This window comes from Lepus europaeus, chromosome 17 (assembly GCF_033115175.1).
Source record: "Lepus europaeus isolate LE1 chromosome 17, mLepTim1.pri, whole genome shotgun sequence".
In the NCBI taxonomy this organism is placed as follows: domain Eukaryota; kingdom Metazoa; phylum Chordata; class Mammalia; order Lagomorpha; family Leporidae; genus Lepus; species Lepus europaeus.
Genome location: NC_084843.1, coordinates 62,333,082 through 62,612,365, shown reverse-complemented (window position 1 = coordinate 62,612,365; position 279,284 = coordinate 62,333,082). Strand labels below are relative to the sequence as shown.

Here is a 279,284-nt window from a genome sequence, read left to right as displayed (position 1 = left end):
AGCCCAAGAATTTGTATTTCTTTTCTTTTTTTTTTTTTTTTTTTTTTTTTAAGATTTATTCTTTCATTTGACAGAGTTACAGATAGAGAGAGAGAAAGGTCTTCCCTCTGCTGGTTACTCCCCAAGTGGCCTCCACGGCTGGCTCTGTGCCAATCGGAAGCCAGGAGCCAGGTGCCCTCTCCTGGTCTCCCATGCGGGTGCAGGGCCCAAGCCATCCTCTGCTGCCCTCCGGGGCCACAGCAGAGAGCTGGCCTGGAAGAGGGGCAACCGGGACCAGAACCGGGCGCCCACATGGGATGCCGGCGCCGCAGGCGGAGGATCAATCAAGCGAGCCTCGGCGCCGGCCCCCCAAGAATTTGTGTTTCCAGCAGGTTTCCAGATGATGACACTGCTCTAGGGACCACATTCTGAGAACCACTGTAAATGGCTGAGTAGTTTTCGTCCTGCAATACAAGTTCCTTAGCCGGTTTTGAGATACTGGTGTGAGCCCTCGTGATTGCCTCCAACGTTCACTTCTGGTGTGTGTCACGAAGGGAGCCTAGAATCACCTAACGACGCCCTCGCGGAGTCGTTTTTGATTAGTGCGTCCTCACTTCCCGGCTGTGCAGCAGAACCAATACCCACTATTTCACAGGAGGCTAACACAGAACGCCGGCTTGTGGCCAGGAGATGCCTGAAGGACGGCCTTTGCGAGGCAGAGGGCCCCACCACTGGAGGGGCCCCGGGGTCCCCCCCCCCGAGAACCGCTGCGACTCCCGCATTCCCCAGAGCGCAGGGGCTGCGGTGGGAGCCTCGGGACCCAGACAGGTGGTCACACCGGCTGGGTGGCCAGAAGGGAGCGGCTTTTCCCGCAGGTGGGGCCGCGGGGCGGGGCGAGGGGGAAGGCCCGCCCGCGCCGGGCTCGCTAACGGGCTCGCGCCGCCGCCCTCGGCCCGCCCCGGCTCCATCTTGCGGACGAGCAGGTTGCGCCGTGACGCCACCGCTCCCTCAGGTGAGCCGCGGCGGCCCCTCTCCCCCCCTCGCCCCTCACCCTGACCTCGCGCGGCTCGGTCACCTTGCCCCCCGGCCCGCTCTGGGGCCCGCGGTCCCGGAGATGTTGGCGCTTTCCGTGTGTCCCGCGGCAGGGCGTGGCGGAGGGTCTGGGAGTGGGGTTGGGGGCGGGCAGCGGCTCGGGGCCGGGAGGCGAGGGGGTCTCGGCCGGCGCTTGGCGGGCGCGCGGATCCGAGCGGCCAGGGGCGGCCGGCCCTCAGGTGGACCCCAGGTGGAGGGGCCGAGACCAGCGGAGGCCGAGTAGGACCACGCCTGGCTGGGGACCGCGCGCTCCGGTGACACTGCAGATTTGGGGGAACTCGGGACGTTGCTGTGCGCAGTTAGCCCTAGGGCGTGCGCAAGCCCGAGGTTGTGCGTGGCTTCGGGTTCACAACCCTTAACTGCTCTAGGAAAGAGCGTTCCGGGTGGGATTCCCCGCTCCGTGACCTGCGGCGAACCCTTCCCAGGGAAACCAAGGCACCGAGGGGAGAGCCGGCGGTGTCCACCCTGAGGTGACTCGGTCTGCCTCTCGCCTCCAGACGCCCCGGTCGCTGCCTGCCGGTGGGAGCTGATCGATAGTCGTCTGCCCTGATTAGGCACCGAGTGTAACGACTGGCCTCTCAGGTGCGGAAGGCTTTGCGAGCGCTGGGCGGGCGGCTGGAAGAGTCGGCCCTCAGCGCCTCTCCGAGCGCAGGGCCAGTCGTGCCTCTTCGTTTTTTTTTTTTTCCGTTCCGGACTTAGAGGCCAGTTTTGGAAAATTGTATCTGCTGTTGCCTAACTTTAGTCACTTTTCCTGTTGTTTTCCTTCCTCCTCCTCTCTCTTTTTTTTTTTAACCCCCTCCCTCCCCGCGTAAATTTGCAACAGCTGCCTCTTGTCCCCGGGCTGCATGCCATCCGTGAGACGCCCATGGTGGGCCCCTCCCCTTTTACTAGGTGACTCACTGGGTGGAGATTGGTTTGGAGAAGCAACAATAATTTTCTGGTTTTAAAAAAGTGATTGCTGACAGAGAATGTTTAAAAGAAACCTCTGGTTCACCAGAAGAGTCTTATTCACTGGGCAAGGCTAAGTCATTTGTTGAGTCATTTTTGTGATTTTTTTTTTTAATCTGTTTGAATAGATGATACATACATAAGTCTGAAAGTGCTCAAGGTACACTGAAAAATAAGCCTCCCTCCAGGAGCCACTGTTTTTACTTCCTTGAATATCCTTTCAGGGATATTCTGTACATATATTACACTAGACAGTAAGTGTATTTTTTTTACTCATAAGTTTGCAGACCTCTTGTGCACTTTGTCACTTTTTTCCCCCCTTCATATTAAGTATCGGAGATGGTTTAATGTTTGAATTAAAAAAGACTTTTTTTTAAGATTTATTTTATTATTTACATGAAAGAGTTACACAGAGAAGGAGAGGCAGAGACAGAGAGAGGTCTTCCATCCGCTGGTTCACTCCCCAGTTGACCGCAACAGGCTGGAGCTGTGCTGATCCGAAGCCAGGAGCCGAGAGTTTCTTCCTGGTCTCCCATGCAGGTGCAGGGGTCCAAGGATTTGGGCCATCTTCTACTGCTTTCATAGGCCATGGCAGAGAACTGGATCAGAAGTGGAGCAGTTGGGACTTGAACCGGCGCCCATATGGGTAGGATGTGGGCACTGCAAGTGGCAGCTTTACCCGCTACGCTACAGTGCCGGAAAAGGCTTATTTTAAAAAAAATATTTATTTGAAAGACGGCTTCCAGAGAGAGGGGGAGAGAGCTTCTATTCACTGTTTCACTCCCCAAATGGCTGCAAAAGCTGGGACTGAACAGGCTAAAGTCAGGAGCGTGGAACTCCATCTGGGTCTTCCAAGTGGTTGGCAGGGGACTCATGCACTCCTACTGTCTTGTGCTGCCTTCCTAGGTTCATTAGCAGGGACTTGAGCCAGTGTTCACTGGGTTGTTGGTGTTGCAGGCATGTATGCCACAATACCAGCCCAAAGTGCTTCATTTTTAATAGCTGCATCTTTGTCACATAGATAGCCATAATTTTTTTTGATATCCATAAATTGTTACATGTGTCTCTTATTGGTGGACATCTAGATTATTTTTAACCTTTTCCTGTTATAAATAATGCTGTAATGAATAGCATGGTACATAAATTTGCACTGGTGCAATTATTTCTCTAATATTGATTTCTGGAAATGAAATTGTGTTCTAGTCCTTTATATAATTCTTCAAATATAACAAAATCAATTTCCTTTTTTTTTTTTAAAGATTTATTTATTTATTTGAAAGTCAGAGTTACACAGAGAGAGAGAAGGAGAGGCAGAGAGAGGTCTTCCATCTGCTGGCTCACTCCCCAGAATGGCCGCAACGGCCAGAGCTGCGCTGATCCGAAGCCAGGAGCCAGGAACTTCCTCTGGGTCTCCCATGTGGGTGCAGGGACCCAAGGACTTGAGCCATCTTCTCCTGCTTTCCCAGGCCACAGCAGAGAGCTGGATTGGAAGTAGAGCAGCCGGGACCCAAATTGGCGCCCATATGGGATGCCGGCACTGCAGGCAGCGGCTTTACCTGCTACACCACAGCGCCAGCCCCCAAAATCCATTTTCTTAAAAATGCTTTAATTTGTCTTATGTACAGATAGTCTTTACTTTGTTTTTCTTCTGTCTTAAAAATCTTGTTGACTTTATTCTTAGGCCTGGAGGACAAGATTTAATATAGCAGTTAAAGGATATAAATGTAGGACTTTGTTACTGAACAGTTTCTTGAAACTTAAACTGTTTATGTATTCTTTCATACAGAACTACTCTTTGTCTTAAAAATTATTGATCTGGGGGCCAGTGCCATGGCTCACATGGCTGATCCTCCGCCTGTGGCGCCGGCATCCCGTATGAGCGCCAGATTCTAGTTCTGGCTGCTCCTCTTCCAGTCCAGCTCTCTGCTGTCGCCCGGGAGGGCAGTGGAGGATGGCCCAAGTGTTTGGGCTCCTGCACCCGCATGGGAGACCAGGAGGAAGCACCTGGCTCCTGGCTTCAGATTGGCACAGCGCCGGCCGTAGTGGCCATTTGGGGGGTAAACCAACGGAAGGAAGACCTTTCTCTCTGTCTCTCTCACTGTCTGTAACTCCACCTGTCTATAAAAAAAATTATTGATTTGTCTTACAAATTATTTTCAGGTTTTTGCCTTTTTTGATCCTGACCTTTTTTGCCCTTGTTGGTCTATGTTGCTGTCTTTCTCCTCCATACCCCAAGTAGGCTTAGATAAGAAAGCAAATGAAGAGCCTCTTTTTTATTTTTATTTTTTTGCATCTGTTTCTTTGGCTCCCAGGTGACACAAAACTGAGTCACTTTTCTTGTTTTCTTTCTATCTTTTTACTACATAACTTTGATTGTATGCATGTCCAATTATTTCAATTTAGCAGTTTTTTAACTTCTGTGTTTGTCATAACTTAAATTTTTCTCATTTTTCTGAGCTGTCTACTGAACAGACTGGAACCCCACCCCCCACCCCCACCCCCACGCTCCCAACACGCATACTTTTCTACAGCACCTAGGACAATTCATAAATGTTGGATTGAGTCATATTTGTTTGGCAACCTGATGTAAAAGAAAGGAGTCACGGCAAATTGAGTAGAAGTCCCAAAATATATGTTTAAAATTTAGCCAATTAGATGGTAGATCCAGAAATGCCAAAATAGTCTGGTAACCAGGTGTGATTCATAGAGTGGGAGGATCTGCATCACCTGGAAGCTTTGTTGGACTTGCAGAATCTCGGGCCTCGTGCTGGAGCTACTCTGGTTTAACAAGATCCTCATGTGACATATATACATATTAAAGTTGGAGAAGGCCTAATTTTGTCTCCTACATTCTTCAAAGAAGAGAGATTTCAGTTAAGTCAGGATAGATGAGTGAGCCCAGGCTTGAGGGCCAATTCAGTTCATTATAACAGTGGTTTCAGCAAAGGCTTAGTCGGAATGGTTCAAGTGGTAGAGATTTCTCATTGAGGGATAGGTGCTGGTAAGAGATTAATTAAGGAGATAAATCAAAGCCAGTTGTAAGGAGATCTGAGTATCAGTTCAGTGAATTTTCATATGATAGTCCACCCATAGTCATTGAAGATTTTTGAGCTAAAAAAAAAAAAAAAAAAAAATTTTAGGAAGCTCACCTAGTGCCAGTACCCAGAAAGATTGGAAGGTAGTGAGTTTAAGCAAGAATATAAATGGAGATCTAATTCTAGTAAAATAGACATTGAGTGATGAAACCTGGTCTAAGGGTATGGCCATTAGAACAGAAATGACAGGGAGAATAGGAGAGGAATTCTGAAGAAGAATAGAAAAATATTGGGTTAACTACTACACCAGAGTAGTAAGGCCTCCTGACTTCTATCTAAATCTGTTCCTTATTCGGTTTTGGTGATCATCTATTTCACAGTTACATTTCACTTTTGCTTGTACATAATACTGTTGTTCTGTTTTCTTGCCAATCTGTGTCCAGCACCTTTTCAACCTAGTTCACCATTTATTCTCCATTTATAGTAATGTTTTATGGTAGATGATAAGTACGTGATTTTATGAGTATAGATATGAGTATTTGCCAGGTGTATTACATTTGATCATTAATATTTTAGATTTTATCAGGCTAAGAAGTGATATTTTTAAAAATAAAAATTTACCTATTCACTTGAAAAGCGGAGTGACAGAGAGGGAAAGAGATACCTTCTATCCTCTATTGGTTCATTATCCGCATGGCTGCAACAGCTGGGGCTGGGGCCAGGCCAAAGCCAGGATCCAGGAACTCCATTCAGGTTTCTCACTTGGGTGCCAGGGAGCAGAGTAGCCAGGGCTTCTCACTGGCACTAAGGTATGGGATATAGGTATTGCAAACAGTGGCTTAACCCACTGGGCCTCAAGCCCCTGCCAAAATGATACTTTCTTTTGTCTTTATTTATGATTGTGTTAGATTAATAATGGTTTTTCAAATGTAAAAAAAATCTAAGTTTGTTTTTGTCCACACTAACTCTATTATGTTTTACATGAGCCGCCTTAAAAAGTTTTTTTTTTAAAGATTTATTTATTTATTTGAAAGAGTTACAGAGAGGCAGAGGCACAGAGAGAGTGAGTCAGAGAGGTCTTTTATCTGCTGGTTCACTCCCCAGATGGCCGCAATGACCGGAGCTGCACCGATCCGAAGCCAGGAGCCTGGAGCTGCTTCCAGGTCTCCCATGTTTTTGCAGGGACCCAAGGATTTGGGCCATCTTCCACTGCTTTCCCAGGCCATAGTAGAGAGCTGGATCAGAAGTGGGACAGCCGGGATTCGAAACGGCACCCACATGGGATGCCGCACTGCAGGCAGCAGCTCCCCCTGCTATGCCACAGTGCTGGCCCCTAAAAAGTTGTATGAAGAATTTAAACATGCAGAAGTAGAAGAATATAAGGAATCTTCACATATTCATCACCTCTCAGGAAGTTCTCAGCTCATGATTGATCTTGTTTTATCTGTATGCCTGCACAGCCCTTCCATATTATTTTGAACCAAATCTCAGATATCACATTTTATATGTAAATGTTCAGTGTGTATCTGTAAAAGATTAAGGTACTTTATGAAAATCGTAATACGATTTTCACACCTGAAGACCTAATAATTTCTTGTCAATTTGTAAGGTATTTTTTTCCAAATGTAAATGAGCTCCTTTGAAGATAATAACTTTCAAACTATATATTACAGACTGTAGTTCCAAAAATAAATACTTAAACTTTTGAGTTCATATTGGTAACTTAATTCATTGATCATCTTTCATGCTAGGGAACTAGAGCATTACTTTGAAAACTGGTTGAAGGGAAAAAATCAAATATTATACCTTTCATATATAACTGTACATCAAGGAAACCATGGCTGATAGGGTAAGTTTTTCAAGTATCTCAGATAGTAAATGAAGAAAGAATAATAGAATTAGATGTAGGAACTGATCCTCAGTCACAAAAACGAGAGACATTCTCAAGTCAATTGTTATTTGTTTCTTGATGAAAGTATATGAAATACCTAGTGGTAGTCTCGACAGAAAAACTGAATCAGCTCTTTGGCTCTTAGGACATTAAAGGACCACAGAGTTTCATGTGGCAGAATCCAGACAGTGGGAGGTTTCAGGACAAGCCATCTGGTTTCTTCCACAAATAAATTGCAGAAAATAACAAGGGAGGTGAGGCTTATTGTTTAAAAGATGAGGGGTCTTCAGAAAGTTCATGAAAAGTGTGTATGATGAAAAAATTAGGTATGGATTTCAGAATTTTATTTGCACCAAAATAAACTTAGCCTTTAATTCCATTTTCCATGAACTTTTTAGAGTCCTTTGTACATTGAAGTCTTTATGAATAAGAAGGTCTGATGTCTTCAGAATGGCTTTCAGATAATCTAGCATAGTGATTGAGAGACAAATGAAATCAAATTGACCATGACTTGGTAATTGTCTAAAATGAACATGAAGGTAAAAATGTTCCTTATACTAGGTTGAACCACAAGGAATTTTTTTGTAGATTAAAACCACTGAATTTCAGTAATGTCATATAGTTCAACCTAACACTACTCTACTTTTATGTATGTTTGAAATTTTCTGTAGTAAGAAGTTAAATAGGGGCCGATGCTGTGGCATAGCGGGTAAAGCTGCCACTTGCATCCCATGTGGGCACCAGTTCAAGTCCTGGTTGTTCCACTTCCAATCCAGCTCTCTGCTATTGCCTGTGGAAGCAATAGAAGATGGCCCAAGTGCTTGAGCCTCTGCACCTGTGTGGAAAACCTAGAAGAAGCTCCTGGCTTCAGATTGGCCCAGCTGCAGCTGTTGCAGCCATTTGGGGAGTAAACCAGTGGATGAAAGATCTCTCTCCCTGTCCTCCTCTCCCCCTCCCCTCCTCTCTCTCCCCCTCTTCCCCTCCCCCCCTCCGCCTCTCTCCCTTCCCCTCTCTCACTCCCCCCCCACCTCTGCCTCTCTGTAACTCTGCCTTTCAAATAAATAAATCTTTTTAGAAAAAGTTAAATAAAACAAGAACAAAATAAAGCATTCAAAAGTAATTGGAAATTTTAACACTGACTCATTGATAATAAGGAACTGTTAATTATTTTAAATGTAATTACATAACACATTTACTTAATGTACATATGTATTTAATAGCTTATTTACTTATTTGAAAGGCAGAGTTAGATCTTCTATTCATGGTTCATTCCCCAAATGGCCACAATGGCTGGAGCTGAGCTATACTGAAGTCAGGAGCCAGGAACTCCATCAGGGTCTTCCACATGGATATCAGGGGTCCAGATACTTGGACTATATTCAAGTGCTTTCTCTGGGCATGTTAGTAGGGAGCCGAATTGGAAGTGGAGCAGCTGGGACTTGTACCAGTGCTCTTAGGGGATGCCAGTATTGCAGGCAGTGGCTTAACCTGCTACACCACAATGCCAGCCCCTTTGTTAGTGTATGTTTTTTTTTTTAAATGGCTTAAATCATTTTAATAGTTTAATGGTTTTTTCCCCTTCTGGTATCATATTTTTTTTAACCCAGAAGCTTTTTATTTAAGGTATATAAACTTCATGCATTTCATAAATACAGATTTAGAAACGTAGTGATTCTTCCCACCCTTCTTCCTCCTCCCTCTCCTACTGCCATTCTTATTTTTTACTAAGAGCTATTTTCAGTTGGCTTTATACACATAAGATTAACCCTATACTAAGAAAATAGTATTAAAAAAACTATTTCTTGACAGTCAAGATGAGGGCTGTTCAAAGTCATCGCATCTCAAAGTGTCAATGTCGCTTCTCTAGGTTACCTTTTAGATGTTCTGGTGGTTACCACAGATGAGGGAGAACATATGCCATTTGTCCTTTTGTGATTGGCTTATTTCACTAAATGTAATGTTTTCCAGTTGCATCCATTTTGTTGCAAATGATAAGCTTTTTTTTTTTTTTTTTTACTGCTGTGTAGTATTCCATAGCATACATATCCCATAATTTCTTTAACCAGTCTTCAGTTGATGGACATTTGGGTTGATTCTATATCTTAGCTATTGTTAATTGAGCTGCTTTTTTTTTTTTTTAACAAGACCTTGTTTTTAGAGGTACCTATTAAAGTACATAAAGCTAAAATGATATGTCAGGAATTTGCTTCAAACATTCAGAAGAAAGGTTCAGAGCAAGGCAGAGTATGGAAGAAACAGGATTTGCAACAGATTGGTGATTGTTGCAGCTTAGTGATGGATCTGGGGATTTAGCTTTACTTTTGAGTAAGTGTAAAGTTTTCCATAATTCTAAGTTTAAAAAAATCCAGAGCTTAACCCTGTTTAACTCTAGAATATTAACTCTTAATGATTGTGCCATTGTTTCTCATATTGTGATTTTATCTGCATTCGTGGAGATTTCTGTGACACCTGGAAAGCAATGTTTTTAAAGATTTGTTTATGTATTTATTTGAAAGGCAGAGTGATGGAGAGGGAGGGACACAGAGTTATCTTCCATCGACTGGCTCACTCCCCCAGATGTATACAACAGCCAGGTCTGGGCCAGGCTGAAGCCAGGAGCCAGGAGCTCCATCTTGGTAGCAGAAGCCATTTTCTGCTGCCTTCCCAGGCACATTAGCAAGGACTTGGATTGCTCAAACTCAGGCTCTGATAAAAGTTGCCAGTGTTGCAAGTGGTGGCTTAACCTGCACCACAAAAGAGGCCTTGCATTTTTAAAAAAACATTCATTTATTTACTTATTTATTTGAAAGCCAGAGTTACACAGAGAAGGAGAGAGAGAGAGAGAGAGGTCTTCTATCCACTGGTTCACTCCCCAACTGGCAGCAACGGCTGGAGCTGCGCTGATCCGAAGCCAGGAGCCAGGAGCTTCCTCCAGGTCTCCCACATGGGGCAGAGGCCCAAGGACTTGGGCCATCTTCTACTGCTTCCCCAGGCCACAGCAGAGAGCTAGATTGGAAGTGGAGCAGCCAGTACTTGAACTGGCGCCCGTGTGGGATGCCAGCACCACAGGTGGTGACTTTACCCATTACGCCACAGCGCTGGCCCCAGCATTTTTAGTTTGTTGTTGTTGTTGTTTTACAGGCAGAGTGGACGGTGAGAGAGAGACAGAGAGAAATGTCTTCCTTTGCTGTTGGTTCACCCTCCAATGGCCGCTGCAGCCGGCGCACCGCGCTGATCCGAAGCCAGGAGCCAGGTGCTTATCCTGGTCTCCCATAGGGTGCAAGGCCCAAGCATTTGGGCCATCCTCCACTGCACTCCCAGGCCACAGCAGAGAACTGGCCTGGAGGAGGGGCAACCGGGACAGAATCCGGCGCCCCGATTGGGACTAGAACCCGGTGTGCCGGCGCCGCAGGTGGAGGATTAGCCTAGTGAGCCGCGGCACCAGCCGATTTTTAGTTTTAATAGTTATGAATTCATTTTAGTGTTACCTTATACTTGTGGCAAGAATACTGCAAGTTTTCCATTTATGAAGTGATATAAACCATACTTTTGAAACTCTTAAGTGAGAAATTATTTGGTTTTAAAATATTCCATAAATAATAGTACTGGTAGAATTCAGATACAGAAATTCAGGTATGATAAGAATCCTTGCATGTATGAGATCAAAGTTGGCCCCTTCAGTATGCTGTACTGAATCCACTGGTGCAAATGGTGAACGAAAGAGTGTTTTAGGAGCTTTCTTTATACCCCTATTATCTGCATTTTAGTGCCTCCCATACTCTTTGGAAAGAATAGTATTTTGTATTAGAACCATGTGTGTACATCTGTGTATCTTCAGAAGCCTTAACCCTTATAAGAAATTACAGGAAGCATTTTTTTGTTACAGAATGTCATACCCAGGCTATCCGCCCAGTGGCTACCCACCTTTCCCTGGATATCCTGTAAGTATTTCCACTTAGCATTATTAAAAGTAATTCACGTCCTCAGAAAATTGTGGTCATATGACTAGTCTGTGATAGATCTTTTTTTTTTTTTTTAAGATTTATTTTATTTATTTGAAAGAGTTACAGAGAGATGTAGAGACAGAGATGTCTTCGATCTGCTGGCTCACTCCCCAGATGGTCGCAACAGCTGGAGCTGCATTGATCCGAAGTCAGGAGCCAGGAGCTTCTTCTGGGTCTCCCATGTGGGTGCAGGAGCCCAAGCACTTGGGCCATCTTCCACTACTATCCCAGGCCATAGCAGAGAGCTGGATTGGAAGAGGAGCAGCCGGGAATAGAACTGGCACCCACATGGGATGCTGGCATTTCAGGCCAGGGCTTTTACCTGTTGTGCCACAGCGCCGGCCCCGTGTGATAGATCTTATAGATATGCCACAACAGGGATCATAAACTCAAATGCTCTGAGGGGCCAAGTGAAGACACATATAGTGTGAGAACTTAGAGCACCTGCTTCCTCAGGAAAGCTGACGGCTGCTCAGCTCTAGCTTGATGTGGGCGCGGCTTGTAGGAAGGCAGACCCAGTGTTGCAGGTTACTCTAATTCTTCAAGTAAGGCAAGAAACCTGGATTTTTTAATGAAATTGCTGAAGTTTTAAATATGTGGATTTTTTTTAAAAAAAAAAAGCTAACTGCTGTATGATCTAATAAAACTTATATATGAGTTGAATATCTCCCATGAATTCATGATTCTTAAACCTTGTGTTAAGAGTATTGTGGCCCGAGAGTGCAGTGGAGGATGGCCCAAGTGCTTGGGCCCTGCACCCACATGGGAAACCAGGAGAAGCACCTGCCTCCTGGCTTCGGATCAGCGCGGTGCGCCGGCCACAGCACACTGGCCGCAGTAGCCATTGGGGGGTGGACCAATGGAAAAGGAAGACCTTTCTCTCTCTCTCTCTCTCACTCTCACTGTCCACTCTGCCTGTCAAAAAAAAAAAAAAGTATTAAAATAATTAAGAAGGGCTTGATTCAGAGGTAACAAATTACAGTGAATCAGAGGGCCTTGGGCTTGTGTTGTGAAACTTTTAGTATTTGGAGTACATTTTACAAATGTACTAAGTTTCACCTTTCTTTTTTTTTTTAAGATTTATTTATTTATTTGAAAGTCAGTTACACAGAGGAGAGGCAGAGAGAGAGAGGTCCTCTATCCGATGGTTCACTCCCCAATTGACCGCAACGGCCGGAACTGCGCTGATCCGGAGCCAGGAGCTTCCTCCGGGTCTCCCACGTGGCTGCAGGGGCCCAAGGACTTGGGCCATCTTCCACTGCTTTGCTAGGCCATAGCAAAGAGCTGGATTGGAAATGGAGCAGCCGGGTTTTGAACTGGCGCCCATATGGGATGCTGGCGCTTCACGCCAGGGTGTTAATCCACTGAGCCACAGCACCGGCCCCCACCTTTGTTGATAATTGAAGACTGAACTCATTGCTGAGGCATGCATAAGAGCGATCCATTTATTTTATGCTTGTAAGTATGGAGGGCTGCTATCTAACCCTAGGAAAATAGAGGAGCCTTTACAGTTTAATGATAATGTGTGTAGGATAATTTTTGAAACAAAGAACCCCCAAATCTTAGGTCTTGCTCACTTAAGTCTCCTGGAAGTCAGTGGCAGGGTAGGGGGAGGTTGGGAGGAAGCCTTATTTCATGTAATGTTTTAGGTTCTGAGTCTCCATCCTTAAACTATTTGTACCCGCCTAAAATCCTTACTGGACCCTTTGCTTTTGGCTGGGAGATGAAGGAAGAACATGGAGGATTGGACAGAGGTTTTTAGGAGCCAGGTTGGAAGTGGTGTACATCACTTTTAAGTTCATTTACTGATAGTCATATGGTTCTACCTAGCTGCAAGGAAGTCTGGGAAATATGGTCCAGCTCTGTGGCTGGGGAGGGAAGAGTTTCTTGAACATGTAACCATCTCTGTCACTCTTTGACATTCCTGAGGTCTAAAAAAACCACACTCTGTGTGATTTGGGTCACCTTTTCAAAGTCACCTTAGGCAGCAGGTCCAAGTATATTCCAAGAAAGCTATGAATTCTTCTGTTTAGGGTACAGAAGAGATCGTTCTTCATATTTTCAGATGCTAGGGAAATGAAGGAACTTAGAGCCTAAGGTTTGAGAAATAATCTACTTCTGACGTCCAAGTCGAAAAATAGACCCCTCTTGTCTGAACTAAGTAAAATTAAATTTGAGTGCGGACAAACAAATGTTCTGAAAAACTAGTAGATGGATAATTGATGAATAGTATAAAGTACTAGGACTTCTGAACTTTTAAAGTGTAAAAGAACAAGCTAGAACTTAATAGTCTTTTTTAAAAAATATTTTTTAAAAAATTATTTATTTATTTAAAAGAGTTACACAGAGAAGAGAGGCAGAGAGTGAGAGACAGGTCTTACATCCGATGGTTCACTCCTCAATTGGCCGCAACGGCTGAAGTTGCACTAATCCGAAGCCAGGAGCCGGAAGAAGCTTCTTCCAGGCCTCCCACGCAGGTGCAGGGGCCCAAGGACTTGGGACATCTTCTGCTGCTTTTCCTGGCCATAGTAGTGAGCTGGATTGGAAGAGGAGGTCTTGAACAGGCGCCCATATGGGATGCCAGCACTTCAGGCCAGGGTGCCACAGCACCGACCCCCCCCCCCCCAAAAAAAAAAAAAAAAAAAAGATTTGAAAGGTAGAGTTAGAGAGGGCTACAACCTTGGCTACTTGCTTTTTTTTTGGGGGGGGGGGTCATATTTTTCAGTAATCACATTCATTTGAAAATTTTTCTGATTTTTCAGCCTGCAGGTCAGGAGTCATCCTTCCCCCCTCCAGGTCAGTATCCTTATCCTAGTGGTTTTCCTCCGATGGGAGGAGGTGCCTACCCACCAGCACCAAGTGGTGGCTATCCTGGATCCGGAGGCTACCCCACGCCTGGAGGCTACCCCGCGCCTGGAGGCTATCCTGGTGCCCCACAGCCAGGTGGAGCCCCATCCTACCCTGGAGGTAAGTTATGAGTCAGGGAATTAGTAATGATGTGGGATCGCTGTCATTCTTCTACCTTTTCTCTTCTTTCTTCCTTGCTTTATTTGAAGTCAGATTTAATGTTTGCTAACTTTGGACAATAACTGTAGACAGTAAGGATCTAGCTGGCAAAGTAGAAGGATGAAGGTTCCTCGGGGCCATGAAAGCTGGGAGCAGTCTCAAAAACTGTACTCTGCAGAGAACTGGAATAAATGTGATGATAATGAAAGAAGAGCATATAACATTGTGCTCGACTATTTGTAATCTTCAGAACCAATTAAGACTCTACAGTTAACATGTCTGTGACCTTTAGGACAGCCTTAACCTTCCAACCCCCACCCCTGCCAAAAAAAACACCAGAACAACAAAACAGCACTCTTGTGTGGTAAGTTAGTAAGGAACATGAGTGAGGTAAAATTTTGAAGTTTATTTAAAGATTTGTTTATTTGTTTGAAAGGCAGAGTTACATAGAGAGGGATCCTCCATCCACTGGTTCCTCACATGACTACACTGGCCAATGCTGGGCCAAGCTGAAACCAGGTGTTTCCTCCAAGACTCCCATGTGGGTGGCAGGGATCCAAACACTTGGCCCATCTTTAGCTGTTTATCCTAGGCCATCAGCAGGGAGCTGGATTGGGACATCCAGGACAGGACACAAACTGGTTCCCATATGGGATGCCAGTGTCATAGGCAGCAGTTTGATCTGCTATGCCACATTGCTGGCCCTAAAGTTTGTTTTTATTTTGTTATTTTTTAAAATTTTTATTTATTTGAGAGGCATGGCGAGATTTGGAGCATACTCTCAGCTGCTGGTTCACACCCAACTGCCTGCAACAGCCCAGTATGCTCTGGCCAAACTGGAAGCCAAGAACCCAGTCTAGGTCTACCTCTTGGGTGACAGGAACTTGATTATTTAAGTTTTTAGCTCTGCCTTACGTGTGTACATAAGCAGAAAGCTGGAATCAGGAGCCAGAGACAGGCATCGACCTTTGGCACTTACTTGCTAGGCCAAATGCCTAAGGAGAAAGTTTCTTTTATTTACTTGAAAAACTTTTTAAAATTTTATTTATTTATTTGAAAAGCAGAGTGACAGGAGAAGGAAAGAGGTATTCTGTCTGCTGGTTTACTCTACAAATGGCCACAACAGCCAGGTCTGAGCCAGTCAAAGCCAGGAGCCAGGAATTCCATAATGGTCTTTTTTTTTTTTTTTTTCTTTCCTGTTTATTTATTTGAAAGACAGAGGGCAAGAGAGAAAGAGATCTTCAGTCCACTGATTTACTCTACAAATGACCATGGTGGCCAGGGCTGGACTAGGCTGAAACCAGGAGCTTCTTCTGGGTCTCCCACATGAGTGCAGGGGCCCAAGTACTTAGGCCATCTTCTGCTACTTTCCCAGGCATGTTAGAGGAGAGCTGGATTGGCAGTGAGCATCTGTGACTTGAGCTGGTGCCCGTATGGGATGCCAGCATTGCAGGCAGAGGCTTAATGTACTATGCCATGATGTTGGCCCCCTCCATCCTGGTCTTCCACATGGTCAGGAGAGGCCCAGGTACTTGGACTATCTGATACTCTGCTTCCCCAGGCACATTAGCAGGAGGCTGGATTGGAAGCAGAGCAGCTGAGTCTCAAACTGGCACTCTGATATGGGATGCTGGCTTGATAATATAGCTTAACCATGCCACAGTGCCAGCCCTGAATTAATTTTGTTAACAAGGAAGGAGTTAGAAGTTGAACTTGGACAAAAAGGGACTGTCAACAGTAGAGCATTTTCTAAAGTTTTTCTGCCATCTGAGAGCTGTCACTGTACTTGACTGGATTGTTCTTTTCTCTAGTTCCTCCAGGCCAGGGATTTGGAGCCCCACCAGGTGGAGCAGGCTATCCTGGCTATCCACAGCCACCTTCGCAGTCTTACGGTGGTGGCCCAGCACAGGTCCCACTACCTGGTAGGTACCAGCTACCCAGAGAAAAACAGTACATGATATGTTGAGTTTTTTCAGTTGCCACTGAGAGAATTTAATTTATATTTGGGATAGTCTTCAATAAACATTTACGTATTTCTATAAGTAATCTTAAATACACGGTTTTATGAAATATATTACTGGAAATACTTAATTTGTAATATGGAGATAAGGACCACTATTTTAATTTTTAAAATTTGTCCTAAAGCCAAAAAGCAAAACGTACGGGAACTTCTCTGCCCACTAATGTACCACAAATGAAATCACCCCCCGGAATCATATCTTTATGACCATTCCAGATGGAGTCAGAATTTAATCTGGTTCAAATACAAGAGTATCATTTGTGAAGATCTTATTGTAGAACACGGGATATTAAAAAGGTTCTTATGACCAATGTTGGTTTTAGATTCAGTAAATTATGGGTTAATTATCATTGCCAACAACACAGAGTGAAAATTCTCTTATGTTTCCTTATTCGCAATAGTCAGCACTGTCGTGAGAAATTAAAGAAGATCTGTTTACTGTGTACTTTTTTTTTTAACATATAGGTGGTTTTCCTGGAGGACAGCCTTCTCAGTATCCTGGAGGACAAGCTCCTTACCCTACTCAGGTAATTTTGCTCCTATCTTTTGAATTTAATCTGCATAATGACAAAGAAGGCCTCCACTCCTTTGCTGACATCAGAACTTTACCTGAAGCCGAGGAAATGTTTGATCACAGTAACTTAAAACTCCATGCTGTCTGTGGTTCCTCTGCTTGAAGTAAGAGCCTGATGGCATTCACAAGGCTATGATAGGTCCTTCTCACAGATGGTTAATGCTCATAACTTCCTGGGAGAGATTCACTTGGGCTCTTGGCATTGCTTTTACTTCTTTCTCACTTCTTACCCTTAAAAGCAATTATAACTGAATTTGAGTGAGTAGGTGATGGTGTTTCTGTCAGTGATTTATGAAGACGGATTTTGTTTTCCATGTTTACCTTTATAACTTTCCACTGTTCTTTCAGATCAGTACAGAATCCTTTTCTTCTTATCCTGTTTTCTCTCCTGTTTCTTTGGATTATAGCAGTGACGTGAGTAAGGTTTTGTAATGTTCACTGATCGCTAGGTCACCTATATGTGCATTCATTTGTTTCTGATTTCTCATGTATTTGTGTCTCATCACTTCCTTGAGGGCTTAACTCATTTTTTTTTAAAGATTTATTTATTTTACTTGAAAGTCACAGTTACATAGGGAGAGAAGGAGAGGCAGAGAGAGAGAGAGAGAGAGAGAGGTCTTCCATCCACTGGTTCACTCCCCAATTGACCACAGCAGCCGGAGTTGTGCCGATCCAAAGCCAGGAGACAGGAGCTTCTTCTGGGTCTCCCACACAGGTGCAGGAGCCCAAAGACATGGGCCATCTTCTGCTCTCCCAGGCCATAGCTGAGAGCTAGATTGGAAGTGGAGCAGCCAGGTCTCGAACTGGCGCCCTTATGGAATGCCAGCACTGCAGGCGGCAGCTTTACCTGCTATGCCACAGTGCCAGCCCCAGGGCTTAACTCTTTATTTATGTCCCTGCAAGATCAATATATTGGAAACAATTTTATACTTGAATTTTTACTACAAGTAGAAAATTGTATGTTTACCATAAAAGCAGGGATGTTTCTTATTAATTCTCTTCATACATTTCTGGCTTAGAAACTAGTAGAAGATGGATACTAAGGCTTATTAGTAGAACAAAGTGTTGGTGTGAAAATACAAGTGAGTGGGAGGAATTAAAATTAAAGATTTATTTATTTATTTATTTATTTGAAAGGCAGAGGTAGACAGAGATAGAGGTCTTCCATCCACTGGTTCACTCTCCAAATGGCCTCAACAATGAGTGCTGGGCCAAGCCAAAGCCAGGAGTCACAAGCTTCATCTGTGTATCCCGCGTTGGTATAGGAGTCCAAGTACTTGGATCTTCTCCTGATGCTTTCCCAGGCACATCAGTAGAGACCTGGATTGGAAGTGGAGTAGCTGGGACACAAGCCAGCACCTGTATGGGATGCCAGTGTCACAGGCGGCAGCTTAACCTGCTATGCTATAATGCTGGCCCCATAAGAGGAATTAGTGATCATAAAAATGTTTTTTTGGAGAGGCTAGTGCTGTAGCATAGTGGGTAAAGCCGTGCCTGCAGTGCCGGCAATGCCGGCATCCCCTGTGGGCACTAGTTTGAGTCCTGGCTGCTCCACTTCTGATCCAGCTCTCTGCTATGTCCTGGGAAAGCAGTAGAAGATGGCCCAAGTCCTTGGGCCCCTGCAGCCATGTGGGAGACCTGGAAGAAGCTCTGGCTTTGGATCAGCGCAGCTCCAGCCATTGTGGCCATCTCGGGAGTGAACCAGCAGATGGAAGACCTCTCTTTCTCTCTCTTACTCCCTCCCTCCCTCTCTCTCTCTGTCTCTAACTCTGCCTTTCAAATAAATAAATAAACTTCTTCCTCTTTTCTTTTTTTTTTTTTTTTTTTTTTGGACAGGCAGAGTGGATAGTGAGAGAGCCAGAGAGAAAGGTCTTCCTTTTTGTCGTTGGTTCACCCTCCAATGGCCGCCATGGCTGGCGCATCGCGCTGATCCGAAGCCAGGAGCCAGGTGCTTCTCCTGGTCTCCCATGGGGTGCAGGGCCCAAGAACTTGGGCCATCCTCCACTGCCTTCCCGGGCCATAGCAGAGAGCTGGCCTGGAAGAGGGGCAACCGGGACAGAATCCAGCGCCCCAACCGGGACTAGAACCCGGTGTGCCGGCGCCGCAAGGCGGAGGATTAGCCTGTTAAGCCACAGTGCCGGCCTCCTCTTTTTTTTTTTTTTAAGAGCTCTCTGTTAAAAAAAAAAAATGTTTTCTGGAATGCCTGCTGAAAGATGATCTTTTCTTCTTCCTATTTACTTTGCCTCTAAAAGTATGGGTATATTTCCATAGTAAATGGGTATAATTCTAAATATTTTCAGTGGCCTAAAAAGTAATCAAATCATTTTATATTTTGAAATGATATTGATTGCATATTTAAATAACATTTTGCAGACATTGGATTATATTAGATGCCATTAGAATTAAATTTTTTAAGAAATTTATTCATGTATTGAAAGGCAGAGTGACAGAGAGCTCTTGAAACTGCTGGTTCATTCCCCAAAGGGCCAAACAACAAAGGGCCAGGCCAAAGTTAGGAGCTGGGAACTCCATCCAGATATCCCATGTGGGTGGCAGGGATTTAAGTCATCTGCTGCTTTGCAGGTGCATTAGCAGGGATCTGTTTTGAAAGTGGAGCAGCCAAGACTCAAACCAGTACTCCATGATAAGGTATGTCAGTGTCCCAAGTAGGGGCCTGACCTGCTGTGCCAACAATTAAAAAAGTTTAAAAACTTGTGTGGAATCATCTTGCCTCATCCCATCCTTCTTGAGTCCAGATTTGGACTTGAATGTTTTAAGAAAACTAATGAGTTGTATCGTAAAATTTTCCTTTTTTAATTTTGAACTAACATCAGATTTAACAACAAAGCTGCAAAAATAGTATCAAGAATTGCTTTATACCCTTTATTCAGATTCTTCAAATGTTAATCTCTACCTAGATAGAATACAACTACCAAAATCAGGACGTAACATTAGTAAATATTATTACCCTGTCAGGGCCAGCATTGTGGCTCAGCGGGATAAAGCCCTGGCCTGAAGCGCTGGCATCCCGTATGGACGCTGGTTCTAGTCCCGGCTGTTCCTCTTCCCATCCAGCTCTCTGCTATGGCCTGGAATAGCAGTAAAAGATGGCTCAAGTAGATGGGCCCCTGCACCCACTTGGGAAACCCAGGAGAAGCTTCTGGCTCCTGGCTTTGGCGGCCATTGGGGCCATCTGGGGAGTGAACCATCGGATGGAAGACCCCTCTCTGTCTCTACCTCTCTCTGTAACTCTGTCTTTCAAATAAATAAAGTAAACCTTTAAAAATATATATAATTACCCTGTCTGCAGACGTTATTCACAGTTTACTGGTTGTTTTTTCCCTTTGTCCTTTTTTTCTAATGTCCTTTTTCTTCCTCTGAAGCAAATCCAGATTGAAACATTATATTTGTCATGTCTCTTCAGTCTCCTTTATTCTGAAACTGTTCTTCACTCTGTTCATGACCTTCACACATCTGAAGTACACTACTAATAATTTTGTAGAATGTTCCTTAATTTGGGTTGGATGCTTCCTAAAGACTCAATTCAGGTGATGGCTTTTTGGCAGAAATACTATAGGAGTGATGTTTACCCAGGATTCACTTGTTTATAAAATTATTTCATGTATTCTATTCCTGAAGATAATTTTGATCACTTGTTTAAGATGGTGCCTGCAAATTTCCTCTGCATTGATGTTAGAAACTATTCAGAAGCCTTAATTTTCATCATACTTTTACTCTCCAGTTTCAGCATCCATTAATAATTCTTGCCTGAAACACTTATTGCTGTTGTGTTTGCCAAATGGTGATTTTTAAATTTCCATGCAGATCTTATTTTTAAAATACTGCCCTGATTTGTTTCTTTTTAAAATAAATAAATTTAAATTTAAATTAAATTAGATAATGTCTGGAAAAGTTTTTATGATGCATCATTATCAATAGAAATTCTTCATTTTGATCATACACATTTTGTTCTCAGCCTGCTGCAATGACTCAAGGCACTCAGGGAACAATTCATCCAGCTGCCAACTTTGATGCTATGAAAGATGCAGAAATTCTCCGTAAAGCAATGAAGGGATTTGGTAAGGGAAATATATTTTTGTGTCTTTTAATACATGAAAGTGACAGATTTTAAAGTAAACCTGATACATAAACCAAGCTCGAATGTCAGTCTGTGTACGCACCTCAGTTTGGTGCCAAGTGCTTTGCAAGTATTTTAACAGATGGCTTGGAGGAACACTAAGTACAGGATTCATCCTTAAACACGTGTGGTTCTTCCAGGGACAGACGAACAGGCAATTGTGGATGTTGTAGCCAACCGTTCCAATGATCAGAGGCAAAAAATTAAAGCAGCTTTTAAAACCATGTATGGAAAGGTATGTTTTGTTTTGTTATCTGGAGTGAATACCAGCAGTGGGTGTGTAGATGTTGCACTTAGAGCAGACTGGAGACTGCCTTTTTGTTAGTATTGGTGCTATAAGGAAAAGACAACTGGGTAGACCTTAGGAGTAATAAATTCACTATTTCTGTTAACTTTTTCATCCTAGAATATTTCTTGATCTTGTAGTCGTATCTTCTACATCTTAGATAGTTGTTCAGTAAAAAGTAGATTATGACTATAGTCATGATCAAGGGCTTGATAATCAACTTTCTGTTGATAGTGGGATTGAAGGCTTATTACACACCCTTGGTTAGGCTTGGCTTTGACATCGCCTACTACTCCTCTCCCTCCCTCTAGGCATGTTGTTGTATTACAGCTATAGGAACTACTTGCATTCTCCATACACAGCTTGATCCTTTCTACTTCTGTGTTTTGTACATGTTGTTCTCCTGGTTTAGAACACATTTTCTTCTTTCTTTGCATAGGAAACAACTTCAATATGTGGCTTAGCATCAGCTACTCACTGCCCTGGGCAGAATTTAACTCTACTTCCTCTGTGGTCCAAAGCACTTTTGTGAAACCTCTGCCATGACTCATCTTATTGCCCACCCCTGGTAACCATGAGCCCCCTAGGACAAACCATGTCATATTTGTCTTTGTATTTACAGCACCAAGTATTCAATAACAAGTAGCCGCTTAGTAAGCATCTATGAAATGGTCATCAGTGACATGTAGGAAAGTCCTACAGCTAGAAAGAAATAAAGGGAACAACATTACTTTGCCATTACAATAGGAATCCTAAGATGTTCCTAATGTTCTCTTAATCTGGTTTACTTTTCCCAGAATGGGGATAGTGACCCATTAGCTTGGTTCTACCTTGTCTATTCTACTCTGCCTTAAGATTGAGCATAACTGGGGCTGGTGCTGTGGCGTAGCTGGTGAAGCTGTTGCCTGCAGTGCCAGCATCCCATATGGGTGACGGTTTGAGTCCCAGCTGCTCCATCTCTCTCTCTCTCTCTCTCTCTCTCTCTCTCTCTCTCTCTCTTTTTTTTTTTTTTTTAAGCTTTATTTTTTATTTGAAAGGCAGAGTTACAGAAAGACAGAGGCAGAGAGAGAGAGGAGTTTTCCATCTACTGGTTCACTCACCAAATGGCTGCAACAGTTGGAGCTGAGTCAGGAGCCAGGAGCTTCTTCTGGATCTCCCACGCAAGTGCAGGGGCCCAAGGACTTGGGCCATCTTCTGCTGCTTTCCCAGGACATAGCAGAGAGCTGGATTGGAAGTGGAGCAGCCAGGACTCAAACGGGCACCCACATGGGATGCTGGCACTGCAAGCGGCGGCTTTACCACAGTGCCGCCCCCTCCACGATGTTTTTAGTTAGTATTTAGTACCTGCCAGATGCCAAGACTGCCTTGTCCTGGCAAGTGGCTACTTACTAACTTTTATTGATCTAACCCCTAAAGTGACTCTTCAGAGTGTGTTTTTGTCTGCTTTGTGTTTTTTCATTTCCATTGCTATCACTCAAGTCCAAGCTCTTACTACCTTCCAAAAACTTAAATGTTCTCATCTACAACCTCTTTCTGTTATAGTCATTCTACATACTGTTGCTTTATCAATGCCATTTTCTTGTGTTAAAGTTTCCAAAGGCTCCTCCTAAGTAGAATCAAATTTACATTCTATAATTTGACATTGACGATAATAACCTAAGATTTTGTTATAACTTGTTTTACATATTTATTTTGAAAACCTTCCCAACAAAACCACTTATCTTGTTCCATTGAACAAACTTTGCTCATTCTTGCCCCTATACCAGAGATTCTCAGCCCTAGCTGAAAATCAGTCTCTTTTAGAATTTAAAATCAAATGCAGAAACTCTTAAGTTTAGTCATAATAGAATAAAGAGAATAACAAACTTTAGATGTATACATTTACTTTTTTCTTAGTATATAATGTTTAGATTTGTAGATGAGGTTTTCATAATACAATTATATTTCATTTCCATATATGCCTTCAAGGATATAAGTGACAAAATTTGGAGAGTATATATACTTAGCTTCCTTTTGTAATTAAACAGGATTTAATCAAAGATCTCAAATCAGAGTTAAGTGGAAATATGGAAGAACTGATCCTTGCCTTGTTCATGCCGCCTACGTATTATGATGCCTGGAGTTTACGGAATGCAATGCAGGTACTGTTGGTCATTTACTGTATTTCATCCTATTTCATATGTAAAAAATCATAATTATGGCTATTCTGAATTTACAAAAGTAATTAAATGAATAATGATTTCGTATCATCAGAATACAGAGCTTTTCCATTCTAGAGGACCAAGGAATATTTGATGGAGCAGTAAAATTTTATTACTTTCATAGATATTATCTTGAGTAATTTCATCTTTATTTCACTTAGGGAGCAGGCACTCAGGAACGTGTATTGATTGAGATTTTGTGTACAAGAACAAATCAGGAAATCCGAGAAATTGTCAGATGTTATCAATCAGAATTTGGACGAGACCTTGAAAAAGACATTAGGTCCGATACATCAGGGCATTTTGAGCGTTTGCTTGTATCCATGTGCCAGGTGCGTATAGCATGAATGTTTGTTGGTGGAGGGAACATATTTTATTGCCTATTGCCAGTGAGCATTCTTTAATCCTTTTTAATATTTACCTGCCTTCAGATATTTCTGTCTTTAAGAGAGGCCACACAGAATCCAGTGCTGAATATTGAACCCAGGCACTCCAATATGGGATGTGGGCATCTTAACCTCTAGACTAAATGCCCAGTCCCTGGGAAAAAAACCTAATAGACCTTTATTTCTTCCAATTCCTGCCTTTCTCTTTTTCAGGGAAATCGGGATGAGAACCAGACTGTAAACCACCAGATGGCTCAGGAAGATGCACAGCGTCTCTATCAAGCTGGTGAAGGGAAACTAGGGACAGACGAATCCTGCTTCAACATGATCCTTGCCACGAGAAGCTTTCCTCAGCTGAGAGCCACCATGGAGGCTTATTCCAGGGTATGAGCTCTTCTTTTCAAGATTTGTCTTCTGTTTTAAGATGTGAAAATATTGAACCCTGTAATTTTTGTTTACAGATGGCTAATCGAGATTTGCTAGCAAGTGTGAGCCGTGAATTTTCCGGATATATTGAAAGTGGTTTGAAGACCATCTGTAAGATATATGTGCTCTTTGCTTATTTTGTTTTTAAATGAATGGGGGCTTTGAAAGCTTCACTGGCAGAAGCTGAGCTGTTTTTTATATACAATTTCCTATGAATGCTTGGTGGTGTCATCAGATAGGACTGTTTGGGATTATTTGGCCTTTATTATGCCCTTCTTGAGGATTAAGAGAGAATATCCTATAGATTATAGCATTTCCTTTAAGGTAAATGGGAAAGTCCTGAGGAACTGTTAGTGACACCACAAAACATCATTTTGAGTTCCCCAAACATACCTTTCAAGTATTCAGTGCAGTGAGACCCATTACTCTTTTGAAATTAAATAACCAATTTTTGGTGGTCTGTTACCCACAAATATAGCAAAATGGAAATTTCATTCCTATGAATAATAAAGGACAAAAGAGAGTACCTCACTGGTACTAGTAATGGCATGTCTTGTAAATATTAGGGTACTTCAGAATGTTCATGAGCAAATGTAGTTAAAAGATAAGTTTATTTTGGTGCAAAAGATTTTGAAATCCATGTACTTGAGGAATCTTCAGTTAATGGAAAAAACTATCCATGGGTTTCAAAACTTCTTGCAACAAAATAAATTTACCTTTTTATTCCTTTTTTTTTTTTTTTTTTTTTTTTTTTGCCATGCTTTTTCTTTTTTGAGAGAGAAGTAGAGCTTCCATGTACCGGTTCACTGCCTAGATGTCCACAAGAGCCGGGAGCCAGGAACACAATCCAGGTCTCCCACATGAATGGCAGAGACCCAGCTACTTGAGCCATGACCTGCTGTGCCACAGAGTGCACACTAGCAGGAACAAGGAATTGGGAGTAGAGCCAGGACTTGAGCCCAGGCACTCCAGTCTGCGATGCCTAGGCCAGGTACCCAGCCCATAAACTTGTCTTGTAATTCAGTTTTTCATGAGTTTTTTTTTTTTTTTTTTTTTTTTGACAGGCAGGGTGGACAGTGAGAGAGAGAGACAGAGAGAAAGGTCTTCCTTTCTGTTGGTTCACCCCCCAAATGGCCGCTGTGACCGGCGCTGTGGCCGGCGCACTGTGCTGATCCGAAGCCAGGAGCCAGGTGCTTCTCTGGTCTCCCATGTGGGTGCAGGGCCCAAGCACTTGGGCCATCCTCCACTGCCCTCCCGGGCCACAGCAGAGAGCTGGACTGGAAGAGGAGCAACCCGGACAGAATCCGGCACCCCAACTGGGACTAGAACCAGTGTGCCGGTGCCACAGGCGGAAGATTAGCCTAATGAGCCGCAGCGCCGGCCCCATGAGCTTTTTGAAGTGCCTTCATATTACTTATGTAATTACAATCAAAGTACTTTTTTACCATCTACAGGAGATTGTACTAAGTAAATTTTTCAAAGAGAAAACCTCTCAAAGCTCTGAGCATCATTTTAAAATCTGTGCTCAGTTCTGTTTTAGAGTGTCTGTCATCTTCTCAGCCATAAGATAATCTTGACTTCCAGAATTCAGATTTTTGCATTAGTCTGACTAGTAAGATAATGCTAGTGCACAGTTGGTATAGATTTTCACACTCTAAGGGGAAAAAACAAAAAGTTTGGTCACTGCACCTATGGAGAGAATAGGATTTGTTAGCCTAAGAATCTAGAGTTGAAGGTAGCCTGTCTGATGCCGTTGGAAAGTGAGAAAAATCAAGTGGGGATGGGGAGCACAGCTCCAACTCGCCTCAGGTTTCTGAGAAGATTACAGAATACAGTGAGCCAGTCTAGGAGCCGTACAATCAGCCGGAGGGGTCACCTGGGTCGCGTCCTGGTTTCTGAAGCGTCTCTTGCCTGCAGTGCAGTGTGCCCTCAGCCGCCCCGCCTTCTTTGCTGAGAGGCTCTACTACTCCATGAAGGGGGCCGGCACGGATGACTCCACCCTGGTCAGGATCGTGGTCACTCGAAGTGAGGTGAGGCGAGCCTTTCTCTTTTTGTCTGCTCCTACTGGTTCTACACTTCAGTTTCTTAAAATCCCCTCAACTAGCTGTCCGTCCCCCTGGAATGATGTTAAGAAGAGCTCCGTCACTGCTGAGAGTGGTGATAAGAAGCACAGAATTCAGTTCCCTCATTCTGTAAGAGGGGTTTGCTTTACTGAGACTTGTACCTCACTAAAGACCATACCAAGAGATTTTCCCACCTCAGGAGTTCTGTGGAGAATACTAGTTAATGGAAAGTAGGAAAATATTTTAATTTTCACTTGTGTAAAGAATTGAATGAAAGATCCATGTAGATGAATCCTATTGGATATCAAAGGTCTTGAAATTACACATGCATAATTAAAAAAAATTGTTAACTGAATATAGCCTCAATTTTGTTCTTTGACTTCATATTTTTTTTTAAAGATTTTATTTATTTGAGAAGTGGAGTTACAGTGAGAAGGAGAGAGACAGAGAAAGGTCTTCCTTCCGTTGGTTCACTCCCCAGATGGCTACAATGGCTGTAGCTGCACCAGTCTGAAGCCAGGAGCCAGGTGCCAAAGCACTTGAGCCATCTTCTACTGCTTTTCCAGGCCATAGCAGAGAGCTGGATTGGAAGAGGGGCAGCCGGGACTAGAACCAGCACCAATATGGGATGCCAGTGCCACAGGCAGAGGATTAACCTACTGCTCCATGGTGCTGGCCCTAAGACTTTTTTATATGTGTGTGTGTGTGTGTGTATATATACATATATATATATATGTATATATATATATGTATATACACAAAATCACACACACACACACACACACACATATATATATATATACATATATATATATATATTTCTTTTTTTGACAGGCAGAGTTAGTGAGAGAGAGAGAGACAGAGAGAAAGGTCTTCCTTCCGTTGGTTCACCCCCCAAATGGCTGCTACGGCCGGTGCACTGCACTACCCAAAGCCAGGAACCAGGTGCCTCCTCCTGGTCTCCCATGCGGGTACAGGGCCCAAGCAGTTGGGCCATCCTCCACTGCACTCCCGGGCCACAGCAGAGAGCTGGACTGGAAGAGGAGCAACTGGGACAGAATCCGGCGCCCCGACCAGGACTAGAACCTGCTGTGCCAGCGCCGCTAGGTGGAGGATAGCCTAGTGAGCCGCGGCGCCGGCCAACCGGCCTATATTTTTAAAACCATTTTAGTTGCTGGCACCACGGCTCACTAGGCTAATCCTCCGCCTGTGGTGCCAGTACTCTGGGTTCTAGTCCCGGTTGGGGCGCCGGTTCTGTCCCGGTTTCTTCTCTTTCAGTCCAGCTCTCTGCTGTGGCTCGGGAAGGCAGTGGAGGATGGCACAAGTCTTTGGGCCCTGCACCATGGGAGACCAGGAGGAAGCACCTGGCTCCTGGCTTCGAATTGGCGCAGCGCACTGGCCATAGCGGCCATTTGGGGGGTGAACCAACGGAAGGAAGACCTTTCTCTCTCTCTCACTGTCTAACTCTGCCTGTCCAACAAAAAAAAAAAAAAAAAATTTAGTTGAAGGAAAACATACACCACAAAAGCATACTAAGGAAGACTGAATCATTTTTTAAAAAACAATCAGAATACAGAATTGTAAAAAAAGCTTTTGTATGTTTATGATTAGACTTGAATTTTCTAATCAGGGTCTTTTTTTGAACATAGTAACATATATAACATAAAATTTATACTTTTAATCCTTTTTAAGTGTACATTTCATTGGTATGAAGTACATTCATATTGTGCAGCTGTTACCGACATCTATCCTCAGAAGTTTTTTCATCTTGCGTAACTGAAAATCTATGCTTATTAAACAGTTGCTTCCTTATATTCCTCTTTCTCAGCTACCAGCAATGCAAATTTCTGTCCCTATATTAGTTTACTCTAGGTTCCTCAGATAAATAGAATCAGACTGTATTTGTCCTTTGGTGACTGGTTTCTTTCTTTTTCTTTTCTTTTTTTTTTTTAATTATTTATTTGAAGGATTTATAGAGAGGGTGAGGCAGGGAGAGGTCTTCAATCCATTGGTTCACTCCCCAAACGGGCACAATAGCCAGGGCTGAGCCAGGCCAGGCCAAAGCCAAGAGCTTCATCTAGGTCTCTATGGGCCTAACGACTTGGGCCATCTTCTGTTACTTTCCCAGGCACATTAGCAGGAAGCTGGATCAGAAATGAAGCAGCCGGGACTTGAACTGGCACCCATATGGTATGCTGACATTACAGGCAGCAGCTTTACCCGTTATTCCACAGTGCTGGTCCCTGGTTTCTTTTACTTAGCTTAGTGCTCTCAAGGTCATATTGTAGCATGTGGAAGTTGCTTCCTTTTTAAAGTTGCATAATATTCTATTGTATGTGTACACATACCACTTTTTGTTCATTTATCTGTGCACACATGGGTTGCTTGCACCTTTTGACTGTTGTGAATAATATTATGAACATGAGTGCACATATATCAGTGTCCTTGCTTTTATATTTTTTGGTATGATTCCATACTCAGAAATGGATTCACTGGATCATACTGTAATTTTGTGGAATGTTTTGTGAGGAATCACTATACTATTTTACATCAATACTAGCAGTATACCAATGTTCCCATCTCTTGACATCCTCACCAATACTTGTTATTTTCTGTGTTTTTGATATAGATCATATCAGTGTTTTAAATGACTAGTATGGGGCCAGCACTGTGGCATAGAAGGTTAAACCTCTGCCTGCAATGCCAGCATCCCATGTGGATGCTGGTTCGAGTCCCAGCTGCTGTATTTCTGATCCAGCTCCCTGCTAATGTGCCTGGGAAAACAGTAGAAGATGGTCCAAGTGCTTGGGGATCTGCCACCCACATGGGAGATCCAGAAGAACCTCCTGGCTTCTGGCTTTGGTCTAGCTTGGCTCTGGCCCTTGCAGCCACTTGGGGAGTGAACCAGCAGATGGAAGATATCTTTTTCTCTCACTTTCTGTCTCTCTCTCTCTCTCCCTTCTCTCTCTACATATTTCTGCCTTTCAAATAAATAAATGTTTAAAAAATAACTAATATTTGGGGATAATAGATGAAACTGCTATCACCTTTTTTGTTTTTTGACAGGCAGAGTGTACAGTGAGAGAGAGACAGGGAGAAAGGTCTTCCTTTTGCCGTTGGTTCACCCTCCAATGGCCATCGCGGCCGGCGCACCGCGCTGATCTGAAGCCAGGAGCCAGGTGCTTCTCCTGGTCTCCCATGGAGTGCAGGGCCCAAGCACTTGGGCCATTCTCCACTGCATTCTCTGACCACAGCAGAGAGCTGGCCTGGAAGAGGGGCAACCGGGACTGAATCCGGAGCCCCAACCGGGACTAGAACCCGGTGTGCCGGCGCCGCACGTGGAGGATTAGCCTATTGAGCCACGGCACCGGCCAATCACCATTTTCCAATATTTCCCAGAGCAGTGGATCACATCTTCACTGAGTAGTGCTGGCAATGGTGTGAACGCTGGCTGTCAGATGTCAGTCACTGATTGCTTTTGTCCCCCGCTTACTTTGGTTGTTAAGATCCTATCATTTTTTTAAACCGTTTATTTATTTACTTGAAAGGCAATCCGAGAGAGAGGGCAAGACAGAAGCAGAGAGAGAAACAGATAGGGGGAGAGAGGGAAAGATCTTCCATTCACTGGTTCACTCCCCAAATGAGCGCAAGGGCTGGAGGTGGGCCAGGTCAAAGCCAGGAGCCTGGAGCTCCATCCAGGTCTCCCACCTGGGTGGCAGGGCCCCAGGTACTTGGGTCATCTGCCTCTCCTTTCCCAAGTGCATTAGCAAGGAGTTGGATTGACAGTAAAGCAGCTAGGACTTAAACTGCCCCTCATATGGCATGCTGGCATCACAGGTGGTAGCCTGACACACTGCATCACAACGCCAGTCCCTCCCTATCATTATTAAAAAAATTATGATAAAGACCAGTTTTCTTTTAACATTGTTTCTAACATTAGAAATATCATTTCTCACACAGGTTGATCTTGTACAAATAAAACAGATGTTCACCCAGATGTATCAGAAGACCCTGGGCACAATGATTGCAAGTGACACGAGTGGAGATTACCGAAAGCTGCTGTTGGCCATTGTAGGCCAGTAGAAGAGCTATTTGAAAACAAAGAAAACTTTTCATAGCTTTATCCTTCAAGTCAACAGCAGACCTGCATGCAGCAATATCAACTGTCACCTAACCAAGAGATTTTTACCAAGGACTGTGTCAGGGTAATGTGCTTGATTTGCACATGTATTGCCTTAATTCTAATGTTATTTTTTTTTCTATGTACAATCAGTGTAAAGCCATAACACAATGATGTAGAAATTTTGTAATGTTTCTAAGTCCTCACTCACTGCTTTACTCTAATTAAGAATAAAAGCAATCTAATTCTGTGTAATAATAATTGAATAATTTCCAAAGAGGATGCTCATCACCTTTACCTAGTTAATACATGAGAAAAGAGTATTGTTAAAGAGCAACACTGGTTTGGACTCATGCTGGCTGGATTTCAAAACGTGATTACCAGTTCAGGAATGGGTCAGTAATGAATCGCCCACAGCAGCTTCCAGCCAGTAGTGACTGGTTATCCCTTTATCATGTTTTAACATCTGGACCTGTTCAGCATAAATTTTGAAAAGAGGGACTTGACTTTAGCTAGGTTTGTGTTGTATTTCTATTTAAAAGTTAAAAGCAAAGTGATGTTTACCCAAATAAGAACAATTCACTTAAAAATCTCAGCAGACCGTTAACTATTTGGAGATGGTGGAAATTTGCTGGTGTTCTTGTATCTCAGTTTCAACCCCAAAGCTGACTTCATTATAAATGATTTCCTTGCTGTGTGGTGATAGTCCCCCAGTGAACACTATTCAGTACTGACATTGGCGAGTTATCCAAGCAGTAGCATTCTAAACTAATGGGATTCTAGTATAAAATGTTAAATATATTATTTTGGTTGCCAAAGTGTTCCTGATGCTTTCAGGAGCTCCAGTATCACCAGCCCTAACCTTTAAAATCTGGCTGGGCATCTAATTATTTCCATATCCCTTACATACTCCACAGGGCATGGAAGAAGCAAGGACCACTGTGTATGTTTAACATCAAAAGGGAAAAAAAAATCACTTAAAATTTGTTTTATGTATTCTAATTTTATTTGAAACGCATATAGACAGAAAAAGGTCTGTCCACTGGGTCACTCTCCAATCTCCCCAGCTACCAGGATTGGGCCAGGCCAAAACCAGGATCCTGGGACTAAGTCTGAGTCTCATGTGGGTGTCAAATCCAACTATTTGAGCTGCCTGCCAGAATGCACATTAGAAGGAAGCTGCATTTGGATACAGAGACTTGAACCAGGCACTCCAGTATGGGATGCAGGCGTCCCAAGTGGTGTCTTAATTGTTGTGCCACGTGTCCACCCCCAAAAAAACCACTTTTACATTTTATATAAACAACTGTCTTTTGCCTCCTTTTCAAAGTTCTGTTTCTTAGCACTTTGAGATAGTCAATCTATAATTATGGAGGGACTGAACATGTTTGTTGCCTTGTTATATAATAAAGACTTTTCATGCTGCTGCCTTATAGACTTTAGTCTCATGATGATTTTTCTGTTACCCTCCTTTTTCCATTTTAGGTGTCAGCTACCATTTTGATTAAACAAACCATGATATCTTATTTAAATTGGCATTCATATAAACCTTTGAAATTTTAATTTTGCTAATTTATAAATTTTCCTCAATGAGTGTACCAATTTACATGCCCACCAACAATACAGGGGTTCTCTTTACATCCTTTCCAACACTTGTTTTGTTTCATCTTTTTGGCAACAGCCAATCTAACAGATGTGAGAGTTATCTTGTGGTTCTGATTTGCATTTCTCTGGTGATCAGTGATTTTGAGCTCCTTTTCATATATCTGTAACAATTTGTATGTTTTTTTTGGGGGGGGGAATGTGTTGTCCTTTGCCATTTTTTTAAACTGAGTTATTTTTGTTTTGCAATTTAGTTGTATGAGTTCCTAATATATTTTGGGTATTAATATATTTCTAATGTATTTGGATATTATCAGATATATGATTTGCAAGTATTTTCTTCCATTATGCAAGGTGCCTTTTCATTTTGTTGTTAGCTGTACAGAAGCTTTTTTTTTTTTTTTTTGACAGGCAGATTGGACAGTGAGAGAGACAGAGAGAAAGGTCTTCCTTTTGCCGTTGGTTCACCCTCCAATGGCTGCCGCGGCTGGCGCGCTGCTGCCGGCACACCGCGCTGATCCGATGGCAGGAGCCAGGTGCTTCTCCTGGTCTCCCATGGGGTGCAGGGCCCAAGCACTTGGGCCATCCTCCACTGCACTCCCTGGCCACAGCAGGGAGCTGGCCTGGAAGAGGGGCAACCGGGACTAGAACCCGGTGTGCCGGCGCCGTAGGCGGAGGATTAGCCTATTGAGCCGCGGTGCCGGCCCTGTACAGAAGCTTTTTCATTTGTTTTACTTTTGTCACCTATAATTTTGATGTAATTTAAGAAATCATCAAGACCAATATCAAGGACTATATTCCTCCATTATTCTAGGAGTTTATTTTGGTCTTACACTTAAATCTTTCATCCATTTTGAGTTGATTTTTGTATATGATGTGAGTGTAATTTGCTTTTGCATAATGCTGCCTACTTTTATGTCTACTAAAACCGTGAAGATCTTCATTGGCCCTCGATTTACAAAAAAAAAACAACACTTGAGACTTTAAAAGTAGTTGCAATTTAATTATGATTCAAGAAAGTGAGGTTTAACACAAATTAGATAAATTTTAAGTGAGTTTTACTATTCCTAGGAAAGATGTTCTTTGGAGAAGCAGTTCAGCATCTCAGCAGGACAGTAGGATGACTTCAGAATCCCAGTCCTGAGCAATTGCTTACTATGCCAAGTATTGCACTAAGTATTGGAGAAAATGCAAAAGATTGTAATGTAGTGGGAATTCTAAACAGAAATAAGAACACAAAAATTTTAACATTAGATTATAAGTCCTGCTGAGGATGAGGATCCTATCTGTTTTGTTCTAACACCAAACTCCCTAGCACAAAGTCAATAATACATATTTTGTGAATGATTGCACTAGAGGGGAAGAGTAGTAAATTTCAACTATCAAACTCTGTGTGTGTGTGTAAGTACTAAGAGAGATATAAGATGATTTAAAATACTACCATGCTCTTAGGGAGACAGGCTTTTATACAATTATGGTACAAGGCAAACACAATATATGTAGAAGACGACAATGGGTCTATTCTCCCCCAAATTTAGTCTTACATGTAGGTGACTTAATTATGATCTCAGTACTGTTGTATTTTGTTTTCCATACACAAGTGAATGTTTTAAATCAGTCAAAAAGTTATTTGAACATCTTTCCTGATAAGGACTACAGGAATTTCGATCAGTGGCCACTGCAGAGCACTCCAGGGGAATAAAAGAACTGCACTACATGGTTCCTGCTTCCAGTCACCTGCAAGTCTAATAGGAATTAATTATGTTTAAGGAAGTACCTCACACCTATTAATCCTTACTTGCCTTAAGATCTCAAAACAAGGCTGGCGCCGCGGCTCACTAGGCTAATCCTCCGCCTTGCGGCGCCGGCACACCGAGTTCTAGTCCCGGTCGGGGCACCGATCCTGTCCCGGTTGCCCCTCTTCCAGGCCAGCTCCCTGCTGTGGCCAGGGAGTGCAGTGGAGGATGGCCCAAGTGCTTGGGCCCTGCACCCCATGGGAGACCAGGAGAAGCACCTGGCTCCTGCCATCAGATCAGCGCGGTGCACCGGCTGCAGCACGCTACTGCGGCGGCCATTGGAGGGTGAACCAACGGCAAAAGGAAGACCTTTCTCTCTGTCTCTCTCTGTCACTGTCCACTCTGCCTGTCAAAAAAAAAAAAAAAAATCTCAAAACAAAATACCACGTGGACCAACAGCATGAGTGATGTCTAGAACAGCTCCCTGTCAATAACTTCACCCTAACCTATCTTGTAATGTAAAGCAAGTATGTCATGAATAAGTGGGGTGGCTTTCTGACTGCAAATTCATTCATAACTTTTACTTGGGAAAAAAAATCGATTCCTTACTCAACAGTGCCATCATTTTATGCAAGTAGATAAGGGGATCAAGAGAGCAAACTGCAAATATGATGTCTTATCACACCTAACCACTGCAGTAATGTTTACCTCTAAAACGGACAATAACCAATATAACATCAAACAGCCTTCCATGTTAGCAAATATTACCACCCTAGTCCACGGAACCTACTAACATTCGATCCACTATTCCAGCAACATCTTTATTCTTTCTGGACCTCAAAGCGACAAAGGAATACTGCATTTGGTTGTCATGTATCTTCAAACTCCTTTAATCTGGAACAGTTTACTGATTTCCATGTCTTTGACAATTAAAGAGTACAGGCCTTAATATTCTCTAAGAGTCTGCAGCCTGGGTCCTCTGATAGTAGGAATACCATAAAAATGATGTTTTCTCATTGCCTCTCACTAGGATATACACACACAGATTCTCCCAACAAGGCTAATGGTGTTAACCATACTCACCAGATCACATTGTTTACTATTTTCCCTTTTATTACTGATTCGCATTCGATGGGGAAATATTCTAAAATCACACCAACATCTTATTCCTCACCAGACCTCCACCCACCAGCCTTATTACCCACTGAAGACTTGCCTGAATCATCTGCTTCCCCAGTGGTCGCCAAAAGGTCATTCTCTCTTACTCTCAGTTCCTTTACACTCCTGCACTGGCATTCTGGTATAAATATAAACAAATGGTCTTTCTGACCATTTATTTATATCAATGTGGACTTGCATATTCTTGGGCCTTGACTCACTGTTGTCATTATTTCCATGTTCAAATTGTTCTAATTTGGTCAATGGCAACACTTCACACTGCAGCACTTTAAAGTTGTCCATGTTGTGTGTAGGTCATTTCTTTTGGCTGCTTGTGCTAGCCCTGCTGTGAACATACCAATTTATTCACCCGCTCTTATACTGATGAGCCCTAGGGTGGTTTCAGGTTACTGCTACTGCAACGCCTAATGCTCAGCTTCAAATGTATTAAAACTCTGAGCTAACATTTTTTAAAAATAAGATTCATTTTATTTGAAAGGCGGAGTTAGAGAGAGGAGAGACATAGATCTTCCATCCGCTGGTTCACAACAGCCTGAGCTGCGCCGACCCGAAGCCAGGAGCCAGGAGCTTCTTCCGGGTCTCCCACACAGGTGCAGGGGCCCAAGGACTGGGGCCATCTTCTGCTGCTTTCCCAGGTCACAGCAGAGAGCTGGATCGGAAGTGCAGCAGCCAGGACTTGAACCAGTGCCCACATGGGATGTCGACGCTTCAGGCCGGGGATTTATTTAACCCGCTGTGCCACAGCGCCGACCCCGACATCATATGTTTCAAATCCATGTATCAGAACTATTTTGTACTGTCACTAACAGGGTGTGAGTCAAGCTCACTTTTAAAATAGTCTCATCTTCATTTTTCGCTCAAGATTTAATGTCTCCAGATCCGTTTAATACTTTTTTCTTTAAATAAATTTCCTGTTGGTTTTCCTCTCCTGATCATGGAGGAATATTGAAATATGAGAGAAGGTAAAATTGAATGGTGGAAAACTGCACCTCACGGAAAGCAGCGCCAGCGCCCACGCGAGAACGAGTCAGGAAGGCCGTGGCCGGCGCGCCGGCTCCAGGGCGCAGGCGCAGAGACCCACCTAGCGCCCCAACCCCGCTTCCCTTCCCGGGAATGTTATCGCGAGTCTTGGCTGCGGGAAGTAAGTTCTCGCGGGAGTTCGTTGGTTACTATAGATACGAAAAACATTACTGCGGCAGCCGCAGGTAAGACAGTTAACTTCCTCCTCAGAAACCGTGTCTTCTGGCCTCCCACTCCGGACCCTCGTCACCCCCACACGGTGCTCCCTCCGCGAAGATCAGGCTGGCAACTGGTTCAGACCGGAACGCCCCTCGCCCCGCCTGGCGCCCGCTCTCCGTGTCCAGCCCGGGCTCCTCAGGCGCACACCCGCCTGAACCTGCCTTCTGGTTTGGCCTGGCAGCCCGCTCAGTCCTGGCAGCAGACCCAGAGCCTCGCCCCCTGCCTCCAGCCTGGTTCGGACTGGACTGGCTGCTGCCGCAAGCCTCAGAGAGGGGCGACAGGAGCGCCCGCCTCGCCGGCCTGGACCTTAACTTGGAGCAGGTCCGCTGTGTTGCGTTCATTGCCTCTGGCCGACGAGGCCTGGTGCTGGGGCTGCCTTCGCCCTAGTGATGTTACCGGGGGATAGTCGCAACGCGTGCGAAATAGGTCGAACGACGTGTGCTCCATTGTACAGAAGGCAAACCTGAGGCTGGGACAGGTTGGGCATTTGCTCAGGGTCGTGCAGTCATTGCGCAGGCACGCTCTTGCGCACTCCCGGCCCTCATAAACAAGGCAGCTTCTGGTAAAACGCTGCGAGTGAGGTGTGACGTGCACCGGGAGGCACTCCTGGCAGGGCAACATTCGAACTGGATGGGCAGCTTCTCTCACGTAGAGCCGGGCAGGGAGGGGTGGAGGAGGCATACCGCAGCAGCGTCAACGTGGCCCCGTGCTGGGGTCTTCGAAACCCGCTAAGTCAGAACGCGGCCTGGGTGACGGGAGAGGCTGACTGCGCTGCTGGAGCCTAAGGTCTTGAGTGTCTCATTGGTTCGGGGAACGAGACAGTGAGAGCCGATCTGCACTTTGTTACGATGGTTATCGGCCTGCTCAGGCCCCTCCACCCTTTTACAATCTTCGCTCTGCAGCCGCGTCCTTCATTTTAGTCTGTTTTGCTAGTCCTAGGTCACCTCCCCCAGGATTTCCCAGGCATGTACACCCACACATAGCTCAAATCCAGCTAGGGCCCCACTTCAGCACTCCCTTGCTGTATGTATGACTACTCCCAAGGTGACAGACTTCTCAAGCTCTGTTTGCTTTTTCACTAAAATGGAGGTATAAAAGCGTATGAAAGAGCTATCTGTATCCCCGTGTTCATTGCAGCTCGCTTCACAATAGCTAAGATAGGGAATCAACCCAGATGTGCATCAACTGATGACTGGGTAAAGAAATTATTGTGGCCGGTGCCCTGGCTCACTTGACTAATCCTCCGCCTGTGGCGCCGGCACCCCGGGTTCTAGTCGCGGTTGGGTTGCTGGGTACTAGTCCCGGTTGCTCCTCTTCCAGGCCAGCTCTCTGTTGTGGCCCGGGAAGGCAGTGGAGAATGGCCCAAGTGCTTGGGCCCTGCACCCCATGGGAGACCAGGAGAAGCACCTGGCTCCTGCCTTCGGATCAGCGCAGCGTGCCACTTGGGGGGTGAACCAACGGAAAAAGGAAGACCTTTCTCTCTGTCTCTCTCTTACTGTCCAACTCTGCCTGTAAAAAAAAAAAAAAAAAAAAAAAAAAAAAGCTATCATAAGTTTTCCCTGATCTCGGATAACAGAGTACCTAAAATGTAGTATATTGGAGTGAAACGGACATTTTGAGATTCGATGACTGTTTACAGCTTCTGTAAACTGTTTTCTGTTCTGTTGAAGAAGAGTGTTTTTTGCTTTGTACTATTTTTTTTTTAAAGAATTTATTTGAGAGGCAGAGTTACAGACAGAGAGGTAGAGACAGAGAGAAAGGTCTTCCATCTGCTGGTTTACTCCCCAAATGGCTGCAATGGCTGGAGCTGGGCTGATCCGAAGCCAGGAACCAGGAGTTTCTTCTGGGTCTCCCACGTGGGTGCAAGGGTCCAAGCACTTGGGTCATCTGACACTGCTTTCCCAGGCCATAGCAGAAGCTGGATGGGAAGTGGAGCAACCAGGAATCGAACTGGCGCCCATATAGGATGTCCGCACTGCAGATGACAGTTTAACCTGCTGTGCTACAGTGCCCATCCCCGTACTATTTAATGTAGGGTTAACCTTAGGATCATTAAGTTAACTGAAAGTAGATCTTTGTAAAAATTAAGAGTAGGAATAGGATAGAGAAGAGGAGAAGGGTTGGAGCATGGGTGAGGGAGATAGTAGGGTGGGAAATATCACTGTGCTCCTAAATCTGTATTTATGAAATACCTGAAACTCGTATAACTGAAAAAAAAACATATAAAAGTGCATGCACATTCTACAAATACTTAAAAAATATTTTTCAGTGAGAAAATGTGATCCCTTTTAAGTCATTTAAGTGTGTGTGTGTGTGTGTGTGTTTTAAAGGTTTACTTATTTTATTTGAAATTCAGAGTTACACAGAGAGAGGAGAGGCAGTGAGAGAAAGAGAGGTCTTCCATCTGCTGGTTCACTAACTAATTGGCTGCAATGGCCAGAGCTGGGCTGATCCAAAGCCAGGAGCCAGGAGCTTCCTCTGGGTCTTCCCATGTGGATGCAGGGGCCCAAGGACTTGGGCCATCTTCCACTGCTTTCCCAGGCCATAGCTGAGAGCTGGATCGGAAGCGGGGCAGTCAGGTCTCTAACTGGAGCCTATATGGGATGCTGACACTGCAGGTGGCGGCTTTACCCACTATGCCACAGCGCCAGCACCATCACTTAAGTGTTTAGAACATGTAAAACATAAATGATTTAAAACCATCACTGTGGATAACTTTTAAAATGTCTTAACATGAATTGATTATAGTGCACGATGTGTCTATACATACATGTATACAATACATACATATATACAATAAAATTTTTCCTAATCAAAGAAAATTACCTGTGATTACAGTCTATAAAGATTATAAACATTACCTTATAAACATTAAAAGTTTATAAATTCATTTTCATTGACATTTCATAAAAAATAAGTATTCCTAAAAAATAAAATGGATGGGGCCTGTACTGTGGCGTCATGGGTAAAGCTGCTGCCTGCAGTACCGGCATGCCATATGGGCACCGGTTCAGGTCCCGGCTGCTCCGCTTCCGATCCATCTCTCTGCTATGTCCTGGTCTATGTATCTGTCTCTCTTCTCTGCTAGATCTTAAATTGTTTGAGGTTACAGAGATTACATATATGTCTTACATCCTCAGTACCTACCACAGTGCCTAGCGTAATAAACGCTTGTGTAGTGAACAATTCTGACACAAGCAGGATGGATTAGAATAAGAAGAAATTGGAGTTGGACAGACAGGTCACAGTGTAGCAGAAGGCTAGCGAAGGCCTAATTTGTGCAGTGCTGTTGTTAAAAAGATAGAGGACTGGCCGGCGCCGTGGCTCAACAGGCTAATCCTCCACCTAGCGGCGCCGGCACACTGGGTTCTAGTCCCGGTCGGGGTGCCGGATTCTGTCCCGGTTGCCCCTCTTCCAGGCCAGCTCTCTGCTATGGCCCGGGAGTGCAGTGGAGGATGGCCCAAGTCCTTGGGCCCTGCACCCGCATGGGAGACCAGGAGAAGCACCTGGCTCCTGGCTTCGGATCAGCGCCGTGCACCGGCTGCAGCGCACCGGCCGTGGCGGCCATTGGAGGGTGAACCAACGGCAAAAAGGAAGACCTTTCTCTCTCTCACTGTCCACTCTGCCTGTCCAAAAAAAAAAAAATCATTTTAGCACTATCTTGTGGAATTATCCTTACAAGTAGCTCCTTATAACACTGCCTATCCAGCAGCAAAGGTTAGAATGGAGTTAACAAAAAATGCTGAACTCTGGCATTTCTTTGGGTTCTCCCTGGTATTGGTTATGGTGTAATGTGGGTACTTACAAAGCTTTGGTACATGAGGAGTCAGGTTCATTCTCTTTACAGGAATTATAGCAGTCCAGAGGAGCTTTGCCCAGTTGCTGATATGGAGCAGGTGCCAGCAACAGGCAGACTCGTGCAGATCACTGTGACAGATGGATATGATGTGGTAAAGTTGCTTTTGGAAATCTATAAAATCCCTGGTTTGTGAGCATCAGTAGGAGGAATTGTCTACCTCTAGGATTATTGGTTTTCCTCAGTATCTCTTGTTGTTGATCCATAATCAGTCACACTTCTATGTGTCCAAAGTACCTGGAAATTCAAGTGCTAAATATAACAGGGTGAAACAAGGAGAGGATTTAGTTTTCTTGGACAACAGTTCATATGTGATTTCTTTTTTCCCCTTTCTCCTCAGAAGGATCTGTGTTCTATCAATTTCTCTTACGATTAATTTCATTTGATGAATTTAAATAATAAAACAGTAGTATGGCATAACTTAAAAATTAGGAGAATAATGAAACGACAAAATATTCATTATTGTGGAGTTTATAAAGCTCATTCTAGAAGATGAAGTTAATGAGCTCCACTTTGCTTCAAAATGTATATATGTAGTCACATAAAACACTTGAAAATATATACTAAAATGTTAATAGCATTTATTTGTCAGTTATTACATATCATTTATTTTCCTATGTAATTTTCTCAGTTCTTCAAATATGCCACCATCTACTTTAATAATCAGATAAAACACAGTTGTTTTTTTTTTTTAAACTCCAACTTAACGGCATTTGCTTGCCCCTTTTGTGTTCGTGATATGGGTAAATGGATAATGCTATTTAGCCCAAGTCAAGATGAATCATCAGATGTACAGGAAAATTCTAATTTTAAAGTGATATGTTTTTACCAACAGAAAGGCTTTAAAGGGGAAACTCCAGTTACCTTTATTCGTGCAGAATTCAATCAAGTGGTTCTGGGAGATTCTGCAAAAATCACTGTTTCTCCAGAAGGAACTGCAAAATACAACTTCACCAGCAGTTTTGAGTTCAATCCTGAAGGAGGAATCACTTTAGATGACATTGCCCACAAACCCGTGTTCTGTAAGTAACTGTGTTCCTAAAAATGTTAGTTATAAGGAGATTCTAGGGTATATAGTAAACATTGTTAGAATAGTTCAACATAGCTTGCCTCCTTACTCTAGGAGTAGTGCAGTATACTTTGATTCCTACCTGCTTCTATCAGCAGTCACCATTACTTACTAATTTTTTTTTTTAAGATTTACTTATTTATTTGAAAGAGTTACAGAGATAGAGAAGGAGAGGCAGAAAGAGAGAGGTCTTCCATCTGCTGGTTCACTCCCCAGATGGCTACACTGGCTGGAGCTGTGCTGATCTGGAGCCAGGAGCCTCCTCCAGGTCTCCCACACGGGTGCAGGGGCCCAAGCACTTGGGCCATCTTCTACTGCTTTCCCAGGCCATAGCAGAGAGCTGGATCGGAATGGAGCACCCCGGACTCAAACTGGCACCTATATGGGATGCCTGTACTGCAGGCCAAGACTCTAACCCACTGCACCACAGCACCAGCCCCCATACATATTTTTAAAACTTATTTATTTTTTATTTGAAATTCAAATTTAACTGAGCATCATGTATTTTATCTGGCAACTGTACCTGTTCTTTTGTATACTCAGCATAATGTGTAGTCATTATCTATTTTCCTCTCTTGATAGAAGGGGTGCTTTTTTTGTTATGAGAATGAGTTTCCATCCACTGGTTCATTCCCCAATGGCTGCAACAGCTAGGTTTGGGCCAGGCCGAAGTAAAGAGCCAGGAGCTCTCTCTGGATCTCCCATATGGATGGCAGGGAGCCAAGCACTTGGCTCATCTTCTGCTGCTTTCTCAAGTGCATTAGTAGGGAGCTGGATCAGAAGTAGAGCAGCTGGGACTCAAACTGGCACTCATGTGGGATACCAGCGTCACGTGTAGCAGTTTAACTGGCTGCACCACAACACCGACCTCAAAAAGGTGCTTCTTGAAATAAGGGCTGAATTTTATTTATTCCATAGTTTTTAGTGCCTAGAAATATCTGGGACATAACAGGGGCTCAAAAATTTTGTTGAATGCATGAACAGATGGATGGTTTTTGTATCCACATCTTTACAGTTTCCACATGCACAGTATTATCCCTAATGTCATTTGTTCCTGTACTTACATGCTAGTCTGAGACTTTTTTATTTTGTTTTAATTCATATGCTTTATTTATTTATTTATTTTTGTAATTTTCAGTGGCATATCTTCTGTGATAACTGCCCACAGTCAGAGAGATGGGACCTGGGAATCTATATAGTATTTTGGATTCTGTAGTATTCTAATCCCATAACTTTCATTCCACAAGAGTCACTTGCTCTGGGACCAAGTCTTCAGGGCCCTACCCTATATCACCAAATTCACAACTGCCAAGGGAGTTGGCTAGGAAGCAGCTCCTTGGATTAAGAGTCTCAGCTGACTGCTAGGCAATACTGCTCCAGAACAGTGATTCTTAGCTCCATCCTGTCTAGGAATCAGTCACCCATGGAAGGAGGCATCCGGCTCACCCTCTTTCTCTCTCTCCTACTCCTTCTTTCTCTCTGCTCTCTTTTTTGTCTCTGTTCTGTCCTGTCACCCAAAATAAGAGGAAAGGCCTGATTGATTCCATAGCTCACTGGATGGCAAAAGCAGAACTGAAATAGTCTTTTAAACATGCTACTGAAGCCATGAGAAAGAAAGGACAATCTCTTTGTTCCCAGAAGCAAATCAGGAACTGAAACTGGAAATCTTGAACACCTGCCATTGGTATGTATATGGTGTTGATGGTGTAGTGGGAAAGAGAAATATTTGACAACCTGGGTGCTTGGGCTTTAATTCTCCTACAAGGACAGAAGACATTGAGCTACCGTAGATTAGGGGGGTTGAGACTGAGACTACCTCCCCATCACAAGCCAAGACTCTCAAAAAGAATGGACTAGGGGGAAAAATCTACTCAGTAGCATCTGTCTAGATACTGCGTATAGAAAAAAATCTCTAGGAATTAGTAGACATACTTGCACCAGCCATTAAACAATATATGTAAATATATGTTATGTATACACAATATATATAAACAATATATATATAAACTACATATATAACTATATAACAATATTATACATAATATATGTTTTATATATTTATTTATATATGTTATATATATATAACAATATTATATATTTATATGTTTTTTTTCTTAAAACACTCAAGAAACATTTATATAATAAAAATGAAGCACATTCTAGGGCATAAAGCAAGATCTGCCATTTACAAAAGAATAGCACATAGACCAAGTTTTCTGAATGAAGTACAAATAAATCAACAAAATTAGAAATCAGTAACAAAGAGATAGCAAAAACTCTATTGAAAAATTTAAAACATTTATCACTTATTTATTGGGCAAAGAAGAAATCATAATAAAAATTTGCAAAGCATTTAGAATCAATCAATAGTAAAACACCAAATATCAAAACTTGTGGGATGTAAGTAAAGAAATACTTAGAGTTTCATTTTTGATCTTTAGAGCATTCATTAGTAATCAGAAAGAATTAAAAATAGAACTTCTCCTTCAGAGAAGATGGAGTAAATGTACTTTTGTCTATTCCTACCATTAAATACAACCATAAACCCTGAATAAAACAAATGAGACTTTGAAAAGTAGAAAAAAGAAAACTTGGAAACTGAAGAATGACATGTTGATGAGTTCTTGGGGTTTCTTTTTGTGTTTTGTATCCTAGACTGGAAGCTGAAGAAGCTGGTATCCTAGAAACTCCAATGAGTATAGACCAAAAAAGAAAAAAAGTTTGATGAAACTCTGTTCCCTTTGGCCAAAGACCAGGAAAGGGGCAGTCTATTAAGACAGAAAACTTTTAGATAGCAGTTTCTGTACTCGAGACAAACAGAAAACATGGAAACCATACTCACCCAAGCTAAGTGGGAAGCCTAGACTTCCGCCCTCAGAAAACTTTTATGAGGTACCCCAACTACCTAATATTATCAGAGAAGACCAATCAAGGATTCAAGGCTTTTTTCCCCTTTGATTACAACCGCCCCTCCTACTCGATATAATGTTAATGGAGACTACATATCAAACCTGGAGTTCTACTCTGAAATGTCAGTAACAAGGTGTCTTTGTACTCACCACCGAGGTGGTGTCTCAAGAGGCCAAGTTATGGTCAGAAATTTCACCATCATCCAGGGGTAAAGAGTCCATACCCATCACAGTGTCACTGAAGAAGTAACAAGAACTCCAGTCTTAAGACGCTTCCCCACTCAGGTGTCACTGGAAGCTGAATGGTCCCAGCTGCTTGACTTCCAATTCAGCTCCCTGCTAATGTGCCTGGTAGAAATGATGTTTCAGTACCTTCTTCCCCTTGTTGCAGTGTTACCAGAAAAAGCCAACTAAAACTGAAGACTTAAGTTAGATAAAAAATTTCATAATAGGAAAAGCCCAAGTTTCAACTGAAAAATCACATCATTCCAAGAACTCACAGTGAACTAGAAAAGGCAATCAATCAGTAGATGCTAACCAAGATTACGTATGTTAGAATTAAGAGAGAGGCCGGTGCCACGGCTCAATAGGCTAATCCTCCGCCTTGTGGCGCCGGCACACCAGGTTCTAGTCCTGGTCGGGGCGCCGGATTCTGTCCCGGTTGCTCCTCTTCCAGGCCAGCTCTCTGCTGGGGCCCGGGAAGGCAGTGGAGGATGGCCCAAGTGCTTGGGCCCTGCACTCACATGGGAGACCAGGAGAAGCACCTGGCTCCTGGCTTCGGATCAGTGCCGTGCGCCGGCCACAGCGGCCATTGGGGGGGTGAACCAACTGCAAAGGAAGACCTTTCTCTCTGTCTCTCTCTCTCACTGTCCACTCTGCCTGTCAAAAAATAAAGAAATAAATAAAAAATTAAAAAAAGAATTAAGAGAAAAAGATTTTGGGGCTGGCGCTGTGGTGCAGCGGGTTAACACCCTGGCCTGAAGCGCCGGCATCCCATATGGGCGCTGGTTGGAGACCCGGTTGCTCTGCTTCCGATCCAGCTCTCTGCTATGCCCTGGGAACACAGTAGAAGATGGCCCAACTCCTTGGGCCCCTGCACCCACGTGGGAGACCCGGAAGAAGCTTCTGGCTCCTGGCACCAGGTTGGCACAGCTCCAGTCATTGTGACCATCTGGGGAGTGAACCAACGAATGGAAGACCTCTCTCTCTCTCTCTCTCTCTCTCTCTGCCTCTCCTCTCTCTGTGTAACTCTTTCAAATAAATAAATAAATCTTTAAAAAAAAGAAAAAAAAATAAAAGCAAGAAGAAAAAAAATAAAGAGGAAAAATCAATAAAATAGATAATAGAAGGTCTGGTGCTGTGGAGCAGTGGGTTAATGCCCTGGCCTGAAGTGTTGGCGTCCCTCATGGGCGCCGGTTCGAGACCTGGCTGCTCCACTTCCGACCCAGCCCTCTGCTATGTCCTGGGAAAGCAGTAGAAGATGGCCCAAGTCCTTGGGCCCCTGCACCCGTGTGGTAGTCGTGGAAGATGCTCCTGGCTCCTGGCTTTGGATTGGCGCAGCTCTGGCCATTGTGGCCAATTGGGGAGTGTACCATCTGATGGAAGACCTCTCTCTTTCTGCCTCTCCTCTCTCTGTGTGTAGCTCTGACTTTCAAATAAATAAATAAATAAATAAATCTTTTTTTTTAAAAAAGATAATAGAAAAATAACAGAGAAAATTGATTAAAAACTTGCTATTTGAAGACTTTGGCTGAATTGGCAGATCTCTAAGAAGACTGACCCAAAAAAAGGAAAAGTAAAAGATATAAAGTACCAATGTTATGAATGAAATGGGATATCCTCACAGACTGTAGCCACTAAAAGATAATAAGGAAATATCATAAGCATCTATACATATAAATTTGACAACTGATTGGACTAATTTTGGTGTGGGGGAAGCTTCTCCAACATGAAACAAGTAGTCTTATAACTCTTAAAGAATTTGAATGCATTTTCTGAAAGTTCCATGTCCAGAGCTAACTAACTACTGTTTGTTACCATCAACTTTATTTTCTTCATTTTCTATTTAGCCCAGTGTTATCAATATTGGCAAATAAAATGAAGTATGCCAACTTTTGTCAAAGCATTTTAGGGCATTGTCGCAGCATTAGGAAACTGTCTAGATTTGTATTCCTCAGCCAAGGGAGAGCCAGAATACTAGATACTGGATACTAGAGAAAATCATATGCCTGTACTGTTGCCAATTTAGAAAGCTCTGTTGTGAATTCAAATCACACCTCTGTTACTTAAAGCCACCAATTTTAAGGCAGTAGTTTTAGAGGCCATTTGAACTCTGTACAGTGACATTTTGAAAAAAGCAGAAAAAAAGATAAAAAAAAATCTCAAATAAAATACAAGATAACTTTTTTTTTTTTTGACAGGCAGAGTGGATAGTGAGAGAGACAGAGAGAAAGGTCTTCCTTTGCCGTTGGTTCACCCACCAATGGCTGCTGTGGCCGGCTCATCGCGCTGATCCGAAGGCAGGAGCCAGGTGCTTCTCCTGGTCTCCCATGCGGGTGCAGGGCCCAAGCACTTGGGCCATCCTCCACTGCCTTCCTGGGCCACAGCAAAGAGCTGGCCTGGAAGAGGAGCAACCGGGATAGAATCCGGCGCCCTGACCGGGACTAGAACCCGGTGTGCCGGGACCACAAGGCGGAAGATTAGCCTGTTGAGCCACGGCGCTGGCCAAGATAACATTTTAAGACTTCTAAGTCATAGATATGTTTCAGATTATTTTGTTTGGACTAATTTTTTAAATGTAAAGCATATACTTGTTGCTAGATATTTTGTTAATTATTGTTTCCATGCTTAAGTTCTGTGCAATATTTTCCATTATGTCCTTTGACAGGATAGTGACAAAACTTGTAAGTGAATATTTAACTTAGATGTGTTAACACTTCTAAATAAGTGCTCAATAAATAAATTCCCTGTGGTGGGGGGGGAAGAATTTGAATGCATAGTTTAAAAAGCTTCCTCAACTTTAAAACACAAGCCATAAACTGGGATACAATTAAGAGCCACCTGTATCTCAGCAAGAATAACACCAAGAATCTGACAGAAAATGCACAGAACATATGACGGGGATATAAAAAGTCCGCAGAAAAGGGAACATAACTGGTTCTTAAACATACAAAAAACTCAGTTTAATAAGGGAAATAAAATTACATTTTGATGCCATTTTCATGCAGATTACACAAAACATACCACGTGGGAATTGGTAACATACCACATGGGCAAATGTGGTTTTTTTTTTCTTTTTAAAGATTTATTTATTTATTTCAAAGGCTGAGTTACAAAGAGGCAGAGAGAGAGAGAGGTCCTCCATCCACTGGTTCACTTCCCAGATGACAGCAATGATCTGAAGCCAGGAGCCAGGAGCTGCTTCCGAGTCTCCCACATGGATGCAGGGCCCCAAGGACCTGGACCATCTTCCACTGCTTTCCCAGGCCATAGCCGAGAGCTGGATCGGAAGTGGAGCATCTAGGTCTCGAACTGGTGCCCATATGGAATGCTGGCACACAGGCAGCAGCCTTACCTGCTGCGCCACAGTGCCAGCCCCACAAATGTATTATTAAATTTGCTTTATCTTTTCTGAAAATGTTAAAAGCTGTACCTAAGAAAGACAGGGTTTGTAAAACAAGCACCATGAGGGGGAAAAATGACAGATCCAGAATTTGTGACATTCTGTGTAACCACCAACCTGGTGTCTTCAGCAAATCAGTGTCAGAAAGTATGTGGAAAGCAGAGGATGTTACAAAACCTAAGATGCCAGCCAGCCACATGCAACATGTCTTTGGATCCTGGTTTGAACAAACCAGCTACCAAATGAATTGGGGATAATTGGGAAATGTTAAATATTGACTGGATATTAGATGAATTAAGGAATTAATTAATGCTGTTTTTACACATTTAAATTATGACATTATCATAACAACTGTGGAATCTAGGTGATGGTTTTGTATGTATTCATTATACTATTTTTGTATATTTAAATTTTTCATAATTGGTATTAAACACAAACAGTAATTCTGCAGTGGAAAACCTGTGGTCTGGGGAGCACTCCTAGGTCTGCTAGGCAGTATGTAAAAATCTAGAACAGTGTCCTTCAAACTTAAGATTGTGACTGTTTAGTCATGGGGCCATCATTGTGGGATAGTGGATTAAACCACTGCCTGCAATGCCAGCATCCCATATGGGTGTTGGTTCAAGTCCCAGCTCCTTTCTAATGCACCTGGGAAAGCAGCAGAGGTTGACCCAAGTGCTTGGGTCTCTACACCTATGGAAAGACCCAGAAGAAGTCCCAGCTTCCTGGCTTTGGCATAGCACAGCCCCAGCCATTGCTGCGAATTGCGGAGTGAGCCAGCAGATAGACGATCTCTTCCTTTCTCTGTCTCTCTGTCTCTTCCTCTCTATTTATAACTCTGCCTTTCAAATAAATGATAAATAAATCTTTATTTTAAAAAAAAAGATTGTAACTCTTTAGTCATTGATTGAGGAGAATCATGACCGGTATATAATTTTTTGTATATCAAATAAAATAGAAAATACCTAAGGGCTTTAAGCTAGTGAAGATTAACATTTTATGAGGAGCCGGTGCTGTGCCATAGCAGTTAAAGCCGCCACCTGCAGTGCCGGCATCCCATATGGGTGCCCGTTTGAGTCCCGGCTGCTCCACTTCATCTAGCTCTCTGCTATGGCTTGGGAAAGCAGTGGAAGATGGCCCAAATCCTTGGGCCCCTGTACCTGTGTGGGAGACTCAGAGGAAGCTCCTGACTCCTGGCTTCAGATCAGCACAGTTCCAGCCATTGCGGCCATCTGGGGAGTGAACCATTGGATGGAAGACCTCTCTCTCTCTCTCTCTCTCTCTACCTCTGCCTCTCTGTAACTCTGCCTTTCAAATAAAATAAATCTTTTAAAGAACATATGACAATTAAAAAAAGAAAAGAAAAACAAAAAAGAACATATGACCTATGTCATATAATCACATATATCAGTTGCTTTTATATATGTGCATGTACATGATTATAATATTACAGTCCATTTCTTCTTGTAACTTACAGGCAAAAAGTTTGAAAGTCTCTGAATGGTTTAGTACTTTCCACCAGGAGTCACTTATATTAGTGCCTCATCAGGTTTAAAGTTCATTTTTCTTAAATTTCTTTGACAGTGCTTTGCTTGCTGCACATTTGCTTTTCTAATGGATGAGTTAAAAATGTTTATTTTCTTTGTTTTTTTCTAGTAACCATGAGTGAAGTTTTACCAAAGGAAAAGAAACAGAAAGATGAGAAGACCTTGGTTCTTGGTCAGGCTGTGGTGGACCTTCTTCCTTTACTGGAAGGTCAGATGTGATTTGCTCAAAAGCAGAAACAGCAAAAATCATAAAATTTCGCTCCAGAGAAATGCAAAATCAGCCTCAATGAATTTGAAGGATTTGGGAAGAAAATGAGCACATTTGTGTTTGCCTTCTTTTGTTCAAGTTGTTCTTCTATTTGTAGGAGAAAGTTCATTTGAAATGAAGGTCCCATTGCACCCTGTACCGGGCTCACCTTTAGAAAATCTTCGACCAGGTGTTAAGGTAATCAAAGATTCAACTCTGACCATTTCAGGCTGCCATTTTTAAAAAAAAATATGTATTTGATGGGCCAGTGCTGTGGTGCAGTAGATTAACACCCTGGCCTGAAGCACAGGCATCCCATATGGGCGCCGGTTCTAGTTCCGGCTGCTCCACTTCCTATCCAGCTCTCTGCTATGGCCTGGGAAAGCAGTAGAAGATGGCCCAAGTCCTTGGGCCCCTGCACCCATATGGGAGACCCGGAAGAAGCTCCTGGCTCCTGCCTTCGGATTGGCGCAGTTCCAGCCATTGCGGCCATCTGGGGGAGTGAACCATCAAATGGAAGACCTCTTTATCTCTCTCTCTCTCTGTGTAACTCTGACTTTCAAATAAATAAATAAATCTTTTAAAAAAATATTTATTTGAAAGGCAGAAATGCAGAGAGAGAGAGAGAGAGAATGTTTTATCTGCTTCCCAAATGTCCACAAAGGCTGAGGTTGGCCAGGCCAGGAGGTTCATCAGGGTCTCCCATGTGGGTTCAGGGACCCACGTTCTTGGACCGATATCCACATGGGATGCCAGCTCTGCAGGCAGAGGCTTTACCTCCCATACTACAGCACCGTCTCCTCGACCTACTATTTAATCTAACAAGTCTGTCTGCTATTAAGGTTCAGTTGCGTTAAATCTTGTTCTTTGGGGCCGGCGCCGTGGCTCACTAGGCTAATCCTCCGCCTTGCGGCGCCGGCACACCGGGTTCTAGTCCCAGTCAGGGCGCCAGATTCTGTCCCAGTTGCCCCTCTTCCAGGCCAGCTCTCTGCTGTGGCCAGGGAGTGCAGTGGAGGATGGCCCAAGTCCTTGGGCCCTGCACCCGCATGGGAGACCAGGAGAAGCACCTGGCTCCTGCCATCAGATCAGCGCGGTGCGCCGGCTGCAGCGTGCCAACCGTGGTGGCCATTGGAGGGTGAACCAACGGCAAAGGAAGACCTTTCTCTCTGTCTCTCTCTCACTGTCCACTCTGCCTGTCAAAAAAATAAATAAATAAAAAGAAAAAAAAATCTTGTTCTTTGGGCATCTTTGCACAGAACATATAGTGCTGGGTTCTGGGAAAAAAAGTAATGCAGAGTCCCACGTTCAAAGAGCCCACAATATCTGTATCATAGATTATAACCTGATGTGATAAAATGGTGGTATTGTGTGGGCCATGTGGGCATACAGTAGGCATAGGTTACTTTGGCCAAGGGTATGTGTATTGAAGTCTGAGCCGTGGGTCTGTGTTCTGAGCTATGCCCTGTATTAAATAGTATATGAAAGTATCTAACACACTTAGGGGCATGATAGCCTGCTCCTGAATTCTAGAGTTTACAGCCACCTACTGGATTTCTCTATGATGATATCCCATAAGCACCTAAAACTCACCATTCCTAAACTGAACTCAGAATCTTGCCTCAAACTTACTTTGACTTTTTTATCTTAGCTTTTTAAAAAAGATTTATTTTATTTATTTGAAAGGTAGAATTATAGAGGGAAAGGGAGAGAGAGATCTTCCATCTTGTGGTTCACTCCTCAAATAGCTGCAAACAGTTGGGCCAAGCTGAAATCAGGAGCTGGGAAGTTCATCCAGGTCTCCCACCTAGGTGCAGGAGCCCAAGCACTTGGGACTTCTGCTGCTTTCCCAGGTGCATCAGCAGGGAGCTGGACTGGAAGTGGAGCAGCCAGGACTCAAACCAGCACCCAATGGGATGGCAGTGTTGCAGGCGACGGCTTACCCCGCTATGCCACAGCGCTTGCCCTCTCATCTGGATCATTATGAGTAGTCTTATACCTGTTATTGTTTTCCTCCAGTTGAGTCTTCACATTGCTTGTATAGTGATTTAAAAGTGAATCATCCTGGGGCTGGCGCTGTGGCGAAGTGGTGCAGTGGGTTAACGCCCTGGCCTGAGGCGCTGGCATCCCATATGGACGCCGGTTCAAGTCTGCTGCTCCACTTCCGATACAGTTCTCTGCTATGGCCTGGGAAAGCAGTAGAAGATGGCCTTGGGCTCCTGTACTCACGTGGAAGACCGGGAAGAAGCTCCTGGCTTTGGATTGGCGCAGTTCCGGCTGTTGCGGCCAATTGGGGAGTGAACCATCGGATGGCGGACCTCTTTCTCTCTCTCTCTGCCTCTCCTCTCTCTCTGTGTAACTTTGACTTTCAAATAAATAAATAAAGCTTTAAAGAAAAAATGTAAATCATCCTATATCTACTTAGTACAGTGCGGTTCATGAATTTGTCCACTGCTTACATGTTAAGGACCAGATTCCTTAGCAGGTAAACATTCTTCATCATGGGAGTCTCCCACTTCTTCAACCTCATCTCCATGCACTCCTCTCCTTGTATTTTTTTCTAAAGATTTATTTATTTATTTGAAAGTCAGAGTTACACAAGGAGGGAGAGGCAGAGAGAGAGAGAGAGAGAAAGAGAGAGAGAGAGAGAGAGAGAGGTTTTCCATCTGCTTGTTCACTCCCCAATTGACTACAATGGACCTAGCTGAGCCGATCTGAAGCCAGGAGCTTCTTCCGGGTCTCCCGCATGGGTACAGGAGCCCAAGCACTTGGGCCATCTTCTGCTGCTTTCCCAGGCCATAGCCAAGAGCTGGATCAGAAGTGGAGCAGCCTGGACTTGAACCGGTGCCCATATGGAATGCTGATACTGCAAACAGCCCCTCTTGTATTTTGTGTTATAGACTCCTGAACTACTTACTCACACATGAACTGAATATGCAATACTATTTATTTTTTGAAAGATTTTGTTTATTTATTTGAAAGACAGAGTGCCAGAGAGAGAGAGAGAGAGAGAGATTGCTTCCATCTGCTGGTTCACTCCCAAAATAGTCACTTCAGCTAGCGCTTATCTAGGCTGAAGCTAGGAGCGTGGAACTCCATCAGAGTCTCCCAGATAGGTGGCAGGGACCCAAGTACTTGGCCACGTTCTGCTGCTTTCCAGGGTGCATTAGTAGGGAGCTGGATCAGAAGTGGGGCAGACAGGAGTGGAATATGCTCTGCTGTGGGATGGTGGTATTGCAGGCTGCAGCTCAACATTCTGGACCACAGCACTGTCTCCACCATACAATTTCAGTCCCCCTCTACATAGACTGTTCTTTTTATACAGAGTTATTTTGTTTTTGCTCCTTCTGCTTCTCCAGTTTGCTAACTCCTACTCATCTGTAAAAGTCAACTCAGATGTCACTATCTCTTACTTTCCACAATCTAATAATTAATTACTCACTACCTTCTTGGTACTCCTCAACTAGAACATCTTGTGCAATTCTCTATTACAGTATTTGTCATAAATCGTGGAACTAGAACATGAATTTTCTGATGAAAGGGACCATGTCATCTTCATCTGTATATGCCTAGAGCTATAGTAATTGCATGTAATTAGCAATCAATACAGATTTAAAACCTCCTTTGTATTGTATCCCATGTAAAAATATTGGACATACACACTTACACACATTTATATGTCTTTTTAAAAAGGATTAATTAATTTATTTGAAAGAGTTAGGAGAGAAGGGAAGGCAGAGAGGAAGAGAGAGGTCTTCCATCCGCTGGTTCATTCCCCAATTGCGGCAATGGCTGGAGCTTCGCTGATCCAAAGCCAGGAGCCAGGAGTTTCTTCTGGGTCTCCCACATGGATTCAGGGGCTCAAGGACTTGGGCCATCTTCTACTGCTTTCCCAGGCCTTAGCAGAGAGCTGGATCAGAAGAGGAGTAGCCAGGACTCAAACCAGTGCCGGTATGGGATACTGGCACTGCAGGCGATAGTTTTACCTGCTAGGCCATAGAGCTGGCCCCACATTTATATGTCTTTATATAGAAGGTTATAGATATATTTGAAAAAAATATTTTCTTATGACAAAGTACTACATTTAAATTATGAAAGTAATCATAAAATACGGAGTAGCAATAGAAACACCTGTTCTGACTTACTCATATGAAGCTCCTATTGATATTTCAGTATAGAATCTTCCAATTCTTCTTCTATATGTATTTGCATACACACTTTACCTCTGTATAACAGAATGAGAGATACAAAAAATTTGTTTTGATTCTCACTCCAACTCATGGAACCTGAAGAAAGTTATTTCAATCCTCTGGGTTGTATGTCCTAAACAATGACATGAGATACAAATGAGATGATGTGAAAAGGGAGGGCATCTGATGAAAATGCTGCATCATTTTGTTCTTTTACAGCAGTGCAGTCTTGCAGTTAAAGTATTTGTGGCAGAGCCATTACTGACTACAGCTCAAGTTTTAGGGGGCAATCTACTGAAGGTCACATTAGAGGCTGCCTACTCTGTGCCAGAGTCCTTCATTCCTCTAGGGCCGCTGCAAAACTACATGGTTGGTCTACAAGTTCCATCGCTTGGAGAGGTAAAGTTTGACTTCCAGATACTTAGATGGATTCAAACATGTCTGCATTCATATGGTCATCTCCTCCTCACGTGCTAAGATTTCACTCAAAGCATTGCTCTGCTAGTGTATGTTATATGTATAATATACTCATTATATACATGGTATATTTTACATATAATTTATATTAATATATATTTATGGTGGAAAATATATAACATTTAAAAGCTGCCAAGTTTTTGTATGTTTTCATTGATTATTTCTATGCATATGTTGTGAATTTTGTATAGTCCTTTATTATAGAAATTTTTTCTTAATTTTCTTAGGCCAAATTTCTAGATATGGGAATTATTGGATAAGAGATTTCCAATACTTTTTTTTTTAAATGAGAGCACTGTTTACTGTATTTTTAAAATTTATTTAATGCAATAACTAGTACTCCAACAGTATTTTTTTCACTTTGTGTTGCTATGTGGGGGTAAACTGTTGAAATCTTTACTTAATATATACTAAACTGATCTTCTGTATATAAAGAGAATTGAAAATGAATCTTGATGTAAATGGAAGGGGAGAGGGAGCGGGAAAGGGGAGGGTTGCGGGTGGGAGGGAAGTTATGGGGGGGGAGCCATTGTAATCCATAAGCTGTACTTTGGAAATTTATATTCATTAAATAAAAGTTAAAAAATTATTTATTTTATTTATTTGAAAGAGTTAAAGAGAAGGGTAGAGACAGAGAAGGAGAGAGGTGTTCAATCCTCTGGTTCACTCTCCAAACTGTTGCAACAGCCAAAGTTAAGCCGATCCAAAACCAGGAGCCAGGAGCTTCTTTCAGGTCTCCCACATGGGTGCAGGGGCCCAAGGACTTGGGCCATCTTCTACTGCCTTCCCAAGCTTATTAGCAGACAGCTAGATTGAAAGTGGAACAGCTGGAACTCAAACCAGTACCTATACTGGGATATTTAACTCAGTGTGCCACAACGCCTGATCTGAGGTGTGTTTTTGGGGCTGGCATTGTGCAGAGGGGTAAGCCTCTGCTTGGGAGGCCCGTGTCCCATATTGGAGTGCTTGGTTCAAGTCCTAGATACTCTGAGTTTCCTATCCAACTTCCTGCTAATGCACCTAGGAGGTAGTGGATGACAGCCCAAGTGCTTGGGTTCGGCACCCACATGGGAGACCTGGATGGGATTCCTGACTCCTGGCTTTGGCCTGGCCTAAATGCCCTGTTGTGGGCATTTGGGAAATGAACCAGGGAATGGGATCTCTCTCTCTGCCTTTCAAATGAATGAATGAATGAATGAATGAATAAATCTTTTTTTTTAAAAGGATCCATTTCTTTTTTTGCCTAATAAATCCATATTTCTGGGCTTTTTTTTTTTTTTAAGATATATTTGAAAGGCAGGATTACAGAGTAAGAGGGAGAGACAGAGAAAGTGAGATTGTCAGTCTGCTGCTTGTCTCTCCAGATGGCCACAATGGCCAGGACTGGGCCAGGTCGAAGTGAGGAGCCAGGAATTCCATCCTGGTTTCCCACATGGGAGGCATGGGCCCAAGTAGTTGGGGCATCTTCTGCTTTCCCAGGTGCATTAGCAGAGAGCTGCATCAGAAGTGGAGCGACCTGGACTCCAACTGGTGCTTGTATGGGATGCCGGCATTGCAGGCAGCAGCTTAACCCACTGTACCAGGACGTCAGCCCCCAGAGTTCTATTTTTTTATTTCAGGATCCTCCAGTAAAAAAGACTAACTTTTCTCTTAGTCTGAGTTCCATTTAAGCAGCCTCATTTCTTTTTTGACTCCACTTCAGGAAAATGAAATTGTGTAACCCTGATTTCAATTCTTTTATTTATCTTCATTTTATATGAAAGACAGACAGACAGAGATCTTGCATCTTTTTGTTTACTCCCTAAATGCCCTTAATAGCCAGGTCTGGGCCAACTTAAAGCCAGGAGCCCAGAAAGTAATTCAGTTCTCTCAGGAAGGGGCATAAGTACTTGAGAGTCCTCCCAGGGTATGTATTAGCATAAAGTTGGATCTATAGCACTTGAACCTGGGAAGGCAGTGGATGATGCCCAGGTACTTGTGCCCCTGCCACACAGGTGGGAGACAGGGATGAAGTTCCAAGCTTCTGGCTTTAGCCTGGCCAAGACCTAGCTGTTGCAGCCATTTGGGGAGTGAACCTGAGGATGGGATGTGTGTCTGGGATGGGGAGACTGTCTCTCTGTCACTCTTTCAAATAAATAAATCTTTTTTTAAAAAAGAGACTTTTTTAAAAAAAGATTTATTTATTTATTTGAAAGTCAGAGTTACACAGAGAGAGGAGAGGCAGAGAGGGAGAGAGAGAGAGAGGTCTTCCATCCACTGGTTCACTCCCCAGATGGCCGGAACTGTGCCGATCCAAAGCAGGAGCCAGGAGCCAGGCGCTTCTTCCAGGTGTCCCACACAGGTGCAGGGCCCCAAGGACTTGGGCCATCTTCCACTGCTTTCCCAGGCTACAGCAGAGAGCTGAATCAAAAGAGAAGCAGCCGGGACTAGAACCAGCACCCATATGGGATGTCGGCGCTACAGGCCAGGCTGTTAATCCGCTGAGCCACAGCACCGGCTCCCAAATAAATAAATCTTAAAAAAAATGTGGGGGCTTCCAGCCCTTGAATGTGAAGTGTCGTTGGCATGACTGACAGTAGTCTCTCATTCACTCCTCAATAAACAAAGTTGAAACACAAAAGCAACTTGTGTAAAAAAAAAAATTTTTTTTTGCTGTTCAAGCTATTGGTTTATTTTTTTTTTATTTAATGAATATAAATTTCCAAAGTACAGCTTATGGATTACAAAGGCTTCCCCCCCCATGACTTCCCCCCCACCCACAACCCTCCCCTTTCCCACTCACTCTCCCCTTCCATTCGCATCAAGATTCATTTTCAATTCTCTTTATATACAGAAAATCAGTTTAGTATATATAAAGATTTCAATAGTTTGCCCTCACATAGCAACACAAAGTGAAAAAATACTGTTGGAGTATTAGTTATAGCATTAAAAAAAAAGTGGGGGGCAAATGGAGGGAAAAAGACTGTCTTTATCCCATTGAATGGTCTTGAAATCCTTAATTTTGGTGATTTTTGCAAGTGTTCTGGGTTCTGTCCTAGAAGTGGATTTTCACAGGTCTTTTCTCTGTTATTTCAGAAGTGTCCCTCTTTAACAAAAGGTTTTTAAGTTTACCCTGAAGAACTGGAATTGCTGAGTTTGTCGTATTTATTTATTTATTTTTTTGACAGGCAGAGTGGATAGTGAGAGAGAGAGACAGAGAGAAAGGTCTTCCTTTTTGCCGTTGGTTCACCCTCCAATGGCCTCCGCAGCCAGCGCATCGCGCTGATCCGAAGCCAGGAGCCAGGTGCTTCTCCTTGTCTCCCTTGCGGGTGTGGGGCCCAAGGACTTGGGCCATCCTCCACTGTCATCCCGGGCCATAGCAGAGAACTGGCCTGGAAACCGGGATAGAATCCGGTGCCCCAACCGGGACTAGAACCCAGTGTGCCAGCGCCGCAAGGCAGAGGATTAGCCTGTTAAACCACGGCGCCGGCCCAAGAGTTTGTCGTATTTAGATTTAGAACTTTATTAGAAGATGCAAAATCACTTCAACAGTTGTATGAATTTACACTTCCATAGTTATGTGTAAGAATACTATTTCCATTCAGAATATTACCAACACTTGATATTTTCCAACTGACATTGCCAGTTTGCGATTTAAAATGGTATCTCATTGTTTATTGTGCCTTTTACTGATTATTAATGAAGTGTAACATGTTTTATTTAAATATTGGATTTTCTAATTTTCTTTTCTATAAACTTCCTATTTATATCTTTTATCAATTTCCCATTACAAGTATATGTTAGATAACTTATGAGATATGAAAATGTCTATATTTTTAGCTCCCGGTCAGGTTTTAGGGTTCTTTAAAGGAAAATTTTTAAGTGAGTATAATAGAGCCTGTTATATAAGCATAAAAATTTGTTTGAAGATTTTATTTCACTAATTGGTAAGGGCATCAGTACTATGTGATAACCAAGTCAAGGGAGAATATAAAAAAGTCACCTAAACATAGGCATCAGGAAGCTGAAATTAATTTGCTAACAATTTAAAACAAATTACACTTGCACTACCTGTGGACACGAATAATTTGCATTATATTTTATTTTTTATAGGTTACTGTGCTGTAAAATAGCACAAAGACAATAAAAGAGTTCCCTATAATTTATGAATTACATAAATCATGAGAGGATATGTTTGATAATACCTAGCATTCCACTGAAAAGACACTTAAGTAATTTTTTGGTCTATTTTAAAATCTTTACAATTTTTCTGATATATGGTATTTATTTATGTAGAAAGACTATCCCATTTTATTCAAGAATGGAACTCTGAAGCTTGGAGGGGAAAGAGAACCTGTTCCCCGGCCCAAAAAATGGCCTATTGCCAATATACTGGCTCCAGGAGCAAATAACATTCCAGATGCATTCATCGTTGGCGGTCCCTATGAGGAAGAAGAAGGAGAACTCAACCACCCTGAGGTGAGAGAACTTGAATTAGGAAGGTTTGATGATAAACTCAGTGCACTGACAGATGATAAAACATTTTGTAAATCACTGTGACTTAGATACATGTCAAACAATAAAACAATTACATGTCCGAATAAAACACTTATCCATCCAATTCTGATAAAAAATGTCTCTTGGTTTCTTAAATCCAGCAAACAAAATAATTTAAATCAAATCTGTTCTTTATCTGATTTTAAATTTATTTCTGACTATGTAATACTACAGTTGCAGTTCAAAGCAAAAAGTTAAGATAGATGCAGTGAAAGTTTCCCTAGTACTTAATGTCACTTTCTCCTAATTTCTTCCCATTTAATTACCTTAGTAGTCAGTGTTGTTATAGTTTCTATACAGATACATAAAAAATATTTATTTATTTATTTACTCACTTATTTGAAGCAGAGAGACAAAGAGAGAGCTTCCACCTGCTTGTCCACTCCACAAATGCCTACAACACCTGAGGCTGGGCCAGGGCCAAAACTGGAAACTGAGAATGCAATTCAGATCGCTCACATGGGTGGCAGGAACCCAGTTACTTGATCAACCAATACTTCCCAGGGTCTGCATCACCAGGAAGATGGAGTGAGGAGCTGGAGCCAGGCATTGAACCTGGGTTCTCCAATGTGGTACATAGACATCTTAACTGATAGACTAAATGCCTGCTCTATATACTTAACAAATTTTTTAAAAAAAAAACAAATATATGGAGGCTGGCATTGTGGTACAGTGGGAAAAGCCGCCTCCTGTAGTGCCGGCATCCCATATGGGTGTTGGTTTGAGTCCCAGCTGCTCTACTTCTGATCCAGCTCTCTGCTATGGCCTGGGAAAGCAGTAGAAAATGGCCCCAGTCCTTGGGCCCCTGCACCCATATGGGAGACCCAGAAGAAGCTCCTGGCTCCTGGCTTTGGATCAATGAAGCTCCAGCTGTTGCGGCCAATTGGGGAGTGAACCAGCAGATGGAAGACCTCTGTCTCTCTGCCTCTCCTTCTCTCTCTGTGTAACTTTCAAATAAATAAATAAACCTTTAAAAAATATATATGTAAAGATAGAAGCATCTTTAGGAAAATGAAGTCATTTCCTTGCAAATAGTGAAAGGGAGTCAAGACTTTCAGTTGACTGGCTCACCAAATAAAAAACAAGTTAAAAAAAAACAAAATTAATAAGGTTACCACAATTATTACATTAGTCTATTCCTGGTGGGCAAATTGCAATTGTTAAAAATGGAATTAGGGGCTGGCGCTGTGGCGTGGCTGGTAAATCCACCGTCTGAAGTGCCAGCATCCCATATGGATACCAGTCCTCATCCTGGCTGCTCTACTTCTGATCAAGCTTTTGCTATGGCCTGGGAAAGCAGTAGAAGATGGCCCAAGTCCTTGGGCCCCTGCACCCTCTTTGGGAGACCCAGAAGAAGCTCCTGGCTCCTGGTTTCAGGTCAACACAACTCTGGCCATTGCGGCCTATTGGGGAGTGAACAGCGGATGGAAGATCTCTCTCTCTCTCTGCCTCTGCCTCTCTTTAAGTATACATTTTAAAAAATAAATAAATCTTTAAAAAATAGAATTATCAGATTTTAAAGACCCTATTTCCAGAGAGCAGCATAGGCCAGCACCGCGGCTCACTAGGCTAATCCTCCACCTGCAGCACCGGCACACCGGGTTCTAGTCCCGGGCGAGGCGCCGGATTCTGTCCTGGTTGCCCCTCTTCCAGGCCAGCTCTCTGCTGTGGCCAGGGAGTGCAGTGGAGGATGGCCCAAGTGCTTGGGTCCTGCACCCCATGGGAGACCAGGAGAAGCACCTGGCTCCTGCCTTCGGATCAGCGCGGTGCGCCAGCTGCAGCACACCAGCCACTGCGGCCGTTGGAGGGTGAACCAATGGAAAAGGATAGACCTTTATCTCTGTCTCTCTCTCTCACTGTCCACTCTGCCTGTCAAAAAAAACAAAAACAAAAACAAAACAGAGAGCAGCATAGAAGTCAAGAATAAAATTGTTTTTCTTTTGGGAGTCCAGATTTACAAGTACTATTCAAAGTCTTGTTATTTTCAGAACAAGAACTTATCAGGAAGGCACTGCTATTTTTGTTTTATCTCATGGTATAAAGTGATTTTGTTTTTTTGAAAATTCTTGGTACATAAGGTGCTTAATCATATTGGAAGCAAGGGAATTTGCTTTATTTTTTAAACACACACACACAAACATGTATTCTTTCCCTATCATTTTTTTATACAAATGAAAGGTGTTTATACTTAGGCACACTGTTATGCAACTTGCTTTATTTCACTTTATAGTGTGTCTTAGAGATTGTTTCATGGTACTTCATAAAGAACATTCCCATTCTTTTTCTTTCTTTATGTAATTGCTATATGTTATGACATTGTATGGACATACTTTAATTATCCAGTCTCCTATTATAGACATCAGAGTTTTTGAAATTGATCTTTTCTTTCTTCTTTCTTAGACTCATTTTATCACAAGACATGTTTGTTGAGGACATAGGAAATGATATAAATAAAGTTGCAAATGTTTCTTGGACTAGCTAATAGTCACTAGGGGAACCATCCAATAAAATAATTTATAAAGGGAGGATTGAGGAATTATTTTCATTATCTGACCTAAATGTTTAAAATAGTAGAGATAATGCTATAGTATTTGAAAAACATCTAGCATTATATTTTCTCATAATGATGATTAGTGAAAATTCATACTTACTTTAGATTTATGTTTTAATTTATAGAATAAATTTTATTTTAGATATTTAGATTTTATATTTTAGTTTTGGTCATTAGCTCTCAACTGTGATTGTACCATAGAATCACCTGGTAGGGGCTGGCCCTGTGGCATAGTGGTTAATGCTGCTGCCTGTGGTACCAGCATCCCATATGGACACCAATTCAAGTCCCAGCTGCTCCACTTCTGATCTGCTTTCTGCTATGGCCTGGGAAAGCAGCAGAAGATGGCCCAAGTCCTTGGGCCCCTGAACCCATTTGGGAGACCCGGAGAAAGCACCTGGCTCCTGGCTTTGGATTGGTTCAGCTCCAGCCATTGCGGCCATCTAGGGAGTGAAGCAGTGGATGGAAGACCTGTCTCTCTGCCTCTGCCTCTCCATAACTCTACATTTCAAAAAATAAATAAATCTTAAAAAAATGAATCATATGGTAATCTTTAAAACAATAAAAATAGCAAAGCCTTAACGAAGAAGTATATATAATTTTACTTTTAAAAAAATGCTAATTCCCAGATGTTGATTTTTTTTTCCCCAGAGCTCCCAGATCATTTTCATATTCATCCAAGGTTAAGAATCACTGAGGTTATGCAAGTGAATATTTGGTGCTTAGTACCAGATTGATTTAAGGATTACATAAGTAACTTATGTACTTTACTAATAAAGTACCTGGAATTTTAGGGTAATGCTAATAACTGCAATAGTAGTCATAGTAATAATAATAGTATTGTGACCAAATATATAAAAGAACACCCTAAGTACTGGTGTCTGGCACAGCAGGTTAAGATCCCAATTGTGACTCTGGCATCCCATATCGGAGTGCTGTTTCAAGTCCAACTCCCCAGCATTCAATGCTTCTCCCTGCTAAGGTGCCTGGCAAGGCAGTGGAAGATGGCCCAAGTATTTGGGCCTCTGCATCCACAAGGGAGAACAGGATGGAGTTCCTGGCTCCTGGTTTTGGGATGTCTCAGATCTGGCTGTTTTGGCCATTTAGGGAGTGAGCCAGTGGATAGAAGATCTCTCTCTCTCTCAACATCTCTCTCTCTCTCTCTGTGTCTCTCACTCTCTTTCTCTCTCTCTGTCTTCCACTCTTTCTAATAAAATAAATAAATCTTTAAACAATGCCCCAAAGATTGGGCAGGGTGAAACCAAAGCACCCACAGAAGTCTCCGTCTCATTTTACAGGACAGGGAATTTAGGAACCAAGCAGAGTGCATTAAGAAAAGAATTATTTGGGACTTGGAAAGTCGCTGCTACCTTGATCCTCCTGCAGTGGTCAGGTAAGAGGAAAGGAATATGTCTAACAAATGAAGAACATAAGTGGGTACATTTATATTTGAATTAGGGCAATTGGACTCTTTTCCACCACATCTGTATCCCTCATACATTGTGTTCATCTTCTCGTAACAGAGATGTCTACTGATGGTAGCTTAACCAAGATGTATTTTTACTTGTCTTTTTTATTAAAAAAAAAAAAAAAAGTAGTTCAGAGCTGGTATGTATGGTGTCTCTACAGTGTCATCAGATATCCAGAGGCAATCTTTCTTTGAAGTCTGCCTTCTTTAATATGTACCTTTCATCCACAGATTGTTTCATGGCTCAATATGACTGCTAGAACTCCAGCCTACATATTCACATTCCTGGCAGGAAGTTAAAAGAAGAGAGTGGCTCAATCTGGTGCTGTGGTATAGCTGATAAAGCTGCCCTCTGCAGTGCTGGCATCCCAAATGGTTCAAGTCCCTGCTGCTCCACTTCTGATCCAGCTCCTTGCTGATAGCCTGGGAAAGCAGTGGAAAGTGGCCCAAGTCCTTGGACCCCTGCACCCACATGAGAGACCCGAAAGAAGCTCCAGGCTCTTGGCTTCGGATCAGCCCTGCTCTGGTTATTGTGGCCATTTGGGGAGTGAACCACTGGATGGAAGATCTTTCTCTTTACCTCTGTCTCTCTGTAACTCTGCCTAATACATAAATAGATCTTAAAAAAAAAAAAAAAGAGGAGAGTGGTTATGGATAAAAACAGGCACATGCTGGCTGTCCTAGCCTCTCATATAGAATCTTCCTAGAACCTTATAACCTTTATTATATTTCATTGACTCTAGATAGATACCAGAAAGGCTAGAAAATCAATTGTTTCAGTTGGACACATTGTCACTCAGACCAGATCAGGATTTAATTACTAAAGAACAAGACACTTGTTGTCATGTAGGTAACTATCATTTTCTGTCACCGTGACTTGGTGATTAAGGAGAGATGAGAGATAGAGGATCACAGATATTGTATAATCTGAAGGAACAGTTTTGACTTAAAAAAACGGACTGGGTTTGTCCCCCCAGGTTTTAGATTTATTTAAAATATTAGGCAGATATTTTAAAGAATTCTTACTATCTCTCGGATAATTCTTTTTATATATTGCTGGATTTTTAAATTTAAATTGAAAACTTTTTTATATTTATTTGAAAGAGCAATAGAGAGAGAGAGAGAGAATCTTCTACCTGCTGGTTCACTCTCCAAATGCCTTCAACAGCTGGGGCTTGGCCAGGCCACATCTAAGAACCAGGAGCTCTATTCAGATCTTCCACATAGGCGTCAGGGACCCAAATACTTCCTCCATATCTGCTGCTCCCAGGGTGTACATTAGCAGGAAGCTGGATTGAAAGTGGAGACAGCTCCATCTCAGACACTCCGACATGGGACCTGGGGTTTTCCAGCAGCTGATTAACTCATTGCACCATAAAATGAACTCCACATTGTGGATTTTACTTGCTAATATGTTAGTGCAGATAAATTTTGCTAGTATTGTGGACAAATAGTTACCTATTAGATCAGTTAAGAATAAAACAGGGGCTGTAGTTGTAATGCAGCAAGTTAAGCTGCAGACACTGGCATCCCAAATCAGCTGTTCTGGCTTCTGATCCAGCGCCCTGCTAATGTGCTTGAGACAGGAGAAGATGATGGCCCAAGTGTTGGGCACCTGCCACCCGTGTAGGAGTTCTGGGTGGAGTTCCTGACTCCTGGCTTCTGCCTGGCCTAGCCCTGGCCTTTGCAACCACTTGGGGAGTGAACCAGCAAGTGGGAGATCTCTCTCTCTCTCTCTCTCTCTCTTTCTTTCTGTCTCCCTTTCTCTCACTCTCTTTCAAATAAATAATAAATCATAAAGAAAACATTTTTTAAAAAGATTTATTTCTTTATTTGAGAGGCAGAGTTAGAGACATAGAGAGGGGGTCTTTCATCCCCTGGTTCACTTCCCAAATGGCTGCAATGGCCAGAGCTGGGCTGGTTCAAAGCCAGGAGCCACGAGCTTCTTCTAGGTCTCCCACAGGGGTGCGGGAGCCCAAGGACTTGGGCCATCTTCCTCTGCTTTCCCAGGCCATCAGCAGGGAGCTGAATCAGAAGAGGAGCTGGGACTTGAACTGGTGCCCATATGGAATGCTGGCCCTGCAAGTGGCCCTACTATGCCACAGCAACGGCTCCTTGAAAAACATTTTAAAATTTGTTTTAATTTATGACATTTTCTGATCTCTTCCTTTAGTTATATAGATCCGAATTTCTGACCCATAATTTTTTCCTTTTCTGGAAGGAACATTTTGCATTTCTTGGCAGACAGGTATACTGGCCATAAACTCTCTCCATTTTTATTTGTCTGGCAAAGGTTTTGTTCTCTTTCACTTTTGAAGGATAATTCCCTTAGATACAGAATTCTAGGTTGGTGGATTTTTTTTTCTTTCAAAACTTTAAATAAATACTTTGCTTCACTATCTTCTTACCTACATGGTTTCAGAAAAGAAGTTCAATGTAATTCTTATCCTTGCTCCTTTATAGATAAGGCTTTTCCTACTCCCTGGTTTCTTTTGAGATTGTCTTTGTCTTTGCTGTCCTGCAGTTTGACTATCAGAGGCCTAAGTATAGGCTTTTTGGTATTTATTCTGCTTGGTGTTCTCTGAGATTCCTGAATCTGTGGTTTGGTGTCTGTAATTAATTTGGGGGAAATTCTCAGACAATATTACTTATTTTCTTCTGCTCCATTCCCTCCTTTTTTCCCTCCTTTCCCTCCTTTCTGCTTCTAGTATTCTTATTATGCCTGTCATCTTTTGTAATTGTTTCATGGTTCTTACATATTCTGTTATGATTTTTTTCCATTTTTTCCTTTTATATTTCAGTTTGGGAAGTTTCTATTACTATATCTTCAAGCCCACTGATTCCTTCCTCAGACATGTCTAGCCTATTCTATAACCACAGGAAATAAAATCTTCAGTTTCATTGGTGGTTTTAAGATTTTTTTGTTTACTTATTTGTGTGAGCAGGAGCGAGATAAGCAAGAGGGGAGTGCAAGGGAGGGTAGGAGCAGGGAGAGAAGGGGAAGAAGGAGAAACAGAAGGAAAGAGTGCCCATGTGCTGGTTCATGTCCCAAATCCGCAGTGAGCAGGACTGCGCTAAGCCAAAGCTGAAAGTTAGGAACTCAGTCCAAGTTTCCCACATGCATGGCAGGGACTCAGTTACTTGAGTCATCATCTGCTGCCTTCCAGGGTCTGCATTGGCAGGAAGTTGGAGTCAGGAGCAGGAACCAGGACTCTAACTAAGGCTTTCTGATATGTGTGTTGGACATTTAACCATCTTAACTGCTAGGCTAAACGCCCACCCCTCATTTGTGTTTTTGATTTCTAGGAGTCCCTTTTGATTCTTTCTTAGATTTTCCATCTTTTAACTCACAGTACCCATCTGTTTTTGCTAGTTGTCTATTCTTTCCATTAAAGGGCTTAACTTATTTATAATAGTTATTTTAAATTCCCTATCTGATAATTTCAAAATTTGTGTCATATTTGAGTATAGGTATTATGCTAATTTTGTCTCTTCAGACTGTTTCTCCTTACTGTTTAGTGTTGTTTGTAACTTTTTATTGAAAGCTGGACATTATGTTTGATAATAGGAAGTGAGGTAATTAGGGTTTTACATGTGAGGTTTTATGTTAATCTGGTTAGGAGCTGGGCTGGTGTGGTAATAAATTCCAGAGACTTTTGTTTCTTTTGCCCCACCATCCCTGTTGTCTTTGAGATCTCCTTAAACAGAGTCTATGTTTTGTGGCCATCAGTTGTAATCCACTGTTACTAAATTAAATCCTTGTCTTGTAATGGTAAATTGTTGGGTAGGGAAAGTGTCCTATAATCCTGTGATTATGTCTCCGTGTTTTGTGTTTGAGTTCCTGGGCTTTGACTTTTAGAAATGTTTCATTGTAGGGGCGAGTGCTGTGGCTTAGTAAGTGAAGACTCCGCCTGTGGTGCCGGCATCCCATGTGGATACTAGTATCCCTTGTGGGCGCTGGTATTCCATATGGATGCTGGTTTGTGTCGTGGCTGCTCTTCTTCTGAACCAGCTCTCTGCTTATGACCTGGAAAAGCAGTGGAAGATGGCCCAAGTGCATGGGCCCCTATACTTATGTGGGAGATCTGGAGGAAAGCTCCTGGCTCCTGGCTTCAAACCGGTCCATTTCCGGCTGTTGTGGCCATTTTGGGAGTGAACTAGTAGACCAAACACCTCTCTAAATCTCCCTCTCTCTGTCTGTAACTCTGACTCTCAAATAAATAAATAAATCTTAAAAAAAAAATGTTTCATGTCTTCTTTTCTGTCTCCTTATTTAGGCAGGAAAGCTAGGCAGAGCTGGAGTTGTCTAATGGCTTTTCCCACCTAAACCAGATAAGGCTCTCAAATATTTAAAGGTCAGGCCTTTGTTATGGGGAATATTCTGGGTATATTTTGAGATGATTACTTTTCCCCTCTCTCTGCCTGAAACATGAGGGCATTTCTCTCCCTTTTTCCCCCTTGAGAACCTGGGGGAGCTCTGTTAGTAAAATGGTACAGTCTTCCTAAGCCCAGCTGAACTACTAGAAGTCAGGTGACCAGATGGCCCAATCACAAGCATCAGCTCCACCCCCACCCCAATGGGATTTGCTGCTCCCACTTCCTTACCTCTGCAAAGCTGTATGAGACCTGTTCTCTCAGTGCAGGCTGCTGTTCTCTCCTGCACGGGGAGGCAGCCTGTCGGGTTTCCCCCGCCCTTTCCCTAAATTCCAGTGTTTGGTGTGTTTTGTGGTGGCCTTTCCTTCTTTTTTTTAAAGAATTACTTTATGTATTTGAAATTCAGAGTTACACAGAGAGAGAAGAAGAGGCAGAGAGAGAGGAGAGAGGTCTTTCATTCCGCTGGTTCACTCCCCAAATGACCGCAATGGCCAGAGCTGAACCGATCTGAAGCCAGGAGCCAGGTGCTTCTTCCGGGTATCCAACGCAGGTGCAGGGGCTCAATCACTTGGGCCATTTTCTGCTGCTTTCCCAGGCCACAGCAGAGAGCTGGATCGGAAGAGGAGCAGCCAGGACTAGAACCGGCTCCCGTATAGGATGCCGGCGCTTCAGGCTGGGGCTTTAACCTGCTGTGCCACAGCACTGACCCCCTTTTCTTTCAAACTCTTGGATTTAAACCCCACAAAAAGTCCTTGGCACCTAGTCCACAGTCAGCAGTTTGTCAAAATTCCTTTTAAGTTTTTTCTACCAGTTATTGGCCTCCATGGCTTGTGTTCTCAGTAAGCTGATTTCTGCTGTGGTCCTCTGTCTTTGCCTTTCTCTCCAAATTTCAGGGTGGCAGTTTGCCCTGTGACTTCAGTTCTCTGATGAATCTAAGCAAAGTTGATGATTTTTCAATTTGACCAGCTTTTTTCTGGTTATCAGTGTAAGAGAGACTATTTGAAACCTATGTCAGAACTGAAACTAAAAGCCCCATTTTAGAAATAAACATTATATACAATTTGAAAATTTTTTTTTTAGAATAAATCACTAGAAGTGAAATTTATGGTTTAAAGGCTATGTTTGTATTTTTTTTTTAAGATTTATTTATTTTTTACTTGAGAGTCAGAGTTACACAGAGAGAGGAGAGGCAGAGAGAGAGAGGTCTCCCAATTGGCTGCAATGGCCAGAACTGCGCTGATCCAAAGCCAGGAGCCAGGAGCTTCTTCCGGATCTCCCACGCTGGTGCAGGGGCCCAAGGACCTGGGCCATCTTCCACTGCTATCCCCGGCCATAGCAGAGAGCTGGATCAGAAGTGGAGCAGCTGGGACTTGAACTGGCGCCCATATGGGATGCTGCTACTGCAGGCAGCGGCTTTACCCCGCTACACCACAGCACCAGCCCCAATAAAATTTTATAAATATGACTATTCCATTACTTTATAAAAGAAAGAAATATTTTTAACCTAAATTATGTGACACTGTTTTTGCATAAGATACCAATAAGCTGATTCTTGATTTGCAGTTTCCAGAAACGAATTGGTGATTGCCGGCTTTGGCCTGTAGAGATCACAAGAGTTCCTCTAGTTACTGCACCCAAAGGGAAGGCTGGCAAATTGGATAAGGTAAGTATATTCACTCAAAAGTATTTATGTAAGAGATTCTAGATCAGACTCAACCTGTTATTCTGATTCTGATTCCAAAGGATAATGTGGACTGATATGGCTGTTCTCCCCAAAGTGACCAGCTCATCCTAACTTTCTTGCTGTTAGTCCTGAAAATCTCATATCCAGGAGACCCCTGTCTTCTGGGAAAATGAGGATATTGGCCACCCTTGTTCCTTATTGTTTACTATAATTGTTTAGGCTTTATTCCCACATATCCTGTTTCCCATTAGCCTTTCATTATAGTTTTGTCACAGGGGAAATTTTGTGAATTAGCAATTTTTCTAGGTAAAAAGTGACCAAATATTTGTAATATGGCTCAACCTAATACATTTTTATGAATTTCTTTTATACTTACCTACTTAAGATGTTTTACCCTGCTAATTAACACAATACAATAACACAGTTCACAGGTGTACTATTATTCTAAAAATATTTAGCGTTGATGTGCAGAGAACATGTTTTCTATTGTCTGCTATCTTCTGCTTGTTTATAAAGTCTCTGAAGCTAAAGGTCAGCTGGTAGACTGCTTTGTGTCCTATGTAGTACCTAGCATGATGCCTGGCATATAACAGATATCTAAATTAAATTATTTGATTTTAAAATAGGCTTTTTTGTTTAACAAAATATTACCACCATAACCATTTCCCCTCTTTGTATCATGTAATATATATTAGTTAACTTTTTTTTTTAAGATTTATCTATTTACTTGAAAGAGTTACACAGAGAGAGAAGGAAAGACAGAGAGAGAGAGAGAGAGAGAGAGAGAGAGATCTTCCATCCAATGGTTTACTCCCCCAATTGGCCGCCACGGCCGAGCTGTGCTGATCTGAAGCCAGGAGCCAGGAGCTTCTTCTGGGTATCCCATGCAGGTGCAGGGGCCCAAGGACTTGGGCTATCTACTGCTTTCCCAGGCCATTGCAGGAAGCTGGATCGGAAGGGGAGCAGCCTGAACTCAAACCGGCACCCATATGGAATGCCAGCATTGCAGGTGGTGGCTTTACCTGCTATGCCACAGCTTCGGCCCCAGGTTAACGTTCTTTAGTTTTATAAAGCACTTAATGTTATCACATGAATATAGGACTTTTAAATTGTTACAGTAACCTGGAGTGGGGAAATTTCCTTAGTTCAAACATGCACCAGAGGCTGAATGGAGGATTAGAAACAGTTTATTAACACCATGGGCTCAGTGGGAAGCATTCCTGAGACTGAGCATCAAATCCAGGTTTCTTACAATATCTATAGGTTCATCAGCATCACTCCTTAACCGTCTCAGCTTTTGTGGGTTTCAATTGCAGCCTACATGACTTAGGACCATTGGTGGGGAACTAGTCCATGTGACTTGAGACCACACTTCCGGTGCTGGTTTGGTCCAGTATGTTTATAAAAAGAGATAGCTAGGGCAGATTTATAAGACAGATTTATGACTGGAGTTACAGAAAGCAGAGATTAGGACATTTTTCCTCCCTAGGCAGGATAACCATGGGCAGCAGCTTCACTGGATAGTAGCATGTAGCCACTCTTCAAGGCTATGTCCGGGGTCCCACTGTCCTTCATTTGTCTCTGGTTGCGGCCTTCTTTCCTCTTCAAAATCAGGTTTCTAACTATTATTCTAATAAGCAAAATCAAAGGTTACTTTTTTTTTTTTTTTACAGGCAGAGTGGACAGTGAGAGAGAGACAGAGAGAAAGGTCTTCCTTTGCCGTTGGTTCACCCTCCAATGGCCGCCGCAGCAGGCGCGTTGCGGCCGGTGCATCGCGCTGATCCGTTGGCAGGAGCCAGGTGCTTCTCCTGATCTCCCATGGGGTGCAGGGCCCAAGCACTTGGGCCATCCTCCACTGCACTCCCTGGCCACAGCAGAGAGCTGGCCTGGAAGAGGGGCAACCGGGACAGAATCCAGCGCCCCGACTGGGGCTAGAACCCGGGGTGCCAGCGCCGCTAGGCGGAGGATTAGCCTACTGAGCCACGGCACCAGCCCAAAGGTTACTTTTAATCTTACAATTACATGTGTTTTCTTCAGCAAGATGAGTTTTTCCATATAAAATTTTTCTATGGCAAATCATACAATGATTAAAAATGATGTATGTGTTTTTTCTCTTTGCAGTGAGAATTTAGATCAGGTGTAGAAAGTACTTGATAGGAGATTGTCCCTTGTCCTTCTTTATCCATGGCATATTCTTTATCCCTCCTGAACCCAGATAAATACACAGAACTGTTTTCAACAAAGCATGCTAAAACCCTCCCATAACTGATGAGAATTTAGGCCTACATGAAAACCTAGTTGTCAGGGCAGGCACTGTGGCACAGTAGGTTAATCCTCTGCCTGTGGTGCCGACATCCCATATGGGCACTGGTTCTAGTCCCGGCTGCTCCTCTTCCAATCCAGCTCTCTGCTGTGGCCTGGGAAAGCAGCAGAAGATGGCCCAAGTGATTGGGCCCCTGCACCTGCATGGGAGACCAGGAAGAGGCACCAGGCTCCTGGCTTCAGATCGGTGCAGCTCCAGCCATTGTGCTATTTGTGGAGTGAACCAACGGAAGGAAGACCTTTCTCTCTGTCTCTCCCTCTCCCTGTTTGTAACTCTACCTCTCAAATAAATAAATAAAATCTTAAAAAAAGAGAGAGAGAGAAAACCTAGTTGTCATCACTGATCAGATGATTTGTAAGGCCACTCATATAAGTCTGTGTACTAACATTGAAAGCCAGTTTTTAAGTCTGTGTACTAACATTGAAAGCCAGTTTTTGGCCGGCGCCGCGGCTCAATAGGCTAATCCTCAGAGCCGGCGCCATGGCTCACTAGGCTAATCCTCCGCCTAGTGGCGCCGGCACACCAGGTTCTAGTCCCAGTTGGGGCACTGGATTCTGTCCCGGTTGCCCCTCTTCCAGGCCAGCTCTCTGCTATGGCCCGGGAGTGCAGTGGAGGATGGCCCAGATCCTTGGGCCCTGCACCCCATGGGAGACCAGGAGAAGCACCTGGCTCCTGGCTTCGGATTAGCGCGGTACGCCGGCCATTGGAGGGTGAACCAACAGCAAAAGGAAGACTTTTCTCTCTGTCTCTCTCTCTCTCACTGTCCACTCCGCCTGTCAAAAAAAAAAAAAAAAAAAAAAAAAAAGCCAGTTTTTAAGTTTTAAGTTTTAATTAATGTTACTTTAAAAAAAAAAATCTTTATAAAGCTTCACTTTCTCCCAAGAAGCAACATGGTAAAATTAACATTTTGGTTGATAAATCTGTTATCAGTTAATTTGAGTATGTATTGGTTCAATTACTCCATTTACTCTTCATTAACACTATGTATACGCATTATTTCATTGATCATGATATTATTAAACTCATTTTAAAGAAAAAAGAAAGCAAGGCCGGCGCCGTGGCTTAACAGGCTAATCCTCCGCCTTGCGGCGCCGGCACACTGGGTTCTAGTCCCGGTTGGGGCACCGGATTCTATCCCGGTTGCCCCTCTTCCAGGCCAGCTCTCTGCTATGGTCCGGGAAGGCAGTGGAGGATGGCCCAAGTGCTTGGGCCCTGCACCCCATGGGAGACCAGGAGAAGCACCTGGCTCCTGGCTTCGGATCAGCACGATGCGCTGGCCGCAGCGGCCATTGGAGGGTGAACCAACGGCAAAGGAAGACCTTTCTCTCTGTCTCTCTCTCTCACTGTCCACTCTGCCTGTCAAAAAAGAAAAGGAAAAGAAAGCAAAGCCAAAAATGTCTATCAAAAGTCACATAATTAGTGAAGTTGAAGAATTAGTTTCTAAAACTGCATCTTTGAAGTGCTGAGTCAAAGCTCCACTTTTTTTTTTTTTTTTTTTTAAGATTTATTTATTGGGGCCAGCAGTGTGGTGTAATGGGTAAAGCTGCCACCTGCAGTGCCAGCATCCCATATGGGTGATGGTTTGAGTCCGGGCTGCTCCAGTTCTGATCCAGCTCTCTGCTATGACCTGGGAAAGCAATGGAAGATGGCCCAAATGCTTGGGTTCCTGCACCCATGTAGGAGACTCAGAGAAAGCTCCTGGCTCTTGACTTCGGATCAGCGCAGTCCAGCCCACCTGGGGAGTGAACCAGTGGATGGAAGACCTTTCTCTCAGCCTCTGCCTCTCTATAACTCTGCCTTTCAAATAAATAAAAAAAAATTTTTTTTTGACAGGCAGAGTGGACAGTGAGAGAGAGACAGAGAGAAAGGTCTTCCTTTTTGCTGTTGGTTCACCCTCCAATGGCCGCCGTGGCCGGCGCGCTGCAGCCAGCGCACCGCGCTGATCCGAAGCCAGGAGCCAGGTGCTTCTCCTGGTCTCCCATGGGGTACAGGGCCCAAGCTCTTGGGCCATCCTCCACTGCCTTCCTGGGCCATAGCAGAGAGTTGGCCTGGAAGAGGGGCAACCAGGACAGAATCCGGCGCCCAGACCGGGACTAGAACCTGGTGTGCCAGCGCCGCTAGGCGGAGGATTAGCCTGTTGAGCCACGGCGCCGGCCAATAAATAAATATTTTTTAAAGATTTATTTATTTATCTGAAAAGCAGAGTTACAGAGAGAGAGATTCACTTTCTGAATGTCTGTGATGACCAGTGCTGGGCCAGGTTGAAGTCAGGAGCCAGGAGCTTCTTCCTGGTCTCCCACATGGGTTCAGGGGCCCAAGGACTTGGGCCATCTTCTGCTGCCTCCCCAGGTGCATTAGTAGGGAGCTGGATTGGAAGTAGAGCAGCTGGGACACAAACCAGTGCCCAAATGGAATGCCAGCATTGCAAGCAGTGACAACCCACTGTGCCACAGTGCTGACCCGAAGAGCTCCATATCGTATGCTTTACTGCTTTATTTCACTAACAATGTTGTGGTTTCATTCCTTTAGATTGAGGATGAAAGTCAGCCTTCGTTTCATGGTGTGGCTTATGTTAATATGGTCCCATTGCTGTATCCAGGTGTGAAGAGAATTCGGGGAGCTTTTCATGTTTATCCTTACCTAGACAGCACGGTTTATGAAAAGGTAAGAAAAAAATGCATAAATGGTATCATCCTAATTTACCCTTTATATGAATATTTATTTATATCCTTAGCATAAGGATTTTTGCAACTGATAATTAGAATAGTGGGTAGAACATTTTGAAAAATAAGAACAAGAAAAAAGTTGGGGGAAAAAATCACACATGTACAAAATAGAAGTAGTTTGTATACTGGGATATAGTTATTGTTTAAAATTTGTAATTCTTTGATTAATAAATAAGGCTAAATGTATCTTCTTACATTTATTGTCCACTATCATGTATTTGTGAATTGTCACTTCATGTACTTTGCCCATTAAAAAAACAGTTGGTGTGTTTTTCTTCTGTGTAAAGTCCCTATATTTTTATGTTTTATCAGAATTAAGTTAGTATTAATGTGAAATAGATCATGATTAGTTAGGATGCCTATTATATTCTCTAAAGTAACCATTAAGAAAATTGTGTGTGTATATACATATATATACATCTATGTATGGGTATGTATATATCAACAAAGGATTTAAATGGGACATCAGAAATATTTAACATAAAATAAGGCAGTCAGAAAGAAGACATCAGAAAACAAATAGCAGGGTGGCAAACATAAATCTAAGTATTTCAACAATAACATTATATATGTAGGTGATCTAAACACCACAGTAAGTATACAGATTCTGAGACTGTATTTAAAAATGAAGCTTCAACTATATTCTGTCTAAAATTGACATACCTCAGATCCAAAGACACAAATAGGTTGAAATAAAAAATTTTTTTAAAAAAGGATACAAGGATACTTCAGAAAGTCTATGGAAAATGGAATTAAATTTATTTTGGTCCTCCCAAAATTTGAAATCCATATGTAGTTTTTTTTTTCATAACACACATTTCAATGAACTTTTTGAAGACTACTTGTACTAAGCAAACAGAAAATATAACAGAGCTGAGTGATTATGTTACTATCAGATAAAATAGACTTCAAGACAAGAAATATTACTGAAGACAGACTGGCATGTAATAATGATTAAAGGGTCAGTTCATCAGGAACACAGAACAATTATGAATATATACAGTAACCTCATAATACTTGAATGAAAAATGAACAGAATTGAAAAGACAGTTTTATAACAATATGTAGAAGCTTTAGTATTCTACTCCCGATTCTTATTAGGACAAGTATTAGTTTTATTTGCTATATTTATTAAATATAAAATTCTGTGCAACCATCAAACCATTCCTAGGAACCTACTCAGGACAAATTAAAACCAGCATTCAGGGGGCCGGTGCCGTGGCTCACTTGGTTAATCCTCCGCCTGCGGCACCGGCATCCCTTATGGGTGCCGGGTTCTAGTCCCGGTTGCTTCTCTTCCAGTCCAGCTCTCTGCTGTGGCCCAGGAGGGCAGTGGAGGATGGCCCAAGTGCTTGGGCCCTGCACCCGCATGGGAGACCAGGAGAAGCACCTGGCTCCTGGCTTCGGATCGGCGCAGCACCGGCCATAGTGGCCATTTGGGGAGTAAACCAACAGAAGGAAGACCTTTCTCTCTGTCTCTCTCTCTCACTGTCTATAACTTTACCTGTCAAATAAATTAAAAAAAATTTTTTTTAAATCCAGCATTCACACAAAAGACATGTATGTGAATTTCACAGCACAAAAAACACACAACCCAAATGTTTGCAACTGGTGAATGGAGGAACAAAAGGTAATGCTATTTAGCAATGAAAAGAAATGAACCACTAATACTGTAATACTCTCAGATACTGAATTGTGTACTTTACATGGGTGAATTTTATGGAATATAAATTGTATATCAATAAAACTTTTTTTAAAAAATGAATGAACCAGGGCCGGCATTGTGGCATAGTGGGTGAGGTTACTGCCTGCAGTGCCGGCATCCCATGTGGGGGCCGGTTCGAGTCCCGGCTGCTCCACTTCCGATCCGGCTCTCTGCTATGGCCTGGGAAAGCAGTAGAAGGTGGCTCAAGTCCTTGGGCCCCTGCGCCCGCGTGGGGGACTCAGAGGAGGCTCCTGGCTCTTGGCTTTGTATCGGCATGGCTCCAGCCATTGTGGCCAATTGGGATGTGAGCCGGCGGATGGAGGACCTCTCTCTCTCTCTCTCTCTGCCTCTCCTTCTCTCTCTGTGTAACTGACTTTCAAATAAAAAAAAAAAAAAAAAAGAATGAACCACTGAGGCCTGCTACAGCAGTAGCAAGAACAGTATGTTGGCTGGCACCGTGGCTTAATAGGCTAATCTTCTGCCTGCGGCACCAGCACACCGGGTTCTAGTCCTGGTCAGGGCGCCGAATTCTGTCCTGGTTGCCCCTCTTCCAGGCCAGCTCTCTGCTGTGGCCCGGGAGTGCAGTGGAGGATGGCCCAAGTGCTTGGGCCCTGCACCCCATGGGAGATCAGGAGAAGCACCTGGCTCCTGGCTTCGGGTCAGTGCCGTGCGCCAGCCGCAGCGCGCCGGCTGCAGCAGCCATTGGGGGGTGAACCAACGGCAAAGGAAGACCTTTCTCTCTGTCTCTCTCTCTCTCACTGTCCACTCTGCCTGGGGGCGGGGGGGGGCAGTATGCTGAGTGAAAGAAGGCAGATGCAAAGGACTACGTATTGTATGATAGTGCTTAGATGAAATAGTCTCATTGTACTATATTTCCCAGAGATGTTAAAACCTGGAAAAGTTTACATCTTTCAATTATGAAATACAGTAATTATGGTAGAAATTGTATGTTGTGAGTGATTTTTAGTATTATAGTTTTTCTTTAATATTGTTTAATTTGCTTTTTTAAAGATTATTTAATTGAAAGGAAGAGTTACAAAGAGGCAGAGAGAGAGGAAGGAAGGAAGGAAGGAGGGTGGAAGGAGGGAGGGAGGGAGGGAGGACGGACTTCCATCTGCTGGCTCACTCTCCAAATGGCTGCAATGGCCAGAGCTGGGCCTATCTGAAGACAGGAACCAGGAGCTTCTTCCAGGTCTCCTACACAGGTGCAGGGACTCAAGGACTTGGGCCATCCTCCACTGGAAATCTGGATCAAAAGTAAAGCGGTCGGATCTCAAACTGGCCCCCATGTGGGATGCTGGCACTGCAGATGGCAGCTTTACCTGTTACTCTACAGCATGGGCTCCTTAATGAGCTTTTCATCTAATAGCTTTACTCAGGTAAACTGACAAATACCAAAGTATATATATTTAAGGCATAAAATTTTAAGTTTTGAAACCTATGCATCTGTGAAACCATATGACAGTCTAGATAATGAACATATGTATTAGCCCCCAAAGTTTTCTTATGCCTTTCTTATTCCTGTCACCCAACTCTGGGTAGTCCTCTCTCTCTCTGTGTGTCTTATTTTCATGATCTTTTAAAAAATTAATTGATTGATTGATTAATTAATTAATTTGAAAGGCAGAGGCAGAGAGAGTCAGAGGTCTTCCATCCTCTGGTTCACTCCCCGAAAGGCCACAATGGCCAGAGCTGAGCCAGTCCAAAGCCAGGAGCTTCTTCCAGGTCTCCCACTTGGGTGCAGGGACCCAAGGACTTGAGTCTTCTATAGGGAAAGCAGAGAGCTGAATCAGAAGTGGAGCAGCCAGGACTAGAACCGGCGCCCATATGGAGTGCTGGCACTGCAGGCATCAGCTTTACCCACTATGCCACAGCGCTGGCCCCTTTCATGATCATTTTTCATTTGGCAAAGTTAATTTGAGAATCATCCAGTTCATTTAGTTTAAAAATTGTTATAAAATTTATTTCCAGTCATTTATCTGTAGTTTGAATTTTTTCCATACAACAAGTTTTACTTTGAACTCTAAACTTGCCATATTTTTCCAATTATAATTCATAGACCAGTGTTATAAAGATACTACTTTTATACAAATTTAATTTGAGATTATGTATCAAAGATGTTGATGACAAGAATTAAGAGACACCAGAATTAAACCAGGTTGTCAGGTCTCCTCATAAATTGTTAAATAACAGGGAAGGCAGCTAACTTTTTGTGGTGGGTTTACCTGTTCTAGTAGTAGAGAAATGCAATGAAGCTTCTCAGGTCCTTTCTTTCTCTCTTTGATTCTATGAGTTGAAATTATCAGGAAGATTAAATGGCATTAAAATATAGTGTGGGTTTCTTTCAGGTTTATCTGATTCAATTATGATTCTTTGCATTTTTTGCCTTCTTTTCAGACCAAGTGTCTATCCAGCTTATTCCGCGATACTGCCCATCATATAATTCAGAATAATAAAATTGGAGGAATTAATTCTCCACTGGCCAAAGTAGTTGTTTCTAAGAACCTAAAAGAAGATAAAACAGCCAAAGAAAAGGAAATGGATGGAAGGTTTAAGCCTGCGGATGCGGTAGGTTGTTGACAAGGTGATGATTTTGCCTGTTTTGTTACATTCGATATGCTTTCATTGATCTCTCATTTGGTGAATTGTGTCAGTATAATTTTCATTTTGATGCAGTGCAGCAATCATTGTTTCTATCATTATGAAGACCATGTAAAAATTAAATTTTTGAGATGTATTGGTCTATTTTCTTTCAGCAAGCAGCTAGTATAAAATCTCAGAGCTCAGATACTCCTTTGGATGGTGAACCCCCTCTCAGCCACAATCTAGAAGGACAGGTAAGTAACTATATATCAACTTTTGGAAGGACTAAGTATTTAGCGTAGTGGTTAAGACGCCAGTTTAGAAGCCTACATTCCACACTGAGAACCTGGGCTTGATACCCGGTTCCAGCTCCTAATTCTGATTTCCTGCTAATTCAGACTCTGAGAGACTGCAGTGACGGTTCAAGAAATTGGGTTCCTGCCACCTACATGGGAGCCTGGATTGATTTCCTGGCTCCTGGCTTTGGCCTGGCTTACCCTTGCCATTTTGGGCATTTGAGAGTGAACTAGCAGATGGGTACACACACTCTCTCTCTCTCTCAAATAACTAAATGTATTTTTTAAAGTTTTGGGAAATTAAGTTAAAATTCATCAGATATTTAATGAGCAAGATGGCTATGGTAGAAACTGACTTGGGCAGGATATCTGAGTTAGCATCTTATATTTGCCCAAAACTAAATTTATGATCTTGGGAAAATTTCCTTGTTGAGACTCTGTAAAACAAATTGGTAACCAGATTGACTTTAAGGTACTTTCAAGAATTAAAGTTTTATATCTTATATTAATTCTACTGTATTAGGCATTATGAGGGATGCAAAGATGCATCATAGGGAGCATTCATCTGCCCTTAGGATACATAGTTTTCTGGTGGCAGAAGCAGACAGGTACAGAACTAACCATAATATGTGATTTTGATGAGTGCTGTAATAGAGATGCTAATAAAAGTTCTGTGTGGGCTCAGAGGAGACAAAGATTAATATCGCTTAGAATGGTGCAGTCTCCAGGAAGGCTTCATTGAACTAAGAAGTGGAAAGCATAAGAGTTGTTTGCCAGATGAAGATGGAGGGAGGGGCATATCAGGGCCAGGGAACACCTTGAATCAAAGCACAGAATGAATTTACAAGGTCAGAATTTAGGGTACGTCAGTTAATTCAGTGTATGGTGGAAAGGGATGAACAGAAAGAAGGGTTATGTAAAGACTTGAGAGGATTGTTAAAAAGTTTGGTCGTTATAGGGACTGTGGAGTTTCATCTTGGAGACACAACTCAAAGGTATTTAAGACACACAGAAATCTCCTATGTGTTTAAGGCATGAATTCTTGCATGACTATGAAAAAGAGTGATTGAACGTAGAGTGGGTGGGCTGGGTGGCACTGTGGTACAGCAGGCTAAGCTACTGGCCCCTGTATGATATGCTGGTTCAAGTTCCACATGGGACACTGGTTGGAGTACTGGCTGCTCCAGCTCCCTGCCTGGCAAAGCAGCAGAGGATGGCCCATGTTGCTTGGGCCCCTGGCTTCTGGCTTCAGCCTGGCCCAACCCTGGCCATTGTAGACATCTGGGGAATGAACCAGTGGGTAGACGATTCTGTCTCTCCCTATTGCTGTGATTCTAAGTAAATAAATCTTAAAACAAAACAAAAAACAGTAGAGTAGGGATTCAGATGAGGTAGGACTAGAGGGTTTTTTGGTAATACAGATGATGATTGACAAAAGCTTGATTCAAGTAGAGGTTTGTAGTTAATAAAATCAGTAACCAGCAGAGGTAAGATGTTTGGAACTGGAAAGCTTTGGAGGTACTGATGAAGAAAAATTAGATAACTCAAATTTCCAGACTAATTTTCTAGAAGAATGGCAATTCCATTAAAAGAAAAATCAAAATAGAGGTTGATATGTGGGAAATAATAAGTTCAGCTTGGAATGTGCTGAATTTAGGATGCTGGCAAACATCTGGATAGAAGTGTCCAGCATTCAGAGTTGGCAGATGTTGGTAGAGACTGTGAGTGGGAATGTAAGGAGTTATGAAGAGAATGTTTTTGCAGGACCCATGAAAGGGAGTTGCTAGGTGGAAGAATGACACTCAGCTAAACAACGCCAGGGAGAGTATTCTTCAGCTGAAGCAGAGGTTTCCGGGAGTACAATTGAAAACCCTCTCCTCCAAAAGATATCTACTCTTCTATATTTCTTCCTAGCTATTTTTCTGTGTAAAAATATTTTTAACCTTGAGATCACATTAAATATGTGGTTATATATGCAGTTTTCTTGTTTACATTTTAAGCTTTATCTTTTATTATTAAAATTCTTTCATTTTTTCCCCTGGAAATGGTAAATGAGAAAAAATGTCTTTACAGCAATATGTAGAAGCAGGGACATACATTGTGTTGGAGATTGAGCTGGACAAAGCCTTGGTACCAAAGCGAATGCCTGAGGAGCTGGCCAGACGGTATGTAGCGATGGTCCTTACACTTGTTTTGCACAAACATTTTAGGTATGAGTAAGAGAAAGTCAGTTTGTCCCTGTACAGTCTGTTTCCTGTTGCTGTAATAAAATACCTGGAGTGAGTATAAAGAAAAAGAATTTTATTGAGTGCAGAGTTTTGAAGGCTGAAAGTCCAGGATTGTGTAGCTCCCTCTGTTCATCCTTTGGTGAAGACCACAATGTGGCAGAGAAGCAGAGAGGGCAGCAGTTGCATGCAAAAGGGGACACACATGAAGGCTTGCCTCACCTTAAAACAACTCACTCTTGTGAGAAACTCACTGATTCTGACATTAATCCCTCCCAAGAGCGGTACCTCCAGTGACCTATTTACTTTACACTTAAGCCCAACATCTTAAAGGTTCCACTACCTCCATACTGCCCAACTGTGGGCCAAGCACATGACCCTTTAGGGATAAAACCATATCTCAACCATAGCAATCCCACAAATATAAATGATCCCTAGGCTAAGCAACCATTTTATTTTATTTTTTTATGTTCCAGATGGAGTTTCTTTTGTTGTTGTTTTATTACAAAAGCATTATATGCTTATTACAAAAAATTTTAGAAAAATGATATGAGCAGGAAAGTATATGTAAGGATAATTCAAAAAGTTTGTGGAAATAAAGGATAAGTATATTTTGGTGCAAAAAATTGAAATCTGTATAATTATTCATAATATGCATTTTTAATAAACCTCCTGAAAACCCCTCATTTACATACATTTCAAAAAGTTTTTGCAGCAGTGGCTCAGTAACTGAGTTTCAGACACCCATAGGAGAGACCTCCCTTGAATTTCCAACCTCCAGCTGTGATCCAGCCCTATCCTGACTGTTGCAGGTATCTGAGGAGTGCGCCAGCATGTGAGAATGCTATCTAACTTTCTGTCTATCTATCTATCTGTCTATCATCTCTCTATGTCTGTCTCTCAAATCAATAATGATCTTTTTTTTTTTTTTTGACAGGCAGAGTGGATAGTGAGAGAGAGAGACAGAGAGAAAGGTCTTCCTTTTTGCCGTTGGTTCACCCTCCAATGGCCGCTGCGGCCGGCACATCTCGCTGATCCGAAGCCAGGAGCCAGGTGCTTCTCCTGGTCTCCCACGCGGGTGCAGGGCTCAAGGACTTGGGCCATCCTCCACTGCCTTCCCGGGCCATAGCAGAGAGCTGGCCTGGAAGAGGGGCAACCGGGATAGAATCCGGCGCCCCAACCGGGACTAGAACCCCGTGTGCCGGCGCCGGAAGGCGGAGGATTAGCCTGTTAAGCCACGGCGCCGGTCAAAACGATCTTTTAATTACATTTTCCATGAACTTTTTGAAGTACCCTCAGAAAACACCCAGATTTCTATTCACTTTGGTAGTAACCACTTTAAAAAAAAAAAAAAAAGATTTATTTATTTGAAAGGCAGAGCCACAGACAGGTGGAGGTAGAGAGATAGAGAGAGAGAGAGAGAGAGAGAGAGAGAGAGAGAGGTCTTCCATCCTCTGGTTCACTCCCCAAATGGCCTCAATGGCCAGAGCTAGGCCTATCTAAAGCCAGGAGCCTGGAGCTTCTTCCAGATCTCCCATGCATTTGCAGAGGCCCAAGGACCTGGGCCATCCTCCACTGCCTTCCTAGGTCATAGCAGAGAGCTGGATCAGAAGTGAAGCAGGTGGAACTTGAACCAGTGCCCATATGGGATGCTAGCACTGCAGGCAGCGGCTTTGCTATTCATAATATGCAATATATTTATTTATTTGAAAGGTTGAGTTACAGAGGGAGAGGAAAACACACACACACACACACACACACGGGGCGGGGGGGAGAAAGAAGGGGGTGAAGGAGGGAAGGAGAGAGGGAGGTCTTTTATCTCCTGGAACACTCCCTAACTCCCTAAATAACTGGAATGACCAGGGCTGTGCCCAGAGCCAGGAGCCAGGAAATTCATCTTGTCTTCCTACCTGGGTGTCAGGTGTCCAAGCACTCAGACCATCTTCTACTGTACTCTGACATGGAATGTAGGCATCCCATGCAACATCTTAACCCTTGTGCCAAATTCCTGCCCTCCTTTTAAAAAACAAATGTTTTATTAAGATATAATTCACATACCACATACTTTATGCATTTAGAGTATATAATTTATTGGCTTTAGTATATTCAGAGTCATGTAGCTTTACCATAATTAACTTTATAACTTTTGTGACTGGTTTCTTTCATATAGCATGATGCTGTCAAGATTCATTCATATTGTAACATGTGTCAGTACTTTATTTCTTCATATTACTGAATAATATTTCATAGTATGTATATGAATCACCTTTTATTTTTCTATCTATTTTTATACATTTGGGAATTTTTTTTTAATACAGCACAGCATTATAAAAGGGTTGTGTTGGGGACCAGCATTGTGCCATAGTGGGTAAAGCCGCTGCCTGCAGTGCTGACGTCCCGTATGGACACTGGTTGAGTCCTGGCTGCTCCACTTCAGATCCAGCTCCCTGCTGATGTTCCTGGGAAAACAGCAAAGGATGGCATGGGCCCTGCACCCATGTGGGAGACAAGGAAGAAGCTCCTGGCTCCTGGCTTTGGACTAGCCTAGCCCCTGCCATTGTGGCCACTTGGGGAGTAAACCAGTGAATGGAAGATCTCTCTCTCTCTCTCTCTCTTCCTCTCTTTCTCTGTAACTCTGCCTTAAATAAATAAGTAAATCTTAAAAAAAAAAAAAAAAAAAGGTGGCCAGCGCCGCTGCTCACTAGGCTAATCCTCTGCCTGCGGCGCCAGCACCCCGGGTTCTAGTCCCAGTTGGGGCGCTGGATTCTGTCCTGGTTGCTCCTCTTTCAGGCCAGCTCTCTACTGTGGCCCGGGATTGCAGTGGAGGATGGCCCAGGTCCATGGGTCCTACACCCCATGGGAGACCAGGAGAAGCACCTGGCTCCTGGCTTCGGATCAGTGCTGTGCGCCAGCTGCAGCGCACCAGCCGCAGCAGCCATTGGGGGGTGAACCAACGGAAAAGGAAGACCTTTCTCTCTCTCTCTCTCACTATCCACTCTTCCTGTCCAAAAAAAAAAAAAAAAAAAGTGTTAAAATGGAAGTCTATTAACTCCTCTGTTTAGGTGCTACCAGCGGGCCGGCGCCGTAGCTCACTAGGCTAATCCTCCGCCTTGCAGCGCCGGCACACCGGCTTCTAGTCCCAGTCGGGGTGCCGGATTCTGTCCCGGTTGCCCCTCTTCCAGGCCAGCTCTCTGCTGTGGCCCGGGAGTGCAGTGGAGGATGGCCCAAGTGCTTGGGCCCTGCACCCCATGGGAGACCAGGAGAAGCACCTGGCTCCTGGCTTCACATCAGTGTGGTGCGCCGGCCACAGCGCGCCAGCCGCGGCAGCCATTGGAGGGTGAACCAATGGCAAAGGGAAGACCTTTCTCTCTGTCTCTCTCACTGTCTACTCTGCCTGTCAAAAAAAAAAAAAAAAAAAGATGCTACCAGTGACTCTGTCATATTCTGAGTAAAAATCAAAGTCCTTAAAATGACCTGCAAAGGCCTACGTACTCTGCTTATACTTTTGCCCTCATTTTTTCAACAAGCCAAGCTGCTAGACTTACACACTAGGCACATTTCTTGCAGAAAGACCTTTGTACTTGGTGTTCTCTGGCCTCAAATATGCTTATCCTGAATATTTTTTAAAATGTTTATTTATTTATTTATTTGAAAGACAGAGTTACAGAGAGGCAGAGAGAGAGAGTGAGAGAGAGAGAGAGAGAGAGAGAAAGGGAGAAAGAGAGGGAGAGAGAGAGAGAGAGAGAGAGATTTTCTATCCACTGGTTCGCTCCCCAAATGGATGCAATGCTGCAAAGGCTGGAGCTGGGCTGATTTGAAACCAGGAGCCAGATTTTTCCGGGTCTCCCACAAGGGTACAAGGGTCCAAGCACTGGGGCTTTCTGCTGCTGCTTTCCCAGGAACATCAGCAGGGAGCTGGACTGGAAGTGGAGCAGCCGGGACTCAATCCAGTGCCCATATGGGATGCCAGCACTGCAGGCAGCAGCTTTACCCGCTATGCTACAGCAGCAGCCCCTATCCTGAATATCTTATGACTTGGTTCCTCACTCTTCTCTAGTCTTTCTTAAAATGTCATTGTTCAGTAAGGCCTTCTCTGGTAAAATACATTCCCCTATATATACCATCCGTAACTCCCAGCGTAGTTTGTCTGCCTTCCTGAATTTTCAAAAAAGATTTTGTTTTATTTATTTATTTATTTGTGTTAGGAAATGACTTGCCTTTTCACACGGGGCACCAAAATGTTAGGAAAAGAGGCGCAGAATAGAGAGGAGGCAGTGTATGAATTTATTCAGACTCAATTTATCCAGAGAAAATAAATTCATAGAGGTGGGTGACCAACTGCCGGCGTGCACATTGATGGAACACGTGGCAGAAGGCGCCAACCCCCGGGACCGTGCCTTTTTATATTTTAGGAGGGCTGGGGATGGGGGTGGGGTAGGGGGCAGCTGATAGAAGGGAATTCCTGGAACTGGTCTTTCAGGTGTTCAGAGCAACTGGCCTTTCAGGTGGCTGTAAGGGGTGGGGTATGACGGCAACAGGGTGTGAGACCCAACTGAGTTTCAAGGGCAAGGAGTACATTCCAAAGTTTATCTCTTTGGGGCAATGAGGGAGAATGGCTGAGGCTTATGTCCTTGTTCCAGCAATTTGAAAGGCAGATTTACAGAAAGGAAGGAAGAGGAAGAGGAGAGAGAGGGGGAGAGAGCTTTCATCCACTGGTTCATTCCCTGCTAGGGCTGGGCCAGGCTGAAGCCAGAAGCCTGGAACTCCCTCTGGGTCTCCCCTATGGATGCTAGGGGGCCAAGTACTTGGGCCACCTTCTGCTGCTTTTCCAGGCACATTAGCAAGGAGCTGGATTAGAAGAGGGGCATCCAAGACTCCTACCAGTGCTTCTTTGGGATGCCAGCATCACAAGTGGTGTCTTCACCTTCTGTGCCATAACACTGGACACATTCATGAGTTATTTTTCTCTATGGCATGTATTAAAGGTGTATTTTTCTTTTTTTTTTTTTTTTTTTTTTTGACAGGCAGAGTGGACAGTGAGAGAGAGAGACAGAGAGACAGGTCTTCCTTTTGCCATTGGTTCACCCTCCAATGGCCGCCGCGGTAGGCGCGCTGCAGCCGGCGCACCGCGCTGTTCCGATGGCAGGAGCCAGGTGCTTCTCCTGGTCTCCCATGGGGTGCAGGGCCCAAGCACTTGGGCCATCCTCCACTGCACTCCCTGGCCACAGCAGAGAGCTGGCCTGGAAGAGGGGCAACCGGGACAGGATTGGTGCCCCGACCGGGACTAGAACCCCGTGTGCCGGCGCCGCAAGGCGGAGGATTAGCCTAGTGAGCCGCGGCGCCGGCAAAAGGTGTATTTTTCTTAACCATTATTCTTTAAAAAAAAAAAAAGATTTTATTTATTTCTTTGAGAGGTAGAGTTACAGACAGTGATTGGGAGAGACAGAGAGGAAAGTTTTCCATTTGCTAGTTCACTCCCCAAATGGCTGCAAAGGCTGGATATGGGCCGATCTGAAGCCAGGAGCCAGGAGCCTCTTCCAGGTTTCCCATGTGGGTGCAGGGGCCTGAGTGCTTCGGCCATCTTCCACTGCCTTCCCAGGCCATAGCAGAGAGCTGGATTGGAAGAGGAGCAGCTGGAACTAGAACAGGCGCCTACATGGGATGCTAGCGCCATAGGCAGAGGATTAACCTACTGCACCACAGCACTGGCCCCATTATTCTTGTTGTCTGCTTCTTTACTAGAGCATAAGTTCTTTTTTTTTTTTTATTTTTTATTTTTTTTTTTTTTTATTTTTGACAGGCAAAGTGGATAGTGAGAGAGAGAGAGACAGAGAGAAAGGTCTTCCTTTTTGCCTTTCCAATGGCTGCTGCGGCCGGCGCATCTCGCTGATCTGAAGGCAGGAGCCAGGTGCTTCTCCTGGTCTCCCATAGGGTGCAGGGCCCAAGCACTTGGGCCATCCTCCACTGCACTCCCGGGCCACAGCAGAGAGCTGGCCTGGAAGAGGGGCAACCGGGATAGAATCCAGCACCCCAACCGGGACTAGAACCCGGTGTGCCGGCGCCACAAGGCAGAGGATTAGCCTGTTAAGCCACGGCGCCGGCCAGAACATAAGCTCTATGAGGACAATAATTTTTGTCTATTTTGTTTGGTGGTCTATCCCAAGACCTAGAAAAGTAGCTGATGCATAATACATATTCAGTATACATTTTGAATGAGTGAGTGAATAAATAACATTGACTCTGGAAAGGAAGCTAGGAGGCCTAGCAACAATGTTGGGAGGAGATATTTTGCCATATATTATTCATGCCTTTCAATCAGGGAGTAGGTGTTTTGCCTAGTGGTTAAGTCACCCACATCCTGCCTTGGAGTGCCCATGGTTGGTTCCCAGCTCTGACTTCTGACTGTAGCTTCCTGTCAATGCTGGGAGGCAGCAGGTGATGACTTAAGTAGTTGAATCCCTGCCACTCATGTGAGAAACCTAGATTGTGTTCTTGACTCCTAGCTTCAGTCTGGTCCTGCCCTGGCCCAGCCTTGACCGTTGTGGACATTTGAGGAGTGAACCAGTGGATGGAAACTCTCTTTGTCTTCCAAATAAAAAATCTGATAGCATTATTGTAATTGAATGGAGTCTTGTTAATTATGACCAAGAATATACCTATTATCTTTTTTTAAGATTTTTTATTTTATTTATTTGAGAGATAGAGTTACAGACAGGGAGAGGGAGAGACAGAGAGATCTTCTTTCCATTGGTTCATTTCCCAGGCGGCCACAACAGCTGAAGCTGTACCAATCTGAAGCCAGGAGCCAGGAGCTTCTTCTGGATCTCCCGTGTGGGTGCAGGGGCCCAAGAGCTTGGGCCATCTTCTACTGCCTTCTCAGGCCATAGCAGAGAGCTGGATTGGAAGAGGAGCAGCTGGGACTATAACTGGTGCCCATATGGGATGCCGGTGCTGCAGGTGGAGGATTAACCTACTGTGCCACGGCACAGGCCTACACCTGTTTTCTTAAGATGTAGAGGAAAGGAAAGTGTTCTCTTGCCTGTACCACTGGATTCCAAATCTTTGTGCTTTTAGAGATTATCCTGAGTGTCCTTAAAATTGTGAAACCTGTTTCTTTCTAACCTGCTATTTGTGCATTACATATAGGGTTGTTTTTTTTTTTTTAAAATGTGTATGAGTAAAGACAGGGTTCAAAGTAGCCAAAAGTGTAACTTAGGTGTTCCCTGAGCACTGCCTTCTGGCTTTCTTGCTGTCTGGTCAATAACCATATACGGTGCTGGATTCACATCTAGGGTTTTACACGAGAGGAACCAGTTCAGTGCTCAAGTACATGGCCAGACAAATTTCAGATTTCTTCCACCCAGATTCTTTGAAGGTGAGATATAAGATTACATAATTCTGCAAGTAATAAAGTATTTGGTTTGTTGTTTTCCTCATACAGGGTCAAGGAAATGATTCCTCCAAGGCCACCTCTTACTCGTCGAACAGGAGGAGCTCAGAAGGCAAGTGCCAAAGCCAAGGTGCAACTGTAGGTAATAAAATGTTGAGTGTATGCATTTGAAAACGGCATGGATTCTTTAATATGTCTTCCAGAATGGATGAAAACTTGTTTGAAGCTTCACATATTTTCATTCCTTGTTCCATTTGTGAGTGTTGGCATACAGTAAATAGCATACAATGTTTAATCTTTGACTGATGATCTCTGGGCTAGGAAGAAAACGGAAGTTTATATGTAAAGTTTTGTTGTACATAAAACTCAATCTAGTTTTAGACTTCCATTCCATGATCTGGACTTGTTTGAGGCCTCTTTATTAAATATTTTTATTTTCCTAGGCTGTGAGTGACTACCACACGCAGATCAAGAATATTTCTAGATCCATTCTGGATGAGTATCACAGAATGTTTGGCAAGCAGGTGACCAAACTGGGGAGTGATATAGATAGTGAAACCCTGGAGGAGCAGAAGTGCCAGCTCAATTATGAGCTTAATTGTTCTGGAAAGTACTTTGCTTTCAAAGAACAACTCAAGGTAAAACATTATGTAATTATTCTTTTTTTGTTGTTGTTGTTGTTTTTTGTTTTTGGTGGAGAACCTTTGCTACATATCCAGTTAACATTTTTTTCTCTGATCATGTTCAACTGTACTTCCATCTTTCTTGGTGTTGATGCAAGTAGTTAAGTTCTATGTGTGAGAATATCCAGGGAAGGTCCACTATTGCAGCATCTTGGAATGGTTTAGTATACATTGTTAGTGTTTGAAGTGCTTTTTTTCTTATTTGAAGGGAGAGGAGAGAAAGAGAGAAAGAGAGAGAGAGAGAGAGAGAAAATCTTCCATCAACCAATTCACTGTCCAGATGCCCACAACATTTGGGCCAGGCCAAAGCCAGAAGTCTAGATCTCAATCCAGGTTTCCCATGTGGGGGCAGGGACTGAGGTACTTGGTCCCTGACCTGCTGCCTCCCAGGGTGCACATTAGCAAGAAGCTCAAATTGAAAGTGGATCCAGGACTTGAACTCAGGCACTCTGATATGGAATGTAGGCACCCAAACAGCATCTTAACCACTACGCCAAATGCCATCCCACGTGTGAGCTTTTAACAAATTAACTCTTTGCTTGAGTCTAGGCCATATTTTGTACCAGATTTCATGTTGCTTGTGGAGGTAGAAATTCTATATTTGGTAATGAATGCATAACTATTTCTGTATCCCATCCAAACCTCTCCCTAGTCCCTAGAATCACTAAGATTTGAGAAATAGTTAATTAATTACAGTTTCCTGAATGATAATGGCTAACATTTATTGAGTATTTGTTGTGTACTAGGCAAATTTGTAAATGATTAACTTATACTTTACTAATTTAATTCTCATAACAATCCTATGAGGTAGGTACTCCCCATTTTATAGATGAAAAAATGCAACATTAGTTGGTTGTTCACCCATGGTCATAGAGATGGTAAAGGCCAAAGATGAGATTCAAACTCATTTAGTTTGCTTTCATAACTTACGTTCTTTTTTTTAACATCTTTTTTTTTTTGTAAGGATTTTATTTATTTATTTGACAGGTAGTTACAGACAGTGAGAGAGAGAGAGAGAGAGACAGACAGAAAGGTCTTCCATCTGCTGGTTCACTCCCCAGATGGCCACAACAGCCAGAGCTGGGCAGATCTGAAGCCAGGAGCCAAGAGCTTCTTCTGGGTCTCCCACGTGGGTGCAGGGGCCCAAGGATTTGGGCCATCTTCTACTGCTTTCTCAGGCCTTAGCAGAGAGCCGGATGGGAAGTGGAGCAGCCAGGACTAAAACTGGTGCCCATGTGGGATGCTGGCACTGCAGGCAGAGAATTAACCTACTGTGCCACAGCACCAGCCCCAACAACTCATATTCTTAATTGCTGAACTACATTGCCTTTCTGTACCTATTTACTATGCATCCTGTACTGTACAAAATAGATGCAAAGAAAGCATGTGAAAACCAATAAAGTAAAAAAACAAACAAACAAACAAAAAGAACAACTAATGCTCATGGAGGCAAGAGGGTGTGCTCAGTCATATAGTCATGTCTTGGTTTAATTAGCTAATTTTATTTATTTGAGAGACAGAAAGTGAGACAGAAAAACAGAGCTTCCACCTACTGGTTCATTCCTCAAATGCTCATAGTAGCTGAAGTCAGGAGTTCGGAACTCTGTCCAGATATCCCACTGAGCTGATAGGAACTCATGTAAGTTGAGCTATCGCTGCTGCCTCTTAGGGTCTGCCTTGCAGGAAGCTGGATTTGGGGGAGGAGCCAGGACTGGAACATAGGCACTCTGATATGGCATGAGGGTACCCCAACAGGCATCTTAAACACTAAACCAAATAGCCACCCTGCGGTTTGGTTTGATTCCTGGTTCTATGTTTATTAGCTGGGTAACCCTGGGCATTTGATTACTCCTCATTCTTTAACTAACAGGGAGGGATGATGTAAATATTATCACATTAAGGGGCCAGCATTGTGGCATAGCAGGTGAAGCTGCTGCCTGCGATGCTGACGTCCCATATGACTGCTGGTTCGTGTCCCAGCTGCTCCAGTTCTGATCCAGCTCCCTGCTAGTGGCCTGATAAAAGCAGTGGAGGACAGCCCATGTACTTGGGCCCCTGCCACCCATGTGTGAGACCTGGATAAGGCTCCTGGCTCCTGACTTCAGCCGGGCCCAACCTCAGCTATTGTATATATTTGGGGAATGAACCACCAGATGAGATGAAATATATATCTCTCTATCTTCCCTTCTCTCTGTGTAACTCTGACTTCCAAATAAATGGATCTTTTAAAAAATATCCTATGGGATCATTATGAGGATTAAATAATATACTTGGAGAGTACTTAGTGTATAACTGGGCAATAACGTTAGCTTAGGAAGGAAACAAAAACCAGAAACAAACAAAAAACAAGAAGCTGTCCTAGCCATAGCAACTTGCTGTTTATACAGTACTCCCATTTTATCTGTGGGGATATGATTTCAGACTCCCAGTATATACCTAAAACCATATTTTTTCCAATATACACACATCTATGACAAACTTTTACCTTTTCACTTAAAGAAAACACTTGACAGCATCACTACTCTTGTGCTTTAAGGTCATTAATAAGTAAAATAGCGATACTGAACTGGAACACTGTGAAGCCACAGCAGTCAATCTGGTAACCAATGCAGTTACTAAGTGATTAACAGACAGGTTGTTTATAAATGGTAGATTTACTGGACAAAGGGATGATTTGCATTTCAAGTAAGGGAGAGTAGGACAGCATTCAAAATAGTGCATAATTTAAAACTTAAGATTTATTTATTTCTAGAATTTTCTATTTAATATTTTCAAATTGTGGTTGACCATGTATAACTTAAACTATGGAAAATGAGGGACTATTGTATTTGAGTGTACAGCATTTTAAGTCTCTACCTCTATGTTGCATCTTTTTTGGACTTCTGAATCACCTTCTAAGGTATAATATCAAAGCTACATATTCATTTAATAAATGAGGAAACACATGCCACGGTATAACATAATTTGTGAAGTTACACAGCGATAGCATTAGAACCAAAATTCCAGTCTTTGGGCTGGCAGATCAGGCCTTTCTCCCTTGAACTATATGGTTACCATGAGAGATATAATGCATAAACCTAATGTTAAGGCTTTTTTCAGTGTTATGACTCTGCCTGGTTTGGGTCTCGCATTGCCCCTTCATGATGATGATGGTGATGTGAAGGAAAGAAGTCATACAAAGTATGTTGACTAGGGGAAAATCTGAGAGCTGATAGTCTAAGTATCACCAAGGGAGAAATCAGTTACCCTTCTGGTGTCTTCATCGACCTTAGACTAGAAGCCCTAATATACCCTGTACTCTGAGCATGATGCTGAACCATGTTACCAAATGCATAATGTGTGTCTTGCAGCATGCTGTGGTAAAGATTGTGAGAGAGAAATATTTGAAGACAACATCATTTGAAAGCCAGGAGGAATTGCAGACCTTTATAAGTGAGCTCTATGTTTTTCTGGTAGATCAGATGCATGTGGCTCTAAATCAGGTTGGTATCCAGAACTAAGAGCCCTTCCCTTTCTCTGTAGAACATTTAGGCCTTTGAATGACTCCTTCTTTGCCTGCTTCCTTTCTTCCTTTATTCTGTATGTATTTACTGAGATGTCTGCTTTGTGCTAAGCACTGAAAACACAGATGAATAAGAAACCATATTAGTTATAAGACCAAGTGTGGGGAGAACAGGGAATATGTTTCTTCAGTTTCCTAGAAAAATAAATTTCATAACTTTCAAAAATGTGATGAAATTGCCAGAAATAGATAAAACATGCATATAAGTTGTAAAACAAAAATCATCATTCTATTTCTTCTTTGAACATTCTCAATTTTTTGAAAATTTGAAAATTCTCAATTTTTTCTTCAAGATGGTAAAACCAAAGGAAAAGTTTTCACCGATTATACCCATTATGCATTTCATCCTGCCTTTTGTATATAACAGTGATCTGCTCTCTCACCCACACTTTTATATTATATTTTTACAGGTTGTATCTTGCTTTTATTTGCTCATCTTTGTGTGTATCTGGTTGTTGTTGTTTGAAAACAATGAGAAAATCAAACTCTTCATGATCCTGTTGTCTCTAACCGGCTAGGCCTTCTCAGTCCCTGTTCTGTTTGTTCTGTCCTTCACGGTGGTTTTCCTTTCTAGCACCATCACCTTTTCTTTCCCCTTACTCAGCCTTCCTGAAAGACTAGGACAGGAATGTCCAGTATCTGGGTTTGAGAAAACAATCCTGCTTTTGGCGTGGACTTGAATGATTTTATTTGGAAAGCCATGGAGGGTTCAACATGAGATGGGAAGTGCTGCTGCCTTCTGTCCCCAAGGATCCCTGTCTAGTAGAGGAGATAGGCACAAAATACAAATAACTGCAGTAGAGTGAGGGAAGTTCTGTGACAGAGGTCTGTCCATTGTAGAGCAGGTTAGGAATGCCTGGGAAGGATATGCAGAGGAAATGTGACTTGAACTGTGATCTTGAAGGCTGAAACGAATTTGTTTAGGTGGGTGAAGGGATAAGTGGGAAAGCAGCTAGAAGTTATAGAGATTTTCTCTTAAAGATGAAAAAGCTTTGCACATACCTGCTGCTTTGGGAAAAGGAGTTAGCAGAGCTGGAGTTGAAAATTGAGGAAAGAAAAGGGATAATTGATAGCAATCCCAGGGTGTACAACTAGGAAAGGATTAAGAGTTTAAATGGAATTATTGTCCTTGAAACAGAAAAGATTGCAATGCCTCGTCCTCTGAGACTGAAGGGAAAGAGAGAATAAATGAAGAAATAAACAACTTAGGTCTGGGGTTAAAAAGTTGGGGTGTTTCTTGCCTAATGATTTGTATTACCCCTGTAAAGTAAGGTCTTTTTTGAAAATGAAGGAGTTAAAAGGTTGAATGAACAACTTGAAGAAAGAAGAAAATTTCGATACTGCTTAACTTTGTGGAATGTGTTGCTAAGTGAAGACAAGTACATAGATTCCTGAAAGCATTGCATTTCTTCAGCCAAGACTGAACGTCACAGGAGTCTTGCACTTCAGATGTCTCTGTCTATGTAGTTTTTCTCAGGACCAGTTAACTGCTTCAATAATTATAAGAATGAAGAAATCAGATTGTAGGACTGTTTTAATTTGGGAGTTTTCAGGACAAATGCAGGAAAATGACAAGGATGCCTGATATTTGAGTGTGCTGGTGAGAAAGCACTATGATTGGATAATGATGAAGTCCAGGATGATCAATTGAGAAAGTGATGAGCTTAATAGGTATGAAGGAAATTAAGTCAGAGAGCAGTTTTAAGTAGACTAAGTAGAGGAAAAAAAGGTAGAAGACTTGGGAGGTGGTCTCTGGAAGTGAGGTATTAGTGATGTAGAGTATCAGTTTAGGGTATAGAAGCGTATTGCTGAAGAAATTTGGAGGTCAAGATCATCAAAACTAGAAAGAAGAAATGACAGAGGTATATTAACTAGGGATCAGAAACTGGCAAATCTCAAATTTGGCTTTACTCTCTACATTTCTTAGAAACTTTACTTGTTAAAGTCACTGATTTTATTTTTGCTTCTGTTAAAAGGATGGGGCTGGGCATTGTCTTCTTTGCCATACTTTTTTTTTTTTTTTAAGAGCCATTTATTTATGTGAAAGGCAAAGTTACAGAGAAGTAGAGGCAAGGAGAGGGAGAGGGAGAGAGAGAGAGGTCTTCCTTCCATCCACTGGTTCACTCCCTAGTGGCTGCAACAGCTGAAGCTGTGCCAAACCGAAGCCAGGAGCCAGGAGCTTCTTCCAGGTCTCCCACGAAGGTGCAGGGACCCAAGCATTTGGGCCATCTTCTACTGCTTTTCCAGGCTATAGCAGAGAGCCGGATGAGAAGTGGAGCAGCCAGGAATCAAACCAGTGCCCATATGGGATGCTGGCACTGCAGATGGTGGCTTTACCTGCTACGCCACAGCACTGGCCCCCCTATGCCATGTTTCTAACCCAGGAGATTGTTTTTACACCAGACTTGTTCTCCTGGTCTAGATAGATACGATATATCTGGAAAAAGAATATATTTTCTTTGTGTATATGCTTTGTTGAATCTATCCTACTAATGAATCTATCCTACAAAAGCTTCCAAACTTTTGTAGTCTCCAGTTTCTGCGTGTTTAAAGACCCTACATAATGCTAGTCAATCTTTTTTATGTCATGGCAACTCACAAACGATGATGCTTGCCCTGTGCACTAGAGTAAGTAAAGGAAGCTGTTTGAGGTCAGAGGCCACCTGCACAGGAACTCTAATTTCCCTGAGGAGAATTATTTCTGCCGTAAACAATTTTTACTCACTTTCATGAGCTCACACTATTAGTATTCAGATAGCTCAGCTATTTCACCCTTGATAATTCCCCTCTTGGTTCATTCTTATTCCTTTACTGTATTGCCGAGACGGACTGAATCTCACTTCTTGACTTTTTAAAAAAGATTTACTTATTATTTATTTATTTAAAAGTCAGCATAACAGAGAGGGAGAGACAGAGATCTTCCCTCTGCTGGTTTACTTTGCAGGCGTCTGTAATAGCCAGATCTGGACCAAACTGACGCTAGGAGCCAGGAACTCAGTCCTGGTTTCCCACATTGGTGCCAGGGGCCCAAGTACTTGGACCATCTTCCATGCCTTCCCAGGCACATTAACAGGAAGCTGGAAAGGAAGTAGAGTAGCTATAACTTGAATGGGCACTCTGATATGGGATGCTGGTGTCACAGATTAACCTGCTGTGCCATGCCAATCCCTCTCCTCTGGATTTTTTTTAAAATATGTATTTATTTATTTGAGAAACTGAGAGAGAGAAAAAGAGAAAGAGACAGGCATATATACACAGAGCTTCCATCCACTGCTTAAACAGGACTACAATCTGGGTCTCCCACATGGGTAGCAGGAATTCAATTTCTTGAGCCTTCACTGCTGCCTCCCAGCGTCTGGATCGGCAGGAGGTTGGAGTCAGGAGCTACAGTATTTGGAAATTGAACCCAGGTGTTCAGATATGGGATGCAGGCATCGAAACTGCTAGGGTAAATGAAACTCTGCCAAATCTGGTTTATATTTAGTATTTACTTATAATTCCTTCATTTTGTCTGCTTAACATCTTGATATTTTCAAGACCATGCCAGATGATGTCCAAGGAGCTATTTCAACCATACCCACTAGCAGTGAACAGCTTCGACTCTTTGCATTTGAAGCAGAAGTCAATGAGAACTTTGAAATGGCAGCAGTATATTATGAAGAGGTGATTGAACATCTTCTCAGTGATTGTTGTTCCTATTATTTGTCAAATATAGCCATAAATAGTTTTTGATTATTTAAAATAAAATTTGATTGGTGAAAGGGTAGACAGCAGATCAATAAAACAGTCAAAAATATGCCCGCAAAAACGATTTGATTGAAAGTCAGAGTTACACAGAGAGAGGAGAGACAGAGACAGAGACAGAGGTCTTCCATCTGATGGGTCACTCCCCAATTGGCTGCAACGGCTGGAGCTGTGCTGATCCGAAGCCAGGAGCTTCCTCCAGGTCTTCCCATGAGGGTGCAGGGGCCCAAGGACTTGGGCCATCTTTTACTACTTTCCCAGGTCACAGCAGAGAGCTAGACAGGAAGTGGAACAGCCAGGTCTCAAACCAGCACCCATATAGGATGCCGGCACTTCAGGCCAGGATGTTAACCCGCTGCACCACAGTGTCGGCCCCAATTATTTGATTTTTGACAAAGGTATAATAGGCAATGTAAAAGGCATGGTGTTAGAATAATTGATAATCCATATATTTAAAAAAAATAAGCCTCAATTTAAGCTGTGAACATTTTACAAAAATCAGCTCCAAATGGATTATAGATGAAAATGTAAACCTAAGACTATTAAACTTTTAGAAGAGACGTAGCAGGAAATCTTTTTTAAAAAGATTTTATTTATTTATTTGAGAGGTAGAATTACAGACAGTGAGAGGGAGAGACAGAGAGAGAGGTCTTCTCTCTGTTAGTTCACTCCCCAAATGGCCACATTGGCCAGAGCTGAGCTGATCTGAAGCCAGGAGCCAGGTGCCTCCTCCCAGTCTCCCATGCGGGTACAGTGGCCGGGCCATCCTCCGCTGCTTTCCCAGGCCATAGCAGAGAGCTGGACTGGAAGAGCAGCAGCCAGGACTAGAACCAGGGCCCAAAAGGGATGTTAGTGCCGCAGGCAGAGGATTAACCTACTGTGCCACGGCACTGGCCCCAGGAGAAAATCTTGACCTGGAGTTAGGCAAAGATTTCTTAGATGTGACATTAAAGCATGATCAATACATATCAATGTGATAGATGGAACTTCATCAAAATTAAACATTCTTGCTCTGCCAAAGACATGAGAAGGAAAAGAAAAAGTACAAATCCGGAGAAAATTTTTCCAAAACTTGTACCTGACAAAGGATTTATATTTAGAATATTAAAAACTCTGGGCTGGTGCTGTGGCTTAACAGGCTAATCCTCTGCCTTGTGGCGCCGGCACACCAGGTTCTAGTCCCGGTTGGGGCGCCGGATTCTGTCCCGGTTGCCCCTCTTCCAGGCCAGCTCTCTGCTATGGCCCGGGAGTGCAGTGGAGGATGACCCAAGTGCTTGGGCCCAGCACCCACATGGGAGACCAGGAGAAGCACCTGGCTCCTGGCTTCGGATCGGAATGATGCGCCGGCCGCAGTGGCCATTGAAGGGTGAACCAACGGCAAAAAAGGAAGACCTTTCTCTCTGTCTCTCTCTCTCACTATCCACTCTGTCAAAAAAAAAAACAACAACAAAAACAACAACAACAAAAAAAACAACTCAGTAACACTTGTGTATAAGCATCTTTTAGGTAGTTTTGAATTATTTTTGGTATGTGTATAAGAATAATTTTCTGTGACATATGGCAATTATATGTCCAATTCTAAGTATTTTGATATGGACTATTTTGTATCTGTAGATTGTTTTGCATAGTGTTGACATCTTAACGACAGATAAATCTTAAATCTTCCAATCCATGAATGTGGAATCTCTTTCCATTTATTTATGTCTTCTTTCATTTCTTTAAGGAATATTTACAGTTTTCACTCATTTTGGGGTGGGTTTCTTTTTTTTTTAGATTTGTAGATAAATTTTACTTGCCATCTCAGAAGTAGCGAAGAAATGACTGTGTGTGGTTGACATAAAATAAAGTGAATCTCTAGGCTCCTGAGGTATTAGATTAGTTTGAGGTGACATACAGCAGGAAGAAATGGCTTGAGGATTCAATTTTCAAAGTATTTCAAAAGATTTTCTTTGCTGCCCTCCTACAAGCAAGAGTAATGATTGTGCTAAGCATTTGGGATTCAGTGGGAAACAAAAAATAAATCATGGCTTCTATTTTCATTGGACTTACAGTATTTGTGGCATGCTCACTGTGTTAATATTATATGAATTTAAAAATAGGATACAATGTCACAATAACCACGGCTGTCTTGATGCTATGTGTGCCTAGAGGTTGGTCCGTGAGCCCCAGAACCTAGATCACTGGATAGACTATGGTGCCTTCTGCCTGCTAACTGAAGACAATATTAAAGCACAAGAGTGTTTTCGGAAAGCCCTATCACTCAACGAAAGTCATATCCACAGGTATAGGTGGGAGGAAGGTGGGGAATGAGGAGGAGCAGATGAGCTTCTACATACAATTGTCTTGGTCCCACAGTGTGGCATGGGACCATGTTGTTAATCGTATTAGTGGTCTCTTCTCAGCCTGTTGCTGTGTGGTGTCCTGGCTGTCATGATGGAGAACTACGAGCAAGCAGAAATTTTTTTTGAGGATGCCACTTGCTTGGAACCCACCAGTGTTGTTGCCTGGACTTTGCTTGGTATAATATTTTCCTGTGATCTGACTGTATGTTTTTCCAATTTAAGATGATCTCTTTTCTTGACTATTCTTCAATAATTCTTTTTAAGATTTATTTATTTGAAACTCAGAGTTACAGGGAGAGAGAGAAAGAGAGAGAGAGAGAGACAGACAGAGAGGCAGAGAGACAGATATCTGTTTTCCATCTGCTTGTTCACTCCCCAAATGGCTGCAACAGCCAGAACTGTGCCAGGCCAAAGCCAGGATCCAGGAGCTCCATCTGGGTCTCCCATATGCATGTTAAGGGCCCAAGCACACAGGCCATCTTCTACTGCTTCCCCAGGCACATCAGTAGGGAGTTGGATCAGAGTGGAGTAACCAGGACTTGAACTGGTGCCCGTATGGGATGCCAGCACTGCAGATAGTGGCTTAACCTGTGCTACAGCACTGGCCCCTGTAATTCTTAAATTTTTTTTTTTTTGACAGGCAGAGTGGACAGTGAGAGAGAGAGAGACAGAGAGAAAGGTCTTCCTTTGCCGTTGGTTCACCCTCCAATGGCCGCCGCGGTAGGCACGCTGCGGCCGGCGCACCGCGCCGATCTGATGGCAGGAGCCAGGTGCTTCTCCTGGTCTCCCATGGGGTGCAGGGCCCAAGGACTTGGGCCATCCTCCACTGCACTCCCTGGCCACAGCAGAGAGCTGGCCTGGAAGAGGGGCAACCGGGACAGGATCGGTGCCCCGACCGGGACTAGAACCCGGTGTGCCAGCGCCGCAAGGCAGAGGATTAGCCTAGTGAGCCGCGGCGCCGGCCATAATTCTTAAATTTTAGTAAAGATATAGGAAAAATAAGTGAAATGAACAATTCTTTATCATATGATCGTGGAAAATTTGCCATATAAATGTCAACATCATTCTTTACTCAGGTTTGTACTATGAAATTCAAAATAATGATATTCGAATGGAAATGGCATTTCATGAGGCCTCCAAACAGCTTCAGGCACGAATGGTTCAGACACAAGTATCAAAGCAAAAGAGCACTGGTGCTGTAGAGTATGTTGAAGAAGCAAGGAAAATAGAATCTGTTTTGATCCCTTGGGGAGCCACAAATGGTTCTTCTGCTACAGCATTCAAGACAGAAGCCCCAGCAGGTAAGGTCAGGGTATGGCGATGATGAGTGGCTATTGGGAAAATTACTGACCCTATGAATAAGTTCTGGCACACAGCAAAAGCACTCAGTGTTAGATGAATGAGTAGGTGGAATATTGAGTTATTTCAGGATAACAAGAGAGGCTCCTTCTAAATATTGCTTTTTTTTTTTTAAAGATTTATTTGAAAGAGTTATGCAGAGAGTGGAGAGGCAGAGAGAGAGAGAGAGAGAGAGAGAGAGAGAGAGAGAGAGATTGGTCTTCCATCTGATGGATCTGATGGTTCACTCCTCAATTGGCCTCAACAGCCGGAGCTGCACCGATCCGAAGTCAGAAGCCAGGATCCTCTTCCGGGTCTCCCATGTGGGTGCAGGGGCCCAAGGAGTTGGGCCATCTTCTACTGCTTCCCCAGGCCATAGCAGGGAGCTGAATCAGAAGTGACACAACTGGTACTCCAACTGGAGCCCATATAGGATGCTGGCATCTCAGGTAGTGACTTGCCAGCCCCTATCCATTCTTTTTTTTTTTTTTTTTTTTTTTTTTTTTTGACAGGCAGAGTGGATAGTGAGAGAGAGACAGAGAGAAAGGTCTTCCTTTTTGCCATTGGTTCACCCTCCAATGGCCGCTGTGGCCGGCGCATTGTGCTGATCCAAAGCCAGGAGCCAGGCACTTCTCCCGGTCTCCCATGCGGGTGCAAGGCCCATGGACTTGGGCCATCCTCCACTGCACTCCCAGGCCATAGCAGAGAGCTGGCCTGGAAGAGGGGCAACTGGGATAGAATCTGGCGCCCCAACCGGGACTAGAACCCAGTGTGCTGGTGCCGCAAGGCGGAGAATTAGCCTGTTAAGCCACGGCGCCGGCCATATCCATTCTTCATTGCTATACTTTTCCTTCACGTTAGGAAATCAGTCATTCTAATGTATTAAATATGTATTTTTTGCATGTGTGCATTAATCTTTTTATGCATATTCAAAATGTAACATGTAATATTTGTAAATTTTTATGGGATACAGAGCAATATTTTAATACATGTATATAATGTTAACTGATCAAATCAGGCAGTTAACATTTCTATTTCATTATATTTTCTTTATGTTTGGAGGCTACCATCACCTGTCTTCCAACTTTTTATACAGTGTGTAATGCATACTGTATACGTGTGAACTATAGTCGCCCCACTGTGCTGTGGATAGCTAGGACCTACTTCTCCTGTCTGTGTTTTGGTGCCTCTTAGCCATCCCAGAGTAGACTCACCCCACCTGCACACGATCTTCCGAAAATTACCAGATGCTGCATCTTCCTTGAAAGAGAAGTTTTATCAAAGGCTTGTACAAAGATGAAGGAGTGGAGAGCATAACAAAACCCAAATCCATCTGGTTGTTCAGAAGGGGTTTGGGGAATTTACGAAGCTGGGGTAGATGAGGCTAGCAGGGTGAAACTAACTGAACATAACAGGTGCAGAAGAGCTAGGGAAAGTCACTGCACATGCTGGGGGTGTTCAAAGATGGCTGCCGAAGAGGTCTGTCATGTAACACTAACAAAGACAAGACTCTGGTCTTTCTGAATTGCTTTGTGCAGACTCCAGACACAATTTTGGGGGCAACTGGTTCTGTCTGGTTTTACTGGAGGATCTACAAAGATAGCAGATTTTGAGCAAAGACTATTAGGGCATAGGAATTTACTATGCAACAGGCAGGCAAATGACTATTATGGGCTGTTAGTATGTTAAGCAGCTAAGGAAAGCTTGCTTTATTATTCATGTTTTTTTTTAAAGATTTATTATTTATTTGAAAGGCAGAGTTACAGACAGGCAGAGGCAGAGAGAGAGAGAGAGAGAGAGAGAGAGAGAGAGAGAGAGAAAGAGAGGTCTTCCATTCACTGGTTCACTCCTCTGATGATCACAATGGCCAGAGCTGTGCCGATCCAAAGCCAGGAGCCTCCTCCAGGTCTCCCACAAAGTTGCAGGGGCCCAAGAACTTGGGCCATCTTCCACTGCTTTCCCAGGCCATAGCAGAGAGCTGGATTGGAAGTGGAGCAACCGGGACTCAAACTGACGCCCATATGGGATGCTGGCACTGCAGGCGGCAGCTTTACCCACTATGCCACAGCACCGGCCCCCAGATTTCCCACATGGCTTGCCAGAACCCAATTACTTAAGCCATCAGTACTGCCTCCTAGGATCTGCAGTAGCAGAAAGCTGGAGTCAGGAGCCAGAGCTAGGAATTGTGGAAATGTGGAACTGTAGAACTGTGGAAGATGGTTTATACATTTTTTGTCAAGCTGAATGTACATTTACCAAACAACCCCACAATCACAATCCTGAACATTTATCCTAGAGAAATGAAATTTTTGTCCACACAAAAACTTGTACACAAATATTCATAGCAGCTTAATTTGTAATTTCAAAAAGAAAGTGTAAACAAATTAATTATGCTTAAATGAGTGAACATTTAAAAAAAAAAAGCCCTACACAATAAAACACTACTTGGCAATAAAAGGAAAACTATTCGTAAAGGCAAACAAACTGGATTAATAGTAAAGTCATTGTACTTAGTACAAAAAGTTATTATCAAATGTTATTTATGGGGGCCAGGGTTGTGGCATAGTGGGTAAAGTTGCCGCCTGCAATGCCAGCATCACATATGGGTGCCAGTTCATGTCCTGGCTGCTCCACTTCTCATCCATGCTAATGCACCTGGGAAAGCAGCAGAAGACGGCCCAAGTGCTTGGGCCCCTGCACCACATGGGAGACCCAGAGGAAGCTCCTGGCTCCTGGCTTCAGCCTGGCCCAGCCCTAGTCATTGTGGCCATTTGGGAAGTGAACCAGTGGAAAGAAGATCTTTCTGTGTCTCTCCTTCTCTCTCTGTGTAGCTCTGATTTTCAAATAAACAAATCTTTTTTAAAAATGCATTGAACTGTGTACTTAAAAGGGAACACTTTATTATATGTAAATTATACCTCAGAAAAGGTGAATATTGATTCTTTCTGTTAATGGTCATCAGTTGTTGTTCACTGGTCAGTCTATAGTATTCCACTGTCTCCTTCCTGAAATCCATGTTAGAGTGCCTCCTACATCTCAAGCAGCTTTTGTTTCCTTTGCTGTTTTCTCATTCTGGTCACACTCATTAGATACAAACATTTTCTAATAATGCAGTCTAACCTTGTAAGAGCTCATCGATCATCACAGTTTCTGTTTCATTGCTGTTAACTTTCGTATTTCTATAGTCCCCTGATACCCCTTTAAAATCCAGTAATTGGATTTTTGTAATAGTAAATTTACCTCCTCATATCCCAAATTGACTGTCCATCATTATATCAAGCGTCAAGTTTATAATCTCAAAGGCATCCTTGCTACCTCTTTCTTTCTTGAACTTTTCTCCCATCCCTAATTCAGGTTAATGTCCAAGACCAGTTAGTTCTCTTTCAAAATGAACTGTACATCTTTTCTCTAGAATTCTACTACTGGAATGAGCATTTAGCCTAGTGTTTAAGATGCCTGCATCCCAGATTGAGTGTTCTCTGCTCTGGTACCTGAATTCAGCTTCACATCAAGGTAGAAGCTAGGAGTCAGTGGTAATGGCTCAGTTGAGTTTCTACCACCCCCAGGCACTCCAGTAAGGGATGCAGATGTACCAAGTGGCAGCTTAAACTGCTACAACTCCCTTTTTCAAAGGAGAGTAATAAAAACAATGTAATGTTCTGAAAAATAAATGAGATTATACATTAAAGTCTTTAGCACAAAACATGTAGACATGTTCAAATATAGCTATTTATGTGATTATTACTATTATTTGACCATAGAGATAAGGTGAATAGAGTTCCTGTCCTTTAGTGGCTTTAATGGTATCCAAAAATATATGAATCTTGGGACTGGCTCTGTTATGTAGCGGGTAAAGCTGTCATTTGCATTGCTAGCATCCTTTATTGGTGCTTGTTTGAGTCCCAGCTGTTCCACTTACAATCCAACTCCCTGATAATGCACCTGGGAAAGCAGCAGATGTCCCAAGTGCTTGTGCCCATGCACCCCCGTGGAAGACCCAGATGAAGCTCCTGGCTCCAATCTGTCCCAACCCTGGCTGTTGCGACCATTTGATAAGTAAACCAGCACATGGAAAAATCTCTCTGCAACTCTGTCTTTCAAATAAATAAAATAAATCTTTTAAAAAATATATGAATCTTTTTTAAAATTTATGTTAGGTGACCAAATTTTGTGTATTTCATATATGCAGATTTAGGAGTATCATGATACTTGCCATGCTACCCTCCCTCCTGCCCATGTTCCTACCCTCTCTCCTCCCTTTCTTATTCTCTTAATTTTTACAATAACATACCTTCAGTTTATTTTATAATCATAAGATTAGCCCTCCACCAAGTAAACAATTCAACAAACAGTCAGAAGAAAAAAAAAAAAAAACTGTTCCTCAACAGTAGAGACATAGGCTATTAACAATAATCCTCAAAATGTCAGTTTCACCCATACATTATATTGTTTTTGTACTTTGTTAGCACAGACCAGGGAAGATATGTGGTATTTGTCTTTTTGAGAATGTATGAATCTTATTATCTAGATTCTTGAGATTCTGATTTTAGGAAGTAACTTTTGTAATAGGGATCTGTTGGACATTATCATGACTTGAGCTGGCAGTACTGGGGCAGGGAGGCCACAACAGAAGTTTGTACTCTTTAAATTACTCATAAATATAAAGTTAACCAAATAATTGCATCCTTCATGCAATATTTAAGAAATATGTTTCTCATGCTTTGCAAATTTTATATTCTGTAATAACCTTTTACTACCCAATGTAAGCTCTAACTTATAATTTAATCTATTTAGCTCCAGGACCTGCATTATCTATTCTCGATGAATTTCTTGAAGAATCCTCCAAACTACAATCTGAATCACAAGAACCCATTTTGGGTGCACAACCTCAGGATCCAACAGTGGGTCTAAAAACATCCAACACATTTCTTAAAGAGATATCAGGAAAAAAAGGTACCTAGGAGTAAAGATTTCTTTTTGAAAGAAGAGCATAAACAGATTATACAGTGATGAAAACTCTAATAAAAATGGCAATCTAAACTCGTTTGAAGTTAATCTGTCCTGTTGCCTATATTTCGTCACATTGCGCTGATCACTTGAAACCCAAGCTCAGTGATGTAGTTCTTTGAATAAGCAAGGATTTTTTATTTAGTTCAGAGAAGCAGCCAACTACATCCAAGACTTTTCTAATGATCCTTTGTCTTCAGAATATCTCTAAATTATGTTTCATATTCAGAGAGATGTGAATACTTTTAAAAACCCTTTCATTTGGTTGCAACTTTGGTTTTGAACCACCGGTAGGTTTCCCTTGCCAGTGTTTGAGTTCTCCTTTTGGGGGACTGTTGTTAGAGATAGCCTAGTGCTCTCCAGATCATCTCTCTCATGTATTAGATCGGAATACTCTCCCTGGTACATTAGTGTGTCTGAGCCTTTGATATTTTTCTTTACAAGTAACCTTCTGTCCTTCAAATATAATATTTTCAGAAGCATCAAAAGGTCAAGACTCATCGGCCTTTCTGCATGCCAGCCCTTACTTCGGTGTCTCCCAAGCTCCCACCACCATCTTCATGGAGACCATTCGCTTCCTGATGAAAGTCAATGCTGTGCAGGTCAGAATACTTGGAAACGGGAAAGTAAATGGAAAGATTTAGAGAACAACTTATTCTGTCCATGCTGGTATTTTTGAGAGCTGAAATATGTGTGAAGCAGGAATCAAATATGCTTTTGAGAGTGCATCCTAAGCCAGTGGTAAGAAGATGCAAATAGGAACCATTTCATGCAGATAGCATCAGAGAACCTCACTGTAAGTCTGCTCCCTTTAGATTTCAGCAGAGGAAAACCAGACTCTTAGGTCACACGTTTCCTGGTGTCACTGTATTATGGGAACTCATAAGAGTTTTAGGGGTTCCCAAGGGTGTGATTATACCCTCCTTCCCTTCCAGGTTCTGAACCAGTTAGAAACATACACAGTGCTATATGGAGGGGGAGGGATAAAAATATTGTTATATATGTAAATATATATAATATATATTACATATTGTTATTTATATATAAATATATATATTGTTATTTTTATTGGTAGAACTAGACTGGAGAGTCTGGTCCCATTTTAGACTTACCTATTCAGTCACAAGTGGAACAGCTGGAGAACTGTCTCCTCTCAGAGAAGAGCATCCTACAAGGTCAACCCACCAGATGGGAAACAAGAAGTATATCCATGAGCACACAGTAGGAGAGGGAGCAAGATTCACAAGCCAAGAGAATTGGCCCTGATCCTGCAAACACATGCTCCACTTGAGGGCAGGCAAGCTCAAGAAAGGGCAAGGATTATGTACTAGGTGGGATTGGGCCCCATTAATCAGGAGCCTCTAACACATTAACCCTTCCCAATTATAAGTCATTATCCTTCTGGGTAAGTGAGCCAGAAGGCAGAGGGAAGAGCTGTCGTCACTTCTCCCAATGTTTCCGTCCCCCTAGTATTAGTGTGAGTTTCAACATTATAGGCTGAGATGCGGACATGGTAAGAAGATAAGAAGGGTTTCCCTTCTGCCTACCAATTATGAATGACTTTGTCAAATAATGTAGGTCCTTTGAAGAATTAAAAGAAAAAAAAAAAGGATAGTGTGAAGTATAGCACGTGTTTGGAGGTGCTTCAGAAACATACATCTGGGTATTATACTGTGGCGTAGCAAGTAAAGTCACTGCCTGCAGAGCCAGAATCCCATATGGGCACCGGTTCAGGTCCTGGCTGCTCCACTTCCAATCCAGCTCTCTGCTATGGCCTGGGAAAGCAGTGGAAGATGGCCCAAGTCCTTGGGTTTCTACACCTTGGTGGAAGACCCGGAAGAAGCTCCTGGCTCCTGGCTTCAGATCAGCACACCTCCAGCCATTGCAGCCACTTGGGGAGTAAACCAGCGGATGGATGACCTCTGTTTCTCTGCCTCTGCCTCTCTGTAACTTTGCCTTTCAAATAAATAAATCTGAAAAACAAACAAGCAAAAAAAAGAAAACATACATCTGTATTTCCAAAATCCCTGTCTGAAATTTTAGAAAGGAAGATTTGCCTTACCGTATGTCTCCTTACAATGTGACGTTTGCCTGAGAATGTTCCCTCATGTGTAAACGGGGTGGTTAGTGAATGCCTTGTCTGCTGCAGAGTAAGTGCAGTGTAAGCCTCACCTGGGAAGATGGCCAGCAAGACCAGAGTTGTGTGATACTGCAGTGTATTCACCTGGAAATGTCCCCATTTGGTGACCAAGTGAGGAGCTGGTAATGGAATCAGGGAGTGCGAGATGTTTATTATTTACCTTTAACCCCTTGAAGTTGGGCATGATCATTCTAGAACATTTTCCTTTTGTTTTATTAGAGACAGAATCCTTCAACCACAAAAGCCATGGGGTTGACACAATGCAGCCGTTTATGTGTTTCCTGTAATCTGATTTTCCCTGCAGTATATGCACAGAGCTCTTGCACATGAGGTGCTATGTCCACAAGGAGGCCCCAGCTGTGAGTACTACTTGGTGCTTGCCCAGACACACCTTCTCAAGAAGGACTTTGCCAAGACAGAGGAATATCTTCAACTGGCAGCCCAGATGGACTACCTGGTAAAGACTTTGCTACAGCCTCATGAGTCTGCAGAAGGGATGAGCAGGCTGTATTGAAGGTGGTGATGATTATATCACAGATGAATTTTGTGACCCGAGATGTGGAGCTCTTCACCTATCAGTAAACTCTTCTATCTGTACCGTTCCATTTTTTTTCCTTAAGTAATGACTTTCCAAAGGGCAGAGAAAGAGAGGAAGATAACTGTTTACCATAGAATGCGATTTCAGGTTTTTAGCTTCTGTTTTCTTACTGGGAACACTATCATGGTAAGGCTTGACTGTTTTTCTTAATATTTACCCCAAAGACAAAATGGCTTTGAAGAGTGTAAGAAAGTAAAAGAGCAGACAGATCTACAGAATTGCCTCCCAATGCAATTAATGGGACTTGTCCGGAGTGCAATTAGAAACAAACAATCCAAACTTAGTAACTTTAAAGTGCTAACCAAAGGTTCTTAACGTGCTTTTAAATACCATCTCATCCTATGTACTACTTGTTTTTCATTTTCTCAGAACCCTAATGTCTGGGGCTTGAAGGGCCATCTCTATTTTCTGAGTGGAAATCATGCTGAAGCCAAAGCCTGCTATGAGCGAACCATTAGCTTTGTGGTGGATGCTTCTGAGATGCACTTCATCTTCCTGCGACTGGGGCTCATCTATCTGGAGGAGAAAGAGGTGAGGGGTAGAGGAGGGGAGGAAGTGTAAATCAGGCCGTGGCCGGGCCTGATTGTCATTCCAGTATTAACATCCATCGGTGCTGACTAAAAGGAGCAGTATGATATTGATACTTTTATATCCAAAGGTAAACTGACTTGCCTAATATCAGATAACTAGTAATTAGTGGACGCAGGATTCAAAACCAGGCTGTAAAAAAACAAAGTTTGTGGTTTTATCCATTATACTACTAAAAAGAACTCAGCAAATGCTATTTTGGCTAAAATTTAATTTGCAATAGTAGAAACAATTCTTAACTTGACTTAGCAGACAGTGTCATCAGCCTCGAAAGGACTCCTCCAAACTTCCTCAACACAAAGGGTTATGTTGAATCTAGCTATCTCCATTCCAGAGGGAACCTTGGCCTGACTCTTTAGTAATCCCTTCCATATTTTAGGACAGCCTCAAAGCTTTTAGGGAAAAAATACTTTCTATTACGGATGGAAAATTTCAAAGTAAAACGGTAGTAGAATAAAGCATCATAGACTCATCCAACTGTAAAAATTATCATCATTCTCCAAAAGGACTTTTGACTCCCTGCTGCTGGTCTGATTTCATTTTACCCCTTCATCCCCAAACCCCCAGTTCTCTTTCTTTTTGATATATAAATAAACAGTGATATCAAGTATGTACAATGGCTTATAATGTGTTGATGGAAAGGCTTACACAGGCTTGAGGGAAATTACTATACCACTGCAGTGAAGTAAATAAGGGAAAAATTTCTTTCTGATGTTCATTGAAAGCCACATCTTCACGGCGCTTCTAAGTTAGGCAGTCAAATAGGCAAGCAGTTCTTGGGCTATTTAATGAGGTGTGCTATAGATCCATGGTTGACACTGGAATATAATACAATAATTAATCCTGTGAGGGTTACTTCTTTTAATGTTTGCTTTTTGGATTTTTCTATGTGTATTCCGTACTGCTGAGAACCTCCAAGACTGAACTTGTACAACAAGGGAAGGAGACTAGCAGGATGATGAAGCTACCTTAGGTGTGCCTCTTAGTCCAGAGATTCAGTGTCTATCATTCTACCACATGCTGTCACTTTTAAGCAGAAGAGCGTGCTCCGTAAAGTCTAGGTGGCATTCAGATAGTCATTGTGGTTGCCCAGAACTTGCAATATGCTAACTCCTTGCTTCAACTATTTGATCTGTCCATCTCCTCTCTTCAGTCTTCTGGTGACAGCTCCCCTAGATTAGATGTAAAAATATAATCCAAAGACTCATTGAACTTAGATTGTTCTGAGAGCTGGTTGTTGTGGCATAGCAGGCTAAGCTGCTGCTTGTGACACCAGTATCACGTATTAGAGCACCCATTTGAGTCCCAGGTGCTCCATTTCCTATCCAGCTCCCTGATAATAATGCACCTGGGTGAGCACTGGGAAGATGGCACAAGTCCTTGAACCCCTGCCACACATGGTATACCAGGATGTACTTCCTGGCTCCTGGCTTTGGCCTAGCCCAGCCCTGGCTATTGTGGCCATTTGAGGAGTGAAGATGGAAGATTTCTCTCTCTCTCTCTCTCTCTCTCTCTCTCTCTCTCTCTCTCTCTCTCTCTCCTCCCTCCCTCCCCCTCCCTCCCTCTCTCTCCCTCTCTCTATGTGTGTTTGTGTGTATGTGTGTCCCTTTTCTTTCAACCACTGTCATTCTGCCTTTTCAATAAATAAATCAATAAATCTTTAAAAAGAACTTGGATGGTTCTGGAGTGCAGCTATCAGAGATCCCATCATTATTACCCTCACTTTTTAAATCCTAGTGTTTGAGGCTTCCAGAAGAGTAGTAGTTTAGTGGTGCTTTTTTTTACAGTATGAAAAGGCTAAGAAAACGTACATGCAAGTCTGTAAAAGATCACCTTCATGCCTTACCTGGCTAGGACTGGGAATCGCCTGTTACCGGGTAAGAAAACAAAGGCTTGAGACTAGGCTGTGCATACAGGTGACCTTGATTCCTTGTTTCCCCGTGCACCCTGAGGGTTTGCAGTGATTGTGGGATGACAACCAGGACATTCTGCTCTAATTAAAGGTTGCTCTTCAAAGTTGTTCAAAGAACTGAAAGTCAATCTTTACTAGAAAAATAAAACATCCTTTAGAAATCTCACGAAAACCTTCGACACATGCTCAGTTGGACTTACCCCAATGGTAGAGTTAGAAACGTGCCAGAGGATTCCAATCCAATCCCATCAAGGTGGTATGTACCAATGCCATCTCACTAGTCAAAGTGATCAGTTTCAGATCATAATTGATCATAATAATAGGATTGTCAAAGGGATCACATAAACAAGACTAGTGTCTGCTAATACTGATAGAATTAAAAAGGAGAGAACTATCCAACATGGGAAGCAGGATACACAGCAGACTCAGAATGGCAGATGTCCTAAACAGCACTCTGGCCTCAGAATCAGCCCTTAAGGCATTTGGATATGGCTAAAAAGCCCATGAGAGTATTTCAGGCATGGAAAGCCAAGACACTGTGGCAAAAAATAAAAAAAATTTTAAAAATGACTTAAATGAAAGATCTCTGTGAGTGAGATCCCAGCGGAAAGAATGGGCCATCAAAGAAGGAAGTGCCTTTCTCTGAAGGGAGGAGAGAACTTCCACTTTGACTATGGTCTTGTCTAATAAGATCAGAGTTGGTGAACTCAAGAGGCTTCCATAGCCTTGGCAGCTCATGACAAGAGCCTCAGGTGATTACTGACATTATAAATAAGAGTGTCAATTTTTAAACCAACAACAGGAGTCACTGTGCACTTACTCCTCATGTAGGATCTCTGTACTTAATGTGTTGTACTATGTGAATTAACAGTAAAACTAGTACTCAAACAATACTTTATACTTTGTGTTTCTGTGTGGGTGCAAGCTGTTGAAATCTTTACTTAGTATATACGAAATTGATCTTATGTATATAAAGATAATTGAAAGTTAATCTTGATGTGAATGGGATGGGAGAGGGAGTGGGAGACCCAGAAGAAGCTCCTGGCTCCTGGCTTCAGATTGGTGCAGCTCCAGCCCCTGTGGCCATCTGGGGAGGGAACCAGCGGATGGGAGATCTCTCTCTTAGCCTCTACCTCTCCATAACTCTGCCTTTCAAATAAATAAATAGATCTTAAAAAAAAAAAAAAAGAAACCTGGAAGCACTGTCAAAAGTACAACAAACCTCTATACCAACTGTTTAGTGTAAGTTATGCTTCTGTTTATTTTGAATATTGTAAAAATATTTTCATAGATAGAAATAAAAGCCAAAAAAACTAATAAGAACTACAGTTGAGGTATCAAAGAAGTCTTTGCTTCATCAATGTTTTAGTCACATTATGTGCATATACCTGTGTATGTACCTACCAAAATTTATTTGATCAGTCACTTATTATTGAACATTTTATTCATTTGTACAATTATACATTCTAAACGAAGTTGGAATAAACATTCTTGGACAATGTTTTTTTTTAAAGATTTATTTGTTTATCTAAAAGTCAAAGTTATAGGGAGGCAGAGTCAGAGAGAGTGAGAGTAGTCTTCCATCCACTGGTTCACTCTCCAAATGGCTGCAATGGCTAAAGCTGAGTCAATGCAAAGCCCAGAGCCAGGAGCTTCTTCCGGGTCTCCCACACGAGTGCAGGGGCCCAAGGACTTGGGCCATCTTCTGTTGCTTTCCCAGGCCACAGCAGAGAGCTGGATATGAAGTGGAGCAGCCGGGACTTGAACTGGTGCCCATATGGGATGCTAGCTCTGCAGGCATTGGCTTTACGCACTACACCACAGTCCCGGCCTCGGATAATCATCTTTGTACTTAACTCTCATTATTTCCTTAGAATACGTTCCTAAGAGAATCTAAAATTATTATTATTATTATTATTATTATTATTTGACAGGCAGAGTGGACAGTGAGAGAGAGAGACAGAGAGAAAGGTCTTCCTTTTTGCCATTGGTTCACCCTCCAATGCCTCCGCAGCCGGCGCACCGCGCTGATCCGAAGCCAGGAGCCAGGTGCTTCTCCTGGTCTCCCATGCGGGTGCAGGGCCCAAGCACTTGGGCCATCCTCCACTGCCTTCCCAGGCCACAGCAGAGAGCTGGACTGGAAGAGGGGCAACCAGGACAGAATCCAGCGCCCCAACCGGGACTAGAACCCGGTGTGCCGGCACCGCAAGGTGGAGGATTAGCCTATTGAGCCACGGTGCCAGCCCTAAAATTATTTTTAATATTTAAATTATGGTATCACCTTGTTTCCTAGAAAGGCTGTATACTTATTTATATTTTGCCAGAAAGTGTGATAATCTATTTTACTCATCAACAATGGACATTATCATTTACCAAGTTGATAGGTATCTAAAGTTGCATTTTTACTAATAAGGTTGAAATCATGTCATATATGTATTTATTTACTGGTAAATTCTCCATTTCTCTGTCCCATTAACTTTCACTTTATTGCAATTTGTCATATATCCCCTACCACTTGACTGAAACATCATTAAAAAAACTTTCAGGGGCCAGCATCGTGGTGCAGCAGGTTAAAGCCCTAGCCTGAAGCACCGGTATCCCCTATAGGCACCCATTCAAGTCTTGGCTGCTCCTCTTCTGATCCAGCTCTCTGCTATGGCCTGGGAAAGCAGTGGAAGATGGCCCAAGTCCTTGGGCTCCTGCACCTACATGGGAGACTTGAAATAAGCTCCTGGATTCTGGCTTCAAATCAGCTCAGCTCTGGCTGTTGGGATCATTTGGGGATTGAACCAGCAAAATGGAAGACCTCTCTTTCTTTCTCTCTCTCTCTCTCTCCCTCTCTCTCTCTCTCTCTCCCTTCTGTAACTCTTTCAAATAAATAAAATAAATCTTAAAAAAAAAACAAAACTTGCAGATTTCCAAATGTGCACTGGGCTCTTAGAAGTCTCTGCAGCACTTAACCCTATTGTTCACTTCCTTCCTAAGGCTCTCCCTTCCATGGCTTCCACAATATTACACTCCATTCTTCCATTTCTCATTTCTTTCTTTCTTTCTTTTTCTTTTTCTTTTTCTTTTTTTTTTTTTTTTTTTGGACAGGCAGAGTTAGACAGAGAGAGAGACAGAGAGAAAGGTCTTCCTTCCGTTGGTTCACTTCCCAAATGGTCGCTATGGTCAGTGCGCTGCGTCCAGCACACCGCGCCAATCCGAAGCCAGGAGCCAGGTGCTTCCTCCTGGTCTCCCATGCGGGTACAGGGCCCAAGCACTTGGACCATTCTCCACTGCCTTCCTGGGCCACAGCAAAGACTGGACTGGAAGAGGAGCAACCGGGACAGAATCCGGCGCCCTAACCAGGACTAGAACCTGGTGTGTCAGCGCCGCAGGCGGAGGATTAGCCTAGTGAACCACGGTGCTGTCCCATTTCTTTCTTTTTTTAAAAGATTTTTTCTTTACTTATTTGAAAGTCAGAGTTACACAGAGAGAGAAAGAGAGAGAGAGAGAGGGAGCCAGAAGCTTCTTCCAGGTCTCCCATGCGGGTACAGGGGCCCATGGCTATAGCAGAGAGCTGGATTGGAAGTGGAACAACCAGGTCCCAAATTGGTGCCCATAAGGGATGCTGGCATTGCAGGCTGTATCCTTTACCCACTACGCCACAGTGCCGCCCCCCCCCCCATCCTTCCATTTCTACACCTTCCGCTCTGACATCTCATTCTCAGCTTGTTTTTGTTTTTTGTTTGTTTGTTTGTTTTTGCTGGCTCCTCTTTTCCCCACCATAGTTGCTGGGTCCTCCTGGGTTCTGTAGTCAGCCATTTCCCTCTGTCATTTATTTTTTTACCTTCCTTTCAGTGAGCTCTTGGAAGGCATGGATTATATTGTATTTATTTTTATATTCTCAGAATCTAGCATTCTGCCTGACCCAGAGTAATTCCTCAGCAAATGTAGTTTGGTTGAATAATGAATCAATGTCTCAGAGACCTTTAAAGTGTGAGCTGGGGGCCAGCGTTGTGGCATAGCAGGTAAAGATGCTGCTTGTAGTGCCAGCATCCCATATGGGTGCCAGTTTGAGTCCTGGCTACTCCACTTCCGATCCAGCTCTCTGCTATGACCTGGGAAAGCAACAGAAGATGGCCCAAGTCCTTGGGCCCCTGTACCACGTGGGAGACCGGTAAGAAGCTCCTGGCTCCTGGCTTCAAATCTGCACAGCCCTGACCTGTGGCCAACTGGGCAGTGAACCATTGGATGGAAGATCTCTCTCTCTTTCTCTCTCTCTCTCTCTAACTTTTTCAAATGAATAAATAAATCTTTTTTTTTTTTTAAAAGTGTGACCCAAGGTGTAGGCAGAGTTGAAATGCTATTTTCCATCCTTTTTTTAATGGCTAGAAACTAATTTTTAAAAATATTTACTTTATGGGACTAGCACTATGGCATAGCAGTTAAAACTGGCACCTGCAATGCTGGCATCCCATATGAGCGCTGGTTTGAGTCCTGGCTTCTCCACTTCTTGTACAGCTCCCTGCTAACGAACCTGGAAAAGCAGCTGAAGATGGCCCCAAATCCTTGGGCCCCTGCACCCGTGTGGGAGATCTGGAAGAAGCTCCTGACTTCTGGCTTCAGATCAGCCCAGCTCCATTCATTGTAGCCATCTAGGGAGTGAACCAATGGATGGAAGATCTCTGTTTTTCTCTCTTTCTCTCTCTTTCTGTCTCTCTCTCTGTAACTCTGCCTTTCAAATAAATAATTCTTTTTTTATAAAGATTTATTTTATTTATTTAAAAGAGTTACACACAGAGTGAGAGGGAAAGTCAGAGAAAGAGGTCTTTTATCTGGTAGTTCCTTAAATGGCAACCATGGCTTGGGTTGGGCCAGGCAAAGCCAGGAGCCTAGAACTCCATCTGGGTCTCCCACATGGGTGTCAGAGGGCCTATGCACTCAAGGCATACTCCATTGCTTTCCCAGGCACATTAGCAGGGAGCTGGATCAGAAGTGGAACAGCCAGGACTTGAACTGGTATTCTAGTAAGGATGCCGGTATTGTGGGCAGCAGCTTAATTCATTTTGATACAATACTGTCTCCTATTTTCTTCTTTTTTTATATTTTTAACTTTTATTTAATGAATATAAATTTCCAATGTACAGCTTATGGATTACAATGGCTTCCCCCTCCCATAACTTCCCTCCCACCCGCAACCCTCCCCTCTCCCGCTCCCTCTCCCCTTCCACTCACATCAATATTCATTTTCAATTCTCTTTATATACAGAAGGTCAATTTAGTATATATTAAGTAAAGATTTCAACAGTTTGCACCCACATAGAAACACAAAGTGAAACATACTGTTTGAGTACTAGTTATAGCATTAAATCAAAATGGACAGCACATTAAGGACAGAGATCCCACATGAGGAGCAAGTGCACAGTGACACTCTAGTTTATGGCGCCAGTAACCACCTTAGGCTGTCGTCATGAGTTGCCAAGGCTATGGAAGCCTTCCAAGTTCGCCAACTCTGATCATATTTAGACAAGGTCATAAAAGACAGGGTGAGGATAGTAACCAATGATCCTAAGAGTGGCATTAACCAGGTCTGAACAATTATACAGCATTAAGTGGGGAAGAGGACCATCAGTACACACAGGTTGGAAGTAGAGCCATTGGTGGTAGAGTAGAGGTTATGGTTACGAAGGAATGAGGCCCAAGTGCGCTAGACAGGGTCTAGAACAAAGGACAGAGTCATTATTAGAGGAGCTAAGAAAGGTGCTGTCTAAGCTACAATTAAGTTTTCTGATTGAGAGGCAAATAGAACCTGACAGAAGGGGCCTGGTAATAATCTGTTGGGCTTTAGGCCTTGTAAGTTAAGAGGCCCAGACCTATCTATCTCTTCACATGGGGTATATCCTAAGGGAGGTGTGAACCTCCTAGGGGAAGGCACTCTGTTGACTTTCATTACTTAGCTGGCCTGGGAGGAGAGCTGGCCAGGTAAAGGCAGGTGGCACCTCTAACAAGAAATTTACAGTTCTGCCTGCAATGTTGCTGACCCTACTTGGCCGTCCCCTCAGCTGCAGCGGTCACTTTGGAAGTTGGGCTGAGTGAAGGGTATTATGTGAAGGTATTATGGGCAGCAGCTTAATTCATTTTGATACAATACTGTCTCCTATTTTCTTCTTTTAAAACAGAAATGATGAGCTACTTTTGAGAGAGCCCTATTCATTTGGCCTTTCGAAGATTTTACAAAGCAAGCTAACAACAGTTTTAGGAAGTAGTAATGTTCTCTGTATGCCCAGAGCACACTAGAGTCTCTAAATACTGCATTGATTGCTCACGTTTGGGCTGTTAACGGATATAATGAGAAAGGAGTATTTCTAGAAAATAGTATTTTGACAAGCAAATAGGACTTTAACTTCTGACAGTAGAAGGAAGGAGGACAGAGTGTGAGGTGAGAGCCTGGCATGCAGGGCTGCAGATTCCCCTGCCTGACTTTTAAATCAGAGTAGTTCTGCTTTTATTTGTTCACATACTGTGCCACTACATTCGATTTCATTTGAAGAAAGAGTAACTAAAAAATATAAAAAATGACTGGTATAGGTCACATACACCAATGTTACTTGGAAGTAGTGGTTAAGCTGATTCCGACTGGCTTGAGTGAAACTACTCCGACTTCCTACTCAAACTTCTCCCTTTTCTGTGTAGCTGGAGGAGCTCACCGAGGCTGAGGATGCTCTTTCTGAAGCCAATGCATTAAACAACTACAACGCTGAAGTATGGGCTTATCTGGCTCTGGTCTGCCTGAAAGTGAGTGTTGTTGTTTGTATGTTTGCAAACAGAAGTATAAAATTTATTTAAAGCCACCTATAAAGTTGTCTGTATTCAGGAATGATATAATTTACAGTAGTATTTTTTAAGTTCATCACAAAAATTTAAAATACATTTTCAATTACAGTATTCATTGAGCCTTATTCAGTTAGAACGATTAAGGAAAAAAAAAACTTTATGCTGTAAACAAATGAGACATAGGGACAGTTTTAACAGTTTCCGCTGAAAGTGAGTATTTATCATGTTCTTTTCAAGAACAGAGGAACCAAATAAGCAAGCAACAGTGGAGGGCCATTTATGCTTGGAAGTCTGATGAGCTCCAGATTTGATCTTTATACTGATGATAAAGAAAAGGCCAAGTTTGGTCAACCTCTACTTGGAATGTGCTTTAAAATCGTATATCCACGTGTTTCTCTAGTATGGACATTCTAAAAATGGAAACAATAAAGGATTAGAATGTAAACCAGGAAGGAGCTGGTGCTTTGGTGCAGTGGGTTAAAGCCCCAGCCTGCAATGCTGGCATCCCATATGGGTACCTGTTGGAGTCCTGGCTGCTCCACTTCTGGTCCATCTCTCTGCTATGGCCTGAGAAAGCAGCAGAGGATGGTCCAAGTCCTTGGGCCCCTGTGGGCACCCATGTGGGAGGCCCGGAAGAAGCTCCTGGCTCTTGGCTTTGGATTGACTCAGCTCTAGCCATTGCATCCATCTGGAGAGTGAACCAGCAGATGGAAGCGCTCTCTCTCTGTGTGTGTGTGTTTGTGTGTGTGTATATGTGTGTGTCTACATCTCTTTGTAACTCTTCCAAATAAATAAAATAAATCTTAAAAAAAAAAAAAAAAAAGAGGCCGGCGCCGTGGCTTAACAGGCTAATCCTCCGCCTTGCAGCGCCGGCACACCAGGTTCTAGTCCCGATCGGGGCGCTGGATTCTATCCCGGTTGCCCCTCTTCCAGGCCAGCTCTCTGCTATGGTCCGGGAAGGCAGTGGAGGATGGCCCAAGTGCTTGGGCCCTGCACCCCATGGGAGACCAGGAGAAGCACCTGGCTCCTGGCTTCAGATCAGCACGATGCGCCGGCCGCAGCGGCCATTGGAGGGTGAACCAACGGCAAAAAGGAAGACCTTTCTCTCTGTCTCTCTCTCTCACTATCCACTCTGCCTGTCAAAACAAAAACAAAAACAAAAAACATAAACCAGGTCAGGGATCAGCAAAAGAGATGCTTTACTAGTCTTTTTGTACTCTTTCTTTCTTTTCAACTACTGGCTGAAGGTGTTTCTTCTTGATTCAGATGGGAAATTGGGTGGAAGGTATTGTGGGAATTCCTCATAGGTGCTTTACCACTAAAAAATAACTCTCCCACAGATGGACTTAAATAACTTACGCATAAATCTAAGGTAAAATTGGGATTAATGAGAGTGGCCCTCAGTTTTCCCTTGGCCAATATGATGCCAAATTGATGCATGCCGGGTGTGTGTGTGTGTGTGTTATGGTTATAAAAGGAATTAACAAAACAAATATTACTGGATTTTCTCTTTGTAATAAATATCCAAAAATATCAATGTGAGAAATATTTGATTTCCTTTTTTAAAAAATTTATTTTTATTTATTTTAAAGGCAAAGTTGCACAGAGAGGGACAGGTAGAGACATCTTCCATCTTCTAGTTCACTCCTTAAATGGCCGCAACAGCCAAGGCTGGGCCAGGCCAAAGCCAGGAGTCAAAAGGTTCATCCAGGTTTCCCATGTGGGTGCAGAAGCCCAAGGACTTTGGCCATCTTTGCTGCTTTCCCAGGCACATTAACAGGCAGCTGAATCAGAAGTTGAACAGCCAGGTACCCATATGAGACACCGGCATATGAGATAAGAACTGGTACCCATATGAGATGCTGGCATTTCAGGCAGCAGCTTAAACCATTACCCCCAATGCTGGCCCCTTGAGTTCTTTTTTAAAAAAGTTTTTTTTTTCTTTTCTTCTTCTCTTTCTTCTTCTTTCCCCTTCTCCCTTCCCCTCCTCCTTCTTCAACATCAGAGCAAGAGAGAAAGAGAGAGAAAGAGATCTTTCGTCTGCTTTTTCACTCCCCAAATGACTGCAACAACCAAGTCTGGGCCAGGTTGAAGTCAGGAGCAAGGAACTCCATCCTGGTTTCCTACATGGGTGGCAGAAACCCAAGCATTTGTGGCATTCAGGTGCAGTAGCAGGAAGCTAGATAAGGAACATAGTAGCCAGGAATTGAACTGGCACTCCAACATCAGATTCTGGCATTCTAAGTAGTGGCTCAGCCTGCTGTGCCACATTGCTGGCCCAATTTTTGAATTCTTATCTCATTTATATTATAACTAGTTGTAGGAGCTATGACTTGGCACTTAGCCATACTAGGCCTTAGTTTCCTCATCTTTAAATGAAAATGGTTGGGGCTGGCGCTGTGGCGCAGCAGGTTAACGCCCTGGCCTGAAGCACCGGCATCCCATGCAGTAGAAGATGACCTAAGTGCTTGGGCCCCTGCACCCGCGTGGGAGACCCAGAAGAAGCTCCTGGCACCTGGCTTTGGATCAGTGCAGCTCTGGCCATTGCGGCATCATCGGATGGAAGACCTCTCTCTTTCTCTGCTTCTCCTTCTCTCTGTGTGTGACTCTGACTTTCAAGTAAATAAATAAATCTTAAAAAAAAAAAAAAAGGAAATGGTTGATATAGAAAATCTTTTTTTTTTTTTTTTTGACAGGCAGAGTGGATAGTGAGAGAGAGAGAGACAGAGAGAAAGGTCTTCCTTTTTGCCGTTGATTCACCCTCCAATGGCCGCTGCGGCCGGCGCATCACGCTGATCCGAAGCCAGGAACCAGGTGCTTCTCCTGGCCTCCCATGCGGGTGCAGGGCCCAATGACTTGGGCCATCCTCCACTGCACTCCCGAGCCATAGCAGAGAGCTGGCCTGGAAGAGGGGCAACCGGGATAGAATCCGGCGCCCCGATCGGGACTAGAACCTGGTGTGCCGGCGCTGCAAGGCGGAGGATTAGCCTGTTAAGCTACGGCGCCGGCCGATATAGAAAATTTTTAAAACAAATTTTTAAGAAGTTATAAATGTATGTAAGAAATAGAAGAAAACAGGGCACAAGTTCCCATCTACTGATTCACCCCAAATATCCACAATGGCCAGGGCTGAGATAGGCTGAATCCTCTCACATGGGATGCAGGGAGTAGACCACTTGAGTTATCACCTTCTGTCTCCATGGTCTGCATTATCAGGGAGGTGGAATTGGGAACAGAGCCAGGACTTGAACCCAGGTACTCAGATATGGATGTGGGTACCCCAACCAGTGTCTTAACTCCAAACATACACCCCTCAATATGGAAGACCTTAATATACTTCTTTCAGAAACTGATAGATCAAGTGGGAAAAAAAGATCTGTAAAGATATATAACCCAGTTAACTGGATGAGTTCAATACCAATGTGGAACTCTGAACTTAACAATTAGAAGACATTGTTTTAAGCACCAATGAGTACTCATAAAAACTGACCACATATGACCACAAAGAGAGGTTTGACAAATACATATGGATCACACTGCAGTAAAATTATAAAAATACAATTAAGATATAGGCTAAAACACATATATATTTTGAAACCTAAAATCTTGCTTGTATTTAATTCATGGTCAAAGAGGAAGTCATATGACAACTTCAATTACGAAGTCTTGTGCTAGCACAGATCTAAAAATGGCTTTCTCCTCCAAGACTATTCAATCATCAAACACTTATTGAGGTACTGGTGTGAAGTGATTTTGCAAATTAAAGTCTCAAACTGGTTGACCCTAAAATATAGAGATTATCTGGTTGGGTCTAACCCAATTAGGCTAATAAATCTTCAAAAAACAAGTTTTCACTGGCAGGGGACAGAAAGGGAAATCAGGGATTTGAAGCACAGGAAGCAGTCAACACACTGTCACTGGTTTGAAGATGACAACCAATGTGAATGGTCTCTAGAAGCTAACAGCAGCTTCTACTGAAAGCCAGCAAGGCAATAGGGACCTTCATTCAACAAGAATATCCTTCCTTCAACAAGTATAAGGAAGTGAATTCTACCAGCAACTTGAATGAGCTTGAAGTAGATTCTTCTCCAGAGCCTGCACATAAGAGGCCAGCCTAGACTATACCTTGTTTTTGGCCTTGTAAGACCCTAAGCAGAGAACTAGTTGAGCAAAGCCAGACATCTGACCTATGTGATATGATATTTTTAAACTTCTAAGCTTGTGATAATTAGTTACACAGAAATAGAAAAACTAATATAGGCCTTGTAGTAGATTTTTATAATGACTGCTACTTAATTATGCTTTCAAGCCCACACTTTGCATTGTGACGTTGACATTCCCTTCCACTAAGAAATGGAGTCTCGGGGCCAGCGCTGTGGTGTAGCAGGTAAAGCTGCCACCTGCAGTTGCTGGGATCCCAAAAGGGCTCCAGTTCGAGTCCTGGATACCCCAATTCTGATCCCACTCTTTGCTGTGGCCTGGGAAAGCAGTAGAAGATGGCCCAAGTCCTTAGGCCCCTGCACCCTCGTGGGAGCCCCATAAAAGCTCCTGGCTCCTGCCTTCGGATCCACATGGCTCCAACCTTTGTGGCTAATTGGGGAGTGAACCATTGGATAGAAGACACCTCTCTCTCTCTCTCTCTCTCTCTCTCTCTCTCTTTTTTTCTCTCCTTCTCTCTGTGTGTAACTTTGACTCCCAAATAAATAAATAAATATTTAGAAAAAAAAATGGAGTCTCTCATTTCTCTACTTTGAATCTTAGCTGATCTTGTGACTTTCTTTAGTAGAATATGGTGGAAATAACATTGTGTGAATTTTCAGAGGCTAGGCCTTGAGAAGCCCTGCAGCTACTGCTGTTGCTCTCTTGAAATTCTGGGAACACATCATGTTGTGAAGAAGACCAATTTAAACTCTACGAGGCTTAAAGTCCATGTGGAAGAGAACTAAACAACCCCAGCTAGTCGCCAACAACAGCAGCCATTTGGGAAATGCTATCCTGAGGATTAAGAATCAGTGCAAATAACACACTTAAAACAAGGGCAACAGGGGACTGGCATTGTGGTGCCATGGGGTAAGCTGCCTCCTGCAACACTGGCATCCCATATGGGAGCCAGTTCAACTCCAGGCTGCTTCACTTCCAATCCAGCTCCCCGCTAAAGCAACTGAGAAAGAGTAGTGGAAGATGGTCTCCTGCACCCACATGGAAAACTCATGTGAAGCTCCTGTCTTCTGTCCAGCACAGTCCTGGCAAACTGCAGCCCTTTCGGGAGTAAACCAGCAGATGGAAGATTTCCCTCTCTGTCTCTCTCTAAATCTGCCTTTCAAATGAATAATCTTTAAAAATGGTCAATGAAAACAATATAAATTACCTTGTAAGTATTATGTGAGTGTTAACTATTTTTAATAGAATGGTTTCACTTCCAAGAGGACTAAATGATTCACAGTGCTTTCAAAAAAAAAAAAAAAGGGCCGGCGCTGCAGCTCAATAGGATAATCCTCCGCCTGCAGTGCCGACACACCAGGTTCTAGTCCCGGTCGGGGCGCCGGATTCTGTCCCAGTTGCTCCTCTTCCAGGCCAGCTCTCTGCTGTGGTCCGGGAGTGCAGTGGAGGATGGCCCAAGTCCTTGGGCCCTGCACCCGCATGGGAGACCAGGAGAAGCACCTGGCTCCTGGCTTCGGATCAGTGCAGTGCGCCTGCTGCAGCAGCCATTGAGGGGTGAACCAACAGAAAAGGAAGACCTTTCTTTCTGTCTTTCTCTCTCACTGTCCACTCTGCCTGTCAAAAAAAAAAAAAAAGGAAAGAGAGGCCAGGTGTTTTTAAGCTTTTTGAAACACAGAAATCTACACACACACATTTATATTTTAGCTTCCACTTTCATTTTCCTGCTTTCCCTTTGAATTCAGAAGTTCTTACCTGGGAAGAGTATAGCATCTTCTGTCTTAGGTAGAACCATTTTAGGAAATGCACTTTCCCCAGCATGTTTACATGTCGTCACCATCATCGGCTGCTATACTGTTTTTCAGGCTGGACGGCAACTGGAAGCTGAGCAGGCGTACAAGTACACGATAAAGGTAGGACACAGATGCTTCTGTCACTTCCTTGCTCTTTTCTAAGGCTGGGAAACTGGGGGGAAGGTGCTGGCTTTTTTCAGGACTTTAGAGCATTTCATGACTTTTTATTTATTTGAAAGTCAGAGTTACACAGAGAGAAAAGGAGAGGCAGAGGGAGAGAGGTCTTCCATCCACTGGTTCATTCCCCAGATGGTCGCAATGGCCGGAGCTGAGCTGATCCAAAGCCAGGAGCCAGGAGCCAGGAGCCAGGAGCCAGGAGCCAGAAGCTTCTTCCACGTCTCCCACATGGTTGCAGGGGCCCAAGCACTTGGGCCATCTTCTACTGCTTTCCCAGGCCATAGCAGAGAGCTGGATCAGAAGTGGAGCAGCTGGGACTAGAACCTGGAGCCCATATGGGATGCTGGCATCGCAGGCGGTGGCTTTACCCACTATGCCACAGTGCCGGCTTCTCATGACATATTTTTCTGGAGGCTTTTCTTAGCACTTTGCCATTATCTTGGGATTACTGGTTTTTTTTAATAATAACCTACATATAGCCATGACTGATCTTTAATTCTTTAGAAAGAATATGGCTTAGGGGCCGGCGCAGCGGGTTAATGCCCTGGCCTGAAGTGCCAGCATCCCATATGGGCGCCAGTTCTAATCCCAGCTGCACCTCTTCCAATCCAGCTCTCTGCTATGGCTTGGGAAAGCAATAGAAGATGGCCCAAGTCCTTTGGGCCATTGCACCCATGTGGGAGACCTGGAAGAAGCTCCTGACTCCTGGCTTCAGATTGGCACAGCTCCAGCCATTGCAGCCATCTGGGGAGTGAACCAGTGGATGGAAGACCTCTCTCTCTCTCTCTGTCTCTACCTCTCTCTGTAACTATGTCTTGCAAATAAATAAAAATAAGTCAAGAAGGAAGGAAGGAAGGAAGGGAGGGAGGGAAGAAGGAAGGAAGGAAAGGGGAAGAGAGAGAAAGAGAAAGAGAAAGAAAAAGAAAAAGAAAGAGAGAGAATATGGCTTAACAGAAAGCCAAGTGGCCTGAGAATTAATGGACCTGAATTGTGGTTCTGGCTTGGCCACTTATCGTGTTAACGTCTCTGGGCTTTTCCTCTTATGTAAAATGAAGAGGTTGGTGTCATCCAGGGATCAGTCAACTTTTTTCAATACAGAGTAAAATAGGAAATATTTTAGGGTTTGTATAACACATGCTGCTTTTCGCACTTACTAAACTCTGCCCTTGTATGTGCAAAGTCGCCATTGATAATACATAAACAAATGGTTGTCTTCTTCTTTTTTTTTTTTTTTTGACAGGCAGAGTGGACAGTGAGAGAGAGACAGAGAGAAAGGTCTTCCTTTGCCGTTGGTTCACCCTCCAATGGCCGCCACGGTAGCCGCGCTGCGGCCGGCCCACCGCGCTGATCTGATGGCAGGAGCCAGGTGCTTCTCCTGGTCTCCCTTGCAGATGCAGGGCCCAAGGACTTGGGCCATCCTCCACTGCACTCCCTGGCCACAGCAGAGAGCTGGCCTGGAAGAGGGGCAACCGGGACAGGATCGGTGCCCCGACGGGGACTAGAACCCGGTGTGCCGGTGCTGCAAGGCGGAGGATTAGCCTAGTGAGCCGCAGCGCCGGCCAACAAATGGTTGTCTTCTAATAAAGTTTTACATGGTGGGGGGGAACCAAGTGGCAGGCTAGATTTGGCTCACAAATAGTACCTGGTCTATTCTATTAGTTATGAATTGCAAGTCATTTGACTTGAGGATTGCATAAAAAATTACAGCTCCACAAAGTCATCAGGGACCCAACCTCTTTCTGCTCCATCAATCACAGCATGTAGTTTCCATCCCTCATAGTTGCAAAACAGTCCATGTATCTCCAGCCACCAAATCCATGTTTCAGGTGAGAAAAAAGAACAAGAGGAGCAGGGGAACAAAAAGGCGTCGACGCTGCAGCTAATTCAGCACCATTTAAAAGGCTTTCCTACCCAGTGACTTGAGCTTACATTTCACAGGCCACAGTTAGTCATGTAACTACGCGTAGCTCCAAGAGAACCTGGAAGATGTGGCTTTTTAGCTGATTGCAGTACTGCCCTGAAAAGAACTTAAGATTTTATTGGTGAGAGATTGGGTATTCAGGAATCAATCATGGCTCTACTACACATCTGGATGCCTAGAACTAAATTCAGTGCCAATATAAATCCATGATTCTTGTATGTTTGATTCCTATCTTTTACTTGCCACACGAGAATACTACACATTACCCAGGAGACGTTGGCGATAATATGAACACTTAAAAAAAACCGTAATAAAATTATTTTACCAAAAAAGTACAAATCATGAACGTGCATGGCACTTGATGAATCTTCACAAAATAAACTTACCCATATCAGCAGCACAGTATTCTAGGGTCCTTTAATGGAGTTTCCATTGAATAGGGAATATAGAAAGAACCGATTCCATGCCAAGGAACTATGTTCTTCAGCTTTGGGTCCACAAATGAGAGGGTCTTCAAAGCCATAAAGGATGACATATCTTCTTCCCTTCCTTCTTCTTATAGCTGAAATTGAAAGACGAGGCTCTGTTGGCAGAGATCCACATGGTACAGGAGACAGTTGGCTTTGGAAATCCATCTTTCTGATAACCATCCAACTGAAGAATTTTCCGTATGGACTCCTGAGCTCCTTTCCTTCCTGGCGAGTTTCACAATAGGAAGCCTGGCGCCGAAGATCCAGAATGTGAACCAAACACAGACACGTTCACGTGTTTCCTTTGGCTGTGCTACTGGATGTTTTACTACTCATTGACAGTAAACGAGGTCACAACGAAAATGGAAATAAGAAATTTAAAAATTCATCAGTGTGGTAGTGTGGTTCTGGAGTTTATTAAAGTATATATGTAGTTATAATTGTTACATTAGTAACTACAGATTATTTATACAATTACCCATTTAAAATTATTAAAGTAGAGCGGGTCGTTATTAGAGTTTCCGTAACTTGTAAATTAAGGCATCATTTCCACAGGTGGGCCTAGAAACTGCTATGATGATGGGTCACTGCCTTAGGGCAAAGGACATATGAGCTGTGGACACGCCCTTTGTAAAATGGACAGACAGGTCTTTACTGAAGGTAGAAGTTCTGACTCCCTGTGACCAACCAAGGCTGCCTTCCTGTGCTTAAATCACGAGGGCTCCATGAAGACACCGGTGCCCTGTAAGGAACACCAGCTCCTCAGCTTGAGGCCCTACACTCTGCTCCTGCCTTTCTGGATCACAGCATGGCAAACACAGGAATCACGTTTCTCCTTTATTTATTTATTTTTTGGGGGACAGGCAGAGTGGATAGTGAGAGAGAGAGATAGAGAGAAAGGTCTTCCTTTTTGCCGTTGGTTCACCCTCCAATGGCCGCTGCGGCTAGCGCATCGTGCTGATCTGAAGCCAGGAGCCAGGAGCTTCTCCTGGTCTCCCATGGGGTGCAGGGCCCAAGCACTTGGGCCATCCTCCACTGCTCTCCAGGGCACAGCAGAGAGCTGGCCTGGAAGAGGGGCAGCCGGGATGCTGGCACTGCAGGGGCGGCTTCACCCACTAGGCCACCGCGCCGGCCCCTCGCCTCTAGTTTGTTAAACGCGTGACTGCCTCTATAGGGACCGGAGAACTGCAGCGAAGGTGAGGGGCAAATTAGTGAAGAGAGGAGGAAAAAGTCAACTCTTCATTTAGAATACTCCTCCCATCTCGGAGCTAACAATAATTAAATTTCCCCGAGGAAGTCCCGGGTTAGTTCCTGCAGGGTTCCCCCTGCACGGTGCATGGACGGCGTCACCGTCTGAGCTCCCGGGGCCAGGAGCCGCGCCTGAGTCCTCGGCACGGCGCGTCCGTCCCAACGGGAGCAGAAGGAGGTCCGCAGGGTGGGAGGCTTCGTAGGGCACTCGGCAGGCCCCCTCCGCAGGCCCGGTCCTCCCAGTCCGACCTCCCCGACCCGCGGTCCGCAGTTTAAGTTTCCGCTGGTGGCACCGTGTTGCACTATGGGAAGGACAGAGGCGAAAAGAGGAAGAGGCGGGGCTAAGCGGCCCGTCGGCTTCCGGAGGCGGGGCTTCGGGCGTGATCGAAGGGTGCCGGGTCCCGGCCCTGCGGTGCCTGTGGTCGGCGTCCGTCCTCTGTCCGGCCAGCGGCCCGGGAGCCGGTTGGTGCGGGCGGCGGGACGACCTGGGGCGTGACGCGCCGGCCGGACCATGGTCCACCTGAGTGAGTAATCGAGCCGCCGAGACCGCCTGGCGGCCGCGGGGGTCTGAGGCGTTCGGGACCGGGTGGGGCTGGGAGCTGCTAGGCGGGCTGGAGGTCACCCGAGCCCGAAGCAGCCACTCTGCCTCGGAGTGGGTCTGCGCTGAGTAACCTTGGCGCTTGGGCCTCGCTGCCACCCCCGTCTCGTCTTACAGACGGCACAACTGAGGCTGCCCCAGGCTCACGGCTAGTCGGGGGCGGGCTTCTGCAGGGTGCGTTTGAGCCGAGGGTGGGCTTCTGTGGCCTGAGCAGCACACGGAAGACCGGAGTGGAAGTGAGGACATGGCAAGGGAAGAAGGGAATCGTTGCACGTGCTTCGTTGTGCCCATCTGTGCCCTCCGTGCTTGCGCCCTAACCTCTGGTTTCTCCACAGCCGCCCTCCTCTGCAAGGCCTACCATGGGGGCCACTTAACCATCCGCCTGGCCATGGGTGGCTGCGCCAACCGCCCCTTCTACCGCATTGTGGCTGCTCACAACAAGTGCCCCAGGGATGGCCGTTTCGTGGAGCAGCTGGGTTCCTACGATCCACTGCCCAACAGTCATGGAGAAAAGCTCGTTGCCCTCAACCTAGACAGGATCCGGCATTGGATTGGCTGCGGGGCCCACCTCTCTAAGCCTATGGAAAAGCTTCTGGGTAACTCGGCTCTGGTCTTACCTCACCGAGGGGATTTTAAACTGAAGACAGCTCCAGGATAATGGGACTGCTCAGGACTGGAATGGGAAATGCAATTATGATCTAATCGCCATTTTTTAATCAGGAGACCTCTTTTTTTTTTTTTTTTTTCCTAATGGTTGGCTCAACAGATTTTTCATACCATTTATTTATTTAGACTTATTTATTTTTTTAAAGACATTTATTTGAAAGGCAGAGGCAGACACAGAGAGAGAAGTCTTCCATCTGCTGGTTCACTCCCCAAATGGCCGTAATGGCTGGAGCTGGGCCAATCCAAAGTCAGGAGCCAGGAGCTTCTTCTGGGTCTCCCATGCAGGTGCAGGGGCCCAAGGACTTGGGCCATCTTCTACTGCTTTCCCAGGCCATAGCAGAGAGCTGGATCAGAAGTGCAGCAGCCAGGACTAGAACCAGCGGCCATATGGGATGCTGGCACTACAGGACCTGGTACGCCACAGCACTGCCCCAAGACCTCTTATTATAGAGTTCTTTGTGACTTTTTGAGTGACTGGGGTTTTATGCTAAAAGTGGCGTAGTATGTCTTGAATGGCCATCTGTCAGTTTACCTTTCATTCAAGTAAGGATAATGTTGGAAGACAGGCATCATCTGCTGTCTTCTTGCAATAAAAGGAGAAAGTTGGGTGAAGAGGTAGCACAGAGTATCCTTGGTGCCTTTGGGGCAGAGTTCCAGGGAAATGTTGGCTTGTCCTGTGTTACAATAAATGAAAATCCTGTTGCTTTTAGGTCTTGCTGGCTTTTTCCCTCTGCATCCTATGACGATCACAAATGCTGAGAGACTGCGAAGGAAGCGAGCGAAGGAAGTCCTCTTAGCTTCTCAGGAAACAGAGACAAAGTCTACAGAAACAGAAGCAAGCTGATTTCAGTGAGCATAGCAGTGGGAACAAGGTCAAGGTTCTCTTAAAACACTTGTGCACAACTCTTTATTTTGTTAGATTTGAAGGTCAATAAATGAAGTTTTCTGAGTCAGGCATACACATCTAGCTTGGCCTGAGAAGGGCTCAGAATTTATTCTTGTCCTACATAGAGCAGAGTCTAGGTATTAATTCATTTTGGGGGGTCTTCTTGGGAAAGACATTGGCTATGAGGGGGATGTGGGAGACGTGGGAGAAGCTTCTGGCTTTGGATCAAGTCAGTTTTTGGCCGTTGCAGTCATTTATAACTCTGTCTTTCTAATAAAATCTTTAAAACACAATTTAACAAAGGAGATTGGGTATGAAAATTGCCTTTGGGCTGTAATAGCCTACATTTTAAGAATGAGAAACTGGGGGAAAGCTTACTTCATAGGGTACCTGTGTGTATTGTATGTCCTTTACATACAAGTTATTTGTGAGGATTATAAAGTAACATGAAGGTAGGTAGGATTATTTTGATTTTACAGATGGGGAAACTGAGGCTCAGAGGTGGAAACTTGCCCAGTGATAGTGGTTTAAGACCCTAATATGCCTGCCTGAAAAGTCCTCCTAGCATACTATCTATATAGAGAAAGAAATGAGCAAAGTTAGGGACCTTTGAAAAGTCCACGTAGAAAGTTAGTGATAAAATCATGTCTAGGTCTAAGTTTATGATATAAATGACTAATTGTGCCAAAGCAAAATATCACATTATCAGCTCTACCAGAACTACAGTGTTATACAACCATTCTGAATTACTTTGTTTTAGTGTACACTGTAGATAATACAGATTGCAAATTTTGGCAGACTTAAGATGAAGGAAATTTATAGAAAAGTTTCTGAACCCTGTCAGTGTGCCAACTTGATACATGGGTTTTTATATTTGGCAATAACTTCCTAGCCATCCCAATGCTGGGGTCACAGGCTTCTCCAGAGTTGTGGCCAGTTGGTTTACTTGCCTTAAGGAGACTTTGAAGCCAGAACAGGCTGAAAAGAACTGACTAGCTGGGTTTGATCTTGGGTCTGGGAAGGGAGAGCGTTTTGAAAACTCTGGCAGTTCTGAGAGGTTTAAAAGCTATGAGGTAGGCGTTTGGCCTAGTGGTTAAGATGCCCGTATCCTGTACTGAAGTGTGTGGGTTTGAGTCCTAGCTCTGCTGATTCCAGCTTCCTCTTAGCATGTACCCAGGGTGGCAGCAGGTGATGTGTCAAAGAGTTGGAATCGCCCTCGTGGGAAATTCTGATAGAGTTCCCAGCTTCTGACTTCACTCTGGCTCCGCCTTAGCTGTTGCAGGCATTTGTGGAATGAACTAGCAGATGGGACCTCTTTTTTTTTTTTTTTCCCCTCTAAGATTTATTTATTTATTTATTTATTTAATTTATTTTTTTTCCCTCTAAGATTTATTTTTTTATTTGAAAGGCAGAGTTACGGAAAGAAGAGGGAATAGAGAGAAAGAACCTTCCATCCCCTGGTTTACTCTGCAAATGGCTGCAACGGCCAGGGCTGGGCCAAGCCAAAAGCCAGGAACCTGGAACTTCTTCAGGTCTCCTGTGTGGGTGCAGGGGCCCAAGCACTAGGCTATATTTAGCCTAGGCACATTAGCAGGGAGCTGGATCAGAGGTGGATGGGTGCCAGTGTCATAGGTGGAGGCTTAACCTGCTACACCACAATGCCGGCCCCAGCAGACAGGACCTCTTGTCTTGCTTTGTCTATTCACACACAGATGGTTTTGAGTTTTTCTTTTTTTCCATTGAGTTTCTGCCCGCTCAGGTATTCATTCTGAATTCTGGTTTATCCTCTAAGATCTGCACGTGCGAGCTTACCCTCTCCCAGATTCCCAAACTTTTCTCCAGGCTTAGTGTTGCTTAGATCCAAGCCCAAGTTTCTCCCCATGTCATGGGTGATCCAGTCTGCCCTGCTGGCACCTCTAATGCAGAGGGCTCAAAGCCAGCCTGACTGTACAGAGCATTGAGAAAAAACGGCCCTTTGCTTCAGCACCTTGTTTTCATTAAGATGAGGTTTGGGTCATGTTATTTCTACCAGAGTGTAAGTTTAAAAAAAAAATCATTTATTTAAAGGAGGAAAAAGAGATCTGCTGGTTCACTCCCCAAAGGCCTGAAAAGTCCAGGCTGAAGCCGGGTGCCCTTTGTGGGTGGCAGGGACCCAAGTACTGGCGCCATCACCTGCTGTCTCCCGGAGCGTGCATTTAGCAGGGGGCTGGACTCCACAGCGGAGCCTTACTCACTTGTGCACCACACACCTGTCCCCGCCGCCCTGTAAGCTGACTTGAGGACGGAACGGTGACTGCGGCTGATCGGCTCATCGTGTGTAAATGGCAAATCCGTAGGTCTTATCAGATGAAGAGGGGTTTTTTGCTTCAATGTAGGCTTTTTCCTGCGTTGTTTACCACAGCAGTTGCAATCCATAGGTTACAAAATCACTGGGCCCACAGCGCTCTCTACTCCTTTCAGGGTCCCTGAAAAAAACAGAAATCTAACCATCACGTCGAACAAACCCCCCAAGCTGGCCATTTACAAAATCAAACACGTGGGGACACTGGGGACGAGGGACGCCGGCTCCCAGGGTGGTGGGAGGGCGGCCAGAGGCCGGGGTGAGGGGACCGGGCCGGCGGCGGCCTCGTGCAGACCCTGGAGACCGCGGGGCCGCGCGCTCCTCCGCCCCAGCTCGAGGTCTGCGCGCCCGCGCCGGCGTGTCCCCGCCCCTTTTGCGGTCGCCGTAAAGCGCCGCTGCGCAGCGTGGTCCCGCCCCTTGCGCGCCTCTTGTGACGCAGGCGCGCTAGGCTATTTGAGCGGGAAAAGACAGCGCCCGGCTGGTGTGGCGAGCGCGGAACGCCCGGCTGTGGCGGCTGAGGCGGCCTGCCGCTCGGCATGGCACTCCTGGAGCTGTGCGAGGAAGTGTTCGGGACCGCTGACCTCTACCAGGTGCTGGGCGTGCGGCGCGAGGCCTCGGACGGCGAGGTCCGACGCGGCTACCACAAGGTGTCCCTGCAGGTGCACCCGGACCGGGTGGGCGAGGGCGACAAGGAGGACGCCACCCGCCGCTTTCAGGTACGCGGGCCCCGGGCCTCGGCCGCCGGCCCCGCCGCGCCCTCCGGGATTCGGGCCCTCGGGCTCCGGGGAGGCGGCCGCTCTGGGCCCGGCGTTCCCTCGCCTCCGCCTCTGGCGGCGCGGTTCCCGCGGGAGCGCCGGGGTGAATGTTGGGTGCTCGTTTCCCCTCAGATCCTGGGGCGAGTCTACTCCGTTCTGAGTGACAAAGAGCAGAGAGCGGTGTACGATGAGCAGGGCACAGTGGACGAGGACGCGACTGGGCTCAACCAAGACCGGGACTGGGAGGCCTATTGGAGGTTACTCTTCAAAAAGGTACGGCGCTCTGGGGCTTTCTTGTTGACGCGCGCAGCGTTCGGGCCACAGGCGTTGATTGAATGTCTCCGAGGCCTTGCGTTTTGTGTCCATTTTGTAGGAATGAGTTTGAGTTTGGCCTTGAAATGTAAATGCACTTACCGAAATGAGTTCCCTGTTAGAATAATGTGACTGTTGCAGTGACGAGGCGGAATTCGCTTTACAGGATTTGCTTAATGTTACGCATGCATGTGTAAGCCTGTTTATCTGAATCTCTTCCCACCCGTGAGAGTTCACTTGAATTTCCCTACCCTGGTTCTTCATTTGGGAATTGTGAAGGCTGCATCAGGAAGAACTCGGGGAAAAGTTAGATGCAGGAAATTTGGTTCCTTGCCACCGTTAAACTCAAGCAACTGGTGTGTTTGGGGAGCGGCATTTTGACACTTAATTCTCCCGTTTTTCCATGTTTTATTTAAACTAAACACCTCAACACTAAAGCATATCTCCCTTTTTATCAGATATCTCTAGAGGACATTCAAGCTTTTGAAAAGACATACAAAGGTTCTGAAGAAGAGCTGGCCGATATCAAACAGGCCTATCTGGACTTCAAGGGCGATATGGATCAGATCATGGAGTCTGTGCTTTGTGTACAGTACACGGATGAACCCAGGATAAGGAACATCATTCAGCAAGCTATTGATGCCAGAGAGGTTCCATCCTACAAGGCCTTTGTCAAAGAGTCGAAGCAAAAGATGAACGCAAGGAAAAGACGGGTAAAATTTTGATTACTGCTCATTTGATATATCTTGGTTGCTTTCAAAAAGGATTTGAGAATATTTGGAACAATAAATTTGTACATATGACTGCTGAAGTTAACTGGATCCATATCGCTCATCTAATTAAATGGGCTCACCAGCTCCTCAGGAGAAGCTTTTTTCTGTAGTTTGGCTCAAGGTGATTTTCCTGTGTGGATTGTTTAAATAGTACCCTCTTAAATACTGAAATACTTTTCATATGGGCCTGCTCTTGGAGCTTTGCTGAGACATTCCTCAGGAGGTAAAAGGAATGGAGTCCAGTAACATAGAATACACAGTGGCTCTCCCAGAGGACCTCCCCCTCTGGTGCAGATTATTGGGCCTTTGCTGTAAGGTTAGTTCTTAGGTTGTTTCTGTGTTGTTATTATTGTTTTAAAGATTTATGTATTTGCAAGGCAGTTACAGAGAAAGAGATGGGGAGGTCTTCCATCTGCTGGCTCACCCCCAGAACAGCCACAATGGCAGGAGTTGGGCCGATCTGGAGCCAGGCACTTCTTCTGGGTCTCCCATGTGGGTGCAGGTGCCAAGCACTTGGCTATCCTCTGCTGCCTTCCCAGGCTCATTAGCAAGGAGCTGGATCGGAAGTGGAGCAGGCAGGACTTGAACCAGCACCCACATGGGATGCCAGCATTGCAGGTGGCAGCCTTACCTGCTACACCATGACACCGGCCCCAGAATGTTTTTAAACACTTGCTTTGCTTTATCCTTTTGACCAAGCTTTGTCAAGAATGAACGATCGCTACCTGGGTGTCTTAAACCCTTAGTAAACAAGGGGAGGGCTGGAGATGATGGCAGAAGAAAGGTGCTTAAAGATAGATGGAGTTTGTGGAATGGGTTCAAGTTACCAGACGTCTCTGGTTTTTTCGGACAGTTTCCTTGGATTGGCACCAAAGTAGTCAGTACCTGGATGTCCCTTTCATAATAAGGATTCTATGGAGAGCAGATAACTAAGATTTTAGCTCTTTGGTGGGTACTTGAGATGCCTTCATTTTCTATGGCTGAACTGGAGGTGAGGGGGCAGGAAAAGGTCTGCAGCTTTTAGGAGCAAAATATAGGCAGAGAGAAATTTGGTTTTGGTAAGAATTTAACGTGCCTGCTTTGCCTAGATGAAACTTGATGCTCTTTCTGGTGAGCTAAAGGGAGAAGTGGGGTATCTATCAAGATAATTCTGATTTGTAGGCTAAATGTGTTTATTAAAGATGTATTTATTTATTTGAAAAAGAAAGAGATCGTCCATCTGTTGTTTCACTCCCCAGATGGCTGCAATGGCTGGGGCTGGGTCAAGCCAAAGCTAGGAACCAGGAGCTTCATCTGGGCCCTCCCATGACTGGCAGGGGCCCAAACACTTGGACATTTTCCAGCACTTTTCCTAGGCAGGGAGCTTGATCACAAGTGGAGCAGCCAGGACTCCAACCGGTGGCTGATGTGGGAGACGGCTTTATGTGCAGTACCACAACACTGGCCCTGGCAAAATGGTTTTAGACATACGCTTTTTCCTCAGGTGAAACTGAGCTTGGCTGTTTACAGTGATAATTAGCTTGGGAAACTACCCTAGGGTTTGAGGGGAAGAAGGCATAGTTCTGAGAGACTGTCTAGCAAACATGGTAGAATGGGGATACTGAATTGAGAAGATGACTGAATACAAGAAAACTGTCTTTATTGATAACATGGTCCTAATGGGTCATCATTCCCAGTATTCATAGTATTCTTCGCTACTTAGATAATTCAACAGAAGTTGGGGCCAGTTACAGCCATAGTTGTTGTCATGAGAAGTGTTGGGTATTTTGAAAAATTTGGCACATGAAGGCAGCTTTGAAACCTAGTAAGGTAAGGTTAAAGATGTATTTGCTTATGTTTCTTTTTTTTTTTTTTTTTTTTTTTATTTTTGACAGGCAGAGTGGACAGTGAGATAGAGAGAAAGGTCTTCCTTTTGCCGTTGGTTCACCCTCCAATGGCCGCCGCGGTAGCGCGCTGCGGCCGGCGCACCGCGCTGTTCCGATGGCAGGAGCCAGGTGCTTCTCCTGGTCTCCCATGGGGTGCAGAGCCCAAGCACTTGGGCCATCCTCCACTGCACTCCCTGGCCACAGCAGAGAGCTGGCCTGGAAGAGGGGCAACCGGGACAGGATCGGTGCCCCGACCGGGACTAGAACCCGGTGTGCCGGCGCCGCAAGGCGGAGGATTAGCCTGTTGAGCCACGGCGCCGGCCTGATTATGTTTCTTTTGACCACTCAGCAGAGATAGTTTTAAACCAGAGTTGATAACAAGGCAGCCATTAGTCCCATGTAGTAAATTGATTTTGGGGCTGGCGCTGTGGCTCACTTGGTTAATCCTCCGCCTGTGGCGCCAGCACCCCGAGTTCTAGTCCCAGTTGGGGCGCTGGATTCTGTCCTGGTTGCCCCTCTTCCAGTCCAGCTCTCTGCTGTGGCCCGGGAAGGCAGTGGAGGATGGCCCAAGTGCTTGGGCCCTGCACCCACATGGGAGACCAGGAGGAAGCACCTGGCTCCTGCCTTCGGATTGGCGCAGCACCGGCCGTAGCGGCCATTTGGGGGGTGAAGCAACGGAAGGAAAACCTTTTTTCTGTCTCTCTGTCTATAACTCTGTCAAATAAATTTTAAAAAATTGATTTTAAAGAGAAGCAACTGAAGTACCTGTGTCCTGACAACCCTTTTGAGAACATTGTTGCTTAAGTGATCTTTCCTGGCTTTCCCTGCATATTGTGTTCCTTTCTGTCACCATGTGGTTAATGATGCCAGAGCATTCACTACTTCTAGTAAGTAGAAATGGGGAAAAAAGGAAAGGCTTACTGGAATCCGAGGACCCACTGCCTGTTTTCAGCAATGTTGCCTTTTAATAAGTATTTGTTATTTTACCTATTAATGTAACCCTCAAATAAGCAGGTCTTACCATAGATTTGTTTCTGAGAAAGGGCTATGTTAGCATTTTCTAGCTGCCATAGACTCTGATGTGAGTTTCTGTTTCAGGCTCAGGAAGAAGCTAAAGAAGCAGAAGTGAGCAGGAAGGAATTGGGGCTTGATGAAGGAGTGGATAACTTGAAAGCACTCATTCAGGTAAACTTGGGAGGCTGGCACCACTTTCATGTTCTGATTCCCATTGGCTTTATTTTCTGTGGAGCATATGTGTGGTGTGGTTTTCTTCAAGACATGACTCACATAACAGCTGTTTGTTCTTATAGTGTACAATTCAGTAGTTTTTATAGTAGTCACAAAGTTCTACAGCCATCACCATGGTCTTATCCTAGAATATTTTTACCACTCTGTGAAGAAATCCATTCCTGTTAGCAGTCCCTCCCGCTCTCCCCTTCCTTCAGCCCCTGGTAACCACTAAGTATTTTCTGTGTCTGTTGATTTTGCTGGATTTTGAAAGCTTGTGTTTTAACTTCTCAAACAGAGCAGACAAAAGGATCGGCAAAAGGAAATGGACAATTTTCTGGCTCAGATGGAGGCAAAGTACTGCAAACCTTCTAAAGGAGGAGGGAAAAAAACGACTCTCAAGAAAGAAAAGAAATAATGGCATTTTTCTCTTCAAGGGTCTTTCTTTAGGCATTCCCTACCCGGTGCCACTTTAGGCAGGGTAGTCACTATTCAAGGGCAAAAGTGAAACCCTTGAGAGAAGTTTTCTTTCCGCCTAAATTATTCACATTGAGTAAACCCAGCAGAATTTCCCTACCATATTTTAGTATTCCCTAGAAATCAGCTGATGTTGTGGGAGGTCCTCACAGGAAGGACTGTGGTGGTGATGTTTGGGAGGGTGGTATGCTTGTAGCACTTGCTTCATGGATCTTCCATACTACACAGACCTCTGTCTGAGTGTGGGTCTGTGCACACTGTGTTCACTGATGTGTGTCAGCTAGTACAGGTACTCTACCTGGCTAGAACACCTTCAGAGTGCTTACTGAAGCTGTCTTCCAGATAGTTGCTAGTTTACTTTTGTGCTTAATGAGCTTGAATACACCCTCTTGCCTATCAGTTTTACTCAGTCAGGTTTTGTTATTCTGAAGTCTAAGAGAAAAGAGGTATTCGGATTACTTCATGCATTTTTTAAGAATTGTATATGATTAAATAAATAAAAGATGATTGTTAAATTCTGGTGACTTTTTAAATGATCGTAGTGGTCATTTAAAATGTGATCTAGATAAAATGAGTGGTGTTTGGGATAGAGAAGAGAGGAGAAAACACTTGATCTGCTTTAGCATTGTACTCGGCAGCCTGGTTTAAATAGCATAGAGTTGTAGGCCCATCTCTCTGAAGGCCTGCTTGTCTGAATTTGTTTCCTTATATTTGAGAGAGATCTAGACTTACCGAATTGTATATATTGAATATGTCCAGTAAAAACGTATTCTAACTTTCAGGGACTGCACACGTAAGAGAATTGGGCTAAATGACTTTAGAGGCCCCTTTCTGACTCTTATCTCTGGGTGGCAAGCCTTATTAGAGTGAAGTCATGGGATTGGTTTGTAAGAACAGTGCAGAGATTTTCACTTAAATAAGTTGGATATTGTATTGTTATAATGTATCAATTTAAGGAAAATGAGAAATTTTTCATTTGTGATTACAAGCAGGTTAACTAATTGAATTAAAAATATAATTAAGTGCAGGTTTTTTGAAGCATCTGTCTTCATATGATAACCTTAGAAGACCTTGATATAATGTAAAAGTCGCCTCAATTTATGGTCCTTTGAGTCTATTCACTTTGAAAAATAATGGGATCTAAGATTGATTGGTATGATCATGATATTCAGTGAAATTTCAAAATCCACCATTAAAGCCATTGCTACATTCATGAGTGCCCTTAGGAAATAGCCTGTGGTGAAATCGGAAGAAAGCCACAGTTTTCTACTAGTGATGTTGTTAGGATATTTTCACATGGGATTAATTGACAAGGTTCCTTTGATTTTTAGGGAATTGCACCTTGGTGGCTCACTAGTAAATCCTACAGACATTTTTTTTTTTTTTTTTTGACAGGCAGAGTGGACAGTGAGAGACAGACAGAGAGAAAGGTCTTCCTTTTGCCGTTGGTTCACCCTCCAATGGCCGCCGCGGTTGGCGCGCTGCGGCCGGTGCACCGCGCTGATCCGATGGCAGGAGCCAGGGGCTTATCCTGGTCTCCCATGGGGTGCAGGACCCAAGCACTTGGGCCATCCTCCACTGCACTCCCTGGCCACAGCAGAGGGCTGGCCTGGAAGAGGGGCAACCGGGACAGAATCCGGTGCCCCAACCGGGACCAGAACCCGGTGTGCCGGCGCCACAAGGCGGAGGACCAGCCTAGTGAGCCGCGGCGCCGGCCCCTACAGACATTTTTAATTGACTTAAAGCTGCAGGAGAAAATCTTGAAGGTGAGTTTGATACTTGGAAAAAAGATGTGGCCAATAAAGTACTTCAGGAAGAAAATAAGCATAACCTAGTGTCAAGTAGTAGCCTTTGTAAGGCTGAGCGTCCTGTCTGGGGGGAAAAAAAAAACCCATACCATTATATTTTGTTACTTAAGGTATTTCACACCTGTGCTTAACAACTATGTTATCAGTTCCCCTTCCATTTCAGTCTACTCAGAGTAGTGAACATTTGAAGAGAAAGCTGTAGGAGTGACATCTATTCGAAGAGTAACTTAGATTTTTTTTATAGCATTATCTCCCCAAAATGACAGACCACAACTCTCCAGAAATTAATACAAGCTGAAGTATTTGCTGCTTCTGTCAAGTCTGATCTCACAGAATCCAATAGTATTTGAATTGATCATTGTTAACAGATAATTTGAGAAGTAATTTAGTGGCAACTACTCTTTGTTACAGCTTTGGGTACAAATTTTATTGTCCAGAGGAATGGATTCACTTAAGCTGAAAGGAGATAGTAACTGGAGATAGAAACGATACCCATGTAATCTTTGGCAGACAGTCTATTGTGTTTTTCTCAGTCTTAAATAGCTCTTCATGAAGATGATTTCAAGTTGATCTTGTATATAAGCTCTGCATCACCTGGTGACTCAACACTGATTGATGTAATCTTCCCATGTGTTTCCTGCAGCCTGATAGGTTCTTCTCATTTGCCCTATGGTCCCTGTCTGGTTCTAGAGACTGGTCCACCTCTGCTTTGAGATTTTGTAGATTCGTGTAACTGAGGACCTGTCAGACACAAATGACATCATAGAGTAACATTAGTAGACATTCTAGATCTGATAATTAAGCTCAAATTGTATCTCAGGGTCTTTATGCTCCATTTACCACTGGACTTTAAACCTGGAGAATAGGACTGAGTAGGAAAGTGTTGTTTATCAAGATAACAAAAACCATGCTTACAAATTTTATCTGTAAAATTTTTTTCAAAACTATTTTTGAGTTAAAAAAGCAGTAACCTCGTTTTGCTGAAGATCAGCCCACAAACCAAAAAAGGACTGAGATACCTGTTTCCCTACCCTAAGTGTTAGACTTGGACTGTCAGTGTGGCAGAATGTAATCACTGTAGCCCAGAGGCTGCACTGCTTCTATACAAAGACTAATCTAGAAAGTGTTGAAAGCATTCAGACTACCAAACTGTACTACTAGCAACTGAACTAGGAGAAATCCCCTGGACAACAAGGATGATTTGAGGTGGTTTTTACTGTATTTACCAAACACGTACTTCCATATTTCACCTACAACAGAATGAGAAATGACCATGATGGTGGTGAGAAAACATCATAGGAAAAATGAAGACATCCTGAAATTTTTTCCCATCACTTTGTTAATATGAGGGCCTTCCAAAAAATTAATGGAAAATGTGCATTATGAAAAGCTTCATGGATTTCAAAATTTTCTGCGCAAAATTTTTTAATTCCATTTCTACAAACTTTTTGAAGTATTTGTGGACACTGCAGAATATAATTTCAGAGTTTAAAAAAAGTTAATGGGATAGTCATTCTTATCCTGATGTTTTAAAAATTATTCTCTTTGGCCTGTTTAACAGGCTGAGGAAATCATTTTAGTCCATAGGAAAAGAGATTTTGCCTACATAATAATAGAAAAAAGCAGCCCCTGTTTTTAAAGAACATTTCGAATGTTACAAAAATGACTTATTTGACTCAATTTTTTTAGTTTTTTTTTTTTAAGTCATTTAATGGTGCGGTGGGATTAATTTACAAAGCATGAAGAAAACAGAAATCTGGAACTTTGCTTCCAACCAACAGAACTCTTTCAGTATACCCCCATCTTCCAACATGAATTTGAGGTGATATAAAGATGTAGAAAAACAAAAGAAAATCTGGAGGAAGAAAAAATGTAGGGAAAAAAGAAAGAAAAGACAGGGTCTTAACATAGCCCCACCTGTACCTGCAAATCCCCTACCGGGTCTGGCCTTATGAGGATACTCAATTGCAAATGAACGACCATACTGGGAGTCTGGCTGAAAGAGAAAAGATGAGACATTTCTTAAAATGCAGCTTCCCCTAAAGAATAAACTTGAGCTGGCTGACAAGGGAAAAGCTTGCAGCTGATAATCTTGGAAAAGACACCATCTGGCAACCTGAGTATGCGATACCAAATTCCAGGCAGAAGAGTCAAAGCCAGATACCCATAATGCTGTTTGTTAAATTGGTAAAAATTACTGATTTGACAATTTTATTTCCATGCCTTTATGAGAATCCCAGCATTTGTAAATAATCCACATGTTACCATCCAAGAGAGTTTTATCTGATTCTGTTGCCTGCTAACTTTTTAAAACAGGAACAGCCATTTCAGCAACATAGAAATATCTATGGCTTGGCCGGCGCCGCGGCTCACTAGGCTAATCCTCCGCCTTGTGGCGCCGGCACACCGGGTTCTAGTCCCGGTCGGGGCACCGATCCTGTCCCGGTTGCCCCTCTTCCAGGCCAGCTCTCTGCTGTGGCCAGGGAGTGCAGTGGAGGATGGCCCAAGTGCTTGGGCCCTGCACCCCATGGGAGACCAGGAGAAGCACCTGGCTCCTGCCATCGGATCAGCGCGGTGCGCCGGCCGCAGCGCGCTACCGCGGCAGCCATTGGAGGGTGAACCAACGGCAAAAGGAAGACCTTTCTCTCTGTCTCTCTCTCTCACTGTCCACTCTGCCTGTCAAAAAAAAAAAAAAAAAAATCTATGGCTTTACCACCATATTGAAATTTAACTACATTTTTTAGCTTAGTGAAACATTTCAGAACTACCTCAAGAGATTTAAAAATGTAAAGACAGGACTATAGTACTAAAAAACAAGTATCTAAAACATAAATGCCATCCTGGGGCTTCTGGTATACAAACCACCCCACAGTTCCCTGCCAGCGCTGGAACTGACAGATTAAGGAACTGGGTGGACTGAAGTCCCCATATTCTAGAGATCGGGTCAGCAAACCTGGTTTTTTGTTTTTGTTTTTTTGACAGGCAGAGTGGACAGTGAGAGAGAGACAGAGAGAAAGGTCTTCCTTTTGCCGTTGGTTCACCCTCCAATGGCCGCCGCGGTTGGCGCGCTGCGGCCGGCGCACCGCGCTGTTCCGATGGCAGGAGCCAGGTGCTTCTCCTGGTCTCCCATGGGGTGCAGGACCCAAGGACTTGGGCCATCCTCCACTGCACTCCCTAGCCACAGCAGAGAGCTGGCCTGGAAGAGGGGCAACCGGGACAGGATCGGTGCCCCAACCGGGACTAGAACCCGGTGTGCCGGCGCCGCAAGGCGGACGATTAGCCTGTTGAGCCACGGCGCCGGCCAGCAAACCTGGTTTTTGTGAAGAGCCAGATAGTTAGTATCTTGGGCATTGTGGGCCGAATGGTGTTGTGGCAGTTACTCAGCTTTGCAGTTGTAGTGCAAAAGCAGTCATAGACAAACTCCCTTCACAAAAACGGGCAGTATAAATTTTGAACGAAAAAATACAGCTGAATATCATCATCAAATACTAAACACTTGTTAACTTGTATCAGATTATGAGAAGACATTCAATAGAGGTTCTCAGACTTTCTAATGTAAACATTGAACCTCAAGTATTAAAGTGCTCACATCTCCTTTTTGCCTTTGTTTTTGGTGAATTTTCCTCTAAAGTATCATGAGGTATATTGGGTTGAATAGTCCCCCACGTCTGGGCCACCCAAAAAATTCATGTCCACTTGGAACTTGTGAATGTGACCATATTTGGAAATAGAGTCTGAGCAGATGTAATCAAGGTAAGGTGAAGTCACCAGATTAGAGGGGGCTCTGCATTCAATGATTGGCAACTTTCTAAGAAGAGGGAATCTTGAACACAAACCCACAGGGAAGAAAGCCACTGTAAAGACAGAGGCCAAAACTGGAGTGGTGCAGGTGCAAGCAAGGAACGCTAAGGACTGTTGGGAGAAGTTTTTTCCCTACAGCCTGCAGAGGGAACATGGCTCTGCTGACACTTCGATTTTGGACTTGTAGCCTCTGGAACAAAATAAATTTCTGTGTTTTAAGCTACCCAGTTTGTGGTCATTTGTTACAGCAGCCCTTAGAAACTAATCCAAAATCCTGTCCTTCATTCTCACTACTCTTCACACACTTGATCTTAGACAAAAGGCCGAGAAGCGATCTCTCACAACTCTTCTGGTAGAAGAAAGGCCATAGAATGCTTCAGACTTTTAGGTTCAAGGGTCATGGGTTTGGAATAAGTGGGCTGTATGCACTACCATCCTGGGAACTGGTGCAGGATGTGGGGCTTCTGGTTACTGGGCATAAAGTATTGGCTCCAGTCTTCCCAGGCTCTCCAAGCCCTCTTGGCACAAAGAAGATGAGGGTGAGGTGCTACTGGCCTACAAAAGGACAAGGTCAGACCCCCAGTTCCTATTGCTTGCTTAAAAGTAAGAGGGCTAGTGAATGCAACATAAATGGTAAGGGAATGTGTCAGTATTTAAAACCCCAGTGGGGGAAAAAGTCCTAACTTGTGCATCAGTCTTCAGTCTGACAGCACTGTGATGTAACTCCAGAAGAAAAGGTAAACAATGAAATGCTGATCTCATATGCACTGGGGTTTAACATTTTGGCTTGACCGGCGCTGTGTCTCAACAGGCTAATCCTGTGCCTTGCGGCACAAAGCACACCGGTCCTTGTCCCGGTCGGGGCGCTGTATTGTCCCGGTTGCCCCTCTTCCAGGCCAGCTCTATGCTATGGCCGGGGAGTGCAGTGGAGGATGGCCCAAGTGCTTGGGCCCTGCACCCCATGGGAGACCAGGAGAAGCACCTGGCTCCTGGCTTCGGATCAGCTCAGTGTGCTGGCCGCAGCATGCCGGCCACGACAGCCATTGGAGGGTGAACCAACGGCAAAGGAAGACCTTTCTCTCTCTCTCACTGCCCACTCTGTCTGTCAAAAAAAAAAAAAAAAAAAAGTGAAATGGCTGGCGCCATGGCTCAACAGGCTAATCCTAGTGGCGCCGGCACACCGGGTTCTAGTCCCGGTTGGGGCGCCGGATTCTGTCCCGGTTACCCCTTTTCCAGGCCAGCTCTCTGCTATGGCCCGGGAGTGCAGTGGAGGATGGCCCAAGTGCTTGGGCCCTGCACCCCATGGGAGACCAGGAGAAGCACCTGGCTCCTGGCTTCGGATCAGTACAGTGTGCTGACCACAGTGGCCATTGGAGGGTGAACCAACGGCAAAAGGAAGACCTTTCTCTCTGTCTCTCTCACTGTCCACTCTGCCTGTCAAAAAAAAAGAAATCTTTAAGTTCAGAATTTTAAATTTATGTATAAGGCATTTTTTTTTTAATTTATTTTTGACAGGCAGAGTGGACAGTGAGAGAGAGAGACAGAGAGAAAGGTCTTCCTTTTGCCGTTGGTTCACCCTCCAATGGCTGCCGCGGTAGCGCGCTGCGGCCGGCGCACCGCGCTGTTCCGATGGCAGGAGCCAGGTGCTTCTCCTGGTCTCCCATGGGGTGCAGGGCCCAAGCACTTGGGCCATCCTCCACTGCACTCCCTGGCCACAGCAGAGAGCTGGCCTGGAAGAGGGGCAACCGGGACAGGATCGGTGCCCCGACCGGGACTAGAACCCGGTGTGCCGGCGCCGCAAGGTGGAGGATTAGCCTAGTGAGCCGCGGCGCCGGCCTGTATAAGGCATTTTTACCAACAAAAGAAAAAGACTAGTTTCAACAAAATGTACCTGAAACTATTTTTATTTCGAACCTCAGTTTTTTTCTTTGGAGTTAAGCTACTTGATAAAAACTTTAATTCTGGCTGGCGCCACTGCTCATTAATCCTCCGCCTGCAGTGCCGGCACCCAGGTTCTAGTCCCGGTTGCTCCTCTTCCAGTCCAGCTCTCTGCTGTGGCTGGGAAGGCAGTGGAGGATGGCCCAAGTGCTTGGGCCCTGCACCCGCATGGGAGACCAGGAGGAAGCACCTGGCTCCTGGCTTCGGATCGGCACAGTGCGCAGGCCGTAGCGGCCATTTGGGGGTGAACCAACACCCTCTCTCACTGTCTAACTCTATTAAAAAAACAAAACAAACCCTTAATTCTGCCAAGCTAGTATTTCTTTTCCCCATTTCTTTCCTCAATAACTAAGAGCATAAAGGAAGGGCCAGCATTGTGGTGTAGCGGGTTAAGCTGCCGCCTGTGATGTGGCATCCTATAATGGGTGGCAATTTGAAACCTGCCTGCACTGCTTCTCACCAAGTTCCTTGCTACTGCACATGGGAAAGCACTGGAAGATGGCAGAATTCCTTGGACCCCTGCACCCATTTAGGAGACCTGGAAGAAGCTCTGGGCTCCTGGGTTTGGCCTGTCCCAGCCCTGGCCATTGTGGCCATTTGGGCAGTGAACCAGTGGATAAAAGATCCCTCTGTAACTCTGCCTTTTTTAAGTTGTTTAAAATCTTTTTTTTTTTTGACAGGCAGAGTGGATAGTGAGAGAGAGAGACAGAGAGAAAGGTCTTCCTTTTTGCCGTTGGTTCACCCTCCAATGGCCGCTGCAGCCGGTGCACTGCGCTGATCCGAAGCCAGGAGCCAGGTGCTTCCTCCTGGTCTCCCATGCAGGTGCAGGGCCCAAGCACTTGGGCCATCCTCCACTGCACTCCCGGGCCACAGCAGAGAGCTGGCCTGGAAGAGGGGCAACCGGGATAGAATCCGGCGCCCCGACCGGGACTAGAACCTGGTGTGCTGGCACCGCAAGGCGGAGGATTAGCCTGTTAAGCCACGGTGCCGGCCTAAAATCTTAAAAAACAAAATAAAACCAAAAACACAGACACACACAGGAAGTACATGACTGTACCAGAAATGACTGAGTTGTGTTGGGCCTGGAGAAGTAGTCAGGTAAAAGGAGCCTCTCTTGAGGCTGCTGATTAGGCTCATCCACCACTGCGCTTCGAGCTCGATTTGAATCGCCATGGGGTTTCTGCAGAGACAAGAAGTACAGAAACAGTTGAGGAGCGGGTGTTTGCCATAGCAGTTAAGGTGGCATTCGGGATGCCTACATCTGTGTCCAAGTGCCTGGGTTCAAGTCCTATTTCCACTAATAATCCCAGCTTCCTGCTAAGGCACACACCAGGAGGCAGGAACTGTTGGGACCCCTGTAGGAAACTTGAGTTTTGGGCTTTGGTCTGGCCCTGGCTGTTTAGGGAATTTGGGAAGTAGACCAACACATGGAAGATCTGTCTCTCTGCTTTTCAAATGAGCATTTAAATGCTGGAACAATTTGTAGTGGGAGCTGCACATGTTCTATGTCACCCCTACAAAGTATGGTTAGTACAGGCCAAGGCACTCTGAATTCTGTCACACATTAGAATTCAGTTTGTACTTGTAACAGAACACAGTGTAAGTCAAGACGAGAGCACGAAGCTTGTGGCATCCCTGCCAAAGAGGCTTTCCTGAGAAGCACATGAGGGCAGTAGGAGCGACCTACCATTGGCCTTTGTGGCCCCACAGAGCTCAGATGTTCCACTTCAGCTGTGCCAATAGGTGGCAGCAGATTATTTCGACTCAGAGGCAATGGTGAGGGAGAGAGCGAGTCGGCTGCGACTGGGCTGCAGATCCCACCAGCAAACACACACCAGGACGTGGAAGCATGAAGATGTAACAATATAAGCAAATTGATTAGAAACCAGATAAATGAGGCACATAAGTTTAGTATGCAAAGAAAGCTAAATTTTGATTTCTTTTCATGGGATTTTGAGCAGCTTACAGTATCACATATAATCAAGACCATAATTGAAACCGAATCATGTCCCAGAAGTAACAAAACTTAGGTTTCAACTTTGAAAACAAAGTATTATCAGAGAGGATAAGATATTCATTAAATCAAGACCACTCATCCCCAGATGAATGAATCTGTAGCTCAGCTTAGATACAGACATATCCATACTTTAAGATAGGTAAGCAGGTAAGGAGAACACTGATGGCCTGAGAGAAGTTGGTGGTGGTTTTCTATATCATTTTCGGTAAGTCTGTTGGAATAAATTGTAACAAGAAGTTGAAAAACCAAAATTAAGAAATAACTGGCTGGCCCTGTGGTGCAGTGGGTTAAGCCACAGCTTGCAATGCCTGCATCCCATATCCCGAGTGCCAGGTGGCTTTGGCTGCCCTGCTTCCAATGCAGCTCCCAGCTAATGTGCCTGGAAAGACAGCAGAGGAAGGGGGCCCTTGCCACCCATGTGGGAGATTCAGATGGAGTTCTGGGCTCCTGGCTTCAGCCCGGACCAGCTCTGGCCATTTAGGGAAGGAACCAGCAGCAGCAGAAGAGCTTTCCCTTTCTCTTTCACTCTGCTTTTCAAATCCTTTTTTTTTTTTTTTTTTGTAAAATAACACATTAGGGAAGAAGTAGAGTGACACATGTTTAACTTAGGAGCTGAATTCAGAACACAGTTGTGTCACTATCACCACACCCTTGGTTATAGTCTTAGGAATCAATCATCGATTTTGTGAATTAACAGCTAATAAAAATTTCTACTTACAAACTGGCTTTTAGGCGGTATTTTGGACAGTAAAGCTGAGTATTTAGTGAAGGCTGGAAAAAATATTTTAGTATTTTTCCTAAGAAGTACTACTGGATATTTTTCCTCTTACAAGCAATTCAGGCTTATGAAGTTTTAATTGTCAGTAGAATATAGAATAAACAGATCCCAGTGTCAGAGAAGAGCTTGGAGGAGAATTTTGGGATGAATTTTGGTGAGGGTAATATTTAATACACACAAACACATTATTTTTGTAAATCCCCTTGTGTTCTAGCCAACTTATTTTTAGAAATTTTCAACTAAATCAACAGAAATATCTATAATTCATTAAAATTAAACCCAATTTAAAATCTCTATTGTTTTTAGCCAATGGATAATCTTTCATTAGAATATGTAGTAACTGGGGTGGGCGTTTGGCAGTGATTAAGATGCTGCTTTGTATGCCCACATCCCGTATCAGAGTGCCTGGGGTCAAGTTCTGGCTCCCCTACCAGTCTGGCTTCCTACAGGTGAGCACCCTGGGAGGCAGTTGGTGATGGCTCAAGTAGCTGGGGCCCTGTCACCCATGTGCGAGACCTGGATTGAGTTTGATGCTCCTGGGTTCAGACTGGCCCATCCCCAGCTGTTGCATTTGAGGGGTGAACCACCAGATGGAAGAGCTCTGTCTTTCAAATAAATATAAATAAAGTAAATGCTAAGATTCAAGAGAATACTGAAAGATTAGTTTCTAGGTATCAGTTTCAATCTTACACTTAAATTCTTTGTGTAAAATTGTTTAGTTTTACCGGTTTCCCGAAGTTTTGCTTTTGAAACCTACACCCAGGATCCTCTGAAGATTTCTTCTGCAGGTTTTGGAGTCCCAGTGCATGAATGGCTTGTGTTGATGGGATGAAGGGTACGTGGCGGGGGATTACGTCTCCTGGCGGACTGCACTGTGTAGGACAGATACGATGTAGTAAGGAGCTCCGTGGATCGATTTGGCCAATTTCGGAATGAAAGGATGGTGCTGGACGCAGGCCTCATAAGTAGCTTGTCATCAAGATCTCTAGGGGCCAAATCAGAAACCCACAATAAAATAAAGGTCACTCTACAGGAAGATAAGACTCACAGCATGAAAAGCTTTAGACTATTAACTGCAGTCAGAAGAAAAACAAGAAAAAAAAAAAAAAAAAGACAAAGCCCTTTCAAGAAGTAACCTAGTTTCTAGGAGACACTCCAGCATGAGACTTTAGAAAGAGAAGATATTAATTACTTCAATTACTAACAATTTACTAGGCTGGAGATTGGGACAGCAAGTCCATTATTCACTTGCTATCGCAGTGACTTGTTCAGTCACTGGCAAAGACAAACCCAAAGGATACCTTCTCCAAAGTACTTTACGAAGTTTGCCACAAAGGCTGTGTCCTGCTGTATCGGCAGCATCCTCTGCTGAAGGAATGCCACCAGAAAGACAAGTGCAAGAACAACAGTGCTGCTTGGGAGCAGCCGTGGCACCGTGTGACTCATACTGCAGAAGTTAACGTGCTGAGCTATTTGCAGCCTACAGGGATAAGGATTGATTCAAGTTTGGGTTCTTTGGAAAGCTGGGAGCCAGCAAAGTGTGCTGCCCAGGGCAGTGGGAACACAGATCCCTATTTGCATAAACAACTATGAAAGATAATATTTCTGTAAGCCTTCTGACAAATGAATTACCATGCCTAAACAGTTCTGCCTTCCAGGATTCTGGGGTTTTCTTTGCTTTTGCTTTTTAAACCAGAGAAGACATCTGGCTATTCTAAGATCTGCGAAAAGATAGTATTTGTATAATGAAACAAACAAACAGACAAAAGCTGAGCTCTGCTACTTGGCTGTAGGGCTTTCAGCAAGTTCCTGGATCTTTGCATGAGAAGACCACTTTGGTGCACTCTCATGGAAAACATGCCACAGTTTGGAGAACTTTAAAGGGAAAATACCCATCAAGGAAGAGGACTAAGCTTTGAGAATTGCTTCCTATCTCCCTATCAATTTTTTTTAACATGCCCTAACTGCATTTTAATTGTAAAAGGCTTTAGCAACCCTATGTTCATCATTATTTTGTTGTGAGCTCCTCATTCATAATTCTCCAGCCAGCTGGCTTTTAGATCAGTCTCCAAATTTGATTTCTTCCATATTTCCAGTGAGACCTCCTCCTCATTGTAAACTCAATACACTCCAAAAGAAACTCATGTTTTCCTGCAAGACAACTTCCCCTTAAACTTGAAATCTCAGAATTAACTTGGATTCCTCTGTTTTGATGGAACTTCATTTCCTTTACAGTATTTCCTAACATAGTTAATTCCTTCTGTATTCTTTGCTATAGCTTAAATGCAGACCCTTAGCATCTCAGCTCACACCTGAACTCCTACATTAGACTGCACCTTCAGTTTTTCCTGCTCCACTGTCCTAAGACTCTGAAATCTTTCAAAGTTCTGATTTCAATGTATGGGAAGTTGTATGGCAGTTTCTTACAAAATTAAAGATAACCTATCCTATGGTCCTGTCATTTCTAGTATTGACTAGAAGAAATGAGACCATACACACATGAAAAGGCCTATGCAAAAATATCCATAGTGCCTTTACGTATAATAGCCCCAACCTGGAGTCAACTCATGTTAAATAATAGGAGAGTAGATAGTTAAGTTGTGATGTATTCCTACAGTGGAGTACTACTCAGCAATAGAGAAGGTCATATGCAACAGCATTCAAAACCCTCCTGATCCCAACATACATTAATTTCAATAGCCTCTTCTTCCCTGCTAATCTCATCATGGTCTGTTTTTTTTTTTTTTTTTTTTTTTTTTCTTTTGGACAGGCAGAGTTAGACAGTGAGAGAGAGAGAAAGGTCTTCCTTTATCCGTTGGTTCACCCCCCAAATGGCCGCTACGGCTGGTGCACCATGTTGATCCGAAGCCAGGAGCCAGGTGCTTCTCCTGGTCTCCCATGCAGGTACAGGGGCCCAAGCACTTGGGCCATCCTCCACTGCCTTCCTGGGCCACAGCAGAGAGCTGGACTGGAAGAGGAGCAACCGGGACAGAATTCGGCGCCCCAACCAGTACTAGAACCCGGGGTGCCAGCACCGTAGGCGGAGGATTAGCCTAGTGAGCCGCAGCGCTGGCCCCATGGTCTGTTTTAATTGTAGAAATTGTCAGTGTTCTTTGATGAGAAGCATTAGAGTTCTGACCTATCTCCCTGTTCTACCACAACAAAAAAGATCTGTTCTCTTGCCTAAAAAGTTTATATTTTTCCATCTCTCAACCTTTTCCCCCACTATTCCTCCACCTAGAATGGCCTTGCTCCTCTTCTATGATGATTATCCCAACCCCCATCTTTCAAGGATTACCCACAAAAATGCCTCCCTTTGGGGCTGCCAGAGCACTCACTTGGCATTCAGTCACATAGATGTCCTATATGGTTAGGTCTCTTTTTACTCAAGTATGTAATTTCTTTTTAGTTATTATCAGCTTCCTGTTGGTATAGACCTTGTCCCTGGGTTGTTTTACTCCCCAGGTATCTCTAGTTGCTTAACAGTCGATACACGCATGCTAGTTACTTTGCTTTCCCTTTATTTCTTAGAGTTCTACTTAAATATAGTCAATGCAAAGGTTATACTTCTTACAGGAGCTTGTCCATCAGGGAGAGATTTCTTGGCTGTAGAGGCATCCCATGAACCAAGAGACCATTCACATTTGGCTGATGACCACTTGCTTGACAGAGACTCATCTACATGTCAAAAGATTTTACTTATTATTAGTTGGTGAAGATACCTGCTTGGCTTTCCAACTTTGGCAAAAGTTAACATTTTCAATTAAGGGACTTAGACATTTTCCCTGTGCCTTTTGTGACATTTTGGCCAACAGCCGTAGCTGGGGCCCTGAACCCCTCTCAGAATCACTAGGTTCTTTCCATTTCTAAATGACAGCAGGTAGGGGAAGCCTGACTAACCTAGATGAAAGCAATTAGCAGTCACTCTTAAAGTTAGAGGGGACCTTCATTATTATTTACATTATAATAGAAAACCTCTCAAATGAAATATGGAGCAATAATAGAAAGAAATAGAGATGAATTCTACCCCTTTCATCATCACACAATCCTGGTCTGTAAAACTAATCCTTCCTCTCTCACCATCCTTGGAGTAGTCAGCTGTCAGCAAATGATGACCTAAGTCCTGTGGTCTATATGTCAGGAGTTAATCTTATTGATTCTAATGCCAGTAGGATTTGGTCGTATTTGGACTGGAACTGCTACACAAGCTCCACTTGTTTTCTTTCTCATGTCCTCAGTACAGTGCTATTTCCAGCCATCTCATCCTCTGCACAGAATTTATTTACTTCCTTCTTTCAAGGATATTTGAATTAACCTTCTCCTTCCTTTGGTGATTAGCAACCAGACCCATCGAATTCACCATTCAGGGCTTAGGCTTTCTAAACCACAGCCAGAGCAGTTTATTATGTGAAGTGCTTGATCCAAAGGAATGTTAGTTTAGTGGCTCATCCCCTGATTCAGAGTTATGAGCCTTGCTAATTTTCAAAAAATTTATATGTATTTGAGAAAAAGGATCCACTTGTTTATTCACCAAATGCCTGTAATGGTCAGAGTCGAGCCAAGAGCACCCAGGAACTTGATTCTGTTTTTAAATAGCTCTTTTGTAAATATCTTAAGTAACCCTTTTATAAATCCAGCTGCACTATATATCTGGCTAGTATACCAACAAATATTATAACCTGGATAGTAAAATCCAGGACCAGTGAATATGGCCCAAGGATTAGAATCCTTCTCCCCTAACCCCATCCCCACCCTCCGCCCCATAAGTAATACTAGAAACTATCACACAGGAACTGGGACCACATAATTCATTACACAGGGATGAGACCAAGGTCATTAGCCTTTTGGAAAAAAACAAAACAAAAGGCCATCTTTGTGCTTGTTTGCAGACTTACTGAGATAGGTTTTCTCTTCCCTTTGATTTGCCTTTTACACCTGAGTTACGAGATAAACATTCATAAGGCAAACTAGTCAAAAGATTCAAATATTAAACCAACAAAAATGGTTGGGCATTTGACTTAGTGGTTAAGATTCTGGTTAACATGGTTAACACATCCCATAGCAGAGTGCCTGGGTCCAATGAGCACTTCTGATTACTGGTTCCAGCTTCCTGCTTATGTGGACCCTGAGAAATAGCAGTGGTGGCTCAGGTAGTTGGGTTCCTGCCATCCACGTGGGAGACCTGGATTGAGTTCATAGGAATCCCAGCTTTGGCCTGGCCCAGCTCCAACTATTGAAGGCATTTGGGGAATGAGCCAGACAGGAGCTCGTTTGCTCTCAAATGAATTTAAAAAATAATAATAAATGAATTTTCAAAAATGGGGTAGTTAAAAGGAAAAAGAGGGAAGGAATCAAAAAGGGGTTCAAAGGTACATAGAATCAGAGATTGGTTCCTTTTTTTCATCATGAAAAGATCTTCCATTCTTCCCAAAACAGACTTAGGCTGAGCACATACTTAATTCTAGATTGCACAAGTAAGTTTAAAAGATGCTTCTTCAAAAACACTGAGGATTTTCAACGCCAATTCGCTATTTTTCAAACTGAAACTAATCAATGTAGTCATTGGATTATCACTATAAGTAAGTGTACCAAAAAATACTAAGTCATAAGGGAATAAAATTAAGGCAAACAACTGAGCAAATTTCCTCTGGCAACAACAGCCTAGGTTCCAAAATGTGTTCCCCCTTGGGGCTTACCGGATTTGAGGTGATAGACAGCACCTTAGACTGTGGCACGCGAGGTAACACCAAAGGCTGTGGTTCACTCAGCACACAGGGGCTTTCAGAGTCCAGTCTGGTGACTGCAACAGAACTGTCATCATCTGAGCAAAGGAACAGAATCTGTCATCCGTGCACATCTTTTGACGCATAGCACAGCGGGGGTGAGGGGGGGAGAGGGGCAGCAGGAAACTCTGAGAATTCTTAATCTCAAGCAAGGCTTCCTTTGTCCTTTGCAGCCTGATTTTACATACCACCTGTATGGTTCCAAAACACTAAAACCAAGAGTGGTTTTCCCAGGCTGGTGAGGCCTTCTGTTCCCTGGCAGAGGAAAAGCAGAGACCCAAGCAAAGGTGTGAACAGAACCACGGGGGTTGATGGAAGTGTCTTACACCTGTGCTGTCCTGTGTGGTGGCCAGAAAACACACGCAGCTACGGAGTGCTTAAAATGTAGCCAGTGTGACTGAGGAACCGAATTTTAAATTTTATTTAATTATAATTAAATAGCCACACTGGCAACTGCTCTATTACACAATGTAGCTCCAAATGAACCTTCAGATCATTAATCCAGAGCTCAGTTCTCACAGGTAAAGTTACACGATTAGCAGTAACTATTAAATCATATAGTCCACAAGGCATCTTGAAAAAGAGCATGCAGAGACCATGAGATTATCAAAGACTTCAAAAACTGGCATTAACAAATTCAGAATGTGAAACAAAAGCAGACAAAAATATGAATAAGAGAAAAACATTGTAAAAATAAACAGGCAGATTTGAAAAGCAACAAAATAAAACTACAAAAAGAACAAAAATTACTAAAATTATAAACTCAGAAGGATAACAGAAATAGTGAACAACAACCAAAAACAAAAAAAAAAGGATCTGAAATAAATACAAGGAGATGGAAAATCTGAACACTAAAAATGGTGAAGTTTATATGAAAATTACATGCTTTTTTAAAAAGTAGACATAAACCCACAATAAAAAGCATTTATACACTCAAACTACAAATTGAGAACAGTAAGCACTGAGGAGTGCGTGCAGAGGAACCTGTGTACTGCTATAGCATATAAAGTAGTACAGCTGCTTCGCATAAGCTGTTACCTAGTAAAGTTGAAGAGGCACATGCCCTGTGACCCACCAGTCTTTCTTCTTGGTGCATACCCTAGGACTTTGTGCACACAAGTACCGGGAGAAATGTTCAAGAATGTTCACAGTATCATTGGTCCTAATGGTAAAACACTGCATTTTAGGATTCTAAAACATACAGGGATTTTGCCACTCACCATCAATTACGACTACAAAACTAAAATCAAGATGAGTTTCTGAGTAAAACTAACATGAACTCCTTTGGCCTTCATTGTTTCTAAACCACTTTCATCATTATTTGGTTTACTACCATTGTTTCATTCAGAGCAGGTGTATCTTTTCCATAGAAATGTCCATTGAAGGGTCTTTCCCTACTAGCAAATTTGGGTTAAAAATAATGGTAGTGATAATAATGAAAAATTAACAAATGCTTTTCTTTGATAATTTAAAGCTGTCTTGATTAAAAGTTAAAGTTATCATAAAAAGTTATAAAAATTATTTCATTCAGAGTTTTATATATATTTGGGTGATAGTTTACAAACCAACCTAAAAATATGACATGTTGGGGCTGGTGTTGTGCTGTAGCAGGTATAGCTACTGCCTGCGACACTGGCATCCCATATGGGCGCCAGTTCAGGACTCAGCTGCTCCACTTTTGATCCAGCATCCAGCTGATGGCCCAAGTGCCTGGGCACCTGCTATCCATGTGAAAGACCCAGAAGAAGCTCCTGTCTTCTGGCTTTGGCCTGCCCCAGCGCTGGCTGTTGCAGCCATTTGGGGTGTGAACCAGTAGATGGAAAATATTTATCTCTGTAACTCTTTCAAAAATAAACAAATTTTGAAAAAAAATGACAAGTTGTCATATGGTTCTATTGCATATGACTAGCATGTAGTTAGCTTTCTTTCTCATAGAGGAATATAGAAAGTTACCCTAGCGATAGGGATAGGTTTGTACCAGCACCTGAAAGTGACCTCTAACAATAAACAATAAACAGCCAACTGGTCCACAACAAAGCCTAAAATACAAGAGTTGTATTTTCTTACTTCTCGGTAATAATAATAGATAATATTTATCAAGCTCTTACATACTTCAGAAACTTCTGTGTGCACTTTAATACATTTATTTCTTGAACAACCCTATGAGATAGACATTAGGATTGTACTTATTTCATAAAGAAACTGAGGTAAAGAGGATTTAAGCAGTTTGCTAAGGATCTAAAGATAGTGTGAGAGTCAGTTATCAAGCCTAGCATGTCTGGCAATACAGTCTGCTTTTAACTGTTATACTACACTGCTTCTCTTAAGGAGAACATTTTAGATTTGGTTCCTGGGCCAAATCTGGCCTGTTACCTTTTTTTTTTTTTTTTAATTTATTGTGGTAAAATATACAAAACATAAAGCTTACCATTTTAAAGTTTACAATTTAGTGCTATTAATAACATTTGTGATATTGTCCAAATATTAATGCTATCTAGTTCCAAGAATTTTTCATTATCCCAAAGAGAAATCCCATACCCATTACTGCTATCTGTTTTTGTAAATAAAGTTTTAACAGTAGTTTGTTCTTGTTACTGTACAGTATTCCACTGTAGGAATATATCACGTGCTATTATTGAAAGGTAGCTTGATAGTTTTCAATTTATGTTTTCCACTTATAGCTGTTAGAAACATTACTGCCTATGTCTTGTGAATATTTACTGAATACAACTGTACACACAGCCATGCCTATTCACGTCAATCTTATTTACAGCTGCATTCATGATAAAAGGGCGGAGCTAAGAGGTTGCAGAGACTGAATGGCTAGCAAAGACAAACATTTACCACCTGGCTCTGTATAGACAAAGTTTGCTAATCTGTATTTTAGGGTATTTTAATCAACCACTAAACCAGTAAGAGACCCCCCAGCTCCATTTCAAGATCAGTGTCATTTATTTTTTTGGATTCTAAGTCTCAAATTATTAACCAGAATACAATGAAATAACCTAAGATTATAGATGCAGAGATAAACTAAAAGGACATTAATTCATTGCCCAAATTGGTAAATTGCAAATAGTTGACATTTTCTCTGATATCTCAGTGGTTGATACTGAAAACTGAAGGATAGCCTTTAAAAAATTTATTTATTTATTTGAAAAGTGTTATAGAGGGGTCTGCAGAGGGGAGAGACAGAAATAGATCAGATCTTCCATCTACTGGTTCACTCTTCAAATGGCTGCAACAGCAGGGGCTGGGCCAGGCTGAAGCCAGGAGCTTGAAACTCCTTTGGGATCTCTAATGTGTGTCACAGGAGTCCAAGTACTCAGGCCATCTTCTGCTGCTCTCCAAGGTGAATTAGCAGGGAGCTGGATCAGAAGGGAAGCAGCTGGGATTCAAACCAGCACTCATATGGGATGCAGACACTTAACCCACTGCACCACTCTAGCCCCAGGAGTTCCATTATTTCTAGGATTTGTTATTACAAGAGATTGGATTTGACTTCGGATTTTATCATTTGCCTTGCGTCTCCAAAACAACCCCAGGTCAGGCATTTGGCTTAGGAGTTAAGACACCACTTAGTCTGCCCACATTCCATATGGGAGTGACTAAGTTCAAGTCCTAGCTCTGCTGTCAATTCAAGCTTCCAAGCTAATGTGCTCCCTAGGAGGCAGAAGGTGATGCCTTAAGTAGTTGGGTTCCTGCTACCCATGTGGGAGACCTGGATCGAGTTCCAAACTCTCAGCTTTGGCCTGGCCCATTACCAGCTGTTACAGGCATTTGGGGAGTGAACCAGCAATTAGATCTCTTACCTGTTTCTCTTTCAAATGAAATAAATAATTTTCACAAACAACCTCATATAATACAAACCAGATCATTTTTTAACTTAAAAAAAATTTAAGTTGTCATTTTATTTATTTGAAAGTCAGGCAGGCCAGCACTGTGGCACAGCAGGTTAAGCCACAACCTGTGATGTTGGTATTCCATGTGGGTACCAGTTCAAGCCCTTGCTGCTCCACTTCTGATTCAGTTTCCTGCTGGTGTGACTGGGAAAGCAGCAGAAGATGGCCCAAGTACTTGGGCCCCTGCCACCATGTGGGAGACCCAGATGGAGTTCCAGGCTCCTGGCTTCCACCTAGCCCAACCCCAGCTGTAGGAGCCATTTGGGGAATAAACCAGTAGATGAATGATCTTTCCCCACCCTCCACCTCTCAAAATAAAAAAAATTAAAAAAAAAAATCTTAAAAAAAAAAAAAACAGAATGAAAGCAACAAGGAGGAAGAGAGAGAGAGAGAGAGACAGTGAAATGGAGACAGAAAATTTTCATCTACTAATTTACTCCCCAAAAGCCTGCAACAGCCAGGACTGGGCCAGGCTAAAGTTAGGAACCTGGAACTCCATCCTGGTTTCCAATGAGGGTGTCAGGAACCAAGAACTTGAGTCATCACCAGCTGCCTCTCAGGGTGCACATTAGCAAAAAGCCAGATGGGAAATGGTGCAAGGAATCAAATGTAGGCATTCTGTAGGGAATGTGGCCTCTTAACTGCTGAGCCAAATGCTTGCCCCAAACTAGTTCATTTCCAAAGAGAATGTTAGTCCTATTCTTGAATACAGGTTTAAAACAGAACTTAACAATTATATAATAGTGGCTTAAAATTTAAAAAAACTCATAGCCAATATCAAGTGTGGCAAATGTGGAGCAACTGGATACTAACTCAATACCAGAGAAAGTATAAGTAGGCAGAAGCATTTTGGAAAATTTCTTGGCGGTGTCTGTTGAAATTAGAAATAGCATATTCTGTGACCTAGCAATTCCACTCTTACATATCCAGTATGTATGTATCTATCTAACATGGTGAACCTCACTGATATCCACACGAGAACCACAAGGTTCCTGAGAAATTTATCTCAGCAGAAATACAGCTGATTCGGACCAAAGGGACAAAAGGATTACAAATACAAGAAGGCTATTAGACCGAGATTCTAGTGGCAAGAAGCAGCATGATGAAATCACTTAGCTGCAAACACATGACTGGAGAGCACAGAGGATTGGGCAGAGAGCTGCTGAGGATTATTCCCAGGCCTTGAAACTCAATGAAGGAACTCCCAATACACACTCAGTTGGATTTCACAACTGCTATGGGTCCTTTTTTGTTTTTCCACCTACTCCCCACCCCCACCCCCCCCACCCCCCTTTAAACTGTAGTCTATAACCTCTCCTTTGCCTGTCCCACTATTGTATGTTGGGTGTGTTAGGGTCAGGTGACTTCTGTTTAGTTTCATGGATCTAAAGATGGAGGAGAATTGTATCCCAGGAGCCATACTACATTGATCATATCCAGGAGCATCTTCCACACTAGGACTTGATTTAGATGATAAGATTTTGGACTTCTGAGCTGATACTATAACAGGCTGGGACTCTTGCAAGCCTTGTGAGGGACATAAATGTATTTTGTATGTGGGAGGAGATGAATCACTGGGGCAGAGGTGAACTGTGGCAGACAGACTCTCAGGTAGCCCCTGCATGATTCCCACTACCTGATGTTCATGTCTTGGTGTATTCCCCTCCACTTAGAGGATGGGCAGGACTGTGACTGGCTTCAGACCAATAGATAATGGAAACGGTGATGGGATACCATCTCCACAATCCTGTTATATATAAGCTTTGTTTTTGCTGGTTCACTGGCTCTCAGTCTTTTTCCCAAAACATAAAAAAAGGGGAATGGATCCTTCATCAAGCCTCAATATGAGAACCCAGCGCTTGCCAATACCTTTATCACAGAGTCTTTTAAGAAAACCCAGAGCAGGGAACTAGCTAAGTTGTTTCTGGACTTTTGAATCACCAATGTGTGAGATAATAAATCTGTGTTGCTTGAAGCTACTAAGTTTATGATAATTTGTTAAGTAGCATAGAAAAATATATATAGCTATGTAATGACTATGATTTTACTCAAGAAAAAAAAAAATGTATGCCCCCAAACTTTTATACATTAGTGTTCATAACAGCTTTACATGGAATAGCCCAAAGTTGAAAACAATCCAAATGCCCATCAGTAGATGAAAAGATAAACAAATTCTGCTATAATAAAATACTACTTGACAAAAAAGGGAATAAATTATTGATATATGGAGAACCTCAAGATCACTATGCTGAGTCAAAGAAGTAAGACTAAAAAAGTCCGGCCGGCGCCGTGGCTCAACAGGCTAATCCTCCGCCTTGCGGCGCCGGCACACCGGGTTCTAGTCCCGGTCGGGGCACCGATCCTGTCCCGGTTGCCCCTCTTCCAGGCCAGCTCTCTGCTGTGGCCAGGGAGTGCAGTGGAGGATGGCCCAAGTGCTTGGGCCCTGCACCCCATGGGAGACCAGGAGAAGCACCTGGCTCCTGCCATCGGAACAGCGCGGTGTGCCGGCCGCAGCGCGCTACCGCGGCGGCCATTAGAGGGTGAACCAACGGCAAAGGAAGACCTTTCTCTCTGTCTCTCTCTCTCTCTCACTGTCCACTCTGCCTGTCAAAAAAAAAAAAAAAGACTAAAAAAGTCCATATCATACCACTGAATTCACATTGAAACTCTACAAAAGGCAAACTAACCTGTAGTGAGAGGAGGTAGATCACTGTTCTTTTTTTTTTTTTTTTTTTAAAGATTTATTTATTTATTTGAAAGCCAGAGTTACAGAGAGGCAGAGGCAGAGGCAGAGGCAGAGGCAGGCAGAGAGAGAGAGAGAGAGAGAGGTCTTCCACCTGCTGGTTCACTCCTCAAATGGCTGCAACGGCCAGAGTTAGGCTGATCAGAAGCCAGGAGCTTCTTCCGGGTCTCCCACATGGGTGTAAGGGCCTGGGACTTGGGCCATCTTCTACTGCTTTCCCAGGCCATAGCAGAGAGCTGGATGGGAAGTAGAGCAGCCAGGACTTGAACCGGCACTGCAGGCGGCAGCTTTACCTGCTACACCACAGCATCGGCCCCACAGATCACTCTTCTTGTCAGACATCTTTCACTCAGTATAATGATCACTTGGGAATGGGGGCTGGGGAGGGGTGGAAGGGAGGAATCACAAAGGGCATGACTTTTGGGGGTGATGGATATGGTTACTATATAGACTGGGATGATGGCTTCATGGAGGTATAAGTAGGTCAGAATTTATCAAATTATACACTTTAAATTTGTGCAGCTTCTGCTATGTCAATTTTTCTTTGGTAAAGCAGTTAAAAATGTATACGCTATTTGTACATGGTTCTTCCTCACATTCAAAGAGAATCACATTCAAAGAGAAAGCACAAGGTCTGTGCGTTCACCATAGGCCAGGCCTTGTTATTTATCCATATATTCTTATACATTTATTAAATACCAGTTAGCTTGGAAAATATAAACATTATATCATAATATACACTGTGATATAAATAATAAATATACTTTTTGTCTCTTCCCTGGTTCTTGCCATATAGCTCCTAAAACCCTTGGAATCGCCAAAATTATGTCTTTTGTATGCTAATGACATGACAGGTGGCTGGGGGCTCTGAACAGTCTCAGGATGGGGGCTGATTGCTAGGGGGACCAACCATGTGATTAGAAGATAATAAATTTCGGCCCAATTCACTCCCTTGGAAAGCGAAAGGACTAAAGGTTCAAGTGATCACTGATGGCCAAAATTTAATTAACCATGCCTACATAAAAGCCTCCATAAAAACCCAAAAGCAATGGCTTCCAAGAGCTTCCGGAGAGCTGAACACATGCAAGGCATAGAGGGTGGTGTGTCCAGAGAGGCCTTGGAAGCTCCACACTCCTTTCTCCCGCACCTTGCATGTGCATCTCTTCAATCTGGCTATTCACTTAAACACTTTGTAAAATCTTTTATAATAAACTGGTAAAGAAATATAAGTTTTTTCCCTGAGTTCTGTGAACTCTTACTGAATTAATCGAAGCTAAGGAGGGGGTCATGGGAACCTTGATTTACAGTCATTGGTTAGAAGCACAGGTCACAAACTGGTGCTAGCAACTGACATCTGAAGTGGGGGCAACCTTGTGGAACTAACGCCTTAATCTGTAGGACTGGACGCTACATTCAGGTAGTGACAGAAATGAAGTGAACCACAGGGTCCCCAGCTGGTGTTAGCTGGAGAATCTGGTATCAGAATTGCTTGGTATGTAGGGAAAACCCCATATATATCTGGAGTCGGAAGTGTGTTGTGAGAGCAGGAAAACACACTTTGGTTTTACTAGTGCAACAGATAATCTAGTAGGCTGCTTAGGTTTGGAAATCAGAAACAACCATTTTTTTTCATTGTTTTCACAAAGATCCTTACCAGAAGTAAATCCCTCCCAGTGAGTACGTATCAACTGCTCCACACAGCCGACAACCTTGCTCCACACGTTGTCAAACACATAAGCCAGGACATCCTCCTTCATGCAGTAAAATGGAGCAATGGGAGGGTACCCTAATTTCTGTTTCTCTGTAGCTGCTTCTGATTTCTTTCCATGAAATTCCTCTTCCCTGTAACAGAAGCGAGAGGGAAAGACTTCATGAGTAGTCTTCACTGGTGTCTGCCATGGCCCTCTGTGCTCCAGTACTGTGGCTGGGGCCCCCATCAACCTTGGCCTTCTCCTTGCCCAGCAGCTGTAGCACAGCTATCAGGCTGCCTCAGGAACCAACAGAGTTCTCAACAGACTGCATTTCCTTTTTGACTCCCACCCTACCCAATACTCTCAAAAGAAAAGGAGCTAAATAGCACTGAAGCTTCTCTGTGGCTCTTCAGGATGCCCTGGTGTCTATAACACAGGAACCAAGTCCTTCCCTGCTTCTCTAGCAGGAAGCACCAACAGCCCCAGGATTATACTGGAAAGCAATCAGCCTATAAGAGACTTTTATAAACCAAGACACAGAAAATTTTGGAACTTGCTTGGGACAGGGAGAAATATCTCTAGGCCTTTTCAGTGAAAGTTACACCTAGGGAAGCAGAGGTCTCAAGAATTAAACAGGTGGGGCTGGCGTGGCACAGCAGGTTGAACTGCAGTCTGCAATGGTGGTATCCAATATGGGGGCCAGCTCAAGTTATGGCTGCTCTTCTTCTTCTTCTTCTTCTTCTTCTTTTTTTTTTTTAAAGATTTATTTATTTATTTGAAAGAGTTACAAAGAGGCGGGGGGGGGGGGGAGGTCTTCCACCTACTGGTTCACTCCCCAGATAGCCACAATGGCTGGAGCTGCACCAATACGAAGCCAGGAGCTTCTTCCAGGTCTCCCATGTGGGTGCGGGGGCCCAAGGACTTAGGCCATCTTCCACTACTTTCCCAGGCCATAGAAGAGAGCTGGATCAGCAGTGGGGTAGCCGGGCTTGAGCCAGTGCCCATATGGAATGCCGGCACTGCAGGCGGTGGCTTTACTCGCTACGCCACAGTGCCAGCTCCTGTGCTACTTCTGGTCCAATTCCCTGTTAATGACCTGGGAAAGTAGTGGAAGATGGCCCAAGGCACACAGAGAGAGACATATGGAGAGCAAACTCCTATCCACTAGTCCAATTCCCAAGCACTTGCAAAGGCTGGGGCTGGGCCTGGAACTCGATCTAGGTCTCCCACAAGGTGACAGGAACCAAATCACTTGAGCCATTACCACTGCTTCACAGGGTCTGCATTATGAGGAGCTGGAGCGGGGACTGAGCCTAGGTACACCAAAGTGGGAGACGGACATCCTACCAGTGTCTTAACCACCAGGCCAAATGCATTCCCCTCCATGAATTTTTGAAGTACCCTCATATACACTTATTTCCTTTAGGTGTTCTATAAATGAAGGCTACCTTTCTAAAACTCTTCCCTATATTACTTGAAAATTCACTTGGGTTTATTATCAGAAAAATGAAGAGATGCTGAGAGGATACCTATTAGGTATTTATATCACATTTCAATTAGTTGCATCAGCTTTATTTTTTTTTTATACTTATAACAAGGGAGAAGACCACTAACTTGAGGTAAAAGAGAAGACACAAATAATTTAACACAGGTCAGAAGAAATTAAGGGAGAAAGGGACATTTTCTGGAAAACTAAAAGAATCTACTGAGGATTCTCTCCTAACAGGGAGCTAGTTCAATGGTGTTGTATTTAGGAATGCGGGTTGGGTTCGCTGCTTTGAGGGCTGCATACATGTGAGTGAGCACATGTGTGACTATGGCCCAGTAGATGATACAGGAAGAGAAGTCCAGGATCATGTGACAACACTGACCAGACCTTCCTACAACCTCACCGCCTGAAGTGAAGTTCTCACTCACTTTCAGATGTGCTACATGACTACCAATTCTGGAACTTTTAAAGGCTTGGAGGAACAGTTTAAGAGGTTAATGTTTCAGAAAGGTAGCATGGAATAGCACTGAAATCAGAATTGGATAAATAAGGTTTTGGTTTTAGCTTTACCTCAGACAAATCATTTAACTATGCTGATTCTCATCAACCCTGTAAAGAAGGTAAACAATATCTATGTCACAGGACTACTGTCAGAATACAGCAAAAATAGGTGTAAATAAACATTATTAATTATAGTCTGTGCCAAGCATTGTTTTATATAAACTGTATATATTTTTTTCAAACAGGGTTTATATAAACCCAGTTCATACCTCCTCAATTGCTGTTTTAAAAAGGTTGAGAGTTTCCTCTGGTGATGATTTGCAAAAGAATGGAATCAAACTATGTGGAGAAAAAACATCAATTCATTTTAAAATCTCTCATCTCAGGAAATGGCAAATGATGTTTGAAGGAAGGAAATATGTAAGGCCTAGTATGTAGAAGAAACAACTATTTCTGGGATAGCAGAAAATAGTAACAGAAACTAGCATAGGTCTAATTATATGTAATTTTAGTAACAGGATTTAGAAAAAACGAGAGGAGTAAAGATCTTACAGGAATAATACTTACGGATCTGTGTGGTCAAATGCTAGATACTCCTCGATCATTCCCTCTGCGATTATACAGTCTTCCTCTTCTTTTTCCAAAGCATGCACGTTAGGGGATTTGGCAGTGGAAGATGCTTTATGAGCATAAGATGAAAAATGTAACTTCTTTCCTCGTATACCAAATCTAGGAGAAGAAAAAATAGCAAATATTAATTATATGCAGTGTAAACAGTTCTCACAGCAAAAAGTCACATGACTTTGGCTCAAACCCCTCTTTTCTAGTAAAACCTTCTTGACTATTCTAAGCCTTAATAAACTTATGTTTTCTCAGAACAGGAAAGATTAAGTACTGGCCATAGACCTATGCTTAGTGTACTATGTACTATCTCCCTGACACTGCTTGCTATATTTTCAGATGTAAAAAACTGTAGCTATAAGTAAAAAAAAAACTAAGAACATTTATATTCATATTTATATTTTTAAGACATATAAAGGTATTCGATCTTTAATGAGGTTACATTCTTATATCAACTTTCCCCTTAAAGGCTGAGAATCTGATGTTATTAACATTTAAATTTCTCTTCATACCCAGGCAGTCAATAAATATGTGACAACTCATTCATTTTAGCAGGTTCACTCTAGAGAAAGTAAGTCAAATCTGAGCCATACAGTTTTTATAAGTGGTTCTCAATTTAACCAAATATTAAATATAACCAATCTATGCTTTGTATATATCATTCTTTGTACTTTTTTCATGATTTTTTTTAAATGAGAAAAAAAGAATGGTACTTTTCAACAAGGCTGGTGAGAAAATCTTACTAGGAATTATTCTGGAAATTTGTATTAGAAACCTAAAAATAAACATACGCTTTGATTCAGTGGTTTCATTTGCAGGCATTTCCATTAAAGCTTGACCTAAAAGATTCAGCTACAGTAATTATCTTCACAGAATTATTTATAATTACAAAAAATCAAAACTAACCCAACTGTTTTTACAGGGTTGAGGAATCTTTTTCTGCCAAGGACCATTTGGATATTTATAGCATTTGAGGGCCATACAAAATTTTCATCTTAAAAAGTAGCCTACTATTGGGACTGATGTTGTGGTGTAGTGGGTGAAGCTGACACTTGCGACACTAGAATCCCATATGGGTACCAGTTTGTGTCCTGGATGCTCCACTTCTGGTCCAACTCCCTGCTAATGTGCCTAGGAAATCAGTGGAAGATGGCCCAACTTGGGCCCCTGCACTCATGTGGGAGACCCAGAGACTCCACCCTGGCTGTTGCATCCACTAGGGGAGTGAACCAGTGGATGGAAGACATCTCTGTCTCTCCTTGTCTCACGGTAACTTTGACCTGCCCTTCCTCTCTCCCTTCCTCCTTCCCTTCCCTCTCTTTTTCTTTCTGTTTCTTTCGTTCATAATTGATGAGGGGATGGCACCATGGCTCACTTGGTTAATCCTCTGCCTGCAGCACCTGCATCCCATATGGGCTCCAGGTTCTAGTCCCGGTTGTTCTTCTTCCCATACAGCTCTCTGCTGTGGCCCAGGAAGGCAGTGGAGGATGGCCCAAGTGCTTGGGCCCTGCACCCGCATGGGAAACCAGGAGGAGGCACCTGGCTTCTGGCTTTGGATTGGCATAGTTCTGGCTGTAGCAGCCATTTGGGGGGTGAACCAACGGAAGGAAGACCTTTCTCTCTGTCTTTCTCTCTCACAGTCTATCTGTCAAATAATAATAATAATAATAAAAAAAAGAGTAATTGATGTAACTGAAGTATACATTTAAAAAGAAAGTCATAAGCTTGAGTTTAAATTACTTTGAAAAGAGAAGAAATCCCATCCTTTGACCAAAAATCAACTGATTACACAGATCCCATATCCATAACTACCTGAAGACAGTAATATTTAATGTTTTACTTTGTGGTCTGGTAAGATTACTGCAAGCCCCGAAGCACACCAAAAGTATTATTGCAACTCTTGGAAAGTATCAGGTAAGATCATAGCCTTAGGAAAAAGTAAGGGAATACTTTTAAAAATAATTAAAACTATACTATTACATTTTATAATCAATTTAACTATAAGCACAGATTTTTAAATAATCCTATCTGGGTATATTTTACCACTCTTTTTAAGATATTTAAAATATTCAGCTATTTTAAAACTGTTTTGAAGTTTATTTTCTGTAAAGTTGTAATTAGCATTTTTTTAAAGATTTTATTTATTTATTTGAGAGTTAGAGTTACAGAGAGAGAGAGGAGAGACACAGAGAGATCTTCCATCTGCTGGTTCACTCCCTAAATGACCACAACAGCCAGAACTGGGTTGATTTGAAGCCAGGTGCCTGGAGCTTTGTCCGGGTCTCCCACATGGGTGCAGGGGCCCAAAGACTTGAACCATCCTCACGGCTTTCATAGGCCATTAGTAGAGAGCTAGATGGGAAGAGGAATAGCTGGGACATGAACTGGTGCCCATATGGGATGCCAGCACCCATAGGAGGCTTAGCTACTATGCCACAGCGCTGGCCCAAATTTTTGTTTAAATTACCTTTTCAACATTTTATTTATTTATTTATTTATTTGACAGGCAGAGTTAGACAGTGAGAGAGAGAGACAGAGAGAAAGGTCTTCCTTCCATTGGTTCACTCCCCAAATGGCCGCTACGGCTGGCTTGCTGCGCCGATCCAAAGCCAGGAGCTAGGTGCTTCCTCCTGGTTCCATGTGGTTGCAGGGCCCAAGCACTTGGGTCATCCTCCACTGCCTTCCCGGGCCACAGCAGAGAGCTGAACTGGAAGAGGAGCAATCGGGACAGAACCAGTGCCCCAACCGGGACAAGAACCCGGATTACTGGCGCCGCAGGCGGAGGATTAGCCTAGTGAGCTGCAGCGCTGGCTCTTTTCAACATTTTTTAAAAAAAGATTTGATTTTATCTGAAAGGTAGAGTTAGAGAGTGAGAGAGGGAGAGAGAGAGATCTTCAATCCACTGGTTCACTCCCTAAATGCTTACAACACCAGAGGATGGGCCAGGCCAAAGCCATGAGCCTGGAAGTCAATCCAGATCTCTCACATGAATGGCAGGGCCCAAGTACTTGGGCCATCATCTGCTGCCTCCCTGGATACATTAGCAGGAACCTGGATCAGAAGCAGAGGGTCCGAGGAACCCAGGAACCAGGACTTGAACCAAGCACTCTGATATGGGATGCAGGCAAGTTAACTGCTTCATAAAAACCCATTTCCCTAGATTTTGAAAAACCATGTTATCCACACATTTATTCTAAGGAAGTACCTCTATTTATAGACAGATAAAAGATGCAGATTATATACATATGTACATATGTAAATATAGATATTTAGATCTGAATAACAAAAATATCCTTAAATTCCAGAAATATCTTACTTTTTGAACAAAAAATTACATAACAAAAATTTAACTTACAAAAAGAAAAACTATGGTGAATCTTCTAGAATTTCCTGTTTTACTAAATATCAAGTAAGACATATAATACTTATAGAATGTATACAAGCAAAGGGGCTGGCACTGTGGCATAGCAGGTAAAGCCATCGCCTGTAGTGCTGGCATCCCAAATAGGCACCAGGTCTGAGTCCCAGCTGCTCCACTTCTGATCCAGCTCTCTGCTATGTCCTGGGAAAGCAGCGGGGGATAGCCCAAGTCCTTGGGCCCCTACACCCATGTGGGAGACCAAGGAGCTCCTAGCTCCTGGCTTTGGATCGGCCCAGCTCCAGTTGTTGCAGCCTTTTGGGGAGTGAACCAGTGGATGGGAGACTTTTATCTCTCTCTCTCTCTCTTTCTCTGCCTCTGCCTCTCTGTAACTCTGCCTTTCAAATAAATAAATCTTTTTTTAAAAAAAGAATGTATACAAGTAGAATACCATACTTATATATTAGAATACATAAAAGTTGGCCGGTGCCGTGGCTTAACAAGCTAATCCTCCGCCTTGCGGCGCCGGCACACCAGGTTCTAGTCCCGGTTGGGGTGCTGGATTCTGTCCCGGTTGCCCCTCTTCCAGGCCAGCTCTCTGCTATGGCCCGGGAGTGCAGTGGAGGATGGCCCAAGTGCTTGGGCCCTGCACCCGCATGAGAGACCAGGAGAAGCACCTGGTTCCTGGCTTCGGATCAGCGAGATATGCAGGCCGCAGCGGCCATTGGAGGGTGAACCAACGGCAAAAAGGAAGACCTTTCTCTCTGTCTCTCTCTCACTGTCCACTCTGCCTGTCAAAAAAAAAAAAAAAAAAAGAATACATAAAAGTACACTTACATTGTAGAATCTCTTTCTTGAGGCAGGGTTGCTTCACGAGAAGCTGAAAGAACAGAAGGACATCTAGGATACAATCCATAATCTTCACTTGGAGTGATTATCTGCCTACCTAGAATCCTTCAAGATAAAGAGACACAGACACAGATAAGCAGCTTCACTTGGCAAACATACATACATAATCTAGATTTTTTGGGAACAAATTTGATGGCTGTACATAGAAGTCCAGTACACACTTAGCCTAATCCTGATTAAGAGTGATTCTTGAGAGAAAATGCACATACATTATCTTTACTATAGATAAATCTCTCTACATAGAATGGAGATGGGAAAGATAAAAGTTATGGATTAGCAGTTAAAAAAAGTACAAAGAAACTCAGCAAACACCTGTAATTTACCCTTCACCCTCTCCAATAATCCATATTAGATCAACCAAAATAGGATGAAGGCCCAGCCAAATTAGCGGAAGTTATGAATCATTCTTAAGAACACGAAGCTTTATCAATTTAAGTACACACAGTGATACTAAAATAGTTTGAGATAAGTTCCTGAACAGCCTATGTCAATTAGACGTGAATTATAGACCACAGTGGATACAAACACATTTTCTGATAATCTTGTTCAAAAGAAGGACTCTTTGGACAGGCATGAAAGCCAAACCTCTGTGGTATACAAACTATTTTACTTGGTTAGGATGACATGTTGGAGTTAGGAAAACTCTAAGAATCTTCTACCAACTTGGCTTTTCTCTAGACTGAAGCTTTATACTACATGGCCTTACTTATGTTCATTAAAATTATGCCTGTAAATATCTCAGAATACAAGCTTTTTTTGAAGTCCACTTAAAACATTTTTTTTTTTATTTGACAGAGAATGAGACAGAAACAGAGCGAGCTCTCATCTGCTTCTTTTCACTCTCCAAATGTCCACCATAGCTGAGGCTGGGCCAGACTAAATTTGGGAGGGGGAATTTAATCGTGGTCTCCCACATGGTTGATAGGGACCCAACTACTTGAGCCATCATCTGCAGCCTTGCAGGGTACATATTGGTAGGAAGCCAGAATGGGAACAGAGCTGGGACTCAAACCTAGGCACTCCAATTTTGGATGCGGGTGTCCCAATCTGCGTCTAACTGCTAGGCCAAACACCTGCCCCTGGAAATCCACTTTTTAAATTTTAGTATTAGCTATGAATATGAAAGTACTTCGAAAACTCATGGAAAAGGAATTAAGAACTAAGTTCTTTTTGGTGCACAGAAGTTTGAAATCCATACATAATTTTCATATGAACTTTCTGAAGATCGCCCGTCCTTGTAAACTTCAGAGCTTCCATACCTGAGGTGAGGAAAGCTAGCTGCCCACTGTTGGCACTCTTCCTGTAGACTCTTTGTATGCACACTCAACTTCTGCTCATACAAGAGCTCATCAATGGCTGTGAACATTGCCTGGACTTTCTCAGTGGCATTTTGATCAAGTTCCTATAAGAAAATATCCCCCAAAAATATTTAGGTTAGCGTCAATCTCTGTTAAAAGTTACAAAGATTGAAAATAGCCAATTTTGTTTTGTTTTAAATATTTAGTCCATTTGAAATACTGTTGTGTTTACATGAAAGGAAATTTAAATTAGTGTATTTTCTGATCTTATAAAATTTCCAGATGTGTACTCTATCCCTGTTTAAAGAAAATTTACAAAAATATGAGGGGCCTTCAAAAACTTCATGAAAAATATATATTATGAAAAAACCTTGTATGGATTTCAAAATATACTTGAACTAAAATATATTTTAATTTCATTTTCATAAACTTTTTGAAGTACCCTATGTCTATTTTTAAAAGTAATATTTTCTTCACCACATAAATTTTCAAAAAACTATAAAACATTACTTAACAAAATAAATTAGACTTGAACAAATGAATATACACAACATTCTTGGGCATGCATGAAGACCCAACATTATAGTGGTCCAAACTGTTTGGTAATTTCTAATTAAAATGAAAATAGACACAGAGCCTGAAAAATTCTTGAGTAAGGAAATTCAAATAGGCCTTAAAAATAGCCTTAACCTTGCTAAAACTGTAAATGCTAAGTGAAACTTTAGTTGTTTCTGATGTTTATGTTAGATACAAAACAACCTCAGTCAATCTTAAGCAGCCAACTAAGAGATGGGTCTGTGCCTAGGGACTTTCCAATAAAATAAACCAAAAAAGCCAATTTTATAACTGCAAACAATTTATTTATTTTTTATCTGTATTCACCCTAAAATACTTGCCTGAGGCTTTGTCATCACAGCTCTAAACCCTCTTTTAGTGTAGTGCTTTCCAATTCATGAATTGTTGCTTCCCCAAATAAACTTTTTACAACTATGGGGAAAAAACAGATCTTTGCATATTGACCTTGAATCTTTTTTTTTTAAAGATTTTATTTATTTACTTGAGAGGTAGAGTTACAGTGAGAGAGACAGATAGAGAGAAAGGTCTTCCCTTGGTTCATTCCCCAAATGGCTGCACCGATCCGAAGCCAGGAGCCAGGAACTTCTTCCAGATCTCCCATGTGGGTGCAGAGGCCCAAGAGCTTGGGTCATCTTCTACTGCTTTCTCAGGCCATAGCAGAGAGCTGGATTGGAAGAGGAGCAGCCGGGACTAGAAACGGAGCCCATATGGGATGCCAGCGCCACAGGCGGAGGATTAACCTACTGTGCCACCATGCCAGCACCTGACCTTGTATCTTGTAGCCTTGTTAATATTCATGCATCAGTTCTATTTTTTTCTCTCTGTGTATGTGTGTGTGTATGTGTGATAGAGAGAGTTCCTTAGAATCTTTCACATCTTTCTATGTGATATGTCTAGCTTTTGTTTTATCAGCGTTGTACTGGCCTCCTAGAATTACTTGGGAACACTTCCTTCCTCATTTTCTGAAAGTTTGTTAAAAAGATTATTATTTATTCTTTAAAGAGTTGATATAATTTACTGAAATTAAATATTTAATGGAATTTGCTCCCCACTGAAAAAACAAAACAAAGAAAAAAACTTCTTTTTGTGCCTAACCTTTGAGATGCTTGCAGATTTATTAAGTGGGGCTTTCCCTTTTGCAATGCTCCTTTTAAAGAAAGTCATATCCTAGCTCAATCAAGACTTCATTTGCTTTTTAAAGATTTTATTTAATTATCTGAGAGGTAGAGTTACAAACAAAGAGAGGGAGAGACAGAGAGAAAGGTCTTCCACCCACTGGTTCACTCCCCAAATGGCCACAACCAATCTGAAGCCAGGAACTACTTCTGGGTCTCAGAGGGGTGCAGGAGCCCAAGCACTTCATCCATTTTCCACTGCTTTCCCAGCCCATTAGCAGGGAGCTGGATCGGAAGAGGAGCAGCTGGGACACAAACTGGCACCCATATGGAATGCCGGCACCGTAGGTGGAGGGGTTAACCTACTAGACCACAGCACTAGTCCCAAGATTTCATTTTTAAGACAATGTTAGAAACAGCTCCAGTACAGTAACAATTGCAGTCTCAGAGTATTATGTCCTCTCCATCTATCCTAATCCCAACCGCATGTGCATGTGGATCCCCAGCTTCCCAGGGTTCTCGCAGTGCCACAGGATCCTTCTGTGCTGAGTAAGAGCAGGCTGGGTTACCTGCAGAGTAGGCTTCCAGGAAGAAACAACTGGGCTCCCTTTGCAATTTCAGCATTGACCTTAGCTTGGAGACACTGGGCATGGTTTCTGCTCCTCAGTCAAGACCATTCACTAACTTTTCATAGAGAAAATACCTAGTGTTTGAAAAAATGACTCAAACTCAGTATTTATACTTATAGGGGAGAGGGAAATTTTAAGAAAGTATCCTTTATTGTTCAACAAGAAAAACACAAGGATCTACTTCAGACAATAAAGATATCACTTAATTATTAAATATATGATATAATTTACCAGCATATGTGTCCTAATATCCTAAGCTTTTGTTTTGTTTTGTTTTTGATATGTGGGAATAACTTTTAAATTTATTTATTTGAAAGGGAGAGAGACAGAGAAATCTCCCATCAGCTGGTTCACTTCCCAAATGCCCACAGAAGCTAAGACTGGGCCAGACTGTAGCCAGGAACCAGGAACTCAGTCCAGGTCTCCCATAAACGTGGCAGGGACAAGGCCACCTGTGCCATCAACTAATGCTTCCCAGAGTGTGCATCAGTGGAAAGCCAGAATCAAGGGTGGGTACAGACCTCAAACCTAGGCACACTGATCTGGGGATGTAGGTGACCCAAGTGCCTTCTCAAAGCACAGCTTCTCAAAGCTAAGCCAAATGATCACATTTGTAGGAAGATTTTTAATCACTGATTTAATTTTTAGTGCAGATTTACTTGGATTTTTAATTGCTCTTTGAGTCAGCCTGGTAATTTGTGTACTTTCAGGAATTTATTATATCTAAGTTATATAATTTTCTGGCATTAAGTTATGTATTTCCTTAGCTTTCAGTAGGGTCAGATTATATCCCCTTTCATTCCTCATATTATTGTCTTCTTTCTTCTTTGTCAAACCATCTAAAGACTTGTCAATTTTACTGACTTTTTTCAAATAACAACTTTTAACTTTATTTTCTTTGCTTTTCTGTTTCATTAATTTTCATTCTTATGTATATTATTTCTTACTTTTGCAGGCTTTGGACTTAGTTTGTTCTCTCTTAGTTTCTTAGGATGGGAAATTGTTACTGACTTGAGACCCTCCTTTTTTCTGTATGCATTTGAAGCTATTAATTTCCTTCTAAGTACCACTTTATCTACATCCCATAACTTTTGAAATTTTGCTTTTCCCTTTAATTCAATTCAAAATATTTTCTTATTTCCCTTATAGATTTCTTTTCAACCCACAAGTTATCTATTTTAATTTATATGAGAGGCAGAGAATTGATAGAGGGAGCTCCCATCTGCCAGTTCACTCTCTTGAATGGGTGCAATGGCCAGAGCTGGGCCAAGTGGAAGCTAGGAGCTGGGGATTCAATCTGGGTCTCCACAAAGATGGCAGTCACTTGGTCTATTATTACTGCCTCCCAGGTTCTGCGTTAGCAGGATGGAGGAATTGGGAGCTAGAGCCAGGAATGGAACTCAGCCTCTTTGATATGGGACACAGGCATCTTAACCACAGGTAATCTAGAAGTGTTGTTTAACCACCAAATATTTGAAGATATCTCATATTTCTGTTGTTGATTTCTAATTTAATTACAATGTGGTAAGAGAACATACTTTGTGTAATTTAAATCCTTTTAGTTATAAGAGATTTGTTTCATGTGTGATTGAAGATTGTATACAATGCTCTAACTGCGTGGAATATAAGGTCTAGTTAGTTGACAGTGTTGTTAAAGTCTTTAGTATTCTTGCTGATTTTTTTCTCTAGTTGTTCTAAAAGTAGTAAGAGTAGAATATTGAAGTTGCCAAGCCATAATTGTCATGCTGTTTCTCCTTTTCGTTTTATCAGTTTTGCTTCATGAACTTTAAGCTCAGTTGTTAGGTGTGTATACATCTATAATTGCTATATTTTCCTGATGAATTGTGCCTTTTACCATTATAAAATGCCTCTTTTTGTTACTAGCAGTAAGTTCTTTTTATGTCTGCTCACCTTTTAACTTTCACACTTGCATTCTGATTCATGGTTAGCTAGATACATGGATAGCTTGGGCTCTCTCTTGCAATGACATTTGGAGATCTCATCAAGGCCACCATAAACCATCTTACTTCCCAGATCTCTTTTATAAGTTTCTGGATAATCTACTAAACCATTGTTTCTCTTAGCCAAACCTGAAACTTTAGGCTATCTGAGCCACTATTTTTCCCACCACGTTTGCTATTGTAACTGTCATGCTATTGGGCAAATGCTTTGTCCAACATCCAGTCCCAATCTACTGAGGCCTCTCCAGCAGCATAGCTTGTCCCTTTGTAGAACAGTTTCTCACTGTTCTTAATACAAAGTACTACTGATTTTGGGGACGGTGCTGTGGTGCAGCAGGTTAAAGACCCTGGCTTGAAGCGCTGGCATCCCACATGGGTGCCGGTTCAAGTCCTGGCTGCTCTTCCGATCTAGCTCTCTGCTGTGGCCTGGGATAGCAGTAAAGATGGCCCAGGTCCTTGGGCCTCTGCACCCGCGTCGGAGACCTGGAAGAGGCTCCTGGCTTCGGATCGGTGTAGTTCCGGCCATTGAGTCCATCTGGGGAGTAAACCAGCAGATGGAAGACCTCTCTGTCACTATATATGGATTTCAAAAATTTTTGCAATAATTCTATTTTCCCACGAACTTTTTGAAATCCCATTATATGCTTCTGGTCAGTTTCAGAGCCCTTAATCACTGCTTTTGACCATTTTATCTCTCTTTTTTTGGGGGGGGCGGAGGGGGAGAGATGATTTGCCAAGCTGCTCACTCTGATACTAAAAGTCCCATTTCATAATTCTCTGTTTTTGTTAAAGTTTATTTTCTTGAAAGAGTGACACACAGAGATCTTCCATCTGCGGTTCACCCCTTAAATGCCTATAGAAGCTGGGCTAGGCTGGCTCAGCCTGGCTCAAGCGAGGAGCCAGGAGCTCCATCTGTGTCTCTCAGGTGGGTGGCAAAGACCCAAGTACTTAAGCCCTCATCTGCTGCACATTAGCAGGAAGCTGGATTAGAACAGAGGTGAGGTATGAGATATGGGTATCCCAAGCTGTAGCTTATCCTGCTGTACTACAATGCCTGCTCTCATTTTCTGTTATTATATTGTCTTTGTCATGTTTTAACATCTAGATTATGCAGACCTCATGAAATGATTTGTAAGTGTTCTTCCTGTGTGTTTTTTAGAAAAAATGTGTATAACTTCTCACCTGGGTTGAAAGCTTCTCTGTATGGGAGCTGTTTACTTTCTTTAATAGTTTTACAATTCATAAATGTAATGACATAATAAAAGTATAATTCTATTTATAGTCACCCATCCTTTGAGCTATCTTTATATATCTTACGCATCTTACACACCCACACTTTACCCATGATATACACATTAAATACAGATATACTTCTTGCTTTAATCAGCCAGCTATTCTTTAAAGAAATAACAAAAGATATACTTTCATATTTTCCATTTTTAAAAATTTTTTTATTTGACAGAGTTACAGAGAGAGACAGAGAGACAGAGAGAAAGGTCTTCCTTCCATTGGTTTAACCCCCAAATGGCCACTACAGCCGGAGCTATGCCGATCCAAAGCCAGGAGCTAGGTGCTTCCTCCTGGTCTCCCATGTGGGTACAGGCGCCCAAGAGCTTGGGCCATCTTCTGCTGCTTTCCCAGGCCATAGCAGAGAGCTGGACTGGAAGAGGAGCAACTGGGACTAGAACCTGGAGCCCATATGGGATGCAAGCGCCGCAGGCAGAGGATTAACCAAGTGAGCCACGGCACTGGCCCCTCCTTTTATTTTAAAGGTTTTACTTGAAAGAGTTACAGTCCATCAGGACTGGTGTTGTGGCACAGCAGGAAAAGCTGCTGCCTGCAGTGCCAGATCCCATATGGGTGACAGCTGGTGTCCCAGCTGCTTCACTTCCAATCTGGCTCCCTGCTAATGTGCCTGCAGCCCACATGGAAGACCAATTGAAGCTCCTGGCTCCTGGCCCAGACCTGGCCATTGCGGCCATTTGGAGAGTGAGCCATGGATGGAGGATGTTTTTCTCTCTTTAACTCTGCCTTTCAAATAAATAAGTAAATCTTTTTTTTTTTTTTTTTATTTTTGACAGGCAGAGTGGACAGTGAGAGAGAGAGACAGAAAGAAAGGTCTTCCTTTTTGCCGTTGGTTCACCCTCCAATGGCCACTGCGGCCAGCGCATCATGCTGATCCGAAGCCAGGAGTCAGGTGTTTCTCCCGGTCTCCCATGCGGGTGCAGGGCCCAAGCACTTGGGCCATCCTCCACTGCCTTCCCGGGACATAGCAGAGAGCTGGCCTGGAAGAGGGGCAACCGGGACAGAATCCGGCGCCCCAACCAGGACTAGAACCCGGTGTGCCAGCGCCGCAAGGTGGAGGATTAGCCTGTTAAGCCACGGCACCGGCCAAAAGGAAGACCTTTCTGTCTCTCTCTCTCTCACTGTCCACTCTGCCTGTCAAAAAAAAAAAAAAAAAAAAATACTCAAAGGACAGAAAATTTAATTGATTCCCTTAGAATAAAATTTAGATTCTTTCCAGTGTCCTGTCCTACCTCTTGGATCTCGTTTGTGCTTTTCTTTCCCTGGTTCAGCATCCTTCAACCTCCCTGAGCCTTGTTCAGTTCTAAGAAGACACTACTTTCCCTTGGGAACACAAAGCTCTTATTCTCCTTGAATTTTCTGCATAAGTTGCTGGTTACCTGTCTGGAAAGTTTTCTCATTTCACATGGTTAGCTCCCCAATCTTTTAAGTCTCAGATCTACCTGACCTCATAACCCTATTTAATTAATTTTTTTTTTTAATTTTTGACAGGCAGAGTGGACAGTAGAGGGAGACAGAGAGAAAGGTCTTCCTTTTGCCATTGGTTCACCCTCCAATGGCCACCGCGGTAGGCGCGCTGCGGCCGGCGCACCGCGCTGTTCCAATGGCAGGAGCCAGGTGCTTCTCCTGGTCTCCCATGGGGTGCAGGGCCCAAGCACTTGGGCCATCCTCCACTGCACTCCCGGGCCACAGCAGAGAGCTGGCCTGGAAGAGGGGCAACCGGGACAGGATCGGTGCCCCAACCGGGACTAGAACCCGGTGTGCCGGCGCCGCAAGGCAGAGGATTAGCCTACTGAGCCGCAGCGCCGGCCATAACCCTATTTAAAGTGAATCACCTTTACAATTTTAAGCACCCTGTGGTCTCCCTTATTACATTTTGTATTTTATTTGCATTTATCTAGTTCCCTCTTTAGTCTATTGAATCGTAAGTCTCACTCACTTTATTTTCCCATGGCTGAGTAAAGTAACAACAAATGTATTCAAACAATATTTGTTGGGGCTGGTGCTGTGGCGCAGTAGGTTAATACTCTGCCTGCGGCGCCGGCATCCCATATGGGCGCCGGTTCAAGTCCCGGCTGCTCTACTTCTGCTATGATCTAGGAAAGCAGAAGATGGCCCAGGTCCTTGGGCCCCTGCACCCACGTGGGAGACCCAGAAGAAGCTCCTGGCTCCTGGCTTTGGATCGCGCAGCTCTGACCATTGCAGCCACTGGGGAGTGAGCCAGCGGAGGGAAGACCTTTCTCTCTGTCTCTCCCTCTCACTGTCTGTGATTCTGCCTCTCAAATAAATAAATAAAATCTTTTTAAAAAATTTGTTGAGTGAATGTTAAAAACTAAAAACTCAAATATCCGATGTAAGGAAAGCTCCAATTATGATAAGCTGACACAGGGATATATAACTTTTTTAACTGGCAGATAAGAAGGTAGTAAAGAAAATGACTATATGAAATAATGACAAATGAAAAAAAATGAGCCACAGAATAATATGCAAATATATCATACAACCATTTAAGAAAAGTATATATACATTAAAAATGATGGGGGGGGGGGGCTGGCGCTGTGGCATAGCAGGTAAGGCCGCTGCCTGCAGTGCCAGCATCCCATATGGGTGCTGCTTCAAGTCCCAGCTGCTCCACTTCTGATCCTGCTCTCTGCTATGGTCTGGGAAAGCAGTGGAAGATGGCCCAACTTCTTGGGCCTCTGTACCCAAGTGGGAGACCCGGAAGAAGATCCTGGCTCCTGGCTTCAGATTGGTGCAGCTCGGGCCATTGTGGCCAATTGGGGAGTGAACCAGCAGATGGAGGACCTCTCTCTCTCTCTCTCTTTCTCTCTCTCTCTTTCTTTGCCTCTCCTTCTCTCTCTGTGTAACTCTATCAAGTAAATAAATAAATTTTTTTAAAAAAGTATAAAAAATGAATGGAACATAATTCATGGTAATGATAATAGTTTAATAATTAACAGGTTTTTTTGTAAAGAAAGCAGGCTGCTAATTATAATACTGTATAAATTCAGTACTGTGGAAAAGTGCTCATAAAATAATAAATGCAAAAATAGGGCATAATACTGTAGGCACACCATGATTTTAAATAGGTCAAATTAAATGCATATGGAAAGAAGATACAGAAATAAAAATATCTACTACATCAAGGTGACAACATTATACATAAAATTTGTCTTTTAAATTTTCTTTTAAGGTTACTGGTCTTTTCTTTTTTAAGATTTATTTATTTTTACTTGAAAGTCAGAGTTACACAGAGAGAGGAGAGGCAGAGAGAGAGAGAGGTCTTCCATCCATTGGGCACTCCCCAGTTGGCTGCAACAGCCGGAGCTGCACCAATCTGAAGCCAGGAGTCAGGAGCTTCTTCCGGGTCTCCCACATGGGTGCAAGGGCCCAAGGACTTGGGCCATCTTCCACTGCTTTTCCAGGCCATAGCAGAGAGTTGGATCAGAAGTGGAGCAGCCGGGACTTGAACCAGTGCCCATATGGGATGGTGACACTAGGATGCAGCTCTACCCGCTACGCCACAACACAGGCCCCAAGGTTACTAGTCTTTTAAAAATAATATTTTATAATGGAAGATAGCCAAAAATAAATAAAAATCACTCATTATCTCATCACTTCATTAATAACAAATGAATAACATTCTGGGTTAATATTCTTAGTGTTAGGACTTGCTAGGTCTTTGGGACACAAATGGTTAACTTTGGACCTGGTAATACCAGGCACAAGCAAAATGACCCTGAGAATAGCAAAGTGGTGTTTTATTGCCCAAGATTCCAAAAGCTCCACTCTGACTTTTACAGCTCCTTGCAGGGACATCCTGAGCTTGTAGGACCATACAATGTACTTTGTTGACAACGAACACCTGCCAAGGGGGCTTTCTGTCCTCTCAGATCCAACTTATCACATCCACATGGCCCCTCCCAACAAGCACCATAATGAGGCTGCTGTTCACTGCCTGGTGGATTGAACACTCACTCCAGCATCCCTGCCTGCTCTCCTGGTGGGCTGCAATCCCACCTCCAACTCCACTATGCTGTACTTTCTACAATAAAAAAGTCTTCTGCTTTAACTGGCTTCCCTCACCTTCTTCAAACTCTAAAATCCTAAAACCCAACATTTAGGCCTTTTATAAAAATATAAGCAGGGGCTAGCTCTGTGGCGTAGCAGGTAAAGCCACTGCCTGCAGTGCTGGCATCCCATGTAGGCACTGGTTCAAGACCCGGCTGCTCCACTTCTGATCCAGCTCTCTGCTATGGCCTGGGAAAGCAATGGAACACTGCCCAAGGCCTTGGGCCCCTGTACCCATGTGGGAGACCCAAAGGAAGCTCCTGGTTCTTGGCTTTTGATCAGTGCAGCTCTGGCTATTGTGGCCAACGGGGGAGTGAACCAATGGATGGAAGACCTTTCTTCCTCTCTCTCTCTCTCTGTGTGTGTGTAACTCTGACTTTCAAATAAATAAATAAATTTTAAAAATAATCAAAAATATATCTAAAGCAAAATTTGAACTACATTAAGCATTCTATTTTTAACCTACTTGTTTTCATTGAACAGTATGTCATAAACATTTTCCCAGCCTATAATGGCTTAATAATAAACTTCCAAACACATTTTAAACAACAAAGTAGTGTTATTGGTGAAGTAGCTCATTAGTGGACTGAGCATGGCAAGAGGAACAGATGTGGAGCCCAGATCCACACCAACCTACAACTAATTTGGACACTAAGCAGCTCTAAGGCTTAATTGCTGAATCCACAGAACAGTGAAGAAAGGTGAGAATCAACATTTCCTTACAATTAACATAAAATGTGGTTAATATAAGTATAAAAATGTAAAAAATAATGCAGGAAAATGAAGGGATTAAATAATACCCACAAATCCTAACTCCCAGAACAGTTTCCCAAGTACTCCATCAGAGTGATAACATACAACTCACACCATATCCCCAGGAGAAGTCCGAGCTGCCTTCAGTAGATATCCCTGTGCCTGTATAACTTGGAAAAGCAGACCTTGAATTCCCAGTGTCAGATGATGTAGAAGTTGATTCTTGTGTGAAGTCAGACTCACTACATGTACAATTTGGGAGGAGGGAAAAAAAAAAACAGAAAACTTCTCACATTTCTTCAAGTTTCCATATAACTATTCGGCAACTTATCAGGTAACAAGCATATGTAGAAAAAAAAAAATATATATATATATAAAATGTATCTCTACAGAGGCAAAAATAAATGAAGCACTTGAAATCTACACATCACTAAAAAGTCCTCCTTAATTCCTGTAGAATTGGTGTCAGCCATTCCAAATATTTTGTGGCAGTTTGTAACTTCTTTAACATTCCACCTATAACTTATACACTTTATAAATACATTTTGTAAATGTTAACAATAATATCTAAATTTGTATGGTACTTTAATATCTTTTTACAGATAGTAACTTCATTTTATCCTATTAACAACCTGGTGATGTAGAACTCAATTCCATGTTAAAAACCAAAGAATCTGAGGTTCTAGGTTTTAAAACTAGACTTTATGCGTTTAAAATTTTTCTATGATAATATAAAGCTTCCCAGAACCCTCTTTGAAGATATGGTCTCCTCTATTTCTTAGAATAGTAATTGCAGCTAATGTTTATTCAGTATTTACTATATGCCAGTGTGCCAAGTTTTACATAGCTTGTCTCATTTACATTCACAACACCCTATAAGAGATACATTATCAAGTAAGTCACTTCCCCTGTAATACTCAATTAATAAGGATCAGGATCAGGATTAAAAATCAGATGTCATGCCCTGAGTCCATGTTCTTTCAAACTTCATTATATTACTTGTTCAAGGTTATAAAATTAGTTATGCTCCTGTTACCATAAGTTGTTCCAGAATGAAAACTGAATGGGAGACCAGGAGAAGCACCTGGCTCCTGCCATTGGATCAGCGCGGTGCGCTGGCCGCAGCGCGCTACCGCGGCGGCCATTGGAGGGTGAACCAACGGCAAAAGGAAGACCTTTCTCTCTGTCTCTCTCTCACTGTCCACTCTGCCTGTCAAAATATATATATATATATATATATATATACCAAAAAAAAAACCAAAACTGAATGGTACTGAATGCATGTGACACGAATTCTTGGCTTGTTTTAAGAGCCAGGTTCAATACCAAAAAAAAACCAAAAAACAAAAAACCTTTGCCATCAGCAAGTGCAATAAGCAAACAAGTATACTTTGTGTTATTACCTTTGGGAACTGGTATCTTTTTCATGGCTGTTATTGGTAGGGAAAATTTCATCCAGCAGCTCTGGAAGGGGATGATGATTAAGAGTATGTTTTGTTACTCCTTTCCTGTAAAAGATAAAACACAAGTATATTTCCTATAATGGAAAAACATACCTTTCAGAAACTTGATCTACAAGTTAATACTTTCTGCTGCTCTGTAACTGCACTGTCCAAAATGGTAGCCTAGCAGTAAAAATGTGGCTAGTCAGAATTAACTGTTCTAAGTGTATACTTCACAAGATTCTGAAGTCATATTACAACAAAAAGGATGTATAATATCTCATTCTATTATCAATTGCTTTTTAAAAAATATTTACTTATTTGAAAGGCAGTTACAGAGAAGCAGAGGCAGAAAGAGAGAGAAAGAGAAAGAGAGGTCTTCCATCCACTGGTTCACTCCTCAGATGGCCACAATGGCTGGAGCTGGGCTGAGTTAAAGCCAGAAGCCAGGAGCTTCTTCCAGGTCTCCCACGTGGGTGCAGGGGCCCAAGGACTTGGGCCACCTTCTACTGCTTTCCCAGGTCATAGGAAAGAGCTGGATAGGAAGTGGAGCAGCCAGGACTTGAATCAGCACCTATATGTATGCTGGCACTGTAGGTGGAGGCTTTACCCACTATGCCACAGGACCAGCCCCTATCAATTACATATTAAAATGATAATATTTTAGGCATACTGGGTTACATAAAATATATTTTTAAAATTAATTTCACTGCAAATTTAAAGGAGTAGGATATTGCCACACAGCGACCAGAACAGCTAAAATAAAAAACAGCGGTAACACCAGATGCAGATGAGGATGCAGAGCAACCGGATGTCTCCTACACTGCCGGCAGAAACGTCAAATGGGATAGCCACTCTGCAACAGTTTGACAGCTGTCACAAAATGAAACGCATGCATTCACCAAAAGACCTACCAGTTGCACTCTTAGACAGTTGAGCCCAGGAAAAAGAACACTCAGGTTTTCAAAAAAACCTGTATACAAATGTTCACCATAATTTTACTGTGATTGAAAACAACTAGAAAAACCCAAATGTTTTTCAACATGTGAACAGTCAAATTTTGGTATGGAATATTATTCAGCAGTAAAATTAAATTAACTTTTTTTTTTTTAATTTGACAGATAGTGAGAAAGTTCTTCCTTCCGTTGGTTCACCCCCCAAATGGCTGCTACGGCCAGAGCTACGCTGATCCGAAGCCAGGAGCCAAATGCTTCTTCCTGGTCTCCCATGCAGGTGCAGGCACCCAAGCACCTGGGTCATCCTCTACTGCCTTCCCGGGCCATAGCAGAGAGCTGGACTGGAAGAGAAGCAGCCGGGACTAGAACCTGGTGCCCATATGGGATGCCAGTGCCACAGGCAGAGGATTAGCCAAGTGAGCCACGGCGCCGGCCCCATGAAATGGACTATTAATACCTGCAACTACCTTCATGGATCTCAGGGGCATCATACTTAGTTAAAAAAAAAAAAAAAGGCAAAGGCAATTGCAAAATGTTACATACTATATGCAGGGTCTTCAAAAAGTTCATGGAAAATACACATTATAAAAAAAATTATGCACGGATTTCAGAATTTTTTTGTACCAAGATAAACTTATTTTTATAAAAACATTCATTTGAAAGGGAGAGAGACAGACAGAGCTAGCTCCCACCTGCTAGTTCACCCTCCAAATGCATGTAACTGCAGGAGCGGGGCTGGAGTCAGGAGCTGAGAACCAGGAACACAATCCAGGTCTCCCATGTGAGTAGCAGAGACACAATGACCTGAGCCATCATTGCTGTTTCCCAGGTCTACATTAGCAGGAAGATGGAGTGAGGAGCCAGGGTTGGATATCAAATTTAGGCACTCCGGTATGGTATAGTCTCTTAACTGGCATCTTAACTGGTAGGCCAAATGCCTGGCCCCATTTATCTCTTAAATCCATTTGTCCATGAAGTTTTTGAAGTACCCTCATATGATCCATTTATATAATGTTCACAAATGACAAAACTATAGATAGGGAGAACACATTAGTGGTTGCTAGGGTAGAGATAGGAGTGAATTTGGTTGTAAAAGGGTACTCAAGGAAGTTCCTTTGTGGTGATGAAATGGCTGTATCTTGATTGCAGTGGTGGTTATACCATCTATAAATGGACTATGTATACACATACAGATAGACAGGAATGGATGTACAAACTGAATAATGTCTATAGTCAGCTGTATTAGACCAGTATCAGTCTCTTAGTTTTGAAATTATACTAGTTACCTAAGATGTCATTGGGGAGAACCTGGGTGAAGGGTTCATGGTACTCTATGTACTATTTTTTTACTTACTTCAAAGTAAGAAGGCAACATTTTTTTTAATGTGTTTTTCCTTATTTTCATGTGACCAACCTGAAAATGTAATCTGTATGTGGCTAACATATTTCCATGCTACGCTGTGGCTCTAAAGAGTTCAACATGAAGTGGGCTTTTGCATAGTAGTTAAGATGCTGCTTAGGATGCCTGCATCCCATATCACAGTCCCTGGGTTCAAGTTCCAACTTTGCTTTCAACTCAGCTTTCTGTTAATTTGCACCCTTGGAGGCAGCTGGTGATAGCTCAAGTAGTTGAGTCCCTGCCACCCATGTGGAGACCTGAATTGAGTTCCTGGCTCCTGACTTAGACCTAGTACAGCCCTGTCTATTGTGGGCTTTGGGGAGTGAGCCAGCAGATGGAAGAGCTCTGTCTCTCTGCCTTTCAAGTAAATAAATAATTTTTCAAAAGAGTCCAATGTGTACACTGGAATAAGCTAGGGAATCAATTATTATATACTCTGGTCTTAATGAACTATGGATTTTCGTTCCTCCAGATTTCTGTAGTTGAATAAATATAGGCATCATGATAGATAAATAAAGTTATACACTTTTCTTTATAGGAGATCTCCCCAGGGTCTTTAATATGTGAACACATATTATAAATCTCTAATATTCTTATATCATAGGAAAGGAAACTGAAGTACAAAGAGATTATGTAACCTGCTTATGAGCCTAAGGTTAATAAGTGATGGAATCAGGATTCAAATACAAGTAGTTTGGCTTCAAGGCTTCTCAACGGAAATGAACAGTTTGAGATTCTAGCAAAGTATACCATTTTTGATATGTAAAATTAAAGGCTCAGGCATTGAAGTTTATGATTATTTCTCTGATGGTAGAAATGGATTTGTGGAGAGCCATCTCATCCAATGATCTTACAGCTAACACACTGTCTTTGAAAAAGTGATTGGAATAGAAATACAGATTTCAGCTATAAGAGAGATTGAAGACATGTTTTAGTCTGTCAGGGAAATCTGAATATGAAGTGACAATCAGATAACAAGGAAATACCATTAAATTTGATGATAACATTGCTATTACATAAGAAAATGTCACTAATTTTTGGAGAGGCATGCTGATTATATAGAGGTAAAATGATAATCTCTGAGATTTCATCTGCCTTATTTCACAGAGGCTACAGAAAAATATAAAGATAGATGAATCAAATATATTAAAACTTTGATAACTTGTATGTGGTCCATTATATTATTATATGAGTGGTCCATTATACTGTTCTCTATTCATGTTTGAAATTTTTCATTAAAAAATAATAAGCAGTTGAAAATCACTCTTCTCCAAACGTTTACAATGTGTGTTGCGGAGAAAACTAAAGTTACTGCTTCAAAATAGCTTATCATTATAATATCTGAAGTAAAAACTGCTTCAATTTACTGTCATTTATATGTATTGTACCTTTCTTATGTACTACATCATGACTCCAGCTAGAGAATTCTCTTTTGGGAGAATTTTTAGGGAGTATCAGTCAACACTCAATAACAAGTAGTGTAACTCCACTGGGTCAATAATTTTGACCTCCTAAGTACCTACCAACATTTTTTTATACATGATTTTTACTGTCAGACTGGGTTGGAATTAAATATAAAAGCAGATTTTTAGCTAAGCTTTTTATTGAGAAGTAATTATTTCTCTGCTTTAGTGTCTGAAGAACTTACTATCTGCATTGATATGGTGTAGAAGTCTTATTTCTTAACAGTAAGGTTCTGAAAGGCAAGGAGTGTGGTTACCCTTATTTTCTTTGTTTGTTTATTGTCCCAAGTAAAGGTGGGAAGGGACAAGGAAATGACCTGCACCTACCATGTATTAAACCTGACACATTCACTTAGATATGCTTTTCTTATATGGCAGAAATGAAGGCTCAGCTTTAAGTAATTTGCCTACAAATCACACGGGTAGAAAAGTGCCTAGCCAGAAACATAATATACTTACTTTTACCATGGGTTGTCAGTATTTAACTAAAATGTATGGAGGGCGTGAGCATCATGGACACCAACATGCCCACATCCTATCATCAGAGCACCTGGGATTAAGTCCCACCTCTGATTCCCATCCAGCTTTCGACTAATGCAGCTGGGAAGCAGCAGATTATAGTTCCAGCCACCCACATGGGACCCAGATGAAGTCCCTGGCTCTGGCTCCTGGCTGCTGCATGGCTTAGCCCTGGCTGCTGAGGTCATTTGGGGAGTGAACCAGCGGACAGATAGCTCTCTCTTTTTTTCTAACACTCTGTTTTTCAATAAATAATAAAGTCTTTTTAAACAATAAATGTATGGTTGCTAAAATTATATAATCTTTTATTTTTTAGAACTTATTTATTTGAAAGGCATTGTTAGAGAGAGAGAGAGAGATCCACTGGTTCCATCCACTGGTTCACTCTGTAAATGGCTGCAATGGCTAGGGCTGGGCCAGGGCCAGGCTGAAGCTTCTTCCGGGTCTCCCATGTGATTATGCAGGGGCCCAAGGACTTGGGGCCATTTCCCGCTGCTTTCCCAGGTGCATTAGCAGGGAGCTGGATCGGAAGTGGAGCAGCCAGGATGCCTGCATTGCAGGTGGCAGCTTAACAACGCTGGCCCCTGGTTATATAACCTTCAAATGTGTAACCTTTCTGAAATAATTTCATTTCCTGAAAAACAATATAATCATGCCTATTTTACAGTAATTACTAAGTATCAAAAAGTGTCAATCCTTTTGAAAGTGAAAAGCATTAATGAATATAAGGCACTCTACTTGCTACACTTCACTAGTGGGAGGAATTGGGTCTTTAAGCCAGATACATATCTAAAGTCTCAAAAGCAAAACTGACCCTCACGGCTTCTGAGTAACCGCAGAGGGCGGCAGTGTGTGTGATGGTTTCGACCTCAGGCTTCAGAATCAAGAGCTACACTGGGTTTGTGCTTCTCAGCTCGCTGTGTAGTCTTTGGCATGCTACAATCTTTCATTCTGGGATCTTTATCAGTAGAATGTGCAAAACCATAGTCCCAATCTAATATCCTTGTCGATAGGATTAAATACATGCAAACAGCTTTTGCACGGTGTCTGGCACTAGATGGATTCAACTTCAATGGCCATTGACTGTGGCCTCAGGAAACCCAGACCCTAAATTCAGAATTTACAGTCCAAGAAGTTGGGCAGGCGCAGGTGACAGGCCCCCAGTTGGAGACGGAAGGACAAGGGGCAGCGTCCAGCAGGGCTGGGAGATGCGAATTCCAAAGAGAATTTTTTCTCCCCCCAGCCGTGGAAAAGGAAAGGAGCGCAGGCCCGGCCAAGAAGGGGCCCCACAGCGCCCAGTCCGCCTCAGCCTCCCCCGGCCCCGGCTGGGGTGGCTGAGCAGTCCACTCACAGCTCCAAGCTCTGTGGCACGGCCTTCCGAGTGTATCTGGAGATCATCCTCCTCCTCCTCCTCCTCAGCCGCGGCCGGGGCGGGCACGCCAGGGTGGGGGCCTCCGGGCCTGGCCCTCCCGCCGGCTCCGGCCCGGCCCCCTCCCGCCACCTACCGGCCCCGTCTCGCCCCGTCGCCTAGACTCCGGACTGCCACCTCCCCAGGATCCCCTCCTCTTCAGTCCGCCGACCTCCCAGCGTCCCGTGCGGGGCGGAAGTGACGTGTCAGCCGGGCGCCTACCAAACGCTCCGGCCGACGCGCGGCAGTGACGACAGCGAAGGTTCCGGGAGCTGAGCGGGCGCTGCTTTAAAGCGGTGTTCGCTGGCTGGAGCTCCGGCGGGTAGCCGAGCCTGGGCCAGGCTGTGGCGGCTGGTGACCGCTTCTCGACCAGCTCACACCGCAGAAGAAGCGGCCGAGGCAAGGTGCCGCCGCAGAGAAGGTGCAGAAGAGGCCCTGGAACCGTAAGCGGATTTGACTTCCTTTTGTCAGGTGGAAGGAGGGCGCGCAGGCTGAGCGGAGTGCGCGGGCCGCCGCAGCTTGGCGGCTTCTGCTCCTGCGCCCCGGGCTGTCTCATTTACAGTGAGGCGTTGGCCCGAGCGACCGCAGCCTCTTCCAGTCCGGACACTGAAGTCTGAATGATGGGGGGGTGCTTGGTGTTACGGGGTGGGTGTGCAGAACGGTCTGTGCCTGTAGGTTGAAAGCAGAATGGTGGTCGGGACAGACTGGTGACGGCGTCAGGACAGAAGGTGCAGGTTCCTTCTCAGGGCGTTAGGAAGCCGAGCCAGGGTGAGGGTGCCGGCGCTGCGGTGGAGGGGTCCTCGCCTCCTGTTCGTAAGGAAAGCTCCTCGTAGTATGCCGGGGTGCAGCCCCTGAGACTCGAAAAGGGGGCACGTTTAGGACAAACAGCGTAGGAGCAAGAGTCTTGGGCCAGTTACTTTGGAGTGAGACACAGGACCGCAATGTTCTGTAGTTTTGGGTTTTCCTATGCCATACGCTGTCCATCGTAAGGGGAACAGGTGAATTCTACAGAGCAAGAGAGATTGCTCTTCAGAGCTCTTAAATAGCAGAACCTGTAGAGCGAGACGTTCATCATGCAGTTAGAAAGCCCCAGAAGGAAACACTGAAGTGTCTTAGTGGTGAGCTGGGACTTCTGGTTGTATGTGAACAGTGAATGCTGGTGCAGTGCTTCTCAAAGTGTTAACACACACCACTGTTAGCACCAGGGCAGACATGTAAAATTTTAGCGTTATGGACTGTTAATTTGGGAATGTGATCCTGCGTTTTTGCTCATTACATTATACCAAAGTTTAACATGCTTTCATATATAAAGAACATATTTTTAAATATAAAATGTCATAGAAATTATGGCATTAAATAAATGTGACTGTAGGTGGTACATGGTCAAGGCAAAAGCTATGATGATAGTTTGTGGATAATTGAATTTTGGAAAACAGCCTACATTTTTCTATGGATGTGATTTATATTTTTGAAACTTTAAACATAGTTTTCAAAAAAATGGAAGCAAACATGAAGCTTGCTACCGTGGAAGACACAGTGGAGTACCGCCTGTTCCTGATACCAGATGAACGAAGGGACCCAGAAAAGCATAAAGAGATTCTTGAGAAGTCTATTGAAAGGATCATGACCCAGTTTGCTCCCATGCTGGTCTCCTATATCTGGCAGAATCAACCTTTCAATCTCAGATATAAACCTGGGAAAGGTAAAAAAAAAAAAAAAATCACCCATACGTCATTCAGCGTTGTCAAGAAGAGAATTATATCCTTAATTTTTTAGATTAATGATGCTTTCTCATATATATTTGAACCCTTAAACTTAAATTTTTTTTGTTTTATTCATATAGATGAAAACTTTCTAATAGTTATTACCTTAAGAACTGTCATATACTAAACATTACTACATCCATGCCCATTGTTTTGAAAATTACTTTCTTATGCCATAATATATCTAGGCACACAGATGAATCAGGCTCAGACATTTGGCTTCCTTAACCAGAGTTCCTTTTACTACTACTCAGTCTTCTGAGCTGTTTTGGTGAGGCTCTAGGAACAGCTCTGCCTGACTTACAAAGAGAAATAGCCATGCTTTGTGACCGTGAATTGCCAGGAGGAAGCATTTCGAGTTTCCTTCACTGCTGCCCTGTGTTGTTGGTGTTTGAGAGCCAATATTTGGCAAAATATAGCGCTGTGTTCTGTACTTCTTACAGCTTGATGAGAGTGAGTCGTGGGCGGTGGCCAAGGCTCTACTCACATAGTGATTTATGAGGGCATCTGGTTGAGATCAGGAGCCTGGACTCTTGTCAGACTGACAGTCGGCCTCTCGGTTTCATGCAGATCTGTTATTGCTAAGTGTCTTCCCTACTGTTTATTTTTTGCTACTTTCCTTTATTTGAGAGACTATTTATTTGGAAGGCAGAATGTCAGAGACAGAGGGAAAGACACAGAAGAGAGAGAGAGATCTTCCATCTGCTGGTCCATTCCCCAAATGGCTATAACAGCCAGTTTGGGACATGCTGAAGCCCAGAGCCTGGGATTCCATCAAGTTCTCCTTTAGGCCATTTTCCACTGCCTTCTCAGGTACATTAGCAGAGAATGGAGTGGCCAGGACTCAACATTTCCAGTGAAACCATCTGGTCCAGGGCATTTCTTTGTTAGGGGGTTTTTGATGATTGATTCCATCTCTTTACTAGTTACAGATTGCTTCAGATTTTTATTTCTTCATGATCCAGATTTGATTGGTTGTGTGTTTTTAGAAACGTGTCTGTTTCTTCTAGGTCATCCAGTTTGTCACATATAGTTGTTCATCGTATTCTCTTTTAATTCTTGTTGTTTGTGTGGCACAGGTTGTTAATGTCCCTTCTTTCACTTTTGGTTTTAGTTATTTGAGTCTTTGTTGTTTTTAGTTATTCTAGTTAATAGTTTATTTTGTTGATGTAGTATATAAAAACCCTCAACTTTGTTTTTATATTTTTCTTTTCTGTTTCTTTTATCTTCTGTAATCGTTATTATTTCATTATAATAATCCTGGGTAATATAATAACCCTGGATAATCCTGGGTTTTGTTTGTTCTTTTTCTAGTTCCTTGAGTTGTAAAATTAAGTTGTTGATTTGAGATCTTTCACAACTATATATTTCTATTTTAGCACTGCTTCCATCAAGTTTTTTTTTTAATTTTTTAAATTTTTTTGACAGGCAGAGTGGACAGTGAGAGAGAGAGAGACAGAGAGAAAGGTCTTCCTTTGCCATTGGTTCACCCTCCAATGGCCACCGCGCTGATCCGATGGCAGGAGCCAGGTGCTTCTCCTGGTCTCCCATGGGGTGCAGGGCCCAAGGACTTGGGCCATCCTCCACTGCCTTCCTGGGTCACAGCAGAGAGCTGGCCTGGAAGAGGGGCAACCGGGACTAGAACCCGGTGTGCCAGCGCCGCAAGGCGGAGATTAGCCTAGTGAGCCACGGCGCTGGCTCCATCAAGTTTTTTACGTTTTAGTAAATTGTGCTTTTGTTTTCATTTGCCTTAAGATATTTTCTGGAAGGGAGTGGGGTGAGGGGCTTGAGGGAAAGAACCACTGTATTCCTAAAGTTGCATCTATGTAAAAATGCATTTATTAAATTAAAAAAAAACAATATTTTCTACTTTCCCTCGTGATTTCTTCTCTGACTCATTTGTTTAAAGTGTGTTTCATTTCTGTGTATTTGTAGATAGCATACTTGTTCTGAAATTTCTGTTCCATGTAACGGTAGCTTCCTGATATTCCCAGAATATTCAGTTGCCTATTACACCTCTGTGCCTTTGCACATACTCCTCTCCCTGGAGAACTCACCTCTGGTCATTCCTCCAGGAGAGTATAGCTCGAATACCACCTCCTTTACTCTCACATTGCCCTTCGTGCATACTTTGTTCTAGAGTTCGTCGTCTTGTTTCCAGATGATTTTAGTTGTCTATCTCTTGTTTGAGACCCAAGCTCCTCAAGGGTAGGCATCTTATATCTTGTTCAGGATTGCAGCCCAGGTCCCAGTATAATACTTGGAACATAGTCAGTGAACATTTTATTCAATGGAATGATCAAATGTATGTTTATTTATCTAGTTATATGGTTGCTTTCCTCTTGTTTTTAGGAGATGTTCCTGCTCATATCTTCGGTATGACAAAGTTTGGGGATAACATTGAGGATGAATGGTTTATTGTTTATTTAATAAAGCAGATTACTAAGGAATTTCCAGAATTAGTAGCAAGGTATTGTAATTTTTAAAATTATTCTAAAGGAATTATATTATTGAATTTAAGTGACTGCTTTATTTATTTTTTAAAGATTTATTTATTTACTTTGAAAGTCAGAGTTACACAGAGAGAGAAGGAGAGGCAGAGACAGAGAAAGAGAGGTCTTCCATCCGTTGGTTCACTTCCCAGTTGGCTACAACGGCCGGAGCTGCACCGATCCAAAGCCAGGAGCCAGGAGCTTCTTCCAGGTCTCCCACGTGGGTGCAGGGGCCCAAGGATTTGGGCCATCTTCTACTGCTTTCCCAGGCCATAGCAGAGAGCTGGATCAGAAGTGGAGCAGCTGGGTCTCAAACTGGTGCCCATATGGGATGCTGGCACTGCAGGCGGTGGCTTCACCTGCTATGCCACAGCACCAGCCCCATGACTACTTTTTTAAAAGATTTACTTTATTTCTTTGAAAGGTAGAGTTAGAGAGAGAGGGAAAGGGATAGAGGGAGAGGTCTTCCATCTGCTGGTTCACTCCCAAAATGGATGCAATGTTTTGGGCCAGGCCAAAGCCAGCAGCCAGGAGCTGCTTCTGGGTCTCCCACATGGATGTAGCGGCCCAAGCACATAGGTCATTTTCTGCTGCCTTCCCAGGCACAGTAGCAGGGAGCTGGACTGGAAGTGGAGCAGCTGAGACTTGAGACTTGAACCAGCATCCATAAGGGATGCTGGGGCTGCAGGTGGGGATATAACCTGCTAAGACATTACGTTTTTATCCTTTTTTTGGTGTGTAATCTGGTGGAAACAGTATAAATGTGGCACAGATTTTAAAAGTGCCTGGGTTTTATCCTCTTGAGACTTTTTTTTTTTTTTTTTGACAGGCAGAGTGGACAGTAGAGGGAGACAGAGAGAAAGGTCTTCCTTTGTCGTTGGTTCACCCTCCAATGGCCGCCACGGTAGGCGCGCTGCAGCCGGCGCACCACGCTGATCCGATGGCAGGAGCCAGGTGCTTCTCCTGGTCTCCCATGGGGTGCAGGACCCAAGCACTTGGGCCATCCTCCACTGCACTCCCTGGCCACAGCAGAGAGCTGGCCTGGAAGAGGGGCAACCGGGACAGGATCGGTGCCCGGACCAGGACTAGAACCTGGTGTGCTTGCGCCGCTAGGCGGAGAATTAGCCTAGTGAGCCGCGGCTCCGGCAAGACTTCTTTTTTTTATAAGATTTATTTATTTATAAGAAAGGCAGAGTTACAGAGAGGCAGAGGCAGCGAAAGAGAGAGAGAGAGAAGAGAATCTTCCATCTGCTGGTTCACTCCTCAAATGGCTGTAACTAGCAGAACTTGCTTGATCCGAAGCCAGGAGCCAGGAGCTTCTTCTGGATCTCCCACGTGGGTGCAGGGGCTCAAGCACTTGGGCCATCTTCTGCTTTCCCAGGCCATAGCAGAGAACCATATTGGTAGTAGAGCAGCCAAGACCCAAACTGGTTCCCATATGGGATGTTGGCACTGCAGGTAGCAGCTTTACCCACTATGCCACAGCGCCAGCCCCGAGACTTATTTTCTTAAGAAAGAATTAAAATGTTATGGGAGAGTTCATTTCACAAGAGATTTCAAATAAAATCTACTTGTTTTAGGTTTTAAAATCTAATTATGAGCCGGCGCCGTGGCTCAACAGGCTAATCCTCCGCCTTGCGGCGCCGGCACACCGGGTTCTAGTCCCGGTCAGGGCACCGATCCTGTCCCGGTTGCCCCTCTTCCAGGCCAGCTCTCTGCTGTGGCCAGGGAGTGCAGTGGAGGATGGCCCAAGTGTTTGGGTCCTGCACCCCATGGGAGACCAGGAGAAGCACCTGGCTCCTGCCATCGGAACAGCGCGGTGCACTGGCCGCAGCGCGCTACTGCGGCGGCCATTGGAGGGTGAACCAACGGCAAAAGGAAGACCTTTCTCTCTGTCTCTCTCTCACTGTCCACTCTGCCTGTCAAAAAAAAAAAAAAAATTAAAAAAAAATCTAATTATGAAAGAACAATTACATGTTTACAAAGTTCAAACAGTACATAAGATTATATTGCTCTAGCTTCTGAGAAGTAATCACTATTAAATTTCTTGTGGACCTTTGGAAAAACTATTTATTTATTTAAAGATTTATTTATTTATTTGAAAGGCAGAGAGAGAGAGGTCTTCCATCCTTGGGTTCACTCCCAAATGGCCACTATGACTGGAGCTGGGCCAATCTGAAACCAGGATCCAGGAACTTTTCTTAGGTCTCCACATGGGTGCAGGGGCTCAGGGACTTGGGCCATCTTCTACTGCTTTCGCAGGCCATAGCAGAGAGCTTGATTGGAAGTGGAGGGTCCTATACTGGAACCAGTATGGTATGTTGGCACTGCAGGCAGCAGCTTTACCTGACATACCACAGCACGGGCCCTAAAAATATAATTTAAAATCAGCGGCCAGCACTGTGGCACAGTGGGTTGAGCGGCCACTTGTGACACTGACCTCCCATATAAGAATGCTGGGTCATAGTCCTTGCTGCTCCTTTTTAATCCAGCTTCCTGCCAATGTGCCTGGAAAGGTAACCCAAGTGCTTGAGTCCCTTTCACTCATATGGGAGACCAGCATGTAGTTCCTGGTTTCTGGCTTTGACCTGGCCCAACCCTGGCTGTTGTGACCTTTTGGGAAATAAACCAGTGGATGAATGATTGATAGATCTCTTTCTGCTTTAAAAAAAAAAAAAAAAAAAAAACTGATTTCATACACATATATACATATTAGATGGGTTTCTTTAATGTCTTCCTATACTAGACTATGGCTATATTTTTTGAGAAATCAAACAGAAGTTTAAAGAGAGACAGTGAGGGGCCAGTGCCGTGGCATAGTAGGTTAAGCTGCCTTCTGATCTGGCATCCCATATGGGTGCCGGTTCTAGTCCCAGCTGTTCCTCTTCCAATCCAACTCTCTGCTATGGCCTGGGAAAGCAGCAGAAGATGGCCCAAGTGCTTGGGCCTCTGTACCCACATGGGAGACCAGGAAGAAGCTCCTGGCTCCTGGGTTCGGATTGGCCTAGCTCTGGCCTTTGCAGCCATTTGGGGGGTGAACCAGCAGAAAGAAGACCTTTCTCTCTGTCTCTCCCTCTCACTGTCTGTAACTCCGCCTCTCAAATAAATAAATAAAATGTTTAAAAGAGAGAGAAACAGTGAACAGTATTATAGACAACAGAGTAGATAACACTACATTCTGATGCAGATTTAGAAAATGACCATCATATACTTGTTTGTAATTACCAAATATTGCCAGCAGAGGGTGCTTCACCCACTTAGGTTACTAGTTTTCCTAGTCATCCCCCAAGTTTTGATCCTTTTCCTACCCACCTAACCTCTTCCCCAGCAGGACAAAAGAGAAGGGGGAAAAACTCTTTAAAAAAGTTTTTATGACTGGATTAAAATTTTTAAAAACATTTATTTTAGGGGCCGGTGCTGTGGCGTAGTGGGTAAAGCCACTGCTTGCAACACTAGCATTCCACATGGGTGCCAGTTAAGAGTCCTGGCTTCTCCACTTCTGATCCAGCTCCCTGTTAATACACCTGGGAAAGCAGCGAAAGATGGTCCAAGTCCTTGGGCCCCTGTACCCACATGGAAGACCCAAGAAACTCCTGGCTTCGGGCTTTGGTCTAGTCCAGCTCTGGCTGTTGGGGCCATTTGGGAAGTGAAACAAGGGATGAAAGATTCTCTCTGTGTGTCTCTCCCCTCACTCCTGTAACTCTGCCTTTCAAATAAATATAAATCTTTAAAAAAGTTATTTTAGAGGTAGAGAGAAAAAGAATGAGATCTCTCCCATCCATTGGTTCACTCACCAGATGGGCCAAAGACGGGTGCTGGGAACCAGGGATGCAATCCAGGTCTCCCATGTGGGTTGCAGTGACCCAGTTACATTAGCTGTCACTACTGCCTCCCAATTTCTGTATTGGTGGAAAGCTGGAATCAAGAGCCAGAGCTTGGCCAGCGCTGCAGCTCACTAGGCTAATCCTCCGCCTGCAGCGCCGGCACACCGGGTTCTAGTCCCGGTTGGGGTGCCGGATTCTGTCCCGGTTGCCCCTCTTCCAGGCCAGCTCTCTGCTGTGACCCAGGAAGGCAGTGGAGGATGGCGCAAGTGCTTGGGCCCTGCACCCGCGTGGGAGACCAGGAGAAGCACCTGGCTCCTGGCTTCGGATCAGCGCGGTGCGCCAGCTGCAGCACACTGGCCGCAGTGGCCATTGGAGGGTGAACCAATGGCAAAAGGAAGACCTTTCTCTCTGTCTCTCTCTCTCTGTCCACTCTGCCTGTCAAAAAAAAAAAAAAAAAAAGCCAGAGCTAGGAATCAAACCCAAGCACTCTGATGTGGGGCACACCCATCTGAACTGCTTGGCTGACTGTCCACTCCTTACTGTTGAAATTTAAACATATATAAAAGTGGGAAGAATCAACCCACATGTATCTGTCACCCATCTTCAACAGTGATCAACTCATGATCATTATTTTTTCATCTATATTGTTCTCCCACTCCCCTAAAAGATTACAAGGTTATTTTAGGGGCTGGCTTAGTGGTATAGCGGGTTAAGCTGCCGCGTACAACAATAGCATCCCATATAAATGCTGGTTTGAATCCCGGCTGCTCCACTTCCACTCCAGCTCCCTGCTAATGTGCCTGGGAGAGCAGAAGAAGCTGGCCCAAGTGCTTGAGCCCCTGTACCCACGTGAGAGACCTGGAAGAAGCTACTGGCTCCTGGCTTTCACCTGGCCTAGCTCCAGACATTGTGGCCATTTGGCGAGTGAAACAACAGATGAAGATCTTTTTCTCTCTGCCTCTCCGTCTTTCTTTGTAACTCTGCCTTTCAGATAAATAAATAAATCCTTAAAAAAAAAAAAAAGATTATTTTAAAGCAAATCTCCACTGCTTTGCCATTTGATCCTTAAATACTGGATGTAAATCTTTAAGAAGTAAAAACTCAGGGCCAGCACTATGGCATAGTGGGTAAAGCTGACACCTGCAGTGCTGGCATCTCATATGGGCACCTGGAAGAAGCGCCTGGCTCGCACCCAGTTCCAGCTGTTGCATCCATTTGAAGAGTGAACCTCTTTCTCTTTCTGTCTCTAACTCTCTGTAAGTCTTCCTCTCAAATAAATAAATACATCCTTAAAAAAACAAAAGGGAAAGAAAGAAAAACTCTCGGGCTGGTGCTGTGGCTTAACAAGTTAAAGACCTCTGCTGCAGTGCTGGTGTTCCATATGGGCACTGGTTCAAGCCCCAGCTACTCCACTCCCAATCCAGCTCTCTGCTATGGCCTGGGAAAGTAGTGGAAGATGGCCCAATTCCTGGGCCCCTGCACCCACATGGAGACCTGGAAGAAGCTCCTGGCTCCTGGCTTGGATTGGCATAGCTCTGGCCGTGTGGCCATCTGGGGAGTGATCCAGTGGATGGAGGACCTCTCTCTCTGTCTCTACCTCTCTCTCTGTTTCAAATAAATAAATCTTAAAAAAAAAAAAAAAGTATCCACCCTAATTTCGAATCCTTGTTCATTTAAAAAAAGAGAAATATATGTACATTGTGGGATGGCTAAATTGAGCTAACTGACATATGCATTACTTATCAAGGTTTTTTTGGTTGTAAGAACTTTTTTTGTTTTAAAGATTTATTTATTTATTTGAGTTACACAAAGAGAGGAGAGGCAGATAGAGAGAGGTTTTCCATCCAATGGTTCACTCCCCAATGGGCCACGACGACCATAACTGTGCCAATCTGAAGCCAGGAGCCAGGAGCTTCTTCCCGGTCTCCCACATGAGTGCAGGGGTCCCAAGAGTTGGGCCATCTTATACTGCTTTCCTAGGCCATAGCAGAGAGCTGGACAGGAAGTGGAGCAGCCGGGTCTCAAACCGGCACCCATATGGGATGCCGGCGCTTCAGGCCAGGGTGTTAACCCACTGCGCCACAGGGCCGGCCCCAGAACTTTTTTTTTTTTAAGATTTATTTATTTATTTGAAAGAGTTACAGAGAGGCAGAGGTAGAGAGAAAGAGAGGTCTTCTATCCACTGGTTCACTCCTCAGATAGCTGCATTGGCTGGAGCTGCACCGATCTGAAGTCAGGAGCCAGGAGCTTCCTCCAGGTCTTCCACTCAGGTGCAGGGGCCCAAGGACTTGGGCAGTCTTCCACTGCTTTCCCAGGCCATAGCAGAGAGCTGCATCGGAAGTGGAGCAGCCAGGACTTGAACCTGCAGGCGGTGGCTTCACCTGCTGCTTCCATAGCGCTAGCTCTTATAAGAACTACTAAAACATAATGGAGGTGGGCTCGGCGCTGTGACCTAGTGAGTGAGGCCACCGCCTGCAGGTTCAAGTCCTGGCTGCTCCACTTCTGATCCAGCTTTCTGCAGTGGCCTGGAAAAGCAGTGGAAGATGGCCCAATTCCTTAGGCCCCTGCACCCGAATGGGGCCAATTGGAGAGTGAACCATCGGATGGAAGGCCTCTCTCTCTCTCTCTCTCTCTCTCTCTCTCTCTCTCTCTCTCTCTCTCCCCCCCTCTCCCTCTCCCTCTCCCTCTCCCTCTCCCTCTCCCTCCCTCTCTCCGTTTCCTTCTCTCTCAGTATAACTCAAATAAATTTTAAGCAAAAATAAAACAAAACAAAACACATAGGTATTTTCAAGAATACAATACATTGTTGTTAACTATATTCATCCTGTTGTACAGTAAAGCACTCATTTAAACACTGTTACTATGCCTAAAATAATTAGCAATATCTTTTTGAAAAGTATTTATTTATTTGAAAGAAAAATAGAGATCTGCTGACTCACTCTCCAAATACCTACAACAACCAGAGCTGGATCAGGCCAAAGCCAGGAGCCAGGAACTCAATCCAAGTTTCCCACCTGGATAACAGGGACTTGACTACTTCAACCATCACCTGCTGCCTCCCAGAAAGTACATTAGCAGGAAGCTGGAATAACGAGTAGAATCATACTGAAACCCAGTGTAAGATGTGGTTGTCCTAAGCCATGTCTTAATGCCTGTACCTAGCACCTAACCCCAGCAATAATATCTAAGTAATGATATTTAAAGGGGCAAATGAGATTTTTAAATAAGTAATAACTAAAACAGTTCATATTTTTACAGCAATAATGGTAGGGTGGATACCTCTTAGATGCAGATGTTTGTTTATAAAATTATGGTTCATATTTTAACAAGTCCATAGAGCTCTTTAAATTCTAAGCTCGACTGTTTTCTCAGTTTTTTAGAAAAAAATAAAAAAGACAGGATACTTCCTCTATGTCCCTGCCAGATTAATAGTTCTCAGTTACAGTTCTAATCATTTTACTACCCTACTCTAAACCTTTAACTTTTTTCTCTTTGCTTTGTTGGTATAAAAAAGAAAATAAAACTTAACAACTTTTTTTTTTGCCTAAAAGCCATGCATTCTCATTAGTTTTGCCAGTGATTTTTAAAGCTGTTCACACGGTGGTATCACTGTGCTTTTCTTGTCTTGTTCTTCACTAAAGTTTTTGTTCTCCCAATATCTACCTTAAGTGACTAGTAAAACCCTCCAGGGTTTTGCTTATGTTGTTGCCTCCAAGGATGGCTCTCCTTTCTCTTTCTCTCTCTACCCATTAACAGTGGGAAAAAAAGAAAGGGCAGGCTTCAGGCTTTGGCTTAGTGGTTAAGACACCAGTTGGGAAACGTTTGTCTTACATCAGAGTGCCTGGGTTTAAGTCCTGATTATGCTTCTGGTTTCCACATCCTGCTCCTGCAGATCCAGGCAGGCAGCAGTGATAGTTCAAGTAGTTGGATTCCCGCCACCTAAGTGGGACACCTGGATTAAGTAACCAGCTTCCAGCTTCAACCTGCCCCCGCCCTGCTGTTGGGAGTATTTGGGAAGTGAACCAGTGAATGAGAACTCTCTTTGTGACTCAAATAAAAAAGAAAAGTTATAAGTGTAAAATGACAGGATGGTATGTAAAATATACTATCTTTTGTGTAAAAAAAAGGGAGAATAAGAATATACTTGGCGTGGGCATTTGAGGAGTAAACCAGCTGGTGAGAGAACTGTCTGTGTCTTTGTCACTGTCTCTGTGTTTCAAATAAATGAAAACTTTTTTAATTAAGAAAAAAGGGTATGTATTTCTGCTAGTTAGATTAAACATAAGCAAACTGTAGAAGCATGTAAAAGAACCAGCAGTGAGGGGGATAGGAATTTAGCCACTAGGTTCAGAAGTAACATGAAGACTTTTTCATTCTTTAACTTTTTACATATTTTAAAATATTTTTGATCATGTGCATGTATTACCTGTACAAAAGAAAAAAAAAGTGATAACACATGGAGCAAAAGAATTTATCTTTCAAGGCCCAAATAACACCTCTTACATACCGATTTTCCTAATCTTTGCTGTTTTTTTTTCTTCTTTTGAAACCCTATCAAATTATTTTGTGTATTTTCATCTGGTATTATTTATGATTATTTATCAACTTTTTTCTCATTTTACCATCTTTCTCTAATCTCTCCTTATAATCTTTTAAAAAATGTGTTTGTTTATTTATTTGTTTAAGAGGCAGAGACAGAAAAAGCTCCCATCTGCTGGTTCACTCCTGTATGGTCCCAATAGCTAATACTGGGCCAAGCCAAAGCCAGTGCTAGAAACTCAATTCAGGTCTCGCATGTGGGTTGCAGGACCCTAATTACTTGAGCTATCACCATTGCCTCCCCAGGTCTGCATTAGAAGGAAGTTGTAGTCAGATGCTGGAGCCAGGCACTTAAATGTGAGACATGGACATCTTTTCCTCTAGACTAAATGTCCATCCTTTCCTTAATATCTTATAGTTTCTTTCAGTGCTTAATGATGGTGTTCCAAATATTGTACTTTCTTAGAGCAGTCAGCACATAGTGCATTCTCAAATATTTACAAAGATGAAGGAGAAATATATTAGCATGAAACTGTTCTGTTTGCTAACAAATATGTTGTTTTTGAATGCCGAATTGCAACTTCTTTTGCATTAGGATTGAAGACAATGATGGTGAATTCTTGTTAATAGAAGCTGCCGACTTTCTCCCTAAATGGTTAGATCCTGATAATAGTGCCAACAGGGTAAGTTTATCTGTTTAGAAAAATTACAAGCATAAAAATATTTTGCATTATTTTCATGTGTACCTAGATTTTGCCATTGCCCACTATGAAAATTAAAATGTACCATTTTCCAGGTGTTTTTCTACCATGGGGAGTTGTGCATTATTCCTGCACCAAGGAAACCTGGAGCAGAATCCTGGTTACCCACCTCACCCCCAACAATCCCACAGGCATTGGATATAATCTCAACACATTGGGAAAAAGTTGTGGCTTCAGAATCTATACGAGCTGCTGTAAACAGGCGCATCAGAGGGTAAGCAAGACACCACTTCCGTTGCTCATGAAGGAGCCTTTTGTTTTAGTGCAGCTCAAGTCTTTCACCTAGATTAATGCTAATTCCTATATTGTCTGCATCCCTCTTTATGAAATTGTCTAACAAACTTACAGATTGTTTTTTCTGAAGATTTATTCATTTATTTGAAAGGCAGAGTTAGAGAGAGAGGAAGAGACATGGAGAGAAGATCTTCTATCCACTGTTTCACTTCCCAATTGGCTGCAACAGCCAGAACTGAGCCAATCTGAAGCCAGGAGCCAGGAGATTCTTCCGGATGCAGGGACTCAACTGCTTGGGCCGTCCTCTGCTGCTTTCTTAGGCACATTAGCGGGGAGCCGGATCGGAAGTGGAGCAGCTGGTCTTGAACTGGCACCCATTTGGGATGCTAGCGCCACAAGCTGCAGCTTTATCTACTACACCACAGTACTGACTGCAAACTTGCAGATTTTGAAACTTAAAAAAGTAGAAGTCAGGGCCGACACTGTGGCATAGTCGGTAAAGCCACCGCCTGCAGTGCTGGCATCACATATGGGCACCAGTTTGTGTCCTGGCTGCTCCACTTCTAATCCAGCTCTCTGCTATGGCCTGGGAGAGCAGTAGAAAGTGGCCCAGGTCCTTGAGTCCCTGCTCCCATGTGGGAGACCTGGAAGAAGCTGCTGGCCTGGCTTTGGAACAGCATGGCTCCAGCTGTTGTGGCCAACTGGGAAGTGAACCAGTGGATGGAAGACCTCTCTCTCTGCCTCTCCTTCTCTCTCCGTGTAACTCTGACTTTTAAATAAATAATCTTTAAAAAAAATATTTTAAAACTCTTTGTTTACTGTACTGCTTTTTTAGAGGAATAGACTGATTTTATCCTATTCCAACGTGTTTTTGTAATAATTTTTTGTTTTTATTGAGATGATGTCGTAATCCCTTTCCATTTCTTCCATATTTTCTTTTCTCTTCTCTCTCTTTTTTTTTTTTTTGTAAAGATTTGCTTATTTATTTGAGAGGCAGAGTTACAGATGGAGAGAAGCAGAGACAAAGAGAGAGGTCTTTCATCTTCTGGTTCAATGCCAAAAAGCCACAACTGCTAGAACTAGGCCCATCCAAAGGCAGGAGCCAGGAGCTTCTTCCAGATCTCCCTCGTTGGTTCAGGGGCCCAAGCAGTTGGGGCATCTCCTACTGCTTTCCCAGGCCATTAACAGAGAGCTGGATTGGAAGAGGAGCAGCCAGAGCATGAACCAGAGCCCATATGGGATGCCAGCATCTTAGGCAGAGGCTTAGCCTACTATACCACAGTGCCAGCCTCTCCCCCCAACAATTTCTTTTTCCTTCTTTTCTTTCCTGCAGCCCTAAGTATATAGTCTTATTTTTAACTTTTCTTGTCATTCTCTAGATCTCAATTTTGATAAAGCAAGACAAGATATTAATAGTATAAGAATTCTAGATATTTACATCTCATAAAGCAAACTTAACTATGTTAACTGTCACAGGTACCCAGGACAAATTGAAGCCTCCCTTCATAGAGCACACTGCTTCCTTCCAGCTGGCATTGCAGCAGTACTGAAGCAGTGCCCCAGACTGGTGGCCGCAGCGGTCCAGGCGTTCTACCTACGGGACCCCATTGATCTGCGAGCCTGTCGTGTTTTTAAGACATTTTTGCCTGAAACACGAATAATGACATCAGTAAGATATCCTTCTTGGTCGTTTAGTTTCTCTCTCTGTGAAAATAGTTAGATATATCATTTTAATTCTCTAGAAATAAAGTTGGAAATACTCATTTTCCTCATAGCAAGTTAATGTGTTTATTTTTCTTTTTCTCCACACAGTAAAGTTTTCAAGAGACCAAACTCCCCATTTTATATCTCAGTATTTCCTGTTTTGACCATTTTATCCCTATTCCTATAATTATTTCTTTCTTAACAATAAGTTCATCTTTCCCACTAATCTATATAATGTAACTAATAAGTATTCTACCAGTGGTGACGAAAACGTCAGCTGTAAGATAAATTTTATGTGAGTTATGTCCCCAAAAAGTTGTTACTGAAAACAGTTAGGTATTGAATAGGTTAGGTCTTCTTTGTATTTTATATAAAATGATGCTCATAAATGGACTTACTGCTATATTTAGGTATGGCATAATATTCAGATTTTCATGTATTTTGTGTTCCAATCTCAGGTCACTTTCACTAAATGTCTGTATGCACAGTTGGTACAACAGAGGTTTGTGCCTGACCGGCGGAGTGGATACGGGCTGCCTCCTCCATCTCATCCCCAGTACCGAGCCCATGAATTGGGCATGAAGTTGGTAATGTTAAGCTGAAAATATTATTTTCAAACTCAACGTGAAAGGCTTTGTAATAGGATAATGGCACAGCATCAAAAGTATAAAATTTACCCTATTTTTATAATAAAATGTGGTGTTTTAAAATAAACAGTAATAGTGGACTAATGGGTAGATGGTGATAGGATAGCTGTGAAGCCATCTGCAAAATTAAAATTGATTCCCCACACTATACTAAAATAAATTCTAGTGGTATCAAATATTTAAGTGTAGAAATTAAAACCATAAAATTTGAAATAAAACACAAGAGAATTTATTATAATCTGAATAGGAAAGTCCTATGTAAACCTTAAACTGGAAGCTGTTAAAAAAAAGACTGATAAATTTGATTAAGTAAAAATTAAGTATGAAAAAGAAAAACCCCGTAAGATAGAAACCTTTGTAATTTACATGAAAATAAATGACATCTCTAATATATAAAGTGTTCCTATAACTCAATATGAAAAAAATAAAACAGTTAATTAAAGATGTTCATGGACAGTCATTTTGGCTTAACTTTAAAGTTGCTAGTTAAGATGCCCACATCCTGTATCAGAGTATCTGAGTTTGAGTGGAGCCTCTGGCTTCTGACTCCAGCCTCTGGAAAGCAGTAGTGCTGGCTCAGGTAATTGAGTTCCTGTTACCACATGGGAGACCTGAATTGAGTCGGCCTTGGCCCTGCTCTGGCTGTTAGGAGCATTTGGTTAGTGTCTCCCTCTCTCAAAAACGAAGTTTTAAAAGGGAAATATTCAGAAACTATGAACAAGTAGTCCACAGAAAAAGTAATAAAAATGACTTTTAATTTGACATATAAAAATTTTGAGCCTTGCTCATAATAAAAGAAATGCAATATAGAGTTACAAGATAGGGGCAAGGCATTTGGCATAGTAGTTAAAATGCCACTTGGGATGCCTGAGTTCCATATTGGAGTGCTTGAATTTGAGTCCCAGCTCTGCTTCTGATTCCAACTTCCTGCTAAATATGCACTGGGAGGCAGCAGGTGATGGCTCAAGTACTTGGGTCACTGCCACATACTTGGGAGATCTACACTGAGTTCCTGGTTCTGGCCTCAGCTTTGCCCAGCCCCAGCTGTTGCAGGTATTTGAGGTGTGAGCCAGTAGATAGGTGGTCTTTCTGTTTGTCTTTTCACTGCCTGTCTCTTTGCCTTTCAAATAAATGAAATAATAAATAAAAATAAAGCTACAAAGTAATATTTTTCACCATTAATTGGCAAGTTATCAAAATATTTGATAATATATACTGGCTTATTGAGAATATATATAGAAAAAGATAAGTTCAAACATTTTTTTAAAAGGTTTATTTATTTGAAAGGCAGAGTTACAGAGAGGCAGAGAGAGAGAGTCTTCCATTTGCTGGTTCACTCCCCAGATGGCTGCAATGGCTGGAGCTGAGCCAGTCTGAAGCCAGGGTAGCCAGGAGCTTCCTCTGGGGAGCCCAAGGACTTGGGCTATCTTCTACTGCTTTCCCAGGCCATAGCAGAGAGCTGGATTGGAAGAGGAGCAGCCGGGACTAGAAACGGAGTCCATATGGGATGCCGGCGCCACAGGCAGCAGCTTTACCCACTACGCCACAGCACCGGCCCCTCAGACATTGTTGAAGGGAATATCAGTTAATTCAGTTTATGAGAACATTTACAAAATCTATCACTGTTTAGAATGCACAAACTGTTCTCAGCATTTTCACTTCTAGAAATTTATCCTGCCTGTTTTCTTTGTATGCACAAAAACATATGACAGTACCTCAAAATGTTCATGGAAAATGGAATTAAAATGTGTTTGTCTTGTTATAAAAAATTATGAAATACATTGTTTCCATAATATGCATTTTCCCTAAAGTATATAAGCATTTTAATGACAGCATTATTTGTGGTAGTAAGACTGGAAACCATTTAAATGACTGTTAGTGGAGCATATTTTAATCAATTATGGTCTGTACACAAAGTGAGATGAATAAATTTTTCGCATTTGAAATGATTACCCAAGTACATGGCCGAGTGTAAAAAGTAAAGTGGCAAAGTGCAGAATAGTATGTATGCTGCTATTCACAGGTGCTTGCTTGAGTACATAGATTATTTCTCAAAGAATATGTAAGAAGTGGTTACCAAACTCCTCTAGAATAGTCAGGGAAGGTCCCTGTTAGAATTATCTGACCATGTGTATCTACTATATTTTTTTAGTCAGAGGTCTGTTAAAATGAGGTGATTCCCTCTCTATTATGTCTGAGAGCATGCTCTGTACTTTGTTAGAGAAGAAATCTTGGTAAGCTGTTTTATAATCACACAAGAAATAAATTTATATTTCTAGTTTTATTTATTTCAAAGCCAGGGATAGAGAGAGAAGTCTCCCATTCAGCTGGTTCATTCCTCAAAGTCAAGAACATGGTAGCCAGGGCTGGGCAGGGGCAAAGCCAGAAGCTGAGAACTTAATCTGGGTGTCCCATGTGGGTTGCAGGGAGTCAGCTTCACCTGTTACCACCCAGCCCTCTGCATTAGCAGGAAGCTGGCCCTGGGAGCAGAGTGGGAACTCAAACTTAAGCACTTCAATATGGGATGCCAACTTCCTGAGTGATAGCCACTGTACCAAATGTCACCCCAATTTCTAGTTTTCTAGGTAGAAGAAGAATCTCTTTGAAGAGAACAGGGATCTTTTTTTTTTTTTTCTGTCATTTTTATTCCTTTTTGATTTTTAGTATTCCATAGATATTGGGAACTTGGAAATAAGTTCAAGTTTTTCATAAAATTCTAAGTGTTGTAAATGTCCACATGCACATATTGTCTAGTTAGTGAGTTTTGCTAAATGGAAAGAAAATAGGAAGGTGATACTTAAAAAAAAAAAAGTATTTCGTAATCAAAATTCTGTCTTATTTAGGCTCATGGATTTGAGATCTTATGCTCCAAATGTAGCCCACATTTTTCTGACTCCAAGAAATCCCTCAAGACTACCTCACCACTCTGGGCCAGTTTCCTCAAGAGTCTGAAAAAGAATGATTACTTTAAGGTAAGATTTGCAGTGTATATTTTGAAGTATATAATCCAGGGAAATTCAAACCAGTAATTTAAAGTCCCTTGGTTCACATTAAATGTGTAGCATAATTGTAGAAGCCAGAGTTAGGGAGACTTTTCTTTTTATTTTTTAAAGATTTACTTATTTATTTGAAAGAGTGACACAGATAGAGGAGGAGAAGCAGACAGAGAGAGGTCTTCCATCCACTGGTTCACTCCCCAATTGGCTGCAACGGGCCAGAGCTGCATCAATCCAAAGCCAGGAGCTTCTTCCGGGTCTCTCACGTGAGTGTTTGACCCCAAGGACTTGGGCCATCTTCTACTGCTTTCCCATGCTATAGCAGAGAGCTGGACTGGAAGTGGAGCAGCTGGGACTCACAACTGATGCCCATAACGGATGCCGGCACTGCAGGCAGCAACTTTACCCGCTTTGCCACAGCGCTGTCCCCAAGGGAGAGTTTAGTGTTGTTCAAGGTCTTCAAAGGTGGTAATGAATGTGAATTTTTTTTTTTTTTATTTAAGTTATACAAGTTTCATGTATTTCCTATATACAGATTTAGGAACATAGTTATATGTTTACATAGTGTATATATGTATCTATATATATATGTACTTCCTATATATGGATTTAGGATCACTCCACCCTCCTGCCTGCCCATGCTTCATAGTTATATGTTTACATAGTGTATATATGTATCTATCTATCTATCTATATATATATATATAGATAGATGTACTTCCTATATATGGATTTAGGATCACCCCACCCTCCTGCCTGCCCATGCTTCAACCCTTCTTTCTCCCTCTTCTATTATCACTCTTAATTTTTATTTTTACAAAGATCTACTTTGAATTTACTTAACATTCATGTAGTTAACTCTACACTAAGTAAAGAGTTCAACAAGAAAAAACATTGTTCCTCAACAGAAGAGACAAAGGCTGTAAACGATCATCCAATCTTTTTTTTTTTTCTTTTTTTTTTTTTTTTGACAGGCAGAGTGGACAGTAGAGGGAGAGAGAGAGAAAGGTCTTCCTTTTTGCCGTTGGTTCACCCTCCAATGGCTGCCGTGGTAGGCATGCTGCGGCCGGCGCACCGCGCTGTTCCGATGGCAGGAGCCAGGTGCTTCTCCTGGTCTCCCATGGGGTGCAGGGCCCAAGAACTTGGGCCATCCTCGACTGCACTCCCTGGCCACAGCAGAGAGCTGGCCTGGAAGAGGGGCAACCAGGACTAGAACCCAGTGTGCCGGCGCTGCAAGGCGGAGGATTAGCCTACTGAGCCACGGCGCCGGCTAACAATCATCCAATCTTAAAGTGTCCAGTTTACTCCAGTACATTACATTACATTTTATTTTATTTTTTTGACAGGCAGAGTTAGACAGAGAGAGACAGAGATAAAGATCTTCCTTTTCTGTTGGTTCACCCCCCAAGTGGCTGCTACGGCTGGTGCGCTGTGCTGATCCGAAGCCAGGAGCCAGGTGCCTCCTGGTCTTTCATGCAGGTGCAGGGCCCAAGCACTTGGGCCATCCTCCACTGCCCTCCCAGGCCACAGCAGAGAGCTGGACTGGAAGAGGAGCAACTGGGACAGAATCCGGCGCCCCAACCATTGGTTTACCCCCCTAAATGGCTGTCACGGCCGGCGCACAGCACTGATCCGAAGCCAGGAGCCAGGCGCTTCCTCCTGGTCTCTCATGCAGGTGCAGGGCCCAAGCACTTGAGCCATCCTCCACTGCCTTCCCGGGCCACAGCAGAGAGCTGGACTGGAAGAGGAGCAACCAGAACAGAACCAGTGCCCCAACCAGGACTAGAACCTGGAGTACCGGCGCCGCAGGCAGAGGATTAGCCAAGTGAGCTGCGGCGCCAGCCCATTAAATTACATTTAAAGTACTTTTTTAGTTACCCCAGATCAGGGAAAACAGTGATATCTGCCTCTTTGGGGACTGGCTTATTTCACTAAGTATAATTGTTTCCTTTTTTTTTTAACTTGATTTTTTCTCTAATCATCTCTTCATTCATTTTTAAACATTTTATTTATTTATTTAAGAGGTAGAGTCACAGTAAAGGGAGAGACAGAGAAGAGTCTTTCATCTGCTGGCTCAGTCCCCACATGGTGGCACGGCTGGAGCTGAGCTGATCTGAAGCGAGCCAGGAAATTCTTCCAGGTCTTCCATGCAGGTGCAGGGTCTAAAGCACTTGGGCCATCTTCTACTGCTTTCCCAGGCTGTAGCAAAGAGCTGAATCAGAAGAACAGCAGCCAGGATTTGAACTGGTATCCATATGTGATTCCAGTGCCACAGGCAGAGGGCTTAGCCCACTACACTGCAGTACCTATCCTAATATAATGGTTTCTGATTGCATCCATTTTGTTGCAAACTACAGGATTTATTTATTTATTTTTACAGCTGGGTAGTACTCCACAGTCTGTCTATCTATACCATATTTTCTTTATCCATCTGGGTTAATTCCATATCTTAGCTATTTTGAGTTAAGCTGCAATGGACATGGAGATACAGATAACTCTTTCATATGCGATTTCTTTTGATTTGGGTGAATTCCCCAGACTAGGATGGCTGGATTAGATGATAGGTATATATTCAGATTTCCAAGGTATCTCCATACTGTCTTCCAAAGCGGCTGCACCAGTTTAATTTTCCACGAACAGTGGATTAGGATACCTTTTTCCCTCGCATCCAAGCCAGCATTTGTTGTTTATTGATTTCTATATGAGAGCCGTTCTAACTTGGGTGAGGTGCAACCTCATGGTGGTTTTGATTCACATTTCCCTGATGGCTAGTGATCTTGAGAATTTTTTCAAGTGTCTGTTGGGCATGTGAATTTCCTCTCTGGAAAAATGTGTTCAAATCCTTTTCCCATTTTATAACTGGATTGTTTTGTTGTTGAATTTCTTGAGCTCTTTATAGATTTTGGATATTAACCCTTTATCAGTTGAGTAGTTTGTCTCTTCACTTTGCTGAGTGTTTCTTTTGCAGTGCAGAAGCTTCTCAGCTTGATGTAATCCCATTTGTTAATTTTGGCTTTGATTGCCTGTGCTTCTGGGGTCTTTTCTAAGAAGTCTTTGCCTATACCAATGTCTTGCAGAGTTTCCCCAGTATTCTCTATTAATTTGATGGTATCAAGTCATAGATTTAGTTCTTTGATCCATTTTGAGTAGATTTTTGTGTAGGGTGTAAGGAAGGGTTTAAGTTCTATACTTCTGCACATACAGATCCAGTTTTCCTGGCACCATTTGTTGAAGAGACTGTCCTTGCTCCAGGGATTGATTATAGCTCCTTTGTCAAAGATTGGTTGGTTGGTTGTAGATGCATGGGTTGATTTCTGGAGTTTGTATTCTGTTACATTGGTCTACATGTCTATTTTTTGTTCCAGTACCAGGCTGTTTTGATGATAACCACCCTGTAGTATGTCTTGAAATCTGGTATTGTGATGCCTCCAGCTTTGTTTTTGTTTTATAAGATTGCTTTAGCTATTCAGGGTCTCTTATGTTTCCACATGAATTTTAGCATCATTTTTTCTAGATCTGAGAAGAATGTTCTTGATATTTTGATTGCTATCACATTGAATCTGTAAATTGCTTTCAGTAGTATGGACATTTTGATGATATTGGTTCTTCCAATCCAAGAACATGGAAGGTTTTTTCATTTTTTAATGTCTTCTGTTTTTCTCTTTAATGCTTTATAATTTTCATTGTAGAAATCTTTGACTTCCTTAGTTAAATTTCTTCCAAAGTATTTCATTCTTTTTGTAGCTATCATGAATTGGATTGATCTTAAAAGTTCTTTCTCAGCCATGGCATTGTCTGTGTATACAAAGGCTATTGATTTTTGTGTGTTAATTTTCTATCTTGCCACTTTACCAGGCTCTTTTGTGAATTGCAATAGTTTCTCAGTAGAGTCCTTTGGATCCCCTGTATATAGAATCATATCATCTGCAAATAAGGGTAGTATGATTTTCTCCTTTCCAATTTGTATCCCTTTGATTTCTTTTTCTTCTGTAATGGCTCTAGCTAAAACTTCCTGGACAATTTTGAACAGCAATGGTGAAAGTGGGCATCCTTGTCTGGTTCCAGATCTTAGGGGGAATGCTTCCAATTTTCCCTATTCAATAAAATGCTGGCTGTGGATTTGTCATACGGTGTCTTGATTGTGTTGAGGAATGTTCCTTCTATAAGAGAGAGAGAGGTCTTCCATCCGCTGGTTCACTCCCCAGATGGCCACAACAGCCAGAAGCCAGGAGCCAGGAGTTTCTTGCAGGTCTCCCACATGGGTGGAGGGGCCCAAGGACTTGGGCCATCTTCCACTGCTTTCCTAGGCCATAGCAGAGATCTGGATCAGAAGAGGAGCAGCCAGACTCAAACTGGCGCCCATATGGGATACCGATGCTTCAGGCCGAAGTGTTAACCCACTGTGCCACAGTGCTGGACCCAGGATGTTGTATTTTATCAAATGCTTTCTCTGCATCTATTGAGATAACCATATATGGTTTTTGTTCTTTAGTTTGTTAATGTGATATATCACAATGATTGATTTGCAAATATTGAACCATCCCTGCATATCAGGGATAAATCCCACTTGGTCCAGGTGAATGATCTTTCTGCTGTGTTGTTGGATTCAATTAGCTAATTTTTTGTTGAGGATTTTTTAATCTATATTCATTAAGGATATTGGTCTGTAGTTCTCTTTCTCTGTTCTATCTTTTTCTGGTTTAGGAATTAAGGTGATGTAGGTTTCATGGAAGGAGTTTGGGAGGATTCCCTCTCTTTCAGTTGTTTTGAATAGCTTGAGAAGAATTGGAATTAGTTCTTTAAATGTCTGATAGAACTCAGCAGTTAAGCCATGTGGTCTTGGGATTTTTTTTTGTTGGGAGTGTCTTTATTACTGATTCAATCTCCATCTTGCCTATTATTGATCTGTTTGGGTTTTCTGTGACTTCATGGCTCAATTTTGGTAGACTATATGTGTCCAGGAAATCTATCCATTCTTTGGTGGCATCCAGTTCTTTGTAGTAATTCCTGATTGATTCTTTTTATTTCTGTGGTATGTTTTATTGTATTTCCTTTTTCATCTTTGATTTTATTGATTTGGGTCTTCTCCTTCTTTGTTTATTTATTTTTTGGTTAGTTGGGCCAATGATATGTCAATTTTGTTTATTTTTTCATGAAACTAGCTCTTCATTCATCTGCTGTATTTTTGTTGTTGTTTCAATTTTATTTATTAATTTTAATTATTTCTTTCCTCCTACTAATTTTGGGTTTGGTTTGTTGTTTTTCTAGGTTCTTGAGTTACATTGATAGCTGATTTATTTGGTACCTTTCTAGTTTATTCATGTAGGCACCAATTGCTATAAACTTCTCTCTTAACATTGCTTTTGCTGTATCCCATAAGTTTTGGTATGATGTACTGTCACCCTCATTTGTTTCTAGAAATTTTTTTATTTCTTCTATGATCCACTGCTCATTCAGGAGGATGTAATGAACTGTTCTCAGTAATAAAGTGACCATTTTTGATATAAATTATAAATTATGATGTGTATTAGATGAACAACTTGTAAACATTTATAATATAAACATGAAGACTCCAGACAGAAAAATAAGCAAAAACATGGATAAAAATTATAGAAAAATAACTAGGAAATTTTTCTTAAAATATTCAGCCTCACAAGTAGTGAAGATATGCCTGTGAACACAGTATTAAAGACTTTTTTCATGTATGTAAAAACTTATCAGTGATGTTGCAAGAGAGTGTGACAGAATTCATTCTCATGTACATTGCTAGTAACATTGTGAATTGGTAGAACCCTAATTGAAAAGTAACATGGTAGTGTGTTCCATGAACCATGGAAAGGCTTACATTTAGAACCTTCACTTTGAGTAATCTTTTTAAGGAGACAGTCATGTAGAAAAGTTCATAAAAATATGATAGTTATAAAGACTGTGTAGCATTATGATAGTATAGTGTGCATATGATATGTATGGTGTGCTTTTATAGAATATAAACTATATGGGGCTACTTGGTACACCACATTCATATGCTGGAGTTCAAGTCCTAGCTCCACTCTCAATTGCAGCTTCCTGCTAATACTCACTCTGGGAGGCAGCAGGTGATGGCTCAAGTTGTTGGGCTCTGCTACCCACATGGGAGACTGAGATTGAGTTCTAGGCTTCTGGCTTTGGCCTGACTCAGCCCCTGCTGTTGCTGGCATTTAGGGAATAAACCAGTGGATGGGATTTCTCTCTTTGTCTGTGTGTGTCTTTCTCTGTGTGTTTCTTTCTCTGTCTCTCTGCCCTTTAAACTTAAAAAGAAAAGAAAATATTAAATACTGATACCACTATAAGTATGCCTGTGAAAGAAATCATTATTATGATGAAATTATGTTACATTAGGTTCTATTTGGCAAATTTTCTGGACTTTATTAATTAATTGCTAGTTAATTATGTCTTAATAAGTAAGTAAATAATTGACAATAGTAAAGACCTTCCAAATTGGAAGGAGGCCCTAAATGATGAAAAGGATTAGGAACTGCTACATCTAGTCTTCAAATGAAGCCTAGTCCCTTCATTTGAAGAAACTAAAACCCAAACACGTACATTATTGACAATTCAGGTACTAGGATTTAAGTATTATTATTCCTGAGTAATATATCATATACTGCCACCCTGAAAGTTGCGGGTGAAGAGGTTATTTTAATGAAACTCTGTAAGTAGTATTCTGATAGACGGTTATTATTTTAAAGGAACTGATAGAAGGTTCAGCTCAGTACCAAGAAAGGCTTGAAATGGCAAAGAACTACTTCAACCTCTCAGTAAACCGGCCAGAAAGGTGAGTTATAGTTATGATACCTGCTACAAAGCGGGATAGATTAGTGATTGGATAGTTCTTTCTTTCTTTTTTTTTTTTTTTTTTTTTTTTTAAGATTTATGGATTTATATGAAAGGCAGAGTTACAGAGAGGCAGAGGCAGAGATGGAGAGAAGTCTTTCATCCACTGGTTTACTCCCCAAATGCCTGCAATGGTTTGAGCGGGGCCAGTCCAAAGCCAGGAGCTAGGAGCTGCTTTTGGGTCTCCCATGTGGGTGCAAGGGCCCAAGCACTTGGGCCATCTTCTGCTGCTTTCCCAGGCATTGGAAGTGGAGCAGCTGGGACTTGAACTGGCATGCATATGGGATGCCAGCACTATAGGCAGTGGCTTTACCTGCTATACCACAGCACTGAGCCTTGGATAGTTCTTTTAAATATTAAAAGTTTTTCTGTTTTAGCCGGCGCCGCGGCTCAATAGGCTAATCCTCTGCATTGTGGCGCCAGCACACTGGGTTCTAGTCCCGGTCAGGGCACCGGATTCTGTCCCGGTTGCCCCTCTTCCAGTCCAGCTCTCTGCTGTGGCCCGGGAGTGCAGTGGAGGATGGCCCAAGTGCTTGGGCCCTGCACCCCATGGGAGACCAGGAGAAGCACCTGGCTCCTGGCTTTGGATCAGCGCAGTGCGCCGGCTGCAGCACGCCGGCCGCAGCGGCCATTGGAGGGTAAACCAACAGCAAAAGGAAGACCTTTCTCTCTGTCTCTTTCTCTCACTGTCCACTCTGCCTGTCAAAAAAAAAAGTTTTTCTGTTTTTATAAAAGTAACATATTTATTACAGTGCATATAGGAAGATACAAAGAGAAAAACATTTATACCAGGAAGTGGTGGACTACTATTGTCATTTTGATTTACTGCCCTCCTGGTTTTTTTTTTCCCAGTAGATTTTTTTTTTAATGCTTATGGAAATGTTGTGTCCTGTACATCTTCCTCTGCCTTCTCAGGCACATAAGCAGGGAGCTGGATTGGAAGTGTAGCAGCTGGGACTCGAACCAGTGCCTGGATGAGATGCTGGCACTATAGATGGCAACTTAACCCCCTGTGCCACAGCGCTGGCCCCCAGACTTGTTTTTTATTCCCCATTGTTTGGGTTTTTAAATAGCTGAATTTAAGTCATTGACTTTTCTTATTTTTTACTGCCCTGCTACCCTAATTAGTTATTTCTTGAACTAGCATGGCATGAACTTTCACAACCTCTAAAGCCTCTCCTCTTAGAATTCAACTATTAGAGCCAAGATAATCTGTTTAAAGTATATCTCTAGTGCCAGAGTGACAAGCCGCTTGTTGGGACGCCTACATCCCATATTAGAGAATGGATTCAAATCCCAGCAGCTCTGCTTTTTATCTAACTCCCTGCAAATGGGCCTCCCTGCAGTAGGTGATACTCAGGTACTTGAGTCCCTGCCACTCAAATGGGAAACCCAGATGGAGTTCCTGGCTCCCTGCTTCAGCCTGCCCCAGTGCCAGCTATTGAGATTACCTGAGGAGTGAACCCGTGGATAAAAGATCTCTCCCTCTGTTCTCTGTCACTCTACCTTTCTAATTGATTAGTCTTTTAAAAAAATAAAATATATCTCTAATCAAGTTACTTGCTTCTCATAAGTTACTAGATTTTAATAATGAAAAATTATAAGCCACTTAAGTGTCCATCAGTAGTAGATAAGTGAATATGGTGTATTTTTTTCAAATTTGTATTTATTTTAAATTGACATAAAATTGTACATATTGTGCACAACATATCTTGATGTCTATATAAATTGTGGAATGGTTAAGTCTAACCAATTAAAATTTACATTACCTCACATAGTTGTCATTTTTCTGAGGAGAACATTTAGCTTCCACTCTCCTAGCATTTTTCAACTGTTTTTTTTTTTTTTTTCTTTCTAAGATTTATTTATTTATTTGAAAGAGTTAGAGAGAGAGAGAGAGATTCCATTGCTGAATCATTCCCCATATGGCTGTAACAGCCAGTGGTGGCCAGGCTAAAGACAGGAACCAGGAACTCCATGAAGGTCTCCCACACAGGTAGCAGGGGCCCAAATATCTGGGCCATCATCTCCTGCCTTCCCAGGTGTATTAGCAGAGAGCTTGATGGGAACTGGAGCAGCTGAGACTTGAACTAGTACTTGAGTAATGGATGCTGGTGTTGCAAACCTGCTGCACCAACGATGGCCCCTTGACTTTTTTGATAAAACAGTGTTACAGTAAACATCCTTGTGCATTAAAAAAAAAAAAATCTAGGGTAGGAATTTATCCTAGTGGTTAAGACACAGGCATCCCATATCAGAGTTTTGGGGTTTGCTAGTTGGCTGTGGCTCCTGATGTCATTTTCTAGCCAGTGCAGACCCTGGGAGGCAGCAGTGATGAATCCAAGTAACTGGGTTCCTGTGAGTTCCTGCTACCTACATAAGAGACCATGATTAAGTTCCCAATTCCAGGATTCAATCCATCCCAGTACCATCTTTGCAGGCATTTGGAGAGAACCAACAGATGGTTGCTCCTTCTGTCTCTTTCTCTCACTCTCAAATGAATAGGTAAATAATTTTAAACCCTCCCCATTCTTTAAAACCTAACTGAAATACTTCCTCCCTAAATACTTCCTTCCTACCATTCTCTCTCTCTCTTGAATGATAAGCTTCTTTTCTATATTTTGAGAGAGACAGATCAGGACAGGGAGAGAGATTCCAATCCCTTCTGCTGGGGAATGCCCTCCACTAGCCGAGGCTAGGCCCAGTCAAAGTCAGAGCTGACAGAGACTCAGAGCTGGGAACTCTGGTGGGCTCTCCCACATGGATGATAGAGACCTGACTACCTGAACAACACCTGTCCCACAGGTCTGCATTAGCAAGAAGCTAGCTTTGAGAGCAGAGCTGGGACTCAAACTTAGGTGCTCTGACAGAGGATATGGGCATCCCAAGCAACAGCCTAACCTACACCAAATGTCTGTCTCTCTTAATTTCTCTGCCTTTACCCCATCAAAATAATTACCTTCTGTGGCTCTGCTTAGCATTCGATATTCCTGAATGATTTTCTATTTTGTCTTTTATTGTGATTATTGGGTGTTTCTTTTCTCTTTCCTGGTAATTTTTTTTAAAAAAATTTATTTATATTTATCTGAAAGTCAGAGTTATACAGAAAGAGCAGAGGCAGAGAAAGAGAGAAATCTTCCATCCGACGGCTCATTCCCAACTGACCACACGGCCAGAGCTGTGCCAATCCGAAGCCAGGAGCCAGGAGCTTCTCTGGGTCTCCCACATGGGTGCAGGGACCCAAGGGCTTGGGCCATCTTCCACTGCTTTCCCAGGCCATGGCAGAGAGCTGGATTGGAAGGGGAACAGCCAGGTCTCGAACCGGTGCCCATGTGGGATGCTGGCACTTCAGGTCAGGGCGTTAACCCATTGCACCACAGCACCGACCCCTCCTGGTAATTTTTATATTTTGTTAGAGCACAGACAATTTCACCAACATGATTTTGCTAAGTATTCAAATGTTTATTAAATTAATTAAAAGTTCCTGGGGCCAGCATTGTGGTCCAGTGGGTTAAACTGCATCTTGTGACACCAGCATCCTGTAGCAGAGTGCTGGTTCGAGCCTAGCTCCTCCACTTCAGATCCAGCTCCCTGCTAACGTGTCTGGGAAAGCAGAGGAGGATGGACCAAGTACTTGGGCCCTGCCAGCCGCATGGTTGCAGTTTTTGCTCCTGGCTTCAGTCTGGCCCAGCGCTGGCTATTGCCGGCATTTGAGGAGTTACTCAGTAAACAGATTTCTTTCTGTCTATCTTGTTACTCCATCTCTCTCTGTCATCCTGCCTTTCAAATAAATAATTAAAAAATAAAACAATGTGGAGCCAGCATTGTGGCATAGCAGGTTAAACCTCCACCTGCAATGCCAGCATCCCATATGGGTACTGCTTTGAGACCTAGCTGCTTCACTTCCAATCCAGCTCCCCTGCTAGTGCACCTGGGAAAGCAGCAGAGGATGACCCAAGTGATTGGGCTCCTCCACTCAACGTGGGAGACCTGGATGAAGTTCTGGGCTCCCGGCTTCAGCCTGGCCCTTGCCATTCTGGCCATTTGGAGAGTGAACCTGTGGATGGAAAATTGTTCACTTGCTCGCTCTCTCTCTCTCTCTCTCTCTCTCTGTCTGTCTCTCTTCCCCTCTCCCCTCCTCTCTCTGTAACTCTCTGCCTTTCAAATAAAAAAAATCAATCTTTATTAAAAAAAAATGCAAGTTCTTTATGCAACTTAACTTTCTCCATTCTGAAAAGCTCAGACAAGTTTCCATCAATTGATTAACCAAGTTATGTCACCAACATAGGATAACTCATTCTTATAAATAATCTTTGCATATATCCTCATCTGCTTATAGTAGGAAGAGCACAAAATAATATCAGGAGACTTGATTTAAAGCCTTTGCTCTATGCTACTGACTTGAAAAAGAGAGCTCTGGGCTCTGATTCTCTTATGTATAAAACAGGATTATTACCTCTTCATAATAGATTGAGTATTCTTTATCCAGAAATCTTGGGACCTAAAGTGTTTTGGATTTATTTATTTTTTTTGGATTTTGGAATATATATCTTGGGGATAAGACCCAGGTCTAAAAATAGAATTCATTTATGTTTCGTGTACTTTATACATATAACCTGAATAGGTTGTGTGCTGTGTGCCTGTGTTTTTCTTTTCTTTTTTTTAAGAGCTGAATATCCGATTCTCTCAGCACACTTTTTTTTTTATAAATACCACATTTTCTTCATGTTTTGCAGCGTTAACGATGCTTGTTATATACCCAGTGTGTGTCTGTGTTACTTGTTTTTATGTATGTTTTTGAGTTATCAGTCTTTTTTTTTTTTGACAGGCAGAGTGGATAGTGAGAGAGAGAGACAGAGAGAAAGGTCTTCCTTTTTGCCGTTGGTTCACCCTCCAATGGCCGCTGCAGCCGGCACATCTCACTGATCCGAAGCCAGGAGCCAGGTGCTTCTCCTGGTCTCCCATGGGGTGCAGGGCCCAAGCACTTGGGCCATCCTCCACTGCCTTCCCGGGCCATAGCAGAGAGCTGGCCTGGAAGAGGGGCAACCGGGATAGAATCCGGCGCCCCAACCGGGACTAGAACCCGGTGTGCCGGCGTCGCAAGGTGGAGGATTAGCCTGTTAAGCCACGGCACCGGCCATGTGTGCCTGTGTTTTGACTGCAACTCATCACATAAGGTCAGGTTTAGAATTTTTGACTTATAATATTGTGTCAGTGCTCAAAAAGTTTCATATTTTGAGACACTTTTGTTTTCAAACTTTGAGATTGGGGAAGCTCAACTTGCTGTAACAGGACTAAATAAGGAAGTGAATTTAAAATGCTGGCATAGCATATAATACATATTAGATTAATTTTAATTCATACTTCCTGCTGGGTCTTCTTTTCCTCATATGTAGAGTATATATAAGTTGAAAGGTATGTACTAAATCAGCAACTTCTCAATGGTATTCCACATCTCTTGCTGGGTGACCAAGGGGAAACCAGGAATGGGAAGGTCTTTGGGTCTCCATCTTTTACTTTTTTAAGATTTCTTTATTTATTTGAAAGGCAGAGTTACAGAGAGGCAAAGGCAGACATGGAGAGACAGAAGTCTTTTATCTGTTGGTTCACTCCTGAAATGGCTGCAATGGCCCGAGTGGGCCTATCTGAAGCCAGGTCTCCCAAACGGATGCAGGGGCCCAAGCACCTGGGCCATCTTCCACTGCTTTCCCAGTCTATAAACAGAGAGCTGGATTGGAAGAGGAGCAGCTGGGACTGGAACCAGTACCCACATGGGATGCTGGCACTGCAGGCCGGGGCTTTAACCCACTGCGCAATAAGCACCCGCTCCTCCATCCTTTACTTTAATAAGAGCTGCTTTTCTGTGCTTTAGATCCCTGGGAAAATATTGTTAGGAAAAAACGAAGTCTGCAACCTTGAAAAATGTTTAAAAACAGAGTGAGTGGTAAGCATTTGGTACAGTGGTAACACACTGCTTGGGACTCCTGCATTCTATGTCTGAGTGCCAGCATTTGAGTCCTGACTCTGCCTCCAATTGCATCTTCCTGCTGTTGTGCACCCTGGGAGACAGCAGATAATGGGTTAAGTACTTGGGTCACTCCCACCCACATGGGAGACCTTGATTGAGTTCCTGGCTGTTGATTTTAGCATGGCCCAGCCCTGGCTGTTGTGGGGTTTGGAGGAGTGAACCAGTGGATGGAAGATCTCTGTCTCTGACTCTGCCTTTCAGATAAAGTGAAAATTTAAAATTAAAGTATCTAGTATCTTCCAGCTTTAAAAAATACTGCTTTATATTACTCTAGACTCTCTTACAGAGAAATACTCATCTTTTTTTTTTTTTTTTTTTTTAATAGTTCTCTTGCTATGAGCCCAGGTGAAGAAATCTTAACCTTATTACAAACAACACCATTTGAAATAGAGGAGCTTAAGAAAGAAGAGGCTGATCTTCCCCCAGAGGATGGTAAGTAATGGACCAGAGTAGAAAGGTTAGAAAGAATTAAAGTGTTCCACTAAGTTTCATAGGGTCCTTCCCTGAGAGTACATGTCATGTGACTGTAGGATAGCAATATCATGCTTTCTTCTTTTTCAGATGATAAATGGTTAGATCTCTCACCAGATCAGCTGGACCAGCTACTGCAGGAAGCTGCTGGCAAAAAAGAATCACAATCCATTTCCAAGGAGGAAGAGGAACAGAACTATGACTTAAATCAAGTGTCAAAGAGCATGAAAGCTTTCATATCCAAAGTCTCAACCCACAAGGGAGCAGAGCTGCCTCGGTAACTTGTACTAAAGTATAAACATTTAAATAACCCAAAGGTTGAAGACATTCATTCATTGCCATTTCCATTTTTCTTTACTTTCTTTCATTTTCTTCTTCTTTTTTTTTCCTTTTGAAAGAGTTACACAGAAAGAGAAGGAGAGGCAGAAAGAGAGAGGTCTTCCATCCAATAGCCCACTCCCCAATTGGCCACAAAGGCCAGAGCTGCGCCGATCTGAAGCCAGGAGCCAAGAGCCTCCTCTGGGTCTCCCACATGGATGCAGGGGCCCAAGGACCTGGGCCATCTTCTACTGCTTTCCCAGGCCATAGCAGAAAGCTGGATTGGAAGTGGAACAGGCAGGACTCGAACTGGCGGCCATATGTGATGCTGGCACAGTAGGCAGTGGCTTTACCCACTATGCCACAGCACTGGACCCCCTTTTTTTTTTTTCCAATGAGTAAATAATTTGTATGGCTTTGTTTCACTCTCTTGTACCCTTCATGGTGATAACTTGCTCATCTGAAATAAGATTTCCAGAATCCTGTAACTTGATTCTTTTCAATTCTTGAACTAAGCCAGAAAGACTCCTCCACACATCTAGAACATACCATCTAGAACCATTCAAGGAAATCTTATACTTTATGGACTCTTAACATCTGACACTTGAGAGCAGGCATTTAGCCTTGCGGTTAAGATGCCTGTGTCTCACGTTGGAGTGCCTGACTTTGATTCCCAGGTCCAACTCCTGACTCCCATTTCCCACCAGTGCAAACCCTATGAGGTAGCAGTGATAGCTCAAATAATTGGATCCCTGCCATCCATGTGTGAGCCCTGGATTCTACCAGCTTTGGTGCAGCCCTGGCTATTGCAAGCTTTTGGGGAATGAGAGCTCTTTTCTCTTTCTCTCTCTTTCTGCCTTTAAAATAGTTTTTTAAATAAAAATCTGCATAGTAGGTAAAGCCTCTGCAATGGCAACATCCCATATGGGCACCAGTTTCAGTCCTGGCTGCTCCACTTACAGTCCAGCTGCCTACTGATGGCCTGGAAAAGCAGTAGAAGATGGCCCAAGTGCTTCCCTGTACCCACCTGGGAACCTGAAAGAAGCTCCTGGCTCCTGACTTCGAATTGGCTCAGCTCCAGCCATTGTGTCCATTTGTGGAGTGAACCAGCAGATGGAAGATCTCTGTTTTCTCCCTCTCTCTGTAACTCTGCCTTTTAAATGAATAAATAAATCTAAAAAACAAGAAACACTTAGCTCTACAGCCTTCATTGTGGTATAGCAGGTTAAACTGCCACCTGCAGTGCTGACACCCCATACTGATTCAAGTTGCAGCTGCTCCACTTCCAATCCAGCTCTCTGCTAATGCACCTGAGAAAGCAGCAGGAGTTGGGCCAAGGGCTTGGCCTTTTGCATTCATAGGGGAGAACTGGAAGAAGCTCCCAGCTCCTGGCTTCTGCCTTGCCCAGTCCCTACCATTGTGGCCATCTGGGGAGTGAACCAGAAGATGGAAGACCTTTCTCTCTCTGTCTCTCCCTCTCTGTAACTCTGTCTTTCAAATAAATAAATAAATAAATAAGCAAATCTTTTATTTTTGAAGATGTATTTATTTTATTTGAAAGGCAGAGTTAAAGTGAGGCAGAGGCAGAGAGAGAGAGAGAGGTCTTCCATCCACTAGTTCACTCCCCAGACGGCTGCAACAGCCAGAGCTGGGCAGATCTGAAGCCAGGAGCCAGGAGCTTCTTCTGGGTCTCCCACGCAGTTGTGCAGGGGCCCAACGACTTGTGCCACAGTCTACTGCTTTCCCAGGCCATAGCAGAGAGCTGGATCAGAAGTGAAGTAGCGGGGACTTGAACTGGCACCCATATGGGATGCCGGCAGGGCAGGCAATGGCTTTACCCGTTAAGCCACAGCACCAGCCCCACAAATCTTTTTTAAAAATTAAAAAAATCTGTCTCTCAATAAGCTCAGTCTTCTGATCTCCCACCCTGTAGCAGATTAGAAGCTGCAAACTCAAGGGGATAAAGAGGCTCTTTAGAGGCAGAAATCATTTCAAGAAATGCAAAATTACACTTGACAAGTAACAGGAAAAGATAGATTAGACTTGATACTTGCACAGCAAATATATCTATTAATGGTGCTCTTGAGCTGCTGCTGCTTTTTTTTTTTTTTTTTTTTTTTTTTTTTTTTTTTTGACAGGCAGAGTGGATAGTAAGAGAGAGAGACAGAGAGAAAGGTCTTCCTTTTTGCCGTTGGTTCACCCTCCAATGGCCGCTGCAGCCGGTGCACCGCGCTGATCCAAAGCCAGGAGCCCGGTGCTTCTCCTGGTCTCCAGTGCGGGTGCAGGGCCCAAGGACTTGGGCCATCCTCCACTGCACTCCAGGGCCATAGCAGAGAGCTGGCCTGGAAGAGGGGCAACTGGGACAGAATCCAGCGCCCCAACCGGGACTAGACCCCGGTGTGCTGGTGCCACAAGGCAGATTATTAGCCTGTTGAGCCACGGCACCGGCCTCTTGAGCTTCTTGAAAATATTAAAATTTACATCTACTTTTCTCTTTTTAAGAAAACAGAATAACAGAAGTTATGTTCTTACTTATTTTTAGGCTTTGGATAAAGGAATAATCTTTAATTCAAGGGTAGGGAACGTCTGGCCTGCAGGCCATACAGGCCTGTGAAATTATTCTGGTCCTGCCAAGGCAACCACAGGTGGGACTCAAATTTCAGTAAATCTTTAGTGGTCAATTTTTTCTTTTTATAAGATTTATTTATTTATTTGAAGGCAGAGGTAGAGACAGAGAGAGGTCTTCAGTCCACTGGTTCACTCCCCAAATGGCCACAACAGCCGGAGCTGGGCCTATCTGAAGCCAGGAGCCTGGAGCTTCTTTCAGGTCTCCCATGTGGGTGCAGGGGCCCAAGGACTTGGGCCATTCTCTGCTGCTTTCCCAGGCCATAGCAGAGAGAGATGCATTGGAAGTGGAGCAGCCGGGACTCGAACTGGTGCCCATATAGGATGCTGACACTGCAAGCAGCTTCTTTACCTGCTACACCAGAGCGCCAGCCCCACTAGATATATCTTGTGAGGGGGTACAGGGTGGGTAGTTCCTTAAATGCATAAGCTCAATGAGCATAAAGAACTTATAATTTTTTCTTTTCTTTATCAGACTTTTTATTTCACTTGCCTTGCAAGGGCGGTAGGCATGAAGATTTTTTTAAATTTGAGCTGCAATTTTCCTTTCTGTTTTTGTTTTGAGGTTATATCTTTGTAGTTTTCCTAAGAATGACAGCACCTTAGAAAAAGTGTCCAAGAGCTATGTTTGGCATATGTTAATTGCCTTTTTCCTTAATCTTGCAGAGAACCTTCGGAGGCTCCAATCACTTTTGATGCAGATTCTTTTCTTAATTATTTTGATAAGATTTTAGGTAAGTTATATATGATCTGTACTTTCATTTTGAAACTGTAAATCATGACTTTTATTAGAGCATCTGAGCATTAGATCTCTCAGAGACAAGACTTCTGCTCTCTCTTCCTAGTGTTGACTGCTTTCAACCAACAAAACCATTAACTGCCCTATAAAGTGATGTTACAGAAGCTGGCTAGCTCAGTGCTTACCATAATAACTACTCATGAAAAGTTTGAATTAATCTTGTTTGTTGAGATACAATATCACTTTGGCTCCCACATTCTATTGTTTTGGCTCCTTTAGACTTAGTATATTTACAAATCAGTAATCTAAAAAAAAAAAAAAAAAAAAAAAAAGACAAGTGGCCCAATATGAAATTTAGTACAAGGTGCCAGCGCCGTGGTGCAGCAGGTTAATCCCCTGCCTGCGGTGCTGGCATCCCATATGGGCACCAGTTCTAGTTCCAGCTGCCTCTTTTCAAGTCCAGCTCTCTGCTATGGCCTGGGAAAGCAGTAGAAGATGGCCCAAGTCCTTGGGCCTCTGCACCCATGTGGGAGACCAGGAAGAAGCACCTGGCTCCTGGCTTCAGATCGGTGCAGCTCCGGCCGTGGCGGCCATTTGGGGAGTAAACCAACAGAAGGAAGACCTTTCTCTCTGTCTCTCTCTTACACTGTCTGTAACTCTACCTCTCAAATAAAATAAATAAAATCTTTAAAAAAAAAAAAAAAAAGAAATTTAGTACAAGATATAAACAGGCAGAGCACTAAAGAAGAAAGAAATAGTAAATGAGTGTTTGAAAATAGTTAATTGTTTCTAATAAACAAGCAAGAAAATATAAAACAAATAAGCAGCCCATCATTCAGGAAAAATTTTGATTCCCAATAAGCAGTTTTTTCAAGGGTTAAAAAACAATGAGCAGTGTTATACTCTGAGGCTAGAAGTGAGTGTTGTTTTTCCACAGAGCAGCGTGTCACTCTAGATTGTTCACACTTGGTGACTGCAATTTCACTTCCATGGATCTACCCTGAAAAAGATACATAGAATGTACATAAAAGAACATACTTCAAAAAGTTTATGGGAAGTGGAATTAAAAGATGTTTATTTTGATTCAAAAAAATTAGAAATCTATGCATATGAGAGGTTTTCAAAAATTTATAGAAATGTGTAATTATGAGAAAAGTGTATGTGGATTTCAGGAATTTTTGCACCAAAATAAATTTACCTCTATTTTAAATTTTTATTTATTTATTTGAAAGGGAGTGATCCCATCTGCAGGTTTACTCCTCAAATGCATTCAGCAGCTGGAGCTGGGACAGAACTAAAACTAGGAGGTAGGAATGCAATCCAGGTTTCCTATATGGTAGCAAGAACTGAACTCTTGAGCCATCACGGCTGCCTCCCAAGGTCTGCATTGGCAGGAAGCTCTACTTAGGAGCTAGAGCCAGGAATCAAACCCAAGGACTCTGATACAGGGTGTGAGCATCTTAACCACTAGGCTAAAAAGCCACTTTTAAATTCAGTTTTTTAGTTCAGTTTTAAAAAATTCTTATCTATTTGTTTTCATTTTGAAAGAGAGGTAGACAAAGAAAGATCTTCCATCTACTGGTTCACTCTCCAAGTACCTGCAACAGCCATGGCTAGGGCAGGCTGAAGCCAGGAGCCTAGCACTCCACTAGGATCTCCCACTTAGTTTCCTAGGGCTCAAGTATTTGAGCCATCATCTGGTGCTTCCCAGGATACACATTAGCAGGAAGTGTGATTGGAAGTGAAGGAGCCAGGACTTGAACCAGTAACTCTGATATGGGTTGTGGGCATTCCAAGTAATTAACAAACCACTATGCCCAATGCCTGTCTGTAATTCCATTTTGCCATAGACTTTTTGGAGTTGTCTTGTATATTCTAGTATAGTCCTAGCATTGTAACAGCAAAAATTGGAATATCCTAAATATCTACCCAGAGGGTTAAATAAGTCATTGTATGTCCATATTATGAAATCTGCATAGCTGTAGTTCAGAATGAGGTCCATATCTATATTCAGATACAGAAAAATTTATAAGATGTATAAATAAACGGAAAAGCAGGGGCCGGCACTGTGGTACAGTATATTAATCCTCCGCCTACAGAGCCAGCATCCCTTATGTGTGCCAGTTTGGTCCTGGCTGCTCCTCTTCTGATGTAGCTCTCCTGTGGTCCAGGAAGGCAATGGAAGATGACCCAAGTGCTTGGGCCTCTGAATCGGTGTGGGAGACCTGAAAGAAGCTCCTGGCTCCTGGCTTTGGATTGGCCCAACTCCAGCCATTACGGCCATTTGGGGAGTGAACCAGTGGATGGAAGACTTTTCTCTCTATCTCTCCTCACTGTCTGTAACCTCTCTTTAAAAAAAAAATTGAAAAGCAAACCATAATTCAGTGTGAACACTGTGATACCATCTGTGTATAAAAGAAAAACTATGTTTTTTTTTTTAAAGATTTATTTACTGATTTATATGAAAGAGTTACAGAGAGAAGGAGAGGCAGAGAGAGAGAGAGGTCTTCCATCCACTGGTTCACTTCCCAGAGCTGCACCGATCCGAAGCCAGGAGCCAGGTGCTTCTTCTGGGTCTCCCATGCGGGTGCAATGGCCCAAGGACTTGGGCCATCCTCCACTGCCCTCCCAGGCCACAGCAGAGAGCTAGACCAGAAGTGGAGCAGCTGGGACACAAAGCGGCGCCCATATGGGATACCAGCACTGCGGGTGGTGGCTTTACCCACTATGCCACAGCACTGGCCCCCAAAACTATGTGTTTATGTAGTGAATGTACAGCACTGCATAGATGTATGTCTACCAAACTGTTAAAAAGATGCTTACCTCTGAGAAGTTAGTGAAATGTAAGACAGAATTTATGGCTTGAATCCAAATATATATGTGTACTATGTAGTTTTTAAATTTTTTAAGAAAAAATGTTAATTAAAATTCACTTTAAAACATAAAAGGCTGAATCCTTTTGGCGCAGCCTGTGTAGTTTCCCATAAATGTCTGCCAGCATCACCATTTGTGGAAGGCATCTTTGTGAAGTAGCTTGGCTATGTAAAATGCTCATTTTCTGTTTGTAACATTCTAATTCTTTTGAGAGGTGTAATCAACTGAAAACAAAATTTCTCAAGTGTCTCTTTCTGTGCTGGGGTCTGCACAGGGCCAGGGCCTCAGGAGTCAGACTCTGATGATCTGGAGGAGGAAGATTTGGATTGTTTAGACAGTGATGATGACTCGGACCTTGGAATGCAGGAACCTGGAGAAGAGGCCTCTCTGAAAGGAACTCTGGATAATCTCAAGTTATACATGGCCCAGATGGACCAGGAGCTGGCACACACCACCATTGGCAAAAGTTTCACCACCCGGAAGCAAGCAGTACGTGTTTTTAACTTCCTTTCCATTTCTAAGTCTATTTTGTAGGATAGCTAAAACCATGTTTTATTTTCCCCCCAAATTTGTGAGATTTGAATAAATAAATAATAACACTATTTTTTCCAAACCCTGGTAGGATGAAAGATTATATACATTTTATTTTCTAGATATAAGCTTAATTATATTGCTTATTTTATGTTATCTATTTAAAATAAATAGAATATACTGAAATTAGTGTATGGTGGTTGCATGCTTCTACTGCCATCATAATAAATAGGTTTTTTTTTGAGATTTTTTTATTTGAAAGGCAAATACAGAAAGAGAGAGAGACAGAGAGAAAGGTCTTCCAACTGCTGGTTCACTCCCCAAGTGGCTGCAATAACCAGGGCTGGGCCAGGCTGAAGCCAGGAACCAGGAGCTTCTTCTGGGTTTTCCACATCGGGGCAGAGGACCAAGGACTTGGTCCATCTTCTGCTGCTTTCCCAGGCACATTAACAGGGAGCTGGATTGGAAGTGGAGCAGCCAGAACCCGAACCTGCGCCCAATGGGATGCTGGTGCTGCAGGCTGCGGCTTAACTTGCTAAGCCACGGTGCTGGCCCCAGTAAATAGATTTTTTAAAAAGAGGGCCTTAAATATCCAAATAATTTTCAAATTTTAAGTTTGTTTTATCTTTCCCTAGTTTAAAACCAAATTTAGAGTTCATCCTAGTTTTTTTGTCAGTACTGTATACCCTAGACAGAGGCATTCTAAAGAAAGAGCATGGCGCCTGAGTGAATGTCCTGGTTTAGGATTTGAAATCTAGTTTAGCTATCAATTGTGAATGTGTCCATTAACCAGTGATCATGCCATAGAATGAACAGAGAATCTAATGAGTTCACAGTAAAATCCATAAAAGGGCTGTAATTAATGTTGATTCCCCTTTTTTGATTATCTAAACCACAGGTAAAATTGGTTTCTTTTAGAATTTCCAAAACCTAATAGAAACTATGTATTAGGTGTAGTTAAAGCAGTATTTCTTAAATTTTATTATCATCACTAACCAACTAAAGATCTTTTTATACTGTAGATAATATATTTTTTTAAGATTTTATTTTATTTATTTGAAAGAGTTACAGAGAGAGGTAGAGACAGAATTCTTCCATCCGCTGGTTCCCTCCCCAAATGGCTGCAATGGCCAGAGCTGCCAGGAGCCAGGAGCTCTTCCAGCTCTCCCATGTGGGTACAGGGGCCCAAGGACTTGGGCCACCCTCAGCTGTTTTCCCAGGCATATTAGCAGGGAGTTGGATTGGAAGTAGAGCAGCCAGCACTCCAACTGGCACCCATTAGAATGCCAGTGCTGCAGGTCGGGGCTTTAACCCACTGTGTCACAGCGCTGGCCCTTGTAGATTCTAATTAAGCAGGTCTGGGATGAGGCCTGCAATTTTTTCTTTTCTTTTTTTTTTTTTTTTATAAGATTTATTTATTTGAAAGAGTTAGAGACAGAGCTAGAGGTCCTCCATACACTGGTTTACTTCCCAAACAGCCACAACAGCCAGAGCTGAGCTGATCTGAAGTCAGGAGTCAAGAGCTTCTTCTGGGTCTTCCATGTGGATGCAGGAGCCCGATGACTTGGGCCATCCTCTGCTGCTTTCCCATATTAGCAGGAAGCTGGATCAGAAGTAGAACAGCCAGGTCTTGAACCAGTGCCCATATGGGATGCTGGGGCTGCAGGCTGAGGCTTTAACCTGCTGTGCCACAGTGCAATCCCCAAGATTTTTAATTTCTTACAAGCGCTGAGTGATACAGATACAGGTAGTCCACATACCACACTTTGAGTTTCAGTGAAGTGAAGGTCTATAGATGAAGCCAAAATCTTTCAAATCCTTTCTCCAACCTTTGAAATCAGAGGTCCAAGTAACAATTCAGTCTTTGTCATTGGATCCCCACAAAACCTTATGTTTCTATTTTAAAATTCTTCATTGGGGATTAAAAAGGAAATATAGCAGGGCTGGCACTGTGGTGTAGCAGGTAAAGCCACCTCTGCATTGCTGGCATCCCATATGGATGCCAGTTCAAGTCCCAGCATTGCCCAATTCCTTGGGCTCCTGCACTGCATGGGAGACTTGGGAGAAGCTCCTGGCTCCTGGCTCCTGGCTCCCGGCTCCTGGCTTCATATAGGCCCAGCTTCAGCCATAGCAGCCGTTTGGGGAGTAAACCAGTAGATGGAAGACCTCTGCCTGTGCCTCTCAAATAAATAAATCTTCCAAAAATATTTAAAAATGAAATATAGCTTCTGTCACTTAGAAGAAGATGTAGATTTTTGTTTAATATTCAAATTTATTTTTTTTTTAAAAGAATTATTTGAAAGGCAGAGATACAGAAAGGGAAGGCGAGAGAGAGACAGACAAGATCTTCCATCTGCTGGTCCACTCCCCAAATGGCCAACAACAGCCAGGGCTGGACCAGGTTGAAGCCAGGAGCCTGGAGCTTCTTCCCGGTCTCCCATGTGGGTTCAGGGGCCCAAGCACTTGGATCATCCTCTGCTGCTTTTCAGGCTCAGCAGCACGGAGCTGGGTCAGAAGTGAAGCAGCCCAGGACTCAAACCAGAGCCCGTATGAGATACTGACACTGCCGGCAGAGGCTTAACCTTCTACACCACAGCAACAGCCCCAGTGTTGGTTTCTTTAAAAATTCTTTGGCAGGCTATCAATTACCTGCTTAATCCTAGTTGTCTCCTTTCACCTATTTCATAGTGGGAGTGAAATAATGTAGTTTATTGACATTTTTACTAGAAAGAAGCATGATTTAGTCTTTAGAATGAAGTTTTTTTTTTTTAAGATTTTTAAAATTATCTCTCCCTCTGTAATTCTACCTCTCAAATAAACTTTTTTAAAAATTTTATTTCTTTTTTTTTTTTGACAGGCAGAGTTAGACAGTGAGAGAGACCGAGAGAAAGGTTTTCCTTCCGTTGGTTCACTCCACAAATGGCTGTTATGGCTGGCGCGCAGCGCCGATCCAAAGCCAGGAGCCAAGTGTTTCCTCCTGGTCTCCCATGTGGGTACAGGGCCCAAGCACTTGGGCCATCCTCCACTGCACTCCCGGGCCACAGCAGAGAGCTGGACTGGAAGAGGAGCAACCGGGACAGAATCTGGTGCCCCGATTGGGACTAGGGTGCCAGTGCCACAGGCGGAAGGATTAGCCTAGTGAGCTGCAGCGCCAGCCAAAATTTTATTTCTTTGAGAGGCTAAGTTACAGAGAGGTTTTTTATAATATGTATTTATTTTATTTATTTGAAAGAATTACAGAGAGGTAAAGACAGAAAGAGAAGTCTTTAATCTGCTGGTTCACTCCCCAAGTGGCCACAACAGCCAGAGCTGGGCTGATCTGAATCCAGAAGCCAGGGGCTTCTTCTGATCCTCTACATGGGTGCAAGGACCCAAGCACTTGGGTCATCTTCCACTGCTTTCTCAGCCCATTATCAGGGGGCTGGGTCAGAAGTGGAGCAGCTAGGACCTGAACTGGCACCCATATGGGATGCCATCGCCACAGGCAGAGGCTTAGCCCACTATGCCACAGCAGCATCCCCTAGAATGACGTTTTAATATGTGTGTTAAATCATATAGTTAATTAGACTTCATTTTCACTTCATAACACAAAGGATAAGAAATATCCTCTTTGATTTGGAATTCAGATTTACTAGTTAGTATTCCCTTGGGTTGGATGTTAGATATAATAAAAAGCTATCTCATGATTTTGTTTTTCTTCTTGAATAAGGAACCTGCATCCCAAACTACAGATACCAAATCAGATGAGGAAGACTCTGGTGCAGGAGAACCTGTTTTGGCGCCAGTGGATGTAGACTTGAACCTGGTTTCAAACATCCTGGAATCCTATAACTCTCAAGCTGGCCTGGCAGGACCTGCTTCCAACCTCCTCCACAGCATGGGAGTGCAGCTGCCTGACAACACGGATCACAGGCCTACGAGTAAGCCGACAAAGGACTAGTGAGCACACCTTGTTTCTCTTTTTCTTTTTAAATAAATACTGAGTCTCAATGTTTTCTTTCTAGTTTAGATAACTCATTTAGTAAAAATGTTTCTTCATTACAAGTTTCAGAAGTTTTCTCCCTCAGCCTCTAAAGTTGATCTCTGCCTAAGTCCTTGTGATCTCAGAAAGACTCTGGGATACACAGGAGGTTTTGAATCAGCAGGATAGGATTGAGCCCTAGGACAATCTCTAAGATGGCAATTACATGCTCCATGTTAAAACCACACCCTACCACAATTTACCCTTGGTATTATTCTGGTTAAGTTTTCCATTAAGTATATTCATCCTCAGGTCAAAATTCCAAGTTGGCAAATTTGAGTTGATAACTCATTCTCTTTTTCTAATTTTTTTAACGGGTCACACAATAAAGTGCACAAATCTTAAGTGGACAATTAGTGAATTTTTGCATGTATGTACCTAAATCAAGATAAAGAATTTACTACTTTTAAAAAAACAGCTTTAATGAGCTATAATTTCTGTATCAAAAAATTGACTCCTTTAAGTTTTAATTTTTTCTTTTGAAGATTTATTCGTTTATTTTAAAGGCAGACATACACAGAGGAGGAGAGCTCACTCTTCCATCTGTTGCTATACTCCCCAAATGGCCACAGTGGCCAGGAGCTTCCTCCAGGTCTCCCACGTGGCTGCAGGGGCCCATGTACTTGGGCCATCTGCTGCTGCTTTCCCAGGTACATTAACAGATCAGAAATAGAGCAGCCAGAAATCTTACTGACACCCTTATGGGATGCCGGTGCCGTAGGCAGAGGCACTTCCAATGTGGAATGCAGGCATCCCAAGCAGTGGCTTAACCTGTTATGCCACAATGCTCACCCTACATTTATTCCTTTTTTTTTTAATGCATTTGCAAAGGTAGAGTTGAGAGAGAGAGAAAGAGAAGGAGGGAGAGAATTTTCTATTTGCAAGTTCCCTCCCCAGATGGTTGCAACAGCTGGGGCTGCAACTGGGCCATACTGAAGCCAGGAGCCTGGAACTCCATCCAGGTGTTCCACATGGGTGGCAGGGGCCTAAGTACTGGGGCATCTTCCGCTGCTTTCTCAGATGCATTAGTAGGGAGCTGAATCGGTAGTGGAGCAGCTGGGACTTGAATTGGCACTCATATAGGATGCCAGTATGACATATGACAGGCAGTGGCTTAACCTTCTGTGCTGCAGTTCTGGCCCCAAATTTATTCCTTTGAAGTATGTAATTCCAGGACCAGATTTGTGGTGTAGTGAGTAAAGCTTCTGCCTGTAACACCAACATCTCATATGGGTGCTGATTTGTCTCAGCTGCTCCACTTCTGATCCAGCTCCCTGCTAATGACCTGGGAAAAGCAGCAGAGGATGGCCAAGTGCTTAGGCTCCTACACCCACATGGGAGACCTGGAATGAGCTCCTGGCTCCTGGCCCAGCCTGGCCCAGCCCTGGCTGTTGCAGCCATCTGAGAAGTGAACCAGTGGATGGAAAAGTCTCCCTCTGTCTCTCCTGCACTCCCTATAACTTTGACTTTCAAAAAATAAATAATTCTTTAAAAAAGTATATAATTCTGGGTCATTTATTTAACCTGGTGGTTAAGAAGCCCACATCCCATATCAGAGTAACTGGTTTATTTAATTTTTTTAAAAATTTATTGATTTTTTTTCGAAAGGCAGATTTACAGAGAGAGAGACCCAGAGGGAGAGAGAGGTCTTCCATCTCATCTGCTGGTTCACTCCCCAGATGGCTGCTACGGCTGGAGCTGTGCTGATCTGAAGCCAGGAGCTTCTTCCTGCTCTCCCACATGTGTACAGGGGCCCAAGGACTTGGGCCATCTTCTACTGCTTTCTCAGGCCATGGCAGAGAGCTGGATCAGAAGTGGAGCAGCTGGGACCTGAATTGGTGCCCATATGGGATGCTGGCACTGCAGGTGGCGGCTTTACCTGCTGCGCCACAGCGCCAGCCTCAGTAACTGGTTTAAATACCTGGCTCTTGGTCCTGACACCAGCAGACCCTGGGAGGTAGCAGTGATGGCTAAAGTAATGAGATTCATGCCATGCACCTGGGAGCCCCAGCACAGCCCCAGTCACTGCGGGCATTTGGAGGGTGAACCAGCAGCTGAGTGTACTCACTTGCACTCTCTCTGCTCCTGAAAAAAAAAAAAGTGTACAATTAAGGGGCATTTAGTGTATTTACAAAATTGTGCCACGATTACTACTATCTGAATTCTAGAACATTTTCATCATCCCCCAAAGAAACTCTTGTACCACTTAGGGTCACACCCCATTCAATCCTCCTTTCAAGCCCTTAGAAACCACTTATCTACTTCCTGCTTCTATGCATTTCCCTGTTTTGGATATTGTTATGTTGACACTATATTTGTTTAAATGAATTGATAGAAATTTGATATTTAAAGTAGCTATTATCTGTTACAAAGATGAAATTTTTTTTTCTTTTTGCCAGACAGAATTAGACAGTGAGAGAGAGAGACAGAGAGAAAGGTCTTCCTTCTCTCTGTACAGATTCTGGGAGGCAGCAGGGATTGCTCAAGTGAACCCATTTCTGCCACCCAATGGGAGAGCTGGAGTGAGCTCCTACTTCCCAGCTTTGACCCAAATTCCAACACTCCAGGCAATGGAAGACTGAACCAGTGAAGGAATGAACTTGATCGCTCACTCTCAGTGTGTAGACAGAACACGAGGGGCAGGTGGTCAGCCTGGCAGTGGACTCACCAGTTCGGATGCCTGCATCCCAGATTGCAGCACTAGTTTGATACCCAGCTCCGGCTCCTGGCTTCCAGTTCCTGTTCATGCAGGCCCTGGGGGGCACGGGTGATGGCTCAAATGACTGAGTTCCTGCACCCTTGTAGGACACCTGGATTCTCCTCTGGCTCCCACTATTGGCATCAGCCTGCTCCAGCTGTGGTGGGGCTGTAGGGAAAGCACCAGATGATGAGAACACTATCTATATATTGACCTCTATTTCCACATCTATTTCTTTGTCTCTTTCTGCCAATAATTTATAAAAAAACAGTTCTACATTGCATGTTGCCAAGTATATTGCCTTTTGGAAAAGTCAGAGAATATAGGCACAGTTCTTAGACCAGCAGTTGACAGGAGAAGGGTGAATGGGTGGAGCCCAGTGGATTTACAGGACACTGCAATACTCTGTGTGTCACTGTATTAGTGGACCCAGATGGCATGGATTTGTCAGAACCCACAGAATGTACAACACAGATCAACACTAATATAACATATAGACATTATCTAATAATACTGTTGTATCTCCACAGTGGTTCAACAATTGTAACCAATATGTCACACTCAAGCAAGATGTTAATTCGAGGGGGGACACACTAAAACTTGGGGACAATACAAGAGGACTCTCTGTGCTGTCTACTCTATTCTCTGCAACCGGAAACAGTGCTGAAAACCAATTCCATTGACTGACAAAACAGGAAAACTACAGTATGGGAGAAAATATTTGCACATCACATACTTTAGATAAAGGAATGGGTAAACATAAAGACACGCAGGATTCAACACTAACAAACCAAACAGCAAAATAAAAGGGAAGAAATGTTATGCCCAGTTCACTTGTCCCCAAAGACCACCAAGGAGCTGATACCACTGTAAAGCACACGAGAGTTTTGTTGCAGGTCCGGGCCTGGTCTCTCAATCAACACCAACACAGCGGGTCTGAATTGAGAACCCCAATCCTTCAGTTAACAGGGTTTTTATAGGGTTTTCAGAGACATTCTATACATCATGGTACCATTTAGCAAATCATCTCATCCCACAGGAAATTCAAAGGACATCTTTTAGAATTGATTAGTGCCTCCAGAGGCGGGAACGGACCTACTAAAGGAAGTTGGATGGCTTTGGGGTTGATGCCTCTTGAATTGATTGGCTGAAGCATAGAGTCCAAGCTGCTGGGGTGTACGTGCCGAACTGCAGGGTCTCAGAAGGTATTAGTGACCTTATCTGCCCTGAGAAGACACCAGGAACTCTAGGTATTTCTCTGTTATCTGCTAATCGGCTGTTGCTAGGAGGGTTTATTGCAAGGGGAGTTCATTTATTTACTTTTAGGGGCTTCTGGCTCAGAGTTCAGGGCCTGGTCAGATGGAGGCCTAACTTAAAATAGTTACGCCTTGAGCCAGGCTCAGATCTCACAAAAATACTGAACAGACAATACATCAACACAGATATTCAAACAGCAAATAAAAACCTGAAGAAATGCTCCACAGTATTCCTCTGAATACCGTAACAATGCAAATGGGCCGGAAGTCCTGATGCCACGTTCTGAGGGCCTGGCCTGCCCAAAGGGCCAGATGGACTTCCTTTCCTCATTTCTCTCCCCAGCTTTGGAGTCGCCACCCCGGGCTGGGAAGAAAAGCGAGGGCTCCACATGGCCACCTTCTCTCGTTCACTCCTACCTTATCCAAGACTGCTGTGGTGAACATTGGGCATAACATGGATCCCCCCTCTACAAACAACTTCTCAAAGGCAGGTTCCAAAACATGAAATCTGGGGCAGGCACCTGGCTAAGACATCAATTATGATGCCCACATCCGACATGAGAGTGGCCTGGGTTCAGTACCCAGCTCTGGTTCCTGCCTGGAGCCTCCTGGGAGACAGAGGGGATGACCTAAGCAAGTGGGTTCCCGTCACCCACGTGAGAGACCTGGATTGCAATGCTGGCTCCTGGCTGCAGCAGCCAGCACCTTCAGACATCTGGGGAGTGAGGCAGTGGAGGGGAGCTCACTATCTCTCTCTCACTCTCTGTCTGTCTCTCAAAAACAAGGAAGTAAACTAATGAAATAAGAAAGTGAAATCTATAAAGCCTTCCATGACAGGGTCATGAGTCTGCTGTCCTCCCCATGGTACAGCAAGGAAAACCTAGAGAGTCATTGAAATAGAAACAGATATTTTTGTGAAATAGCTTGAGGGAGCCAGTTTCCCCATCACCACCTTCTGCTGTTGCACCTCTGGCCACACGTTTAAATCGGCAATCGTTTCCTGGTATCTTAAAATAAATTATCCATGTTGCAACAGCCGTGCTTACCTCTTCCTCTTCGTCGTCGAAAAGGGAGACTGACGTGGGCAGCTTGCTAGGCAGGAGAGATGCACCTTTTGACCTGCTTGCATTTTGAGAAGAAAACAAATCCTGTTGGACAGAGATTCAAGGTGCTGGTTACTCCATGTTATCAGCTTGCAGAGAATCAGCCAGTACAAAGCACCAGAGACTCGGACACGGTGGCTGCCATGTGTCTGGGCCGCTCTGGTCAGAGAGGGAAGGCAGCTGAGACAGCGCCTTAAAAATGCCAGGGCCTAGGAGCAGGCGCTGTGGGTCGGCAGGTTAAGCCGCCACTCGGGATGTCCACATCCCATCCTGGAGTGCTGGTCCCAGCACCAGCTACTCTGCTTTGGATCTAGCTTCCTCCTGACATATACCTGGGAGGCAGTGAACAATGGCCCTAATACTTGGGAGCGTGCTGCAGAGGGGCAAGGCCCCTGCGGAGATTCCCCAAGCGCTGGGCGCCTGATGACAAGGCTGAAGGGCTCCAGCAGGTGACAAGCGAGAATGTGCAGAGCTGAGCGTGTGGGCACCCTCGGGCAGTGCCTCAGGTCAGGACTTTGGCTCTGCTGGACCCTGGATAATCACTAACTCGTGCACAGGAGCTTTTCATGAAAGGTAGGCACAAAGGTGTGACTGACACCAAGGGTAAGCCTGCTTCCTCAGAGTTCCTAAGCATCCATCCTGGCTGGGAGTGCACAGGCCAACCGTGAGAGCGCACCCTGACATCCACACTGGCTTGCAATCACACGTCAATTTCTGCCAGGTCCACATTCCGTTCCCATACAAGTTTCCGATCCTTTAAAAGGCTGGCCAAAAATTAATCCTACAAGGACCTACGTCTGCAATAGCAGTGAAGCCCGTGAGAGCCGACACCACTGTGCCTTGGAAGGCCCTAAGCAGTCTACGAACCAGGTCTATCAACAAGCTGTGACTAGTCAGGACAAATGGCGGTGCCACACACTGCACCATGGCCACTGGGGAGTGAGACACGCTGGTCTCCGTGCTGGTCAGCCTACATCTCCCTGTAGACCAAGAAATGATCGAAAATCCAAGCATCCTACACCATCATTTTCCTCTCAGGAGGCGCAATGGATTCGATGCCCAAAGGGTACAATCCTGTATACATTCTGCTTTCCAAGACTGTATGATCTCAAGAGATTCCGTTCAAAGAACGGAAATGATTCTTTAAAAAGTCTACTTGTATGCATGGATTCCCCAGTGTTGTGCATCAAAGTAAGCTTCACTTTTTATTCCACTGTTTGGGAGCTTGCTGAAGTCCCTGGTACCCTTCCTGAGAAAAACAATTTGAGGAAGTTTCAAACATCACATGCACACACTGAGACCCAGAGCTGAGAAAAAGAGAGAGAGAAAAAAAAGAGTTCTGTACCTCAGTGTCCTCCTCATCTGAAAACAAACCTTTGTGAGTCGTTGTGTCTGATGAAAGCTTGAGCTTTTTGTTGGAAGGCAGGGTTGCCTTTCGGGGGCCGGGTGGGGGTAGGAGAAAACACAGAGAAAGTGAGGATTAACAACAAGACACCTGGAAATGAGGACTGACCTGACCCCTCATTCAGAAAACGCACTGAGTCTGCTGAGAGTACACCTGGGGAACAAAGGTGCTGCGTGTGCACAGCTCACACAAACCACAGAGGGAGCGGGCACTGGGCGCAGGAGTTCCCATCTCACTTGGGACGCCTACATCCCGTATTGCGGAGCGCCCCAGTTCAATTCCTAGCTCTGCTTCCCATTCCAGCTTCTTGCGATCCTAGGTGTATGTATCCTAGGAGGTAGTGGGTGATGGCATAAGCAACTGGGTCTCTGCCACCCACGCGGAAGACCAGATGGAGCGCCCAGTTTCCAGCATCAGCCTTGCTCCGCCCCAGCTGTTACAGACATCTGGGGAGTGAACCAGCTGGGAGAGCTCTGTCTCTCACTGCCTTTCCAACACATACAAGTAAAAGAATACAAAGGGAGTTATGGGTGCAAGTTAGGAAAAAGGGAAGAGGAGTGGCTTGAGAAGTTGTGTTTCTCATGACAGACAAGGCCTGGGCACCGTGAGACGGTCCAAGCTAGGATGTGCCAGGCAGAGGGGACCGCGTGACAAAAGAAAAGGCAGAAGGCACACGTGGTCCAGCAGACGCTGGGTCACGTGCGCCCTCAGAGACGCAGAGCCAGGCTGCCTGAGGAGCCCTGAAGGCTGGGACAGGTGGTAGGCAGGGCAGTTCGGGCTCCACAGCAAGGAGAGGGCATGATGAGAAGTGCTTCCCCAACAGGAGCAAGCGGGGCAGGACAGCAGGGGAGCAGCAGTGGTCGCAAGGAATAAAGACCCACGCGCCACACAGCCCACTGGCTGAGCTCGGGCCAGTAGGAGCACCAGTGAAGACCATGAAAGGTGGTAAATGGAACAGTAGATGGGAAACAAACAGTCCATGGTTCCACATCAACACTACAACCTACTCAGAAGGCAGCCGGCCCGTAAACATGGAGGAGACACAGTACCAGACAGACATTCTTACACCCCTAAGGGACAACTGGCTCGGGAAAAGACCATCAGTGGTGTGAGAACCGCCGAGCAGGTGGCTGGCACACAGGGTGCTTGCCTAGTGTCCGTGTCTCACTCAGACACCAACTTCCTGATGGCAGAGCAGGCCATCGGTCCAACAGAGACTGTGTGGTGGGCACCATTTTAGCCTAGCGACCAGGCTGCAGCACCTGGGTGGGGGTAGACCTGAGGTGTCTCAGGAGGGGACACTGTGGGAAGTACACACCTTGCTTGTCTGTATTCTTGTCAGAAACACTTCACGTGGGGCTGGCATTGTGGCCCAGCAGGGTGAGATGCCACAGGAGATGCCTGGATCCCATACCCAAGGGCAGTCCATATCAGGGTGCTGCTTCTGAGTCCAGGCTACTTCTCTTTCCATCCAGCTCCCTGAAAATACGCCTGGGAAGGCGGCAGGTGATGGTCCAGTACTTGGGCCCCTGCTACCCACCTGGGAGACGGGGATGGAGTTCTTGGCTCCTGGCTTCGGCCTGACCAGCCCCGGCTATTTTAGCCATTTGGGAAGCACACCAGAAAATGGAAGAGAGCTCTTTCTCCATCTCTCCCCCTCTGTTACCCTGCCTTCCAGTAAATACATATGTAAATATTTTTTTTAAAAAAAGCAATGTAGCCTGGCGCCATGGCTCAATAGGCTAATCCTCCGCCTGTGGCACCAGCACACCGGGTTCTAGTCCCCATTGCTCCTCTTTCTGTCCAGCTCTCTGCTCTGGCCCGGGAGTGCAGTGGAGGATGCCCCAAGTCTTTGGGCTCTGCACCCGCATGGGAGACCAGGAGAAACACCTGGCTCTGGGCTTTGGATCAGCGCGGTGCGCCGGCCGCAGCGGCCATTGGAGGAAGAACCAATGGAAAAAGGTAGACCTTCCTCTAGGTCTCTCTCTCTCTCTGTCCACTCTGCCTGTCAAAAAATTAAAAATAAAAAAAAAATAAAGCAATGTTTACACTGAATATAACCATAGCAAATAATCAGGTAAATCCACATGAGATGATATGCTACCAAAAAAAAAAAAAAAAAAAAAAGGAACTGGCTGTCCATAAAAAGAAACAAAGCGCTATAAAGGCTATCTGGAGATGAGAGAGAGAGAAAATTAGGATACAGACCATGCAGGAAGACGGTTTTAAATCAGTCTCACTGTTGGGTGTTTTTCTGGGGCAAACTGGAGCCATGTGAATGCAGGCCAGACATCAGATTCTACTGCAGAATCACTGTTCTTCATGGGCTGTTGAAAATGGTGCTTTGATTTTATGGGAGTCTTTCCAAAAGGTACTTCATGAAATATTTAGGGGCAAAACACCATGATGGCCACAACTTTGTACATGTAAATGTGAAAGGTTCAGAAACACAAAAGGAATTGGCAAACTCCTAGGAATCACAGAACCTGGATGGCAGTTGGCTCCCTGTTTGTCCTACCCACTCTCTCTGCCTTCTCCCACTTAGAGGTTCTTGGGTCTAATCGTGAAGGGGCAGAGTATGTCCCTCTGGGTTGCAGAAGGGAGAACGGGCTGGCCCACGCCATGCCTCACGGACCCTTCCCTCTGGCTCACCTTCTTCTTGGCTCTTGCTTTATTTTCATCTGTCTGATTCACAGTATCTTCTGGCAAAGCCGCTGGTTTTTCTTTGAATAGATCTCCCTCCTCTTCGTCAAAGATATCGGCACTAGGTTTGACTTTGTCTCTGAAAAGATACCACAGCACAAAATCACACCAAGGTAATGACAACAACAACAAATTCCCACCATAAAATCCATAGGTTTGGAGTTCTTTCAGGCTGGCAGCACTGTGGAGTACTGGGTAAAACCACCACCTGTAGCGCCAGCATCCTATGTGGGTGCCAGCTCGAGTCCAGGTTGTTCCTCTTCAGATCCAGCTCTCTGCTATAGCCTGGGAAAGCAGTAGAAGATGGCCCAAGTCCTTGGGCCCCTGCACCCACGTGGGAGACCCGGAAGAAGCCCCAGGCTCCTGCCTTCAGATCGCCTCAGCTCTGGCTGTTACAGCCTCTTCAGGAGTGACCAGCGGATGGAAGACCTTCCTCCATCTCTCCCCATCTCTCTCTCTCTCTCAGCCTCTGTCTCTCAAATAATAGATAAACCTTAAAACACAAAAAAAGTTCTTCCCCTGTCTGGAATAAAAAGAAAACGTCTGTTGTTTCTTGAGTAGTTATAAGGAAGCATTAAGGGGAACTGGAAGTTAGCCCTGGAATTTGTCAAGGCCCACCACAGCAGCTCAGACAGTTTAACCCCGGCCGACACGCCTGTCCAAGCAGCAGCACCCTATGCTTACAATGGTGTGGGCTAGCTTACAGGGTGAAGAGAAACCTATGGAACGAAAGATCACTTACGAGGGCCATCCGAGGCCACCACAGGTATCTGAGACGTAAGGGCTGGCTCTGGTTGTTTTAAAAAACCACACTATACAGAAATGGATTAAAGCTAAGACGGAAACCCCCCTAACTCTATCTGCCCGCTCAAGCAAGCAAGGCAAGCACAGGGCTCCCATTGCCCCAGGGGGTTCACTAACATATTAACAGGAGCGGTCCACAGCCAGGTTTTCACGTGTCAGACAACCTGGACAGTGTCTACCTATTTGCATTTCTCATGTGCTTTAAAAAAGAAAGAAAGAAAGAAAATGAAACATTCAGGTTAGCTGTAACTCTTAAATCCTCAAACAGGGGCAGGCGCTGGACACAACTGTTAGGCCTCCACTTGGAATGCCCACAATTCCTCACAGTGCCTGCGTTGGAGTCCCGTCTCTGCGCTCTATTCCAGCTTCCTGCCAAGGTGTGCCCTAGGGGACAGCAGCTTAGGCCTGGCCAAGGCCTGGCCTAGCCCTGGCCATTGCAGGCCTGTACCGAGTGAACCAGTAGATGCGTGACTGACCTCTGTCTCCCTCTTTGTCTCTCTTTCCAATAAATAGAAAACATTTTCCTCAATTCCCACCCAATGATCTCCTCCTCCACAGGAGAAACAAGCAGTGATAACCCACCTCCTCGTCACTGCTGAACAGTAAGGCGGGTGCTTTCTTCGTGGAGGGCGCTGGAGGCTCTGCCTTCTCCTCACTCTGCACTGGCAGAGACGGTGTCGGCTTCTTAGCAGCCGTAGCCCCAAAAAGGTTATCCTGGAGAAACAGAAGGTAGAACGGTAGGACAACCTCCCCCATCCAGCGGAAAACCTAAGACTGTCTCCTGCCCCAAAGTGGCAGTGAGTTTCCAGTCAGGTTCAGAATACAACAGCTTTGGAGAGAAAAGCTTCTTTTTTTGAGATGCAGGGAGCGAGCGAGTACGCTCCCATTCACTGGTTCTCCAAATGCTGACAACACCCGGGGCTGGGTTAAGGCTGAAGCCAGCAACTCAGTCCAAGTCTCCCGCATGGGTGGCAGGAACCCAGTGACCAGAGCTGTCACCGCTGCCTCCCAGGGCTTGCACGAGCAGGAAGTCAGAGTCCGGAGCTGGAAGCAGGTCCTGACCAGGCACTCCAATGTGGGACGCTGGGCATCCTATCCACTAGGCCAAACACATCGCCTCTGCACACTTTCTCTCTTACCGTCTTCACGTCTGCTGTTTGTCTTAGCTGTCACTAACACCTCACTTACTGTCAGCCGCAAGGCTGAGACAGGCCCAGTCAATTGTTGAAGATTTCTGGCTTGCCAATGGGCCCGGAGTCCTGATGCCACGTCCTATGGGCCTGGCCTACCCAAGTGGGCAGATGGACCATGGACAGGTGCTCTTTCTACAGTGCTGAGGCTACCACCTGCTCACAAGCTTCACTTCAGCCTGACTTCCCACCCCTGCCACTGGAAAGACAGCCACGTGCAGCTGCTCTGCTTCTCAACGCTCTCTGCTTCTGCCAGTTCCGCTCCTCGCTCGCTCCTTTTCCAAGTCCTTGAAATCTGCCTGCACTTGGGTGACCCACCCTTCCCTTCTGGGTCTGGCCACCCCTGGTGTGACCCCCCCAAAGCAGGGATCCCCACCCACCAGGGCACTTGTGAGAAATGCAGATGCTCAGGCCCCATCCCACACCCACCGGAGCAGCAGCCTAATGCTGACAACAGCCTCTGTTCCCCGGAAGTTTCTGGGGCAGAAAAGAGCGGTCTCTTACACAGAGGCCTCCGAGGCACGCGACTACAGGATACAGAGAGAACAACATGACTACAGGAAAGCTGGGGAAGGAATTCTGGTACTGAACACCCCACAGAGCTCTGGCAGCTTTGTCCCGTTTCCGCTCAGCATGTTTTTTTGTGTTTTCTTCCAGGCTAAATCCCCAGCAGCGGAGGCCGGGATGAGCACCTGTCTTGGAAGGTTTGCTGTGAGATGCCGCAAAAAAGTAATCGTAGTCCTCATCATCATCTGCAAACAGGCCAGCAGGAGCTGGGGGGGGGGGGCTCTTCCTGGGAGGGGGCTGCTCAGGCTTCTGGGGTCCCTTCCATGAGGGTGCAGAGGTGGCACCAAACACAGCAGTGTCCCCTGTGGGTGGAGAGACAGGACCGCCACACCCTGAGCTGTGCCGCCTACTAAGGACTTCATGTTCATCCACCACACACACTGCCTGGGCCCCATCACCTGGCAGTTACCATGACACATGTTCCCACACGCAAAATCTCCCGGTCACTAAGGACAGAAAGTCCTAAGCCACTGCTGACTGAGACGATGGGAGCCAACACCAGTAAGGGTGCTCTTTCTGAGCTGTCCCCTCTGGCTGAAGTCCCAGACCCTCCTCGTCTCCAGCCAGCTGTAGAGGACAAATTTTCAAATGACACAGCAGCGTTCACACTCACTTAAAAAAACAAACCCAGGGGCTGTGTGCTGTGGCATAGCAGGATGAGCCTCCGCCTGCAGTGCCGACATCCCATATGGGTGCCAGCTTTTGTCCCGGATACGTGTGTCCTGGCTACTCTTCTGATCCAGCTCCCTGCCGGGGCCTATGAAGGCAGTGGAAGATGGTCCAAGAAGCCCTGCACAGCGTTGCAGAACTGGAGGAAGCTCCTGGCTCCCGGCCTCAGATCAGCCCAGCTCAGGTCATTGTGGCCAATTGGGGTGTGAACCAGTGGACTGAAGAACCCACCCCCTCCTCTCTGTCTATAGCTCTGCCTCTGAAATAAATACAACCTTTACAAACAAAAATTTGAAGTTCTATTACCCCAAAACACGGAAATTCCTCCTGCTGGGATTTTCTTTGCAGGTTTGGAGGATGAAGGTTCTGGAACGAGCAAGACAGATACCCATCACACCCACACAGCACATGCCTTGTTAGGCCTGCCTTCCCGATACGCATGCAGTGAGACACGTCGCTAAAAAGAGACCCTGATGTCAGGGCTTCTTTCTCGGGGTTCCTACCATCTAAGCTGTGTGTCCATGGAGCACAAATTGGGGGCTCAAATGGCAGAGCCTACAGGGCTTCCACAAACAGTCCTAACTTTACCCACAGAGGTTAGAGGACACAAATAATGACCAAAAAAGTAGCAACAGCTTTGAGACAGCAGTGAAAAATACAAAGACTGTAAGAGGAAAGATGGAAAGGAGGCCCAGCCACCAATGCCACTTGAGACGGCTGCAGTGTACCTGAGTCCACGTGCCAGCACCACACCCTATTCCAGCTTCCTGCTAATGTGCTCTGGGGAGGCAGGCGGTGACAGTTCGAGTCCATGGATCCCAGCCTCCCACATGGAGATCTGAGCTCTGGGCTCCCGGCTTCAGTTCCAGCTCTGGCTCCTGACTATCTGCCTGCTAACGCAGACCCTGGGAGGCAGAGGTGATGCCTCAAGTAATGGGGTTCCTGCCTCCCACAGGGGAAACCAGGGTTGAGGCTCCGACTCTCAGCTTCAGCCTCAGCCATCTGGGACGCCTGGGAGTGAAGTAGCCGATGTGAGCCCTGTCTGTCAAGTAAGTGAAAATGAAAACAAAACACGCAACAGATGGTCTAATGCAGGTTGAGACAGGGAATTAACTGATCTCCAGCCTACAGGGAAAATATTAGAAATGTTCGTTCAAGGCCAGCGCCGTGGTTTAACAGGCTAATCCTCTGACTTGTGGCGCCGGCACACTGGGTTCTTGTCCCGGTTGGGGTGCCGGATTCTATCCCAGTTGCCCTTCTTCCAGGCCAGCTCTCTGCTATGTCCCGGGAAGGCAGTGGAGGATGGCCGAAGTCCTTGGGCCCTGCACCCACATGGGAGACCAGGAGAAGCACCAGGCTCCTGGCTTCGGATCAGCGAGATGTGCCGGCCGCAGAGGCCATTGGAGGGTGAACCAATGGCAAAAAGGAAGACCTTTCTCTCTGTCTCGCTCACTATCCACTCTGTCAAAAAAAAAAAAAAAAAAAAAAGGCCGGCGCCGTGGCTCAACAGGCTAAACCTCCACCTTGCGGCGCCGGCACACCGGGTTCTAATCCCGGTCGGGGCACCGATCCTGTCCCGGTTGCCCCACTTCCAGGCCAGCTCTCTGCTGTGGCCAGGGAGTGCAGTGGAGGATGGCCCAAGTGTTTGGGCCCTGCACCCCATGGGAGACCAGGAGAAGCACCTGGCTCCTGCCATCGGAACAGCGTGGTGCGCCGGCTGCAGCGCGCTACCGCGGCGGCCATTGGAGGGTGAACCAACGGCAAAGGAAGACCTTTCTCTCTGTCTCTCTCTCTCACTGTCCACTCTGCCTGTCAAAAATAAAAAAAAAATTTAAAAAAAATGTTCCTTCAAATTAAACTTCACTATCCTAAAATACTACCCTCAGCACTGCTATCATGTCCTTTTCCTGACATTTTCATGCATTCTCTCCTGAGAAAGGAAATATTGAGACACCGGTTTAGAGACGGCACAGGTTTTCCCAAGACATAAACTCCTGAGGATTTAGCTTTTAGCTGGTTCAAGCTTCTTGCTGGACAACGGAACACAGCTTGAGAAGCACCTCTGGGGCCCCACCTACCTCCTGCTGGGAACGACACAACTCTGGGGACTTGGCCAGCCAAGCAGCAGAGGCAGCCCAGGTCCCCGCCCCAGCTCACCTTCGTGCACAGAGGCCCGGCTCTGCTGCTCCCGCAACGCGTCCGTGAACAGGTCACTCTGCAATGCCGGGGGACAAAAAATGCTTCACGTAGGGGGAGAAGTGCAAGTGTGTCTCAGGGTTTGGAATCCACAAAATATAAAGGAACCCATGAAATGGGAAGCTGCACATTACTGTTCTGCCAGAGGATCGGCTGCCAAGCACAGACTAGCTGTGGCCTCGGTCCAGTCCTGGCTGTTCTTGAGTAGACACAAACCTAAAAATGTTCTCCCAAGGTCCCCAGAAGCAACTCGCAAGCATGAGGCCACTTTCCCCCAGGGAAAGACCAAAGCCTATGGATTCCTGAGGAGTGCACCCCGCGGCAGGTAGGGAGCGCTGCTGTGTCGCCCGGACTCACCTCCTCATCCTCCTCATGGAAAAGTCTCTGCCCACCACTGAACAGCTGCCTCTGAAAGCAAACGGGGAGAAGTCTTCATCGCTCAGCTTAGGGGGTGCAAGCAAACCATCGTCATCATCTAGAGAACAGAAAACGACGACGTCCAGGCAGGGTTCACAGTGGGTTTGGACTCGGATCTCCGCGGGCCGTCTCTGCACCAACAGTGGCACGGGGTTCATGGACCCGTATTTAACAAGGAGAGTTCAAGGGCAGGCACGAGCCACGGCAAGTGCCCTGAGTCCCTCAGCAGGCTCTGCACAGCCTGAAACAGACGGGGTGAAGCCTCGCGGCGCTCTCCCTCCACGTGGACCTGTGTATTCTGAAACACTCGGCTCATCTGCCCCCAGATCCTGTCCCGCTACGGATGCAAAGACCAACTGAAAAGAGACCTGCAGACTGCCACGGCCAGGAGGGGAATGGAGGGGACACCGGTGCTGAACATGCATGGACCTGACATGCCCTTTATTGGAAGCAAATGCCAGAGAGCCCCAGTTTCCAGACTTCCAGAGAAGTCCAGGGAGACCTAAGTGCTACAGATGCTGGTGATGCAGATCTCACAGGCATTCTCACTCCATCCACCGCTAATCCTAGAACAGCCCCCAAACAGGCTTTCGGCTGCTCTGAGAAAGTGAATGAGCCAGAACCCGGTCCTCAGCACGGCAAGCAGCACGTCATGGATTGTGTCAGCCACGTTTCCGAGTCAACAGGCTCCCTGAACTACAGGAAGCAGCGCGGCGCAGGAGGAGGCCTCCCATCTCAAGAGGAGCTCTCGCCCTTATCCTCGGCCCACGGCTTCTGAGGGTTCCCTCCTCCTGACAGTAAGGCCTGAAGGATATGGCATGGTTTCGACAACACATGGTCCGCCCTTACTATCTCCATGTGGATTCTTTTTTTCTATGAATCAAATTGGAACAAACATAAAAATGGTACACATGTATATTATGGGACGCTTTTTTAAACTTGTTTAAAGATTTCTTCATTTGAGAGACAGAGTTACAGAGAGAGGGAGAGACAGAGAGAGAGAGAGATCTTCTATTTGCTGGTTCACTCCCCAAATGGCCACAACAGCCAGACCTGGGCTGATCCAAAGCCAGGAGCCAGGAGCTGCTTCTGGGTCTCCCACGTGAGTGTAGGGGCCCAAGCATTTGGGTCATCTTCCACTGCTTTCCCAGGCCATAAGCAAAGAGCTGGATCAGACAAGGAGCAGCCGGGATGCAAACAGGAGCCCGTATGGGATGCCAGCACTGCAGAAGATGCTTAGCCTACCACGCCACAGTGCCAGCCCCATCTAGTTTTACCACAGAAATTTGCAGTCACCTGCTGTGCAACAGAAGCCCAGGACGTCTTGCTCCAATCTAGCCACTACTGTTCAGTCAACCTCTCACCACCCCACCCTCCCCACTGCCCTGTGGGTTGCACCTTGACCTTCTCTGACAGCCCCTTCTTTAGACCCCCCACATGCTATACCCTGACCCTTTAGAAAACATCTGCCATCTTCCTACTCACAAGCCTAGCGCAGGTCAGCCCCACCCGGGCACCAGAGGTGGCGCCCCAAATACCTGCCTGGAACATGGGCAGCAGCCACACACATGCCAGAGGCCCGCGCACACCAGGGCTGCCCGTGTGTGAGTGATCTGGCAAACTTCCCACCCAGCTCAGTGACTAGGACATACCCTGCAGTGCATTTTAGTTTGATCCAATGGATGGGAGTCAATGTGAAGCCAGGGATTCTTCCCTGGCGCCATGGTGCTCTGGAGGACCCGGTGGTGCCCTGCAAAGGTTTATGACAGATATGCAGTCACGCCCACGAGTGTTTCCCCGGTGAGGTCCATAGTGTGCCGTTTTCACAGGCAGTCTGCAGAACAAACAGTGGGAACCACAATTGATGCCTTGTGCATCCTAGTCACCAAAAAAGGAGCTCTGGAGCCAGCGCTGTGGCGTAGCAGGTGAAACCCTGCCTGAGAGGCTGGCATCCCACATGGGCACCGGTACAAGTCCCGGCTGCTCCACTTCCAATCCTGCTCCCTGCTAACGGCCTGAGAAAGCAGCGGAGCTTGGTCCAAGTGCTTGGGCCCCTGTACCCACGTAGGAGACCCAGATGAAGCTCCTGGCTCTTGGCTTCGGCTTAGCCCAGCCCTGACCACTGTGGCCATTTAGAGAGTGAACCAGCAGGTAGAAGACCACTCTCTCTCTCCCCCTGAACTTTCTCTCTGTCTCTCCCTTTCTCTAACTATTACAAGTAAATATAACTTAAAAAAAAAAAAAACTACATGTCTCTCCTCTCTCTGTGTAACTCTATCAAGTAAGTAAATAAATCTTAAAAAGAAAGAGCACTACCTTGCTCTTTTTCCACCCTTGGTGAAGCCAGCAGAAAGTCCCGTGTGTCACCAAGTACCACAGTTAAGTCGTCCTGGTGCCCACCTGTCTGTTCTTCTTCCAGCCGGCTGTGGGCGTCTCCTTTGATTCGTGCTGCCAGCTCATCAGCAAATGATGTGGGTCTTTTCTACAGGCAGGAGAGACCAAGAGAATCCATTTTTCTAACAGGCTAAACTAGTGTACATTACTTTTGGACACCACACAAAATTAAATGTGTAACCGCAGAGAAATTGAACTGAGGAGACTCCTTTCAATAAAGGGATTTCCACTCTCTTCAGATCACTCAAGGCACAGGACTCATAAAATGTGCCTCTCGCGGGAAACAATTTATTTCCTTATTCATTCATACCTCACTTTGTTACTTGAGAATTTGCATCAGAAAACTAGAACAAGGCACTCAGGAGGAGAGGCAGGAACACTGAGGGGTCGGCATTGTGGCACCAGGGGTTAAGCTACTGCTTGTAACAGGAGCATCCCATATCCAAGTGCTAGTTCAAGCCTCAATGACTCTGCTTCCAATCCAGGGTCCCGATAAGGCACCTGGAAAAGCAGCAGATGATGGCCCAAGTACTTTCTGGAGATCTGGATGGAGTTCCTGGCTCCTGGCCTTCGCATGGCCCAGCCCCAGCTGTTGCAGCCATTTGGGGAATGAGCAAGCACATGTTAAGATCCAAATCTCTCTCTCTTCCTCTCCCTCTCTTCCTCTTTCAAATACAGAAAGAAATCCTGAAACAAAACAAAACAGACCAAAGAACCCTCTAGAATTGAATCTACTCTGAATGATCTGCCTGCCTTGTGAAGTCCTCACAGCTGGACAAGAAAGTGGTCCGTTCAAGGCAATTATTTTCAAGCACATAAATGAAATTGCAGACACCATGGAACATGGGAAGGCTGCGAATACAAGTAGCCAGGTGAGGAATGAGTCCAAGGGCCCACTTGTAAGCCAGGGCCAGGTGATTGCAGCTACACGCTCCCTTACAGGCTTGGAATTTCCACTGGCTTCTTCGACATCCTCCCTCTCAGAGTCAGCGAAAAGGTCACAGCCGTGGTCATCCTCTTCCTCATCGCTCCTCTGAGCCACATGCTGGGAGTGTAAGGGCCAGGTTAGAGCTCTGGAGGCTGTCGTCAGGCTGGGGGAGCCACTGACACCCTGCCTCCAGGTGCCTGCTTTGAAAAGGGAATGACTTCTTAACGTGATGACGATGAGCACGCACAGCACGTCATGAAGCAGCACAGCACACGTGTGCTAGCACGTGCCCGCACAAACACTATCCGAGGACCCAGAGAAGCATTTCACCCTTTACCAAGGAGAACAGCCAGAACATAAAAGCGAAACACTGAAATATTCAAAATGCCCATCACTAGAGAAATAAAAACAAAGTACAGTCTTATGTTTGTAAGAATACCAGTGGTAGGTATTTGGAGCACCGTTAACTCGACACTTGGATGGCTGCAGCCCTTAATCAGTGTACCTGTGTCCTAGCCCTGGCTCGGGGCCCGATTCCAGCTCCCTACTAGGCACACCCTGGACAGCAGAAGCTGACGGCTCAAGTACTTGGGTCCCTGCCACCCACATGGGAGACGCAGAGTAAGTTCCCAGCTCCCAGCTTCAGCCTGGACCAGCCCTAGCTATTGTGGACACTGGGAGAGTAAACCAGCCAAGGGGAAATCTGACTCTGGAATAAAATGAAAATAAATAAAAAAGTTTGGGCTCACAGTTAAGACCCTGCTGGGAATGCCAACAGCCAATACTTGAGTGCCTGGGTTCATGTCCCAGCTCTGGTTCCTACTAAGGTACACCCTGTGAGGCAGGAGATAACGGCTGGAGTACTGGATCTCTGTTACTCACACGAGAGACCTGCATGGAGCTCCCAGCTCTTGGCTTCTGCCTGGCCTAGTCCGGGCTGTCGTGAGCATTTGCAGGAGCAAACCAGCAGTTGGATCTCTGTCTGTCGGTCTCTCTCTCTCTCTGCCTTCCAAATACATTTTAGAAACTAAAAACAAAGAATCCTGAGTAGGTTAAGAGAAAAAAGGCAGGTCAAGTACAGAATTTCAGAATGACAAGTCCAGGGGGACACCTGCCCCTGGCCCCACATATACTCCCCTACCATCTCTATGCACACACATGTATTAGTGTAAGCAAAGGAAATGACCTGCATAGACACTCACAGACCACAACACTGGTCACCTCGGGAGAACACGTGCAGATGAGGACTGGAGGACTCACACCTAGCCTGACCTGTCAGGTTCTAATTTTCCAAATCTACCCACTGGTACACGTATGGCTACTGTAAACATTCTTTAAATGCTTAAATCAATAATTAGTGCCAGGCACTATGCTAAAAGTCACTCAACATGCTCTAATTTAATCATTACAACTCTGCCACTAGCTGTGGTGTGTGAAACCACTCTACCTTTAACAAAACGTTTGTGGAAAAATGGAAGGATCAGTTTATGTTTGAGGCACACACACACAAAAAAAAATCAGAAGCCCATGTGTAGTTTTTTTTCGTAACATGTAGGAGCTTTTTTTAAAAACCCTCCATAAAAACCAGAGTACATCAATGCTTTTCATCACTGTATTGTACTGTTTGAAAATTATCTAAGTATAAAGTCCACAGAAATATTTTCCAAAAATAGAATGTTAAAATCAGAGACCAGTAGCATTCACGAATACAAAATTTTCTGTACCCAAATGACCTTATCTTTTCCTTCCATTTTCCAAGAACTTGTGGAGTACCCTTGGTATGTGAAACAAAAATCTCGCTGACATGACCGGCCCCGTGCTGATGACAATGTAGCAAAATGGGGCTGACGATCGGTATCGTGGAGCATCCATCACACAGGGGTGCCACGAGCCCACTCACGTGTGACTCCCCCTCGTATTCCCAAGAAACAGTTCACAGACGCGAAGACACTTCTACGTGTGACCACACCGAGAGCAGCGTACCTCAAAAGCAAAACTAGGCCTGCTTCTCCCACTTAAGCGTTGCTGACAGTCTCACCCATCAGCAAGTTTAAAAATGCAGAAATTCACAAAGCAAATTTTAGAGACCGTTGAAAATGACAAGGAAATTCACTTGTTAACTACCATGAGACAGTGCCCGTTCTGAGAATGCTCTGTCCTCCGAGGGAGATACAAAGCGGCAGTTAACCGTGTGCCGACAAAATGGCCAGAAGAGGTTCATCTGTGAATCGGCGCTTGCCAGCGTTCCTGCCGCCTTGTCTTCAGTGTGGCAGCTGAGTGACGTGGAAAGAACCTCTCAGAGGCTCTGTTTCTCCACTGTGCTTCTTACCCTCTCTGATGTCTCAGAAAGAGAGACAATTTAGGAAAGTAAAACTGACACAAAGTACACCAAAGTCTCAATACATCAAGTGCTTAAAGAAAAATCCTCACTTGCTATCAATCTTCACAAGGGATTTTAAGTCTACAGGCTAAGCTTCAGGTAGAAGTTGAAAACAAAGTCGCTTCAATGCAGGGGCCTTACCTGGTTCTGATCATTGTCACTCGGATTGGCAGAATCTTCATTGGTGTCCTATGGGAATGGTGAAAAAGGCTTTGTCGTTAACACAGGCTTTATCAGGCGCACAGAATGATTTCAGGTCTAAATGTCGGGGGCAAACTGATGCTGCCCTGTGTGCAAAGGCTGTGGCTCAGTTTCTGCCACTGACCCCCCACCCCCCGTCACCCAGGGGATCAAGGAGCACCCACGAGAGGGAGCTGGCAATGTGGCGAAGGGCTGCTCCCTGCCAACACCTAACTTCTGTGGTTCATTTAAACACCTCTGCACTTCCAACTCTACTCCTCAGATTGAAAGGGAGAGTCGCACATTAAATTAATGAAAACATCAGCCAGCGCCATGGCTCACTAGGCTAATCCTCCACCTGCGGCACCAGTACCCTGTGTTCTAGTCCCAGTTGGGGCGCCGGATTCTGTCCCAGTTGCTCCTCTTCCAGTCCAGCTCTCTGCTATGGCTCGGGAAGGCCATGGAGGATGGCCCAAGTGCTTGGGCCCCTGCACTCACATGGGAGACCAGGAGGAAGCACCTGGCTCCTGGCTTTGGATCGGCGCAGCCCCAGCCGTAGCAGCTATTTGTGGGGTAAACCAACAGAAGGAAGACCTTTCTCTCTCTCTCTCTCTCTCTCACAGTCTAACTCGGCCTGTCCAAAAAAAAAAAATTAATGAAAACACCTACAGTTGCTTTGTGTTATTTTACATTTGGAAACCGCTCTGCATATTCCGAAGAGCTAAGATAGCTGCTTCCTCGGGCCCAAGAAAGGAACAATGGTATTTGCTACCAGCAATCCGCTAAAAGGGCCACAATCAACGGCGACAGCTAGAAACAAATGATTCAGCTAATGGCCATCTATCCCAGCAAGGTTAGCTGGAAAAACCTAGGTTTTCTTTGAGGCTGGAGCAGGGATGGTAGGAGAGGAGACACAGAGGGTGATGAGAAAACAGGCAGAGGCACATAGCAGAGTCTGCTGAGAAATCGAGACATTGTACAAGCACTGACCACTGGCCAGTGAGCAGCGTTCTGTTTAAGGGACAACTCCAGCCAGACATGTGTGGTTAGGGCATACAGACTCTGGGAACCCTGGACTAGTGAGTCAGATTACGCTGTGTGGGGGCAGTGTTTGGCCTGCTGCTTGGGGCCTATGCATTCCATATTCCAGTGACTGGAGACCCAGCTCCACCCCTCATTCCAACTTCCTGCTAATGCACATCCCCGAGGTAGCAGGGCACGGCCCAAGTACTTGTGTCCCTGCCATATGTGTGGGAGACTCGGATTGAATTCCTGGCTCCCAGCTTTAGCCCTGCCGGGTCTGCCCTGGCCTCAGCTGCCACAGGCATTGGGAGAGGGGACCAGCAAGTGGGAGATCTCATTCTCTGTCTCCCCCCACCCCCGGCTCCCTTGCCTTTCAAATAAACAAACTTTAAAATTCAATTTCACGCCTTGCGGCGCCGGCACACCGGGTTCTAGTCCCGGTCGGGGCACCGATCCTGTCCCGGTTGCCCCTCTTCCAGGCCAGCTCTCTGCTGTGGCCAGGGAGTGCAGTGGAGGATGGCCCAAGTGCTTGGGCCCTGCACCCCACGGGAGACCAGGAGAAGCACCTGGCTCCTGCCGTCGGATCAGCGTGGTACGCCGGCTGCAGCGCGCTACCGCGGCGGCCATTGGAGGGTGAACCAACAGCAAAAGGAAGACCTTTCTCTCTGTCTCTCTCTCACTGTCCACTCTGCCTGTCAAAAAAAAAAAAAATCAATTTCAAAAAATGTATGTGGATATGAAGACATCGGAGATGGAAGCAAAGCTAAATGCTCTAGGCATCCTCAGGTGTAGATTTTATGGTATGAAAGAAGGGAAGTTTTAAACGAAGACTTCTTTGCCCTACAATTATCTGAAGATGGAACGTACTGCCAGACTGGGTCTCAGGCTGGGATTCCACAGGAACAGCTAAGCTGCCCTCCTCAAAATATCCCAGGAGGAAGAAGGGTTAGGTGCTGCGATGGGAGGAAGGGTCACAGCTGAAAAAACTAAAGCAGTTTGCAACGTTTTTGGACCCAGGCAGATAAGAAACCTAACCCAAGGAGAACGCTCCTGCAGATGGCTTCTGCCGAGCAGCTTCATGAAAACAGAGCGCTAGCTCACCAAGATGGTACGTACTTAGCTTTATGAAAACAGACCGCTAGTGAAGTACTCTGGTACCTACTCAGCCTGCTGGACAGGCTCCTGCTCACCATGATGCGGTCACGTCACGGCGTCCTCACCACCTCTTCCTTCTCTTCCTCGCTGTCCACAATACTGTGCGATCGCTGCCCACAGGACCTTCTGTCCTTAAGAGAGGTCGGGATGAATGGCACGGTCACCAGATGTCCTCAGCTTCACGGCAAAATGCAAGCAAGCCACCGCACAAGGGCATCCGAGATTCTGACGAAGCCATCTGTACTCATTTGCTGGCATCGAACGTGTCACGACATCTACATAGTCTCAATGTTATTTCCCCATCAGGTGCTTCCTTACCAAGAAAATAAACTGGTCTGTGCTCTTCCAAGGTGTCATAAAACACCAAGACAGCCTAGGAATTGGACCAGATGAAGGATCAATGATGGACTTGCTACTACATGCTGGGAGTAGGACTGGACTAGGGCCTGGACCAGCGGAAACAGAGACTACAGAGGACATTACCAGCAAAATCTGAATACGAATGAAGATGATGTAGCAGGAATACGGCCAGAAAAATGTCCTGATTTTGACAACTACCCTGTGGTTAGGTAAGAGAATATCCTTGTTCTTAGAAAATGCAGCAATAGGCCCAGCACTGTGGCTCAGCAAGTTCAGCCATTGCTTGCGATGCCAGCACCCCACACTGGAGTGCTGGTTCAGTTCTGGATACTCTGCTTCCAACACAGCTCCCTGCTAATGTGTCTCAAAGAGCACAGGAAGATGGCCCAAGTACTTTCACCCCTGCCACCCATGTGGGAGACCCAGATGGAGTTCCTGGATCCCGGCTTAAGCCTGGCCCAGACCTAGCCACTATGGCCATTTGGGAGGAGTGAACCAGCAGACAGAAAATCTCTGTCACTCTGATTTTCAAATAAATTAAACAAACTAACACTTAAGAGTAATGGGGCATGATGTCTCTCAAACACGATCTGAGTGACATGTTCACATGGGGAGAATGATAAAATAAAGGTAGCATGTCAACAACTTAGATCCCAGGTGATGGAGGAAGCTCCTGGCTCCACATCGGCCCAGCTCCAGCTGTTGAGGCCATTTGGGGAGTGAACCAGCAAATGGAAGACCTCTCTCTCTCCTTCTTTCTCTCTCTCTCTACTCTCTCTCTCTCTTCCTCTGTGTGTAACCCTGCCTCTCAAACAAATAAAACCATAAAAAAAAAAAAATCCCAGTTGAATGGTAAATGGGAGTCCTTTGCACTATTCTTACACTTGGTGCAATGTTGGTGATGACTGAAAGGCAACAAGTCAAGCAAGATAGAACAGCTGAGAGGCCGGCGCCGTGGCTTAACAGACTAATCCTCGGCCTTGCAGCGCTGGCACACCAGGTTCTAGTCCCGGTTGGGGCGCGGATTCTATCCCGGTTGTCCCTCTATCAGGCCAGCTCTCTGCTATGGCTCGGGAAGGCAGTGGAGGATGGCCCAAGTGCTTGGGCCCTGTACCCGCATGGGAGACCAGGAGAAGCACCTGGCTTCGGATTAGTGCGATGCGCCGGCCGCAGTGGCCATTGGAGGGTGAACCAATGGCAAAAAGGAAGACCTTTCTCTCTGTCTCTCTCACTATCCACTCTGCCTGTCAAAAAAAAAAAAAAAAAAAAAAAAAAAAAGAACAGCTGAGAGCAACCCAGGCACTCACGGGGGAACAGCACCTTTGCTGGACAGCTCTCCCAGCCCCACATCTTCCTGCTCCACGAACAGCTTCGAGCCAATCAGGTAAGGCAGAGGTCGATCCACAAACAGGTCCTGTCAACAGGAATGGGAAAATAAACCACTGCATACGGACACACAAAAATAAAACAGGCTTTCTCTTGCCTATTTAATCCCATCAGATTACTCCAAACAAGTGACAGAAACAAACGTTACTGGGGCCGGTGCTGTGGCGCAGTGGGTTAACACCATGGCCTGAAGCACCAGCATCCCATATAGGCACCAGTTCAAGACCTGGCTGCTCCACTTCCAATCCAGCTCTCTGCTATGGTCTGGGAAAGCACTAGAAGATGGCCCAAGGCCTTGGGCCCATGCACCAGCATGTGAACCGCGAGGAGGCTCCTGGCTCCTGGTCTCCTGGCTTCGGGTTGGAATAGCTCCAGCATTGTAGCCACCTGGAGAGTAAACCAGAGGATGGAAGACACCTCTCTCTTTCTCTCTCTCTCCCTCTCTCTGCCTCTGCTTCTCTGTAACTCTCTCAAGTAAATAAAGAAAATTAAAAAAAAAAGAAAGAAAGAAATCAAACCAAGGCATTCCAAAATGGAATGCTGACATCGAAGTGGTGTTAACACTACACCAACATACTTCCTCTCCAGCAAACATTTTAAAAAAGGCTAATTCTCTATGATCTGTTCCAGAAGATAGTAGAAGGAATACTCATTACATGAAGCCAAAAATACTGTAATATCAAAACAAAGTAAAAATGTATACCAAAAAACTCCAGACTGGTATCTCTCACAAACACACATAGCAATGTCCTCACTAAAATATTCACAAACTGAAGCCAATAACATTTATAAAGAATCATACACCGAGGCTGGCAGCACCGCTTGCGGTGCTGGCATCCTTTATGGATGCCGGTTCGAGTCCCATTCGAATTGCTACTCCAGTTCTGATCCAGCTCTCTGCTATGGCCTGGGAAAGCAGTAGAAGATGGCCCCCATGCTGGGATCCTGCACCCACATGGGAAACCCAGAAGAGGCACCTGGCTCCTGGTTTGGGATCGGCTCAGCTCCAGCCATGGTGGGTAATTGGGGAGTGAACCAGTGGATGGAAGACCTCTCTCTCTATCTCTTTGCCTCTCCTTCTCTCTCTGTGTAATTCTCACTTTCAAACAAATAAATAAACCTGAGAAAAAAAAAAGAATCATACATCACAACCAGTGGAGCTCATTCCAGGTATGCAAGACTACATAGACATGTCAAGGACCAGTCAGTGAAGTACATCACATCAACAAGCTAAAGAAGAAATAGATCATCAGCGCGTGAGTGGGCTGAGACAACATCAGACAACATCCAACATTCTCTCATGACACAAACCCTGAGCTAACTAGGAACAGCGTGGAACTTCCTGAATCTGATAGGGAATGTCTACAAAATGTAAATTTTACAGTATACTCTCTAACATCAGAGTAAGGCAGGAATGTCATCTCTCACCACTGATTCAGCACCACCTGCTGGACACTCTACCTACTGCAATCTGAGGAGAACACAAACTAAAAGCTGTGGGAACTGGGAAGGAGAAACAGAATGATCTTCGTTCACAGGTGACATGATACCATACACTATAAATCTGTAAGAATCAGAAAAGGAAGGGAGGAAGGGAGGGAAAAGGCAAAGAAACTCTTGGGATTAATATGCTATTCTAAGAAGGTGGCAGGATACCAGGCTAGGATGCAAAAGTCAATTGTAGGGCCAGCTCTGTGGCGTACCAGGTAAAGTCGTGCCTGTAGTGCCGGCTTCCCATAAAAGAACTGGTTCGAGTCCCAGCTGCTCCACTTCTAATCAAGCTCTCTGCTATGGCCTGGGAAGCAATAGTCCTTGGGCCTGGGAAGCCCCCAGTCCTTGGGCCCCTGCACCCATGTGGGAGACTCCGCGGAAGAAGAACTTGGCTCCTGGCTTTCAATCTGCCCAGATCCCACCATTGCCGCCATTTGGGGAGAACCCAGCAGATGGAAGACACCTCTCTCTCTCCCTCCCTCCCTCCTTCCCTTTCTGTAAATCTGCCTTTCAAATCAACAAATCGATCTTTTAAAAATAATAAACTATCAAGTCAATTTTCCATAAGAACAACAATGAACAATGTCAGCTCTGGTACACTGGGTTAAGTGGCCTAAGCCTGCACCTGTGATGCCGGCACCTCCCTATGAGTACTGGATTCAATCCCAGCGGCTCCACTTTGGATTCATCTCCCTTCAAACCGGGCCTCGGAAGGTAGCAGAAGTTGACTCAAGCTCTTGGGCCCCTGCCATTCATGAGGGAGACCAGGATGGAGTTTGGCCTCATAGAGTTGGCCTGGACCAGTCCTGACTATTGTGACCATTGGGGACGTGAACCAGCAGATGGACGATCAACCTCTCTCTATAACTCTGCCTTGCAAATAAATAAGTAAATCCTTACAATCGACAGAACAATAGAAGCAACGAACCATGAAAATGTAAAATCATTCCGTAAAGTTCTCATGTCTTCCAAAACTGACCTACAGGTTTCCTCTAATCCTAACCGGAGTGTCAGCATGTTCTTCTGTGGATGTCAACAAAGTGACTGAATGTCATACAGAATGGCAAAGGATGCAGAAATCTGTGTCCCACTGCAGGCAAACCAAGAATAAGAACTGACACTACAGCCCCACAACCTACTGTCTAGGGTGGGTATTTAACCTGGCATTTGGTTGACAGGCTAGATAAGACACCGGTCCCATATGGAAGTGCCTGGCTTCAAAACCTGGCTCCACCCTGGACTCCTAATTCATGACAGTGCAGATCCTGGGAGGCAGCAGGGACTGCTCAAGTGAATCCATTTCTGCCACCCAATGGGAGAGCTGGAGTGAGCTCCTACTTCCCAGCTTTGACCCAAATTCCAACACTCCAGGCAATGGAAGACTGAACCAGTGAAGGAATGAACTTGATCGCTCACTCTCAGTGTGCAGATAGAACACGAGGGGCAGGTGGTCAGCCTGGCAGTGGACTCACCAGTTCGGATGCCTGCATCCCAGACTGCAGCACTTCTTTGATACCCGGCTCCGGCTCCTGGCTTCCAGTTCCTGTTCATGCAGGCCCTGGGGGGGGTGGGGGGGCAAGGGTGATGGCTCAAATGACTGAGTTCCTGTCACCTTAGAGGACACCTGGATTCTACTCTGGCTCCCACTATTGGCATCAGCCTGCTCCAGCTGTGCTGGGGCTGTAGGGAAAGAAGCAGATGATGAGAACACTAGCTATATATTGACCTCTATTTCCACATCTATTTCTTTGTCTCTTTCTGCCAATAATTTAAAAAAAAAAAACAGTTCTGTATTGCATGTTGCGAAGTATACTGCCTTCTGGAAAAGTCAGAGAATCAAGACACAGTTCATAGACTAGCAGTTGACAGGAGTAGGGAGAAGGGTAAATGGGTGGAGCCCAGTGGACTTACAGGACACTGCAATACTCTGTGTGTCACTGTATTAGTGGACCCAGATGGCATGGATTTGTCAGAACCCACAGAATGCACAACACAGATCAACACTATAGACATCATCTAATAAGACTGTTGTAACCAATATGTCACACTCAAGCAAGATGTTAATTCAATGGACACACTGAAACTTAGGAATGATACAGAAGGACACTGTGCTGTCTGCTCTGTTCTCTGCAACCTGAAATGGCGTAAAAAACCAATTCCATTGACTGACAAAACAGGAAAACTACAGACTGGGAGAAAATATTTGCACATCAGATACTTTAGATAAAGGAACTGAATGGGGAAACATAGACACTCAGGATTCAACACTAACAAACCAAACAGCAAAATAAAAGGGAAGAAATACTGAACAGACAATACACAAACACAGACATTCAAACAGCAAATAAAAACCTGAAGAAATGCTCCACAGTATTCATTGAATACGGTAACAATGAGGTACAACAACCCATTAAAATGGTGAATACTGACAAGAAGGAAAATGGAACCAAAATCTTGGGGAGAATATAGAGCAACTAAAATAGCCACACATTCCAAGTGAAACTCCAAATGCAACACTTACTATTTCTGTTAATTTGTACTTATTTATTTCAAAGGCAGAAATCAGAGAGACAGAAAGGCCTCCACACTGCTGCTTCACTACCCAGAGGCTCCAAACAGCTGCGGTAGGACCAGGGGGAATCCAAAACCGCGAATTCAATCTGTGTGGACTCATCCTGGGAGGCCTGCCCTGCTGGGATGGTGGGACAACTGCGTTCTTCGACAAAAACCACCAGAGACAAGTTTGGTGAACGTGTCCATGTAAACGACCAAGCATAAGCTTTTAAAGGGCAGGCAGAGGGGGCGGAGCTAACTCAGGACAACACTATTTCTATACGATAAAGCCGATATTGGCGCCACTGTGCCCCTCCACTTAGCTTGAGGTCACGTAGCCTAGGTAGCCTTCCTGATGGGCCAACAGGGTTCTACTCATGCCCTGTGGGTGTTTGGCTCTAAAGGGGAGAGCTCAGTGCTTGGCAATCCCAAGGCTCTGCAACAGAAGGCGGGGCTGAGGGAAATGTGCCTGGGGCTCCTGCCACCTGCCAGCAGTCAGGTTAACCTCCTGCATGGGCTAGGCAGGCAGTATCCCGGCCAGGCACAGGATCACCCACAAACCTGAGTCTGCCACAACAGTAGCAGGGAACCACCTCCTCGAGCCATCACTTGTGCCTCCCAGGGTGGGAATTAGCAGCAAGCTGGAATGGAAGTGGAGCTGAAACTCAGAACCAAGCACTTAGATTTGGGATGCAGGTATCAGTAGCACCATTCTACCCACTAATCAAACACCTGCTCCAAGCAGCAGCTCCACAAAGGGCTTGGACCAGGGCCAGCACTGTGGGGCAGTAGGGAAAGCCGCTCCTGTGGAGCCGGCATCCCATGTGGGTGCGGTTCGTGTCCTGGCTCTGCACTTCTGATCCAGCTCTCTGCTTATGGCCTGGGAAAGCAGTGGAAGGTGACACAAGTGTTAGGACCCCTGCACTCGCATAGGAGACACAGAAGCAGCTCCTGGATCCTGGCTTCAGATTACCGTGTTCCAGTTATTGCAGCCATTTGGGGAGTGAACCAGTTCATGGAAGACCTCTCTCTCTCTCTCTCTCTCTCCCTCTCTCTCTCTCTCTCTCTCCCCCTCTCCCTCTCATATAAAGTGCTTTGACCATTTCCTTAAAGTGAAACATCCTGTGAGCAGGCAACCCTGCAATTCCAACCCTATATATTTACTCAAGGGAAATGAAACCACAGTCACAGAAAAACTAGCAGTCAAAATCCACAGTGCTTAGGCCCAGATGGCCTTCAGCAGGCATGCAGTGAATACTGCCTGCTAGGAAGGGTAGGCAGGAAAGGGGAGAGGAAGGCTGAGTGAGGCACACCTAAGTTACAATCTGATACATTCCCAGTGTCCTCAAGCACAGGGAGCAATCACCACACACAGACACCAACCATGTTTCTCAGAAGTCCTGGAAAATGGAGCTCCAAGGCTCTGATATACAGAGATATAAGGAGATGGACATGCTCATTATCCTGATTGATCATTACAACTGATTACAACTATGAAATTACAATACTGGGGCCAGTGCCATGGCTCACTTGGTAATCTTCCACCTGCGGCATTGGCATCAAATATGGGTGCTGCTTCTAGTCCCAGTTGCTCCTCTTCCAGTCCAGCTCTCTGCTGTGGCCCGGGAGGGCAGTGGAGGATAGCCCAAGAACTTGGGCCCCTGCATCCACATGAGACACCAGTAGAAGCACCTGGCTCCTGGCTTCGGATAGGCACAGCGCCTGTCATTCACGGCCAAATGGCTGTGGCCATTTGGGGAGTGAACCAATGGAAGCAAAATCTTTGTCTCTTTCTCTCTCACTGTCTATAATTCTACCTGTCAAATAAATATATTAAAAAAATAAGTTACAATACCATACCCCACAAAGACAAGTCTTACATCAATTAAATCTTCAAAATTTTAAAAATTCAAAAAATGAGCAATGTCTTGGACACTACATGATGGAATGCTCCTGTGAACAGCCAAGAAGCACGAGAAAAAGTGCTCACCATGAAAAGTCGGTAGAGAACACACAAATGAAGATCACGTGGGGTACACTTACACCCTAAAATCTTAATGTGAAGAAAGACTGACGGCAGTGTACACGGACAAGGAGGGGGAGAAGCTGGAATTAACAGGCAATGGCTGGACAGAGTGTAACACGGTGCAAACGCATTGTGAAATCCTTTGGCAAGGTCTTCCCCAGGTAAGCACACACTCCCTTCAGAAGCCACTATCGCACAGCTAGGTACGTTTCCTCTAGAACAATGAAAATATGCGTCCACAGGCACACTGGGACAAGAACACACTTCACAGCAGCTTTGCTCAGAAGAGCCAAAAACTAGAAATGATGCAAATGGCCAACAGATTAGAAGGGGGTAATGGGGCCGACGCTGTGGCACAAAGGGCAAAGCCTCTACCTGTGACACGGGCGTCCCACACTGCTGGCCTCTTTCCATTCAGCACTCTGTTATGGCCTGAGAAAGAAACAGAAGAAGGCCCAAGTCCTTGGGTCCCTGCATCCACGTGGGAGACCAGGAAGAAGCTCCTGGCTTCACATCAGCCCAACTCCCACCATTGTGGCCATTCAGCGAGTGAACCAGGGATGGAAGACCTCTCTCTGCCTCTGCCTCTCTGTAACACTGCCTTTCAAATAAATCTTTAGAAAAATATATGAGAAGTAGAAGAAGAAGGGGTAAACAACACGGTTCTACTCATGCCCTGTGAGCATTCGGCTATAAAGGGCAGTGCTCAGTGATCTGTGCGGCAGCGTGGATGCTGAGCCAGGGTCTGGAAACAACATTGCATTTGGGGAAGCTTCAGAACAGGCTAAACCCACTTCAAAATGTTCAAGACGGGCACACTGGGAAAAACACTATACGGAGATTACAAAGTTGTACCACCCCAAAATAAAATGATATTTTAATTAGCTAATGCTTCCAGGAACTTTTTGAAGCACCTCAATGGACTGGAAATGCACAAGAGGAGATGTTCTGGGGCCGGCAAAATTCTGAAACTTAAGAGAAACACTGTGTTTAATGGTGCAACTTAATACCCTCCATTGCCAGAAAAAACCAGGATTCTAAGCAGCAAGGAAACATATATGACCCCCAGGACGCTCCCAATGAGGAAGAGAATAGGAGGGTGACCCAGATAAGGGAGGTTCCTGGTCACACAGGGGCAAATGCTAGAACAGCACAATAAAGGAGCTGCCACTTTAGAGACCTGAGCATAGCTGGGAGCCGAGCAAGAGTGGGTTCCATGGCTGCACACATTTATCAAACTCATCAAACCACACTTCAGATCTGGGCACGTCACTGCATCTAAATTACACCTGGGTACGGCGAAGTGGCGTAACAGGTAAAGCCACCACCTGCAGGGCCAGCATCCCATATGGATGCCGGTTCTAGAACCAACTGCTCCACTTCTGATCCAGCTCAATGCCGTGGCCTGGGAAAGCAGAAGATGGCCCAAGTCCTAAGCACACTGCTCCCTCATGGGAGTCCCGGAGAGGGCTCCTGTCTTCTGTTGGCATAGCTCGAGCCTTTAAGGCCGAGAAGTGAACCAACAGATGGAAGACATCTCTCTCTCTCTCTCTCTCTCTCTCTCTCTCTCCCCTTCTTCTCTCTCTGTGTAACTCTGTGAACTAAATAAATAAATTTTAAAAAAGTATAAAGCATCCCCTCACACAGTAGCTGTGTGACAACTACCAGTGGCTTCCATGACAACTCGCTGGAGGGCCAGGGCCAGCTCTTGGGGACAGGAAGCACCAGGACTCACACGGTGCTGATGGGGAAACACAGCAGCACCCACACCTTAGAAAGCAGCCCCAGAGATGAAGATGTGCAGCCGAGGCCACAGCCCCTGCAGTCCCAGGTGCACTTCCAGGAGAAGAATGCGGGGGGGGGGGGGGGGAGGGGGTCAGGTGCTGCGGTCAGCATTCCAGTGCACAGTCACAGAGTATCTGGGCTTCAATGCACACGGCACAACTACTCCAATGGCATCAAGAATGCAGCCAGAGACTACCGTGTGCTGGGAATGAGCCCTTGACAAAGACCTGAAAGAAGGAGACTCTCACAAAGATAATGCGTCCAACATACCAGCGACACTTCTGGTCCCACTCTCCACACTTGTGAACCACACAGGTAGCAGGTGATGGCCCAAGTACTTGGACCACAGCCACCCTCATGGGAGACCTGGATGGAATTCCTGGCTCCTGGCTTCTGTCTGAGCCAGCACTGGCAATGGCAGCCATTTCAGAAAAGCGTCACTGGACGGTGGATCTCCAGCTCGCACTCTCTGTTCTGCCTAATAAATGAGTAAAAATCACATAACCCCACACATACGGACACATAAATACATACACACACCCAAAACTCCTGACCCAGAGTATCTATGGTTCTCTCAATTGACCCAGAGGTCCAGTTGAGATTCAAGGAAGAATTAATGGAGGGAAAGTCTCGCTCCCAATGCCGGAGGTGAAACTGAAGCCCCACAGAGGATGCCAGCCACAGCTGGTCCAGGCCAGGGGCAGGTAAATGGTGGCCCGAGGTACAGAATGTGACAGCAGGTGAGGTGGTCGAGCTAGAACAGACCACTGCCATGCACTCAAAATAAAGGCAGCAAAAACCAATGCAATATGGCTAAAGAAATAAGGACATTGGCCAGTGCCACGGCTCAATACAGTAATCCTTCGCCTACGGTGCTGGCACACCAGGTTCAATTCCGGATCGGCACGCTGGATTCTGTCCCGGTTGCCCCTCTTCCAGGCCAGCTCTCTGTTGTGGCCCTGGAGTGCAGTGGAGGATGGCCCAAGTGCTTGGGCCCTGCACCCCATGGGAGACCAGGAGAAGCACCTGGCTCCTGCCATCAGATCAGCGCGGTGCTCCAGCTGCAGCTGCCATTGGAGGGTGAACCAACGGCAAAGGAAGACCTTTCTCTCTGTCTCTCTCTCTCACTCTCCACTCTGCCTGTCAAAAAATTAAAAAAAAAAAAATTAAAAAAAAAAAAAAAAAAAAACCTGGCCTGAAGCACCAGTATCCACTATGGGCGGTTCTAGTCCCGGCTGCTCCTCTTCTGATTCGGCTCTCTGCTATGGCCTGAAAAAGCAGTAGAAGATGGCCCAAGCCTTTGGGCCCTAGCATTCACGTTGGAGACCCAGAAGAAGTTCTCCTGGCTCCTGGCATCAGATCGAGCGCAGCTCCAGCCATTGCGGCCATCTCGGGAGTGAACCAGTGGACACAAGACCTCTTTCTCTATCTTTATGTCTCTCTATAATTCTGTCTTTCAAATAAATAAAAAGAAAAAGAAAACACTTTTGCTGAGGACTGAAGATACACAATTTCAAATACACATAGAGCACTTCCCATAATGAACTATGTTCCAGGTTCCAGAGCATAACTCAACAATTTTATAAATATCATATGAATTAACTAACATCATGCATATGTTTTTTATAACAATAGAAGGAAAATAAAAATTAGTAACAAAAATAACTGGAAAATTTCAAAATACTGAGAAATTTAAAACCACAATTCTGAATAATATAGGAGTCAAGAACGAAGTAAAAAAGGCAAGGGGGCCAACACCATGGCTCACTTGGTTAATCCTCTGCCTGTGGTGCCAGCATCCCATATGGTTGCTGGGTTCTAATCCCGGTTGCTCCACTTATTTATTTATTTATTTTTGACAGGCACAGTGGACAGTGAGAGAGAGAGAGAGAGAGAGAGAGAGAGAGAAACGTCTTCCCTTTTGCCGTTGCTTCAACCTCCTATGGCCACCGCAGTAGGCGCGCTGCGGCCAGCGCACCTCGCTGATCCAATGGCAGGAGCCAGGTGCTTCTCCTGGTCTCCCATGGGGTGCAGGGCCATCCTCCACTGCACTCCCTGGCCACAGCAGAGAGCTGGCCTGGAAGAGGGGCAATCGGGACAGGATCGGTGCCCCGACCATGACTAGAACCCGCTGTGCCGGCGCCGCAAGGCGGAGGATTAGCCTAGTGAGCCGCGGCGCCAGCCCATCCACTTCTGATTCAGTTCTCTGCTGTGGCCCGGGAAGGCAGTGGAGGATGGAGTCCTACACCTGGGTCCTACACCTGCATGGGAGACCAGGAGGAAGCACCTGGCTCCTGGCTTCAGATCGGCGCAGCACACCGGCCGTAGCGGCCATTTTGGGGTGAACCAAAGGAAGGAAGCCCTTTCTCTCTTTCTCTCTCTATCTAACTCTACCTGTCTAATAAAGAAAAAAAAAAGAGGAAAGACAGAAAGAAAAGAAGGTAAGAAGAGACACTCGACAGAGAAGGAGAAAAGGCAAACACAGCATCCTCACACTGTGTGATGCACTGCTGGAGCTGAAGTCAACGCAACACTTCTGGGGGGCAGGTGTGCGGCACAGCAGTGCGGATGCTGCTGGGGAAGCCTGCGTCAGAGATGGAGATGCCTGAGGTGAGGCCCGAGCTCTGCTTCCAACCCAGCTTCCGGCCCATGCATGCTCTGGAAGGCAGCAAGTAATGGCTGAATCAGCTGGGTTCCTGTCACCCACGTGGGAGACTCACAATGAGCTCCCCCCTCTTGACTTCAGCTGAAGCAGCCTCGGCGGTCACTGGCCTTTGAGGAGTGAGCAAGACAGAGAAGATCCACCTCCCTGTCTTCAATCACTCACACCTTTCTACTAAATACACACTTTAAAAGCAATAAAGGCAGGGGCCGGCACAGTAGTGCAGATAGTTAAGCCCCAGCTGGCCCCACCAGCACTCCCTGTGGACGCTAGTTCAAGTCCCAGCTGCTCCACCTCCAATCCAGCTATTGCTAATGAGCCTAGGAAAGATGCTGAGGATGCCCCAAGTCCTTGAGCCCCTCAATCCACAAGGGACACCTAGAAGCTCCTGGCCCAAGCTTTGGCCTGGCCCAGCCAGGGCTTTACCCACTAAGCTATGGCACCCCCCCACCCGCCCAGCGTCCAACCTGACACCCACACCCCACCCCCCCACCAAGCTGTTCCACTTGGGATCCAGCTGTCTGCTAACAGCCTGGGAAAGCAGAGGAAGCAGCCCAAGGACTTGGGCCTCTGAACCCACACTGGAAACTGGAGGAGGACCTGGCTTCTGCTTGGGCCTGGCCCAGCCCAGGCCGTTGTAGCCACCTGGGGTGGAACGGATACATGGAAGCTCTCTTCCGCACCGCCCCACCTATAACTCTGCCTTTCAAACAAACCTTTAAAAGGAAAAAAACGGGGACTTACCCTGAGGCGTCAGAGCCCGGGGGCAGGCTAGACCCGAGCTCAGGGGGATTCCCGGCTTTCTCTGAGGTCTGCGTGTCCCCCGCGTGTGCAGTCCGTGTAAACTCACCAGAGGCCGTGCGCGTTCACTGGGCCCGGGGCCCGTGTCCTGCACACACGTCACACTTCAGAGCAGCCCGGCCGAGAGGCCGACCGGGGCTCCGACACGGCCACGGCTACTTCCGGCCAGGGACACAAAACCCCAAAACCAAACCGGGGCCCGGGGACAGTTCTTGCTCTCCAACCCCCCCTCCCCCGGGGCGTCCCTCTCCTCCCTCCTCTCCCCACGAGCACGGCTTCCCCTCCCTCTCGCCCCACCTCTGCGCCCCCTCTTCACTCTGCCCTCCCTCCCCCTTCCTGTCCCGCGCCCCCTCCCACGCACACGCCCTGCCCGCTCCGCCCCCCCAGGCCCAGCGCCCGGCCCCGCCTACCCGGTGACAGGAGGCCTCCTCACTGACCACACACTGCGCCCAGCTCCCCAGAGAGGACCTTTCTGTGCCTCAGGACACGAATGGAGTCCTGAGAGCAGACTTCCGGGAGGGCCCCAGGAGAGAGCCCGCCTAGAAACTTCCAGAACCCAGGGAACCACCGCGGCCATGGCCGACCTGACCCCGCAACGCCCCGGGCCGCGGGGGCTCCCTCAGGCTCGGCCAGCGGCGTCCAGGCGGCTCCTCAGGGCCTGCGCTGGCTCTGGGAAGGCGAGGACGCCGCGCTCACCGCCACCTGAACACCGCGGGGCACAAGGGGCCACGCGTGCCCATGCACTTCCGGGTCCCAGCGCCTGGCGCAGGCGCAGTGCGCACCGGCGTCCGTCTGGGGTCACCCCCGGGTGCACACAAAGGCCAGGGCTGGGCCAGGCCGAAGCAGACTCAGGGCCTTCAGCAGGTCCTCCCGGGTGGGGCAGGGCCTGAGTGCTGGGGCCGTCCCCCTCTTCTTTCCCAGGCTGTGAGCAGACAGCGGGATCCCAAGGGGGAACGGCTTCGGGGGAGGGGCCGGCTGTGGGGCAGCGGGGAAAGCCCCCGCCCGCAGGGCCGCCATCCCATATGGGCGCCTGTTCGAGTCTCGGCTGCTCCACTTCCGATGCCGTGCTCAGCTAGGGCCTGGGAAAGCGGCCCAAGATGGCCCACGTCCTTGGGCCCCTGCACCCACTCAGGAGGCCCCGGGAGGCTCCTGGCTCCTGGCTTCGGATCTGCTCCCCTCCGGCTGCTGCGGCCTACTGGGGAGTGGGCCAGCAGAGGGAAGACCGCTCTCTCTGCTTCTCTGCCTCTCTGTGTGTGACTCTAAATAAATAATTAACTCATCTTAGAAAAATAAAAAGGAAGCCATAGCTATCAATAAAATACGACATGAAGGCCAACTACTTAGTTTATTTAAAATTTGATACTATACACATAGCATACACTGTTAATGCAGACTTTGAAAAAGAATGTAACTCCGTCTTAGAAAACATTTTGCTGCCCATTCGTTCTCTTCCTCCTTACAAACATGCTGTGTGGTATTATTTCTGACTTACATATGAAGAAATCTTTGTCATCTAGTTGTTCAGACACTTATGTACCCACTTGCACAAGGACCAGAAATACCTGTGCTCTACAAAGGTCTCTTCTGAACACAGGTCTGCCCTCCATAGCCTAGCCATGCATTTAACATATGGATCCTGTTTTTACATAGGACAAGTCGTGTGTCCCACAAACAAGAACGAATACATAAAGGTAGCATCCGGGGTCACTGTTGACATTTTCTACATGGACTTTATAATGGTGGTATTTTTAATCTCATTTCCCAATGGTCCAATATGGCTTAATTTTAATGTTGGTACAATAGAAGAAACGGATTCATGTTTATACTGAAGGTGGGATTCTTTGGATATTTAGACAGTTGGAAATTTCTAAAATTAAGGATTTTGTAATGTATAATAAGCACTTACATGTTGTATGTTTAAAAATGTCCACTCAGCCTCACCCACGCGTGCTGCACTGAGGGGCACAGCATGCATGAAGGTGGGCGCACTCAGGTCCTGCCAGGCCACCCACACCTCACGTGACCTGTGTGCCCCTCGTGTGGGGGAGCTGCCGCATGGGGCTGTGCCCTCGGCATCCCCCCATCCCCACCAAGAAACAGCCCAGCGAGGCAGGCTGCACCAATTCCAGGACCCTTGGTATTACTTAGTACTGCCAGCATGCCAGGAGGTGACAATGACAAAGACCAAACTAAGCATTTGTGGGGCCAGCGCCGTGGCTCCCTTGGTTAATCCTCCACCTGAGGTGCCAGCATCCCATAGGAGCACTGGGTTCTAGTCCCGGCTGCTCCTTTTCCAGTCGAGCTCTCTGCTGTGGCCCAGGAAGGCAATGGAGGATGACCCAAGTGCTTGGGCCTCTGCACCTGCATGGGAGACCAAGAGGAAGCACCTGGCTCCTGGCTTCAGATAGGCATAGTTCCAGCCATAGCAGCTATTTGGGGGGTGAACCAACAGAAGGAAGACCTTTCTCTCTCTCTTTATCTCTCTCTCTCTCACTATCTGACTCTGTCAAATAAATAAATAAGCATTTGTGTGCTTCAGATGTGGAGCCTCCAGCCCCAGGGAGAGCCTTGGAGCAGACACATCTGGGTATCCAGGTGTGCTCCCGTCACACAGAGGAACACGAGTACCGCACAGGGAAAGGCAGCTTCCCTTTCACCAGGAGGAAAGCAGAGGAAGCACATGGAAGGCAGCCTGAGCCAGGGCCCACGCGGCTGAGCCAGGCCCGCAGGGGCCTCCTGGCCTCTGCAGAGCCAGCGCCGAGCATGACCGGCCAGGTGCTGGAAGGGCTGAGCTGCTGCTGACAGTGAGCCCTGGGTCTCCCCGGGCTGGGCGTCCTGGCTGTCAGCAGTGCTGGGAGCTGTGACTGTGGCTGCTCTGGCCCCACATGTGCTGTCTCTGCCCTTCCTGCCAGCACAGGCCTAGAGTTAGCAGCATGCGGATGAGGTGCTTGTCCGGAGGAGTCGCAGTGATCTGTCTGAACCCCAGGTCAGGGTCCAGGAGAGGGCCCTGGTTCCCGCTCTGGACAGTCTGGGCCACGCTGGCTTGAGGTCCTATGCAGGTGGTGCTCAGCGGGCCACTGCCCTCCCCTCCACCCCAGGAGGACCCCCTGTGTCCACCTCCTAAACCTCCTGGGAATAAAGGCTGGAACAGAGCAGGAGGGGTCAGCAGAGGTTGGCAGTGCTGGGGTGAGGCCTGTGGGAGGACAGGAGGCTACAGCCCTGGGAGTCTCAGTTCAGGTCATTGCAGGGGCAGCCACAGAGTGTGGGGACAGGGCTCTGTGGGGCTCCCTATGCCAGCCTGTGTTCATAGAAAGAGGCCTTCACGGTTGTGCTGTAATAAAATTGCAGAGGAAGAAAGGAGGGCCAGGAGGTGCAGGTTGCCTGGGACTTGGGACCGTTACGGCAGGTGGCGGAGGGCCCTGGCACTCCCGGTGCTGGGGCAGTTCTGCTGTTCTGCCAGAACCCTGCCCTCTTCACCTGGGCCCTGGGGAGGACCTGGGCCCCACTTCTGGTGACCTTTAATGAGGCCAGGGCTGAGCACCCTGACCCCTGCCACAGCAGAGCCCTTGGGATTGGCTGGCAGGCTTCTGTGATGTCACAGTCACTGAGGGTGCGCACTCTGGCTGGGAGGCGACCAGTGGCCAGTAGTGCGTCTACTGCCCAACTGACCGGGTGTTGGTAGCGTAGGCAGGAGGCACATTGGACAGAATCCAATGGATTCAAGACAGAGGTGAGTGGGACTGGCTCTCTACGTGACCTGTGACACGGGGAAGGTGCGCCCAGGTGGGTGGCACTGGTCTCCCCCGCCGGGTTCCATGAGTGATGTGGCTGAGCTCTCAGTGGGCCCCTGTGTGCAGAGCGTGTATACAGTCGTCTCATTCCTCCCGCTCTGCTGGCCATCAGTGTCGAACGGGCCTTGGTGTGAGTTGTGTCAGACACGGGTTCAAGACTAGGTGTCAGGTCACCTGGTATCAGGTGGGGCAGGGAGGCTGGCTCTGAGAGCCCCAGAGATGCGGGGGCTGGGAGCGGGCAGGGAGACCCTTAGATGTGGGCTCCCTGGAGGACACATGGATGCCAGGCTGGGGGAGGAGCGTCCTTTCTGAGGGCGGGGAGACAAGGTGGGGGCTGTCCTTCCACAGCCATCCCTAGTCCCTGAACTCTGGACAAGTCATCCTCCTGGGACGCGGCCACCAGGTGCCCACCCGCCTGGCTGTGTGACTGTCCCCCGTCTGACCAGGGGGACAGCCCTCAGAGCAGCAGTTCCCGCGGGCTCCCCTGTGCTGGCTCACATGTGCGTGTGTGTCTTACAGATTGGATATGAACGCCCTGAGGTCCCGGAGGGCCCAGGAGCGAGCAGCCATCATAATGCAATATGAGCAGGTATGGGCCAGGGTGCTGGGGGAGGAGGTGGGGCCCTGCCTCAAGGACTGTGCCTGTGAGAGCCAGACCCCGTCTTCCTGGGGACACAGAGCCGGGCGGGCGGCTCAGCTCCCCCAGTGACTGAGACCCGGGCTTCTCATCCGGGTCCCCTCTCGGCTGCAGGGACGCCGAGGAGCGGCACTGGTGCAGCCTGAAGAAGAGGACGATGAGGGCGGCTGCCTCGTCCCAGACAGGCTTGGGTTCCTGCAGTGAGTCCTCCGCACCCCACCCCACCCCACCCCAGGGCAGGGACTGGGGTCAGACAGCCCAACATGAAGTGGCACACCTGTCCCCAGGCCCCAACCTTGAGCCCAGCTGTGGTCACGGGCAGGCACTGGTCATCATTTGGCCAGAGCCGAGTGACCGTGGGACTCGGGACTGCAGGCAGGGACAGAGCTGGACGTGGGGCAAGCACTGGGCACTCTTACTCTGAGGCCTCTGTTTCTGTTAGGTAGAGGGGGTGGCTTGAGGGTCCCCATGCTCGCAGGCAAAACAGCCTGGCCATCACCACTCCAGAGCTGTGTCCACAGGGTTGGGGCACCAGCCTAGCAGCTGGGCAGTTGTCCAGCAGGTGCCTGGGTCTCAGGGCCCAGGCTCCAGGCTTCCGAAGACCTAGTCTGAGGGATGGCCAGGGGTGTGGCCTCTGCAGCTCTGAACCTGCCTGCGGGCTCCCACAGTACAGACCGGGGGGAGGGTGCAGCTGAGGGCCCTGCCCCCGAGTCTACTCAAGGAGTGGGGCCTGGGAGCAGGAGTCAGACTTGGAGGCTGTTCCCACAGATGTCAGGGAGAGAGGCCCTGTGGCTGGAGGGTGGGCTCCGGCGACCTAAGGGATGGAGCCGTCTCAGGCTGTGCCTGGTGTGACTCAGCAGCCCACCGGAGCACAGGGATGGGGGCTCTGGCTCCATGCTGTGCCAGACCCTGGAGAAAAAGAAGGAGCAGAGTGGTGGAGAGATGGCCACGGTCTGGGCTGACAGAGGAGGGGTGAGGTGTGGAGCCGGCAGCTCAGGCTACCAGTGCACAGGGGAGGGTGGTGGGCAGGGGGGCACCCTGGGAGGTGTGGGGGTCCCAGGTGCATGGAGCCCCAGGTGCACACTGACAGCACTGAGCATCTCTCAGGCAGGCCACCCGCACTCGGTCCGTTCCAGGGTGACTTCTTGGGGAGAGCTGATGTGGGGACACTGCTCCCTCACCCCTGGGCAGCCTGGCCCTGCTCAGGACAGAAAGCCCCCAATCACTGTGGGGGTGCTGCCACACGCCCAGGAAGCTGAACCTCTGACAGGCCTGGAGCTCCCCACTGGCAGCAAGGGCCCCTGCCTGGCCCAGGGCTCCCTGTGCTCACGGTCACCAGCCCCTCCCTTCCCGTCTCAGTGCCCTGGGCTGAGAGGATGAAGCTGGTCCTTCCCTGGCCCACTAGGGAGGTCGCGGTGCCACTTGTGGTCCCATCCTCACCTCTCCGCCTCCCTTGCTTTCCAGTGAGCAGAAGTTGCCCCAGGACAGCATCCCGGGGGCAAAGGTAAGGACAAGTCCTTGGCCACGGGTCAGTCACCTGGGAAGCAGAGCTGGGTGGAGGGGGCACGTGGGGCTCGGCAGTGGTTATTGGGAGCGCTACAAGGTCCCGCGATGCGGTACTCACTTGGCACCTGCTCACATCTGAACACACTCGCCTGTCCCGAACTGAGCCGCTGTTCAGGGGCGTCTGCCTGTCAGCCAAAATGACTCATTGCCATGGTTGGGAGTGACCTGGCTGGAGCTCAGGGGCTCTGCCTTGAGGACGGGGCAGCTCGGGTCAGAGGCCAGGCCACCGACGCTCCCCCAGACAGAAGCCCTGGGGCTCACGGTCTGCGCCTTTTCTGGCTCCTTCCTTGAGTGCACACAGAGCTCCTGAGCTGCATCTGAGGGCCACTCTCAGAGCCTGAAGCTGGGCTCACACCATCCTGTCTTGTTTTCCAGCGTACACAGGTGCGCAGGACCCAGAAATGGGTGAAGATGATCAAAAACTATAGTAAATACCACGGCAGCAAGAAGGTACCGTTGAGCTGAGGGGGGCCCCTCGGGAATACTGAGAGCTGAGTCGGGGTTTTGAACAGTGTCCATTCCCGTGCCAGGCACCGCCTGCCTCTCAGATGCCCAGGGGCAACTGTCCAGCCCCCGGGGACACAGGTCATGTGCACCCCTTCCCCATACACAGGACACTGTCCTGGTAGAAAATCTGAAGTCACTGCTGAAGACAATCCCGGATGCAGGGCAGGTGTGGTTCCAGGAGCCCCGTAGGGGGCAGTCAGTGCAGGGCAGAGCCGGTGCCCCTGAGCCCTTGGCCCCCAGTCACTGTGGGTCATAAGGCCCCCATCTGTGTTGGCAGAGCCTCCCTCTGCCAATACACACGGAGCCCCTGGCTTCTCCCTCCTGCTGTCTCACCCTGCGCTCCCTCCCCGAGTGGCCACGTTCACCACTCACCAGAGCCTCCTCTCTCCTGTAGTTTCAGCGCAGAATCTATAAGGGCATCCCTGCCCAGGTGCGTGGAAAGGTGTGGGCTGTGCTGCTGGAGGTGGACAGGAAGAAGGCCCAGAATCCAGGAACATATGAGGTATGGCTCTGCACTCAGCCCAAGGGGGCCCGAGCTGCTCGGGCCTGGTCAGGAGCCTGAGACTCCGTGGAGGACCGTCCCTCACTGAGCCCTCGGGAGCCTCCTCCTCATCCTGCCTTCCTCTCCCTACATCTCAGTCAGTGCCTCCTCCACATCCATCTTCCCAGACCCAGCTGGGACTGACTGCACATGTGTGTTTTGTGCCAGAGGCTTTAACCTGCTCTCTGCTGAGCTCACCTGGGCAGCTTGGCATAAGGCCAGAACAGAGGACTTGCTGGTCCATGATGGGCGGGGGCCTCCCAGTATGAGATCACAATGGTGTGAGGTAGGGACCCCCACAGGCTCTGTGCTAACAGGGCCTGCCCACAGCCTGCCCTGCCTTCACATGGACTTGCAGCCCCTGGCACTGCCCTTGCCTGGAGTGGCTGGTCCAATGATCAGACAGCCCTCAATGCTTCTGGGAAAGGAGGGAGCGAGGGCTGGTGTGAGCAGAGGGCTGGCAACTGCAGCTGGCTCTCATGTCCCCGGCTGCCATCAGGGAGCAGGGCCCAGCTGTGTGGCCCACCCTGCCTGCCCCAAGTCTGCAGTTTGGGGCTGGCCCTGGGAGCTGGGCCTGGAGACAGTCATTGCCCAGGCTCGGCTCAAGCCAAGGGCTGCTTCCAATGTCTAGATGGAGATGGGCCCCTCCAGCAGGGGGCAGCATGGAGCAGTGGTCAGGCTGTGGCTGACTCCTGGAGGGCAGGGCCTGAGATGCCAGCGAGGAGGCTCAGAAGCCTGGCTGGGGGCAGACCGCGTCTGTGCTGAGAGCTGAGGGCAGGCAGGGGTAGTGCACAGGGACCTTTCAGAGCCCCTGAATGATGCTGACCATCGGGGCCTCAGCGGCCCCCTCAGCAGGGATGCCGGCCACGGGGGTGACGTGGACGTTGAGGCAAGTAGTGAGCCCAGGACCCTCCCTCAACGTGGGACCCAGAAGGGAATGAGCTCCCTGCAGGGAACTCTCCCTGTCAGCCAGCACAGCTGATGTGGAGTAGAGGTCCTCATGTGGCAATGGGGCTTTTGCTGGTCCTGAGGCTGGCCCCTCCCCCTTGTCCCTCCCTGCAGGAGATGAAGGAGCAGGCTAGGCTGGGCGCCACTCACTTCCATCACATCGATTCTGCCATCACATGGACTTTCAGAAACCACCTCATGTTCCGAGAACGCTACGGAATGAAGTGAGGCCTCTGGGCTGGGGAGGACCCGGGGGTGGGAGGAGCAAGGGCCCTGGGGCACATGGGGTTCCTGGGGAAGACTTGGGGGCAAACCTAAATCAGTTCCTTTAGCACAGCAAACAAAATGGATCCATGGGCCTTTTGTGATTCTATAAACTTTCCCAAAGACACTGTGGAGAGAATGAAATGAAAGGTATTATCTCTAGAATCTTCAAGGAGCCCTTCAGCTCAGTAACAAGGAAGCAGTGGGCACCTCCCGGCGCCCCAGGCACACAGGCTCGGGAGGGCCCCTTCATGTAAGCCCACACAATTCACCTCCTCAGCGCATGAACACACGCTTAGTACCTAAACCACAACGGGCACCAGCGCACAGCTGTGAGAATGGGGGAACTAAAACCACCGAGGACGCCGGGTGCTAGGGAGAATGTGAGGCGAGCGCCACTCTGGTTCATTGCAGGAACAAGCACAGTGGCCCAGGCCCCCGGCAGCACCCAGGGCCATTTCTCACAATGAGAGACACACCTTCCACACGAACCCCAGCACACACGCACATGTACACAACCACTAATACAGCGGAGTGCAAGAAAACCCTTACACAACATTCAGCGTTGTGTTCACAGTCAGTGGACGCAGGAGGAGGCTGCACGATGCTCAGTGGGGACACGGAGAAGCAGCCCGTGTCACAGCTGCATCCTAGAACGGGATTCAGGGAGAGGCAGGACGAGGCTCAGCCCTGGGCTGACCTGGAGGCCTCTCAGGTGCATTCTGCTGGGGGAGGAAGCGTCCCTCAAAGGCTACACATGCTGTGATCCACTCACAGGACATCTGCAAGAGGCCAAACCCTGGGACACACAACAGGGCAGTGGTAGCCACGGGCTGAGGGAGGTGGGGAGTTTGGCCACAGGCGGCTCATGGGGAACACATAGGCCACAGGAGCTGCTCCCTACCAGGCTGAACGTGCATGGGAGGCTGACTCTCCATGGCTTAGACCCACGGGACTGCACCTCCCACAGTGGGATGCTCACTTGTGCAATGAACACCCACCCAGGAAACGAAACTGCACGTGACTGCACCCTGGGAGGAGTGCGTGTCCCTGCAGGCAGCGCTCACCCACACGGTGGACAACACGCAGGTGCCCTGACGACGTCCCTGCTCATGAGCAGAGTGTCACGGGCCCTGCGTGTGGCTGTCTGGCTCTGTGAGGCAGAGCCACACTGAGAGCCTCGGCAGCACAGGACGCACAGCCTCTGTCCTCTCTCTTCCAGCCAACAAGCCTTATTCAACATCCTGATGGCCTATTCCGTTTACAATCCTGTGAGTATTCTGGGATCCTATCACAGGTGCTATCCCGGCAGTCCCTGCAGGGCACCCCTGGTCACAGAGATCCCAGCCTGGGTTGAGGGGGCCTCTCTCATCCACAGCTCTGAGGAAGAGGGGTAGCGGCTAGGCTCCGGGCCTCCTCGGACCCAACCTCAAGTTCTGGGAGGAGAAAGACAGCCTTCTCCTGGGCTGGTCTCCAGACCCCAGGAGCTTGGCCGCATTGGGACGCCCCTCCCAGGACTAGCATTCCATACGGTGGGGCGGGGGGCGAAGGCAGGGCAGAGCAGGTGTATGACTTTGCTCATCCAAGTGGAGTCTGGGTCCCACTGATGCCGTTACACCCACCAGACATGTGGTTGGACCCCTGGACCTGAATCCCACTCCACACAGCGCCACTGCCACAACAACCAACTCAGACCTTTTTTCCCCATGCGTGGAGCAGGTGCGGGGCTCCATGGGTGACCCAGCAAGGCCTGGACATCCCCATCCCCCTGACCTGCCACTGGCCAACCCTGCCTGGTGCCCTGGTTCCCAGGGGGCCTGGCACTCAGGAAGCCCAGGCCTGCACCCGTGACAGAGGCACACCTCCTGTTCTGGTCCTGGTAGCACTTCCTGGCTTACATCTTCCTCATGTGAGAAGGGGCCACCAGGTCACCCGCAGAGCTCAGGGACCCAGAAGCTTCCCTGGGCGTGGGTCTGGATTCCCACAGCAACCGGGCCCATCTGACATCTTGGGAGTAACAGCTGCCCATACTTGAGGTCTCCCCCCTGTGCTGCCTAAGCTCAGGCCCTGCAAGATTCCCTCCAGGAACTTTGAGAACTTCCATGGCTCCAATTCTTGGGCTGCTTGGGCTGCTGACACCAAATGGCAGGATTCAGGCACAAGGGCTCGCTCCCCAATCTTCCTAGACCCTTCAGTGGGTGACCCTGATCTCCCTGGGAGGTGGGCCATCCCAGGAGGTCATTCTTGCCAGGGGAGGTCTCCTAAAGGCATTCTGGGATCTTGCAGGAGGTGGGCTACAGCCAGGGCCTGAGCCATGTGGTGGCGCTGCTCCTCATGTACATGCCCGAGGAGGACTCTTTCTGGGCCCTGGTCCAGCTCATGCAAAACAGGAAACACGCGATGCACGGTAGGTGGATGGCGTGTGGGGCCCAGTGCATGCAAGTCTGTGCACGGCCCTCACTGGCTCCTGACTGTGCAGGACCATGTCCCTGGAGCGGGGGGGGGGGGGAGGGGCTCCCTAGAAGCCAGGGCTGGCAGAGGCCTCCCAGACTGAGCCAGCCCCCTTCTTTCACCGCCATCCAAAGGCCCTGCAGCTTGGCCATGGCCATCCTGGGTGTGGGAACCTTCAGAACAAGGGATCCTGTCCTTGTCCAGGACTCCGGTCGCTTCTGGCTCTTCTGCCTCACACATCTCCACGCAGACTCTCAAGCACAGAGCCACACCCAGGGAACTTGCAGAAGGCAGCATCCCCTGTAGGGTCACCCCCTCCTCGCTCCTGAGTGTCAGAATGGTCAGGAGGCACCCAGTTGGACAGCGCTCACCCCAGCGGGCTCCAGGGGGCAGCCTGGCCTGGGCTGCACAGTCAGTCACCCACCTGCACGCACCTCCCAAGCAGTTCCTCTGCCCTGGCCATGTTCGTTCCCACCTGCCCCTGTTCGAGCCTCCCCTGACCCTCAATGCTCAGAAACCCCACCCCGGCCTTGGGCTCTCCAGCCTCCTAAGAGGAGGAGGCTCTAACGTGGGGGTGTGGCCGATACTACTCAGGTTTCTACAAACCGAACTCCCCAAAACTGGAGCGATTCCAGCACCACCTGGGAGACACCGTGCATCGCGTGCTCCCCTCCCTGGAGAAACACCTGGTAAGTAAAGCATCTCCTTTCTCCTCTCGGGGGCTCTGTGCTCAGGGAGGGGAGGACAGAAAGGGGTCCTGACTCCTTCCTGGGCCAGGGCAGGCCACGTCCTCACCAAGGCTTTCCTTGGTTACTGGGGTCCGTGGCAGCTTGGGTGTTGGTGTGTTTTCTAGCACTTGGTCCCCCAGAGTTTGTGTAGACTGCAGGGAGACGCTGTCCCCAGGGCAGAGTGGACTGAGGGACCTGTGTCCCTTCAGGAACCTGCATGGCTGGGAGAGGGGATGCACCTGCTGCTGGGCTTCCTGCACCCAGGGGCTCTGCCACAGGGCTCAGATGAGAGGCAGTCAGGCCTGGGCCCTGGGCCCTGAGCCCCCTCTGCCTCTGCCTCTTCTTAGGAGAAGGAGGGTGTGTGCCTGGAGGACTCCACCGCCCACTGGTACCTCCAGTGCTTCCTGGAGGGGGTAAGTGCCCCGGGGACCCCTTGCCCAGGGAAGCTCCTGCCCCAGTGCCTGGCTCTCCTGTCCTGGTGGCCTGTGCCTGAGCTGCCCCAGCCCCAGCACACACAGGAGGGAGCCTGCTCTGCAGACCAGCAGGCCTTGTCCTGCTACGAGTGGTCCAAGCTGAGGCTGAGCCTCAGGGCCAGCAAGGAGGGGACAGGTCCCACCAGGACCCACCCTGAGAGCCTGGCAAAGGCCAGAGCCCTACAGGGAGAGGCAGGAGATCCATAGACTCCCAGTGGCACAGGCTGGTGTCAGCGCAGCCCAAGGGCTGACCCATCCCCCAGGTCCCTGGCATGTCTGGCATCTCCAGTGTGGCTTCCAAAGTGTCCAGACCCCCAGGGTCCAGGAGAGGACATGGTCATCCTCTCTGGGTCTGGTTCCCTGAGTGGGCGGGGATGTGGCCATGAGGCATGGCCTCACCTACCAATGAAACGAGTCCCCCACCCTCCCCTCCCCTCCCCTCCCAGGAGGAGCTCTGGCCTTCTTGTGTGATGCAGCCTCCTGGAGTCTCCCTCTGTCCTAGGAGAGTGACACTGCACACCCACCCTGTGGGCCCTACTGAGGCCCTGACGCGCGGGGTCCTCCAATGCCTCTGTCCCCCAGGTGCCGTTCCCCCTGGCTCTGCGGATGTGGGACGTTTACATCTTTGAGGGCGAGCACGTGCTCACCTGCATGGCTTACACGGCCCTCAAGATCCATCGCAGTAAGTCCTCAGGGCCCACAGAGGCCTGGGTGCTGGGGACGGAGGAGCTGGGGACAGCCCTGCCTGTCCCTCGTGAGCAGGGCTTGAGGGAGGGATGAGGAGGTTTGTGAGTCCTGGGTTCCTTTCAGGAGGGCACTGAGAATCCCCTGTTGCACCCGCAACCCCAGGCCCCCTCCCACCACAAGGAGAAGTGGCCAGGGTCATCGCCCAGGAAAGTGGCCCCTGAGCAGTCCCCTCCCCTCAGTCAAGTGCTTGGCTTGACAGCATGGGTGTCTAAGGGGGTCTGCAGCCCATGTCTGGGGCTGGGACAGGGCTTGGAGCAGCCATGGTGGCTGCGCCATCCCTAGGGCCCCTCCCAGCCTGACGCCCACCCCCGTGTCTAGAGCGCCTGCTGAAGATGCCCCGGGACCACCTCCGGGAGTTCCTGCAGGTGACCCTGAAGCAGGCCTGGTCACTGAGCGAGGACGCAGTCATCAGGCAGCTGCGGGCCTCCATGCGTGAGCTGGGGAAGCACCAGTGCCTCCTGCCTCCCGAAGGTGAGTCCAGCACCCGGCCCCGGCCCATGCTCCCTTGGGGATTCAGTAGTGGGAGTGCCAGGCCCCTGGCAGCCCCGCCCAGGACTCACCTCTTCCTGGTCCTCCTTGTCCTCCCTGGGCTCAGCAGTTCTGCTTTCTGAAGCTCTGACAGCATGGCCTGGCGGGGCCTCGGGCAGCTTCCCAGAATCCTCCTGTGGGTGATGGCTCTCCCCCCACAACTCTGGGGCTGGGCTGTGGAGCTGTCCTCAGGGCCCTGT

At 44.9% G+C, this 279,284-nt stretch overlaps 6 protein-coding genes across 24 annotated transcripts; 5 read left to right on the top strand and 1 right to left on the bottom strand.

Annotated features, from left to right (window-relative positions):
• Positions 1–904: 904 nt before the first annotated feature.
• Positions 905–31,611, top strand: ANXA7 (annexin A7). Of its 3 annotated transcripts, none has more exons than XM_062215086.1 (13): positions 905–991; positions 10,832–10,886; positions 13,712–13,916; positions 15,767–15,877; positions 16,441–16,502; positions 20,526–20,628; positions 20,828–20,922; positions 23,001–23,114; positions 23,336–23,506; positions 23,774–23,944; positions 24,022–24,097; positions 25,904–26,016; positions 30,010–31,611. In XM_062215086.1, the coding sequence occupies exons 2-13, from the start codon at positions 10,833–10,835 to the stop codon at positions 30,130–30,132; spliced, it is 1,398 nt and encodes a 465-aa protein (XP_062071070.1). In that variant the 5' UTR covers positions 905–991; position 10,832; the 3' UTR covers positions 30,133–31,611. The 3 variants fall into 3 exon arrangements, with proteins under 3 accessions (XP_062071070.1, XP_062071072.1, XP_062071071.1); XM_062215088.1 differs by lacking the exon at positions 905–991 and adding an exon at positions 1,633–1,653; XM_062215087.1 differs by lacking the exon at positions 905–991 and adding an exon at positions 2,647–2,665.
• A 4,222-nt stretch (positions 31,612–35,833) lies between these two features.
• On the top strand, positions 35,834–125,338 carry CFAP70 (cilia and flagella associated protein 70). 7 transcript variants are annotated; one of them, XM_062214700.1, is made up of 28 exons: positions 35,834–35,891; positions 39,773–39,875; positions 40,617–40,803; positions 49,038–49,136; positions 49,294–49,373; positions 53,585–53,761; positions 58,115–58,297; positions 62,225–62,319; positions 68,332–68,431; positions 73,305–73,439; positions 77,604–77,774; positions 77,963–78,043; positions 80,159–80,250; positions 87,752–87,812; positions 88,144–88,338; positions 91,734–91,865; positions 95,483–95,608; positions 97,838–97,971; positions 98,092–98,207; positions 99,108–99,332; positions 104,164–104,322; positions 104,854–104,978; positions 106,821–106,973; positions 107,484–107,645; positions 109,490–109,579; positions 116,293–116,394; positions 122,457–122,504; positions 125,045–125,338. In XM_062214700.1, exons 2-28 carry the CDS (start codon positions 39,813–39,815, stop codon positions 125,123–125,125), a joined length of 3,372 nt encoding a protein of 1,123 aa, XP_062070684.1. In that variant the 5' UTR covers positions 35,834–35,891; positions 39,773–39,812; the 3' UTR covers positions 125,126–125,338. The 7 variants fall into 7 exon arrangements, with proteins under 7 accessions (XP_062070684.1, XP_062070682.1, XP_062070687.1 ...); XM_062214698.1 differs by having other exon boundaries at positions 53,582–53,761; XM_062214699.1 differs by lacking the exon at positions 35,834–35,891 and adding an exon at positions 36,170–36,246 and having other exon boundaries at positions 53,582–53,761.
• A 1,238-nt stretch (positions 125,339–126,576) lies between these two features.
• On the top strand, positions 126,577–128,679 carry MRPS16 (mitochondrial ribosomal protein S16). The gene is made up of 3 exons (XM_062213902.1): positions 126,577–126,724; positions 127,134–127,394; positions 128,175–128,679. Exons 1-3 carry the CDS (start codon positions 126,712–126,714, stop codon positions 128,306–128,308), a joined length of 408 nt encoding a protein of 135 aa, XP_062069886.1. The 5' UTR covers positions 126,577–126,711; the 3' UTR covers positions 128,309–128,679.
• Positions 128,680–131,142: 2,463 nt separating this feature from the next.
• DNAJC9 (DnaJ heat shock protein family (Hsp40) member C9) lies at positions 131,143–184,035 on the top strand. 2 transcript variants are annotated; one of them, XM_062213900.1, is made up of 5 exons: positions 131,143–131,407; positions 131,579–131,719; positions 132,217–132,471; positions 135,495–135,581; positions 181,708–184,035. In XM_062213900.1, exons 1-5 carry the CDS (start codon positions 131,228–131,230, stop codon positions 181,906–181,908), a joined length of 864 nt encoding a protein of 287 aa, XP_062069884.1. In that variant the 5' UTR covers positions 131,143–131,227; the 3' UTR covers positions 181,909–184,035. The 2 variants fall into 2 exon arrangements, with proteins under 2 accessions (XP_062069884.1, XP_062069885.1); XM_062213901.1 differs by lacking the exon at positions 181,708–184,035 and adding an exon at positions 135,922–136,615 and having other exon boundaries at positions 131,149–131,407.
• Positions 137,863–186,498, bottom strand: FAM149B1 (family with sequence similarity 149 member B1). Of its 6 annotated transcripts, none has more exons than XM_062213894.1 (14): positions 186,275–186,412; positions 180,548–180,652; positions 179,257–179,386; positions 168,696–168,838; positions 167,365–167,481; positions 163,116–163,277; positions 160,522–160,709; positions 152,139–152,263; positions 150,017–150,120; positions 147,200–147,427; positions 145,335–145,455; positions 144,705–144,827; positions 139,847–139,904; positions 137,863–138,649 (listed from the first exon to the last, which is right to left on the bottom strand). In XM_062213894.1, the coding sequence occupies exons 1-14, from the start codon at positions 186,319–186,321 to the stop codon at positions 138,576–138,578; spliced, it is 1,725 nt and encodes a 574-aa protein (XP_062069878.1). In that variant the 5' UTR covers positions 186,322–186,412; the 3' UTR covers positions 137,863–138,575. The 6 variants fall into 6 exon arrangements, with proteins under 6 accessions (XP_062069878.1, XP_062069883.1, XP_062069879.1 ...); XM_062213899.1 differs by having other exon boundaries at positions 137,865–138,649; positions 139,832–139,904; positions 186,275–186,411; XM_062213895.1 differs by having other exon boundaries at positions 137,865–138,649; positions 139,832–139,904; positions 152,139–152,242; positions 186,275–186,411.
• A 96-nt stretch (positions 186,499–186,594) lies between these two features.
• Positions 186,595–241,680, top strand: ECD (ecdysoneless cell cycle regulator). 5 transcript variants are annotated; one of them, XM_062214346.1, is made up of 16 exons: positions 186,595–186,774; positions 187,818–188,033; positions 190,447–190,564; positions 199,545–199,632; positions 199,746–199,924; positions 201,421–201,613; positions 202,107–202,235; positions 205,139–205,267; positions 212,020–212,105; positions 218,518–218,624; positions 218,754–218,940; positions 222,273–222,340; positions 223,578–223,652; positions 225,494–225,708; positions 229,460–229,689; positions 241,588–241,680. In XM_062214346.1, coding segments are annotated over exons 2-16 (2,010 nt in total). In that variant the 5' UTR covers positions 186,595–186,774; positions 187,818–187,828; the 3' UTR covers positions 241,589–241,680. The 5 variants fall into 5 exon arrangements, with proteins under 5 accessions (XP_062070330.1, XP_062070331.1, XP_062070329.1 ...); XM_062214347.1 differs by lacking the exon at positions 241,588–241,680 and adding an exon at positions 233,509–233,527; XM_062214345.1 differs by lacking the exon at positions 241,588–241,680 and adding an exon at positions 231,022–231,067.
• Positions 241,681–279,284: the final 37,604 nt, after the last annotated feature.

What these genes read in the sequence shown, in the direction of transcription:
- ANXA7 (XM_062215086.1), top strand. Translation starts at nt 10,833, where the DNA reads ATGTCATACCCAGGCTATCCGCCCAGTGGCTACCCACCTTTCCCTGGA. An exon ending in CACCTTTCCCTGGATATCCT is followed by an intron (nt 10,887 to 13,711) that starts GTAAGTATTTCC and finishes CTGATTTTTCAG; the next exon opens with CCTGCAGGTCAGGAGTCATC. An exon ending in CCATGGAGGCTTATTCCAGG is followed by an intron (nt 23,945 to 24,021) that starts GTATGAGCTCTT and finishes TTTTGTTTACAG; the next exon opens with ATGGCTAATCGAGATTTGCT.
- CFAP70 (XM_062214698.1), top strand. Translation starts at nt 39,813, where the DNA reads ATGGAGCAGGTGCCAGCAACAGGCAGACTCGTGCAGATCACTGTGACA. An exon ending in AGGCTGGCAAATTGGATAAG is followed by an intron (nt 68,432 to 73,304) that starts GTAAGTATATTC and finishes TCATTCCTTTAG; the next exon opens with ATTGAGGATGAAAGTCAGCC. An exon ending in CCTGAGGAGCTGGCCAGACG is followed by an intron (nt 80,251 to 87,751) that starts GTATGTAGCGAT and finishes TTCCTCATACAG; the next exon opens with GGTCAAGGAAATGATTCCTC.
- MRPS16 (XM_062213902.1), top strand. An exon ending in GCCTATGGAAAAGCTTCTGG is followed by an intron (nt 127,395 to 128,174) that starts GTAACTCGGCTC and finishes TGTTGCTTTTAG; the next exon opens with GTCTTGCTGGCTTTTTCCCT.
- DNAJC9 (XM_062213900.1), top strand. Translation starts at nt 131,228, where the DNA reads ATGGCACTCCTGGAGCTGTGCGAGGAAGTGTTCGGGACCGCTGACCTC. An exon ending in ACGCCACCCGCCGCTTTCAG is followed by an intron (nt 131,408 to 131,578) that starts GTACGCGGGCCC and finishes GTTTCCCCTCAG; the next exon opens with ATCCTGGGGCGAGTCTACTC. An exon ending in TGAACGCAAGGAAAAGACGG is followed by an intron (nt 132,472 to 135,494) that starts GTAAAATTTTGA and finishes TTTCTGTTTCAG; the next exon opens with GCTCAGGAAGAAGCTAAAGA.
- FAM149B1 (XM_062213899.1), bottom strand. Translation starts at nt 186,321, where the DNA reads ATGATCTCCAGATACACTCGGAAGGCCGTGCCACAGAGCTTGGAGCT. An exon ending in ACTTCTCCTGGGGATATGGT is followed by an intron (nt 168,839 to 179,256) that starts GTGAGTTGTATG and finishes ATTTTCTTATAG; the next exon opens with GAACTTGATCAAAATGCCAC. An exon ending in TGTCTATCACCTCAAATCCG is followed by an intron (nt 150,121 to 152,138) that starts GTAAGCCCCAAG and finishes TTTGACATGTAG; the next exon opens with ATGAGTCTCTGTCAAGCAAG.
- ECD (XM_062214345.1), top strand. Translation starts at nt 187,829, where the DNA reads ATGGAAGCAAACATGAAGCTTGCTACCGTGGAAGACACAGTGGAGTAC. An exon ending in GTAAACAGGCGCATCAGAGG is followed by an intron (nt 199,925 to 201,420) that starts GTAAGCAAGACA and finishes TAACTGTCACAG; the next exon opens with GTACCCAGGACAAATTGAAG. An exon ending in TCAGTAAACCGGCCAGAAAG is followed by an intron (nt 212,106 to 218,517) that starts GTGAGTTATAGT and finishes TTTTTTTAATAG; the next exon opens with TTCTCTTGCTATGAGCCCAG.